A 288,358-nucleotide genomic window follows, 5' to 3' on the forward strand; every position below is an offset into this window, starting at 1 on the left:
CATTTGAAATGTATATTATAGAAGTGAAAGTACACGAATTATTTACAATACTTGCATGTTCTGAAACAATCGATATATCCCTCAAAACGCGTTTGAACAGCTATTCGGCTTTATGCTGTAGCCAAAATGTCTCTACCACTGCGCAGAGAGAGGTCGAATACGCATTCAACTACGTGTAAACCATAGCACGCATTCTTGATTTGGGACTTTTGTGTAGAAATTACTGGTTGTCCTAAGGCTATGTAGGCTTAACTTGCCATATAAGTTATAAATAGTCATCCCTGTAATATTTAACAAAAACTCGAGGATTTTAAAGCAGAAATAACAATATTAGCCAATATTTTGCGTATGATTTTCCAGGATTTTCCAATTTCACGGGGGCGCGCTCACATTATTAAACCACAGCAATATGATGTGGGGAATGTTTGTACTTATTTTGGTATCACTGGATAGAAGATACCTACAGCTATACATTGGTATCAAATATATCAGTATAGGACATGTAATATAGAAAATTCGGGGTTTCCCCGCTATACAATACTATAGATCAACCTGATTTGTACAGCTAAGTATACGATTCGTCTCTCTGCCGAATTCATTTATGGCACTTAGGCGCGATTCGTCCAAATCAAAATTTCAATAACTACATCGAGGAGTAAGATTTACCATTAATTTTTGGTGGAAATAAAAGACAACCTGAAACATAATCATAAGCATACAAAAACTCAATTTACTCAAAATTCTCGATTCGTCACTCTGCCGAATTCATAACGATATAGTCTCCTGCCTTATCAGGCAAGACCATGGATGAAGATTTAAGTATAAGCGTGCAAATAAGTTTTTAAACTCCATTCAACTGATCAAATTAGACAAATCCAAGTGAAAAACATGTGATTTCTTATCAGTACTTGATTTATTGGAAATAATACATTTGCACACAAATAAATTTGTTGATGGGGTAACAAAACCTTGTATCTCACTTAGAAAAATTGAGAGTTTTTTTACTGACATTGTAGCTGCAACTTTTACTGGCAAACACTTGTATGTCCCCATTGACCAAGGTCCTACATGTATATACCTTCCATGGTAGGTATGAAGTATTGTGCTATTTCAGTTTAAATCCATCCACCCCTGTGGAAGACATGAGCTTAATATCACACAAAAGGAGTATAAATTTCAAATGAAGTTACTTAAAATGGGTGACTCCATTTGCAATTTGCACCCCTGTGTGGTAGATTAAGGTCATGTCTTCCACAGTGGGTGTGTGGATTTCAACTGGAAGAGTCCAATATGATGCCTATTGTGGGTATCACCATCATGTACGTAAAGGCGGGACTCATTACATCTTAGATTGATATACATAACAATACGCGAACTGCGCTTGTATTGCACGACTGAGGCACACTTTTGTGAATTTGCGCAATAACAAAAATCAAATAATTCTCACCTATTACGAGTTATAGCCCTGGTTATATAGCCTACACTAGGATCCACAACATGCTCATCTATCAGGGGAACAGTTCTTAAAAAGCCACAATACATTAATGTACATTCATTGAATGACCTTTGAAGATTTGGGTACAAAAACTCATACTCTGCAACTTGAGGTCAAATTTTGCACTATTGTAATTGAGGTTATTAGACTTTGGCATTGGGATGAGGCTCTTGTGGTCCATAATGCTAGTATATGCTTACCTATTTTGGTTACTTTTCAATAAAATTTCAATTTAACACACCAACATAATAGGTTACAAATATTACTAGACACAGCTAGTTACAGCATTGACATTTACTTGCAAATTACTTCACATGAATACAAAAATATTTCCAATTCCTCAGTCAGACCCTGCTTTTCTCCACTGCCATTTCCTCCCTTTAGCATAAATTCTGACATCTTTCTGTCACTAATTACTACCTACTTTGCTTAAAATTATATAGTACATAACTTGCAGTTCTCCCCCTCATTCACATTTCCTCACTCATACCTTAGTATTTTCCACTGCAATTCCCTCCACTCTGCATTAAGTCTTTTTACAACAAACCAGAATTTTTTGCTTAGAAATTAGAGAGATTGCGATTTCCAAACATACGTATCGAATGCATGTGCAATCTATATTCAAAATCACTCTCCTGTGACGGGATTTTGAATAGATTGCACTGGTGTTTGATACATACATTTGGAAATCGCAATCTCTCTATATTTATCTAATACTTCATTACAGTTTTCTCCCTCCTGTATAATTCCTCATAAAATGCCAGTTTCCTACCTTCTGCATAAAGTCTTTTCAGTTTCTTTTATTTTTTGGAATGTACCACTGCCTTCTTTGCTCAAAAATATGCAATATTAAATTTTAGTTCTCTCCCTCCTGCATATTTCCTCATTCAGATTCTGTTTTTTCCCAAATGCAGTTCCAACTGCATACAATAAACCACTGACTGTCTTCTTTGATTAGAAATTATGAAATATTCCTCTTCCCTTTTCCAGTTTTTTCCTCACTCAAGATCCAGGTCTTTTCCATTGAAGTTTCCTGCCTTATACATTAAGTCTTATGTTCTTTGTACCGCTAACTACATTCTTTGTGAAATTGGAATATTGAATTAATTGCAGTTCTCTCCCTCCTGCATTATTTCCTCACTCAGATCCTGGTATCTTCCATTGCAGTTTCCTCCCCTCTGCATAAAGCCTCTTGAGTTCTTTCTGCCACTTGTTATCATCTTCTTTGTTGAGTTCTAAGTACTTTCTATAGAGCTGCAAAGCTGTCCTTGAATCTTCAATACTGTCATGTGTGCCAGATTGGATATCCGTACCTTGGAAGGGGAAAGGTAATAAATGTGTTATAAGTTTATACGCTGTTTTATGTTTGTTAATTGAGAATCCCATTCATGTTGAAGATATACCTTTTTCCCCCCAAAAGACCTAAATTTTTTGGATGTTTTGAGGAAAAATCCATATCTTTAACACGAAATGTCAAAATTTTCAATTGATGGTTGACTTTTCATCCCAGCTACAAATACTTTAGGTACATATTAGATTTATAAAGTATCAGAAATATCAATTTTTAATAATTTACCATAAAATATGTATTATATAGCGAATTAAAAAAATCAAAATTATTTGATATCAGAAGGACATTCTTTGTATTCGATATGTCTGATGTGCTCTCAGATCCCGCAAAAATATACTGAACCCTCAAATTATTATTGATTGACTTACTCAAGAAGAACCACGCTAGGAACCTGAGTGACAGAATGCGCTGCTTTGGTAAGTTGAACAAATGGGCAGTGTCTATGACTTGCTTATGAGGCACCTACAGAATAAACAACATGCAAAAAGAAACATGAAACATACATATAAGTATACTTTGGGCTATCTTGGCTTAAGTAATAAATAATAAATATTTTCAGTATATTTTGGACTACCTTGGTTATATAGTTATGGCATTAAAAAAATTAAATTGAGAGATAATATTAATAATGATTTTGCTTTTACATAGTCTCTTCTATGCTGCAGAGATAGTTGGAATGGTTGACACTGAACTCCAGTATCTCATGGGAACCACTTTGTTTTTTTGTTGCAAATTTGGCAAATAATACGGTGTAAATTCTGTATTTCTTTATTAGGTGTTTTTTTGTGTGTGTAACCCGGAAAAGGGGGGGGGGTATGCCCGTTAAAACAACCCCTAAGTCTGCCAGTGTTTATACAGGAAGGAGAAGGCCACATGCCCGTCCAAGCCTGATGAAATAATTCAGGTGCTATGCTGGACTTGTGTGTGGGTGTGGGTGGGTGGTTGTGTGTGTTTTAGCCCACATTTTATTTAATAGAGACAAACCTTCTATCTTTGAACAAGTTCATTTGGCTACTGTTGACTATAAAAGGAAGCAGTCAAGATGTGATGAGTTGCAGTATGAAGAAACCACTAGTGTAGTGGTGAAACGTCACTGAAAATGTGAGTAGATCAACATCATTTTGCACTGGAATTGTTCAAAACGAACCATGTTTACAGTACAAACCTTCTATATTTTTCCCTTAAAGGAGCATATAAATATAACAGATGTGGAAATAGGAGTATAAACTGACCAGTAGATACCAGTTGTAGTCCTACTGTATATGGCATATTGGATGGCCTAGGGGAAAGTTAGCCCATGTTTGCAAGACTATCCTTGCCTTCAAGGTGAAACAAACCTGCTCATGTTACCCTCTGGCCATGGGCTGGTCTGGTGTCAGATCTTATCCAGGGAAAGATGACATTCCAATATGCACCTTTAACATTAAGATGTTTAACATCTTTGATATCTTGCTTGCTACCTAAGTTATATTATTTGCTGTAATTTGATTAATTTTTGATGCTTGCTAGTTTCCATCACTTGCTGTAATATATTTTTGTTATTTGTCCCTGAGGAAGGACAGTTTATCTGCTTGAAACGTTGGTAGCATATTTGCTTACTTTTTTCTATCCCTGTGGTTTTGGATTTTTACTAATGCAGTGTTAATGTACACCCCAATGCTTTACATACTGAATTGGTGTTTATCTTGTCTTTGACTTGTTCCCCACATCAAGTTGGTATACCTGGCTTGAATCTTTCTATTACGATTTTGTTATTCTGTTTGCTCCCCCTACTTCTTGTAATGGGCTATTCCAGTTAAAATCCACACTACCCCTGTGGAAGATTTAGGAAATATCTTCCACAGGGGGAGTATGTTTTTCAAATGTAATTGGTCGGGGTTACTCATTTAGAAACCCATACTCCCCTTGTATTATGGCTTTACCTATATCTTCCACAACTCAAATTGAAGTTGCCCAATTGTCTAATCTATTCAAAACTCATACTCCCTCTGTGGAAGACTTCTGCTAAATATTCCACAGGGGAGTGTAGATTTCAAATGGAATAGCCTGATGTAAGCTCTTACCTGCAGATTGATAACCCTGAAGTCCTTGCGCAATCCATGACCAACAAAGATTGCTCCTTGGTTTATCAGGTACCTCAACTTGAGGTATGTACTCTTGAGTGTGGTTAAATGTTTGGAGGACATAGCTACATCTAAGTCACCAGGCTTAATGCCAGAAAACTTGGTCAGATAATCGACCACCTGTACATAACAAAACAAAATGACTGAGATAAATAACCTGATAATGACCCAATTTTTCAAACCTAGTGAGCTGGGTGTTAGCTGGCCACCTGTCCACCCATCATTTTTGACAGGCAGTTTGCGTCTGAGACAGGCAAATGTAATGCTTATGACATTATGCTAAAATCTAAAAATAATGTTTGAAAAAGCTCTGTGAACTCAAAACATGTCCAGACAGTAAATCAAGGCTATAGCAATAGCTATTTGAGTTTCAGAGCTGAACCCTTAGAAAGAGCAGAAGTAATATATCTACATGTTTGTTAAAATGTTTGACATCAACTTTATATTGACAAAAGCAACAGCATCTTGACAACAACTTTGAGAAGCAAAATCAGACACGAAAACTGGTCTTGAAAAAAACACACTGAAAACCATGTTTTTTACCATTTTCTGTGAATTTGATTCAGAAACAGGCTGAAAAACACTGAAAACAATAACAAAAAACGTTGAAAACAGCTAAAACGCTGAAAATTTTCATGCCTGCAAAATGGTTTCATTTTCTCACCTGTTCCTGTGTTGAAATGTAGTCATCTATAAATGGTTCACCCTCAAGTGACCCTTGACCTCTGACACATGATATCCTAGCAACTGCCATCTGGCTAGGTTTGATGGTAGAACGGGTGCCATCACTGCGGATTTCAGCTTCTTCCTGTAGGAACGAGTAAATGCATGAGGCAGCACGGTTGGAGGACAAAAAAAATCAAGCAATTTTACTGTTTAGTAAAATACACCCTTCAATAAATATTGGATACTACAGCAAAGCAGCAACTGTACATGCTCAGACGCCAATAGCCAGGACATAACAGAAGGATAAACAATTTCTTCCATAGATGGTTTTGTACACCTGATAGTGTGATTGCTGGGATTTCACTTGATTCTACATTTAATTTGCAATATTTTTACTAGTGATCAGACAACATGAGGACTTAAAAGGTATGCAAAACACAAGTTCAAATCATTATATGACAAAATATTAACCCATTGAAACATTCAGTAAGTTTGAGACCTCCATGATATAACACACAAAGATATTACCCAAAATGCAATTTGTTAAGATGATCTAAGTGGCTTATTGTTATCTTTTGGCTTCACTCTGGACTCAACACAATGGATTAATTTCTATCCTTGAGATACTGGACACTGTTAATTTTTGATTCAACAACTCTTCCTATACTTTTGTTCAGGAGCCAACAGTTCTTCTTAATCTGTGATGAATCCACACTTTGCTAGTAGCGTAGATGCGGACGCAAGTTAACGGCATGTACATGTTACACATGAGCCCGTAAAATTTGCCATGCTTGGAACTTGTGTGCGCTACATGTTGTTTTCATTATTTTGGAGGTAGTGGCTAGACATTGCCATTTTATTCTGTAGTTCTATTGCTGATATCAACAAAAAAGTCATCAATCTTCTTGTAATATTGAGGCAATGACTAAACTGGACATTCCTCATGAAATAATCTTGTGAATTAGATGATCTTTAGCTTTTTTCGTTGTTGAAAGGGATTTAATCATAGAGCTGCCCTCGCGAAATTAAACCATGCAGACGAAGGGTATGTATTATTGCTAAAATGTGTGATGAACAACAGTGAAACACGATTGAATCCCTAATTGGAAATCACCCACTACAAAAGTCTAAATGTTAATCAATCAGGGACATCTGGGAAACACTTCTACAGTACATTTAAAATTAATTCCTTTTGATATTACTCACCCTGTTGAGAGACACAAACTCTGCATCAAGTCCTACTAAGTCACCCTCTTTAGGTAATTCATCTGGTCCTAATGGTGTGAAGGTGATATGTGATCGCATACCACTCTTGGCAAGAGATGCTTCTGGCATCAGAACATACTCCTTGATAGGATTCTCAACTGTAATATATAAAACATAAAACAGAGATGAGTCGATTTAGCAAACCAAATACAATATATCCAAGAGCTGTCTTGGTCATCATTGTGTTATTAAATATTTTTATTTCATGCAGAGATAGCTATTAGGGGTCACGTTTTTGTGTGTTTTTGTGTGTGACCCTTTGTTTTCAGGTTTGGACCCCTTGTTTCAGACTAAAGGGGGGTTATATAGTTTCCACTGGACCCCCTGTTTTAACCAGGCACCGCTAACTCTGATAGCTACTGGCAGGCGGTAATTAGAGATGGAGTGAATACAGCATTGAAAGATGCTGTAAATTTGACAAAAATTCCAGTTCTCGACACAAAGGGTGGCTGCAATGCCTCTACTTTTAACCAATCTATTAAAACCAATAGGGTATTCTACACCCATCAACCTACCAGGGTCTGCTACCAACCTACAAGTTTCTAGAAATAATGCACAGATATTTTAAATTATGCAAATGAACCACCAAATTAGCATGACATATATGTAATGGAATTTGCAGAATGCCAATTGTCACCCTCCCATCAAGCCACATCACTTTACTTAACTGATGGGCAGTTTTGGATGCATTTCAAAACACATTTTTTTAGGAGAGGAAAATAAAATATAAAGCAATTGTAATATTTTTTCCTTTACCCGCATATACAAGATGGCCACCATCCAACTTGCATTATTGTGACAGGAGTGTGATTTTGTGGAACTCGTAATACTGCCAGTGGTAATGAAACGTGTTAAGATGATTCCTTTAAGATTGGAAAGCATCTTTACCTATGTATGTTATATAACTTGATATACATACCTGTGATATCATATCCATCATTGAGATCTTTCTTCATAAAATAAAGGACGCATGGCACCTTCCATCCCATGTGAAACTGTACTGCCTCGTGCTTCTCAATGGCTTCAATAGAGAAGTCATTGAAAAGATACCACTGCATATGTGTAACACCCTGAAGAGCAAAGCACCATAACATTTGAATTTATTTTATTTTCTTTTTTTTCATTAAGTACTCTAGAGCTGGGAATTTTTGGGAGGCTCTTCATGTGTAAAGCGTGAATAATAAAAACACACTCACACAAAAACCAATGGTGAGCTCAAGACGCAGAAAAACTATCAATTTTGTTGTCACTGCTCAAATTTTTTAAAAACGACTTTTCAAATTTGCTATCAGCCCTTTTTTTTTCAACTTCTGATTTGTGTAACCTTCCACCATTGAGAAAATCTCAAAAAGTGGTTACTTCACGTCCCTTTAATGCAATATTAGAGCAATGATGGATTGATGGTCATCACTTTACATAGAAAATGGCTACTGATCATCTTCCAGAATCCAGTCATATACACTGACAGACAGGGTTGTAGCTACGGTGGGCGGCAGTGGGCGGTGGAACCCACCACTTACTTCTGGAGCCCACAACTGAAGGTTATAGAGCCAACCACTCAGACTAAAAAACCTGTGTATTTTACCAAATTTAGTGTCCACTTTTGTTTAAATCTTGCTAGATCAAGCAAATTCTGTAAATTGCCACCCAGCACTCAAATTCTGATTGCTACAACCTTGCTGACAGATTAAATGTTCCAAAATAAATAAATCGTAAGATATACATATTAGGTACCTCTTTCCTCTTGTGATATGTTGTGCCAACTTGTATGTGTGCCACTAGGTTGCCACCTGTCTTCAAATCTTTGATATGGGCCACAGAAGCATGCAAATAATACTCTGTGTAGGCTGCAAGCTCCTCAGTTATCTTATCCTGAAAAACAAATGAATTTAAATTCAACATTTACAAAGTCTACAACCTCTTTGCCCTCTCCACAGTTAAATCCATAGTCCAAACTGCTTCCACTATGATAAAGAAATGAGAGAAATGTAGCTACATCAAAGCAGGAAACATTCTCTTATAGTCCGTCAACTCAGAAGTACAAAGTAAATAAACCTTGGAAACTGGAGGTATGAGAATAATTATTTCAGTGCAATGCGGCGTGCGTAAATGCTTCTTTAGCATGCCAACTGCTGCGCGATTTGTACTTGACGAGTGCACCTCGCTCTTATGCCCCCCTTTTGGAAAAATGCAACGCCCCCTGGGCGTTTATTACAAACAATACGGTAATCCAATCACAATTCATCAGCATAAATATCCAAGCAAATGCAGATTATATATATTATAATGATGTGGTATGGAACTAAACCTAGTAATGACTTCCGTGAATGTGTATTGTAATTGGTCGCTAGAGGTAAAGTACTCCCATGTTTTTACAGGGAAAATGAAAGATAAAGTTATATTACAGGTGGAATAAAAAAGTTGAGAAGTGATGGTTATTGAAATTACATTTACTTTTCTGGTATTTTGAAAAATCTATACATTTGTTTGAACCTTGGAATATCCTGTGGGGGATATTTCTTTCTCAAATCAACGGAAACAACTGATACGCAGTCAATTTAAGGTTAGCAACTATTTTAAACTGTTGTGATTTGGTAGTTCACAGCATATTGCGAATGGTATTGCGCTTTGGCAAAAATTGCATTGATCATTTCATAGTGAGTGTGTAGAAGAATTCAAATATCACAGATATACTTTTTGTAGGTCATGTGATTCTTGAGTTATGTTGTAAAGATGGCTGAAACAACAACACTTTTGTAAAATGTACATAACTCATTAACAGCAATAAATTAAGCAAACTTTCAAAGTATATGATTTGTAGAATGAACTTCTGCAAAACATCAAAGTGTTATTTGTCAATAATATATTGATTTAGATAATGAAAATAGAATTTTTGGCTGCTTCGACCAACAATACCACGTCTACCTTTAAAACATATTATAAGGCAATTAGAGAATAAACGATAGGAATTTTTGTTTTTACTATCCTCTACCGTGTGATAAGACCTGCCTGAGTAGTCTATCATAGGTAGAGGATAGTAAAAACAAAAATTCCTATCGTTTATTCTCATTCTTAGTCAGTTAAATATTATTTTAATAACTGTAAATTATTTTTTTTAAACAAAGTTACCGTCATAAAACTCCCCTTATTATAAAATGAATGAAACTTGTTTACAACTTCACATATTCTGTTGCGAGTACTGCTAGCGCATTCGTGTATCCCGCACTAGTCTACGCATACAACGCAACACATACACGCACCTCTACAAGCGTGTTACCATGGTTATGTGTTATCAACGCTCATGATGACATGGGGTCGTCTACGGCCTGACAGACGGCACCCGAAATCATGCGATTGTCCAATCAGATTATGTGTCTATGAACTACAACCCTGGACAAAAGGGTTGGAATGCAATTAGTATGGTATTGCAAATGAGCCCCCGTTCCCCCCAATCAATGTTGAATCCTGACATTTTGTTCATGTGCGCTCAGTAGTACCCAACATTGATTGGTGGGGCAGGGGGAGGTATTGGGGGTGAGGGTAATGTTTAGACTTGACACTAAAGAAAGCACCATTTCATCACTCTAAAAATAACGAAAATATGGCCATTACAAGGTGTCTAGCATTGTAGACCACTCCTACTGACTAAGAATGTATCTTAGTTGTCAATTGACCAAATCAGCACATTGTGGAATTAGTGTATGAAGTACAATACTCAATAGCTGCCAGGTGTCATACATGTATTCAATAGAGAAAACAGAAATTATCAAATGTCTACAGGGCAGCTATTGCAGATAGGGCCTTCTTTCATAACCCCTTGACATTACTATTGACTTACCCCTTCCCTGACTTCCAATATGGAAGGCTGCCCATTGTCTTCTAATTTCAGCCTTAGCCCCAGCGGTACCCAGGATGCTGTGTTTTCTTCCTGCACACTGGAAAAATAAAATAATATCGCAAGAGTAAGTTTACATTATACAACAGCAATGGAATTTTATTCCAATTCGCTGTCGTAGTGCAATTCTCAATTTGTAGTCTCAATTCATTGAGCATCATTCGAGTTATGTCACAAATGAAGGCTGATCCGTTCCAGAACCTATTTTAGCACCCATGTGATACAAAAGTACTAATTTTTATCTGGTCAATTTGAAAATAAAATATAGGAATTTTTGTTTTACTGTTTCACTATCGATCCTATATCGTTTTATATATGATAGGCAGGTCCAATATTTTGAGTAGTTGATGCTGGTACAGACTGTACCCACTAATACTCAAATCTTATGATTCTTTGTCTCATGAGCTAAATCCAATTAAGAATCAACTTACATAAGAAATTGGTCCCTATCATCCATGTGTTTAAATCGGCAATCTGATCTTGTACACTCGGTACCGTAGCGACACAATTTGATGTTACTATGGGTAGATGCAGCATTTTCAGCTTGCCTTCCTTTCAGAATCTCATCTTCACGAGCCATTATAATCTACAGGATGCAAAGTAAAGCAATACAGAATATAAACCAAATAGCATTTCATAAGCTATTAAAATCTACAGAATATAAAGTATTGGAACACAAAATATGAACCAAATAGCATTTCATGATGAGCCATCAAAATATACAGAATACAAAGTAATGGAATACAAAATATGAAGTAACTTGCATTTCATGAGTCATTGCAATGTACAGAATGTAAAGTAATGAATACAAAATATGAACCAACTAGCATTTCATGAGTCATATCAAAATCAACAGACAACAAAGTATTGGAATACAAAATATGAGCCAACTAGAATTGACTGATAACTGATTCTGGATGTTTGATACAAATATTTTTTTCTATTCAAACAATTCTAAATTTACCCCAAGCAGATTATAATTATATTCATCCTATCAACCCAGAAAACTAAGTAAAATAATTCAATCCCAAACATTATGAGCACTTTTATCTTACACATTTTCTGCTGTTCTGCTGAGTGCTGAGAAAAAATGAAATCAATCTCTATTCCTGTAAAGGTGGAAGATTAATTTTCATATTTTTTGCACTCAACACAGCTACCACAAAAATGAAAACTTGGCAGTACGCTCAATTAGGACAAAAAAAATTGTTTGTTTGTCCTCCACAGCTTTGAAAGAGGACGTGCGGGCAGGCAGATTTTTTTTTTTTTAGAACTAAATGCTACAATCATTCATGGCGACTTAAAAAAACAACATTTTGTTTCTTTAATATGCAGTTAAAGTTATAATTTGTGTTCACGTCATAGTCTTTTAATGATTTCAAATCCAATGTATTTTGAAACTGAAGTCACTAAAAATAATAGACTATGACATGAACACAAGTTATAACTTTGCATATTGAAGACACAAAATGTTTTTGGGGGGCTTTTTTTATTTTCAACCATGAAAGATCTTAGCATTTAGCTCTAGCTAGGTCCAGAGATACTCCAAATCTGAAAAAAAATTGAATTTTACTTATTATTATTAAAAAATATTGGTCAGGCCTTAATCTGAGGAGCAGGCGGTGGAGGACAAACAAACAACTTTTTTTTTGGCCTTATGTATGGTCTAATGTAAGAAAACTCAAAATGGTGAATTTAATAACAAGTGAAGTTGTTCAAAATTTCCAAATCACAAAAAATATCACTTTTACAGTATTAGAAAACAGAGGTAGGATGTTCAAATCCTGGGTGGCCATTGAAAGTCTTCACTCTCTGTATACTGTTGTGATAAATGAAAAACAACAAAAAACAGTTTCTATCATACCTCTTCCTGTGCCCTCCAGAATGTGAAGTCAGAGTTGGTTTCCAAGTTACAATTGATGACCAACACATCTGGTAAACGCTTGTATGTGCGCGTTTGCATCTGTAAATGGAACATAAATATGATTGTGAGGAAGATGTGTTCAGTTAAAATTGAAAGTATACCTTGTTTCACTTCAAGTTTGGTAGTGACGCAGGTGAGTGTTTCGCTCACATTGCAGTTGACTCGTGCACGCTAATATAATTCTGCAGAGCGTATATGCGTTAGTACATGGGTGGTTTGAAGGCCTGCTTGTGGAGCAAATGCGTAAAGCAACTGACCTCACTACGTATATCAAACTAGAGGTGAAATGATGTGTAGGTGGTATGTCAGTTTTGACCATAAAATTGAACTGGGAGAACACCATATGACCCAATGCATGTATAATGGTATGGGAATCCTGCCACATTGGATTGTCATTATGGGGACCAAAAGAGCCACCATCCCATGATAGATTGCATTTTACAAGCATAAATGCTACAAGGGATTGTACAATTTCTCTCAATTCCAGAATAATACACCACTAATATTTGGGGAATACAAAATGTATTGCTTGGGTAGCCTGATCTAATACCATACTGCTCTGTAATACTGATGCCTAGGAATGTTAGTACTTACTGTTAGCTGGTATTTATTGCAGTCATCACACCAAGCTTGGGTAGCCTGTTCTAATACCATGCTGCTCTGTAATACTGATGCCTAGGAATGTTAGTACTTACTGTTGGCTGGTATTTATTGCAGTCATCACACCAAGCTTGGGTAGCCTGTTCTAATACCATGCTGCTCTGTAATACTGATGCCTAGGAATGTTAGTACTTACTGTTGGCTGGTATTTATTGCAGTCATCACACCAAGCTTGGGTAACCTGTTCTAATACCATACTGCTCTGTAATACTGATGCCTAGGAATGTTAGTACTTACTGTTGGCTGGTATTTATTGCAGTCATCACACCAAGCTTGGGTAGCCTGTTCTAATACCATACTGCTCTGTAATACGGATGCCTAGGAATGTTAGTACTTACTGTTGGCTGGTATTTATTGCAGTCATCACACCAAGCTTGGGTTGCCTGTTCTAATACCATACTGCTCTGTAATACTGATGCAAAGCTCTCTTCTTTGGCTGGGTTAGTTGGAGCTGGGATTCAAAATAAATAACATATTCAGCTGATGACTTAATATTTTGTAATAACCATCAATCTTGTGTCTTACTTGTAGCTAGCAATCTGTCCATCTGCCAAATGCCTTGCTACTTCACTCCTTCTTAGATAGATGTTAAATTATTATTATAGTGGTTGGTAAAAAAGTTCTGTGAACTCAGAGGCAGATTAGATTAATAAATCAAATCCATAGCAACACATATTTGACTAACTACACCCAAGTGCAGCATTTTCTCTAATTAACACCCTTGAGACCTTGCATTTTCCAAAAGGGGGTGTTAATTTGAGGTCTTTTTTACACTGATAATTCCAAATAAAAACACTGCTATGGTGCTCCACAAACAATACAGAATTTCTACAAATACTGTAATAAACACTGTCGATAGCAATGGCTGCCAACACATGGATATCATAAAATTGGCAATCAATGTTTGAAAGTACTATATGGCATTTTGACAGCATTTATAGAATAAATAGTTTGGTTGAAAATGGAAGGTGCATTTATTAGAGGAGGAATTTGATTAGAGAGAATAGGATAGGCTAATAAAACCTGGCCAATGTTCTGGTCAAATATAGGATGCATAATTTTATTCAAATGACAGTCTAATCATAATTTCATATACCACATTATTTAAATTGTAAATAATGACCCATCTTTGTTTCTTACTTGGAGCAAAATATTCCGGATAACTCAGAGTGACAAGCATGCTAGAGGATTCACGGAGTTGCTCCTTGTTGCATCGACACAGACTATGTTTGGTTACATTAGCTTCAAAGAGATCTCGTACCACAGGAGTTGTAGCTGTTGACAAGATCTCATTCTCTGTTGGCTCTTCTGTGTCCTGTAAGAAAATGAAACGGTGACTATCAAACCAAGCTTTAGAAATAAATCTAATACGGGAACTTACTTTTTGCAACTTTGCTGTGTTGCGTCTGGAAACACCAGACTTGATCAGGCAACTGACCCGCTGGACTGGTCATGTGATAGACAGTTAGCTAGGTAACGTCTTGATTGCCAGTTCCCATACATGCATGCTGAATCAGTTGCCTGAAGAAGTCTGGTGGTTCCAAATGCAACATTTACAACTACTATCACTAAGGGGAGACACATTAATTAGGAAAAGCTTTGAGCATGTTTTAAACAGATTAATTGAGTAGGGTAAAGAACACTGATCATTATGCCTTTTGCTTGGAGCAAATCGGACATACGGTTTCCATAATACATCAATTTATATTTTCTTTGTATTCTATTGTTTTTGTCAATAATCAATATAGTTAATGAGCTAAAAGGACTGGAAAGGCTCATTAACATTATAATTTTTGCCAATATTTTGCTAAAAATCTATGCATAAATGTTCAGGGTACTTTTATTTTGCATACTTTTGCCCTGAAACTTGGTCAAAGTGTTTCTAATATGTTCCAATGTATTATATATTGAAGCCGCCCTCTAATTTGCATATTTGCATAATTAATGAGCCAATTTGCATAAATGATAATTAATTATGCAAATGATGTTATTTTCGATCTTGTACATTTGTTGCGAATATTTTTGTATCATTCATATATACATAAAATATGTTGACAATTTCCATGATAAATCAAACAATATATCTACCAGTACCAGTCATTATTTTTCATGAATGCTTTCGTTAACTTGCTTAAATAAAAATACAAACGTTTTCCATATCGCAGGAAATTCTGGCTTTAGAAACGCCTTAACATGCTTACTTTGAACACTAAAGTTATTAGATTCGACCATCCTCGAACAGGTACTCTACACATTTCGCTACGAGGGAATAACATTTTTCACACTTCAGTGTACTACCATTACAATGACTTACGGCCCATCTTGGAGGAAGCACAGAGACAGGGGGAGAATAGTGCAATTGTTGTTTGTGATAATGGCCCAGACTGGACAAAAAACAGTCTTTAAGTTGCCATGTGCATGGGAAGGTTGTGGCGTGAACTTGGACTAGACTATATCTGTCTTATTGCATATAGTGCTGGCGACTCAAGGTTCAACATGGTTGAACATGCATGGGCTCCAACAACATCATGGTTAGCGGGACTTTGCTTGTCGGCCACTCTTCCTGGCGAGACTGTTACACCATACAAGCAGGCCGGATTAACCACAGGAGAATGCATCTGCAAGGAAAAATATGTACTTGACAATGCCATAGACAAAGTCAAGCGCTGTATCGATGGAAAGAACTATGACAAATTTCCAGTACTTGTAACTGCCATTCCATCCGATTCAAAACTATACGACGACAAAGAGACAGTGGATCAACTTACCAAAGCGCAAGTGACACTAATAAAAAAATGCAAGGAACTGAATAAGAAGGTGAATGAGTATGCCTTTCTGTGTCAGCATGCAGTACAACATCGGTATGTCTTAGAATTCATCTAGTGTGAAGACAAACAATGTGAATATCTGTTAAACTTATGACATTTTTACAAGCATCTGGAGGATGTCTCCTCCCTCCAATAGCCAAACCGGGAGACCACTTCATGTCATGGAGAGAATTGGCAACAGAGACCTTTCACAGATTTTAGGAACTTCCAGAGCTTGAGTAACCCATATGTGTATGAACGACATCGTACTTGCCCCAAAGAATCATGCAGAAAAGTGTTTCAAAGTAGAGCTGACCGCGATCGCCATGACAAACTTGTTCACATGGAATCTGAATAAACGTTTCATTGCACTTTTCAGCATAGTCTTCTATCTACTTTTTCATCATTACATGGTGCTGGTGTATTATTTATTTTGTTGCATGCTTTTGTTTTGACATGTTTCTTGTTATGGTTTTTTATCTATATTTAGCCTGTTAACTCTTTAATATCTACTTACTGTTTTAATGTTTTTAATGCTTTGTACAGCGCTTCGAGATTAATTTTGTAAGCGTTTAATAAACATGTGCATATTATTATTTATTAAAGATGCCTGCAATATCATGATTGTAAAGCGAATAAAATGCAAGTTTTATGACGGCTAATAATAAATTATATTAATCAACGGTGAGCCTAAAGGCCTAAATGTGGCTATGTGAAGTTCTGTTATTTTGTGAAAAAAATATATATGTATATTTTTCATTAATTACCTAATAAAGAAAAAGTTATGTGCAATGATAATAAAGTAACATAAAAATAATATGGAAAAAATGAGAACTATGTGGCTGTTGGTTGATTTTTGCACTATCCACATATGGATCGATAATAAAATTAGGACAAGAGATATTCATCATCTTTGTAATCTTCGAAGTTCTAATGTTTTCAATTGGTGCTGTTTGTTTCATAACAAGTAACCGACGCCCATCTTTCCTTGACTGTTACTTTCTAATGAAGCAAAAACTGGTACTACACACATTGTATCAATACCAATCAGCTATCCTTACTTTATACTAAAATGATCCAAGATGAATTCCACCGCGATCATGATACCAATTAAAAATAACACGCCCATTGTGGTTATTTAATGATTAAGCACTGGCCTGGATCAGGCCTCGTGACCTCAATAATGACACATACGCTGACCTAGATGAGGCTATTCGCCAGCGAAGTGTTACGTGTAATCCAATCATCTCCATGTCAACTGGATCACGCTTTTGAGTTCTGCACCACGATCCAAATGATCGCTATATAAAGTCTATGGCATGTACAACCAAAGTCGTAAGGTACGTGATCCAGTTACCAGGGAGTTACATAACCACTTCGCTGGCGAATACCATTGGGTTCCCATACTATCGCGGGGCAGTACCCTGGGCGAGTCATAACAAGTTATTACACAAACAATTAATAATATTAAATTTCTTGGTTTATTCCGAGATAAGTATGGATTCGTTGAACGTACAAACCTAGATCCTAGAAAACAGGATCTTATGTAGGCCTACAAATCACCACTTGCGATCTCTTGTTTCACTTTAATATTGGATCATTATTTACGGATTTAAAACTAACATGCATAAATGGAATTACAATTTTCACGTAAATACGCTTCATCCTTGATACACCTATCCATCAAGGTAAGCTTGTAATCATGGAATAGGTATTACTATATTAATATTCCGACAGTAGACCATGTTTGATGCTCAAAATATGACTCCATGTTAACACCAAGATCTTCATCCCGCAGTTGGAAATTATGTAATGGGAAATTAATAGGTTTTTTTTCAGAAACTAGTCCAGTACGTTTATTGTGATAAAAAAATAATAAAATAGATAAGTACACACAATCCCGTACATTCTCAAAGCCTCATTATAGAGTTAAACAAATTTTAATCTTTCCCTAGAGTAGCCAGTGCACATAAACGTTGAAAAAAAACCCCCAGTGCATCCGGCCGGATTCGAACCGGCGACCTTCGTAATTCTAGAACGATGCTCTAACCAACTGAGCTAAAGAGGCACGTTGGAGAAGAGCAGAAGATATAAATCTATAGGTATTAGATTCGAATGGTGAAATCCACTTGACAACAATAGCATGTAATTGGTTGGTCTAGCATTTCAAGTGTCCATTATGTTTTATCGATGGGTCAAATATCATAACTTGCCGATTTGAGGCATGGGAGCTGCTGTAAATCGCATGCTTGGATACCTGAAACTGCAGATATGGACCAGACTCACTGCAGATCTGACGGTTGCAGATATACTGCAGATATGAAAACATGCCTCCCCTAAGAACATTCACTCATTTGTGACTTAATTGTCAACTTAAAATATGACAGAGTCAATTGGAAAAAGCTTTTTTTTTTTCATTTAGTCTTACCAATTACTGACACTTTTATTATCTTGAGATCAAAATTTGATCTGAAAACAAGAAAACAAAATCCTCAAATTTTAACACAGGAAAGGCTATCAAGCCCATTGTCATTCATAAGGCACTGTAAACTTGTTCACTGCTTTCTTTGAGGAGTTTTCTTCTAGAGGGAGTGTGAATATTAAATGGCGTTCCGTGATCGGGTCACTCCATTTGAAATCTACACCCCCTGTGTGGGAGATTAAGACCCTGTCTTCCACAGGGGTGTATGGATTTTAACTGAATAGCCCATTTGTGATAACACACAGAGGGTAGATGCACAGACAATGGTGACAATCCAATATTTTCTCTCATCTCATTTTCTCTCATCTCATTTTCCATCATCTCATTTTCTCTCATCTAATGAAAGTAACTCAACATTACTTTCACTTCTGGTCATTTCTATTTGAGTAATCACTTCTGCACACCTACCTGCAACATTTGATTCAACACAAATCTATTCCAGCTTTGAATGAGTCGAGGGAAGTTGGCCTTTCCAGTGGATTCCTCTGCATCACCTAGCAACAACCCTAAAGCTGACACCTCTGGTATGGTACGGAATGCTCGCAAGAAATTGCTGGCCTATACAAGTAATGATACAAGACACATATTTCAATAATGTCACAGTAACATTACAACAGTTGTATCAACCAAAACTCTTAAACGGGCCTGGTCTGATTTCTTCACAATCACAAATTGTTTTCAAATAATGATATTTCATCTCTCCAGCTGACTTGCCTCACATGGTTGTCCTTTAAATTGGTGGAATATATGGAATAGTTATCCCATCATACTAAACGAACATCCCCACAATCATCAGACCATCCCTGCCACACACACTACACAAGTTCACTAACTTGGCCTGTTTGTCCTTTAGATTGGAGTAATTCCATCTCACACAAAAACATCCCTAGCCCGTACCTCCAGAAGCCCACATATTCTTGTATGACCATCCCCCAAGTGTGGAGTTTGTGTGAGTTTTCAACTGTGAAGTATCACGCACATACGCTTATTCAAACTGTGCAGTTTCACAAACATACCCCTACACAATTGACTAACTATGGAAGTATTCGTATCACAAAACACAAAATATACATGGTTCAAAGACATAACCTGAGAGTGCATGAGGTCCCGGGTTCAATTCCCGGCAGTGGCGATTTGCTGGGATATTGACTTGGAAAAAAAAAGTCTGAAATTAAATGGCAACTTCTGTAGATTAAATTCAGACTTCCGCTCTCCCCATAGTTCATTTAGAATTGGGTAAATGAATCATGAAAGTATTCCGTCCTTCGGAAGGGGGCGTTAAGCCGTTGGTCCAGTGTGCAGAGAGCCATACCTGTACATGTATTTCGCATCCAGTTTCAAAAAGAGTAGGGTGTTAACCCCTGACTGTTCCCAACCCGTCCCTGTGTTCAAATGGACCCCAATGGAAATAAGCTTCAATAGAGGCTTTCTTGGGTTAACCTAACACTGTTTTTATCTCCAACCGTGAAGCTCCAAGGTTGTAATTAAGCTCCACAGTTGTTATGTGTATAATATGCATACCTCCAGATTGAATGCAGATGTACATGCCTCCCCTTACACCCCCCCCACTGCATATATACGAGGGTATCCAAAAGTTTTGACATCACCCAGAAGGAAAAGAGCTATATTGATGAAATTTTGTCAGTGTAATCACTGGTCCTTATGTACATTATGGTCAAAAAATGGTCTTATAAGTATGTTTAATTTTTTACAGGTGGCCCTATGATGGGCTGTAGGCGCATAACCTTTTCATGATAAGATCTTCCACGTTCTAAATGATTGACGTCCCACTTCTTGGCCATCTGTGAGGGACATGTGGCCAGTTTGGAAATTCCTTTTTCAAAAAGCAACAGTGCCATATGATTGGCAATGATTACCGTCGATAGCTTTCATTTCATCATAGATTTTCTGAGCATTGTATGCCTAACCCTCCAAATGCAGGAACTTAATCACGCTGCGTGCCTCAAGTTTCAACATCTTGCAGGTTATGCGCCTACTGCCCATCTAGCGCCACCTGTAAAGAAAGTAAACATACTTAGGAGACCATTTTTGGACCATAATGTACATAAGGACCAATGATTACACTGACAAAATTTCATCAATATAGCTCTTTTCCTTCTGGGTGATGTCAAAAACTTTTGGATACCCCCTCGTATAACATCTCTCCAATATATTGCACCTCTCTAGTTCACTCACCTGGCATGTTTGTCCTTTAGATTGGTCCAACATAGGGAACAGTAAGCCCATCTCACAAGCTAAGCAAAACTCTTTACTACACAAATGGCTTTCTAGTGTACAGCGAAGTGGCTCAATGAAGAATAGTACCTAGAAGACGGAAAAAACATTGCTACGATATCTTTGATCAGTTTCTCTAGTGTTGGGTATGGTGAAATTTGAGTGGTCAGATATTTTATATTCGTATGACAAGATATATCTCAGGGATGTCAGTGACCTAGGACAAAAAAAATCACTACTAACAGCTACCGATCACGATAAGCTATTCCCACTTCAGTTAACCAAAGGGTCTTTCCAATCTTTCTTCTGATACCAAAACTCTTTTAACATCATTGGATCATAAAAAACATACTTTTAATTTAAACTGCAGGCATCTACCATACAAGCTTGTAAAGTGTTGAGGAAGAAGTACTAATTGTTTGTTTACAGGGATAAATAAAACATGTTATAGAAAAAACACTCATTCTTTTTTATTAAGGACAAGTTAAGAATGAGATTGATGACTTTGGTGGCTGATATTTTTAATTGTTTTAAATCAGACAGAAACAAATTCAGTAATTGGTCGGTATTTGGTACATGTATTATTTTTACTTGATTTATGTTTGAAATGAAAGAGAAATAGGGAAATTCATAGATTAAAGAGCTACAGATAATGCACCAACAGGCAAAGTACTCATGCTTTGTATGCAATGAGAATTCTCACATCATGAGGGCCAATTGTTCAATCATTGTCTAACAAATCATGTATGCGAAAAATATGCGGTATGTGTAGCGATTTCATATGTTGCACTTATGGAAAGATTGGTCCTTATTTACAGATGGACTTTGCCAGTTAGTGAACCCTCTGTCATTCTTATTACTACTCTATGGGAAAATTATAATGTTCAGGGTCTTTCATAATCCCTTGTTATATCAACCTTTTACCCTGACCTCTCAAGGCCTTACCTCAGGGTTGTTTGATTTAAATCAGTGATTTAAATCGCGATTTAAATCACTTGATTTTTTTTTAAATCACTGATTTAAATCAACTTCTTCCATTTTTCACCATTTTTGATAAATGTAAGTTAATTTCTTGCTTAAATTGACTGTTTTACTTCATTCTTAATGCTTCTACATCGTTTGGATACAATTAAAATACCTCTATGATGTCACTTTATCTATTGCTAAAAATTCATATTCAAGGTGCAGAATTCAACAGGTTTGTTCCCCATGATTTTACCAAAATTTTTTCTTTGAAATTTTCACATGTAAAAACATGTTTTGATTTTTTGTAAATACCTGGTAAGATTGTGCATATGACTAGCATTCTACTGGTACTCTTTTGACTTTATCATGGGGTATAGCAGTTCTTGGAATTAAAAAAATCAAAAAATCCTATTTAAATCAAAAAATCTGATTTTTTTGATTTTTTTTTTAATAAAAAAAAATCAACAACCCTGCCTTACCTGTAGCATAGAGTTGCAATATGCATTTGGTATGTGAGGTTCTAATCCTGCAAAGTTAGTAACATTGTAATGTCTGAAATCAAAATCATCCACTCCAAGTTTGGAATACTTGATTTCCACCTTGCGGTATTTTTTGGGCATCTTGTACAGGATTGGATTCACATCTGACAAAGCAAGAAAACAAGAACAGCAAAAATTCAAGCAAGTATTAATACTTTAATTTTAAGGTTTGGACTTAAAGGATGACTCCGGTAAGGTTTGGACTTAAAGGATGACTCCGGCAATCATAACATTATGCCTTTTATGTTAGAAAAACAATTATCAAGCGCGAATCACATGGTTTTATTTGAAACACTCATATTGACCATAAAATCGACTAAAAACAACCGGCTCTCAACACGCGATATTCAAAATTCTCGCGCCGAAATTGTCTAGTGCAATGAAGTCATGGTTACTTGTGCTCAATTGTTGTCAGCCTTCATTGTGTATTACTAGGATATTATTGCACTGGACAATTTCGGCGCCCGGGAATTTTGAATATTGCATGTTGAGAGACAGCTGTATTATTTGTTTTTATGTTCAAAATGAGTTTGTTTAAAATAAAACCATGTGATTCGTGCTTGATAATTAATTTTCTATCATATAAGGCACAATGCTGTGATTGCCGGAGACATCCTCTAACCCTAACACTGACCCATGCTTTTTGATATCGGAAGTCAAAGAAGATCCGAATTTTTCAAGAAGAAGAAGAATTTTGACTTGGCACCCCTGGATTGAACCTTTGACCCCCGCATGCCAAGCACACGATCGCGGACCGGTAGCTGGACGGGTTATTGCTGCCCGGCCAGCAATTCCGTGAGCATATCACACTTAGGGTGATTGCGTCATCGCAGACCCTGGGATGCATGCATGATCAGAATTTTTCATCGTGGTATTTTGTGGTTTTTACTGGTGTTAGGGTTAAAAAACTAGTTTCAACCAGTTAAAAAAAAAGGGGGGGGTCATGTAGGGATAGATAAGCAGGTCAGCTTGACAATGGATTTCAACTGGAATAGCCAACTATGCACAGTGTCATCGCCCCGATATCTTCATGGCAGAAATCGCCGTGGTAGGTTGAATCCACAGCCACGCTTGGCCATTTTGTTCCGACCTTTGAGACGCATAATGATTCGAGGGACCTGCCTAAGGCTACTGACAATAGCCGGGTAATTGATTTCTCTAGTGTGTGAGTAAGCTTGTATACGACATTGAGGTCAATGGTCATTGACTTTTATACTGCTTCCACGGGAGTAGTGAGTGCAGCTATAGCCTGCGCGCTGTAGTCCATACAGGACCAACACAATATAAAATTAGAATTTTGGTCAGATTTTGAGTTCAAGACGCACGGCCTTTTCTCAAGACGCAAGCTAACGACTATCATATCTGTTCAACACATATTTTCAAGTATATGAGACCAGATCTGGTTTCTTGAGACAAAATCATTTATGGGAGATATTCATCAATTTCTACCCCGGTATCCGAAGATTTTCGTCTGATATCAAAATCGTGCAAAGCAATTCACGTGTATCGATCCCGGGTATTTATTTTAGTATCTCTGCTGCACCAAGTAATTATTAGCCAGGCGATGTCGGTGTGCTATGTCTTTGCCTCTTCCTATGGGAGATTCTGGCACAGCATCATGACTTCTCTGCATGCCTACAGTAGAATCTACCTCTTGATATGGTACTTGGTTTCTTACCTCTTCCTATGGGAGATTCTGGCACAGCATCATGGCTTCTCTGCATGCCTACAGTAGAATCTACCTCTTGATATGGTACTTGGTTTCGTCTCCTGGTGCCAGGGTTTGGAGCATAGCCAATAAATTGCACAATCCGCATTGATCGCAGGATTTCCGGATCAATCTGCGGCGGTTGCCTGTGTACAAACCAAAAAAACCAACATGATTACCTGAATTGACTATAAACAGTCCTATATACGCTGGCGATATGACGTAATAATCGGATTAGCTACCATAGCAATAGGTGAAATCAATTTTTGAATATACTGCGCTGCACTGGTACGTTCACACTGTAACTCTGCATTGAACCACATCATACTGATTACTAGCACCTGTAAGATTAATATCTGTGAAAAGACAGGTATTGTATTCAATCTATGATTGCAGACATACACAAGTGATGAGTGCAACCTGCTTGTAGTGCAGCACAATATATTCAAAAATATTCACCTATTGCTATGGTAGTTATAATACGATTATTACATCACTTCGCCAGCGTATAACCAGTGAAGTACTCGACATGATTTGCCAAGCACAGACAGGGAGAATTGAAAACAACAAAAAATCCGATAAGGTCCTCTATAGTCATCATCTCAGCAAAGATATTGCAATTGGGATCACCGTCCAGAATAGAGCTGGATAGCTCAGATGGTAAAGCACTGGTCTCGCAAACCAGAGGTTGCTGGTTTGAATCCAGCTTTATTCACATTTTATTTGCTCCTCTAGTTCATTTTTAACTTCTGACAAATGTTTGTTGATGTAAATTCAGTAAAACCTGTCCACCAGATATTCTAATTAAAATATAACTGTTATAGGTTAATGAACGCGTATTACTTGTTGGGAGAGATATTAGACAAAAATAATGCACACGCACTGATGTTGATGCGTCTAATGCACGAGCCCCGAAGGAAAAACACATGATTTTTGCTGTTTTTATAACAAAATTATCACTAAAAATATTGGAAAATAAGAACCAAATATAAATTCATCAACCTGCTTGAAAAATGAATCAAGCTTCTATGCGACGCGAACACATGTGCAAGCACTGCGCGTATACCTGGATTTGAAGACCTGTGTAAACTTGCAATACATTTACTGCATCATAAAAGCTACTAGATTGTCTTAGGACCCTATTATAACGTAGGTAAATTTGTCTAATAAACGGCCCTTACGAAAAAATTAGGTAAACCGGGTAAAAAATAAGTGCATCAGCCCTGAAAGTGAAGGCCTGACTGAAACCTAATAATGGATATTTTGCTTTTGATGGTTCTGCTTTGAGAGAAAGCTTAACATACAGACAACATGGAAACACTAACCTGTGTGCTGGTTGCATGAATTTCTCTGGCCAGTCTGACAGTAGCTTGCCCTCTGAGTATGGCATAGGAATAGCAGAGAAGGGTGTCATCTCATCACGAATATCAATAGGGGCAAATGATCAACCTGATTTAGAATCAAGATATTACAATTAGATATTTCAATATTAAAGCAGTGGTGAATAGTTGATTTCTACTTCTCAAACTGATCTACTTCACTGATTCTATCAAAACTAAAACCAAAGTCAAACAACTTATTAGTCTAGCATGCCCAGTTGCAAAGTCACAAACCTCCAGAGCACAAACTTCTCAGCACTTGAGATGGGGCAAGGTGAATTTCAGGGGACAAAATCAACAATTTTTGTGCAAAATTGCAGCAAAAAAGTGAACATTTTTGTAATTTTAGGTTTTTACTGTGGAGGCAAGAGTTCTGATTGGGACCATTTCTCCTTGACCCATGTCCCCCTGGCGCATCATCATCCAACTCTTTACATTGAAAATCTATCACAGTGCATGAATTGGCAATAGAATAGACAATAATGATCAAAGTTTGTACTTACGGGGTGCGCAAATTCCGTCTCTCTTGACATAGCATTATATGTCACATCAGTTGTATCTGCCCACATATGTGTGTAACCTAAGACAAAAAGATGATCTTTTTTCAGTTCAAATTGTTATATTAACGTGTTAAATTAAGGCACAACTATTATGAAAGAATTTGTTCCTATCACTAGATCTATATTCATTGCCAGATAAAAAAGATATTTTTTTGCATTAGAGCAGTTTCTTTTTTAGAGCAGTTTCCTTTTATTGTTAAAGAAACTGCAGTAATACGATAAATATCCATGTGACTCAATTTATTTATGTACTTTTGAATCATATCTTATCTAGTGTTGAATCTCACTTACCCCCTCAGTCTCCAAACCCTATTGCATGATAGGTACCAGATACATCCAATGACAGCATACAATCACCCATCATGTTGGTGTCATATAAAATCACAGAATCTCACTTACCCCCTGAGTCTCCAAACCCTATTGCATGATAGGTACCAGATACATCCAATGACAGCATACAATCACCCATCATGTTGGTGTCGTATAAAATCACAGAATCTCACTTACCCCCTGAGTCTCCAAACCCTATTGCATGATAGGTACCAGATACATCCAATGACAGCATACAATCACCCATCATGTTGGTGTCATATAAAATCACAGAATCTCACTTACCTCCTGAGTCTCCAAACCCTATTGCATGATAGGTACCAGATACATCCAATGACAGCATACAATCACCCATCATGTTGGTGTCATATAAAATCACAGAATCTCACTTACCCCTGAGTCTCCAAACCCTATTGCATGATAGGTACCAGATACATCCAATGACAGCATACAATCACCCATCATGTTGGTGTCATATAAAATCACAGAATCTCACTTACCTCCTGAGTCTCCAAACCCTATTGCATGATAGGTACCAGATACATCCAATGACAGCATACAATCACCCATCATGTTGGTGTCATATAAAATCACAGAATCTCACTTACCTCCTGAGTCTCCAAACCCTATTGCATGATAGGTACCAGATACATCCAATGACAGCATACAATCACCCATCATGTTGGTGTCGTATAAAATCACAGAATCTCACTTACCTCCTGAGTCTCCAAACCCTATTGCATGATAGGTACCAGATACATCCAATGACAGCATCACACTACCCATCATGTTGGTGTCATATAAAATCACAGAATCTCACTTACCCCCTGAGTCTCCAAACCCTATTGCATGATAGGTACCAGATACATCCAATGACAGCATCACATCACCCATCATGTTGGTGTCGTATAAAATCACAGAATCTCACTTACCTCCTGAGTCTCCAAACCCTATTGCATGATAGGTACCAGATACATCCAATGACAGCATACAATCACCCATCATGTTGGTGTCGTATAAAATCACAGAATCTCACTTACCTCCTGAGTCTCCAAACCCTATTGCATGATAGGTACCAGATACATCCAATGACAGCATACAATCACCCGACATGTTGGTGTCATATAAAATCACAGAATCTCACTTACCTCCTGAGTCTCCAAACCCTATTGCATGATAGGTACCAGATACATCCAATGACAGCATACAATCACCCATCATGTTGGTGTCATATAAAATCACAGAATCTCACTTACCCCTGAGTCTCCAAACCCTATTGCATGATAGGTACCAGATACATCCAATGACAGCATACAATCACCCATCATGTTGGTGTCATATAAAATCACAGAATCTCACTTACCTCCTGAGTCTCCAAACCCTATTGCATGATAGGTACCAGATACATCCAATGACAGCATACAATCACCCATCATGTTGGTGTCATATAAAATCACAGAATCTCACTTACCTCCTGAGTCTCCAAACCCTATTGCATGATAGGTACCAGATACATCCAATGACAGCATACAATCACCCATCATGTTGGTGTCGTATAAAATCACAGAATCTCACTTACCTCCTGAGTCTCCAAACCCTATTGCATGATAGGTACCAGATACATCCAATGACAGCATCACATCACCCATCATGTTGGTGTCATATAAAATCACAGAATCTCACTTACCCCTGAGTCTCCAAACCCTATTGCATGATAGGTACCAGATACATCCAATGACAGCATCACATCACCCATCATGTTGGTGTCGTATAAAATCAAAGAATCTCACTTACCTCCTGAGTCTCCAAACCCTATTGCATGATAGGTACCAGATACATCCAATGACAGCATACAATCACCCATCATGTTGGTGTCGTATAAAATCACAGAATCTCACTTACCTCCTGAGTCTCCAAACCCTATTGCATGATAGGTACCAGATACATCCAATGACAGCATACAATCACCCGACATGTTGGTGTCATATAAAATCACAGAATCTCACTTACCTCCTGAGTCTCCAAACCCTATTGCATGATAGGTACCAGATACATCCAATGACAGCATACAATCACCCATCATGTTGGTGTCATATAAAATCATGGATTCCGGTGTCATCAAACCACCAGGGTCAAGAAGCTGAAACTGACCAGTCTGTTACCAAGATAAAATTTTATTTTTAAATAGTTTATTTCAAACTGTAATGGTGACCCGCAGGTCAAATTACTAGAATTTACATTAACACACTTGAACAGACACAATGCAATTTGCAGGCAGCATCTTAATCAGCGCCAATATTGTAACATTGAAACAAACAACTATTTAAACATCCAACCCCCACCCCATCAAATTAAATGATATTCTAGACAATAAATAACCTTTTATTTAATCGCACAGTGTGGAGTCTTGGGGTAACATGCTAATAAACAACATCCAATTAACAGCTTTTTTTCTGTATTCTGACAAATGTATCACTTATTTTTTTATTAAAACATAATATGCCCATTTTTAGGAAGTTAATTCTTTTTTGATATTTTATCAGTTTAATTCTATTCATATATGCTTGCATGCAAAATGTGGTAGGGGCCAGAGATATACAATATTTCATTCGTACATGGAATCCCACATAGCAGGAAGCTACATGTTGTGTACTCACCTGGCTAACAACAATTATTCTGTTGGAGAAAGACGGCACGTATCGCAAGTACATGGGTGCTATTGGAATGTGTAAAGGATTCATAGGACGCATGGTACGCAGATCGTAAACCATCAAGTAACGGTCTACTGTCATGCTGCCTAACCTGTGAGCGGATAGAACAGTAAAATAATTCTTATAATTAAATCATAATTCACATTTTGATGACAGGTTACTGTTGTCTGTCAATATATTATCTTATTTTTACTAAGGTGTTACACAAAAACTATCTATTGACTTTTCTCTCATTGTAAATGCTAAAATATGAAAATAATTTGTGATATTAGCAACGGATTTAATTACTCTTTGTATGTTAGTTAATCAAGTTTTTCAAATTGTGAAATGATCGCACGACAATCACATAAAAAGCTTAGGAATATTCTCGGTCACATTTTTACTTTCTCAAAACCAATACATCATATTTATAAGATGATAGCAGAAGCAAGTGAATAGGACAGGAATAATTACTTTTCAAGACATGGGCGATTTTGTGAATAAAATTTTACTAGATGCCCAGGGTAGGCGATTCAAACACATTAGAGAGCTTGCGATTTCCAAACGTATGTATCATACACCCATGAATCTATTCAAAATCACTCTAATGTGACATGATTTTGAATAGATGCACAGGCATATGATATGGACATTTGGAAATCGCTAGCTCTCTATTGTGTTGTCATCCCTAAGCAAAAATTTACAGGAAATGGTATGGGTTTCACCCAACATCTGGACAGTGGGACCGCATTTAGGGTCTCAAAACCTATGCTAAGGGTAGGCTAATGGCACAATCGACCTGCAACTCCTGCATGTCACCGTTTGGGGTAGAACAAGGTTGTAAATCCAGTGAGAACCAGATAATTCATTCTCACAACAATTCGCCTAAACTTAGTTTGCGAGAATCAAAACACAACAATTCGCCTAAACTTAGTTTGCGAGAATCAAAATACAAAATGATCTTTTTATCCAAAACAGTGGTTAGTGAAAAGGTCCCCTTTTCAAGGATTCATGGAAGGTCTGCTGTATGGGTTCAAATAGAACAGCTTTTTGCAATAGTAAGACTTGCCTTTCTCCGAAGCCACATGTAACTAACTGATTACCATGAACATCAAAATCTGACAACGTAGATGAATGGGCATCTAATGTATGTTCTACCTTCATCGTGTTCGGATCACGCAAGCGAACCTGGAAAAGAATACAAATCGATAGAAAAGTTAAAGAGCCTATTTGACATTTATCACAAACCACATTTAACAGAATCATTGCATAAGTCAATTCTCTGATTCTGGTTGACGTTGCATCCCAGATATAGCCACAGCAATTGCCATTTGTAAAAATAGAATTCAATGTAAAATGATGTTCATTTTGAGTAATGTATGATATATTTAAGTGGGGTGACTCAAAATTCACTGTTTTTTTCCCTTATTACCAACGTAAACCTAACACTTTTTCCGCTGGTACCCAAAGAAGAAATCTTACACTTCCCAAAATGCATTTCTTCCCTGTACTGATTTACAGTTCAGTGCAATATGGGTTGATACTGACAAGAAATACCTCAATTGCAAGATCTGGATGAGCTGTTAATTGAGAATTTTTGTCACTATCGTCCCATAAGGTATATTGCTGATAGCGATCGATGGGCAAACATGATGAATGCTGGGAATGAAAAGGGCTCAAAAGCTATAGAATTTGTCACCTGAGATCGTGAATTTGAGCCCTTTTCCTTCTCAGCATGCATCACTTTTGCCTATCGATCACTATCAGCAATATACCTTATGTTGCACTGAATAGCAACTCTTTGCTCTGGCTGGAACCTGCTGTAATGGTACTGACACAATATGCACAATCCGATGTATTTGTACTACGATTGCTAGTTTAAATGGATGTGGCCCTACCTTTCCACTAGTATCTCCACAATACAGGAACCTGTTGTTAGTTCTGAGTATGGCAAGACCAGGATCTTCCACCTCATACTCTCCTTTCTTTTCTCCTGTAGACAGATCTAATTCCAACATCTTGGTATGATGACCTCCCATCAATAGGTCTGTTTGGTTATATACCAGCATGCATTGCATGTCATGTACATCCTCTCCTCTGTGAACGAAAACAGAAAAGAAGTTGCTTAGAAATTTACAAGTCCACACCAACTTTATAATTAGAAAGTCCAAGGAACTTACTGCTTATACGCTGGCGAAGTAACGCAATAAAACGGATTAACTACCACAGCAATAGGTGAAAACAATTTTGGTTGCACTCATCACCTGTATATATCTGCAATCATAGATTGAATACAATACTAATCTTACAGGTGCGGGTGATCAGCATGATATGGTTCAATGCAGAAGTACTGCATGAACGTACCAGTGCAGCGTTGTATATTCAAAAATTGCTTTCACATATTATCCCAACCAACCTGTACTGAACTCAGGGAGCTGATTCTGGCTGTGATGGTTATTATATGTAAGCTGAATAGAGCTCTGCACCTGTATAGAGTTGCATCCCTGAATGATGCTAAAGTGTATCTTAGGCCAAAGTGGTCAGTGACTTTCTGTAAAGCGCAATGATCTTACATATAGTTTGATCAGCTTTAATTGGCGGGCCTTATCACCGCGCGGATTAATATCAATATTTTATTATGAGAATTGTCTTAAGTGACATCTGGCCAAAAGCATCACAAATTATCAATTCAAGTCCTACACTTTGTCCAATTTCTTTCACAAGCAGAATATACCAAACAGGTCAACTATATTACTCTTGACATCGGTCTACTTTAGAGCGTAGTTGTAAAAGCCTAACAATTCCCACCGATTACGAGCTGATCAAACTATAATTGCGCTATATATAATAATTTGTGGTGGGTTTTTTTTAAAGTGGACTGTTTGTATGTTTGCAAGTTCATTGTTGAATGTACTTTTAACAAATATTGTTGGGGCGGGAAATGAAACACCTTATATTAAGCCTTGGAATCGCAATACTATACCTCTTGTGTGTCAGCTTTATTTGTCTCAATATTTGAGTGTACACACCATGATATGGGCTAGGTTATGCTCCTCTCTGACCCATTGTCACACATATTGATATGTACATTAGGCTATTCCAGTTGAAATATGACCTTAATTCTTCACACAAGGAGTGTAGATTTTAAATGGACTCGTCCATTCAGGTAACCACATTTGAAATTCACCCTCTGTGTGGGAGACTAAGGTCATGTCTTCCATATGGGATGTATAGATTTCAATTGGAACAGCTTATAAATAGCTATTAAAACTTGTTGCAGCACAATATGGATCATAATAAATGATCTTTCATCACTTACTTGTGATCAAATATTCGCATTCCTTGCCTGGCATTGCATCGCAGACTGTTGCTAGTCAGAGAAAGTACACCGCCTTCAAAGGTTGCAATCTGGCGTACCTCATTTGTAGCATGCACTTGGAATGATGTGTACTTCTGCATCTGAGGACCATAATATGATGTAATATGACCCTAGAAAAAAAAGATGAAATTCTATAAATGGCAATGCACTGAAATATAAGTTAACATTATAGTAAAAGGATATCCCTTAAAGGAGGGGGTAACCTAAATTGGTTTAGTATATGGATTTTGTTCTACTTTATGACAATGTCAAATATGGAAGCTTAAATGCATCCATGTACAAATACAAGAACATTTTCAGCGTAAATGTGATTAGTTAGCAGGCTTGGTAATCCTTGTTAACAATTTTTGCCTCCTAACAAAACTAAGCTACTAGCTCAAATATATTTCATGATAAAAAAATACAAATAGCTGAGCTAAAATTTATCAGAACAAGTATGTTTCTAGTTGGTTTTCAGAACTTATGATAGACTGAGATTCAAGGTCTTAGCCAGCCATACGTCTGCCCTTCTTTAAGGCTAATCTAATTTTAGACGGGTAGATTTAATGGATTTTACAGATGTGATAACTCTAAAACAGATGATTTTAAGGGTATGAACTTGGGACTAATTCAAAGTGACATGTAAATGCCAAATCAGGACAAATTTGAACCCAGTGACCCTTCCATGGGTATAGATAAGTTGTTTTATATTTGAGGGTCAAATTTTGGTATAGATTTGACAGGTGGTTTCTGATTTCTGGCTAAGACTCTGCTGAGATTTACAGATTTGAATAGGAAGGGAGTTCCATATGTGGAGGCAGAGGCAGACAAATATTTTTACCTAGAACACTGTTTGCTTAGGGAATGAACCATTTTGTTTCATCAATGCATGAACGTAACCTGCATATATGATGGCATTCAGTGTGAAAATGGTAGGATTTATAACAAGAAATTACTGCGGTATGACTGACATGGTTGTTAATACATTTTGTATGCTTGATGAGCAGATACTTAAAACTTAAAAACACTAAAAACCTACTCCCTGATTCCCCATCCAGAACAGTTCTTCCTGCTGGTCAAATAAGACAGCTGAAACCCCAAAGCGATCACCACCATCTACCATGAGACTGTGTAATTCCCTGTAGGATCCATCAGGTGGTAAAGGACCTGTCATCTGATCAGGAACTCCTGTAGATAGGAAAACATTGGGTAAGTACAAACATTTCAAGTGCCTATTGAATGGATTATTAGGGGACAACCAAAAAGATCAATGATGTCCTATAAAAAGTTGATTACCTTTCTCCTATATTCACTTCAAAAACATTATTGATGTTATTTTGATCCCTTTTAATGTTATTTTGATCCCTTTCCAGCTTTGTTACAGACAGAAAGGGATGAGGTCAGCTATGAAACTAGTTGTCATGAATCTCTTGGGTTGTTCCCTAACGATCTCAATCAATCCAAGAATGTCAGTTTTTGGTCAAAATTGGTCCAACAAAAATGTTAGCAAACTTGTTTTACAGCATTAGACTGTCATGATCTTAAATTAACCAAATTTAGATAGAGCAGCGGAATGTCTCCACATCACTGAAACCTTTAACTTACCCTCAACATATTCTTCAACAACTGGTACTGATGCAGCCCCTTCCTCACCAACATACCCTTCTACAGGAATGGTTGGGTCCGGTAAGTACCCGTCAGGATATTCAACCCCAGCAGGATATTCTGTAGGGGATATTCCATTCTTCACTAATGGAGAGTAGTCTATTAATTCCAGAAAACAATGGGCAAAATGTAAATAATGATGAATTGATGATGTGTATACATCATGACAGAAAGATATACATATTACACTGAACCCTGCAGCAATAAAGTTGAGAGGGTTTAACCAAGTAATATCTTTGAATATTACTTTTCAAAAGTGATATTCAGCGAAAGAGGCACACTGCACTGCACCTTGCTGCAATAGCAGAAAGGCTTGTTTACCTTTTTTTGATTGGAAGTTTTTTGTAAGCATTGCAGAGGCAATTACCCCAGTTGTCTAGCTGTTACAAATTCCTTTCCCCAGATTTCATCGAATATCAGTTTTTAAAAGATTGCATCGTATTCGACAAAAGAGGCTCATTGCACCCTGCTGCAATTTAGGCTTTTTACCTTAAGGCCTGGGTATTTTGTGATTTTAGCATCCTTGCCCAAGTGCACAATACGATGACACCACGAGGGCTCTAACTCGCAACCCTCCGATTGCTAGGTAGAGACCCTACCTCTGCGCCTCCTTAAAATCATATTCCTTATCCCCGTAAAGTTAAAGTGATATTCGATGAAAGAGGCTCACTGCATGCACCCTGCTGCAATCAAGTAGAAACTAGAAAGGTTTTGTACATTTTGTCAAATATCACTTTTCAAATTTGTTTTGACATTTTGTTTTGTGAGGGACGGGGAAGTACTTGAATATACTATTACAGCCGTTTACCTGGTCAAAAAGTCTAGCTTTGAATTTGCGCACCGATAGCTTCATATTCAAGGCTAGATTGAGTTTTGAGCTAGCAAAAAAAGCATGACACCTAGTTGTAAAGCAGTGGAAGTAAACACGGCTGATTGCGATGAGTGATTGCATCAAAAATGTTGACTCAAATTGCACTTCAACTAAATTTTAGACTGTTGAAAAATAGGCAACCTTTGCCTAAATTATCAAAAGATACAGTTGACCGCATCAAAATAACTTAATTACATCATGCTGATGCTCAACAATATTTTTAACATCATAATACATGCTTTCACTTCACACTTGTCTTTACAAAAAATGTCACTGCCGATCTACTAAAATGTACACTACTAATGAGCCGTATTAAGGTGGTACTACACCCCTTGATACATTTTTGACTATTTTTGCATTTTTCTCAAAAACTAATAAAACACTGGTAACAAAAGTTATGTATATTATAGGGGCAAGGAATCCAGTTACTATGGAATTTCAGTGACTCAAGACAAGTAGTTATTGATTTACTGATCAAATATTGGTTTTCCCTCATTTTTGACTGTAACTCCACAACTGTTGTCTGTGCTGAAATAAAATTTTCAGTGCAGTAGTTGTAGTCCTTGCCCCTATAATATACATATCTTACTTGTCACCAATGCGCTATAATTTTTGAGAAAAATGTAAAAATAGGAACAAAATTGGCAAGGGGTGTAGTACCACCTTAAAGTCAACCAATTGTATTCTGAGTTACAGTGTAAAATCACTAAATGTGCGCGTGCGTGAAGGTCGTATTCATAGGTACCTCAATTTGGCGCAACATGTTTCTCCTTTGATAGCGTTTAAACCAATCAATAATCCTATTGCTGAAGAGGATAATAATCTTCTACCTATTTCTATAGATAGTTCTAGTCTTTGTTTGCTTTGGTTAAATCCTGTTCAAGTGGTGGGTTACAAAGCATTGTATTTTGTCTAGGTACATACATGTATGTATAACTAACAACTAACAATGAGAGGACATTCCTGAACCTCGTTGACTTGGGGATGATTTGAAATGACCGCAAATTATGACTATATGATATTTATTACAAGCAATGTGGAAAAAGAGACACAGCAGTGGCGTAGCGTGGGTCATCACATTGGGGGCACCGACCATGATTGGGAGGGGGGGCACCGGTCTGATGGGGGGGCACAAGCCATTTTGCGTCGTGTATGCGTTCGACTAATAATTCCATCGTAATAATAAAACGCCGGATTCAGCACCTATAGTCTTGATTTTTGCAGGGTATATTGGTTTTTTATAAAGTACAATATAATCGTGTAAAAAAAAGAATTAAAAAAATTCAGAGAGGGCGTCCTCCTCAGCAAATGTTATAATATGGCTTTAAGTCAAATGATATACCATTTTAAAGCTTGAAGGGGCTGTGCAATAGTTACAAGCTTGGGGGAGGGTAAAATTGGGGGGGCAAGAAATTTTTGGCGAGCCGAAAGGGGGGGGAGCAATTTTTGGACACCCGAGAGGGGGGGCAAGCGATTTTTGGCACACATTCATGGGGCGATTTTAAATAAACGCTTTAAAAAGGCTTTTTTAGGAAAACAGTACGGAAACGCTTTAATATGCAAATTTTCCTGTTCGCTGCACTCGCAATTCGCAACATATATCTAGACCATTTAAGGTTTGCAAATTGGGATCCCAAAAATTTCGCATGTGTAAAGGGGGGGCAAAGATTTTTGGTGGGCCGAGGGGGGCAAGCGATTTTTGGCAGGCCGAGAGCTGGTGGGGGAAGCGATTTTTGGCAGGCCGTTCGGAAATTTTACCCCCGGGTGGGGGGAGGGACTCATAATTATTGCACAGCCCCTTAGTTATGATTATAGGTATGCTAGGTGAATTCAAATTTGCCATCAAACTGCATCATTTTACATATCAAATTAATGCCCTTGAGTAAAGAAAGCCAAAACTGAAAACATTTTTGTCACATCTTGTCAAAGATTGACTTTCATCAAAAAGATTCTGCTAGCAAAATTCCCCAAAACGGCATTTAGGGGTGTTTCTAGATCTTAGTCTCATGGCGATAGCAGCTTTTTTAATGGAACTGCTATCAAAATCCTCTAAAATTCCATGTGCGACTTGATTATCACCATAAAAAATCATATATTCATGGGTCAAGTGAAGTATAGAAAACATATTTATGTAGGTTTCCTTCACCGACCTGTTCTCGAAAAAAAAATCAAATTTCTATGTAAATATGCATTGTGTTTGGGCCCCGGTCTCGGTGAATGTCACTGACTAGCAAATGTGTTATAACGTTTGCCTGGGATACCTATATATGATAATATCTATTTGCTAAACACAAAATAAAACAAAATTGACCGGGGGCCAACTTTACGGCTGATTCGTATGTCCGGTCACAAGGGACTCTGCCAACTAAGTAACTATTATGTGCAAATTCGAAGCTAGATTTCTCGAGTAATCTTTTGTATTGATCTCTTGAAAATAATAAAATTCAATTTTTTGACAAGATTAATTTCTTGACTTTTTAATTTTATAAGCTTACCTCTTTCTACGATTTTTGTGACCCACTTTCTGCTGAATAACTTCTGTAGCGACGTCTGATTCTAAACGGAATTAATTTTACCTTGAAAACCTTCAATCTGCTCTCACAAATTGCCGAAAAAGAGCTTTATTTCTGACTTTTAATCATCGTATGTAATATGTTCATGTTTTTGTCTGATGTTTAATTGGTTACATCAGGCCCGTGACACTCCGGCACTTGTTGGAAGACATCTAGTACAGCAGACAGTACATGTACAATGTGATTCTCTAATTTATAATTAGGATTACGTCATTGTCAGAATGCCAGAGCTTGTTTCATTTGTTCATTAGAATGATTGACAGCTTCACAGACAGCGGTGGGCGGACTTTAATATACTCTTTGTTTTGTGAGCGGTACAAAAATGTGATTCTCCTCATAAATTATAGGTCAAGGTAGGTCAATTCGGACGTGACGCCTGTCTTCAACCGCTGTATAGCACGGTATAGGCAGTTTGCAGAGAGTGTCGCTTCTCTACCTTTATTTTCTCTGGTTACATGCTGAAAATAACAACACAGCGCCGCCGTAAGAGCCAACGCGCTGTACATACACAGGCGCATCAATGTTTTTCGTTGACAGCTGTTTTTGTGTTTTGACAAACAAATAGACAAATAAATTCTCCGGGTTTAAATCTTTTCAATCTCAGGTTGTGCATGAAAGAAAGAACGACAGAAAGAGCCGGTGTTATCCACTCATTGTAAAAGTAAAAAGGTATTAATAATTAATATATTTATTGTGTAAAATACTGATATTCACTGGTCTACTACTTGAGAACTTAAGCTTATCAATGATAAGCTTAAGGGGGTACTACACCCCTGCCCAATTTTGTGCCTATTTTTGCATTCTTCTCAAAACTTATAGCGCATTGGGAACAAGTAAGATATGTATATTATAGGGGCAGAGCATACAACTACTGCACTGGAAATTTCATTTCAGCACAGACAACAGTTGTGGAGTTACTGTCAAAAATGAGGGAAAACCAATATTTGATCAATAAATCAATAACTACTTGCTTTGAGTTGCTGAATTTTCAATACAGTAGTTGTAGTCCTTGCCCCTATAATATACATATCTTACCTGTCACCAATGTGCTATAATTTTTGAGAAAAATGCAAAAATAGGCACAAAATTGGCCAGGGGTGTAGTACCCCTTTAAAACTTTAAAACTTTAAAGTCATAATGTACGATCTTATAATATGAATTTGGTTATTTTTTTCAAACCTGATTTTTTGCATATTTGTAATGTTTACACATGTCACAACTTGCACCTAAATGGAATCAGCCAAATGTGTTGTGTTTGTACTGTAAACAGAGCAAAGGTCGACATAAAGTCATAATTCAAAATTATGACTTTATGTCCGCCCATAGAACTGCGTGTTAAACAGCCAAAATAACAAGCAGTGTTTCTTTCACGTTACCTCGTTATTTCAGCTCAAAATGGGCAGAAACCATTCCCGATCATTATTAATAGTTTTATTTCAGCATTTTGAGTATATAATGACAAATTTAAAATTTGAAGGAAATCGTACATTAAGGGATCTAAACTGAGCGTTTATTGCGTTTCGACAGTATTTTTTGAGGGGCATGAGAGCACCTCAGACCTATCGAATTGCATTCTGAATACGAAGCATGTCTTTCTGATATCAAATAATTTTCATTTTTTGAAAATCACAATATAATACTAATTTTATGACAAATTATAAAAATTTGATATTTTTCAAATTTTTGATATATAACAGTCCTCGAAGTAAATTATATAAATCTAATGATATATTCTTAAAGTGTATGTAGCAGGGAGGAAAAGCCGACGGTCAATTGAAAATTTTGACCTTTCATATTGAAGATATAGATTTTTTCCCAAAAGACCTAATTTTTTTTTGTGTTTTGGGGAAAAAAATCCATATCTTCAATACGAAAGGTCAAAATTTTCAATTGATCGTCGGCATTTCATCCCACCTACATATTACGCTAAGTATAAATCATCAGATTTATAAAGTTTACTTCAGTACTGTTAAATATCAAAAATATCAATTTTAATGATTTGCCATAAAATGTGTATTAAATTGCAAATTTCAAAAAACCAAAATTATTTGATAACAGAATGACATTCTTCGTATTCAGAATGCAATTCGATATGTCTGATGTGCTCTAATGTCCCAAAATAAATACTGTCCAAACGTTCATACCCCAGCCCTTAAGCCTTTAAAGCTGCAGTAGAAATGTCATTTAAATGAACACAGCACCATGAAAATACTAACCAATAACAAGTCAGTTTAATAGCATGGTTGGATTCATCTTGTGTAGATTATTCATTCAGTTCGTTTAAAAAGTACAGAAATTAAATTAAATTAAATTAAATTCTCTCGGTCAGGGGCCATGTCACATCCAATCTCATCTTAGCCCCGAATGCATACATACCCACCCGAAAACCAATAAAACGCACCAGTCTAAATAATTCTTGTTTTGTTCATTAAAGTTACACATGTTTTAATCATGGTATAGGTGCGGCCACACACGCAACTATCTCGCGAATGAAAAAAAAAAAATGAATCGTGTGGCGTGGTGACCGCGAATGACTGATACACCCAAATTACCCCAACACAAAAACTTCTCGCATCACTACCCCATTTGCATAACACTAACTGATCGATCTCACACTTACGAAGAGATAACAATTCCCTTCTAAACACGTAACGAAGTGAATTTATCATTCATGCATTGGCGTGAAAACAACTTAATCACATATTTTTATTTGCAGAGAGTCGAACCTGGCACAATAGTGTGATAGCGTGTTATACACCCCAGAGTTCAGTGAATGCGAATGTTGTTTTCACTCCAGTGCTATTGTCAGCCGGTTCATGCCCGCATGTCCGACCGACAGAATGCTGGAATTTACATTTTGTTAACACATTTCGTCCAAAACCACTGGTCATCATCATGTGACTAAAAGGGGACTGCGCAAAGCTGTCTGGTAGAGATCGAGTCAAAAGCCTGTCGCTGAACAGGACAGGAGGACTATGCTTTCAACTCTTGCACGCGTGGGACCAGGCACTGAAAGGAATTGATCGCCATTTCTCACATGACCATTCGACCTATTTAGTCACCTGATGTTGTTTTGGATGAAACAATGTGTTAACGAAACGTATTAAAGTTCCAGTATTTGATTTAATATCTGTACTTATGGTTGGATTCACTTCTGCATTGAACACACTTAGGTGTTCATCATACAGTGTACATGGACGATCGTCACGCTGTTAGCAGCTGTGTTCATTCAAATGAAATTTCCGCTACCGCATTAAAATTTGTATGTATATAAAATTTCTTCTCACCCCAATTCTTAAAAAGTGCTTAGAACGTGCACTGCAGATATATAGTGTATGTCTCATGAGTCATTCCTGTTAGCTGTGCATGCTATGTGTCATTTGATGGAGCTATTCGAAAAAGGAAGTGAGACCATCCTAAGTTTTGATATCTGCAATCAATCCTAGGCACCAGGATTGTGCATATGTAAACTGTGGTGCATGTGAAGTCCATGTGACAATCATTAAGGTACCGGTACAGCAGGTATATAGGAAGAAGAAAGAAGAATGACAATATTTATGATGTCGACAGCAACACTTTTATTCTGATATTGAACCGATGTTGGCCCAATGTATGGGCAAAACAACATTGTCCCAACAGCGCCAACTATTACAAAGTTGGCCCAACCTTTGTATCGTCCTGGGATGATAGTCCCTATGGCATTTTTGGTCACTTTTATTTTTTTTTAAATAAGGTGTTTATTTTATCAGGGCATTTATTAGAAATAATGCGGTATACAATCATATTGGATAACCTAGCCATTTTATATCAAAAATCTTTTTCACAGGTACCCTGCAGTGCAGGTACTATAGATGTACAATGAAAGCCATCATTTTAGCAGGTGGGTATGGTACACGACTACAGAGAGACTTACAGAGTGACCATAATGGACCTTACAAACACCTATTGGGCATGCCTAAAGCATTGCTTCCTATTGGCCATCTACCACTCATATCTCATTGGATGAAGGTTTTGGAATCGGTTGATTTTGTCGACCAAACATTTGTTTTGGTAAGTAGGACCATTTGAAGTGATGATGGAGATGTACATGGGCTGATTGGAGATTGTAAGAAAAAAAGTGTGATTTCTCTGATCTGTGAATATTTGTGGCTCACATTATAGTTGAGAATATAAGCCATGGTCTATACATTTAGGCAGTGGGATTGTAGACCTAAAAGGTGTGTGTGTGGGGGGTGGTGAGATGTGAAAACTTATGTTGCATGTAAATATTGTGCACAGGTCACTCCTGCTATAAATCATTGATCATTAAGTTTGAATGGTTGATTTACAGTATGTCATATATTTTTCTTACAGTGTAATGATTTCTACTTGAAGCAGTTTGAGCACTGGCTTAAAGATTGGCCCGGTGTAACACTCATCTCTGATGGAACTACATCAAATGAAGTAAGGCAAATGGAAAATAAAGTTTTGAAAAAAATGACATTGGATTTTATGTTTCTTTTTAAGATTGATATTATTACTAGGCCAGCTTAAAGCCCTTCCCAAGTTGAAAACCTAATGCAGAATGCGGTTTTTTTAAAGGTTTTTTTTTACTTTGATTTTTTTTTATTGGGGATGAGCTTTTTGACAAGAATTGACCACCTTCTTATCTGTGAAGGAGGTTTTACTGTGGTCAAGATGAAGAATTTTATTGAGATTAACGATTTAGGCTATTTTGACATCTCACGATGTCAGACATGATATTTTTGTGTGGTGGATTTGGAAAAAAGACTGAAATTTACTCAATCCAGTGGGAATAACATGCAAAAAGTGGGCAATGTTACTAATGCACATGGGGGATACAAGCTATTAAATTAAGATGGCCCTAGGCACACCAATTGAAAAATACAAGATTTTTGACAAGATTGTAACCTTGAAATGTATACATTTTAATAAAAATACAAAGATCTATGTTTTACTTTTTAATCAGAGATGAACTTCATCCTATTCGCTATTAGATATTTGAAAAATGTAAAAAAAATGCACTCGGCCTCACTGTTGCAAGCTATTTGTATGTTCAATCTCATTTTTCCATCTTCATTTTTAAGTTACCTAGATAACAAAATGAATGATATACAATGTATGACAAATATATTTCATAATCCTTACATTGCAGAACAGAATAGGAGCTGTAGGTGGTATTAATTTGGTGGTTGAAGAAGGAAATATTCAGGATGACATAATGGTAATAGGAGGGTAAGTGTGATATACAGGGTGTTCCAGAATACTAAGTACCAGTCCATGTGAGATCATATTTTGAAGTTTTACTTCGCCATCAACATAATAAAGACATCAAAAGCTTATTGCCTATTGGATGGCCACTGTCTATAAAATGATTGTCACCCGACCAAAACTTCTTCACCCAAACAATCACTACTTTCAAAGAGAGACTAGCAAATCATACTAAATTGATTAAAGATGAATCAGTGTGTATTCTGTAACAGTGGTGGCGGAAGCATTAAAAGGGGCGAGCATATTTTGTGCCGGTTTTATCAGACATTTGGTGTGTGAAAAATGAAGCTCCTATAAGGATTTTTAGGGGATGTCCCCCATGGAAAAATATAGGGGGATGTGTCCCCTCCACCCCCACCACCTATGTCTGACAAATGACTCATTTGGCTTGATTGCATCATAAATAACTTTACTGTAAATATCATTATCAAATTATTCAATGTCAGTATTTTGTATTTGTGCATTTCTTTTATAGAGACACTCTTTTCTATGGTGATTTCAAGTTAGCCAACATACTTACAGAATTCAAGGAGCATAAATCAAAAGAGGCAGAGGCAAGTTTAGTGCTTGGGTGTCAATGTACAGAAGAAGGTAAGAATTCAAGGAGCATAAATCAAAAGAGGCAGAGGCTAGTTTAGTGCTTGGATGTCAATGTACAGAAGAAGGTAAGAATTCAAGGAGCATAAATCAAAAGAGGCAGAGGCAAGTTTAGTGCTTGTATGTCAATGTACAGAAGAAGGTAAGAATTCAAGGAGCATAAATGAGAAGAGGCAGAGACAAGTTTAGTGCTTGGATGTCAATGTACAGAAGAAGGTAAGCATTCAAGGAGCATAAATGAGAAGCAGAGGCAAGTTTAGTGCTTGGATGTCAATGTACAGAAGAAGGTAAGCATTCAAGGAGCATAAATCAGAAGAGGCAGAGACAAGTTAAGTGCTTGGATGTCAATGTACAGAAGAAGGTAAGCATTCAAGGAGCATAAATGAGAAGAGGCAGAGGCAAGTTTAATGCTCTGATGTCAATGTACAGAAGAAGGTAAGAATACAAGGAGCATAAATGAGAAGAGGCAGAGGCAAGTTTAGTGCTTGGATGTCAATGTACAGAAGAAGGTAAGAATTCAAGGAGTATAAATCAGAAGAGGCAGAGACAAGTTAAGTGCTTGGATGTCAATGTACAGAAGAAGGTAAGCATTTAAGGAGCATAAATCAGAAGAGGCAGAGACAAGTTAAGTGCTTGGATGTCAATGTACAGAAGAAGGTAAGAATTCAAGGAGCATAAATGAGAAGCAGAGGCAAGTTTAGTGCTCAGATGTCAATGTACAGAAGAAAGTAAGAATTCAAGGAGCATAAATGAGAGGAGGCAGGGAAGTTTAGTGCTCAGATGTCAACTTACAAAAGATGGTAAAAATTCAAGGAGCAGAGAAAGGTAAGAATTCAAGGAGTTTAAATGAGAAGAGGCAAAGGCAAGTTTAGTGCTCGGATGTCAATGTACAGAAGAAGGTATGAATTCAAGGAGCATAAATGAGAAGAGACAGAGGCAAGTTTAGTGTTTGGATAGCGCTGTACAGAAGAAGGTAAGAATATATTACATTCACTGTTAAAAACAGGTTTGAACAGACGGATGATAATTGGTTGACTACTTCATATCGTTTTATGGGCGCGCAAAGGCTCACTGCACTCTGCATACCATGATGATGTTGTATCATAATTTATCATTTGTTGTTATTTTCACTTTATATTGCTTTTCATGTTTTTTTTAATTTTTGTTCTAACAGAAACATCAAGATTTGGTATTCTAGAGATAGATCCAGTTAGTTGTAGAGTAACTGCATTTTTGGAAAAACCAGGACCAGAAATCACAAAGTCAAGAACTTCAGTAAGTGATGTTGGTTAAAATGTATATAATTATTAATGTAATATTAATATAGTTATCAAGGATTCAAAAGTATTATTCAAATATACATGTGTGTATTCATATGAAATAAACAAGTGTATGGATATAAAAGGTCATAAAATAGGGATGTACATGTAAAAGCAACATAAAACAAGAATATGGATTTAGAAGCAATATAAAACAAGAATATGTATGATGGTATGTAGTCAGTAAACCAAGAATAGAGATTAAAAAGGTCAGTGTGATGACAGGTGGCGGCAGATGTGAACTAGTATCTTCAAGCTTTATTATAGCTAATGTAATGTAGTGTGTTTCCTCTTTCAGTGCCCATGTTTCTATATTTTTTCAAAGCATAGCCTACCATTAATCAGGAATTTTCTACAAGAAAATAAGGTAATAGTTAATAAAGGAGTATTTCGTGATCCTAGCATGCATCCTCTTTTTATGACATTTTTCAGTAGATATCCACGAAAAAAGCTTATTTCCAAAATGTCAGGTGATTCCGATTTTGTATTTGCGAGTTATGCATGAATATGTGTATTACACTGCTCCATAGACAATGTGTTGTAATTTCGTTCTGGTATACCAGAACGAAATTCAAATTTCACGATATCTTTGCTAAGCGAATTAATCTGCAAGAATCTTTTTGTACATAAATATTAGGTAGCCAGAGGTTGCCAGGGAGATAAAAATCTCAACTTTTTAAAAAAAATGGGGGGGGGGGATGATGCTGTGGATCACAAAATGCGCTTAAGTATATGTTAGGATTCAATCTAATTAATAATCTTGTCAAGCATCCCCTTTCAATGTACTTTTAGCTTGAAAAGGGGTCAAATATGTTAGTTGAATTGCGGCAAAATCAACATGGCATTATAGAGGGCCATTAGCTCTGACATTTGTTCTATGGGTTTTAGTTTCTATTTTGTTGAACTACAGCATTGTTTTTTATGAAAAATTATCAACATTCAAAATTATTATGCACCTTTTTCAGATATGACTTACTTAAGGGATCTAAAATGGCGTTTATTGCGTTTCGACAGTATTTTTGTGGGACATGAGAGCACCTCGGACCTATCGAATTGCATTCTGAATCTGAAGCATGTCTTTCTGATATCAAATAATTTTCATTTTTGAAAATCACAATATAATACAAATTTTATGACAAATTATAAAAATTTGATATTTTTCAAATTTTGATATATAACAGTCCTCGAAGTAAATTATATAAATCTAATGATATATTCTTAAAGTGTATGTAGCAGGGAGGAAAAGCCGTGACCAATTGAAAATTTTGACCTTTCATATTGAAGATATGGATTTTTTTTCCCAAAAGACCTAATTTTTGTTGGTGTTTTGGGGAAAAAATCCATATCTTCAATCTGAAAAGGTCAAAATTTTCAATTGATCGTCGACTTTTCATCCCACCTACATACACTTTAAGTATAAATCATCAGATTTATAAAGTTTACTTCAAGTACTGTTAAATATCAAAAATATCAATTTTAATGATTTGCCATAAAATGTGTATTAAATTGCAATTTCAAAAATCAAAATTATTTGATATCAGAATGACATTCTTCGTATTCAGAATGCAATTCGATATGTCTGATGTGCTCTGATGTCCCAAAATAAATACTGTCCAAACGTTCATACCCCAGCCCTTAAAGGCATTTATCATTTTTTACATTGTATGTAATTGCTTGTAATTTCAATGAATGTTGACGGTGTTTTCATTAAAAATGTAACAAATGTTTATTTTTGTGGCATCCATTCTGTTTGTCAAAGATAGAGGATCTAAAATAAATGTTGATGTAATACACATAATTTTAATAATGCATGTGAGAAATGGTAGTTGGCTCTTTTTGTCAATATCCCTTTGTTTTAGATTTACACTTTTTTCATCAGCATTTAAACACATGTAAAATGTATAATTTTAACTTTTAGAGAATAAAGATAGATTTTGTCTTTTGCCTATCAATATCGTGTCATAATGGATGGGCTGGCCAATATTTTGAGTAGTGGATGCGGCGCAGCCACTACGATAAAAATATTGGCCACCCCATCCATTAGGACACGATATTAGATAGGCAAAAGACAAAATCCTATCTTTTATTCTCATTCTTATTCAGTTTTAATGTAATTTTTGCGAGAAAAACTGCCTTTTTCAGAAAAAATAAAGTTACTTTTGTGAGGACATCCCGTTGTTTTAAATGAACGAAACCATCACGAACATCTAAGCCACGAATCGCGTTCTTAGTTCTGCGCAAGACGTGTATTACGCGAACGCATTATCGCGCGATCATTGAGGAGCAACAAGCGTGCCACCGTTGCATGGCGGCGCGCGCCCTGACTAATATCACTATCAACTATTGTGAGATATTATACACCAGAAAACCAATCAAATTATGTGAATTCTTTACAAGACGCACTCATTGAATAAGAATGTATAATAATGTGTATGAAGAAAGAAGAAAATCTTACATTTATCTTTGTTATTCATTTTTCTGTATCAGGATGGACCATTAAAGAATCGTGATGCAACAGGGCATTTTGTGCATTACTTATTCTCAAGGTAAATATCAACAGTTTAGCACAATGAGGCCCTATCTGCAGTAGCTGCCATGTGTCGTGTTTTTCATGCACTTACCTCTTCAATGATTTGTGCATACTGCTGAATACTATATTTCTATAAACCATCCCTACATAACCTGTGAAGTGCCTTGCGCGATTTGTCAAGTACAGGTAGTAACCATAGCGAAAACGTTTTTCACTGCCCCAAAAAAACTGACAATATTGCCCAGTCATGCTGGCGAAGTGATGTGATAAATCGGATTAACTACCATAACAATAGGTAAAATTATTTAAATATATCGCGCTTGCACTCATCACCTGTTTATGTCTGCAATCATAGATTGAATACAACTAGCGGGACACCTGCGCTTTGCGCGGGTCCCCGCTTGATGAGTAAATGGGAGCCTTCACTAAACAGGAGGAATGCCTTCCATAGGGGTGTATGGATTTCAACTTGATTAGCCTTGTACATTCAGTATAATACAAAAGGGCAGTTTACAGTCATCGCCATTATGGAAAAACTATGACAACAGGCTATTCCAGCTGAAATCCTTATGCCCCCTATGGACGACAGGAGTAGAATGGGTGACCGAGAAGATTGATGTCTTCCATAGGGTTGTATGGATTTCAACTGGAATCGCCCAATAAACACATTCAAATCCAAAGTTTATTTCCCTCACTAGGAATTATTGGTAGTCACCGTGATATAACTTTGAAAACAGAATTTCAATTTGCATGGGGTTTGCATCACAACATAGCATTTCGTCGGTCGCAACACATAGTGGCGTATGTGAAGGACAAAATACATTTCCGATCAAAACTTATTTGAAAGATATGCTACTAGTAACAGAGTCGATACTCCTCCATGGTTATCTCTCAGTGCCCCGAGTTGAAGGTTTAACCTATTAAATTGTATCTTGACTAGTTGACAAGGACTAACTATTATAGGATAAAAGCTACAACCTTGGCGAAAAAGGTTGCCACCCCTATTGCAATGTTGATTTGGACAAAATCGTCATCATTTCTACATTACAGTCTCCCAACATTGGAAAATGGGGGGTGGGAAGGGGCAAGTGTAATCTGAATGTGCATTTGCAACTATTATACAAAATAATACGGAACTATCACATATTTAGCTTCAATTGCGTGCTTTTAACACCAGAGCGTGCTGGTGTGGCAGCAATTTCCGCCAGAGTTGTCTCTAACATATAAAAAATCATCTGAAATTACGTTTTTCGTTCATATCTTTAGAACGGAATGCCGGATTCATGTGCAATTTTCACAGAGTCTTAGCCTGTTTATGTACTCTGTACTAAATATAATTGTTTTCATGTAATTTATACATGGCTTGGTCTATGTGTCCTATTATTTATAAAGATGCCAAAATAATGCAAAATATGTGAAAAATATCAATCGCCATTACATGCTGTCTACTGAAGATAGTACACGCATGTAATGACGACTATTTTAATGATGACGAAATAGCGTGAAGTTTAATTATTAGACCTAATAATAATAATAGCAAGGATCAGAAGAGGAAAATTATAATCATAGAAAAGTCATCAGACGGATTCGAACCCCTGATCTCGCTGATCTACAGATTTCAAGGCGGCGACTTAACCGCTGAGCCAAGAAGAAGTTGTTGAATTCGTGAGCATTTCTAATGTATTAATGTTAATTTAAAATTATGCAATGCGTATATGTACACTAAAACAGGTGATTTAATTCTCATTCACCTACAATTTCAATTGTTATGCCGTTCTGGTTGGTTTAACCTAATACAGAGATGTTATAACCTCATAGTAGAATTAACATGTCATACAAATGCATTAAAAGATCAGTAACCCATTGCACATGAGGTTGATGATGGACGGTCGACACAAACAAATTAAAAGAAATTTAGATTATTTTCTTTATTTAAGATTTGTCCAACGTGGTGAAAGGTGGTGAATCAAAATTCCAAGTTTATTTTTATAACCCTAAATACATTGCCAACATATATAATCGTTGTAAATCGATGAAATTATGTGTATTGGAGACGTTTCAGGTCAATTTGATACCATATGCATTGCATAATTTTAAACTAACAATACATTAATATATTAGATATGGCTTGGAATTCATTCACATCTCCGTGGCTCGTCGGTAAAGGCGCCGACTTCTAAACTACAGGCCACGGGTTCGAACCCCGCTGTTAGTTTTGTTAAAATTAATATTTTTCCTCTCTTAATCCTTCGTATTATTGTTGGCCTAATAGTTAAACTTCGCGCTATTTCATCATCATTCAAAAATGATGAAATTTTCGTGTACTATATTCAGTAGACAGCATGTAATGGCAAATGAGAAGGTTTTTTGACACATTTTGCATTATTTTGGCATCTTAATAATTAATAATATACATAGGCGGTCCGCGTGAAAATGATATGAAAAAAGTTATTTACGCTTAATTTTAACATGGATAAAACGGAAAGTATGCACTAAAAACCAGTGTGTAGCAGCAACTTGATACGATTTTCCGTTACTGATATTTAACAGAAAATCATGCAGTTTAGAGCCGTAATTACAAAAATGTGTGTAATTTAGCATAAATGGTGATTTGAGGGACCACTCCCTAAATAAACTAAATAAACCAAGTACTTTGTCAACAATTTTATTATGATTCAAAAGAATATTATCTACTCCCAAATCGTGTGCAATATGAAGATCATACGACATTCCGTTTTTGAGTTATGAGACAAAAACGAAATTTAGATGAAATATTTTGCATTCGGCAGAGACAACCTTGGCGAAAAAGGTTGCCACACCTGAGCGTTAATTGGCCAACATCCTTCCCCGCTCCCCTATTGCAATGTTGATTTGGACAAAATCGTCATCATTTCTACATTAGAGTCTCCCAACATTGGAAAATGGGGGGTGGGGAAGGGGCAAGTGTAATCTGAATGTGCATTTGCAACTATTATACAAAATAATACGGAACTATCACATATTTAGCTTCGATTGCGTGCTTTTAACACCAGAACGTGCTGGTGTGGCAACCAATTTCCGCCAGAGTTGTAGCTCTAAACTTATACGCCACTATGTGAAACGGAAAATTTTGAAAATCACTTTACGCCATTATGTGTTGCGACCGACGATTTGTAAGGGACTATTCCAAATCTTGAAATATTTTATATTAACTCATTTCGTTTGAGCATATCAAATATTTGAGGGTACAACTGAAAATTTTACTCAGTTCTTTGGTTGATTAATCCTCATAGGACGCCCAAAAGGTCAAGTAGACAATTATGATTTAAAAAATATCTTCTATGTTTTTTATTTTCTTAATATTTATTATAATAATAGGTCTTGTTTTTTCTTTTTCTTACAGGCAGCCTGTATTTGTTCACAATGTTTCATCAAGATTTGACGTTGGAGCCTTATCATCATATATAGAATGTCACAAATATTTTCTGGAACAAGACCAAAGCACAAGCTAATGTGTGACACTGTCAAGAGGAATGAGTCTAATGCTGGTTTCATGCTTTCTGCCGCTGAGCAGTGTGACACTTCATCATACCACTTGCACTTGTTCCCAAGCGGAGTGGCACACCACTGAGTGGCAGCAACATGACTCTGAAAGCCACTGTTGCTGCTAAGCACCACTCCAAAATTGTATTTTGTTCTCATCGTCAGAGCTCCGAGTTAACTTAAATTCAACTTCCAGCAGTGCTGCCGCGTGGGCAAAGCGGTGGAGTGCTCAATATATCGGCTTGCCGCTGGTCACCGCTAGCGTTTCTGGTGCGACTGCGCAGTTAAGCAAAATCATCTTCAGAGCGGCAAAGCAGCAAGCGGCAGGAAAGTATGAAACCAGTATAGTGGTATTTTCAAATTTTGATTTAAAAATGCTCAAATACGGTCCAAACTTCTTTAAATTGAACTTCTGTATATATAAAGTTATGAGTGATTCTCTAACTTTCAAAACAAAGTAAACCACAAGAATATAAAACTCAAAATCAATATTAGTGACATTAGACTCAATCCTCTTGATGTCACATGTGTATCATTGCCAGTATGTTTATCATTACCAGTAAATGTGATGAACGTCAACAATTGCAATTTTCAGCATTTGCCAAAATATGAAGAGTTCAAAGGTAAAAGCCAATAAACGCCATCTTCAAACTTACTACGTGATAGCGACCAACAGCGACTAGCTTTTAAATGACACCATGCTTTAAAACATACGATGTACTATTTTTGAAATGATCAAAAACAGCACATATTTTCTTATGATCATATCATGAGTTACATTGACTTATGGGTCAATCCGTATGAAATCAAGGAGGCGCCCCACCTGACCCCCTCCGATTTGCTTTATATTTTAGTCATATATTGTACCTGTAAAAATATTTAAAAGCTGCAAATTTGAGGTCTGTAGCTCTTACGGATTTTCTGTGGCAGCCATTTAAAGTTGGAGTAGGGGGTCTAAATTTGGACCCAAAAGTTGCCTTTTAAATAAATGTCATCTTTGGGAGTCTGTGCCTTCTTTATAAAAAGAGAGAGGGGTCTGAAACTTTGTATACACACTAACTGCATGCCCAATTTGTCAAAAAATAAAAAAATTCTGTAATTGCGTGTTGTGTCACGGGGTCATTAAATATGCAAGAAAAAATGTAATGTTTTGTAAACTGGCAAGTTTAGCCCCCCTAAATTCACATTTGTTGTCACATTAATTATTTTTGCGTGTTGTGTTCTTGATTTCCTATGGAATGACCCTTATATGTGATGCGATCAAGCAAAATCAGTCGGAACTCGGAGATATTGATTTTGAGATATAACCAAACAAAGGCAATATTTCCTTTTGTTTCCTCTTGTTTTGGAAGCTCTTTAATTGCTCATATATTTGGAACTGGTTGTTCAATTTCAATGCGGTTTTCTGCAAAATGCAGCTTTGCAAATGATTTTTACTATCCTTTAAGAAACTGAAAATTCAATATTTAATTCCGAGTTCCGACTGATTTTGCTTGATTGCATCACATATCTCAAAACAGGTAAAATGGATATATCGTTTTTTGCATCTGAACTCTTCATATGAAAAATGAAGGGGGGTGCGGGGGTGTTGTTGGAGGATATTATGTTCAGTCAAGCCACCAGTTGACATCCGATGGGGACATCCTATAGACCACTTGACATCACTGTTTATCAACAAAGGCGAGGGATTCATCTATCGATATGCTGGAACGAACCGCTACACTGTTCAATGGCTTTCTTGTACTATATGAAATGTGGTGGGCGATTTAAAATGCACGTGCCCTGAGCAAACTACGATGCATACTGCAGGGCAAAGAACAATGGAAATTGACATAATTTGCGCGCATACTGCCGGGCAATGATGTCATATGTCAAGTGGTCTATACATGGGAAGTTCCAACCACAATGTTGTGTGGTACAATTTTCTGCATCTCTTAAAAACCTTTGGAGAATTTTCAATAAATAAAGTCATAAGGATAAAATCGGACAACACAAAGTATCTTACTGTTTTGGCTCTGCTTCTTTTTATTTCACACATTTTTCACAATGTGTTACTTTTTTTCTTTTTTATATAATACTTAGTGACAATGGTTTGGACTTCACACATTAAGACTAAACAAATACAGCTTGTACACAAAAATGGACAAACAACTACATTAAAAATAAATTATAAATTAATGGTTATTTGAGAATAAGTCATTAACAAAAGTATTCCAAGTCTCAGTTTAGTGACTTTGAATTTTGAGACAGTCAAACTGTTTACACACCCTGTATAATTTATGTTTCTAATGAAAGTGGGTTTAACGAAGTATGTGTTTACACATGTACCAAAGCATGTTATGAATTTGAAACAATTTTCAATATTTCACTACTTCAGTAGCATGAGTGCATTGTATATTGGTTCTTCACTTTGATTTTTTCCCAATATCATTACTAATAGCACACATTTTAAGGAAATCCCAAATAACAATTATTGATTGTGCTAGCAATGGGTGTACAAGGGGTCATTTAAACCGAGCCTTGGGATGAGAAATAGCATGCACAAGGTATTGCTAAAGTGAACAAAATGATTATGATTGTCTATCCTCTAGGAAATAATAAAATACAGATGAATTCATGTTCAGTTTTACGACTTGTTCAATCAATATGCCCACCAGTCCCACTTGAGCGAGGGGCAGTGGATGCAGCAGGAATTGTTTGTTTTTTGGGGGAGGGAGAGCAAAATTGTGGGAGACTGGAAGGGACAGAAATTGGAGATAAAAATGGCGGGATTTTCAGTGATTTTTTGTTCTAACTGGAACGGCAAAGCCCAAGTTAGATTGGGAGATGGGGGAAGTCCCCATACTGCCTACACAATCTATCGGAGCTGAAACCTTACCCTTCCTTGCACTCAAGTTGGTGAATTGGTGAGCATATCAAATAAACAGAGTAATAATTGGTATAAAGCCATATCAAATGAATGCAGTTGTCAGCAGCAGTATATAGCGATTGGTGGTTACAAATATCTGCTAGTCAGAACATACAAGTTATGTATGGTCACTATCACTTATTACAATTTTGGGGAACTTACATTTTTCTTGGAAAAATTGCTTGATTTGGGCAAACATAAACCAAGATCATGGCACAGGTGATGGTCAGTATGTTGACAACGAATCCATCATTATAAGATAGCCATTCATATTTCAGCATGTGTGTTTTTAACCAATTTACAGTTTCAGAAACATGGTGCAAATTTATGTTGTGAAATTTAACAAAGAAATTTAGAAGAATTATGTTGGGAAAGCCTATCAAAATGACTGAAAAGGTCACACACTAAATGTTAAAATACAACAAAGGGTTGGATTCATCTTGACATAATATTTGTAAGCAGTTAATATCTCGCACAGTATGACCCCCTGAGACAAAACAAATATACACTTCATGAGATACCATTCATTAATTAATAAACCAAGTAATGACTATTTGGTAAATAATTGCACTAATGATTTATGCAGACTTTTGTATCCCTTTTCAATATGGCTCTACACAAATACATTCACTACATGTAACACAGCAATAATAGCAGCTACAAGACTACCATGAATGCAGGAGAAGTGCTAGGTTTTCTGACATGGGGTCAAAAATATTTTTGTTGAATATCTTTTGAAGTTTTCAAAATTATGGATCCAAGACAATTGAAGTAAGGGCTTCAAATGACCCTTTAACAATCTCTAAATGGCAAGTTTGTGCACCAAAAGAATGCGCCTATTACCCTGTGGCGCAAGTTAGCGCTACCCCTGCATGATGAATGTTTACTGAAAAAATTTAATACTTTGTGATGAATAACATGTGGTGATGCAAGGAACAGTGCAATGGGTAAAAAAATCTTATGAAATGATACAAAATGTAATTCAGGGTAATAAAAATTTGGGTTCCAAAAACAAATGTCCAAAATTATTTGTAGTACTTTACTTTAACAAGAAATCATACTTCTGTTGAAAAACATTTCAGATTATGCAATATCACTTGGTCCCTACTGCTGAATACTGGTAATAAAAAATGCAAGAATTATTCCATTAGATATTGCAGTGAGGTGTAACATGGTATGAGTAGGCCTATATGCTTTTGTCAAATTGGAGGAATTGATGAAGAAACTTCACTTATGCACTGCAGAGTTTGTGAGTGGATAGCCCAAGATTTAGTCTCTGTCAAACACCAGGGTTAGAAGTTCATCACAGACTGTCAGAATCAATCTTGATTTTTTCAAATGAATCCTTCTAATTCTCGAAAATTATGTAGACTATGTAGATTTTTTGAAAATTTTCCAAGAAAAAACTGTGGTTCACACAAATATTTTCATGAGATTTTTTTGAGAGAATTGACTCATAGACTCGATTGAAATTCTAACTTTGCGTAAGATACTTGCAAATTGACAACTTCATACTGCAGGACTGGACTGAATATAAAATTAAGTATGGCACCTAAATCCCAGTCTATCAAAACCCAATTGCCACCAGCACATGCTGGCATAATTGGGCCCTTTGATCAACACCTTTATCCCACATTAAAGATAGTAGTACTAATATACAAATGTCAATATACTGAAATTAAAGTGGGCGCATTTCAATTGGGATCGATAAGGATATTTCAAATTAGGATCCAAAAGAATTCATTTTAAAAGACACACTGATTTGGATCAAGAATGCAGAGTGACACTTTGTTATACCACCTTTGTTTCAGAACACTAAAATCTAGGACTTTTTGTTTATTATTTTTAAGCATCCAAGAGTGAACCACTGAATTAGTATAAACTTCCAAACTGAGCAAAAATTGAAATGAGAAATGTGACATTATAAAGAATCAATCCTAAAAGTGTTTGGAAACCAAGTAATCGATTTCTAGATCAGACACAATGTGTGTACAGTTTGTCCACTCTGAAGTACAAAGTGACAACGCAGGCATATACAGCGAGTTAACAGTGCATTGCGCTGCGTCTCTGCTGCAGGTATGCGTGCCTTCAAAGTCGGCATAATATGTGCATCGGTATTTTGTACTTCAGAGTAGACTGACTGTAGAAAGTCAGGACAAAAATAGCTTGATGATTATTTCATCCAATCCATACAAGAATTCAATGGTTCACTAGTGTGTTTGTCATTTCATAACAATATCTGCTCTGAAACAAAGGTCTGACATGGGGGTCCATTCAGAAAGACTTTCTATCAATATTAAGCTTGATATTAATGCCCATATCATACCAAGCAATCACTGAGCACGACTTCTTTGTAAATAACATTTCCGTTGCTTGATCGGAAAAAACGACTACTGATATATCGATCAAAAGTCATTGGCATGACCTAGCGTCAAATCTCAACCAATTGACTTTAAGGCAACTTAATAGCCACAACGACTGAATGCTAGTAGTGGTTTTACAATTGCTACGTGCTGATCACTAGCCATTTATTTTGCCACATGTATGCTTTGATTACTATTATGATATGGACATACATTGTAAGTCAATGTGAAATGGGCACCAAGATATATAGACCTGGCTCTGAATACCTGTGCGTTTGCATTAAGGGGGTACTACACCCCTCAATAAATTTGTGTCTATTTTTTGCATTTTTCTCAAAAACTAATAACACAGTGGTAACAAAGGTTATGTATATTATAGGGGCAAGGAATCCAATTACTACACTGGAATTTCAGTGACCCACGACAAGCGGTTTGTTATTTATGATCAGAAATAAGGTACTGCTAGTATGTAACTCGTTTCCTATCATATAAACTGAATCGCTTGTCTTGAGTCACTGAAATTTCAGTGTAGTAATTGGATACCTTGCCCCAATAATATACATAACTTTTGTTACCAGTGTGTAATTGTTTTTGAGAAAAATGCAAAAATAGTCACAAATTACTACATGGGTGTAGTACCCCTTAATGTAAATCAGAATGTTCTTAAACACCAGCCCCAATTGCTAGTAACTTAAGTACTGTCAGGCTTGTAAAATTACAGAATTAGATTTACCCCCATTGGCTTGTAGCGATTAGAACAATAACATTCCAGCATGTCGGGTAGGTTCCTGTTAATTTTAAATGTTACCTGCCTGACTGGCTAGTGTCCAAAAAAGTTAAGATACACCCCTGATTTGTCATGTCCTGCAAACAAACAATGACATTGTGTCATCTTGGATTTCATCTGATTACAGAACAATATATTAATATGGAGTTATTTATAAATATTGTAGAGATTTTGTACAAGTAACACATTATTATTGGGCAAAAAGGATAAAACATTTAATAATAATAATAATAACAATAATGAAAGCACATTCAGAATTTTCTACAGGATTGAACAAGAGAAGCGAGAATGAGGATTGCATTCAAAAGACAAATATACAAGCGACAGCTGCAGATTTGTGGGGACTTTGTACATCTTGGACTATGTATGTATTGTTTTTCTTTGACTGACAGCGAGACATGTACCATATTTGGTGTGGACTCTTTTGCACAAACATACACAGATGTCTTTGATCACCTTATTATCTCCTTAAAAAAACTGGTACCAATTTGGAAGGAGTAAATAAACCACACACACAAAAGGGTTTAAAACCGCACAATGTCTCTTGGTAAGAAAAACCTATGCGCATTTGACCTTTAAAACCACACAATGTCCCTTGGTAAGAAAAACCTATATGCGCATTTGACCTTAAGGGCTGGGGTATGAACGTTTGGACAGTATTTATTTTGGGACATTAGTGCACATCAGACATATCGAATTGCATTCTGAATCTGAAGAATGTCATTCTGATATCAAATAATTTTGATTTTTTGAAATTCGCAATTTAATACACATTTTATGGCAAATCATTAAAAATTGATATTTTTGATATTTAACAGTACTTGAAGTAAACTTTATAAATCTGATGATTTATACTTAAAGTGTATGTAGGTGGGATGAAAAGCCGACGATCAATTGAAAATTTTGACCTTCATTATAGAAGATATGGATTTTTTTCCCAAAACACCAAAAAATTAGGTCTTTTTGGGAAAAAATCCATATCTTCAATATGAAAGGTAAAATTTTCAATTGACCGTCGACTTTTCCTCCCTGCTACATACACTTTAAAATATATCATTAGATTTATATAATTACCGAGGACTGTTATATATCAAAAATTTGAAAAATATCAAATTTTATAATTTGTCATAAAATTTGTATTATATTATGATTTTCAAAAATGAAAATTATTTGATATCAGAAAGACATGCTTCAGTATTCAGAATGCAATTCGATAGGTCTGAGGTGCTCTCATGTCCCAAAAAATACTGTCGAAAAGCAATAAACGCTCATTTTAGATCCCTTAAGTAAAATCTCTTATCTGCACAAAATGGCTAAAATCTTTTATGTTCATTTTTATCATCACCATAAAAAACTGTTTGTGCCACTGAAATTCTTCAAAGATATTTTGACATGTTCTTGTTACATTTTGTTTCTTTAATATTTCTTCTACAATATGTATGCATTACTTCAATTAAAACTGTGTTTCAAGTTATATATATATTCATTTTGTGGTTGTGACCAAAAATGTACATTAGGAGGTTATAAGTGGAGATGCACATTCACAGGTTTTGATTCCAAGAGTCAAATGCACATAGGGCGTTTTTTCCCTGCCTGGGGACAACAAGCTTTTGATAACAGATGAGTTGATAACACTGTAGTCTACGATGGCTTCAGGGGGTCCAGTTTGGCAGTTGATGCAAAATGCTTGCAAGTACATAATAATATCAAAGTACTTATTACAATATTCTTGCATTCAACTGTTCAAATACTCCTCTCCTGGCCATTTACGCTCATCAAAATGTCCTTTTCACCAACCGAAAATGACAAATTTGTAAGAGACAGACTACATTTATCTTCACTCATGTAATGGATCAATTGCAATGGCCATTTAGTGACCCAATTTACAGCAAATTAACATGGTTTCATTAAGTTTTCAACAATAAAATATTTGTTAAATTTTACTTTTTGGTCCAAGAGTTTTCAAATATCACCTGAGTGAAATCAAAAGCATCACAAATATGTTTACTCAGGGAAGAGAAGAAATAATGCATGCTGAAGGATACATACAAACTACAAATTATTTGTATGCAACGATCAACCAGACTGCTGCCAATCAAAGTCTCCACAAATTACTGTTGTGTCATAAATACTACATTCTATTACACAATAATACTAATAAATAAAATGTTACAATCAATCAGGAAAAAAGACTATAGGTAAAAGGCAAGATATACAGCACGGGCTGTTGTACAAATGTATTTCAGTTAAGCTTTTGAGTTCTTTCTACGCATATTTCATTTTCAAAGACACGGTTCACACTGACAGACTAACACAGACACTAACAATGCCCTCTGGGAATTTGCAGGAGTTTGGGACATCACAGGATTTCACTTTTTTTTACCCCATTATTATTTCAAAATATCATTTCAAAAATACTATAGCTTTTAATACTTTTCGTGATACATGTACTGGTTACACAACATTTTGGGACATTATTACTCAGACTGGGGTTGCCGTCACATATTTTAATACTGAAGTAATTGGCATGGTTTTAGTTCCAATTGTTGGGCACTGACAAAGTAACACAGCATATTATACTGAATTGTAACACTTCCAAAAAGGGACACTACAAGGAAATGAATCAACAGAGAATTGGGCTAAGCCATTTGAAATACACATCCCCACTGAAGAAGAATTTTGGATTTAAACAAATTCCACAGTTTAAATAATCACAGATACAACCAGTTTCATTCATAAAAGTGGAAGAGATGTGGAATTTTTTGAAATCCAAGTTTCCCAGATTATGTAAAATCCAATTCACAACTTCACAATTTATAGCTATTTTCAAAAGGAATTTAAACATAAAACTGGCAAAGATTTCAAGCTGGAATGAACGTATGCTGCAGCTGGAATTATGATGGTAATACAATCTTACGCAGAGGGTGTGTGGATTTTGAATGTGTTTTTTATTAGCCCAATTCACTCACCTCTATTGAATACAATTAACCTTCCACTTTTTTGTAAAAAATTTGGAATATGCTTTTGAAGAAACAGGACACATCGATTTGTGTTTATTTGGGCTGTGCAGAATTATCTCACATAATCAGAATTGAGAGCACTACATGAGTCATTTCACAAGTGACAAGGATTTGTCATGTTTTCATGATTGTAACAATTTCTTTTTCCCCAAATGGTGAAAATATGCAACAAAGTTAAGGACTTCATAATGGTTCCTTTATGTTGACTAATAACTCCTGTCAACTCATGCATAGGGCTATTACAGTTGAATGAAATTACCCACTCACCCCCACCCATTTGAAATTCACACTGTGTGTGGAAGATCAAGGTAATTATGTCTTCGATAGGGGTTGTACAGATTTCAAATGGAATAGCCCATACCTAATGAGTGGCAATTCCTCAGACGTTTCAGCAAGACAAAGACTTGCTTCAAGAACATCTTGACAACCACCATCTACCAATAAACACCTTGCTATCTCAAAGAAGTGCAGCGTTGCCATAAATGTTCAGCCCAAATTATCAAATAGTCTCACAATTTTTCTCTTAACCATTGGTTTCTATGGAATAGTAATCTACCAACAGTTGTGGGAGCCAATGTTGAAAAGTCTCCCAATTTTTTCATAACCTTTTGTTTCTATGGGACTGAAAATGGTCGAAAGTAGGGTTACAAAATTGTGGGTTTGGCAACCCTGGATAAGTGATGCAAGGATCGGCTATTACATATCACCAGTTGAATGCAAGTAGGTGCTTACTTATTATTTTCTTATGACCTCTTTGCACTCAACCAATGAGATGGCTTTGTTGCCTCCAAGAAAACTTTACCACCTGACCAAAACAATTATGAACACCTGTTTCAATATATGCAAAGACCTACAGAAGGCATGCCTACTCAATATAACATCTTAACGAGTTGCAAACTATTCAAAATAAACAGCAACATAACATATTTGGTAAAAAAATTGAAGTTTTCACAAAAACACATAATATAATTTACAAGCTACAATATATATAATTTGTACAAGTACTTTGGCTAATATACTCATACATTATACAAGAGTTGTTCTCAATATTACTATTAAAAAACATATTAAAACATTTTTGTACAATATGCACTAAAAAGCATGATTTACACAACTTTGGCTACAACTTGTACACTGAAAACTGACTAAAAAAGCACCATGCAAAAATTTCCAATTCCAATATGAAAAACAAAATATGTGCCAGCAAAATTCTTTTTAAACAAATGTGCAGCCAAAAAAACCATCTTAAAAATAAAAGGGATTGAAGAGTTGTCCTTTCTTTTACAATAAATCGTCAAGTTCAAGAAACAACTATGTCAACTGATATGAAACAAGTCATATGCCCTCTATTGAGGGTGACCCAAAAATATGTACACCTTTTGTAGTATTGTATTTAAAAAGAAGACAATGTTGTTCACCATCCTCTTATATTACAGACTTATGCACATGTACCAACTTGGTAAACAAGATATTAATTAAGTAATCATAACAAAATTGTTATTGGGGAATGAAGAAGGACATTCATCATTACAGAATGTTCACAGAAGTTGTGAAATGTTTCTTGGGGTATCAATAACGTTAGTTGGAGAGACAGATCTGCTAGAAAAAGTTGCAAAAAGTTCTTCAGCGAATCAATGAATACTCAACATCAAGCTCTATGCTCCCAAAGCCTACAATGTATACCAAATGCCCCAACACATCACATGTTACCAAAGCTATCAAATCAAATTTGACTTAATGGATTCCAATCAGCACCAGCAGTCCAGTACCAAACTTTTTCCCATACAGATTGCACGGGCATATACTGTAATTAACCTTACTGGCCAAAATATTGCAATAATATTACCTGCTTTTAGAAAATCAGCTCAGTGTATATATCTGTAAACCAATACAAATTGATGAATGGCCAGCAAGAGTCACTTGATATGCACTACAAGCCATTACAGAATAACACCCTAGTTTGCAATACTCAAGACAACTTTCTGAAAATTAATGTTTTTACACAAGTTCATATACATGGCTGCCAACTGACCAGGGCTAAGTTATTGTGATCAATTAATTAAATCTTTTTATGCTCGTTGATCAAATTTTGGAGCAGGTAGGCAAACTATTTTGTACAGGATATCACTGCATAAAGTGGTGTTGATAACTATTCACAAAGAAGCCCAAATGTCCAAAGCCTGTGTTTCTGGGTTCATAGCAGATGTGTTCATGATTACTGCACAAAGCTGCAATATACTATTCTTCTTCTTGGTGATTCGGTAACAATTCAATGCCCACAGCTTCAAATTGAGAATGTTCGCTTCAAACACTAATGTACATACGCACATGTACATGTTTACATACACCGCATAGACGCGTGTGCAAAACAGCTGCTTCGACGTGTGTGGAGTATCAATAATACTTTTGTTATTTAATTTGTTCCTGTATGTATTTCAAATAATTGTGGAGGTCCAATGTCCTTAACTCCAATATGATATTGAATATATTAAGCTGAGAACTACCACCTCTCAGATGCAGTCAACACTATCCCATTACAAAAATGTGTTACATGTACATCAAATTTGGATTATTTGGCAACTACATGTGCCAAGCGATAAATCCGCATGGCAAAGATCAAAATACAACATTATATGGTCTTTAAGTTTTATTCCAATACGGAGATAGGACAACATTATTAAACACAAGGGACAATTGATTTCTTGTAACAAGATTGAATGCTGTCATTGGAAGGGCAGCTAGGAACTACACAAAACTCTACTACACAATGGACATTTAAATACGCACAATCGCAAAAATTTCCTTATCTATTTACACACACAAGTTACTTGTAAACAGTTAACCAAATGACAAATGCTTGTATTTCGTTGTGTAATAATAAGGACTTCTCTCGCATCAGCTCCCAACTTTTCGTTGAAATCTGTAGTTTATCGAACCTCGTCACCATGGTTACCTGTTTACAAGTTCAAAACTTTATTATTATACTTTGGTCTGGTTGTCAATTTATATTCAATCACATAAAATTCACATGAAAAGTTGTGCAGCTGGTCATAATGACCTGCACTTGATGAACAAGAGAAAATTTATAACATTACTTGGTCATCACATATTGAGTGAATTTTCAATAAAAAAATCACATCTGTGAAGTTTTAAATATAACATTCACATGTAGAATAATGGTCAACTTTTTTGTATTTTTAACATTACCTTTGTTCAATGTTTGGCACAAACAAACGAGTAATAAATAATAACACATTCTTATAATACAAAAAACCTTAAAATTTGTAAAAATGTAATGATTGTGATTTCACATGAAATTACAGTATTGCACCAAAAATACAACAATTTGTTGTCATACAAATATTCAACAGAAATGGGAAATACTTGATTTGTACAGTGCCTGCATTTTTCAGCACCTGTTTTTTTTAATCCATGAAATATATTAATATGGTGGAGGTGCCTGATATACATTTTAATTGCTCACATATATTTTAATTGATTATACTGGTCCAATTTACAATGTCAACATTGTTGCTTTCTTTTTTATGTCAAGCATATCTTGGCATTAGCAGCTGCAATCTATGAGATAATGCTGATGAAACTTTGGCCAAGCACATGTGACCAAGTTAAGGGGGTCGCCACAGATATGGTCCAACAATTGGAATCAACTGTAACAAGGTCTTTTATCACAGGTCATCTGCCCACCTTTACAGGATGAGCCACCGGGAGAGCGGAATTATAAGTTTATTTATTTTTGTCCTGCAGGGAATTCAACCCGGGACCTCTCGCTCCAAAGTCAAAGGGCCGGCCTAACCAGTAAGCCCTGTTGCTTCCAACACAAAATAGCTCCGGTCACAATGGCTCAATATAGATGAAGTTTGTAAAGTTGCACTTTGGTCCATTCCACTTTCACAAGCCTACTGCATTGTTTGAGAGTTGAATGGACGAACATGCAAGTTTCAAAACTGCATTTTTCTTATATAATGAGCCATTGAGACAAAATGCAAACCATGTGTGACATTGTGAACTGGACAAGTTGTGTTAAAGAACCTGTACCACCAATATCATTTCTTTGAAGTCTTTGGGAGAAACTTAGAACTTGTGGCCCCTTTATTAAAGGTCATGTCTTAGCAGCTGAAATCTAGGAGATAATGCTGACGAAACTTTGGCCAAGAATATTACTAACAATAAGATATTGACCTTTGGGGTTTAATTTCAAGTGTTCAAATTTAATGTATCTTGCTATGACCTTGTTTTGTAAATCTCATCTATTTAATTTGAAAGTTTCTGAATTCACCTTTTCGGTAAATCCCATAACACTTTGCGACTACACCTGAGAACTCGTCATTTGACGTCATGCTGATCTGCGCCGATGCACACATCGTTTTTAGAACGTTGTTAGTGCGCATTGCAAGTCGGTGTGACGTCAAATGACAAGTTCTCAGGTGTACTCGCAAAGGGTTATGGGATTTACCGAAAAGGTGAATAGCTTAATAGCATTCCATGTGTATGTCAGACATCAATTTTGCCCATCCCAGAGAGTATACTGTAAAACCAGAAATGTTCGCGTGCATTTTAATTTCGCGAATGATGTTGAGTCGCGAAAATTTTATGCCGCGAATATTTTGCTCAAAGTGACCAGCGTACTATCAATAATAAAAGTTGTTCCAACTTCATGCCTGTTTAAAACACCAGTGCAGGCAGTAAGCTTACATGAAGTATTGGCATACCTTTGTAAAAACTAAAGCTAGAAGATCAGTTCTGTAATACTAGTATTGTAATACCTTTGTTTTCTTTGAAAATAAATGTTAAAGTTCATCAGTTTGATAACAAAAATAATACCCCATCTTCTTGCGGTTGCATGTTGAGATGCTCCGACCACGACCGTGTGACGTGTGTCATCCACATCTGCCATTTGTACCTACTGCGTCTGTGTGTAGGGGTCCAAATGTTGAATACATAAGTTTTTATTTTTCATCAAAATTTTTTATAGAGTAAGTATTCAGCTTTAGAAGATCAGTAGACATAGAAGAACCCGATAAATGAAGCATTTAATCATATTTTGAAATCCATTTTGTTGAGTTTTAGCAAACAATAATTCCCCATCAGCCACCACCCCCGCAAGATGAATGGAAAATTCCAAAACTTTTCATTCATAATTATGCTAATTAGAAACAACAAAACAATAGGATAATGCTAGTAAACAAATAAAGTAAACATGTAAGGATGTTTAGTAAATAATATTAAAACATTTTAAAGACACAGATTAATTGATAATAATGTTTTTGGACCACTACCGATGTGATGGTTATTTACTTCCAGAAAATGTTAATTTTTATGGCCAAAACCAAGATGGCTGCCAGCTTGCACCTGTTCCGGTGGTGTGGTCTCACGAGGCAAATTTTGCGATTTGGAAAATATTTGAAAAAAAAATTATTGTTGCTCAGAGGTGATACCACTATGACTGCTGCCCCATGGAATATTACTCTAATAGATCCCAGTGGAATTTCTACATGCAGGGTCAGCATTTACAACAGAATTTATCCAAACATGTCTGAAGTAAGCTTAAATTTGTTATAGGGAAAATTCACTATAAATATACATGCAATGCTTGAACTTGACAATCGCGAAATTTTCATGCCGCGAATATGGCTTATATGGTTAATTCGCGAAATTTTGAACCCGCGAATATTTCTGGTTTTACAGTACTCCCCATCCAAAATGATGAACAGATAGGTGGCTAGCTAAGACATTCCCTATAATGGACAAGTTCCAATATTTCCCTGAAGGTGCATTATACACGGTTATTTTACCAATAATTCTTGGTATCTTTGTTGAAGTGAATACTCAATGCATTTGTAACAACAAAACTTGTTGAATATACTTTCTATGAGACTATTTTTTTAATTCTATAGATATTTCAATACAATACCTGATGATAAAAAGCATGGGTCAAAATCTGACAAGTTTGTTGGCAAAATAAACTAATGTTGTAAGTGCCATTGTTTTTTATTCACTTTTTGTGCCTAGTTTGTAATTTTGGTTTTGGCACTCTATAAATGTCAGAGATTGACTGATATCCTTGTCGTATTCAAATCATAATGGAATTCTGTGCAAAGGAGTGCTTCATGAAAAATCAATGATATTAAGATAATAATTTCAAACTAAACCAAGCCCTGTGTGTTTACACAAACACTATTAGGAACCTGTGTAAAGAGTTACATATATTGTATTTTGTTTTTCTCGGTTTTGTGGGCGCTAAGTTTGCAGCCCATATTACATGTTTACCATGCATTTGTGTGTGTTTTGTCACTATGTGATCGGGTGAACATTGCCAACCCAACAACCGTTAGACGTTGCTCAATCCATATTAAGGAACACTTGGATAAATCAATTGTTTCATTTTATTTGTTCATAGGTAATGGTTTTCACTGGTTATATCAATTCTGAATTCATGTTCGAGTTGGTATTGCCATAAATGAATATTAGCACATGCTCAAGCAAAAAATGCATTGCCTTTAATGAATATCATGAAATTGTAAATAGCTATTGTTATTATTCTATTATCTGCTTTAGTTAATTGGCAAATATAAAAAAATAATTTGTGCATTTAGAGAATGCAATAAAAATCAATTTTATTTAATTACTTGAGCTATTGATTCACACGTTTTAGTTTTTACTGAGCTAGAATCTCAGCTTGAATCTTTAGTCTAAATTTTTGGTCAAGATGTTCATGAATGGATCTGCAGGAATCCAAATAATTTTCACTGCTTTTTTAGATTTAACATTTTCCAAATATGAGCGAATCCATTTTCCAAATATGAGTGAATCAAAAATTTCTTGTGTAAAATACATTTACAATAAACTGAGTGGATTCTACTTGTACTTAATTTCCCATAATATGATTTTTCTGCTTCATTCCTTTTTAATTTATATTTCTTTGATTGTTGGACTCTGATTGTCTATTCACTTTAAATTGATTGGATGATATTGCATAACTCTGCCGGTATTATGTTAGTAATAAGATTGTAGATCAATGTTGTCGGTAGTTTAATCAGCACTACTTCTCAGTTTTCAGTTATTTAAAATATTTGCTACACAAGATAAGAATACGCACTAGACACATAAATTAGTCAATGGCCAGAGGTTGCATGATTGGCAATACACTGGCTAGCAAGCACAATCATCACAAAAATAAATTTCAAGTTCAATTACAACTTGTTATATATTTCATTATCACTTATAAATTGGTCCATTTCTTGCATACAACACTCCCTGATGGTGGCATCTCGGTGTAACATCATCCCCATGATGACCACTGGTAAAGTTCCTTAACCTGCGACTCTAGACCCATGTCATATGTACCATCTATACTGTTCTGATCACCTATTTTGTTATTTGTTTTCCGATAGATCACAATAGTACTGGATCATATAAAACCTACATATGTATGAATACACTTGTATAGAACTCCCACATTGGCAATTACATCTCCTACCTTTCATCAAATAAACACACGATATATACCGTTATATAAGTTGGTCACAGGACTGCATCAAGTCAACAGGACTAGTAGTAATCATATTCTGGGAGCTTGTAGTGCAAAAGAGTAACTTTTTTCAACTGCCCTTACTCTCACATCCCTGCCATGCCATAATGAAGCACCAATATTTCCCACTCTGTCGCCGCTCCAAGCATCAAAAAGACAACAACTTGTCATCACCAAGTTTTAGAGCAAGCAGCTGGTTCTATAAACTCACAGTGGCAGGTGCCTCCGTCACGAGAGGCTCTTGCTTGAATGCAACCTGTGAGGGCACCTCCGACAATCCGACAGTTTGATGTTCTGACACCGATGAATGGTCTACTGCCTTTAACTTCTTAATGGTGTTCTTGAGAGCTTGTCTCTTGTTACAAAACCACACCCTGATGACTTCACGATCATAGTTCAGCTCCTGCGACATTGATGTCATCTCTGCCCCTGAGGGGTGAGTGTTCTTTTCAAATTGTATGTTGAGGTACTCCAATGCTTGTGGTGTGAACGATGTGCGTCGCTTTCGCTTTTTGGTGGGCTCACTTCCGATGAAGTCTGTCAGCTGGCTAAGACCATTTTTGTGACGTTCCTCTGCCTCCTCCATCCACCGTTCCAATACTGGTTTGATCTTTTGGGCACTCTTAGGAGTAATGTCTAGCTTCTCAAACCTGAAAATATAATTCATAAAAGATAAATAATTTGCAAGCACAAATGATGTGTCTCATATTTAATTTTGCATGAGAAAATAACAGAAAGATTGAGCCTAACTTGTAAGTTAACCAGAGTAAGTTTACTATTTAGTGTAGTAAGTACGCCATTTAAGGGACATAAGGTGAATGTACAGAGCTTTTAACCCAGCATCAAAGAGCTTTTTAACCCACGTAACTCAAGTGACCATGTATCTCAAGTAACTTCTTTTAAGTCACAAGTACCTTGTGTGCACATCATAACTTCATCTTATGACAGGTTTTTGTTGTATCCTTTAATTGACATGAATTCTGTGACCTCATTGGTCAAACACCACTTGGATAACTTGTATTACCTGCATACTCATTAATATTATGACATGACACAGCAAGGTAATATTTCCTGTATAGTTAAAACTGCGTACCCATATGCCTAATGTAATGCGCACAATATCATAAGATTGGCTAGTACTCCATGCGCGGTACGGTTGCACTGTTTCTTCAAAGCAAGGAATACATTATACAGGGATGAAAGTCAATTTTTGACAAAAGCCTGAATAAGCCTGAAAAACAGCATGAAAATGACCAGAATGGCCCTAAAATGGGCTGAAAATAAAAGAAATTGCATAAAGCTTGACTAAAAAAAAACACCTGAAAACTTACATCCCTGATTATAGTTGTGTAGTACTAGAAACACTTTAATCTTGAATAACTCTTTTTTTTTATTACTCACTTCTAACTTCACCCATCATTAATATCTGCAAATCCAACCTAGTGTGACTGAGCTAAGCCTACGTACAGATCACCTGATGATCAACAGATTTGTTCAGACTTACCTGCAAATAGCTGACTGACTATATGCTGGTCCTTCTGTTGCACTCAGTGCCTGACCAACCTGTGTTTGAGTGAGACCTAGAGATAACCTCCTGATCTTGAAAGCTTTGGCAAAGTCTTTGATTTCTTCCAAGTTGATGCCATCAACTTCAGATGCATTCAAGACTGCTTACAGCTGATGAGTCGACGGAAAGCAAGAAAGATAAAAAGAAATATTAGGTTATTCTCTGGATTACCTGCAATTACAACAGCTAACAGAAAACACAAGTTGTGCTTTTCCAGCCTGTTACCATCTTGGATGTAGACATTATTTTGATTTTGTTTCTTTTATCAGCACAATAGTTTTTTTTGTTTTTTAGATAATTATTACATTTGATTTTACCACTACCATTATATTTGTTTACAAGACCATCAAAAACTGGGCAGATATTCAAAAAGTGCCTCTATAAATGTTAATTACCTTCTCATGTGATTTTATTCAGAGAATATCTGTATAAATGGAAGTACAACTAAATTGTCCAGAATTGCCAAAACATTAAACATACATATGATGCCAAATCAAGCAGAGGTAATAATGACCATAATCATTAATCAATTTTGACTGTTCTCTAAAATGATAATAAAAAGACAAAATGAAGCACCTTATGCAGAGAACTGCCTCATAGAACTTTTAACATAATAACAACAAACAGGGTATAAGAAATGGACAAGTATGGAACCAACAATAATATTGGAAAATACCCTGCGGTTTACAATCAATGAAAATGTGGGAAAGGTATCAACTTAATGATTTACATTTACATGATTTTAAAAATTAAAAAGCATTATCAATCAAGTATACCTACACAACAATATATTAACACTGAAAATATACTATTTGTACAAAATACAAATGAGACTTATAAAATGACACATTGCAAACTCTAACTTCATGTAGAAAACTGCATCAAAGTTAAACCTGCATCAGAGCTTGAAAAAATGTTATGTAATTTCCCGGGAAGCAAGCTAAATTTCCCACAATTTATAGCAGGCTACCAGAGCTCAGAATAATATAGTCGTAAGATGTAAGTTAAACTTTCTTATACTATCAATTTATAGCATGTTTTTATATATAAAAAAGACACAATTTCCCTCCAAATATCAGAATTTCCTTCCAAACACCAACATTTCCTGGGAAGGAGAGCCTGCCCAAATTCACCACTTTTTCAAGCCATGATCTGCAGTTTCTAAAATATGATGCTGTGCTCCTTCCTTGCTTTGATATAGTATCTCAAGATTGATTTTCATGTTTCATTATTTGTGCTTGATCCCATCACTGATATGTATTTTGTTTACATGAAGTTTGACAAGTAAATCAGGATATTCAGTTGGTGAGAAAAAACAAACTAGACCAACTTATGGATTGGGTAGGGATGTGCAGATGGGATTCACAAACCCAAAATATATATCAAATTTGACAAAAAGAGACCCAAAAGTATACCAATTTTTGTTCAAAATTATGTTAAATATGCCTGATTCTGTTTTTTTCTTGCAAATGTTGCTAAAAAATAATGAGGAATATACTCTTTTCCCAATTTTTGAAGAAAATTTTGAAAAAAACCCACCCCATCTCTGAAATTGCGACCCAAAGTTATACCAAAAAGTATGAAAATGCACTTAAAATCTTCCGCATATCCCTGTACACACCTTTCAACCAACTCTGCCACCTGACACCCGAATGTAAGTGAAACAGCAAGGTAAAGTTGATAAAACATAAGATTTTGCGTGGCATCAAATATTTTAATTTACCTGTAGCATTTGATGCATTCACATTAGTCGTAACCTGCCCTGTAGGCGATGTTGTTGAACTTGCATGGCTTATCACTTGCACACCCCCTTGTGTTGTAGTTATTACTTGACCGCTCGGTAACAGTTGTGTGACCCCAGATTGACCTCCGACCTGTGCTATGACCTGACCTTGACTATTCACCAACTGCCTGGTGACCCCTTGACTTGCCATGAGTTGTGTGGCTGCTGCAAGTTGTTGTGCCGTCAACCCATGAGTTGTTAATACTGTAGGGGTCGGTGCTGTTGTGGTGGGGACAACAACTCTCTCTTCAGGGGGTGGAGAAGGAGGTGTATCCTCAGCAGCAGCTGCCTGTGCTGCAAGTATTTGACTGGCTGCAGCTGCCTGTGCTGCTGCTGCTGCTCCAAGTGGATTTGAAAGTGTTTGTCTGTGTGTTGCAAGACCTGACAATGTCTGGGCAGACAATGTCTGGGTAGTTAGACCCTGTATGGTTGTAACAGATGGTGTTTCTGTGATGGCTGGACTCGTATAAGTCACTGTAAATTGATGTCAATACAAAACAAGTGTTAGAACAGGTGTTTACATATCAGCATGTATCTTCATCTCCAGATATGTTCAGTCTCAATGTCCAGATTAATAGTGAAAACTGGTTTTCACTAAAAGACCAGTATTAAAGGTTTAATTTTTTTAAGGTTTAACAAATTTAAAAATCATGGAAGTTAATGTGGAGGTTATTTCCTCCTTTTTGCCACCTTGTGATACAAATCAATAAATCAATTTGTGTGTACACATGCACCTAGATACTAGGCGGTGCGGTGTTTTACATTTGTCTGTGATGGATCAGATGCTGAAGGCAACCTAAAAAGACCTGTACCTACAAGATTGGGGACATGTGACATCACAGGAATAACCTCTTTATATAAAGGCTCAATTCCCACTATTTACCATATTTTTTTATTTTGTAATTTTAGACATAGCAAAGCAGTTGTAAAAAGTTCAGATTTCAATGAGTGACTTTTTGATTTATGGAGAGTTTTCCGACAGATTAAGTTAAACAAATATTTTCAAGCAACATATTGTCAAGAGTCTCCCCTTCACTAAACAATAGCTTGCTGCAGAAAAGCAACTTGGTTACAGCTTCAATCACTTCTGATATAGAAAGCACAACATAATAATTGCACTGTGGTGAAATTAAGTTGCAACTTATTTTTTAGTTATTCCGAACATATTAAACCCCTATATATATGTAGGTAAGTTAATCCGCGCAATTTTGTCATACCTTTTCCATTTGTTGTTAATGAGCTGTTTAACGTTGGTAACGTTGGAGTTGTGGGTGACACTGAATAGACATGCCCTGTGTTGTTCATCAACATCTGTGGCAACGGTAACTGGTGACCCAGGGCCGATTGACCGGCTAATACCGACATGGGCGGCAAAGGTGTGGTAGGCAGCATCGACGGAGTGGTGGCTACCTGACTTTTAGCAAGCGAGGATGCCACAGTTGTGATGCTGGGTAAACTTGTGGATGACGAGCTCATCACAAGGCTAACGGGAGCCTGTGTGACAGCTGGTGGAGGTGACATTAGACTGCTGAGACCCGATGCCAGCAATTGGCCACCTAAAAATTGAATACAGAAATGGGTCAAGATAAAGGATTAGTATAAATAATCACTTGCATCATCTAATTCAGTCATGTACATATGTGCTTGGTTTATGGATGATGCATACTATGTGACACAATCTAATCCAATCAGATCAAAGCAGGCAATAATGAAATTGAAATGAAAGCACAAATAGGAGCAAAACTGACATAAAAAGTTTGTAACTTTGCAACCTAGTATGACAAGGACTTACGTATGTCAACATTGGTAAGCTTAAATGTACTGCGCAAGTTAGTGATGGTGATAATATAACTCAAATTTTCAAAATTTCCAACTTTGGTCTGAGTGGATCAGATCTTGTCACAGATGGTAACACTCTTTAGTCCAAAACATTGCATTAATGTGGCAAATGCACAAATTTGAAACTTTTGTACTAATGACAAGGCACTGAGATTGTCACCTTCAAATATTGGAGAAACTCATATAGTGGTAGAAAATAAAAAATGATCATGATTAAAAAATGATCAGTTTAATTGTTAAGAAATGCTAAAATTAGAAACATTTCAAGTAATGTCAAGTTTTATGATTAATTATTGATAATCTCCCGTGGCATCACTCCAACCGAGTCACGGGTCAACACTTCAGCGCCAGCCCATTAGGCCTGACGAAACAGTAAGTCCGGATGATCAGTTTGATATTTAGTTTTAATTTATTGATAATCATACTGTTTTTGAACTATTTGTCCTGAGTGAAGACAATGTCACATACAGTGACAAATATATCTGCTGACTTCAATCACTCAGGTTGTTGCCACTCCTTATACTATCGCATTTTTTCCTTTTCAAATCACCTCATTTTACTCAAATTCCAATGAAAACAAAACTGGACATAAATCAATTTCAGTGAAGTATGTAGTATCAGCCATAGTAGAGGACACTCTAGGTCAAAATTAGCAGTGTCCTCATCCATCATCTTGCTTATATATAAACATTTTTCATGAAAATAATTTTCTTTTTCCATTGTATATAAAAATATTCCATTGTATATTGTTGCATGATGTATGGATAAATAAAATTTATTCAATTGAATTGACACAAAAATGGCACTTTTCACTTTAAAGATACAGTACAAAGCAGTTGCTGGAATTTGTTTATAAATTACATTAATATGCAAGGATGCGGTATAGAAACATTCTACTTGTAATAGTGACCAATATGATCAAATAAATTATTGACACACCTTGCGATTAAAGACCAACCATGCAAATCCTTTAGTGTTTAGTGGAGCAACAATTAACACATTATCTGGTTACAATCTAAAATGCATGAGCTGTATGTCTAGTGTAGCTTTGTATGGAAAAGTAATTTCATTCAATTTTCTTATTTCCTCTGAAGATTGTTTTGGTTAAATAGACATAGTAAAAAGGATGTAGGAGATACTTATAATTACTCTGTGCATCTGTGGGTTACAACTTAAATGCTCCTTATCTATATTCTGAAAATAATGTTATCAAGAGTGTAGGGTTGACTTTGTAAACACTGTAAATTCAGGCACACAAATCCCCCCACACACAATAAAACATTGGTCCACACGCTTGCTAGATACAGTCGATAACATACAGATGCATTATAAACAATATCCACAATTCGGGGTGTTGGTCAGTCCGGTTTTAGACGGATTAAACCCGAGTTAAGTCAGCAAGGCAAATAAAACTCAGAAATTTATATCTGCAGTTGGATTGTAAGAACGCAAGGTGACCGTTGCTATCCATGCTTTCCAGATGTTACAGGTAGGAGTGTGTGCATCTGTGCCATTGATGTTATGAAAGGGTTTTAAACATTAACTCCTGTGGCTGCAAAAATACATCACCAGCAGGTGCTGTCTGACTGATCAAAAGACAGGTTCTCCTGTCCCTATGAGCTCCTATGCTTGTATCAAGTGTATGCAGCATTTAATATACAAATTAATTGACACCAATCAGATGCAAATTCATCCCAGTTCTTAAAGCATTTAGTCATAACAGCTAGTCTGGTTAGAGTATGAACTGGTTCTCAGACTAGCATCAAAGCAAGACTTACTACAATCTGACTAGTCTCACACAATCCAATTCACCTACTGAGCCTTAGGGGTATATTGAATCAAGTAGCAATCTGCCTTTTGTGCTTAGTTGACCAGTGCTATGAAAATTTGATGCTGCCCTGCACACCCTGCAGCACTGAAAATAGGAATGGCCTGAGAAATACTTGTTTAAGTTTCCTATTTTCAACCAGCGCTAAACCACAACCGCACTGTGTGTTGATGGTGTAATAAACTGTCTCTGCGAACTTGATCCAATCTATTATAGTCAGCTGTATTGATAAGGGATAAAGAGGTTGCTGATCGGAAGTTCACACAAGATCACAAAGCCAGGCTACAGCAGCTTAGATAGCATCCATCAGTATTTTCTCCGGTCACATGTTGCAATTTCGGAACGGTGAAAACTGGACTTGGCTCACAAGAATTTGCAATTCTGTATTACAATTAGTCAATTTGAGGAAGATTTTTTGAGCCAACATTGGGCCACTTTGGTAAACAATGCTTAATTTGGCACCCCATTTTCCAGAGTGAGTAAACCCTGGTCAGCACCCATGCAACTCACCTGTTGAAGGTATAATGAACTGTATGCCTCCCTGTCCATGTGCTAAACTGACTGGTATGGTGAGGATCTGTTGCTGTCCAGCAGCATTGGTAATGGGAATGGTCAACATCTGTTGGGCCTGGCCACCAGGAGTGTTGGATGGAATGGTTAACAACTGTTGGGCGGCTGGTAACTGAATACCACAATAGCAAAACAAAGAACAATTATTGTAAGAATCAGTTGCACAATTGTGAAACAATTTTTAAGGCGGCTTTGAGCTGATATTTTTTTGTATCTAGAGGCATGCATAACAAGTACATAATTCCATGTTTTTTCCTAAATTTCTCCATCTCTGTTACATTCATCTTTACAGTTTCATTTCATTTTCTTAATTGCGAAAGAATTGTCTTAAATTTTCATCTTCAGTTTCCAATACTGTTAATGATTTTTACACAACTTCCTACCCTTTCTACACACAATTATAATCTGCATGAATTTCCATGATTTTTGCTAACTTTGTGAAAATTCCATGTGGAGTTCTCTAAATTCAAATGGAACCACTCATCCAGCAGAAAACTTCAGAGATAAAGTCCATACTCACCCTAGCTACTTGTGGCAGGACTTGGTTGGCCAGCACCGTCTGGGGTGAAGGTAGAGATTGTACTGTGGGCGCCATCAGGAGCTGCTGTTGATTTGCTACTGTCTGTGCTGTTGACATCATGGACGGTAAGGAACCCAGAGAGCTCACTGCAAACCGGACACAAATATTGAATTCAGTGTCAAAATTACTTCACATGACATGGGTATTTCAAAATATCAATTGCTTCATATATAAACACTTATATTATAGGAATAATCAATAGAATAGGGGTTCTCAACAGGCTGCCTCTGGCCCTTGATCAACTCTTAAAGAAAAACATTGGCTGGAAAGCATGTATGTTCGAAATGTGTAATCTTCAACAATTATTATTATTATTATTATTTATTCTTTCTTTATTGAGGGTTATACTGCTTCAGTGACAAGCACTGCTTTTCAAGCAGGCCCTCATTGATACATGTTATATAGCAACAAAATATATTACGATACACAATATTTACAAAGTATCATACAGTATTTACAACGTATTTACAATATATTACAAATAAGTATAATGGTACCATCAACTACAAGATAATTATAAATACCATGATTCAAAATACAGAAATACAATAATTATATTTATATACAAAATCAAGCAAGTAAATGAATAAAATATAGAAAAAGACAGGCCTAAATTTCTTTAATTTTTGATTGAAATTGGCCTAAAGTCATATTTTGCATCTGAGCTCTTACTGTCGGTGGCAAAGAATTCCATGCATAGGCTGCCCTGACATGAAAAATACGTTGACCTGAATTTGATTTAAATTTTGGTACAATCAATGTATTAGAAGTATGATTTCTAGTTATATGATTATGGTTATCATGAACAAAATCAAATTGAGAAGATAAGTACGATGGATATTCATTCTTTAAACATTTGAAAACAGTCATTAATAGAGTATTATGCCATCTTTGATCAAGTTTAACCCACTGCAATGTATTCATTAAATCATTAGTTGGTGTCCTTATATCTGCTGAGAGAATTATTCTAGCTAGATTATTATGAAGTACCTGAAGCCTATTATGGTACTCTACACTAAAATTTGACCAGACCATGCTTCCATAATCAAAGTGGGGAATAACAAGAGCATTGGATAACATTACAGTGGTTTTGTATGGAAGGAAATATTTTATACGTTTTATTATGCCAGTTCTTTTGGAAATAGTTTTACTAACATTATCGACATGAGCTGACCAAGACAGCTTGCTATCAAATTTCACACCTAGATATTTAAACTCATCTACTCTTTCAATATCATTGTTGTTATATATTAAATGTACATTGTTGAACTTTTCAAGCATTTTGTTTGTACCAAAGATCATAAACTTAGTCTTTTCAACATTTAAAGTGAGTTTGTTTACTTTGAACCATTCAGCTACCCTACTTAGACATGACTCCATTTGAATTTTAAGATCAGATTCATTTTTAGCTTTACACATTAAAGAGGTATCATCTGCATACATTACAGTTTTACATTCAGACACAGCATTAGGTAAACAGTTAACAAAAATTATAAACAGTAAAGGACCTAAAATTGAGCCCTGAGGAATACCAATATCAATTGGCCTAAAGTCAGAAAAAGTTGAGTTAACATTAACAGTTTGTTCTCTGTTGTTTAAGTATGATTTAAACCATAATAATTCATCCCCACATACCCCATATTGTTTAAGTTTCCTAATCAGAATATCATGATTTACAGTATCAAATGCTTTCTTTAAGTCTATAAATAAAACGCATGTAGCATAACCTGTATCCATATTCTTTAAAATGTAATCTTGAACATCTAGAAGGGTTGTTGTTGTGGAATGATTTGGGACGAAATCCTGATTGAGCATTTGATAATAGTCCTACATTACTCATATATTCATATAATTGATCATGAACAGCTCTTTCAATGATCTTTGATACAAGTGGTAATACAGAGATAGGTCTATAGTTACTAACATTAGTTTTATCACCCGATTTAAATATTGGAGTTACTTTAGCCTTCTTCCATGCATCAGGAAAAGTAGACCCATTCAAAGACAGGTTGCAAATATGAACAAGGCATTTTGAGATGAAAGGCGCAGCCAACTTTAATAACCTTACATTGAATGGATCTAATCCTGATGATTTGCAATTTGCATTTTACTTATTTGTTTAAGAACAAATTCATTAGATATTGCTCTAAAACTAAATTTGTTTACACTATCATTTTGATGAGAACATACAGTATTACAAGTGCATACATAATTATCATTGTTATTATTAAATTTGCTCCCAAGTTCATTACCTATAGAAGTGAAAAACTCATTGAACTCATTTGCCATATCCTTTTTATTACCTGAGTAATTACCATTCTTTTTGGGTGGGTGCGGGTGCGGCGTGCCGCACCCACCCTGTATTCTCTGACTATTGACCTACTTTTTCACATGCCGCAGTGTTGAGAAAATATTCGTGCTGGTTATATCCCAAACACCCACAGAGGTGATAGTTTACTGGCGAGTTTTGTAATTATTACTTGATTTTGATATGTAAGTAATACGATAAAGTCGTCATAGGCAGTAATGTGTTTGTATTTAAAAAATAACAAAAATAATTATTTAAGTAATAGAAATACTATTTGGAAATTGCAGCAAGATTTGCAGATGTTTTTATTTGAACAGTACCAGTTCACCAGTTTTGCTAGTTTTCCTAATCTTTGGGCTAAATTAATAGCATCCTGAAAACCAAACAGTCAATTAATTTATGTCAACATTTCCTTGTTTGACATCCCATGCAAACATTATCTTATTTACATAATGGTTTTGACCTCGAGTCATGAGTGGTGATTCATTGTTTAGGCCAAGTAAAATAAATAACGTGTATATCGTCCCGCCCTCTCCGATTTTTGGAGATTTTCAAATATTTTAGTTATTTTTCCTATTTGCTTCCTTACTTTGTTTATAAAATTGTTGTGATGAAATGACATGTTTAGAAGTTCTTAGTTATCATTTATAAACACATTGCAAACACTTTCTTCAAGCTAGGGGTAGGGCTTTGGGGAAATAACAAAAATATTAGGTGCCTCCCGATTTTATGATGTGTTGACAAACATTTGCCATTGCAATTTTACACAGAAATGAATGGTAAAACAATAACACGATAACAAATAATAAGGACCTCCCTCACCAATTTTTGAAAAAGTCCGGACATATACATTTTTTTTTACTTGGCCTTAATTGGCATACTGCTCTAAATATTTTAACGCAAAGTCCTATGGTGGAGGGCTATTTTGTTGTGTAGTCCTACAAAGGTGGGTGACTAAAAAGTAGCCTGTTGGTACATGTTTTACCGTACAGTCCTATGGTGTGGGTTTTATTTTTTTTATTTTGTTGTCCTAATTGATTGCTCTTAGTTCGTTATTTATATAACTTCAAACACAAACCTTCTTAGGGATGCACCATTAGATTCTCAGGGTGGGGTAGGAAGTTTTTCAAAAAAAAAAAAAACTTCACCCACTTCATGAGCAAAAAAACTTTCTCCACCAACTATAAAAATAAAAAACTTTCCCCGACCCCAACTTCCTACCCCCCCTCTCAGTATCAAATGGTGCGTCCCTTAGTTTAATTCTTTCAATCAAAATTTCACTCCTCTGCTAATGATGACAAGTGATAATCGAAGTAATACTGCATTAGGCCAAATACAAAAATAAACATGTTTCACGTCCCCTCCCTCCTTTTTGGAGGTTTCTTCAATTATATTTTTATATTTTGCAATTCAGTTAGGCCCTATAACTTTTAAAAAATTATGTCTAGGGAGTTGAGATGCTTTTTATAGCCTTCTCAATATACAAGAAACAATTTGGAAGGTTTCGAGATCATTAGAGGGGCCTACCCTCAGAACAACAAATAAAAGAGGCCTCCTCCTTTTTGCAGGCATTATTGTGCACGCTAAAATAGCTCTAAATATGGGTATTTACATCGATTCTGCGATACAAAATAAAAGGCCCTCCTACTCCTTTTTTTCAAAAACCTGGACGTAAAACATGTTTTTTATTTTACTTGGACTTATCAATATGGAACTACACCTTTATCTTGACAATTCATTTGCTCGCCCTATTCCTTTTAAAGGAATTTTTATTTATTGTGAACTTGACTTACTCATTCTTTCATTTCTCTTGACAATTTTTCATTTGCCCACCCTATTCCTTTTAAAGGAATTTTTATTAACAACTGCTGTAGGTATACTTGATGTTTTGTTTGGTATAATTTTCTTAATTGCTTTCCAAAGATTTTTACTATTATTTATGTTGTTATTTATAGCCTCGTTACAATAACTCTTTTTCAGTGAATATTTCATATTGTTTACTTTATTTCTAAGAGACTTTGCTTTACTCCAATCTTCAGCATTATTTGTCTTATGTGCTTTTGAAAAATAGTAGTCCCTATCTTTACTTAGTCTCAAAAATTCACTGTTCACCCATTCAGGTAAACAACCTTTAACTTTCTTTTCCTTAAATGGTGCATGCTTGTCACAGGCAGCATTGAATGAAGACTGCCATTCATTAAGTGCTTCATTGACATCATTTATATTACATATTCTACCCCAATCAATATTTTTGATTGTATCAATATAATCTACTTCATTGAAGTTTTTGAAACACCTGGATCTTACAATTTTTGGTGGAAGTTTCAACTTATTACATTTTCTTACAGCATATATTAATGAATGATCACTAAGACCTAAACTATGAACACCAGATGAGATTATAAGTTCTGGTTTTGATACAAATATTAAGTCAATTTTTGTTTTACTAGTTTGGTTATTCTTGTATAATCTGTTATAATTTGTTTCATATTAGAATTGTTTGCCAACCTTGTCACTTTTCTTAAATTACCAATTTTAACCTGATCTAAATTAAAGTCTCCTAAAATATATACATCATCATATAAATCGTTACATTTCTTAAATATATCATCAAGATTATCAAGAAAATCAACAGTACAGTCTGGTGGGCGATAAATACTGCCAACTAAAATAGGCTTTGTATTGGTTAAATTAAGTTCAATAAAAATACCTTCAATATCATTATCATATAAATCCTCATTTTGTTTTGACAAAATACTGTTTTTAATATAACATAAAACTCCACCCCGTATTTTACCATTTTGTCTATCAAGTCTATAAGTATTGTAACCATCTATTTCTACTTCTGAGTCATCGACATCCTTATCTAACCAAGTCTCATTAATACATATTTCATCAATAGCATTGTCATTCAAAAGGAAGTTAACCTCATCAACTTTGTGGATTAAACCCTGGATATTTAAATGAGCTATTTTAAGACCCTTCCTAATCTTACACTTTAAATCAATAAAACCCTCATTAAGAGGAAGTTCATCATTAGCAAGTTTGTGAAAACAATTCTTACAATACCAATAATTATTTTGCTTAACATCATTGTCATCAACACATCTAAAGTGAAAATCAAGTGTACAATTATTACAAGTTACATAAAGATCATTTTGTAAGATTTTTCTTACACACTCACCACAAAAATCATTTTCAGTTTTCTTACAAATTTTGGCATTCTCTACAGTTTTTAAAGTTACAGTTCTTTTTTTACTTTTATCACTCACAGTTTCTTTATTAGTTCTTTCCTTTACCTGCTCCTCCAATGAGATGTTACAACACAAAAATCCTGGTGAAATACACTACTGAGACAAGACAAATAGTTCTCTTGAAGAAGTTGTGTTCCTAATCGTGATAAATGTAATCCGTCAGACTTTGCAATATGATGATCCAAAGTGATATTCCTATTGTCTATGAAATTCAAGTTCTTGGTATAACACATGTCATAAAGTCTCGCGTTAAATTCCTTTATCCACGCACAATGTCGTTTGTTCCTTTGGATAGTCAATGAAGAGATAGCAATGCGAATAGTAGGTCTGAATGCAAAAATAGTTGACAAAAGGGTATCATACATAGAAAGGCACTCATTCACATAACATCTGGACAGGTCGTTCGTTGCACAATGAATAATAATAAAGTCTGGGTTCTCTTCTTCAATAATACTAGCAGGGGCAAGTTTATTCCATAGTCCTAGTTTGCTTCCAGGGATGCATCGGTTCCTAATAATACAACGTGAAGTCATTCTCACGGCCCACAAGGTGCTTTGGAATCGAGTCTCCAATAATCAGAATCTTTCTCTTAGACTGTCTAGGTGATGGTGCCTTAGCTGCAGTAGGTTCTACATTAGATGGTATGCTGTCAGTTGTACAATTAATAAGTGTCCGCGATTTCTTGATATGTTTCCTAGGCGAATTTGACTTCCTTGTAGTGACAATGGTAGGGATAGGCAGAGGAACACAATCCTCAACTTCCAGAGTATCAAATCGGTTGCTTGTGGGGATAGTAGCTACAGGTACATGCACAAGTGTCCTAGGTGCAGGGATGGGTTTTGGTTTAACACACGGAAATGTCCTTGGGGCAGGGATGGGCGATGGTTTCACAGTTTGTGACAAAGAAAGTCTTGGTGCTGGCTTTGGCGCGCTGTAGGATGGGTTTGGGTTCCAACATTCACAAAAACAGGGCGATCTGCTGTCTGTACTCCAACATCTTTAACAAATACATTGTCAATATCAGAAATCATACTTGTTGAAGCATTCAAATCAAAGCATGGTAATGAAGTACTGCCAGTCTGGGGTGTTGATGCTAATGGCTGTACACAAATCGATGTATGCTCCGAACTGTCCATTGAGTTGTTGAGAGTTTCATGTTTGATCTTGATTTTTGTTAGCACAGTGTCTATCCAATGTTCATGTAGATGTCCTTGTACAGAACTCTTGCGCGTACTGTCATAGCAAGTAATTGTTACAGTTTGATCATTGATGTAGCATCTGAAGATATTTCCTTTGGTTCCTCGGTTGTCAGGTGGTCCATATAATGTAGAAAGTTAGTCCATAAGTGAATCATATATATCAGGGTTGATAGCCACTGTTGTAGATTTCTGCTTAGGCATAATTGTCCATAAGGCATTCTCATAAATAGAGGCATTAGAGAAGCCATTGAAAGTTTGGTGGAGAGAGTTCAACAGGAAACTCACAGCCATTATGAATGTACAGGAAGTTGAAGATCAATAACACAATCAATACAAAGGTCCAATATATAGCAAATTAAGTGTCCACAATGATACAAAAATATATCAAATTCATGCAAAATACATCAAAATCAGGAACAGTTAGATGAAATAAATATCACAAGAAGTATCCTGGTGTCACAAGCTACACACTGATATAAAATTTATATACAAAATCAGTCTGGAAACTGCTAAAAGTTGCGATTATTTGAGAGAGCACAGGAGAGCACTGCTGCTGTTGCTGCTGCTAAAATCCTCAATAGCATTGGCAAATATCACTATAAAAATTTTATTTGAGCAAGCTTTTGTCAATCTTGAAAACTACAGACATTGGATTTAACTAGGCACCGGAGTTTCGGGCGATTTAAAACGGCAAAATGCGCTGGCCACTTTTCAAAATGCGAGAAAATAAGAAAAAAAATAGGTCAAAATGCGCTAAAATCGTGATCCCATGTTATCAATGCAAAACACGAGAAAAACATCGGTAAAACCATGGCCTGTCAATCAATTCTGACGACTTCGGTTCATTTCCAGTTTCTGGAAAAAATAAAAAATAAAGATGGCGACCATCACAAATCGTCGATCGAAATGTCGAAAGCAAGGGCAAATTTCCCACAGTATGCTTGGTTTAATGATCGTTATTTGTATTTTGATGTACATAAGTGAAGTTAGAACCAATATTGCGTGAATTTTCTTGTAAATGCTGCCGATTTGGGGCATAAAATCGTAAGTTTTAACTTTAAGCTTATCGATGGGTCAAAATCGTGAACATTCTCGATGGAACCCAAAATGCGCTTTGGACACCCAAATGCGCGAAAATGTGCGCTTTTGCGCGAACCGCGCAAAACTCCGGTGCCTAGATTTAACAAATCAAGACTTCAGTTTGTGAAACAGGCCTAGAATTTGACACTTGTCCACTGGTAATTGAGAGCTGTCCATGGAACCCAAGAATTGCTCAGATACAAACCTATGTGGAATTGGGAGAAATTGGCTACTCCAGTAACATACCCCTATGGACGACATGCTCTTAAACACCCACACAGGGGTTGTATAGATTTCAAACGGAGTCACCTATTCAGGTAACCCCATTTGAAATTTACACTCCCTGTGTGGAAGATTAATGTCATGTCTTCCATAGGGGGTATTTGGATTTCACCTGGAATAGCGCAATATGGAAAGATGTTCCAAACATCTTGAAAGTATGTAAGTTGACAACATATTTTATCAAAATAAGAACATCAGTATTAATTCTAATTTAATTCTAATGTTTCATTTAATATTCAAATTGTCAGCTGTGGAGTTGGACTTGAAATTAGTCCCGCCTACAAAACAAGGGGAATCAATCACAGACCTGCCAACCTACCGAAGTCAGAATGAGGGACATTGTACATGTACACAAACATGTACACAAACCAGGTACCGACAAATTCAAAGACTTGAGGTGTGCAATACTTTCAGAATTCAGGGAAGGTTTTGCAGGTCTGAATTTATAACAATAGACTAAAGAGAATGCTATAGCAAATTTTAAAGTTACATTTTCATCGTTTTCTGCTGTTCTTACATTTAAATTTGCCATCACTGAAATTTCCAGAAAACAGGACTGTCCCTCATTTTCACTTTGCTAAACCCCAAATGAGGGACAGTCCCTCAAAATGAGGGACAGTTGGTAGGTCTGCAATCAACTCAAACATTTACTTACAATTTCACAATTTTCTTTTCATGTCTGCAAAATAACATCATCAACTGTCTGGTATGAGACTGAGTGGCACATTTTTCGTCTTTCAGTTCCTCCTCACTTCTATTCAGTACTCTTATTTCTATCCAGATATTAGGTTACCTTTTAACCTTTTCACAAGATGGAAGTTCAATCTAGGTTATTTATGTAAACCATTGATCATCCAAAGTAGGAGGACCTCAAAATATCACTAATCAATGGGCAAGTCTATAGAACTAGGGGCAACAGTATCTATAATGCTGGTACATTAATAAATTCAATATACACTGTAGAGGCAAGCTGTGCCAATACATTCTAATGTAATCTTAATAGTGAAGTGTTTTGCATTGTAATCAAACATTAAATTGTATAAAATGAAACTTACAACATGAACTTTGCTTGATCACAAAATCTGTCTAATACCACTGACCACATGTTAAACTTTGAATTAATATGAGGCATTTTCTGGAAACTAGTAAATGCTCTGAGCATGTTTTAAACAGATTAATTGTAAATGAATAGCACAAAGTAAAGTGATCAATATCCTCAAAGCAAAAGCACAAATTCTCTCATTAATTAAAGGCAGTTACCCCCTAAACGAGTTTTACCCTACCAGCAAATTTGGCCCTTAATAAGGTAATTTAATATAGAATTTACCACCTAATGAGTTTATGGCTAGGAAAAAATGCAACAAATGTACCCTTTTTGGACTCATAATTTACCAAAGATTTGAAAAGGTATCCTAAACAAGTTCAGTTTCAGAAAACTACTATTATTCTTGAAAATCAGTGTTTTTAGACCCTAAATGCGTCATGCGCGCAACTTGCCTTTTACTCGTTTTTGGTCACGCATGCGTACAGACCATTTATGTGAGTGCCCCGGAGTTGAAGTAACATCAAATTGAGGTCACACGTTCATATACTGCGTCCATGTACAAAAAATATAATCCCGTCTACTGTCTCTTGCCCTCAATATTCTCTCTATCCGTCTTCCTCTCTCTTTATCTCTCTCTCTCTCTTTCCCTCTCATCTCCAGCTCTCTCCCTCTCTCTTGCCCTTTCACAATGGGAATGGAAAATCAGATTTAGCACAGTCTGCTTAAGGCATTCTCACTGTTACTTTTAATCAGACACAAGAGCTGCCAAGCTAAACCAGTTTCTGAGGCATTTCCACAATCAATAAAATATTTCTTTTTGGTTCAGTTACTGTAACACATGCTTTCTTTTATTTGGCCAACATCACAATCTTGCTCTGATTTCTTTTTACCCACTTTACAGTACAGGTACAAGTATCAAAATTATTAGTGCCCAATCAGATGTTTAATTGAAAAGAAAGACATTTTGTAATATTAATAATAAGAAATTATATTATGCACATTTTTCCGGTTTTTACATATATGTACATCGTAAACAACAGATATGTGGGATTCTGATTGGCTAATCGAATCATGTCATTAAATAACAGCACCTCAAATGGCATGTCATCCTTTGATGTCACGTCCATTGCATATCGTTTAGTGAACATCAATACTGCGCATTTGAATGCCGTGAAGGGCACAGTAACAATGTGCAAATCAGCATGACGACACGAGGACTACCCGCAAAGGCTTATGGGATTTACTGAAGAATGCGAATGTTGTTCCTGACTTATTGTTAGAAACGTTTATTGTTTTACAAATACTGGTTTTACCTGTTTGGAATGCTGCCTTGGTGGTCATTGGCAGTTCTCCACGCACCGTCTGAGCGTTGGTAGCATTCTGCATGGCTAATAAGAGTTGGTCTGATGCACTTGGTACTTTGTATTTAAATATTGACTGCCCTGACACCATAGGATCCTGTAACATACAAACCCATTACAGTATGATTACAAAGCAAGATCAAGAGAATCAAAGAACGCAGTTCAGTGTCAAAAAGATTCTTAAGAAGTTGATCTATTATCTTAGCACTTTAAATTTTTTATCTTGTGAATTACTAAGGCTAAAAAAAACTGCTGTCTCAAAAGCCCCACAGGCGTTTGTTTTTCGTATATATGTCAGCTAAAATGGAAAATTCATTTTTTATTTCCTTTTTTTGTTTAGTTTTTTGTCATAAAATCATGAAATTCTGAGACATATTTTCAAGAAAATTTTATGCTGCGTAATTTTGAACACTCGAAAATGACAATTTATTTCAAAATTAAGCTTTAAAATTAAGTTTAAAAAAATCTTTAAAAAAAAAGAAATCTTTAAATTGAGACATAGCATTATTTTTTAGCCTAATGACCAGTATTTTCACATGAGCTTAAGTCCAAAAATTCAAGTCAATTCCAAACTTTTTAAAAATTGGTCAGTATTTAAATTTTAATCACGCAAATATGTCTATTTTTACAGTTCCGTGTTTACACTATAGTACTACATTTATGACAATTATTGTTGCTGCAAATGGTGTTATTTTTAATACTAGTATATGAATGTAATCAATGATGAAACTGATGTACTTCAAAAAGTCTGGGGATTTTTTTTTGACCAAATATGTTAAGTAACAATATGATTATTTACGTACATGTACAGATATGTACTAAAACGTATGTTGATGAAGAAACATGCTTTTCATGAATCCTGGAGTGCAAACTTCAATGCTGGCAACTCGCAAAAGTAATATTACTGTGATCAACTTTTTTGTTATATTTGTTGTTAAAATATTATAATGTTATAAAAAATAATAACCCAATAACAGAGAGAACTACACTTGCCTGGGACCCTGTGATGACACCCGAATTTGATGTTGTTAAAGAGACTGCAGTATGACCTTTGACCTCTGTCTCTGAGTCCCCATCCATGCTGATGGAGACCACTTAGCTAGATTTGGTTGTGCCTCTGTTGGTCCAACCTAAAAAAAATATGAGAAGAAAATAGATCATCAATTAAAATTCAAGAGGAAAAAATAACACAGAGTGACTTACCAAAACCATGAATAACACTGAACTTGACCTTAGCTTGACATTTGACATCCCAAACTTCTTATTGCTGAAATTTTAACCAACATAGACAAACTTTAATGGCCTCTTGTGATCTTGACTTTGTAATTCCAAATCAAATTAAGATCAATTGACTTGATCTTTTTTTAAAAAGAAGATGATTTTTTTTGTAAGAATGTATAAATGTGATCTACATTTGTACATGTATGGTAAAAGTGTAATCAAGTTTCAGCCCAATTGGACAATTTTTGCATTTTCACTCTACATGTACAATGTACTTTAAATTTACTCCAATTTGATCAGCTTATCCCGGAACACCTTAAACTTATGGTATTTTTTAAAGAACATGAACATTGCACACATTTCATAATGCTCAAATGGATACATTTTGACACAGGCTAAAAGATGTTGATGTAAATTTCATGAAGTGAATGGCTCTTTTTTTTTTACCAAAAGACTTAACCATTTTTAGTTCATGAATCAAACAAGAGCTTTTCAAAATGTTTAATTAAATGCATACTCATGCCAAACAAAAAACAAAAAAATTACTGCCTCCCCAGAGGTATTTAAAAGATGTTTATTAAAATTATTATTGAAATTTCTGTCACCAGTTTGGTAACTATAGAAACTACAAAGATGAGAATTGGAAAAAGAGTAAAGAATATGAAGGGCATGTGTCAGTGATGGAATAACCTACCTACAACAAAACAACACTTAAGGTGGTATTGGATGCATTTTCCAGAAATTAGAAAATGCTTTGAGCATATTTTAAACAGATTAATTGAGTAGGGTAAAAGTACATTGATCAATATGCCTTTTGTTTGGAGCAAATCGGACATACGGTTTCCATAATACATCAATTTATGTTTTCTTTGTATCCTATTGTTTTTGTCAATAATCAATAAAGTTAATGAGCTAAAATGACTGGAAAGGCTCATTAATATGTAATTTTTGCCAATATTTTGCTAAAATCAATGCATAAATGTTCAGGGTACTTTTATTTTGCATACTTTTGCCCTGAAACTTGGTCAAAGTGTTTCTAATATGTTCTAATGTATTATATAGTGAAGCCGCCCTCTAATTTGCATATTTGCATAATTAATGAGCTAATTTGCATAAATGCTAATTAATTATGCAAGTATTCAGGGCAAAAAAAATAAAAGTACCTGAACATTTATGCATGGATTTTTAGCAATATAAAGGCATAAATTATATGTTAATGAGCTTCTCCATTCATTTTAGCTCATTAACTTTATTGATTATTGATAAAACAATAAGATACAAAGAAAATATAAATTGATATATTTTGAAAACCGTATGTCCAATTGACTCAAACAAAAGGCATATTGATCAGTGTACTTTGCTCTACTCAATTAATCTGTTTAAAACATACTTAGAGCACTTTTATAATGCCTCCATAACCACCTTAAGCAGGTCATCAAAACAAGAGGTTTCTACATTTTTTTTTCTAATTGCTCTATTTTTGTTCACACCATCTAAATGAAACATATCTTGGGCGTTAATATTTAGAGACCAAGGTTTTCCGGTTTACCGGTAAAGAAAACTGAATTCAGTGTTTTGGTGGAAAAACATTTTATGTCATAACTTCTTGGAGAAGACTTGGTCAAACTAATACAGCAATTGTTCTTGAAAGATTGATTTTTCTTAGACACAATTTACATGAATCCATGGCAACAAGACAATTTAGACTTTATTAGATCGGATGAAAATGGACCTTTTCTCTTACAATTGCAGATAAATCAAAGCACATTTGTGTACTTCTTATAAATAAGAGTAGCCTACTATCTTCCAGTAATTTTCCATTATTCAAAAGATGTTTTACTTCTGTTTTTTACAAGATATGGACTTCATTTTGAATTTCAAACTAATTAATTCAAATATGGTACACTAAAATATGAAGTTATGCAGACCAATAACAATATTATTGTGGAGCAAGGTGGCCTAGCATTTAAGTGATCAAACTCATGATCACATGGCTGTGGATTCGAGTCACATCCAGGCCTGGAAATAAGTCGGTCTGAACCAGGAGCCAAACATTTGGAAAAGCGGCTCCTGGTCCTGTAATTTTCTAGCGAACCAGGAGCCATTTTAAAAGAGCCAGGAGTCGTTTTTCTGAAAGTTTCAAAATGCTTATTTTTGTTATTTCTACAGCTTTCGATGCTCACCTGAGATGTTATCTGAACAGACTTTTAATTTATTTTATTTTATTTTATTTATTTTATTTTTTTATATTTTAATTTAATTTAATTTAATTTTTATTTTTTTTTTTTTTTTTTTTTTTTTTTTTTTTTTTTTTAATTTTTTTTTTTTAATTTTTTTTTTTTTTTTGTTTATTTATTCATTTATTATTTTTAATTTTTTTATTTATTTTATTTTTATTTTATTTTATTTTATTTTGTCTTTTATTTAGGAAAAACAATATCTAGAAACACATTGGCAAAGTTCAAGATGGCCGCCTTCATGATCGCGATCATCGCGATCACCTAACCAGAAAACAAGGCAAAATACTGCCAAAATTATGAGCCCTGAAGGCAAATATCAAGGAAAATTGGCAAAATACTAGGTAAAAGATAAGATTTGGCACTGCATTTTGTTGAAAATACATTGGAAATGGCCGATATTTTGAGTGGAAATGAGCTTGCCTGACGAAGTTTTACTGGGTCATTTCCTGCACTGAACTTGTCAAAATGGAGCAATAATACCGGTATAAAATTCAGATTTTCTCTGGCGCCTGGGTGTAATTCTGGTTGGATCCAGGCGTCAAAACTCGGTAACCGTAGGGTAAAAATCGCTCGGCGCCTGCTTGTTTCCAGGCTTGGTCACATCCCAACCAACATGTTGAGTCCTTTGGCAAGGCAATAGTAATCCGGCTTGCTACACTCCACCCAGGTGTACAATGGGGAACTGTTAGGGGTAGTCTTAGCGACACCCTTGTTGTTGGCAGCCACTTGGTGTGATACATCATTGTGGCAGCGGAATAAATGTAGAGTGCTTTGAAATGTAAAATGAAAAGGAGCCACAAAAATGCCGACATTTGTTTATTATTTTAACAGACACAAGGCAGCCAATGGCTTTTATCACATTTTGTATCTGAACTCTTCACGTGAATAAAGAATTATCTGATCAAATCATACCATAGTATGATTGTTGTTAAAAACCACTAGGTTGATGCATCAACTCAAATCAAACCATGGGCTTCATACACCCTTTCAATTTCTACATTCAAGTTGTTTTATAATGTTTGCTAATAATACTGACACTCAAACACATCTTTCTATCTCTATGTTCAATCCCACACCATTGTGACATCTATAAAGTGCAGATCACAAAAAACTCTTCAGCTGAATTACTGATTTCCATGCCATCACTTCCATGTTGCAATTATATGATGAGTGAGAATTCCCTTTTTTCCCCCAATATCCTTAAGGGGCCCATCTTAATTTGTGGCGAAAAACCCCATCACCTGATATTGACGGATAGAATGACTATCCGCACATTATTGGGAGTATATAGCTATCATGTCTGACTGTCATAAGCCCCCTGGGGCAATCATCTTTCTCTACATTACGACTCGCCTGCGCACCTGTAACAGGCAAAACTTCACTTCTCTTGAGGCCCAATCAATATTCATTTATCAAACAAATTGGTGATACATGTATGTAAAATGCTATCTTCTTCCTACAGTATTTTATGAGGTACATTTTTAGGGGTATGTAATTTTTTTAAAACAATAAAACATCTTTAAAATTTAAATTTTTTTTTGAAAAATAACATAAAACACAGCCCATTGTTTTATAAAGCCAAATATGTTGACAAACACTGACAAAGACACACACAGATGTGGTGAACATACATTGTAGCAATTGTGGAGAGAGATCACACCTGGAGAAATATTGCGACCTTCTTTCGGCGTATACCTGTTTGTCTGTGTGGGGGGGGGGTGACTGCGTGTGGAATGTAAATTCACAGCACACATAATACATATAATTATATCAAGATTTGGCAGCAATTGAATTTCAGACTGAAAGCTTGTTACCAAGTTCATGAAAATAAAATACTTGCAAAAATAAGTCACATCACAAGTGGTGCAAAATTAACAATGTACAATTCAATTCAACAGATATCTAAAATTACAAAATTCTTTGCGTACGCTGGAAAGAAAAAATATTGATCATCCTTTAAACTCAAGACATGAACATTTATATTTCATGGTCCCATGACAGTATTTAGTTCAATATAATATAAAACCGACAGAAAAGTAATATAGCAAACTCATGCACACTGCATTCATAAAACTGCAGATTGTTTATCCAATACCTGTCTACCGAAGACGACATAAAAACCAAAGATGATGGTGATTATATGGTAAGCTATAGCCACCTGAAATTGAAATCTGCATCAAATGGAAAAAATAATTATAATTCAAAAGTTATTTGAAACCTCACTAAAATGAGAGATCAACATTTTATTTCTATTTCAATATTCAAAGGGAAGTTATCATAAAACCTAACAATTTTTCAGTAATTGGTTGCATGGTAAAATTTGTTTGAATTGATAAATTTGTTATATCTTGCTTCAATGCCACATGTGGTGAATCATGTGTGATGACTTCTGTTGATCAAATTAATATTGATTTTACTCATTGTTCATTTGTGTATCTTACATTTGCCCTTGTTCGTGCCTATGCATTGTATGTATGTGCTCCATAACACATCACATTCTGATGATGTTGGCATCTCAGGTCACTTACAAACTATACAATGTATCACTAAGTAATTTCTATTTACATATCGATGAACAATGAGAGCCATTGTCCACTCACCACTACAACAACAGAAGCAAGGTTCTCTACTTTTGATTTCTGGCAAGACACATCATGTGCATGTATTTTTTTTAATAGTGAAATTTGTTAGAAATCATTCAAAATTCATTAACAACTGAACCTGTTTTTAGCATTTACATAGTATTATTTTCATCGCTACTTTTAGTTTGATGCTATGGTGTTAAAATCGGCTTTTCTTGTTTTCGTCAATATTATGTGCATTTTTTTATTTGATTAAATGTGTCTACTTTATTTTAAATTTCCAAATGCATCTTTTTCATCATAGTCATTACATGCCAACTTCATACTGCCGAAACAAAACACACTATTCAAGAACTCGTCAATTCTAGCCTACCCTTTCCTAAGATGAACGATACACTGCACACTAATAACACACTCAGTCTCATTCAAAAGAAAAAAGAAAAGAAAATTGTACAACCTTATCGTTTACCAGATAAGGTTCGTAGTGATGATGTATAGCCAGGCTAGAGTAAACAATGACTTCCATCTGCACCACTGTCTATAATCCAAACCAATCTTAATTCCACCATGCAGGCAGGCAGTCTCAGACAAAGAATAATAAAGACCACTCACACAAACAATAGAAAAACCCTCAGCCTTGATTTGCAATCTTACTCCACAATTAATACATTACTTTGAAGCTAGTGTTCTGCCACATTTTTGTGCGTTTTTTCATTAAAGTATGGCAATCATTCATTCCCTAAAAAAATCTCTAAGTGGCCTATCACTTTTCTATTAAGGCGATATAATACCCCGATTTTCATCAGTACCCCTCTTCTTTTTTTTCTTGCAAATTTATTAAGTACATATATATGTTTATTACCTCATGTCCTTAACTTATAAAATATATCTACATATAAAGTGACTTTCAACCATTTTAGTAAGTCATTTTAACCCTATATATTTTTTGTTTACTGTAACCTAGTAACTCAGATCTGTGTTTCATAACAAACCATAATTTATTCTTTTCAAAATGTTCAAGTAGGGTACATGAATAGAATACATTAAATCCTTTGTTATACTCTCTATAGAAAATCTATAGTGGTGCATGCAAAATACCTACCATGATATAACACTGAATAAATTAAATAAACACTTATACAATGGATGCATAGTCATTAGTTGTTAGGAGAAGCAAAGGCTATTAGGTCACCGTATGTCAGGTTATAGGTCAATTGGTTCAGGTCAAATTTAAGCATCAATTTTGAATACACATGTGAGAGTCTGTGATATCATATGAGGCATAATTTTGATATTCTGTCTTTAACTGGATATATATCGAGAAGTGCATGGTGGATATACTAATATACCTTGGGATGTAAATGGTGAGTACAATTTAGAATGCCTAGTTGAGACGCCATTTCACAAATAAATATAAAATAGTTACCAAAATCACAAAAGGTAAGCTTACGGAAAACTACCCAATATGGTTGTATAGGTGACAAGAAATACCATTTTTTTCATCATTGCTGTAGTATGGTTGTTGTAACCTGTTACCTATGGATTAATTAAGTTTCAGTGCAATAATGTCATAAGTTAAAAATACAAAATATAGCTCAACATTGAAAATAGAAGTATTTTAACCAGTTCCTTTTTGATAGTTGTGGAGCACCAAGTTCATGAAGTCATAAAAGAAATCAGGAACCACTTATTCCCATTTTACATATCAACTTTATTTCCCTAATGTGTTAGCAACACATATCCAAAATTTTAACGAAATCCGTTGATAGTAAGCTTTCCAAAATGAAGTGAATTTAAATCATCAGTGATGTACCTCCTTTTGGCTTCTATCTGTAAAAACATGTAACTTACATTGATACCGATACCACCAATAAAAGCGAGAAGATTTGCCCCTTCATTTTGCATACCACTTTGTCCAATTTTTTTTGTAATTTCTTCACAAAATGCAAAAAATGCAAAAAAAATCAATGGGTGTAGTACCCCCTTAAGACCACAAACCGAAATTTTTGCCAATGTAGATTAAAAATACCCAACAAATGGTACACTCATAAAAATTAAAATTCACCAAAATTGCAGATTGTTTATCCAACACCAGTCTACTAAAATTTGTTTTGTTTACCATTTCTGCCACAAAATAATTTGCTTTAAAAAAACTACAATCATGAAATTCTGCCTAAAATACTACCAATTTCATTTGACAGTTAATGTAAACATGAATGTATATTTTATGGCATTGATATTCGCCTATTAATTTTCATATCTTCTAAATTCACAAGAAGTCCGTAACTAGCTAGTGAAAGCCACAACCACTAAAGCAATGGGGGCACTACGGGGCATTTGCCCCCCCCAAAAAAAAAAAAAATTTCTTGCCCCCCCCCCCAACTTCTGAGGCAAACGCCCCAAAATTACGTAAATTTCCACTTTTTACAGCAATTTTGCATAAAATTTGTCAATTTCTCCCCACCCCCCAAATTCACTTTTCCCCCACCCCCAATAAAAAATTCCTGGTGCCGCCAGCGACTATAAATGTACCCTACATGAGGTATTGTGTCTCTGCTTATGCTCCACGGTCATTAATATTCCGGCATTGCGATCTCTGCAAGTTTAAGAGCGAAATACGCACCCACATCACTACCAAATTTGAGGCAAACCGATGTAGATTAACCCAACTATTTTACATGTGTACTACTTTGATACATTGCAACTTTTATGCCATTCTTTATCGAGCAAAATTACCACTATTTCCTTATCATTTAAAACAAGCATCCAACACGAGGCAGTATAGTAAACCACTTGTGATTCCATAAAACTCACTATTCTTCCATCATAAACTCACCATTTTTAACTCATCATTATTTACCCCTTCTAAAGTGGTGATGATGATAATATATCAATCATGCATAGTGAATGAATGGGTGGAATCATCATTCATGATTCCTTAACCCAAGTTTGTTTACCATTCTGATTGCTCACCATGTTACTTAGCAACTTTTAAACCTTTAAAATATTGACTCTTTCAGATGATTGAAAATGTATCCAAGGTTCATTATTCCATTTTCTTTTCTCCTGTTTTTTTTTCTTTTCCAATAAAATGTTTTCAGCATTCTGTTGATTTTATATAAATTTAAATTAAGTATCTTTGGTAGAATTTAAGTCATGGATACCATTAATATGCCACATACAAAATTATTGTGTTTAAAAGCCCGACCAACCAATCAACAAAATCGTACCTTCACCATATTTTGTTTTGTTCAGTCTCTTACATTAACAGGCATTTAAATAAATAATAAAACTATTTTCTTGGTCTTTCCATAATCTTGGCGCATATCAAACTCTCTACATTGTTGTAAACATTCACTCATTGAAAAGAACACAGGTAATCGTGAAAAACATATCACCAAAATACAACTCTATATAATTTACCAACCTACCCATTTTCCACTCCCAGCAAAAGTGAACTCACCACAAATACCTTGCCAATCGAATGGCACTCTTTCTAGACAGAGGAGATGAATAACATGTCAGTCACAGATTACTGGAGGGACTGTGCAAGATTCATTTCATATTCCATCAACCAGCCAGCCTTGTGGCAGGCAGGGTAGGGCCTCCCAGGAATTACTTATCCACCATGCCATTATGCAAATTTTCTTTCACCACACTTTTTTTTCCTGTCTTCGTCTCTTTGCTTGAAGCTCTTTTGCTTCTTACTAAATAGCATTTTGAATGAAATTCTGCTTTGTTGGTCAGCTGTTGTCATGCTCAGCTTTAAATTAGCATCATGGATAATTTTAAAAAATAAAAAAAATATATTGCTGGTACAGTTTAAAAAGGTCATTTTCATTAATTCAGGTTGATAAATTACTAATTCCCTCCTACCTTCATTTCATATTAATGATACTATGAATTATAAAATATTTTAGTATCAAGTTTTATGACACATTACAAAATAATTTAAGTGTGCTACGTTGGTGTAATTTATCAAATTTCATTCTTAGAAAGATCTCAAACCAGTATGCATTACTAAATAAAATAAGTAGTCTTGATACACTTTAATATTGTCTATCTTCATTAAAATAATAATACAATACTGAAATGGGAATATTCTTATCAAATCTAAACAAAATACCTAAGGGAGTGTGCATAATAGTGAACCCAATTATTATCCATTACTGATACTGATAGTACTTTTAAAAAAACTTTGAAATTAATATATGATATTTTGCCATCACTTGTTACATTATTCATATCTTGACTATAAATAAAATCTATTTTAAAAGTTTCTGCCTGTCATTTGAACAGAATTTCCACTAAAACAAAATCTCTGAATGGCAGAGAATGAGAGAAACAAAAATCAATTTATTTGCGTCCTTTATAGCAAATAGCCAGTGAAAGCCAAGAGATAAGAAATAAAAGCAGAGGTAGCGAGCCAGCCATGGCAGTCTCAGCAACTTGTCGGATTAATAAATTATTCGCGGCTTGCTATTCCAATCAGTTAGCCGCTGCTAGCCGATTCTGCTCACGCTCGCTGTCTCTGTTGATTTACCCCAAAATGTCACTCGCACAAACACATCAGCTAGACCCAACCAACTGCTTGGCATTCACTAGTGGACATTAATAAAAACAAGTACATTTTGACAGAGCAGAATCCACAGACATACACACACACTTTTAAATTGCATAGATGCACACACCCCTGTATGGCATAATGGATGATTCCACACAAGAATCTTATTGGCATGGGGAGCACGTTTTGGGATATCTTATACCTTGTTTAATTGCATTTCTTACACGCGTCAATATTTGTTTGCGATTTCTAAAATTTTGTTTTTGCTGATGGTTGTATAGATTTGCTTTAATCAATGCAATTTTGGCAACAGTCTTAGTCATGGCCCAAGTTTATCAGTTAAAATATTATATTACATTTTCACTTAAAATGTGTCTGTGGTACCATATGAGCGCGGCGTGCTGTCAGGATTTACAAATATGAAGCGTGATACATATGTATGGCTTTTAAGCAACTCTCTTTTCATTAACAACAAATTGATTTGTAAAATTCATTGCACATGGGACACAAACACACACTATACACTCACTTAAAAAGCCCTGTGCATTTGATAAAAAAACACGACAATTGTTTCCAACTCAAAATCCATGCAGGCAAACAGTCAATATTGCCAGATTTGTTTGTTTATTTTTCATCTATTGTAGCAATTCCTGGCACTGAATTGCAGTCAATCCCTATAGATCACACGCCAATCCCTATATCAGGACTCTTGTATAGTATATAGAATAGTACAGGCAAATCTGGAAGCTAAAAAGAGCACACTAGGAAAAGTGTAAAAATGTGTACAGAAACATGGTCTCGGGCATGCAATGGAGAGGAGGGGTAAAATGATTGTACATTGAACTCAGATAAATAAGAAAAGATGGAAGGGCAACAGACCATGGGTAAGAATTACAAGCTACAGGCTGTATCAAAATGATTGGTACCCATCCGTTTCCAGTGATTATGTCACATGACTGCCACATCTAAATGCAACATAGGATCTGCAAAATTAGTTGATTATTATGTCCTAAACAGTCATAACAAAACAACAAATTTTGGTAAATTCAAGGACCCCATGTTGCATAAGCAGGCTTTTCAATAACTATCAAAACTTATTGGTACGGTACCAATCATTTTAATGTCCAGCCTTTACAAAGGAAAGATGCAACAAACAAAATATACCAAACGAGTCATTGGTTTCTGGCTTTTCTGTCAACAGTTGATTCCTTCAAGTTTAAGCGAGTATGAACACAAATGTTGTGTGTGGCTCCACCTTGCAGATATCGCAAAAATAATGTATTTTGTGTGCACACTGTTATTTTTTGTGTACTGGTGATGTGAATTCATGCCGCAAAAGAGTATGCCAAATGAAATGCTTCTACAAATAAAAACTCCAAATCTTGAGTGAAACATCTAAATATGCCTCTACCACAAATTGATCAAATCCAGATTTAATGCCATTCCTACTTTGATAACTACAGGCAGGACTTACCAGTGAAAATCATTGACAAATTTATGTCCCAACATGCTATGATCACACTTAATTGGCTGGCCAAAATACTATATACTTTGCTTGACCTGACCATTTTTGTTTGAACATGGCCAATATTTTAAACAGTAAAAGCCCAAGCATGCAAACCATAAAATAAGATCAACAAGCCAAGTGCCTGTAGTGTAACATCCAAGTTATAAAATTATGCTAACATTGTTCCATGAAATAACTTCACAGTCTTTCTTTTCCCAAACTTAAAATCCTTTAAAAGGGAACAATAGATTTAGAATCTTTGGATGCCTGCTATATCTTCAGTAGACTCATTTAATCAATTCTTCACCTCAGTAGGTGAAGAACTTAGTAAACAATTTGATAATATTGATATCATATGCCCATGTAATGATGGGAAAAGTAGTATATTTCGATGTAACCATAGTGAGAGTTTTAGATTCTATTCTGTATCCTATGATTTTGTATACAATCAAATATGTAATATGGATAATAATAAGTCACCAGGTTTAGATAAATTCAGTGTAAAACTACTCAAATTGGCTGCTCCTTATGTGTCAAAATCACTTGCTCATATTTGTAACATTTCTTTAAACAGTTCAAAATTTCCTGATGAGTGGAAAAAAGCCAAAGTTACTCCAATTTTTAAATCTGGTGATAAGAATAATGTAAGCAATTACAGGCCAATTTCTGTCTTGCCAATTATTTCAAAGATTATTGAAAGAACTGTTCATAACCAATTATATGATTATCTTTGTAGTAGAAATATCCTTTCTGATTCTCAATCTGGTTTTAGATCCAATCATTCCACAACAACAACTTTATTAGATGTTCAAGATTATATTCTTAATAATATGGACAATGGTTTTACAACAGGAGTTATATTTTTAGACTTAAAAAAGGCGTTTGATACGGTAAATCATGAAATTCTAATTAATAAACTTGCTGACTATGGTATTATAGGTAATGAACTTGCTTGGTTTTTAAATCATACCTAAGTAATAGGGCTCAAGCTGTGCATGTGAATTCTTTTCTGTCAGATTTCAAAACTTATAATACTGGAATTCCTCAAGGCTCAATCTTAGGTCCTCTGCTATTTATAATTTTTGTTAATTGTTTACCTGATGTTGTAACTTGTAAGACAGTAATGTATGCAGATGATACTTCTCTTTAAATGTGTAAAGCAAAAAATGTTGATGATCTAAAAGTGCAACTAGAATCTAACCTAAAATCTGTTGCTAACTGGTTTAAAGCTAATAAGCTCACATTAAATACTGATAAAACTAAATTTATGATTTTTGGAACTAATCAAACACTTAATCATTACAATGACATAACTCTCACATTTGATGACAAAATTATTGAAAGAGTTGATGTTTTCAAATATCTTGGTATTAAGTTTGATAGTAATATGTCTTGGTCATCACATATTGATTATTTATCTGGAAATGTTTCCAAGAGAATTGGTGTTGTGAAACGTGCAAAGTATTTCCTTCCTCATAAAACCTTAGTTATGCTCTCTAATGCACTTGTAATTCCACATTTCGACTATGCCAGCTGTGTTTGGTCTAACTGTTCTGCAACCAATCAATATCAGCTTCAAGTACTTCACAACAGATTAGCTAGAACAATTCTCTTTGCTGATATCAGAACACCAGTAGATGATATGTTAAATTCTTTAAATTGGATTAAACTTTTTGTGATAGATGGTCTAATCACATGATTATTCTTACCTTTAAATGTATCAAAAATATTTGTCCTGAATATTTATGTAATCAATTTGAATTTGTTCATAATACTCATGATCACAATACAAGGAGTCATTCTTCTAACACATTGATTGTGCCTAAATACAATTCTAATAGTGGTAAGCGTACATTTATTGTAAGAGCTGCAAACTTATGGAATAACTTATCACCATCATATCGTGTAAACCTTGAAACTCTGTCATTGCATCAATTCAAGACATGCATCATTACTTCTGCTAAATCATAATCATTTATTTTTATATTGTATGTATTTTAGATTTATATCGTTCATGTACTTGGGATGCATTTATTTTCTTTCATACTTATTATTGATGTTTTTGTATACATTTTAAATATCATGTTATTTTGTAAATATTCTGTAATAATGTTGTAAATATCATTGTATGAGGGCCTGCTTGGAAAGCAGTGCTTGCCACTGAAGTAGTTTAAATCCCTCAATAAAGATTTCACAAAAATCAACATCTACACAATTGGAAATCAGCTATCTTCAGTAGATAACAACATTAACAAAGGTAGAACAGTCTTACTATCTTCAGAAGATAGCAAAATTTATGTAAGTTACACATTATTGATACTTTTGGTTTATCACAAAATGATATGACTAGGTTAGTTCAGTCTGTTGGATTTCTATCGGCTAGGTAGCATCTCTGAAAAGATCAAACTTTAATAACCAAGGTCATTCTGTGGTACACTTATGTACACAGATCCCTAGTTTGGCAGTAATGGTTTTATGTACTTGACGAAAGCATTAAAAGTATTAAATTGCATGGGATATGAATGGTAGCAAGTGTTGAAATTTCTAATGGTAATGATGAAATTGATGACAACAATGATGATGGGGATGATGTTGAAACAAATGATGATCAAGGTGAGATGATGAGAAAAATGATGATTAGATGGGATAATGATGATGAAAACGATAAAGTTCTGATGAGAGAATGATGGTGAGTGTCAAGTGACAACAATGATTAAAGCAACAAAATGGTTAGTAAGAGAGACTATCATGCCAAGATATAAGGAAATTGTCCTTCAAGATATGAGCAAGCAAAGAATAATAAAGCAACAGTGAGATGAAAAAAAAATTCTGTCTGAGGATATGAAAGCGACCATTCTTGAACAACAGGTGCCTTCAGGTGCTAGATACATACGCAAGTACAGAAAACAAATTTTGATCAGATAAATTTAAAACTGCTCGTGTGTAAATCTAAATTAGCTACTCATATCCGCAAGCTTTCTATTCTTATGGCTGCTTTATTTCCATCATGAATGCATTGGGCTATTCCATTTGAAATCCAAACACCCCTATGGAAGACTTCAGCTTTATCTTTCACACAGGGAGTATGCATTTCAAATTGAGTTACCTGAATGGGTGAATCCACTTGAAATTTACACCCTGTGTGTGGGAGATTAAGGTCATGTCTTTCACAGGAGGGTATATGGATTTCAAATGGAAAAGCCCCTTTAGGCATGACATTTTATTGAAACACAAGAGTCAAGATGTAAGCTGGAAAATAAGTAGAACAACCAGCATTATTTTTCCATTATTATCAACAACAAAAAAGTACAAAATATGTTTCTCTTCACTGTAAAATCAGGCTGCAGTGCTGGTAGTTTTCAGTTTTGTGAAGTTTATGTTCATAAATTTCACAGAACTGAAAACTACCAGTGCTTCAAAGCAAATTACTAATAGTAACCTTTTATTATTCATTCATTTTTTTGACATCACAAAACAACCCATTCAAATGCAATATGGGTACCAAACCCTATAGCCTCAATAATCCTCTGTAGCGACTGACAACGGAGACAGCTCACACATCTCTCCATCTTGTTTTCTAGGATGATGAAGAAGCTGCCTCGTTTTCCATTGCAAACATATTATAAATGTATGATATTTAGCATCAAATAGTCATGGTGCCCTTTGCCAGTAGCCGATTACACAATTCCCTTCTCTAAATTATTTATTGACTGGCGATGATATAGCCAGGAAAACGCAAGTCAAAGAGATGGTATTACACTCTGTACATAATAATGTTCAACAAAAAATATGCCTGATTTTATAAGGTGATCCTATTCGCTAGGGCAAAATTGAGATTTTCTTTGAATTTACACATTAATTGTGAAAGCTCTTGCCCTGCAGATTACAAAACAGAAAATTGCATGTCAATTATACATTTTGTTTCATGAGATGTGGCATGTCAAAGTGGCACGAAACAGAATCTTTTTTATTTTCATTGTTTTCGATAAGACCATTTGACACAGAATTACATAATAGCATGAATTCTGCAAAGTAAAAAAATTATACTCTATTACTATTCAAAGAATTGTGGTACTGTGCTCTGGTACGGTACTGAAGCATGCTACATGGGTACTAGTTACACACAAGATGCTACAAATCATGGTTACGTTCAATGGCAAATGTCCATTTGCATTATCAATTAGGCCCACTAATTAGAAGTTCATACAACTGTAGGTTTGTTGCATTTTATGTAAACCATACACATACATCATTATTTTTACATGCCTATAAAGTATTGCTGGAAACTCATTAATTCAGGATATATGAATTTATTTACTTTTGAAATTTTCAAAATGCCTTGCTTTAAAAAAAAAATATGGTACAAGGCTTTACAAGCACAACACAATACAAATAAATGCACTAAAATTTTATTGCCATATTTTTTCTAAAACGGCATGATTTATACAGGTAATGCATTTCCATCCACTGTAGACGACACATTGATTTTGGTGAATGTTTTAAAAGCGTTCACACCAGGTACCAGGTACAAACATTGATTATGGATAAACAGGCCTATGTATATAGGTTAAAAGCTTATGGGGCCTTTTGTTTTAAACTGGGAAACTGTAACATTGTGAATGAGTCCCAAACACATTGAATGTTATGACAAGCATTACAAAAATTGTTTTCTAGTATGCAGCACTGGGACAAGAGTATTACATGTAGTGTACAATATGGATCTACAATACAATATAATGTAAATGCTTTTAATGAAAAACAAATAAACAAACACTCAAACAGCCAAACAAAACAGACACAGAAACAATAAACAACAACATATAATTGAATCTTGACACAAATTATTGATCCAATTTACTGTAAAAGTTGTAATTTTCAAGCGTGTAATTATTCACGCTTTGCCAATTTTGAACTTCTTCGATTTTAAAATAAAAGAACGCAAGTCGCGAGTGTTTATTATCACAGTAGGTGCGTTGAGTGCGAACAGTGTGAAACACTGCCCAATTCTCTTAGTTTTAATACAATGTAATGAAACCAATGACAGATAAAAATGTGGTCAAGTTGAAAGGTTCCAATAATCAAATGTCATGCAGTTATTCTCTAAATGCGATACATGACAACCACTTCAACCTGCTACTGGCATGTTAAAATGGCACCTGGCAGGTAGCTTTCAACTTGGGATTTACTCTCTAATACTTCACTTCATAAAATGGGGAATGCATCACCTGCATGATACATATGCAGTTGTTTTTAAATCAGCCAACTCTTGTCACTTGAATACATAAAACAAAAATAAGAGGCCCAACATCAGAGATAACTGAGAGGGTTGCTTCCAATTTACACACCATGTAATGAATGTACAGCTGAAATTATTATGAACAAGTTGTTTATAATAATTTAATACAGGTAGATTTCAATCTTCTGCTCTTCTCCGGTGTGCCTTTGTTGCTCAGTTGGTTAGAGCATTGTGCTAGTAATACGAATGTCACCTGTTCAAATCCAGCCAGATGTACCGTTTTTTTTTTTTTTAAATGTTATTGTGCGTTGGCTGCTCTGGGTACAGATTAAAATTTGTTCGATGAATTGTTTAGAATCATATTCTTAACTAGAAACTTCCACCCGGATGACCCCAAAATGACCTTGCAATGACCCCTTGGTGACCCCGGATGACCCTGAAATGACCTTCCAAAAATTTGGCTCTAAATGTCGACTGTACCCACCAAGTTTCATGCACATACGACCAATTTTATTTATTTGACCTCAGATGACCCCTTGGTGACCCCGAAATGACCTTCCAAAAATTTGGCTCTAGACAGGATCTGTGGTTTGACCCAAACATGTTTATAACATTTTGAACTTTGCTATTCTATGTGACGTGGTTCTTTAGTGGTTTATTCAATTGATTGATTTTCCAATCTCAATATTCTCCATCATAGGTTCACTTAAAATCCCAAACTATGAAATTTCTATGTCAGATAACAAAATAAAACAAAAAGAAAGGTTCTTTACAGTACAGTAACAGTTGAAACACTTGAAATTCCATAAAACTCTGGATTGTGAGATGAAATTCAAACAATTAGCTTAGCTAGTTTCTGTACAACCAAGTGACGTTTCAGCCACAAGTCACTAGAGTCTCCCTGAAACATTCAACATTTGACAAATTTAATTCCCAGGTTTAGCGTGTCTAAAAAACTGATTGTGTCGGGGAAGTTGCATGTTGCATGCTTTTAATCGTCGTCAAAATGTCAAGCTCTGAATGGTCGGTCGGTCGGCTCACTCACAATGTCCAGTAAGTGGTTGCATTGCAATTTCACCATGTCACTCAACAGGTATCCATCTTAGCGCCTTAGTGTCCACTAGAAATAAATTAGATTTGTGCCAAAGAGACACAGAGCTTGGCAGGCTTCACTGATTACATATTAAAAATTTAAATGCTTTTAACTTCATCAATAAGAAACATTTTTTTCTTCTTAGACTTGCCTCCTTAATATTGACAAATGTGCACTTGTTGAGGAGAGCAAATAAAAATCTTCAATTTTTGAAAAATTGCTAAATGGACTTATTTTAATTTTAATGATAACCTGTCTCAAGCACATATTACTTTTAGAAGAGATCATGATTACCGGTATTTAAAATGTAAGTGTAGATGGACATTTGTGCAATGTGCATCTGGTGTGCTTGTACTCAGTATATTCAATGTTCCCTTTTGTCTCAACAAGTGGTGTATATGCGTCAATCAAAGATATTGGCCAATATTATTTAGAAAAAAAAAATTCTTACTGGCAAAATGTTTAATTTTTAAAACAGTAGAGCCTGCATTCATATCTCTTGGGTCCATAAGACACAACATGCACACACTGACACACCCACAAAAAGACAGACGGGCAGATCCCAACACACCCCAACAGCACAGACTGACGAAGGATTTGAATCACTTGTCGAGGGCCCCTCAAAGAGAGCACCTTTTCATCCCATGTCCATTTGCCATTCACATACACACACACACAACATTCATTCCTTTTCTGCCTCAAGTAGAGAGTAGCAGGTAGCATTAATAGTAGGCACGCTTTTTATCCCGAGTACACACATCTTCGTTTACCACTGTGCGTGCCTGGACTAGGAAAACACCAATGTCTTATTATTGAATGTATGTGCTTTTGCAAAAGGTCAGGTAAAGAGAAAATGAAGAAAGGGAGAGGCATAGAGAATCATATATGAGGGAAAAAAACCTCTCAATCATCATCCGGTTTCTGGTTTATTTCCTCCGGGACTGGCTGTAATATTGCTGGACAAGTGTCTGGCTATGAGCAATTCAGTAATAGCCTCTAAAACTGTGTGCCCCTAGATCTTTATATTCACGGATTGACCACTGGAAAATAGGGAAAAGGAGGAAACAAAATGTCAAGAGTACACAGGTTACATTTCTCTGCTTTTAATATCAAATGAAATCTACTTTCGACTACTTTATAGACATGAAGTATGAATGTCAACTAAATAGTATGACGTACTTGGTTTAAAATTTTCTGAAACAAAAATCATTTTAAACACACCTAATGTGATCACATCATCACAAAGATGAAAATATACTAAAACTTGCTCTGAACATGTTCTAAACAGCTCAATCAAGTAGGGCAAAGTACATTAATTTTTAAAAGCTGAGTGGAAAGATAAAAAAAATTTAATAGCTGGTTTTGATAAAAAGATCAGTTTTAATTTCTTTGCATTTTATTGTTTTTACAAAGATAAAATGACTGAAAAAGCTCATGAATATACAATTTTTGCCAATTTTAACAATGAAATCTATGTTCAATCATAGCAATAGCATTGTTTCATAAAGGAGTGTTGAGGACAAGCAAACAATTTGTGTTGGCTGTGACACCAAATGATCAAATTATATTTTTAACTTACAATTTGGTAAAGACACCTGTACTTTGATCAGCTTGTAATAGGCGGGAAATGTTAGGCTTTTACCACTACGCCGAAAAATAGACCCAAGTTAAGAGTGCTATTAGTTGACCTGTCTGTCTATATTTTGTGTGTAAAGAACTAGGCAAAGTATAAGACTTGGACTAATAATTTTGGATGCTTCTGGTGAGATGTCACAAGACAATTTTCAAAATAAAATATTTTGATATTAATCCGCGATAATGAATGGTAACACAGGGCTAGAGATGAGCAAATACAGGCCATTTTTTCAACCCTTCTCATGCAAGGATTCCAAAGCACAACAATTTGGGGTTTATTTTTTGTTACTGAGTGTTATGACCCAAAATTTGTGCAAGTGTAAATATCCTCACTTTTCAGGTACTGCTTTTTCAGTGCTTACCCAATGAGCTTTGATACAAATTCTTGCTAAGTTGAGTGTGCCCTCTAAGAAACAATGTTTTTTCCCCGATTCCTCATTGTCAACTATGAAAAAATATATATTTGACTTCAATAAGCGATGTACATTTTGTCCATGCTGACCTCCAGTGGTAAGACTAAGAGTCTGAGCAAATAACAGCTCAGTAATCATAAAAATCACAATCCCATTAGCAAAATTGTACTTTGTTACACGCAACAGTGCACAAAGCAATTTAGACAAAGTCAGAATGGATCAAGAAATGTACTTCACAAACCACCATGCTATTTTAATGTACATTTTAATGGAATTGAGGCACCTAACATACAAGAGATCCCCATTTATTATTACAACATTCACTTTTTATGTAAACCATTACAGTTCCTCAATGGCATTTATTGGTGCGAGCATTTTTAAAATGCTCACACCCACAAAATATGTTCTTGCGGTTTTATGAGCAAACATTCATTGATTCAATTGATGAGCAACTGAATTTAAAAAAAAACAGGGATGTACTGGTCTTATTTCTTTCTTCCATGCTGTTATTATTCCTGATACTTGGGCCTACAAAAGGCTATGGAAATAAAATTGTTTAATTAGAGTTCCTCATCGCTTGAAAATTATGGTGCACAAGTTGCAAAAATATTAGATTTAAATTTCTTTTGCCTTCCATCATTGTTTGACTTTGGGACACTGTTTGGGTACCATCCATTATTTCTGGGAAAATGACAACCACAAACGATGCAGAGGTCGATTTCGCTGAAAAAATTAAAGTTTAAGGGCTGAGGTATGAACGTTTGGACAGTATTTTTTGTGCGACATGAGAGCACATCAGACGTATCGAGTTGCATTTTGAATACGAAGAATGTCCTCCTGAAATCAAATAATTTTGATTTTTTTAAATTCGTGATATTTACACATTTGACATTTTATGGCAAATGATTAAAATCAATATTCTTGATATGTAACAGTCCTCGAAGTAATCTTTTAGGGTTACCCCTAAGAAACCCCTTTAAGAAATGAGGTACATTATTGCGGTACCTCTTTTCTTATCATAAATAACGTACCGGTACCGCTTGTCTGAATTTGAGTCACTGAAATTCCAGTGTAGTAACTGGATTCCTTGCCCTATAACATAACTTTTGATACTGGTCAGTGGTCAGTGTGTTATTATTTTTTGAGAAAATGCAAAAATAGTCGCAAATTTATCAAGGCAGGGTCAAAATTTCAGCAAGAATCCAAGAATTGATTCTTGCTAAGATTCTCGTAAATAGATTTGTGTGAATGAATCAAAGTTGATTCTCGCAAACTTCTGTAGTTTACACAGAAGTTGACTTGCAAGAATCAAATGATTCCCACAAATTTATTCTGCAAGATTCTCGCACTGTGAAAACGAAATTCTGACCCTGCAAGGGGTGTAGTACTACCTTTAAGTGTTTGTAGCCCCCGGATGAAACGCCAACGATCAATTATTGATCAATCGATCGTCAGCTTTTCTTCTCAGCTATTAAAATGTACATACACTTAAAAGCAAATATTGTTAGATTTAGAATGTTTTAAATTATTTCATATCAGAAGGACATTCAGAATTCAGAGGTGTAAGTGAGGTAATGATCCACTCCCTGAAAAACATGCGAGCCAAAGCTCTTTTTATGACGAATTATCATCATCCAATCCCGGAAATAAAAAAAAAAAAAAAAAATTAAATTTTTTTTTTTTTTTTTTTTTTTTTTTTTTTTTTTTTTTATTTTTTTTTTTTTGCCACATTTCCGAATTCCCGGAAGACTTACACCTCTGATTCAATTTGATACGGTATGCCTGATGTGCTCTCAAGTCCCACAAAAAATACTGTCCAAACATTCATACCAGAGCCCTTAATATCAAAATTTTGCAAATAATTATGTGATGTGATCAAGCAAAACTAGTTGGAAGTCAGAAATATTCATTTTGAGATATAGCCAAACAAAGAAGTATTACCCTTTGTTTCCTATTATTTTGGAAACTCTTTAACGGCTCATATCTTTTGAACTGGTTGTCCAAATTCAGCAGAGTTTTCTGCAAAAATGCAAGTGGAGCTTTGCAAATGCTGTTTACAATCCTATTTGAAACTTGTCCGACTTCAGACTGATTTTGCTTAATCACACCACAAATAGGGATGTGATTTTTTTTTAAATATCTGCTCTAATAAAGAAATAGAAGCTACACATTTTTCTACTAAAGGACTTTTTTGGGAAAAGGGATTCAGGGAACCCTAACCAATCAATTATTTTTCAATGGCCCAAAGTAGAATCGTGGGAGGGAAACTACCAGCCCTCGAATTAACCCACGGCACCCATGGCATTTTGCCGCGGGTGCCCATCCCCACTGCCGTAATGCCCTCAAAATATGTCCTTTACATTCACTTGCCGTGCCCTCTAATGAAGTTCCCGTCGGTGCCCCAGCCCTGCCCCTTCATTTATAAAATCATCTATCTATGTTTGTGTGTGTTTTCACTTTTGACAAATTGCCTTGGTGCCCTTCTCAAATTTTCAACAGTTGCCATGATGCCCTCTTGAAGTATTACAAACTGCCGTGCTGCCTTGCCTTTTCAGTGAAAACCCAAGGCAATTTCCAACTTGCCCTAAAAAAGTTGACGTGCCCCTTCAGATCCTTAATTCGAGGGCTGGAAACTACTGGGTACCACACATTCACAGAAACTGCAGCTCGATGTTGCCACTAACTTTTGAAGATGATGGCAATCATGGTATGGACAGCAACATCTTTATAGGAATTAGAAATAATTTTTGTAGGTGTACAGTACACAAAATGTGAACATCATTCAAGACAGACGAATAAATCATTGTTCAAAATTTCATATACTTTTGGCATGCCTGATTGGAACTTTTTGGAAGCTTATTCAGGGCTCGAAATAAGGAGGGCCCAAGGGCCCTCGGCCCCCGAAAATCAGTGAGGGCCCACAAAAGACACATCTGGTGGGCCCAAATGGCCTGCAAAATTTGTGGCAATTTGCTCACTTTTTTGTGGAGTTCATAGGTTAAAACCAATGGCCCAAATTCGGCCCACAAAAAATTGTGAGGGCCCTCAAACATTTAAGATCAAGGGCCCAAATGGCCCTCAGAAATTCTTGCTTATTTCGAGGCCTGAGCTTATTGGATGCTTTTCTTATCTTGCCTCCTACCGTATTGTTTGTAATAAATGCCCTGGGGGAATTACATTTTTCCGAAAGGGGGCATTTATTGAAGGTGAATTGTCAGTGAAAAAATCTTTAAAATCAGGTTAAATTTCACGATGGTTCGCCTGTAGAAAGGAGCGATTTACTGCTATACTAATTATTTTTAAGTTTACTCACACAAAATGGCATGGAAATGTTTGATTTTTGTCAATTTTTCCCGAAAAAAAAATTGAAGGGGCGTTTATTAGAGGGGGGAGCGAATTACAAACAATACGTAATTACCGGTATATAATATTTTTTTAATTTATAGTCAACAACAACAGAAGCACAAAACCTATTCTATGGTGGACGGACTTGTTAAAAAAACTGTAAAATATCACTGAAAGCATGACACATCTGAATAAAAAATTAGTATAATTTTCATATTTTTGTTAATCTGCAAATTTTCAGTAATTTCTTCCAATTTTAGCTGGTACTGTGCGTGTGCATGTCTGTCAGTTATAAATTACCTAGATTTATTTAAAAAGTGTTCATGAATGTAATCTTGTTTTGACACATCAATTTTGGCAGCATAACTTTGCCAAGTTCAACTATTAAATCTGTGTGTCTTCAAGTCTGGTATTACTTACATGTACTTGTAACATAATAATGCAGAAGTACACATAAGAGACTTGAAAACACACTGATTTTATAAATACCGTATTGCATTTTTTCAAAAGGGGGCATTTATTAGAAGTGGATTTTCTGCGAAAAAAGCTTCATGTACGAAAGGCATAAATACCCGGAAATGTATTTTCAGTACTTGCTCTTGGGCACAAGTTGAGCCGATTCGGGGTAAAAGACGACTTACCGTGATCGGACGCCTTTCTCATATAAATATTAAAGAACTACAATTACCGTTACTACCTAATTTTAAACATACACTACTGGTACCGTACTTTACTTGTCTAATTATTTGGTTATTTTGTTATATTTTGCTTGGTTGAAAATAAACTCCACGAAAACATGTTTTCGCGATGTCACCCGGCAATCAATATGTACTTGCCTACTCAGCTCAGTCGAGTCGGCTCACAGCATATTTTTTACTGACACCTTTAATGTGAGGTCATGCTGGACAATTTCCATTCACTGTCAGAGGAAGTTTGTGGAACAGGGTAAATGCAATATGGAGTAAATAAATCTGCAATAAATACAGCCTTGATATGCTTTGAATTGAACAGGGCGCCCATCTCATCAAATCACTGTAAAGGACTCTTCCAAACTTAAGTGACAAGAGGTGTCATCGAACATCGAAGAACAGATAATATTAAGGTGACTATTTTTGCATATTTTTTCCCAAAAATAATAACACACTGGTAACAAAAGTTATGTATATTATAGGGGCAAGGAATCCAGTTACTACACTGGAATTTCAGTAACTCAAGACAAGTGGTTTGTTATTTATGATAAGAAAAGAGGTACGTCTGTGTAGAATTAGATGCCTGGACCCCTTTATTTGACAATTTGGACCCCTGGACTCAGCAGGTCACCACTAACCCTGACCCACAGTCTTTATACACTGTTTGTCCGGTGTAGAACTGGCTCCGTTCCTCTGACCGCGGTGCCCCAAATTGCGAGCGCGAAGCGCGAGGTCAGGATGAGCGGTGGTTTAGGGAGTTGGATTGTCATTATCATGAGCACGTAACCAGTGCTAGTCCGGTGTAGGGGTTTGGAATTCCGAAATCAGTAAAAAGGGTGGGGTTACAATTTTGCGGTATAAAGGGTGGGTTTTTAAAAAGCATGGGAGTGATATATAAAGCATATGGGTAAAGCTATATACAATTGAAAAAAAATGCTGCATCAATTTGGACTCTGAAAATGGACAATGATGGTGCAGATTCTAATAGTGATAAATTTAAAACAGGCCAGAAGTGACTTTGAAATTTACGATAGCGACAACTGCTCCATCTTCCAAATTTGATAACTACAATGTTTTAAGGTTTGGTCACAAAAGGGCGAGGTTCAAGTCCTGATAAAAAGGGTGTCTAGTTAAAAAATGTGGGGGAAAAATAAAAAAAGTGGGGGTTTTACAGCCTGACAAACAGTGAGTGTTATATTTTGCTTCCGCACTTTTTAGAAACCCACCCTTTATACACCAAAATTTTAAGCCCCATCCTTTTTACCAAATTTCAAACTTTCAAACCCCATGCTAGAAATGGTGCCGGACAAACAGTGGTTAATCAATAAAAATTGTACGAAAAAATTTCTGCTATTTCCTTGTTGAATATTTCTCCATTTCTTTTTTCTTCAACCTGCTACATGTACCTAAATTATAAAATGTGTACATTGCCACTGGGTTTTTAATTTCGATCCCTGTATTCAGTAAAAGCTTAATCATGTATAACCACCAGACATTTTTAACTTACATGTATAGTACCAGTACTTGAGGTTGCATGCATGGACCTAGTTTATATTTTGTGAGTTAAAATGTTAAGGTGCTACTACACCTCCATTAATTTTGTGACTAATTTTGCATTTTTTCTCAAAAATTAACTACACACTAGCAATAAAAGTTATTATAGTGGCAAGGAATCCAAAATTGCTTCACTGAAATTTCAGTGATTCAAGACAAGTGGACGTAGTTCATTATGGGCCTATGTTAAGAAATGAGGTACATTCTAGCCAGGCTTCCCGTTAGTGTGCGTCATTGCGTCCAGACGCGTATTTTATATATATATCACATGCATGTGGACGCAGACAAAACTTCGAAATTTAATCATTAATTGATGATAAAAATAAGACATTTTTATTCTTTTATATTTTTAAGATAATAAAAGCCCCAAAATTTTGACCCACCTGCTTAAGAATTGTAGTAAATTCTGCAATATTTGTAAATGCAACGTCAGGTAATCGTGTACAATCGCTGTTTGATGGGAAAGTCCCCATTGATGCTTTGTTTACAAAGCTTGCTCGACTGATGACGTGCGGCTACCGTGCAGTTGCTGTTTATTTAATTATTTATCACCTCCTGACAATATTCAGTTTTTAATGTTTTAAGTTTATTTTCTCATAAATAATCTACGTTTCCTTTATTAGTATTATTGTTACGATGAATAAAAGCAATTTTAAAGACAAAATCCAAATGATAACCTTTTTTTGTATTATTTGTGGCAGCGCGTATTTTAGCTTTTATAGCATCAACAACACGTTTTAAAATTAAAGAAACCCGGAAGTAAAAGTACGAAAATTTGCGCATGTTTTTGCAGCTGTTTCTGACCACGTTTCTGACCAAAACTGACACAAAAATGAGAAAAATTATCACAGCGACTGGAGATGGAATATCACGGCGAAAATGCACTTTTATTTTATTTTAACAATCAACATTTGATGAAGTGTAGACCCGGGGTACGGGTACGTGTGTTAGCAACAAGGGGCTGCCGTTCTGATCATGAAATTCCGCGGCGTTTCCCGGTATGATTGATCGTGAATTTCAGATGGACGCACAAAAATATGTCTGGACGCAAGTTTTTTCAACCTTGTCAACAAACTTGGGTCACACATGACGCACATTTTTAAATCCTTAACGGGAACCCTGATTCTAGCGGTACCTCTTTTCATTCTACCAGTACCTCTTTTCTTATCATAAATTCCGTACCGCTTCAGCTTGTCTTGAGTCACTAAAATTCCAGTGTAGTAACTGGATTCCTTGCCCCGCTATATACATAACTTTTGATTATTATATTTTGCGAAAAATGCAAAAATAATCACCACCTTAATTTTTTTTACCTTTATTTCAATTGCCATAAATTACAAACATGCAAAAACATTAAAAGCAATTTAAATGACAATCCAGGAAAGAAGAAATAAATATACATGTAGACTAAACAGTCCAAACACAATGTGTTTCTCTTTCCTGGGTTCTTCTGTTCTTTCTTCCTTCTAAAGGGACAGCAATTTAGTATGAAAATATAAAATTTGCATAATTTGCAATGCAAATTTGATTCAACTATTTTAAAATGACTAAATTCTTTGTTTTTCATCTGAAAATGTACCGAGTCATAAATTTACATTAACATACAAACTTTTAGTATCAACTCAAAGTTCAGCCTTTTTGATATCAGATTAAATTTATAAAAAAAATTTAATTAACATTCCTTTAACATTTGTTGTTGAAAACAGTGGAAATGTAAATTGTATGCTAATCTGTGTGTGTATTCTTGAGTCTTGTGTTTCACTAATGGTTTAAATATCTAGCAGTACACTCTATGGTCTCTACCTTCCTGCATTTTTAGTAACCTGACACACAAAATTCATGAATTCCTTGACACATCAAAACACTACATTCAAATGACTCATTTATAAAGATAATTTTACAGAGTGACTGTCAGTCCATTCAAATCAGGGTAGATTGTTAGATTGACTAAATTTACAATGCTCTGAAATGATTCACATGTATTTCCCCCTTAGCAAAATTAACCAAATCCTCCTGTAAACTCGATCTTAACTGCTTGAACTAGTCAAGGCACACGATTATCCTTATTTTTTTAAAGCCAGCAACATTTATTTTCACCCAGTTGCACCAATTAAATGTGTGCGCCATGAAAACACCTGCCATACTGCGATGAATGGCCATCCATCGCCGGCCCCTCAGCCAAACGGATTGAATTCCCTGACAAGACCCCAATGTAAATTACAGACGTGCATGCCAGTACCTTGGTTTATATATATTGCAGTGCCTCGCCAAAAATCAATAACTGACTGGGATGTCGCACAAAAGCGTAAGCACAATAAAATATTGTGGCTGTCGCCGATCACTAAATTAAATGGCCTCATCTAACCAGTCCTCAAATTACAAATTAAAGTGGTGAATAACAACACTGGATGGGAATGCTATATTGGTTTTAAAAATATAAAACGGCATATTCTAATATGAAAATCAACCAGGCGACTGATTTTAACAATTTTGTCTGAAAATAAAACTAAATATTAAACTGCCAGACAGGTATTTTTTCATATTTGATCAAAATAGACAATTATTCGAGAGTAAACAATGTGTGTGTGTGTAGCAAAATTATAAACGTTGTATGTCAAACATCCATGACATGAGACGACTAACAACAGACTGCGGAGGGAAATTTGCTTTGATATCATGATATATTATGGAAAAATATTTCATTACTCCTGCAGTACGCTGCTGTCATTCTCCTTGCCTGGCTTGAAAATGACCCTGACTGTGAGCTTGTGAGGAGGGATTGACAGCCACGAGTTAGCTCATCAACCACGGGAATCAATGAGCCGCATCATTGAGAGTCATTTCACTGAACAAGGACAACAAAGAAATCACATCTCACAAAAGCTATAGAAAACCACAAAAGCCGCTCTCGCTCACACACACAACATCCGTACACACAACGGGAAGATATCGACTGCTTTGTTAGCTCGGAGAGATATAAAACGGGATGGAGGACTGAAATTGATAATCCAAACGAGATGGGAGTGAAAAAAATCGTATCCCAACCCATCGCAGAGCATTATTATTATACCATCCTAACCATCAACAAAATGATATTACCGCAATGTCAAATTAGAAATAAATAACACGTGTGTTTATAAATTATGATAATATTTAATAAGACCAAAACTACTAATTACACCAGGCCACTCACCGCTTATGCTGATGATGTCGGTACTTGATGAGCCAGGAATTATTTATCCAAAGATATCCCGAGTTTTTTCCCCGTATAAGCAGAGGCCGAGCGGTCCAAGCTGGTGCTATTGGAAAGGAAAATACATGGATAGCATGAAACGTTTACTGTGGTTAGGGACTCGGACCCAGGTACTAATGTCCCAGGCCCGTGCATCCCTGCCTGTTTTTCATAAATCAAAATCACAATAATACACGTGCGATATCCAATAAATTATGCTAATCATCGCTAATATTACTTCATTAATCTTATCCATAATTAAAGGTATAAAATAACACAAACAACGCCAAAGAAGAAAATATTTTTCCATTTGACACTTACCTAAAATCTGCCTTTATTTTGCGGAGAAAATGGAAGGTTGGTGTTCAATTACAAGCAAGACAGACTGCTTGCAGTATGCAAATGAGGTGCAGGGCCCTAATTTATTAACCTCATCCTCTCTTAAAATTCATCCACCGCATGAGTAATAGAAAAATAGTGCTATACATTAGAAAAATACTTTTCAATTTTCCTCCAAAAATATCAACCATTTACGGTTAACAAGTTGTTCATTTTAATATTATTAGATTATGCATACATTGGAAAAGCAATTTTATATGTGTATTCAATGCCGAACTTGCAAATCGCGGATGATTATGATTAGAGGTGAAATTTATGCAAATAAATTTACATATCTTTGATACACAAGATGGCGGAAGTGAAGGAACATGGAGAGTCACAGGTAAGCTCAAAACGTAAACAAACCCCCTTGCACAGCGTGTTTTGTCTCGATTCTTGCATATAACGGAATTAATTAGTGTAGAGATCTAACGGCACGGATTAGGAGCTAAGCTGATCGATCGTGAATGGATATAGTGCGAATTGCGGCTGTCAAAAGTGACCTATTAATTCAGTACCGGTACACAACATGATCATGATGATTGCAATGTAAACATGGTAAATGCATTGCTTTGATTGAGTACGAGTGCATGAGTATCCCGGTGTGGTCACTCCCTGGCAGGGGGGACGCATAGGACTGTTACCACAAGTACAAATTACCCCCTTTCGCAGTCAATTTCAAGGACAAATCATGAAGTTTTACCCCCTTTTTTACTTCAAAACAAGGACAAAATGGTACTCTGAAACACCCCTATTTTTTAGATTCCGAGGACACATTTGCAATTTTGACTCTATTTCAACATTTCAAGGAGAAGGCTTTTATGAATGTTTTTTTTTAGTAATCAACAGGGCATCTTTTCTTTTTCGACTCATGAAAAATAATTATAAGTTCTTTCTTTATGAGGATTGGTGCGACAAAGGTATTGTGTATATAAGTGATCTTTTAAATTTTATCCACCTCTCCGGCCAGGTAGTAGACTCGACTTTGAAGAATTGATTCTTGACTTTGGTATATCCAAGTACTTAGGCCAAGTAAAAAAATTAACATTTATATCGTCCAGACTTTTTCAAAATTCGGTGAGGGAGGTCCTTATTATTTGTTATTGTGTTATTTTTTTTACCATTCATTTCTGTGTAAATTGCAATTGCAAAGTGTTTGTCAACACATCATAAAATCGGGGAGGCCCTACTGGCCCTTAATATTTTTGTTATTTCCCCAAAGCCCTGCCCCTAGCTTGAAGAAAGTGTTTGCAATGTGTTTATAAATGATAACGAAGAACTTCTAAACATGTCATTTCATCACAACAATTTTAGAAACAAAGTAAGGAAGCAAATAGGAAAAATAAAAAAATATCTGAAAATCTCCAAAAATCGGTGAGGGGGGGGGGACGATATACACATTAATTATTTTACTTGGCCTTAGATAGAAGAAAATTTAATTTCCTTATGAAATGTATTCCCAGTTCGTGGATTCAGGGTTCAGATTCCAACTATAATATTTTTGATGATGTCACAGCGGGTCTTCTTGATGCTCAAAAGGTCCCAAAATTTGCATACTCTATTTTGACAGAGATATGTATTCCGGAGAGGCGTGTTAAATTTTGGGAAAAAATCGCTGATGTCGATAATGTGGTTGATAACACTGATTGGGAAGAAATTCATTTGCGTAATTATAAATGCTCTATTGGTACAAAGTTCCGCTCTTTTTATTTCAAGGTTTTCCATAAAGCTAATTTTATTTAAAATCAAACGTAAAGATTCACCTCTTTGTGATCTTTGTAAAAAATTCCCTGAATCTATTGTTCATATTTTTTGTGAATGTGAGCTCGTAAAACCAATTTGGGATGATTTAGTAAAGGTTATTCAAGACAAACATGACATTAATTTTTCAATGTCAAATTTTGAAAAGGTGTTTGGGGATTTTAAAGACAATTTTCTTACATAGATCTATGCTTGTCTGTAAAATATTATATTTATTTGTGTAAATATCAAAATAAGAAGCCCTCTTTTATTGCTTGTAAAGTATATAGAGGCCGTCAGCCTTTCGCCATCTTGTGGGTACAAACGATCTGCGTGTTCATGCATCGGACACTACGCGCAGGGCGCAGCTTGCCACGCAGCTGTTATCACGCGTTGATGCAGTGATTTTGCTGTTCACGCATGGAGATCGAACAACCGTCGCAGCGTGTACCCACAAGATGGCGGCATATGACGTCACGCTGACGGCCTCTATTAAAAATAACAGGGAAACCGAGTATTTACATTGCTAAAAAAAAGGGTAAACTTTCTGCTCATTATAAAAAGTGGAGATTTGACCAAGTTTAATTTTGTTTTTGTACCGGCTACCGGCCAGCCACAGCTGGCCGGTACTTATTAATTGGCTCAAGTTTGTTGTTGTTTCTAACTTTCTATTAGATAGTGTATGAACAAAACAAAAGATATTGTCAATCAAGTTGTCAAGACAAATAGAAATACCAAAATTGGTGTGTGAAGACAACAGAAGTTTTGTGTTGATTTTGCATTAGGCCTACTAAGGTATGATCAGTATATATTTTAGGAACTTTCTTTCTAAATTGAAAATTTTGCAAATTCGCTGGTCCTCTTACCATGCACGTTGACCTTTAGTATATTAAGCACAGGGGACAATATAATACTCAGTACAAGTTCCAATATCTGTGTGTCAGTCTGTGGTCATAGTGCTTTAGGGTCAAGGTTATCTAGCAGCGATCTTGCTATAAGTTAATGAAACTGTTTTGATGTCATTACACATCTATTCCAGAAAACTTACACATGAAAATTAATTGTTAATTGGTGGGAGAGAATAATTGGCAGGACAATTGGTTCTACATTTTAATAGGAGTTTCACAGGATAATAATTAGATGTTATGATCGAAGAGGGTGTAATGTTATGCCCTTAATCAAAAGTCTGCTATCAAAACCTATTTGCACACATGATAAACAATTACCTTCTTTTGGATAAGTTGATTAACTTCATATATTTTGGTCTATAATAATGATGATATAAATCAGAAAAATGGAGCTTTAATGCAGATGTAACGAATTATGTTCATATACGTATATTAGGCCTGGCATTTTCGGGTAATTTTGTACCCGGGTACCCGCCGCAATTTTCAGGCGGGTAACCGGTACCGAATTGCAAAAAAAAAAAAAAAAAAAAAAAAAAATTTTTTTTTTTTTTTAAAGTTTTTTATTTTTCGGTTTTGTAGTGTCTCTGGACCTAGACCTAAATGCCAGGATCATTCATGGTTGACCTAAAAAAAAAAAAAAAAAAAAAAAAAAATTCAAGATATTTTGTTATTTTTATATGAAAATTGATAATTTGTATTCATGTCATAGTCTATTAATGATTTCAAAATGTATTGAATTTTTTTTTTGAATTTCGGTACCCGGGAGGGTATTTCCTACCGAGTAATGTAATCTCGGCGGGTACCCGTTTACCCGACCGAAAATGCCAGCCTTAACGTATATCACTAGTCTTTAACCATGCTAACAAAATTAATACAATAGCTTTGGGTTTCAGTATGTGTAGGCCTATAATATATTTGTTGTTTATATAATTTATATTCCAAAAATAATTATTCTTGATATATAGTGTTTTTAAAATATTCTGTGTGTTTAAATTTTCAAAACTAGATTGTTATGAATTAATCTATACTAAAAGATGCGAATGTTGTTTGCTTTGACAAGTTTCATTTGTGCAATCACAATTATACTATATAGCCCGGTGGGTTCAGTTTGTATTTAAAGGTAGGACGTATGACCGTTCCAGGATTTGAAAATGACCCCTATTTCACGGGGAATCGAGGACATTTGCAGCAATTTTACCCCCTATTTTGCGTGAAATCAAGGAAAATTTGCCCTCAAATACCTCCCCTATTTTTATCATTTTGAGGACACATTTTCATTTCACCCCCTTATCACGAGGAATCAAGGACATTTTTTCAAAATAAATACCCCTATTTTTACCATTTAAGGACGCTTTTGAATTTGTACCCCTATTTCACGGGGCAATGAGGACTGTAACGAATACTGTTGCGGTAAAACACGGACGAAAGTCCTAGAAATATACCCTATTTTTTCATTTCAAGGACAATTTTGCTCCAAAACACCCCTAATTTGGACAATCGCGAACAATTTTGTCCTCGAAAATTCCGCAGACATTTCTTAAAAAGTACCCCTAATTGGAACCATCATACGTATACACATTGTCAGTGAAGACTGAACCCACCGGGCTATATAGACAGTTTTGACGTAAGTGAGAGAAGAATATATAGGCCTACATAAACTATTGGGCAAAATCGCTAATGAATTAGCTTCGAAATTCTTTTAAAAGGATGTAGAAGGGATCACATCAAATGATCACATTTGGTACTATACCAAATGATCACATTTGGTGCTAAATGTTATTAAATGTTTGGAATTTATTTCATCTTATTTCAAATTTATGTAACAACGTAAAGACTGATTTTGAGAGAATAGCAACAAATGGAATTTGGCTCAAAATACAACCATAATCTTTACACTTAAAAATTATTTTTACTGAAAATTTTTAAAACGCCGGTACATCCCTTTTTAAAGGGATTTTTATTGTGTATGTACTGGGCTGTGTTGAAGACAGTGTTTTAAATTACATGTATTTGGTAAAGTAGACTTTTATATGATGTAACTTTTTTATATTGATGCTGCATTTGTGATTTTTCTTGTGTGATTTTTATTGATTCTTGTGATTTTGAAAATTTTTATATAATGAAAATAAAAGCACAGGGCACTTTGTGTCTTGTGGAAAGATAAAAAATAAATAAAAAATTATAAATAAAAATAAATAAATAGTCATCATAATGTTATTTGCTCTAGATGCAGGGGAAAGAAGAATTATGCATCGCACTCTAGCACAATTAAACATGAGTTTACAAATGGAAACATTACATGCATAGGCAGATATACCAGAGTAAAAACTCCGGACATACCTGCCTGAATGCGGGGACTCTCTAGATGTTTTAAATTATTAAATTAAACTGATCTGTCCTTTTTTTTTAATTGCTTGAGAAATCAAGCCACAAATTTGATCATTCAGACATTGATAGAGCACATTCAAGGCAAGGCTATATATAGTCTAATTGGGTCAACCTTTTCGGGCTGTTGAGGAAGGGGTGGCAAAATTTAATTTTCTTCAGCCCCCCGGGGCAGGTGCGGCCACGTTACGCCACTGGACATGGCAGAGTGACACACACAACATTAGACACAAAAAAATTGATTGTTTGCTTGTCCTCCACAACTTTTTCAGAGTTGGGTCGGTTGGAAAACAATTTTTCTTTTTAATTCTCAAAGCTCACGAGTGGTTTGAAAACAAATGCGGGTATGCGATTTTTTTTTTATTCCCGATTTCGTATTTTTATGGTATTTTGAGAAAAAAATCTGATTTTCGCTGAATTTTTCTGGAAAAAACTATAACAAATTTTACAAATGCATGCGCAAGCAGGGGGTAGCCTAGAACTAAACACTCCAGTGTCCGCAGGGACCCCCGAACTTGCAGAAAATTAAAAAGTAGTGGGTCCGGAGTTTGGTGAGTCCGAGTTGCACAAATGCAGTGCTCATAAATAGTATTTCTGCAATAGCGCTAGATTGAAAAATTGGGGGTCTGCAGGGACCCCTGAACTTGCAGAAAATTTAAAAACAGGGGGTCCGAACTCTATTTTGGTGGGTCACGATAGCTTCAGACTGCATAACTATCGTGTGCAAATTAGAGTTTTTGAGTAATTTAAAAATAATAATATCATCAGCCGCTATCCAGTGGCGTACATTTTAAATTGTACCTGCAGGGGGAGCAATCCCCCGACAAAATTTGCAGATTGGGCCACACCCCTTCCCAGTACAGGGGGAAAAGAGAGAAAGGAGAGGAAAAGAGAGAGGGAGGGGGAGAAGGGAGAGAAAGGGAATACCTTGCAATAGGTGTACTGGTGCAATCTATAGGAGAAGTAAATTGAAATTGGAAAAGTGAAAATAAAATAACAATAAAAGGGCCAACCCAAAAAGGAAAGTAAAAAAATGGGGTCGAGAAGGCTGTGTGCGACACGTTTCTTGATTGCATGCCCGCAACCAAAAATTGTTGGTACGGTATAGCCACAATTATTTTGGGAACCCAAAAAAGGCAAAATCCTAATTAATTTGCATGGCCAAAAAAGTTAATTCAAATGAAATTTTTTTCCCGCATTTCTTTTTGTAAGAGTAATGTACCCTATTATAGGGAGAGGTCAGTTGGATGACTCTGTTTGCCATTTCTCATCTTAGACCAAAAAAATTGGCACATTATAATCCTGCAAATATGGGTAAGTCCGAACCTCCTTTTCCAAAATTGAATGACTCCACCACTCGGTGAGTATTAAAGTTAAGGTGGTTTTAAATGCAAATTAAAGATCTATGGATCGTTTTCATCTTTGGCACAGAAGAAGATAATAATTTTTAAAAATTTTCGGGAGTGTTTTCAGCACCCTACCTCCTCTGATTATTGCTCTCCAGGGACCGAGAAATTTCAGACCTGGATACTGCCCTCATACGGTTGAAATTGCACATGTCCAAATAAATATTGGAATGGTGTCAAATCGTTCAAGAACATCACAAATGACCTCTGATGATTTCCCTGTAAAAAGGTTGTAAGTAATATGGAATCTGTGGCCAAAAAATGAAAATTTCACTTTGACCCCCAGGGGGAATTCCACTGGGATTTTTTTTACGGGAAAATCAGTGGAGGTGCGCAGGAACATGACTCAACATGTGAGTATACTTTTATTGGGACAAATGAAGTGATTTGCGAAATAACAGGAAAAAACCAACTTTCAATGTGATTGGTCAGAAGCCAATAGCGACTGCTTGGTTACCATGGCAACAGTTTTATTACCTTCATAACATGGCCAACATATCCCTACATAAGTACAAACTCACTTGAGATTGTATCATGAAAGGTTTTGGAGATATTTGCAAAAATGTTGGAATTCATGATTTCCCTAAACCTTGCCTTTTTAACACCACCTTAAAATCTAGACAAAGAGACCTGGTCCCCTTATTATAGGCAAGACTTTTTTGTAACAGATGGGTGACAAATTTTCCTGGAATAACTCACTTTTTAAATGCAAAAAGTGGACTATCTATCTTAAAGCCATAATGTGTGATTTGCTCCACAGCAATGCCCTCAATTTTTTTTCAAATTTTTACTTTTTGCACTGGTCATTGTAATAGCCATCGGTGTACATAAGACTAAGCCTGAAGTGCTTTAATTACAGTAAAATGTAATATTATAAAACCGGGTATCCCTAGTTTTATTCTGAGCTCACCGATCGAGTGCTGAATAAATACATTGCCTGCGTGTGTATATTGAATTATTAAATAAGTGATGTACCGTATACTAGTAAAACTGTATATATCGCTATTCATAGTACATCTTGTTTGTACATCCCATCAGCTGCGTATAGCCCGGGCGTATAGCTCAGCCATTAATCATGATAAATAATACGATTGGCGAGATTATACACACACATTGTAGGCGCTGTATGTCGACTTGACACATAAAATGTGTGTATATTGCTATTCGTCTTATGCGTCTGCTTGAAGCTACCGATAATCATAATAATTATAATCAGCGAGCTAAATACACGCATTGTAGGCGCTGTAATGAAATACCTTTTTTTTTTACCTCATTTGTTTGGCTCAAAATTAAAAGGGGCAATGTGATCAGTAGCTATCAGTGAAAAATAACATTTAAATAGGAATCTATTTTTGTGCAAATCACACATTAGTGCTTTTAAAAAATTAACTTTTATTGGCTGTTGTGAACTCCCGGGGGTACTCAGTACAAATGACCATCTGGGACGTGCCGCAAACATGGGTAGCATTTTCAGCCTTCTGGTATATCAATGACCCCTTTTTCAAAGCCTATTTTGGTATATGAATGGGTCCTTTTTTCAAAATGTTCTCAATTTTTTCGGAAAACAGCCCAATTTTTCCTTAATCTAGCCAAAATTTTCAAAATTTTCCCAAAATGTTGGGAAAATTTGTAAAAACTAAGACAATTTTGGGTAAATTTGGCCGAAAATTGTGACTTTTGGTATATCAATGGGTCCAAATTTCTTGAAAAATTGGTATATTTATGGGCCTACTTCCAAAATCTCAGCGGCACGCCCCTACCAAAACCAAAATTGAGTACCCCCGGTGTGAACTGTTTAGCGTGGAAAATGATCCCTTTGTTAATTTCATGTTCTTGCTTTAGACCTCCTTTGCATAATTAGTACCCTGAAAAGTGCACTATATGGCGATGGGGGATGGATGCATCACACCACCCCCACCTAGCTGCCACCCCTCTCACATATTTGTGGCACATCCCTGTATGGTCGTTTGTACTGAGTTCCCCCTCCACCGGGCCTAGTAAAATGTTGGTGGTACCGTGGTACAGGTATTACCTGTGATGTAATCAGTTCAAGTGGAATCACTGCTTTTTGGAGATCATTGTCACATTTTTCATGATTTTGTAATTTGAGAACTAATAGTCACAGACATGTTCAATTTCGTCTATTTATTTGCATATCATGTATGCCATTTGCTTTCATTTTACCCCAAAGGAGATGGATAAACCAGAAGATGAAGATGTAGAAGATACCAGTGAGGAGGAGGAGGGGGAGGAGGAGGATGAAGAAGAGGATTCAGAGTCCTCAGAGGGAGAAGAACCTAAGCTCAAGTATGAGAGAATTCGCAATACTCTGGAACGTATCTTAAATAAAGATGCAGCAAGTTGCATGGCAGTCCATACAAAGGTAAGTTTTATAAAGCTATGCCCACATTAGGCCTACAAAAGTAGGCCTGACCCAGACCTTTTTTTGCAACCCCCCCAAAAAAATAGACCCATCCATACAATTTTCTAAGAAATTTGGATCCATTGCTAGATCAAAAGTCAACATTTATGGTCAAATTTTAATTTAAAAATTTAAAAATTTAACAATTTAACAATTTAAAAATTTAACAATTTAATTTAAATTAACAATTTAAAAATTGTCCAGAGTTTTGGCAAATGTCAAATATTTTGGCTACATTTAGGCAAAATTTGGCTATTTTTTTTGAAAAAATGACCCATCCATATTCCACATTAGCCTGGAAATGGAGTCATTTTCATTGATATACCAAATGATATACCCAAATACCCAATGTAATGAGTACACCTCCTTCCCCAGGCTGATGCGTAGGTTCCATGCCGATATGCTCAATGCTCATGCTACATGCTCATAATTTGATGTCTCAAATTATAGGATTAGGCTAGTGCTAACTTTAATCACTTTTAATTTTAAGTAAAACTTTACTTTAACTTAAGCAACACATTTGAAGATCATATTTCAGCCTGGGGACATTATTCATTAAAACTATACACTGTGTAATGTGATTCCTGATTGTCTGTTACAGTTCCTGGCAATAGGGACACACTGGGGAGCTGTACATGTAATAGATCACCAAGGCAACACAATTGAAGGCAAAGAATTCAACAAGGTAAATGACCACTTGACCAGAAATAAAGAGAGAGAGAGAGAGCTCATAGAGAGGAAGAGAGAGATATTGTAATTGTGGGGACATTCATGGTGCTTTTCACTGAATAAGAGTTGATATTTTTAAAAAGTGGGGACATTGCGATCAGCGGTATAGCTGGGATTTTTTCCAGAGGGCGGGGGCCCAAATCCACCAAATTTCCCTGCCCTTGGCAAATAGACAATTTTTGCCAGGCTTATTGATAATAATCATATGGTATTGCATATCGTATGGATTCCCCATCTCTCTGCCCCTCCTCTCCTCTCTCTCCTCTCTTTTTCCTCTCTCTCCCTCCTTTTTCCTTGCACTAGGGGCAGGGGCCCAAATAGGCAAATTTTGTCAGGGGGGCAATTTCCCCCCTGCCCCCCCTAGGGAACTACGCCACTGATTGCGATGTCCCCATAATTATGGTTCCCCACTTATCTCATCGTTTTACGTGTATGTAGAGAGGGTTTGGTGATGGGAGCATTTTTTTTTTTTAAGTGTGAACAATCCAAAATGGCCCCCATAAAGCAGGTGAAAAGTATTAGTCCCCACTATTTTTGAGAGAATTTGCTCTCTCAACTTTGTAAGGAAGCAAATGTCAGTCTGAAAGAAGGTCAAGTTTTTCTGTAAAAACCTTGAAAATCTGCAGCCCTTTTTGAAGGAAAAAATCACAATTTATTTCGGGGAAAACATTCAAATTTGCATTATTTGAAAGGAAAATTCACAAAAGGTCCACTTTTTAGCTCCATGTACCCCCTATTAAATCCTGGCTACGGGTGTGATCTGAGGGTATAATCAACAGATATAGCAAAGTATTCATTAAGGTAATGTATCATGATACTGGCTGGACTTCTAGTAGGGTTATGAGGTTAGGATAGATTGCTGGAAGGGACTTTGAAAGAATTGTCCCTGTAGGAGATATAACAGTGTATTGATTGTGAGCAAAGCATTCATTAATGTATAGCAGGAGGAAATAGAAGGTTGAACAGAGGTTAAATATAAAAAACACAGTAATGGTGACTTACTACAATGTAGAGGTTAGTTATGAAGGAGTGAATGCAAGGAATATTAAAGCAAAATGAAGTGAACAGTCAGAAATCTGGTCAGTTTGATGTGTATTGTGTATGAAGGGAAAGAGGAGGCAGTCGCCATTAAAGACCAAGGTATATGATTGTATCCTATAAGTTATGACTTGAATGTCAGCAGTCCCTAGGGGAAGATATAAGGAAGAAGGGATCAGGAGAAAGGCCGCACTTGTAAGATAAAGGGAAAGAGAAGTGTAGTAGAACTACAAACAAAAGATGTTTTCAAATCATGTAACACAGCCATTCAGGGGCGTAGGACTTGGCAGAAGTTTGGAATCCAAAAAGCTCCTTCAATCCTGGGAAATGTTGGTATTTGTAGTGGACATTGGGCTATTCCCATGGGGCTATTCCAGTTGAAATCCATACATCCCCTATGGGAGACATGGCCTTACTCTTCCACACAAGAAGTGTAAATTTCAAATGCATTGACCTAGTCTGGTAAGTAACCCTAGATTTGAAATTCACACTCTCTGTGTGGAAGATTAGGCAATGTCTTCCATGGGAGTGTTTGTATTTTAACAAAATAGATAGCCCATTTTCGATAATATACTTAAGAAATTGTGGGAGATGTTGCTCTCTTCATTCATGAGAAGTTTTGCTTGAAGGCCTTCATGTGTTTCACATAACACAAAAATGTTATATTGGATAAAATGATGCCATAGCACAGGCGCAACTATCATATTATGGGTTTATGGCACTTGACTTCTATATTGTATGAGATTACTTCAGAAAATATCTTCGCTGTTACTTCAACCTATTTTAGACCCTTTTATCCCAGATTTATGTGATATTCAAGACTTTTTTCACTAGTTTCATGCTTTTGAGTGGTACTAAGTGGCATCTCGGGTTAGGCCTGTGATCGACTGTGGTATGTGTCGTATTATCGTTGATATGACCATAAATCCGACATGTCAAAATAAATTATCCTTTTTCGACACTTTACGACACATATAAAAAAGAAAAGAAATGAAATTTCCATGCTATTTTGTCCAAATAATAAGCTTACTGTACGATCATGTTTTTATCGGAAAGTCGAAAATTACCTCCCAAAGTTGACCCGAACCCGGAAGTAGAATGAACCAGGAAGTTGTTTACACCGGAAGTTGGCAATCGTAACTCATATCGGCGTGATTTTAAGCTTATCTATCGACTTTTTTCAGCATTTTTAAATCTCATTACAAGTTTTGACTTGTGTCGATTGTCATATTATTTTCCCTGAGACATATAAACTTCATTGATATTTGTTTCCTTTCCCCCATGTTACAGCATACCACAACAGTAAACCAGATAAGCTTGGATAGGAATGGTGACTATATAGCCAGCTGTTCTGATGATGGCAGGGTAAGTAGGCTTCAACCAGCACTCTCCTCCTCCTTCTCTTCATCTTCCTTTCCTTTCCTCCTCTCCTCCTCACCTCCCCCTCCTCTCTCTCCCTTTCTGTCTCACTCTCTGTGTCTCTCTCAGCAGTCATCAGTCAAAAGTACTCTGCTTTTTCACAACTAACTTGTCCAGAGTTGTCTCTTATCATTTTGTAACTTAATATCAAGCATATAAAACCAAATAAGAAATTGTCAATACATAAATTTACTGCATGGACTATGTAATCATAAATATCTTTGTATTCATTTTTACATTGCAGGTGGCCATCACAGGCTTATATGAAAATGAACATGATCAGGTGCAAAACTTTGACTGCCCAGTAAAGGTATGCATTCCAAATAGTTAGTGCTCTTCTCTCAGCTAGTCTTTTATGAACTATGAGAAGCAAACATGGATTCAAATAAACTAATTACTAATACTATATAACAGGTACTGGCAGGTGATCCAATTGTAACACAAGTCATGATGGTTTCTACCTCGCATTGAGGCCTGTAACCCAAACATTCTCATGACAAGTTTTGAAGTAAATTGCTCCAAGAGTTTGGATTCTAGAAGCAAAAATGTGTATCCCAGTGACCCATAGAATAGCCTATGATTTCCAGGGTGGTATACCACCAAACTGCCTTATTGTTGTTTATACCACCTAAGCGAAATATGTCTCAAGCCTAAAATTTCACGGTAGTTATGTGAAAAATATGAGCTTTCACATGATACAAAAATCTGCATTTTAATAGGGATGTACATCAATTGGGTCACTAACCTTAAAAATGGCAGTACAGTTATAAATATTTATGTAATTATGTTGCTGTAATAATTTGAAACTCGCAGAATCAACTGGGTTCTTTTGTTTAATAGAAAGTAAAGTAAATTGCTTTGTAATAATCTCAAATATCGCAACAATTTGAAGTGTGTAGCATTATGTTTGTATGCAGACTTCAAAATAAATGTCCTAATTTGTGTCTCAAAATTGCTCCTTATTACAACGTACAATAGAATGTAACAGCAGGAAAAGAAACATGATGTTATACTACCTTCTTGTAACTCACTTTGAAAGTTGATAAATACAAATTGCACAACAGAACAGCTTATTTTGACAGGGATGTGCTTTCAAAATTGACAGGTTTGTTTATTGTCTACTATACTTCCATTTCTCTTCTTTTTTCTCATACTTCAGGCTGTGGCTTTAGAGCCTAGATTTTCAAGACCAAATAGCAGCAGACAATTTGTGACTGGAAGTCAGGTGGTAAGTGATGTTGTTGTTTATTGTCGTTGATGTTTGTTGTCATCATGGTTATCATCATCAGTTGTTTGGTTATCCTCAACTGACCAACCCTAATCTTGAAAATTTGGTAAAAGAAAACCGACCCTAATTTTAGAAATTAAGAGCATTTTGATTTTCTTTCAGAAATGTTGCCATCCAGAAAAGATATTGAAGCAGTTTGTTTACACTTCTAAACTGTTTTAAAACATGAATGAAGTCATTCAGTAATGAAAAATCCCAATTAAGACTTTATTTATTGGCTATGACATTCATTGATATACTCATCTATAATTGTCCTAAAACTTTAAATTTTCATATCCAACCTATTTTGTGAATTGAGGCATATGTTACAGTATACCCTGTCCCTGACTGACTAAAATATTATATTAAAAAACCACCTGCAGGAAACAAACTTGTTGTTTTTTAGCTTAATAATAATATTAAAAAAGGTATGAATGTAAAGCCTGATCACAGTGAACCCTGTACTAAGAATGGAAACAATGTTATGTTCATGTGTCAGAATGATTATATTTTTGTTTTATTTTGTCTCTAGCTTCAAATGCATGAGAAAAGTTTCTTTGGCCGCAATAAATCTACCATCCTGCACCAGGGAGAAGGCCCAATTAGATCCATCAAGTGGACGTCAGCTTTCATTGCTTGGTCAAATGATTTGGTAAGACCAGGGACTGGGTAATGACTAGTGTGTTTGTTACAAGACAAGATGTACCGCTTTTGTTATTATGAATTGAAATGCAATAATCATGCGCAACCATTACTTGGTGGCCCGCTTGGTGGTCACTCGATAGTTGGCCCAACAATAACTTGGAAAATATCCTTGACCCTTCACACAGCTCAAAGAGTTTGCCATGATTTGCCATGGATAAGTTCTGTAGATTTAGTCCATTGACTAAGGTCAGTGACCATTGTTGAGGAGTTAAGAAGATAAATAAATGCCAGAAGATATTTTATTGTGGTGGATAGCCAACTTACAGTTATGTCAACATTTGGTTACTCATCCATAATAAAGGCAAATAATGATTATGTGTTTCTGTTACAATCAAATCACTGTGTACACAAACTATACATCCATCGGGGAAAAATCTGATTGCTATTATTATATGGGTGAATGAACAACAAAAGAATTAGTTTCTCCATAGGGCCTTTGGAACTGGCCGGTGACAAAGTCTTTATTGGGCGAATTATTGTGTGTCCACCAGTAATACCATCAAAACATATATTCAACCAATCAATTTCTAGCAATTTGGATACATTCAACCATGTATTGGACACAGCGTTCAATATGTGCAGCATCATGATTGATAAGAACAATTCTACTATACCACACCCCATGCCAGTGTGTGATTGGTTATGGTGTTTTTGTTTACTATACGTGGCATCATTCTGAACTAATTTCCAAAGATCAGCTGCTAGAATGGTCTACTGTAAAAGTGGACATTTTCGTGGTACATTAATTTTCGCGCTCAATACAGCTTCTGCAAAAATAAAAACATGCAAATATGTTCTTTTTATGTATTGTAGGCCTATGTAAGAAAAACTCAAAATCGTGAATTTTCAAAACAAGTGAAATAGTTAAAAATCTGCAAAACATGGAAATTTCCACATGCAAAAATAACCACTTTTAGAGTATTGTGTCTGACAAGTACAGCTGTTTAATCAATCGGCACAAAAGTAATAAGTTGCTTTTAGATGCATGAAAATGGACAAATAAATACAGTTTACTTGAAATTTTACCAAGTAAGGTCTTGCTACAAATGATTTCTTTTCCTAATGATTTTTCTTCCAGGGTGTCAAAATTTATGATGTAATAGCCAAGAGACGGATCACATTCATCAAGCGAGACCATGATGAGAACTTGCGTACCGAACTCTACCGTTGCAATCTATGCTGGAAAGACAAATCCACATTGTTAGTAGGCTGGGCTGATAGAATTAAAGTAAGATACCATTTCTTCAATAGAGGATATACAATACGACGTCACTCATGACAGCGTCATCCTCATTTCAATAAAATTCTGTCCTCCATAAGGTACCGCAGGGCAATTCGCATGACACTACAATAAAGCAGGTGATAGGTATGAATGGTTGTGGAATCGATCTAGAGACCTGTTCCTCTGTCATCTTAAGCTATCTTAGAACTGTCCTCCAACATGGCTGCCACTTCACTTGTTATAGATCCTGTGTCATATACTGGGGTACCCAAAAAGGTGGCTTTGTTACATTTTGATGTGCAGCTTGGATTTCAAAACACTGTCTCTTGAGTATTCCTTCACCTAGAAGATTCAATTAGGTCTTAAATTGAGGCTAAATTATTCTAGATTACTCATGTTTTTATCCTGTTTTAAAATATTTTAAAATTATTTTCTTATGACGTTTGGCATGAAATGTGCCAAGGGTGGCTGAGGATTAGGGGGAGGAGGATTAGGGGGAGGGATTCATATCGTAAATTTGATTTAAAACCCCCAATAAAAATTTGAATCTAGTTAAAAAAATGTCTAAATGGACTCCCATACATCTAAACCAAGGAAATAAATACAGAAGTTCATTTAAAAGACCAATACTTGCTCAGAATGATTGTAAATGTAGAAAAAAGAGGCGGGGTTACATCCTCCCTACTTTGTGATTGTTTTTGCCCGCACTCGCTCATTTTTTAACCGATTTCCATAAAAAAAGGTGTCAAAATGCTCAGGAGGATGAACCACTTCAAATAAGATGTGTAGGTAAAATGTTTGAACCATTTAATTTTTTTACTATGTAACACAAAAGGTACCTCAGGTTGTGACACAGAACCTATACTGTTCCGGTGGATTTATTGCATACACTCTAGGTTAAAAAGCAGTAAGCTAGGATACAGAGGTACCTCACCAGTTGATCTCTGGCAAGACAACAATACTCACAATATATAAAATAACACACAGTAAATTAAAAAAACAGTAGTGTTTACAGTACACACAAATTTGTAGTATGTGATTGTTTGCTCTTTACATGTAAATAAAAAAAATTTCGGATTTATATAGCACCTTTTTCCAGATAGATCTTGAAGGATTCAAAGCGCTGTAATTTCGCTGTCATGGTGAATCATTACAATCAGATCGCGTCATCTAGGCCAGTTGCAGCCGAACCTCAGGCGCAGTCCTATCCGCACTTAGATTGTAATATCCACCAATTATCTGTGCAGCTCCCCAAATTCCATTGGGTGAAGGAAGTTTTGATAACCAAACAACTAATCACCGATTTTTTGTACTGTGTTGTTTTTATTATACATAATTAGGTTTGCGACACTCATGCTTTACGATACCAATTTATAATTATAGTTTGATTTCAGGCCTTTGCTGAAATAAAGGATTAGTATTTTGGTCACATGATTACCCATGTGTGAAAACCCAATATGGAAAGATTTTGTAGAGCATTAAACATGGTATATACGGAGTTGAACTCTCTAGGTTTATATAACAAGTCTACAAACAAAATCCATAGTATCCTAGTATTAGAGTTCCAGGGAAACATTTCTCAGTGACAACAAGAAATCTAGTTGGTAAATCTCAAAATTCTCTCCCCTTTAAGGATGCACCCAGGATCACTGAAGTGTTACATGGCCAAAATTGAGTTTTCATCACTAATGTCATCTTCAAACCGTATTTTACCTTGTCATTAATAGATTTTAAAGAAATCTTAAAATTTGAACCATAAGAAAAGCTATTTTAAAGACCCTTTTTCATTAAAAATTAGCCAAAATGCAAAAGCAAATAAATCATTGTTTTCCCGCAATAGATCGCGTTCTCGTAGCGCGTACTGCGGCGTACTGCTAGCAAAGACACGCACACATGGTAAACTGGATGGGCGAGGTGATTACTGATTGAGGCGCTGGAGTCGCCGATCGCGATCACTACCGTATTTTATCGTATTGATCTCTTCCAAGGTAGGTAAAGCTTGCACCATTGCATTATAAACTGCGGGCCGACAGACCACCACCGCCCCCGTCCCAGAATTAGTAGGCCTACTCGATAAATTTCGCCAAAAAAGTGCTGATATAGTGGTATAAATTATAGGTTTTTTTTATATGAACATAATAGTGAATTTTTGTTTTGTTTTTCAAGTTTCATTCTGAACTTGAAAAGATGAAATTTATCTGTAAGAAGTAGTTAGCCGTAAGAAGCCCTGTAATGATGACGCAATCTGGTAGATACGATAGAAAGCGAGGCCCTAAATATTTTGCTAGTAGGCTAGACTTAGCCCGCATAGTACATCATTAGGCTTATTATTTTATGTTTAAAAATTTGTTTTATTTCATTCATTCATTCATTCATTCATTCATTCATTCATTCATTTCATTGTTATTATTTGATTTACCAAGTTGGTGTAGTTGGACAAGAATATAGGCCTATTATATTAGCTTGGTTCGGGAGCCTCTGCGGTCGTTCAGTCACGTCTTAATTTTAAAGACCATAAAAAATAGGCAAGCAGTTACTACCGGTAGGCCTATATTAGATACCTAAGGCCCTGAATAATGTTTCAAAGTGTTATTAAAACACGGATTTAAGATTCGTTTTCAAACGTTCTCTACTCCTGATTGACCATTAACGCAATGTCAAAAACGTTGACATTTCAATACATCATATCGACCATATCTAGGCCTAGGCCTACAACTCTCTGATGTTAAAAATGTCGATATTTGAAATCGGCATAGAAAACGCAGCGTTTATGAAAGCATTTTCATGAATGTTTTAATGCTAAATAATAATTTCAAACAAGAAATATAATCGAAAACGCAAATTCGTGCTTTTTTCATAACCCATTTTAAATACATTTCCATTAGTAGGCCTATTAGGTCTACCATATACCATGATTGCGATAAAAGCTTTTGGTTTTACAACACTTTTTGCGAATGTTTTGGCCGAATTCATTTTTATTTGCAATGTTTGTCTGGCTTTCAACTTTCACGTTTATAATGTTTTCTGCATACTTTAGAAGGTAAACTGCTTTAAAGCATGTTCCGTGAATGTTTTCATGCATAAAGCCATAAGTGTTCCGTTTTCTACTTTTGAAATTCGGTTTTGTTAGGCTATGTAAATTTCCGTGTTTTTCAGTTTTCTTGTGACCTCTCCGTGTTTTGGCGTTTAACATATATAGGCCTATGGCCTACTTTTTTGTCCGTTTTACAAGAAGTTTATTCAAGACATATTACAACTTTTATCCCACTTTTTACACGTTTATTTGATTGAAAACAACAACAGACACACTTTTTTTAATATTTTTGTTGTTGTATTTTATTCACTTTTTATGCGGTACAAAATATTTTACAACTTTATTGTGGCTTTAGGCCTATAATAGGCCTATGACTTTTGTACGTGTTTGATATTCCGTAAAAAGTTAAAAATAAAATATGATAACAACAAACAATGAAAATAACAAAAACGGCATATTGAGTAATGCGACACATCAGAATCTTTTAAAATTTTACTTGGGATTCCTGTGGTGTAGGCCTAGCTATAACGGGCGTTAAAATGCCTATCTTTGGCGCGGACGGGCCGCTGTGGTGCCTCTCAAGCACCAACTAAAAAAGAAAAAGCAACAGTAGTAACAACATTATGTTTTGCGGTTCAGAAAAGGACAATGAACATAAAAATGCAATATTTGTCAACACCAAACAAAAAAGAAAGAAAGAAAGAAAATCACCAAAAACGATAAATTAAAAACATTGCATTTTTAAAGCAAAATTATAAAAAATTAGTACAAAACAGAAATCGCAATTATCATGATTATGTCTCAATTGATTCTTCATTTCATAAAACTTCCTGCTAAAATAATTGCTTGCCAGTTATTCTATGCTACTTTTAGGCCTAATGTTCTGATGTCCGCAAATTTTAATACAGAGCATGATCTTTTTTGAACAGGATAAAATTGTGCTTAAATAATCATAGTTTCGATTCGCGGCAACACGACCATGCACTGTGCAACTTATTCACAGTAACCTGTCTGTCTGTCCGGCCCCTGTCGCTCCTCAAACGCCGACGCGATGCCGCGGCCTTGCCGGAAGCTCTGCTGCACCATGGCAACAAGACTGCAGTAAATAAAATGGCTACACCATGTGGATAAACTTTTGCCGAATGTGCACAGATAATTTTGTCATATTGTATATTTTACCTTCTAAATCACCAAAAAAATGCCAATCTGCTGCAGTTGGACGCCCTTCTCATTTTCTAACTTGACCAAACGTCACAAGTCACCGGATTATATATTTATGGAATAATCTTCAAAAATGGACCTAAAATCCGCTGTATTTTTCTAAATCGCGATTTTCGGCAAGTTCACTTTTGACCACTTTTAACCATTTTTGGTCCGCCATAGCGTCTAAATGAAGCATCACTGAGGTAAGTTTTTAAGTCAAACGTTTAGATATGGCCAAAATCTAGATAGTGTTTTTTCATTTTTTTAAATTAGGGCCTACAACTTTTTTTATAACCCATGATTCAAAAATTTGAACACGGGTCACACGTTTTTACTGATTTTTTTGCCTATATTTTAAAAACTAAGCAAAATTTCGAAAAAATAAAAAAACACTTTCTAGATTTATTTGTCTAAATTAATAAAATTCATGTTTTACAGTTTTGATTTTCAAATAATTTTTTATGGCGGACCAAAATTTTTGGTCAAAAAAGCGCTTTTTTGGGATTTTCTCGAAAATTGTACTTTATGACCCAAAACTGACATTTTAAATGGATTTATGAGCTCATTTCCGTTCAAAAAATGTATACTTTTATATACTTTACATGAATAGTTTTCGAGTTATGAGGTGAATAATAATGGATAATTAGTGATCCTGTGTGCCTCCTTAAGTTTGTCAATTGTGTCAAATTTATAATCCACAGAATTGAAGCACAAACAGTCCTGCAATTTATTTATCCATGCACTATATTACTTTCAGGTTTGTGTTGTGAAAGAGAGGGAGAGACGCCCAGGAGATAGTAAAGACATTCCTAACAGATTTGTAGAAATTGGTAAGGGCTCAGATTGCAATGGCTCAGAGGCAGAAAGCTTTATCTCCAGTAGCTGGTGTATGTATAAATACCCTTTGATATGCATGAGTTGGCTCGTGCTCAGCGCATGTCCTGTACAGGAGTGCATGTACATCCTTTCTGCTGCTTAGCCATCTAATTGAAGTCTAGTGATACTTCATCGTATTTCACACCCAACAAAAAGGAAGAAGCCTGCCCTCTGTAACTTCATAATTATATACCCTCATGTAGATTGAGGGAGCACTTCATGCTTCTTGTCAATTATGAAACTTTACTGAACTGCTGAGGATGTTGTGTCCCTTGCACTCTGTCAAGTAATCCTCCACCCCTCCATATAGGTATGTCCTCTGCTTGAGTGCCTGCTTCTTTAATATAGGTCATTCCCATATCTACTCTTGATTGGTGGACTGTCTAGTGGTGTGCACTTGTTCCAGTAAGCTTGGCGATGTTGAGGTATTCGAGACATGCTAAGTCCATTTCAAATATCTCTGGCAAATCACATCTTTGATAGAGCTAGTGATGTTGAGATTGTTCCTGATTTTGTCAAGGAGGGAAGCTATACCATTTTCACCCTGATGTGGCAGTGACGTCAGTGTGCATGTCATTGGGCGCAGCCTCAAATTGCATAGATACGTGAGTAAAACAACTGCTTCAATACGTTGACGTCACTGCCACATCAGGATGAAAAATGGTATAAAAGCATTGCCCTGAGGCATCTCATTTCGAAAAACATGTCTGTGATGATTTTATTCCAGTAGTACCTAGTCCGAATAATCAGACCCAGAACAAAATATTAATTTCTGACATGATCGTGTTCTGGGTCTGAACTGTTTCCATTCGAAATCTTGGATGCCAAATTGGACAAAAGAAGCACATGGTCCTACTTCACAGTTTTTTAATCCCCTATTCATGTTGCGTGAATCACTCTATTGTGGACCATTCTTTTGATACTTGAGTATTTGGACAAGCGGAACAGTTTTGACAGGCCCTTTGTCTACCTCTCTGTTTGTAAACAAACGAGGAGGTCGAAATTGTCCTCCTCTGCGAATACAAAAGGCAGCGTAATAGTACAGCACTAAGTAGCGCCCAGGAGCCTAACCCATGTCCCATGTAGGCAGTGTAATAGGGAGGATGAGAGACTGGTAAAGTCTTACCTGATAGAGTTCTGGTGATGTCATGGTTAGACCAGATGGCATTGTCAGTCTTCCAAATGCCCAGGCTGTCAACTTTGTGAACAGTTAAAATACTTGTTTGAGTGATCAGCATTATGTTGTCAAAACCAGCTAGGATTTATCAGCACCAGTAATGTATTCTTTCTTATTTGTTGCTACAGTGAGTATGCTGAAGACTGATTTCTATGTGTGTGGTCTAGCTCCATTGGGTGAAGATTTAATAGTGTTAGCATATGTTACTGAAGGACCAATACAGGAGGTATGTATTTTATCAACAATTGACTGATCAAAAAATGCATTTCAAATATTGTAGCTTCCGATTTGTCTTTCTATAATCCCAAATATAAAAGCGGATTTGCTCACCTTATGCCCATATCATGCTATAATTTGGTTCATCTCAAGTTTGGTAATGACGTATGTGCGTGTTTCGCTCGCTGCAGTATCAAATCGTGCGCGTAAAGTTACACGCACTGAGTGTACACACACACATACATGGGTGGATTGTTGACACGCTTGTGGCGCAACCGCGAAGTAGCATTGCTGTCACTACCAAACTTGAGGTGAACCAAATTATAGCAATCGCATCAATCAAATCACTCATGATAAAATGCCAGTAGCGATCATACAACCCTACCTGTGATTCAGTCTACTAGCAGCTGTGATTTGCATCGTGAATTGGGTTCAATTGGTAGCAATTTTGAAATTGGGCTATTCCAGTTGAAATCCAAACATCCCTATGGAAGGTATGAACTTCATCTCCCACACAGGGGGTATAGATTTCAAATAGATTCACCCATTCAGGTAACCCCATTTGAAATTCATGCACCCTGTGTGGAAGATTAAGGTTGTGTCTTCTATAAGGGTATATGGATTTAACTGGGATTTCTTATTGATAATATCTGGTTGATATATCAGTATTGTTGAATCACTTTCCGATAGCAAGCGGATGTAGACCCAAAATATATCACCAAAAACACTGCTCTCATTGTGACTGCTTATGATCATTAGAGCTTTTACTGAAATGTCAATACACGCAATACATGATCGCTTCCATGATCAAGTATTTAACAACTAAAGAGCACTACATATCGGAATACTGTAGCCTGGCATTTGGTATCTACAACTTTTTATATAAAACTTACAGTTTTGATATTTTCTATCCTACTAAATTGTATTGCTGTTTTTTTTGTTTTGTTTTATTTGGTTGTTTTGTTTTTGTATTTTTGGACCAGGATGAAGGCGAAGGTTCACGACGTCCTCAGTTGAAGGTGATAACTCCTGATACAGATGACTATGTTTGTGTGTCTAGTGAAGCGCTATCCATCAGAGGTTTCCAAGAGTATAGGGCCAGTGACTATCATTTAGGTCAGTTTTTTTTTCACTTTAAAAACTTTCATTTCTTATGAAGCTTGTTTCCACAACAATAAAGCCTTGTCTTAAATTCAGAACAAGGTGCATTGTGGATAATGAGATGCTGCATACATGACATGAGAGTTAAACAATCTGGAACCCACACAGTGCTTCAATGGGCGAACTTTGCATTTTGTCCCATAATGCTTTGTTCTTGTGTTGGCATATTGTTTGGCTTGATGTTATGACCCAAAATGCATAAAAAAGTAAACATTATTTGCACCGCGATAGTTTTCAAAAGTTGAAAAGTAGTGCCAAGGGCATTGATGTTAACAAACCCCGCATTCACACAACCGTGTATGTGAGAGATGATGTAGTGTATATCGTAGTTCCATGATGCAGTGAAATTAGTTCCAGAACTGGTATACTACTGGTAAAGGTTCATACCTGTGAATGCATGTGTTCATAGGTTGGAGTGCCCAATTAAACCACCCATCTCTTTTTCGAAGTGACTTAGAGCTAGACGCCAGCATGCATAATGTTGCTGTGTGGTTTCTGCCACTCCTCTGGCACAAGTCTGTTTATCGTTCCAGCATAAGCCGGTTTTAGTGCCCAAAGACAAAACACAATGTGACTTGAACCTGCAACCCTATTTATAACAGGTCTCATCACTTACTGCCGAGCCACATGCTCCTAGTAATTATTAAACAACTTGCAGGACTTTTAAAACTCTCTCCACATGGGTGTCGACTACAGACAACAAGTTCCCAATTTTCTTTAAACTAAAAAAAATTAAAATTAGAGTAAAAACAAACCCACTATTGGTTTAATGGTTCTTGAGACAAAACTTGATACTTTTTATATTGAAGCCTATGACTTGCAGAGCATGAAGCTAGTAAGAAATATTAAATGTCTTTCCTTTTTGTCTTGTTTGATTTGATATAGAATATCTAGCTGAAGACGGTGTGTTCTACATTGTCAGTCCCAAAGATGTAGTAGTTGCTAGGCAACGAGATAAAGATGATCACATTGATTGGCTCATAGAAAGTGAGAAATATGAGGTAGGTAAAAAATGTTATAATAAATGTAATGAGTTTGTAGGCTGCTAAGTAAAAAAAAAAGTGTAATTATTCTTTCTATACTTAAAAGTGAAAGGTGCACATTTGATGAGGAAATAAAAATACCCACTATCCTGGAAAAGTGATTGAGTTATGTTCTTATAATATATGATATGTTGTATATGTCTTAGAGCCCATGAGCTGTGATTTATTCTGTGTATGATGCATTTGTTCTCAATTCTTAAGATCCAAATGGTCAGAGATGCCAGTGTTCCGGTCAGATGCACCACCCATGAGCTGTGATTTGTTATGTGTATGATGCATTTGTTCTCAATTCTTAAGATTAAAATGGTCATAGATGCCAGTGTTCCGGTCAGATGCACCACCCATGAGCTGTGTATTTGTTAGTGTATGATGCATTTGTTCTTAATTCTTAAGATTAAAATGGTCAGAGATGCCAGTGTTCCGGTCATATGCACCACCCATGAGCTATGATTTATTCTATGTATGATGCACTTGTTCTCAATTCTTAAGATTCAAATGGTCAGAGATGCCAGTGTTCCAGAAAGTTCTTGAATTCCGGATATTGGCCATAAAAGAAAAAAATTGGAAATGTAATAAAAAAATGTTGTACCTTTCTGAAATTGCATGCTGAAATGTTCTAATAAAAAAGGTATTTAAGCATAAAAAGAGCAGCAACTATTTTTGGCAGACCCCACTGGTATTCTTTGAAATTGTGTTAAATGGTGTGCCATAACATATTGTGCTCCACTTACTCATCTTTAACATATATTTGTCACTGTTTTTACTGGCAGGAGGCATTGGCCGAGACTAAAGCAAATGAGAAGGTATTACAGAGACACAAAGTGCAGGAGGTTGGCAGAGCTTACCTAAATCATCTCATTGAGGAAGAACAGTTTGAGAGAGCTGCATGGTAATTGCCAAAATATTGATATATACTTTGATCAGCTCATAATCGGCAGGAATTATTAGGCTTTTACCACTACGCCGAAAGTAGGCCCACGTTAAGAGTGATATAGTTGATCTGCCTGGACTATATTTTGCGTGTTAAAGAAAGTAGACGAAGTATAGGACTTCAATTAATAATTTGTAATATTTCTGGTGAGATGTCACAAAACAATTCTCCAAAAAAAGTATATTGATATTAATCAGCGATGTTATAAGGCCCACCGATTAGGAGCTGATCGAACTATAGTTTAATTATGAGAGAATATTCTCTATTATTTAATTTTTTAGAGGTGATGATTTCTATAGGTGATGATTTTGGTTGTGGTAGCGATGATATGTCAGTTATTTAATTATCAGTGGGAAGGCATGACGTTTCATATCCAGCTTCACCTAAATAAATACATGGATTTATACCATGTGATTTATATCCACCAAGTGGATCTTGATGTTATGAAGCACAATAAATCAGGACATGAATATGGTCCGATTTAGAATGCAAGAGGGAAAGCAGAGTATCCTGGGGAAAAAACTGTGATGACATTTTGGATTGGCAATCTTGTTCACTGGGGGTGGGGGGCAGTGGTAAGACTACTCCAACCTGTCAACAAATCATTTAGAAATATCTTATACTTGTTGCAACTTAAATGGGAACATCACTTAGAGGCTGTGATTAGCTGATTTACAGTATTTTGCAAAAACCCTTCGCATTGCCTGATTTGGCACTCTTTACTTTGTAAATGGGAGTGGGGTTCTCTTTGGTTAAATGAACCATATGATCATCACATCAGCACCTCATTCCAGGAACAATCTGCGAAGCATCGCATGATGCAAGTGTGACATGTTCTGTTTTATACGCAATGATCAGGACAAGCGGTGCAAATGATCTTACAAAATATTGTAGTTTGTTAGATTTTACTTTTTGATTTCATTGACAGCATGTGTGAACCAATCTTAGGGAAGAATGCTAAACTTTGGGAGGTGGAAGTGTACAGATTTGCTAAGCTTGGTAAACTGAATGTGATCAGCCCTCATGTACCACGGGGAGACACCAGGCTTGGTAAAGCATTGTATGAGATGATACTCAATGACTACCTACAGAAAGATATAGAGGTGAGGTTGTAGATTAAAATTTGAGTAAACTAAATGTGATCAGCCCCTATGAGTATACAGATTGTATCAAAATGATTTGTCCCCGTCAGTTTTGGTGTTTATTGAAAAGCCTGTCTCTTCAAAATGCAATATTGGGTACTCTTGAAATGTCCAGAATTTATAGTTTGACTTGTTATGGTAATAAGCCTGATGGGTAGCAATCATTTTGATACAGCTTGTATAAGATGATACTCAATGATTACCTACAGAAAGATGTAGAGGTGAGAATATAAAAATATGGAAGCTTTAAACTATTAATTGATGTTCCAAAAGAAGATGCAAGATTCAGCTAAGCCCTGGTTGGGAGGATACTTGAATAATGAAGTTTGGAATTAGAAGGGCATTTCGTGATCCACAGCCTCAATTTTGCCCACTTTTCTCAAAAAAAGTTGAGATTTTTATACCACTGGATACCTCTGGCTACATAATGTTTATGTACCAAATATTTCTTGCAGATTAATTTGTTTAGCAAAAATATCAAATTTTACTTTCGTTCTGGTATACCAGAACGAAATTACAACAGTGGCCCATGGAGCAGTGCAATACACATAATCATGCATAACTCGCAAACACAAAATCGTAATCAACTGAAATTTTGGGAATAAGCTTTTTTCGTGGATATCTACTGAAAAATATCATAAAAAGACGATGCTAGGATCACGAAATCCTCCTTTAAATCAAAATACTGGACTTACTATTTTTAGCAAAGCTACGTTGCGTGTGATACCATCACACTTCATCAGGCAACTGACCCGCTGGACTGGTCATGTAACGTAGCTTTGCTAAAAATAGTAAGTCCAGTATTTTGATTTAATTCCAAACTTCATATACTACAACTGGATGACTGAAAACATTCATCAATACTTGAATAATCATCCTCAAAAGACGTAGAGGTTAAAGACAATGCAGGGGAATTTGAGAACTTAATATAATCAGATCCATGGCCTAATCTGTGGAGTTGAGAGTTCAAAACTTGGCAAACTTGGGACTTGTATGACTTCCCTGTAATAATGTGGGTCAGACTTTCTAGAAAAAGGGTTATGTTCAAAGAAGGTTGGGAACCGCTATTGTAATTAATGTATTGCATATGACGTGATAAGCCACAGATACCTAATAATAGGGAAGAATTTGTAAAAACCTTTTATTGCTTAGCATGGTTGACTTTAAAATGATCAGGCACTATCAGTCTCAATCCATCCGAGTCATTTATTGTATCATTATTTATGATCCATTGCTTGAGACAGCAACAAACATGTACCAGGCAGCTGTCGGATCATCACAACAATACCAATCTGTCCGCAAAAACAATAGTAAGTTTGAAAAAGTAAAAATCTGATCAAGTTTCCTCAACGTTTATAAATTTTTCTCTTTTCTTCCTAGGGCTTTCATCAACTCATCAAGGAATGGCCAGCAGACCTGTATGACCTCATGACCATAGTGAATGCAGTTCAGGAACGATTACAGCGTTGGCCCCAAGACCAGATTGATCCGGATAATCGCAGACTGATGCAAACACTGGGAGACCTGTATTCCTATGATGGCCGATATGATAAAGCACTGGCTATATATCTCAAGTAAGTAGGCATATTAAAAGGAGAAGCAGAGGTGTTCTATACAAAATATTTGCCTAACTACTCCATCAGATGATCAACATATAGATCAAGTTATAGGCTGAGACAGAATTAAAAAAACAAGTTTGCATCTGACGTCACTGTCAATCAGGGCTGTCAACTCTCACGCATTGGCCGTGAGTCTCACGCATTGGGTCACTTTCTCACGGTCTCACGCCAAGGTAGTATAATATCACGCCTGAAAGTAAATCTCACGCAAAAAGCTGAAAAAATTGTTGTTGCTACCTGCTTTTCACATTTTTGAGTGCCGTGGCTTAAATAATCATGGGTCAAAATGAACATTGAAGTCGGCAAATCCCGGTACGCCTCTGTCTCACGCTAAGCAATTCCAAAAAGTTGACAGCCCTGCTGTCAATCAAACTCCCTATGACCCTGTATTGGTTAAAATTCACAAAACCGTTTTAAGCCCATCTACTTACACTCTCAGGCTTACACTTAAAACTTGCAATGTTTTATGAAAAAAGTATAAGATGTTATGATTATGATCGAAGACAAGTTTTGGTTTATATAAAAACGTTTTAATAACATTAAATGTCGGATTATATAAAGAAAATGTTTTAAAATATTTTTTGACACAAAGGTTGATTCATCTGGTGCCTTCATCGGAGAAAAGGAAGCACAGCAAATGGTGAAAAATTATGGTACTTTTACAAGGCAAAAAGCTATTTTTCTAAGACCTAACTTTTGAGGCACTTTGTATATTTAAAGGTGCAAAATTAAACATAAGGCACTTACTGCCACATTCAGAAACGCAATCATCACAACACTAGTAAACAAACTGCCCGCAATTTGATTGACAGATGACGAGAGACGCAACCAAGTCTTAATTCCCCAGCAAACACAAAACGTAATCGACATCATCCACAAAAGGTTAGAAAAGGTTGCCAGAAAAACGTATAAATGTCGGGTTATATAAAAAGTTTAAAATGTGTTAACATAATGTTATTTAAGTGTAGACAAAATATTTGGCAAAAAATGTGTCAAAAAATATTTTAAAACATTTTCATGATCTTTATATAATCCGACATTTAATGTTATTAAAACGTTTTTATATAAACCAAAACTTGTCTTCGATCATAATCACAACATCTTATACTTTTTTCATAAAACATTGCAAGTTTAAGTGTAAGCCCGAGAGTGTAAGTAGATGGGCTTAAACGGTTTTGTGAATTTGACAGACTCATTGTAAGAGAATAAAAATATGTGTACAATACTTTTATTTTACATTCACGTTAAATGTCAGACATTGTCTTTATTAGATTGCTTTCAGCTTTATTATACCTCTTATTAGCAAATTTATGCTTATTCTAAGACTGCCCAAGTCTGAAATTTGATGAATTTTAGGGTGTTCCTTTTTTTTTGGAGGGGGGGGGGGCTGAGAATAGCAAATCTTGATTGTCCCTTTCAACACAAAACATAATCCAAAAGATGGCGATGACCCACTTCATTGTAGATTGATGCAGACCATGACTACCTAGAAGATCAATATCTTTTATGATAGCAAATATGTAGCTCCAAAATTGTCCCAAATAATGTGATGTCCCAATTCATTATATGAAGAGCTTTGTTTCAAAACCCCTTACATCCATTTTGGCCGAAATTGAGTTATTGGCATAATACTATAGTGTGGGTAAAAATACACATTTTGGTGGTTGTTTGACCTTCATACTACCTTCCCTTCCGGAGTTATCGCATATTTCCTGTTTGGGAAATCTTAGGGAATTTCCGGAAATCTGAACTTAAAATGAATATAGAATTGTTTTGTTTTAATTTTTGTGATGTATAATGGTAGCCTGGAATGTTCTTTAGCTATTAAAACCAAAAGGAACTGTTTTTGGGTCACTATGTTTGAAAAAATCATTTTAATTAACAAAAGGTGTAGCTTCGGAAATACCCAAAAAATGCCATTTTCCCGAATTTAATTAAAGATTCATAATTAAAAAATTAAATGAGATATTTCAATTTTTCTTTTTGATTTTCAAAGCATTAGTCAAGTTACATAATGAAGTGCAAACAAATGGGCTCAAATTTGATTGCAAAGGTGGTTTCTAGAAAAGGGGTAAATTTATTTTGTTGCAAAACCCCTTACATCCACAAAAGGTGCGATATAAAAGAAATAATAAAATAAATAGGAAGGCTTGAAAATTGTCCCAAACCTATTCTTTTACTTTCTATTCATCAACACTTTATCCAACCCCAAATTGAATCAAATCGAACAAGTAATACTTGCACAATTAAAAAAAGCTGTTTTTCTCAAAAAGTCAAAAGTGGATGTAAGGGGTTTTGCAACAAAGCTCTTCATATACTGATACAGGCCATGTACTATCCTGGGAGACCACTATCAAATATGTATGTCCCAAATAAGTAAGCATATTAAACATAAAAGTGACCCAAAGACCATGATGACCTACATCATTGGGCTATTCCATTTAAAATCCACACTACCCATGTGGAAGATTTAGCTAAAATCTTCCACAGTGGGAGTATGAGTTTCAAATAGAATAGACAATTGGGTAACTTCCATTTGAAATACTCACTCCAGGTGTGGAAGATATAGGTAAAGCCATAATACAGAGGGAGTATGAGTTTCAAAATGATTAACCCTGACCAATTACATTTGAAAACACACTCCCCTGTAGTAGATATTTCCAAAATCTTCCACAGGGGTAGTGTGAATTTCAACTGGAATAGCCCATTGCAAAGCATGAGCTACACTGAGAGACCGCTATTTTTGTAATGGCAAATATGTATATCTCAAGTAAGTTGGCTTAATAAACTTCATGAACCCAAAGACTATGATGACCCACTTTATTGTAGAGTGATGTAGACTATGGGAGACAATGGGAGACTACTATTCTTGTTATGGCAAATATGTATATCCCAGGTACATTGTAAGTAGGCATGTTAAACATAAAAATTACCGCCAAGGATCGTGATGACCCATTTAATAGTGGACTGATGGGACCCTGGGAGGCTTTCTTTTTATGATGGTAGAGTCCCAAGTAGAAGGTATATTAATAAGATAAACCAAAACCATCATGGACTAATGACCGAGATAATCAGAAAGTTGTAGACTGGGAGAACTAGAATTCAGATTATTGTTGTCTTTATTTGACTCATCGTATATGCCTGTATCTCAAATTGAGAAAAGTGGATTTATCTGAATTCTGCTATTGTTAATTAAATCACAAGACAACCATTTACAATTTAGGAAAAAATTTCCCTTTACAATACACACTACATAAGAGGACCCTTGTATTTGTATAACTATATATGTTAATTAGGATGAAAATGGTAAACCTTAGATCTACTCTGTCCATTAAATAAGTTACTACACCAAAATGCTAGAAGTAGCTCTAGCTCACACAGGCTACAACTTTCTGATTATCTAGGTCATTGGTGCATGGTAGTATATCATTTAATATGCCTTCTAACTTTAACTTTAACTTAGAATATATATGTATATTTGCCATCATAAAAATAGAGGTCTCCCAGGTCTGCATTGGTGTACTTTTAAATAGGCCAATATGGTCTTTGGGCTCATATTTATGTTTAATATACCTACATACCTGGGACATACATATTTGCTGTTACAAAAATAGTAGTCTCCCAGGGTCTCCTATGGTTTATATCATTCTACAATTAAGTGGGTCATCATGGCATGGGAGACCTTAAAGGCCAATTCAGTGATCCCAGCAAAATAGGCCCATTTAGTGATCCCAGCGAAAGTGTAAAAAAATAAAATTGTATAAATTCATTAAAAGTAAAGGATAAGTTCTTACAACTGTCATTAGGTATATTTGAAATGAAAAATTTGGCAAACGAGGTGCATAGTATGTGTCTTGATACATGTCAACGTCTGTTACCATGTAACATACTGGTCAGTGCATAAACGTTCCTTAATACATTTCTGACACTTGTGTAAATTTCTGGGTTTGTTTGTTTTTCTAGGCTCGGACACAAAGACATATTCCAGTTGATATACCGCCATGATCTATTCACGTCTATACAGGACAAGATTGCATTACTCATGGAATTTGACAATGATCAAGCTGTGAAAATGCTCATTGAAAACTCTGATAAAATTCCTGTAAGTGTAGGGGTGTGTTTGGGTATTGTTATTGTGGCCAAACGAGGGCCCACATCTAATTCTTCACTGCATAAACAAGGACATGCCATATGGGGCAAAGTCCTCCTTTTTAGTGCCAGGGAGCAGACACAATGTACATATTGACGCAATGACTCTCATTGAAAGTCAAATGAAAGGTCACAGTAGGTTATTCCAGTTGAAATACACCCCCTATGGAAAACATGACCTTAGTCTCTCACACATGGGGTGTGGATTTCAAATGGAGTCACCCATTCAGGTAACCCCATTTGAAATTCACACTCCCTGTGTGGAAGATGAAGGTCATGTCTTCCATAGGGGGTGTATTGATTTAGAAATAGCCCAATTGCTGAATAATTTGGACTCTTTAGGGTCAGTATCAAGAGCAGGTTAGGGTCTGTTATCATTTGGGTTAGGGTTACCATTAAGATTTAGGGAAAGCATCATTGGCAATTTGGTTCACAAGTTGCCGACAGTTGTCCAATGGGTAATGTAAAACCCATTGTATATAAACTTAAATAAATATGTCTGTTGTTTTCACATACAGGTGAAGAAAGTTGTTCATCAGCTACAAGGTCATCAAAAATTCCAGCACAATGTAAGTATTATTTATTTCAAATATTTATAGGTTAATGAACGCGGAAGTATGTTGGGAGAGAAATTAGGCAAATAATGCATGCGCGCTGATGTGGATGCGTCTAATGCACAAGCCCGAAGGGGGGAGTGCATTAGGCGCATCAACATCAGCGCAAGTGCATTATTTTGTCTAATTTCTCAAAACAACAAGTAACATGAGTTAATTAACCTATTTCATATACAAGAAGAAAAGCAACACATAATTTTTGCTGTATTTTACAAAATAATCACTAAAAATGTTGGAAAATAGAACCAAATATAAATGCATCAACCCACCAAAAAAAATGAATCAATCCTGCGCTATGCGAACGTGTGCGAAAGCACTGCGCGTAGTACGCGGAATGCATTAGACACAATCAATGCATGGTTTGGATTTTTCTATCACTTGCTCTGATTGGTTCTCGCTATCAAAGAGTGCATGAAATTTTCATTAATCCACTTAGGATTTCACTACATGTTAGATTTTTCTCAAATTTTTTGGCAAATTGACCCATCTATTTCACAAATCTTAAAGCCATAATTCTCAACAAATTTCTGTTAAATTTTGCCCAAAATCTGGGCCACAAATGTAGAAATAGATCCCATTTTGGCAACAATTGGCATGAATATGGGCCCTGTTTCCAGATTCTCAGGCACATCCCTACCCATTGAAGCACGATTTACATTGTAACAATTTTAGCACATACTGAATTCTATATCTTATATCCCTGTGTTTTACAGTATCTAGATGCCTTATTCCAAAAGAACCCACATCTTGGACAAGAATATCACGCCCTTCAAGTGAAGCTTTATGCGGAACACGATAGGAAGAACCTGCTCATGTTCTTAAAGAACAGTAACTATTATCCGCTACAGGTGGCATTGGATGAATGTGAACAGAGGCATCTCATTCCAGAGATGGTCTTTCTTTTGGGTGAGTACTTACTAAACCATTTTCCACCCTACTGTGGCATTGACATCAAGCACCTAGGTAGCTGTTTCGCAAGCGCATCTATGCGGCATCTTTAAACGTGAGCATGTGTACACCAGCGCTTTGAGCGAACACTAGCGATTTGAAGCTGGGCCCAATGAAATGCGCACTGATGTCACTGCCACATCAGAGTGAACAATGGTACAGAACATAATAATATTATTTACTTAACTCAAATCTGATTTTGGTTCAGTTGGAGATACACACTCTATAGTTTATCAGGCTTATAATTGGCAAAAAAACAAAACAACTCATAACCTCATGTATTGATATAGAATGGCATGCATGCAGTTTGGCTCAGCATGAACACTATATATGCAGCACATTACTTAATGCATGACGCTTATATGAATTTATACAAGCATAAGTTGGGACTTTATTGACATCACAGTAATAAAAGCAGAATAAGTTTCACCAAATATAAGCCAAACAAACTATAGGATGGATCAGATATAGTTACTCTAGAGGGGCCTTTGCAGCCAGGAGAAGAGATAAGAATAAATAAACAAATGAGTTCAGAATAAATACTCAAATGAGTGAAGAAATGAAAGAATGTATTACCCCACCATTGCCCCAATTGATGGAGAGTTGGGGCTGATTTACTAGTTGAATGCAGGATTTGAATCCCTTTATTTTTCAATTGTTTAAGCTATAACACTTTGAACCACAGTGTGATAGAATAAAAAGAGAACATGATATTTAATACAATTATTTTTGTGTTCCATGTAGGTCGCATGGGTAACACCAAGCAGGCATTGCGTCTTATCATGGAGGACTTGGATGATGTTGATAAAGCTATAGATTTTGCTAAAGAACATGATGATACTGAGTTATGGGATGACCTTATAGCATACTCTATGGATAAACCTAGTAAGTTAATTTACATTGTACAAAACCATATTTTTACCAAGCCTGTGCAGCAATGCTGTTTCTTTGGCACAGGTATCAAATGTTCCTGACAAAAAGGTTATAATGCAATTTTTTTAATGAATTTGTATTTGTCTTTTTCTATAACATGATACTTCGCCAGCCAAAGTGGTTATGTAACTCCTTGGTAACTGGATCATGCACCTTTGGAATTGATAGTACATGCCATAGACTTTGTGTTGCGATCATTTCAATCGTGGTGTAGAACTCAAAAGTGCGATCCAGTTCACATGGTGATAATCGGATTGCACATAACACTTCGCTGGCAAATTGTATGATCCCTACCTTTGTATAGCTCACATACTTGGCATGCAAGCATAGGCATTGTATAGCTGGGAGCAATTTAGGTGATGGTATACTTCTTCTATAGTTTAAGTTGATTGTCAGAAAAAAACATGATTTACATCATTACAATTTGTAATATCTAACATTTTATATTTAAGCACAGTTGCTTGTAATTAATGAATGACCATTAGTAGCTGAAATTGTTGCTACAAACTAAACTATGGTGTGCTTGTTTCAACTTGAGAGTAACGCCATGTTGGATTTTGCAGTGGCAGATTCAAATCGTGCATGCTAACCGAATCTCGTGGGGCTTATACACACAGGTGGAGGTTGATTTGTCCGTATGCTGGTGATGCAACTGCATAAGCATACTGATTCAAATCTGCCACAGCAAAATCCAACATGGCGTTACTGTCAACTTGAGACACATTATAATCCAGCATTTCTTATAATCTTTAATGTTATTTTCTATTTCTACAGTGTTCATCAGGGGACTGCTTAACAACATTGGCACCCATGTGGATCCTATTAGGCTGATCAATGTAAGTACCCTGGTCCTAGTTGCCTTTTTCCCCTGCTTTATAAATAAGATTGACTCAAGTAGTTTGCATTATGCATAACAATTGGAAAATGTTCAGTTTATTTTGGTTGTTGTTGTAGTTGTTGGTTAATCATGATATATATTGACTCCATTTGCAGAGAATCAAAGAGCGAATGGAAATACCAGGCCTGCGGGACTCCCTAGTCAAGATATTACAAGATTATAATCTACAAGTAAGTCATTTTATCTCATATTATTAGTTACTGGTTGTGGGGGAGGTATGATACATCCAGAGGTCTTAATGGATAAAACATACTTGATTGATTGGTTGATTGAATGCAGTACCGTGGACATGGGTGCATACAGTCTTGTAATGATTAAAGGAGGATGGTCTGCTGTTTTCACCTTGGTTGAATAACTTAACCCAATCTCCCCACATGTGAAGTTTCTGGCCAGCTCCCCTTTGATACGAGAACCAAAAATTTGTATTTGAAGGTTCTAAGAATGCTGTTTGAAGTATGGATTAACCTACTTTTGACAAATATTAGCTTACAAAATCAACACAAACTTTCTTCAGCCCATAAATTTCACAGCATTAATGAGAAAATAGGGATTTCCACTGATATGTCCAAGTCTCCATTATTATTACAAAAAGGTAGGGGTGAGGTTGTGGATCAGACATCCTTTAAAATAATCCTTACATTGATTTCAGCTGAGTGTAGGAAGGTTGTAAGTACTTTGTTATTACTATATACTTACTACCTTTTTGCACTCCGCTGCCGATTAATGTCCCCTGGCAAAATAATGTGGGCTACTCCAGTTGAAATCCATACACCCCCTATTGAAGACATGACCTTAATCTCTTACACAAGGGGTGTATATTACAAAATGGAGTCACCCATTGAGGTAACCCCATTTGAAATTCACACCCCACGTGCGGAAGATTGAGGTCATGTCTTCCATAGGGAGTGTATGGATTTCAACTGGAATAGCCCATGAATTATTGTTGTGCACCACTAGAGGGTGAAGCACAGAAAATGTCTGATTCATGTATAATTAAGGACATTTGGTAGAAGTAGAGATAGAAGAAATTATAAATTGTGGGATAGGCTTTTACGACAGGAATTCATAACAATTAGTGGGTTTTTTAGCGGGTTCGCCATCGGCCAAGTTTAGTAAACTTGTCCGACGGCGAACCCGCTAAAAAAACCCACTAATTGTGAAGAAATTATAGTTGACTTGGCGGCCATTTTGGATTTTTAAAATGGCCACCATAATGGTATTTAAAAATTTGCAAACATTGGTTTTCATTCTAAGTGAACCCTAAACTTTACAAAAAAGCAAAAATAGCAAATTTCCACAAATTCCCAACGACCACTATTTTGGTGCCACATAGATATAGGCTGGTGCGAAATGTGGAGAATGACAGCTGTGTGACCCTTACCATCTGATTTATCCACAGATATCACTCCGTGAAGGTTGCAAGAAAATCTTGGTGTCGGATTGTTTCTCACTGATGGAACGACTCAACAGGATACAGAAGAAGGGCATCAGAGTGGAGGGTAAGGTTCACAAGTGTTGTACCATAGCCATATTCACAGAGATGTACAAAACTGTTTACCTAACTGCTCCACAAATTGTTTTTTTTTTACAAAAGAGAAGAAAGGCAGACACCTTCCAAAAAACATTATTTGGAGTTTGAGTAACTATATTACTGATACAGGCGACTGTAAAAACTGTCGTTATTGTGAGACCAATCTATTGTAATGCTTTTATGAAGGGTATCTGCCTTTCATCTCGTCCGTCAAAAAACACTAATTTAGTGGCTTGGAGATGGAATTCTATGGTAGTTCCATTTGATAAAATAACTTGTACTTTTTCATGAAACGGGCTAAGTAGTTTGTTCTGAAAGTATCCATTAGCAAATATTTTCCAGAAATTAGCAACTGGACCTTAATTGTGAGTGGACACTACGAATGAGCCGTAAACTCGGCAAATTGTATTCTGAGATACAGTGCAAAATATGCGTGAAGGTCGTATTCATAGGTGTCTCAATTAGGAGCGACATGTTTCTCATTTGATAGATTTTAAACCAATCAATAATCCTATTGCTGAAGAGGATAATAATCTTCTACATATAGAATCATTAAATAGCTATAGTCTTTCTTTGGCTAAATCCTGTTCAAGTGGTGGGTTACAATTGCATTGTATTTTGTCTGGGTATGTATAACCAACAAAAACAATGACAGAACATTCCAGAACCTCGTTGATTTGGGATGATTTGAAATGACCGCTAATTATGACTTTATTACCAGCAATGTGGAAAAAGAGACACACATAGAACCGAAAAAATGTACCATTTTGTTGAAGGAGCAGAGTTCAACAAACCATAACCCTGCTTCTGGATATCATTTGAAGTCAAATGATATACTATTTTAAAGCTTATGATATATATTTTCTAAACACGAAATAAAACAAAATTGACCGGGGCCGACTTTTACGGCTGATTCAGTAGTGTCCAGTCACAATTTTGAACAGATTAATAATGTTAAAGTGAGTATATTTTGGGTTGAATTTTTTGAATCCCAGCTGCACATCTCCACTCATTCCAAAATCAAGACCCCCTGGATAATAGTGCTTATGTATGCTTTATTATTTGTATCTTTTCAGAACGACAACATTGTGATTCTTGTCATGAACCCATTCTTAGTCGAGGTGAGTACAATATCAACCTTTTTCCCTTAAAGATGAAGATTCATGCCTACGTTCACAGGCCAGAGTACCCATCTGTCTTCCGAAGCGACTTTGGGCCAGACTCCTGTGTGTATAATGTTGCTGTGAAGGTCCACCACATTTACACTTGGCTGAAGTGAACAAATGGGATATAGTGCCTTACACAACATGTTGGCCGCAATGTGACTCGAACATGTGACCCTGTTATTATTCAAGAAAAATACAGTTTGTTTTGGGGAACGTGAAAGTGAAAAATTATACTTAGATGATGAACTAGAAAGCCAGCAGTGAATTTCTTGTCAAAACGTAGATGTGGATAATGCTGATGCTATTGAGCACATTTCATTGCTTATCCAACAACTTAATACATTATTAAAAGCTAAATCAAATTGAATCTGCCAGTTCTGTGGCAAATAATATGTTGACACATGTTGATACTGTCAGTTATTTGTTTCTTTTTGACACAGTAACCTTTGATAAAGGGTTGCAACAATTTTCAGTCATCTTGCTTTCATCAGTTGTACCTCCTCCATCAGATTTTATTGTATTTTGATGTGACCATGTTGTTTTGGTACAAAATATGATATAATATGATACATGTCCTCGTCTTTTTGATATCACAGAGTTCCAGCCTACTGTCATTGTGTTTCATTGTCATCATGTCTTCCATGAAGAATGTCTTATAGCTGTAAATATGGTGAGTTGTATCATTGAAATCTGTATTTTGATTCTGCCATTCTCTTTTAATATCTTAAGATGAGACAAAAGAAATTCATGATAAATGATACAGGGTGTATCAAAATGATTGGTACCCATCAATTGTAATGTTTATTGAAAAGTCTGTCTCTTCCAAATACAGCATTGGATACTCTTTAAATGTCCAGAATGTATAGTTTATGACTTGTTTTACAATTCATCTACAAATGATTTGGATCTGATGTTGAATTCTGATGTGCCAGGCTCATCGATTATCAATAAAGACTGACGGGTACCAAACATTTTGATACAGCTTGTAGTAGACAGTGACACTGGGTGACACTACACAGGAAGCAGGGATCCATATCAATGCGCACTCCTGGAATGCGGATCAGTGGGAGCTCCTTTTGTGTGTGCAGATGTCATTGCATCATGAGTGCCCTGTGTTATATGCATACACACTGTAACACACTTACAAGAAACACGCTCACTACGCGACCATTTCCCGGATGTGAATCTGAGTACCATGTGGACACTTTCTATTATGGATGTGCTTTCCGGGAGATCCATTGATGGGGATCCCACTCTCGTGTGAGTCACCACACTTACAACCATCAGGTAGATGTGGTTGTGAATGCAGCCATATTGTATCTATATATATTTTATAATAGTCTCTGATCCGGGTGGCTCACTCATTAGGGTGCAGTCTTTAAACCTATTGTGCCATGAATTTGGTTCACTCATCCCTTCACGAAAGCTTGAGAAGAAAAGTTAAGAAATGTGATTAAAAAATGTGATTTGAATAATGCATACTATTACCGAATCTATCAAGGAATTGAGCTTGCAGTTATTCAGTCATATGGTTCTTATAAGGCATTCACTATTTAGAAACATCTCTCAAGAAACAAAAACTGACAGGGGCAGTGCAATGTTTAAATTCTCTCTCTAGATTTACTCCAAGAAGATCTACATGTGTTAACATTTAACACATTGTGAATTTAAAAAAGAAGACCCAGATGTGTTAACCATTAAGATATTGTGAATTAAAAAAAAAAGCGAAGGTCTCTGGCCTCACAAAAGGCTGGACATTATATGTGGAATAAAAATTACAAAACAAAAATTCTATGACTGCGCACGGTTGACCAGAGACAAACAGGTTTTTGTTTTTGGCCTAATACACAATGACACCTATAAAGCTGTTAGCATCACTGTAACCTAACCAAATGTTTATTTGTTATTATACTTTTTGCAGGAGCATTGCATGATATGTCATTCCAAGACAAAAGGACCAGGCGGCACCTTCACTGGCTCACCTGCCTTTGGTAGATGACCCTAGCTCCATGTACAGCATCAACTGTATCATCAAAGAAATATATTAGCAAGAAATTTATTTTGTTAATTGCAAAATTGATTTTTCACATCATTTTATTCAACTATTTTTTGAAGAATAAAGAATATACTGGAATTGACCTTATTATATTAGCCCCATGACAGCAACAGAAATGCCTGGGCAAGGGGATAAACCAAAATATCAACAAAGTTATGAATAAAATTCAGATAAAATGGACTAATCCAACTGAAATCCATACACCCTGTATGGAAGACATATCTTAATATATTACTTCCGTGAAGGGAGTGTGAATTTCACGAAGGGGTGTGAATTTTAAACGGGGTTGCCTGAATGGGTGACTCTTATTTAAAATCTAACCCCTATGTAGGAGATTTAGGTCATGTCTTCCATAGGGGGTGTATGGATTTCAACAGGAATAGCCCAATAGTGGCCTTTCAAATATCATAAGCGTCTGGGAGCTAATTCGGTATAATGTAGTAATCCTATACAAATAGTGAACTGCATTCCTAGATGATTTCTGCATGAAAGATAACAGAAAATAAATTTCTACCATCATTTGTAATTATTTCAAAAATAGGCAACTTTGTTGTAAAATTATGTTATCATGCATGATTTTTCATGGTGGAAAAATTAATTTATATATTTTTTTTATATCTTGTATTGTTTTAAATCAAACAGAATTGATTCATTGTTTTAAATACAACATAATTAATTTATTGAAAACAAGCGTTAGTCAGGTAACCCCAAAGAGGTTCAATTAGGAGAATCCAGATTCTCAATATGACTTAACCCCCTTTTTGAACTAGGATTTTCAATTGCACATCAAGACATTGCCATGGTCCCAGTATTTTACAGTGATTGAAATGTAAGGACAGGTACAAATGCCACTGTGTGGTATTATAATCAGTTTGCATGCATTTATCAAAGGAATTTGATTTTAAGATTTTTTGACAAATTTGCATCAATATTTTGAGTGCCTATGACTATGAGCTGGAATGAAAATAATGAGAAAGTGCTATATTCTTGTGACTTGTTTGCATGTGATTTTAGTTAAAGAAAAAAAATGAAACCTAACCTAAAAACAACTCAATCCAATTTGGGCTATTCCGGTTGAAATTCATATACCCCCTGTGGAAAACATGGCCTTAATCTCCAACAAAGGGAGTGTGAATTTCAAATGGGTTTAGCTGATTCAGTGACTCCATTTGAAATCTACACCCTTGTGTGGGAGATTAAAGGTCATGTCTTCTATACCAGGTGTATGGATTTTAACTGGAATAGTCCATTTACAGTACAACATGTCAGCTACTTGCCTTTGGTGTTCCTTTGAATTACATGCAGTTCCTTTTTTGGTGGAAAATGGTGGAGTGTTATGCAAAATGTCTCTTACACTAGTTTCTTACCTGGCAATTAAAAAGAGGCATGCAAAATTGAAAACATGTGGGGGAACAGAAACATGTTGAAGCTATGCATGTGGGATGCAGATCTAACTTTTTTCTTGGTTTTATTCATTTTTGTTTGCCTCAGAATTAAGGATTATAACATTTCAAAAACATTGCATCAATACTTGTGGTAGAATTCTGTTGTCACTTCAAATGAGACTTTTTTTGTACAATACTGTATAATTCTATCTACAAGCATATATGTCTGTAAATGAGTGGATTTTTTTTGACGAGACACCCTCCATTTGGAGTTTCAGCAACTATATTACTGATACAATAGTACAGTCAGTTGTACAAACAATATTGTAAGACAATGTTGCCCTTTGTCTTTCTTAAAAAAACCACAAAAAAACCACTCATTTGGGGGGCATACAGTTCGCAAAAGAATTAAGATTCCAGTAGTGTTCATCCTGTATATCTTAAACAAAGACAAATATACATACCAGTAGCTGCATCTTTTAGCTCAGATTTAAGACCTCCTTCGTTTTAATTGCTCAAGAAAGAACGATATAATGATCCAAAAACCCAAGGACGATGCAAATTCAACAGTTGCAGTTTGCTCCATTGCATGCCGTATTGATTTGTACACAAAAAAGTATCAAACAGAACTAGCGCAGTGCTTTCCATTGATGAGCACATTAAAACTAGCGTTGTGTTTTCATTAATTAGAACATAATAGCTCATTTTGTTCCTTGCTTAGGTTTTAGATCACTGTTTCTTTAATTCTCAACCGATTTCAACAAACGAGGTCTTAAATCAGATCTAGAGAGTACAGGTATTGGCTGCTTGTTTTAATTTTGACATATTTGTCTTTGTTTTGGATATACAGGGGTGAACATGAACTGTTACCTTAATTCTTTTGCGCACTGTATATGCTTGAAGATGTAATTCTGTGGTATACTGTCTGACTTTCCTGTATCATGTCTTCAAGAGTACATATTATCATGTAATGAACAAAATAATAAAACATAACAATAGAAACGTTTCGTTCTCTCATTTTATTTTTATGAATACATTGATAAAATATACATGCACTACTATACATTTGATCTGATAGCTATGTACAAATTCCAATATAACTCTTTATTCAATTTGAAAATCTATCTACAAAAGATTTTTTCCCCAAAATTTGACAATACATAACAATTTACCTAATAAAAACTACAACGTTATAATCATTCATCATTTATCAATAACATTTATTAATCAATAATAGCTAACTATTGAGGCACCTAGTTTTGTATCAAAATCCTATAAAAAGTGAGGTTGTAAAAGTTGACAAATACAAACTATTCCCACAACATTGAAATATATTTAATGAAGCTTTCTCATGTCTGAATTCCAAACTACAACATCCTTTAAAACAAAAAAGTTCTCACTCGAAGGAGTTGGCATCATTTATATTGTATGTTACAATTTTTTACTGTCTTGTATCTTTTTGGCAAATTTGAATCGTTTTGTTCTTAGTAATCATATAATTCTTGTATCATGTCAAGGGGAAATAAGAAATTTGCTTTTCCACACCCCCCCCCCCCCCCCCCTCATTTATGAAACTCAAATGTAGAAGCCAAGTTTTCAATAAACAAATTGAACACTACCTGAAATTATGTTTGTATGTTGACAAACTTTTGTTGTAGTTTTACTCATCTCGCCTTGATTTAGGGCAATGTAGATTCAACTGTTACTCGCTTTAAAAAGCATATAATATCCTGTTACCTGTTAAGGGAAGCAGGTAAAAACTATTAGTCAGAGGGAGTGGTCTATTACGTAGACAGTCGTCTATCAGGCTGTAGACGACCCCACGTCATCATGAGTGTTGATAACGCGTAACACGCCATAGAGTGCGCGTATGTATCGCGTGAGACGTAGTGCGGTATATATCGCATGCGCTAGCAGTACGCGCAACAAAAGATGTGAAGTTGTAAACAAGTTTCGTTCATTTTAGAAAAAGGGGAGTTTTTTGTGACGGTAACTTAATTTTTTGCTTTAAAAAATAGTTACAGTTATTAAAATAATATTTAACTGACTAAGAATGAGAATAAACGATAAGAATTGTTATTTCGACTATCCTCTACCGTGTGATAGATGACAGGCAGGTCCAATATTTTTATCGTAGTGAATACCGGTTGCGCCGGCATCCACTACTCAAAATATTGGACCTGCCTGTCGTCTACCACACGGTAGAGGATAGTCAAAATAAAAATTCCTATCGTTTATTCTCTAAATATTGCACCTACACATGTTACTATTTAAGAGTGCTGTGGGACTGATGGATATGACTGATGCCCAATCCGGCAATACCCCTCCTGCAGTTGTGATACAAAGTGAACCAATCTTTAATCAAAAAGATTAACACTGATAGGATAGTGTACTAGACTATTTCATATCAGGACACCCCGATTTCGGCAACCACATTTCTGTAGATCATCTGCATGAACCATTTTCTACAATTTCCCTTTGTACTAGTATTTGATGGTCTGAAAAATGACTACATATTTTGTTCTTTTATTTGAGCAGTGAATACTGGTTACACACGCCATCATTCAACAGTGGTCATGTTTTAAACTTGCCAATTATTTGCACTTATATTAACTTGTTAAAATAGCACCTATAATTGATAATTGCTTTTTTTATTTGCACTGATATTTATTTATTTGCATTTACAAACTTTGCTTTACTAGGGAAACAGATATGAGGGAGTGAGCAAAATTACCATTATTAAATGCAACAAGAGTGCATAGTGCATAATTAAATCCTATGTAGGTTAGTAAACATTAGCAATATGTAAATTAACTCATTAATATTCATCAAATAAGAAAATTAGCTGATCAGTTACACAATGTATTTATATTCATCTACAGCACAGGAACTCACCATGCTCTATCAGCATGTTACAAAGTCATCTCTGCTGTGCTTTGGTGTTGGTGTGAATTAGTCACCAACCTATAAGGCCAAGTAAAATAAATAACATGTATATCGTCCACACTTTTCTCAAGTATATCTATGTACAATTGCAATTGCAAAGGCTTGGTCAACACATAAAAACGTGCAGGCCTCTAATATTTTTGTTATTTCCCCAAAGCCCACCCCTAGCTTGAAGAAAGTGTTTGCAATGTGTTTATTTTTGATAGTCAAGCACTTCTTAACATTTATTTTCATTTATTTATTTTTTTTAATTTTATTTATTAGACTTCATCACTTTATTTTATTTATTAGACTTCATCACAACAATTTTAGAAACAAAGTAAGGGAGTAAATAAGAAAAATATTTGAAAATCTCTAAATATTGTTGAGGGCAGGGACAATATACATGTTATTTATTTTACTTGGCCTAAGAACTTACCCTTGTATAAAAAAAAACCTGAATACTCAATATAAACAGTATGAATTCTCGATATAAACAATTTTAACATGCGCAGTTTTCTTTGTAAAGTCCCAGAGTTATCTGCATTATATCTACTTTGTGTTTCAACAGGTGCAACTAGTTTACAAGCAAATACAAATCTTGTTCAGAGTCGGCCTCCGTCAGGCCTACGAGGGGGTATCAAAAAGTTTTAGAAATCGCCCAGAAGTGAAAGAGCTATATCAATGAAATTTTGTCAGTGCAATCACTGGTCCTTATGTACACTATGGTGCAAAAATGGTCTCATAAGTATGTTTACTTTTTCTTACAGGAGCTAGATGTCACTACCTGCCTATGTAACCGCATAACCAGCAAAATGGAGAAAATTGAGGCATGCAGCATGATTAAGTTCCATTTTAAGGGTTACAGTGCCCAGAAAATCTGTGATGAAATAAAAATTCCTTTTCCAAAAAGCGACAGGGACATATCACAATCACCACCGAAGATAACTTTCATTTCATCATCAATTTTCTAGGCACTGCAACCCTTCAAAAGCAGGATCTTAATAATGGTGCTTGCCTCAATTTTCTCAATCTTGCAGTTTATGCGCAGTAACTGGGGCAGCAGGTTATTGGCATCTAGTGCCACCTGTAAAAAAAGTAAACATACCTATGAGACCATTTTTGGATAAGGACCAGTGATTGCACTGACAAAATTTCATTGATATAGCTCTTTCACTTCTGGGCGATTTCTAAAACTTTTTGATACCCCCTCGTATACACTAGAAAAAGAAACTTGGTGTCAAAAATTGAATACATTACAAGATATTACACATTCAAGTTACAAATTCAGAAACATTCAATTGCGGGTATCAACATGACATTGCACTAAGAAACAGCTTGAACCACCACCGAAAGCACACGTTTAATAAGATATACCAAGCTCAGAAATACATTTATAATGTGAAAATATCTCAATTAATGAGCATCTGCCTACTTTGTAATACAACACACACTGTGGTGTACATGCATATTGTACATGTAGCTAACACACTATAAGCTTGTATAAGCCATATAACTGATATATCTAACAAAAAGTTTGGTAAGGCATCTGTTGTAGGCCTGAAACTATTCATCTTGAAAAGATTTTAAACTTACATATCACACACACAGCTAAAATCACTTTCATGAATTGAATCCTTTGCAGGTCCTTGTATGTATCACCATAAACATAACAATGACCTATATATGTGTGTCACCAACAATTATGCTAGGGTATGTACAGAGAGCTGATAATTAAGAACTAATTCAGCATAGACAAGTTCTCACATGTGCATTTGTGACACTCTGATCCATCCATACCAAAGCAGGCAAGTTTAAATATGACACGATCTGGTCCACGAAGGGGAGGCCAAAGGAGGCTTTTTTTTTTAATGAGTTACAAATTATTCCATCATCAATTTACCCAATATCCAATCATACTAGGCCTATTGCTGTGTTCTTTTCATCTCTAGCATACATTATAGGTTTTTATAATGCAAATTTACTTTTGCATTTCATTATTTTTGTCTGCTACTTTTGCCTCCATTTTAATGTCACAATTGCCTTTTTTTGGCCTGGTTGGATTAGATCATGTTAAAGCTTGTTTGGCTTATAATTGGCGAAAATTATTTGGTTATTGTTGATGCACACGTCAATAAAATCCCAACTCAAGCTCGCATTAATTCACATAAGCTTGCACTAGTCAAACATTATGCACATGCAACTAGCGTTTGTGCTGCGTCCCACTGCATGCACACCATTCTATATCAATAAACAATGTTATGAGACTTATTTTTTCAAACAAACTTTACATCTGTGTACCACATTGGCTACAAAGTTTTGTGGATGACACTTAAGGTTTTTACGTCGTCAGCTGAATTGACTTGACTATAAGCACTTGTTTTCAACGCATGCGTACTCCGCATCATGCTCGGCGTTGCGTTGCAGACATCGCAGAGAACGATGCCTTTTGTGCGTGTTGATGTTATTTTTGGGTCAATTTACGCGAAAACAAGGTCCGGTACCCCCAAATTTTTTTGCGCGATTTCACAGAGCTTTTTATTTTTAATAACATATATCAAATTTAAAATTCGACAATTTTTTTCTACAACCCAAAATGTGGTCTATTTTGGGCAAATGGCTGATTTTGCCATTAAAGTCTACAGAGTTTTGGAAATGAACACCTCTTTTAAAACGGCTGTAGCTCAAAAGTGAGGTCCGGCACCCCCTGTTTTTTTCCTGATTTATTATCTATACATATTAAAGTACAAAACATGTCAATTTAAAGAAATTTAGTCGATAGGTTTAGTTACGACGGAAAAACCTTAACAGTTTAAGGCAAGTTATGACACAAAACAAGTTGATAAGGCCCTAGAATAGTATTATCATAGACAAATGATTGCTTCCACAATATTAGACAGCAAGTTTTTTCAAGCTTAAGATTTTTCTTCCAATGAAGATTACATTTCACATGCACAATTTCTTTTGGCTGTAAAAATTGAAAACTTCCAAACACTAAATACATTAGATTCGCTGCCTGGTCTTTTTAGCATAAAAGCAATGTAGCTCTTGCAAATACATTTTGCAAAATATTACTTTCTTCAACATGATAAAAAAAGGTTTAAAGATTAATGTCAAAAAGAATTGTAACATGTGAAATTGGTATTTGTGGATTTGCAAACAAACAACTGGAAGCCTCTTCAATCCAATGTTTCACACACTGAGCTACTTACTAGCAAATAAAGGCATTTATTACTTTTGTAGAAATATAAAATATAACGCCAATAAAATACTGACATTGATATTCAACTCTCAAAGACTTTTTTAAGATATTCAAAACATATGTGTAGCCTCCATTATGTTTCACACCCTGAATAAATACTGTGATTTAGAACCTTCAAAATCAAGTTTCCCGTCACATATTTTCAGAAAACAAACACAGTGACTTTCTCATTGATCAAATGTGGAATCTCACAGTCTTCAGTCACATGCTTACATATGAAGAAATGGCTGATGTACTTAGGCATGCTCCAGCGACGGTAGTAATTGAAGTAAATTCAGATTCCCATTCCGAATCCAAAAAGTACACATATTTGCAACAATTGTGTGCTTTCAATATCCGTGTAATAACAAACATACCTAAAGTAAAATACACAAAAATTACACATAGTACACAAATTCTAGAAATATATATCAAAATACAAATTATAACAAAACCCAAAATACAAATTATAACAAAACATCTTCATCAATTTTATAATTCTAGGCTTAAAAGTTTAAAAAACATGTCCTATTTGCAGACATGAGTATACAATATCATCAACACATTACATCTAAGGAAGGAATACAGTTAAAACAATACAAAATATGTTTAAAAATGTGTCGGTTATGTAAACCATGTCACATCTTGATTGAATTCAATACACAAATGCCAATAACTAAGCAGTGACATCATAAGTGAGCTATTCCAGCTGAAATCCATGCATCCCTTATAGAAGACATAAATCTCTCACACAGGGAGTGTAGATTTCAAATGGAGTCACACATTCAGGTAACCCCATTTGAAATTCACACTTCCTGTGTGGGAGATTAAGGTCATGTCTTCCATGGGGGATGTTTCACCTTTGTTGCAAAATTGTCTGTCACATGCACTGACCTCTATACAAGGATATTGGGCTCGCATGTAATAGGATAGCCGCCGATTGAAACCACTGACTATGGCTTTTTGCCCTCACCAATGGTAGACGGTCAGTGAGTACAATACCAATCACCTGTTTGTGGTATTGATTCTTTTTTTTTTTCAATTTTAATTTTAATTTCACATTTAATGTATACCTTTGTACAGAGTTGGGTGGGGGATTTTTTTTTACTCATCAATGAGGTGAAATGTTTTTTTGCCCTCACCAATATGGCGGCCAAGTGGTTTCACTTCTTCGGTCGCCGCCCGCTATCCATGTATAGAGGTCAGTGGTCACATGGAAGATTAAGCAACTTGAGGTCATGCAGTGTCCAAAAATTTGCTTTTGAATAAAAACAGATTTGTTATTAAAACCCATATGTGATATGATCAGGCAAAATGAGTTATGATGTCAGGTAATTGGTATATAGCCACTAATAGTGTTCAACTTCTTTTGTATTTTATTGTTCTGAGCAACACTAAAATGGCCATATATATTTGGAACCGTATGTCTTATTATGATGGGTTTTTTAGCAAAACAAAGCTCTGAGAATGGCTCATGTAATGAAATTGAAAATTAAATTTTGATTTTGATCGACATCCAACTCATTTAGCTTCATCACATCACATATTGTATTGTTTTTAAAGCAATTATTTTGCACATAACTTTGGCCTAATGCGACACATTAGCTCATATTGCAACAAATAAATGTTTTAACAAGTATCCAGTCCACATTAATAAATGACATCCAGTGAACAAAATCACTGATAAAAAGTGTTCTTTCACAAATATTAATCAAAATTTGCCATCGAGTTGCAAATAGGTTGCTGTTAGGCAATGAGATAAACTGAATTAATGTTGTTTGTTTGATCAAATTGCATATTTGTAACCCTTGTATGAAATATCATATTTGCAGATCTACAACTATAAAAAAATCACATATGAAATACTTACAGCAATGAATACAATGAATTGATCTAGGCCTCTCAGGTTTACTGTTATTCAATTTAATGATTGACTGCTTGTCACATGGAAATAATTTTGTTTGAATACAAATTCGACATTCAGCCTGTATGTTGAAATGGAAACAGTGCAAACGGTTTCTTACCTATAAAACGGGTAACTATAACCTATATACATGTGTATGGAGGTTTTTATGTTATTAAATTACACCTAACATAAGATAATTCAATGTCAATCATAAAATCTTGTCTTTTCGTTCAAGAGAGCTATAAGATCAAATTGATAATTTTCTTATTACACATATTTTAACACAATGATATCAACTTAAATTGGGACAAACGTTGGACCAAATTAAGTAAAATCAACACATTTACTAAAATAACATTTCTAATTGATTAGTTCTTCACATGTAACAACCACCCAAATAACTGAGTATACAAAGTCACCTTTTTGTACATTGATTGGGCTATTCCATTTGTAATCCATACACCCCCTATGGAAAACATGACCTTAATCTCCCACACAGGGAGTGTAGATTTCAAATGGAGTCACACATTCAGGAAACCCCGTTTGAAATTCACACTCTGTGAGTGGAAGATTAAGGTCATATCTTCCATAGGGATTTCAATTGGAATAACCCATTCTGAATACAGGAAGCTTCATTCACTTAAAATATATAATAAATTCTAACAACCCTGAGAAGCTGTAAAAAGATTTAGTAATGGGAAAGAAAGTGTTGGTCAGAACTCTTTCCCCATGCCAATCACTCACAAAATAGCACATTACATATTAAAGTGATTTATTATCTCAATTGTTACATTTTTTATATTTCCTAATACACGGGGTAATACCCTGTCTTAGTTATAAACGATACTTTCTGGAGAGTCAAAATATAGCATAGAAAATCTGCTTTTGAAAAATCAGACAAGAGTTTCACATGCAAATAATGGCTGAAACCTTATAGTTTATCACAGCTACGGAGTGGGCATCATGCATATTCCATCATCATTCATGAAGGAATAATAGCGAATATAGTCTGTATATCTCCCTCAAGTCACTGGCACTAGCTTTGAAGTTCAGCGTGTTCTGCGTTACCTTAGTGTTACTTGGTGCATGTACACACTTTTATGCACGCGATCAACGTGCCGCATATGTACATGCAAGAAACTACGCTAAGCCAACACAGCACACGCTGAACTTCAAAGCTAGTGACGGTGACTCGAGGTAGATATACAGACTATAGATTATACCTAATAGTGCTGTTTGCCTAACCTTTGTGAACCTGTGCTATTGTGAGTGGTCGATCCTGTCGCAAACTGATTTCCTCATGACAGACTTGGTGTTGTCAGTTGATGTTGATTTATTTGACCACAGGCCTTTTGAAAGCATATGATTTGATTTGACACAGGATGGAGCATCTCATCAAAACGTGAAAAGGCTGGCATTGTCATTCATCTCTATAATAATTGGTCTCGAGTTGACAAATGAGTATTACACATTCTTAAATGTTATAGAATTTATGTTAGTAACTGTCTTCAATTCATGTAATGGTAAAAATATAATCATCCTGTGAGCAACTGTCAACACCAAATGTATCGCCAAAAAATCAGCTTGCGACAGGATTACCACCAGTTCACAGTAGCAGTAAAATAAATAAATCATAGTAGATTTCACAATGTCTTAGCCAAGTAAAACCCCCTTTTAAATTGAAATTACCTTCATTGTTCCATGACCGATGTGGAAGACATTACCACCTACAGGGCAAAGATTTCTTATGGAGTTACTCATTCAGTTCACCCCATTTTAAATTCACACTGGCTGTGTGGAAGATTAAGGTCATGTCTTCCATAGAGGATGTATGGATATCAACTGCAACAGCCCAATTTGCTCACTCATCCAGAAGATAAAACCACCAAAGCCTAGCCTACTCTATCAATAATAATAAAATATTTTTATACAGATCTATATTTTCAAATAGATGTAACCCCTGAGGCGACAAGGAAATAAATGTCAAAATAAAATAATATTTTTTTACAAAGGAATGTTGGAAAGACAAAATATTTAAGTTACGTCAACAATAGGTAAATAAAAAATACTTTCGTTAATGCTGCAAAAACCAATGGTTGTAAAATTCATGGGAGAGGCAAATAAAATGAAAATATATAACAATCCTAGTCTCCTCAACAGCCAGTTTGGTTCTACTCCCTCCACACAAACAGTCTGCCAATTGCAACTTAACACTGTTTCTGACTGGCTAAGTCTATTGAAACAAAGATTAAAAAGTTGTGTCCGGGAACTTGATTGACCTCTGGGTTGAACTTCCAGTCTCTATCAGCTGTGCAAGCAGCATGATCTGAGCATGATCAATGACCAAAAACCACCGGTATACTCGAGTGTCTGGCATTGTTGTACACACCACGACAATTATCACATGTGAATATTTTTACCACCCGCAAGAGTTATTTATGAGAAACTGTTTCTGGGCAAATTTGGATGATACATGTAGCCATAAAGTTACAAAGGTAAGCTAACGTCCAGGTATAATTAACCAAAAGAAAGTCTTATTTTGAAGATCCAAATAAGGGAGCTTGGACTGTCTTAAAAACCAAAAACAACAAAATGCCCAAAGATCTTTGTCTTGGTTTAACATACAATGGCTTCCAATTCTGAAGACACCAAAGGCTACTATATAAAGACACTTTGAATTTTGTAATTTTGTATTTTCATATCCTCTGCAAGTTTCTCAAGTCATTTTAGCATCAGAAAACATGTAAGCTTATACCACAGATAAATAAGGAAAATATTGTGTGCACACAGGTACAGTTCAGTCACATCTGATAACTACGGCCAATCATTCCATTAAGTGTGCAAGACAAACTCCTACACTCATATTTTTCAAAGTGCTGTTGTGACATCTTTTGCATAAATCCCAACAACATGCAACAAATTTTGTTACACGTCCCATATAAACCACAGCGACTTTGCCCATTTCTGCTGGATCTATGGCCTACACGTGTGAACAGTTCATAAAAGAAGACAGCTGACATTACAATATAAATTGACAAGGGAATCTTGATCGCTCCTGAATTACACAAACATAAAAGAATTATAAAAATCCCAATTGCACACCTTTGGCACTTGGCAATTAACAAACAGACTGATTTCAATGTAAAAAGAGCCAGATCATCATGCAATGCAACTTTTCATTAATCAAACAATCAAATGTCACAATTTCATAATCTGTGCTAGCTTTTTTACACTCAGCCTATCAACCATCTCATTTGCACAACACATGGCTTCTGCCTTGACACACCACTTTAAAATTTGATCTATAACTTGAGTTCTGTTACTCTAAAAACTATAATTTGATTTTGTATTTTGTACAATTGATTCAATAAAAACATACTAAATATAATATAATATAATATACAAACTCTGTATGTCCACGCCATAAGCAATTTACATCTCGTATAAGGAAGCAGCTTAATAAATCAAAAGATACGTATCCATTTGCTGAACCATCATGTCATCTGACAGCTGGGTTCAAAGGTCATCACTGAGAGAGAAGCTCCTGAATTTCCTTATTTGTTGGTTTACCTGTGGAAACATATTTGATTTAGATTAATTGTTTTGCATAATTTTCAGTTAGTACACTACCATCTGTATAATTAATTTTTGGACAGAACATGTACATTCAAAACCTGTGTCTCACATGTTTATGACAATGTAATGAACACATGACTAAGGCACAAGAACTAACGTTGTTCGATCTTTGAATTATTATTATTATTGAATTTTATTAATGAACTAACAACTAATGAGAATTAATGCTACATTTATATTGGTCAATATCAATACATACTAAGATTCATATATTATCACAATTAACAATAGTCAATTTATTGATTTCATAAATAATAAGGATCGATCAATCATCCATGGTCGATCGAAAGATCAAACTAATTTGTTTCTATTGCCTAACAACCACACAACATGAAACAATTCACTTTTCACTCTGGTGACTCTACTCATTGGACAACTGTCGGCAACTTGTGAACCAGATTGACAATGGTGCGTTCCATAAATCTTATGGTAACCCTAATCCAAATGATAACAGATCCTAACCCGCTCTTGATACTGACCCTAAAGAGTTAAACATATTCAGCAATTGGGCTATTCCTGTTGAATTCAATACACCCCCTATGGAAGACATGACCTTAATCTTCCACATGGGTGTGAAGATATCAAATAAAGTCACCCATTCAGGTAACCCCATTTTCACACTCCCTGTGTGGAAGATTAAGATCATGTCTTCCCTATGGGATGTATGGAATAGCTCATTGTGGGACAAAACACTTCTTGTCTCTCTATCATGCAAACACAAATAATAATAAAAGCTATTAAATGGCAGTCATTGAACTCAATGGCAACCATTACACAGGTATTTCAACTAATCTGTGTCCATTATGGAAAGCTCACTATATGTGCAGCTTTGCAGGTAGCAACATACACACATAGCAGGAACCTTATCAGAACTGGCCAGTTGTTTTCCTGGACAATATTATCGAGTAGACTGCGTCTCACACTGTGTATGCTACATGTAAGCAATGGGTATGTTCCATGATGGCCACCAAGGTCTCAGCCAGCCATACGTCTGCCTGTCTTTAAGACGGGCTAATCTATTAAAGTTTAGACGGGTAATGGGTTTTACAGATGTTTAGCTCTTAGACTAAAACAGATGATTTTAAGGGTATATGAACTTGGGACTAATTCAAATTGACATGTAAAGGCCAAATCAGGACATATTTGAACCCAGTGACCCTTCCATGGGTATAGACAAGTTGGTTTATATTTGAGGGTCAAATTTTGGACGGGTGGTTTCTGATTTCTGGCTAAGACTCTGATGGCCACATATTATTTGTAAGACCTGAAATGTTGATTCTTTAGAGATGGACTTACCAGGTACAATATGGCATTTCCACATGCTGATAGGAGCAGTGATATATTGTAGGTTATTATTAAGACTCTCTTGTCCTCCCAATAAGATCAGGCACATTGATGTATTACCAACAAAATCAGCCTGTCAAATAACACCATAAAATGGACAGTTGATTATAAATAATCATGAGTATCGCTTTTTATCTAATTAGTGTACTGCATGCCTAAGTAAGTGATTTCAATGGGACACTTAATATACTACATTGTGAAAGTTCATTAGACCTTTTCCAAACAAAACTCAGCATAATAGCTATAATTAACTGTCAACAGCCACAACTGAAATGATTTGCTGTGATTTAAACTGCATATTTTTGTGATGTAAGTGCACTGAAAGTTAGAAAAGTCCACTGGGAAATTGCAAATTAAAAAAAAATTGCAGTGATTTATAGTGTGCTACGCAAAGGCACAATGCCTAGACGCGCTTTACAAGTTGTCGCTGACCACTACCGCCCCACATCATTCCATAAACCATTTAATAACAACACATGGACTTAACTGCTTCAAGAGCGCCCATCTAGACATTCCATAAATTACCTTGACCTTCGCAACCAGGATCACCTCCCAGAGTTTCGTACAGGTTACAACGAGACAATTAGCAGTAAGTTTCTTGTCATGGGGAATTTCAAGCTACCTTAATTTTCCATGAGAACGTACTAACCCACAGCCAGGGTTTAAACCCGCAACCTCTCGCACCATAGCTGAATGTCTCATCAATTGAGTTAACTCGATTATTAGGGATGATATTGGGGAGGTTGAATACAGTGTGCAATGTTCAACTAACTAATTTCATGAGGACAAATGAATTTATACAAGAACATACAGAGTATGTAGGCTACATGCTCTGCACAAAATATCTTTAGAGTAGAGTGTGATCTGTAGAGCCACATAGAAATGGAGCAATCTGTGGTTCATTATGTTATTCATTCTTCTATCCTTTCAATTTTGCAATCCTCCATGTATTAAAATTCCATGCAGTGATCCCAGCACAAGTGAAAAAAAATTGTTTATAAATTGCTTAAAAAAGAAGGATAAGTCATTCAAATTGAAAAAATGAAAAATTTGGCATAAAATGAAGAAAACAGCAGTATTGATGAAGTTGAAGCCTCATTCAAATATATGCAGCTAATTTACATATATATGCTGTCAGTAAATACATTACAGATTCATGTAAATTGCTTTATTCGGTCTTAAATACACAGCTTTCGGCTGAACCACTTGCTTGCTATGTTAGCACATCTATGACAATGACAAAGGTACCAAAATCTGAATTTTGATGATTTTACAATCGTCCTGATGAGCAAATCACTGAATGGGCCTTTAAGAGCATGCGTGGCTATGTTGTACAGACTAATACCGAACACACTTGCATTAATAATACTCTCTTATCACATATACAGCAATGCCAGCATTGTGCTGCATCACCATACAATGGGGGGAAACAATGATATGAATGTCCAACGGATGTTGCAATTTACTAACTTGGTTTGAAGATCAATTTTTAATATTTTTGAAATAGCATTTTCAGTTACTTAAAATAGCTTCAGTCACTAAACCATGTTATATAACATGATTTTTGTTGCAAAAAATGTCCACAGATTCTACTTCGCCTAAAAATATGAAAATACAATTCTTTGAGAGATGTCAAACCTGTTATTTGCTCACAACATGGCTTACCTTTATAGAACCAGCATGTGCTGACTTTGACAACAGCTCCCTCTGGTTCCAGCTCACAGCACCGCCAGCTTGCCTATCCAACAGCAAACTCTGCATTGTTTTTGATCGACCATGTAACTTGGGTCTTGTAGCACCATCTTGGTTTGAAATTTGATCCATATTTGGTTCAATATTTTGTCCATTTCTGCTTGTACCCTGTAGAGGCTTACATTTAATATATCTAGTTGATGTGGAAAACGCATCTTGTACATGCTCAGATTGCTGACTTGGCTCTTTTGAACAACTTTCCTGTTTATTTTGATCGGCTGGTTCTACTATATTCCGTACTCTACTTTGCATATCAGTCCATATTTCCTTATTTTGATGACACTTGTGGTCTTGCATATGTAAGGCAAGGTGATTATAATTCTTAGCACACAAACACTGTTCTGGTGACACATGCATAGTAGGGGACAATTCAGCCTTTGATTCTATGTTATTTACAACTCTTTGTCTCACTGGAGACTTGGTTTGGTGTTGAAATCCTGACCCTGTCTTGAAATTGAAATTCTTATCTGGTGTTTTGTCAGTACCAATGTCCAAATTATTACCAAGATGAGAGGTCATTGCACTTTGGTTTGTACGAAGCTTTTGATTTGATTGATGACTAAGGGTAGACTGAGTACTAAGTGGCTCCCTACTGCTAACAACATGAGGATGTACTGGTGCATCTATTGACACAGGTGGCAAATAGCCTTGGTTATCATATGAAGAGATGCTAGGGGCATTGCACTGATTTGGGGAATGAACACCTGTTACAACTAAAGGCTGGCTTTCTTCACAAGTAGACTGACATCTCTCTTCATCAAGAAAACTAGACAGAGAGGACACATCCGATATGTCTTCCACTATCAATATATCTGGAGCCAGGGGATTAGAAATCACATCAGTATCATGAATACTATCACTGTCTGTTGGGAATAAGATATCATCTGCGTGGGTAGCCATCCAAATGGATCGATTGAACAATCGTTTGGGCGACATTGCACTGGGTATTGCACTGGATACTTTGGTAGTAGGAATTAAAGGAGCTTCATCACTGATGCTATGATCTGCTTCCTCTGAAGGTTGAGAACTAGGAATGTTAATATAATCAGCTGCAACTGGTGAAGGGTGAACGCGATTCTTGAAAGCTTTCCTCTTCACAGATGTGTCGTTTTGGGTTGCACATGGTGGGGAGGAATGTGGGCGAATCTCCATCTCCTGCATTTGCTCAAGCACTTGTAAGAGTGGTGTTACTTTTCGTTGTCTGGACGGATGAGGGGCTGAGCGAGGTCGAGGATCTTCGATGATTGGTGAATCAAGTAGTTTTGTTGAGATAATTGGGAGGAGGATGTGTCTTGTATTTGGTGGTGGTAAGAGGCCTTTATGAGAGATGACTTTCTGCCAATTTTGAGAACCTTGAAACAAAACAAAAAACAAAAACAAAGTTAAGACGTGTATGACCAAAATAAAGCTGTTACGCTTTGTTGCAGTCAATTAACAATTTCAGAAAAGCCTCTATAATGTGAGTATTAAAACACATTATTGTTTTGTTTTTTTCTTTATTTCAATTAAGCATCCATGATTTCATGATTATGCAAATTTTACATACTGTATTCTATGTATTAAACACACTTTGTTGGTAGTGGTTTACACTCTCTAGTGCCACAAATGGGGGTTTACACTCTCTAGTGCCACATATGAAAGTTTTTGTACAGGTAGCTAGGAACTAGCAGATTTTACCATTTCCATTAAGTGTCCCTGATTTTTATGTAATTGTACATATTTGTGTATCTCTGATTGAAAGGTAAAACAAGTTTCTTACCAAAATGATATTTCCATAGGGTGTTCCTCATGACCCCATCACCATCTTGACCTCCAAATACTAACATAGCATCATGATATACAACAGCACTGTGACCATACAAAGCTGGTGGACCAGACCAAAATTTGATTCTACTCCACTGTCTGCTGGCTATATAAAACATGTACAAACAGAGTATGGTATATAAATGTATAGAAACAGTAATGCAATTGCAATTACTTGGTGCAACCTTGAATTTTCACAATGCAATCTTGGATATCCATGGTTATGTTTACAATCTCAGTATGTTTTAGCCTCTTAGCCATCCATATTCGCAGTTGTAGTGTGACATCAAAAATAATCGTTGCCAGGTCAACTGATTCATGCTATCTGTTAGGAACCACATTCAAAATGCTCACAACACAAACTCAATGGGTTGCTAACAGGTGCGCAAACCAAGTATGAACCAGTAAATAAGATGACGTATACAGTATGTTGGCGAATATGGCCAAGAGCCTAACAAATGTTAGGTGTGTATACTATACAAATATTTACTGCTCATGATGGAAATGGTGCAAAATATTTCCCCAGAGGTGAAATGGATATTGTGGATCTACTATTTTCCCAAGACAAAAATAGAAGACCCACATCCTTCAGTCATCAAGGGGAAATAAGTTGCACCTTTTTCTAAATAAAAAGTCAATATTTAAATAACATATATATGAAACTACACAAACTGCCACAACCTCAAAAAGTAACTAAACCAGCAGTTCCCAAACTGAAGTTAGAAACTAATCAAAATATTGATTTGTTTGGCATGAAATTCAGTATCCAGCAATCAAATAACAGGGATAATTTCATGAGCTACATAAAAGACAAATTTTATACCACTGCTGCAGCACTATAAATAAGAATAAAGCTGTTTACCTTTTGCTGTACATCCATCATCATAATATATCACAGCGATACCATTTTTTTGTCATAAAGCAACTTTGCATTAATTTATTTTTTTCTCTGTAACATGCTTGTAACAGGGTAGAATGCTGACAGGGATCAGACCCTTTTTCAGAATATTCTTGTTTACAATTTACAATAAGGAACAGAAACACCGTCGTGAGACGATTTCAGATTTCAGATTCCGGTCCTTTTTATAAACAGCCATAGCCAAGCTATGCTGATCCATTTAGATCTGGACATAACTAGTTAGGAACAATGGAAATGCATAAAGATGTGATCTTGATCAATCACAGATTACAAGATTGTATGGGCTGATGTCTTGGGCTTTTAACAAAATGTGAGGCGAATGGAAGGAGAACTCACTCTTTCTCTTACCACAGACACATCAACATGGGGTTGTGACAGGGAGCTTTTTGCTCTGGTTGTTTATCGTTTTAATTCTCCAGAGTTTAACATTATTTTTGTATCTGCACCAGTCTGAAGAATAATAAACATTATATCACTACAAAACATGGTTTCCAGTTTGTTATATTTACCAGTAGCCTGCCGACTCAGCATGTTATATGCTATACCCTGTGGTATATAAGATGACCTTGGTATTGTAATTGTTACATTTAAGATACTCACTGAAGTCCCATTTCCATAGATCTTTGAGAGGAACCAAGTTGTTCAGTCCACCATACACCCACATGGCATCATCATAGACCACTGCTGTGTGCAGGTGTCTTGCTATTGGGCTTTCACTGTATACATTATCTGGATTTAGATGCCACCAACAGCTCTCTGAAACAAACAGATTTTATACATGAAGAGTTCTGGAGTAAATGCTATACTGTATTCTCTCTAATTGATGCCTCCTTCCAATTAATTAGAGAATAAATGATGGGAATTTTTATTTTATTTTTTTTATTCTACCGTGTGATAGACGACAGGCAGGTCCAATATTTTGAGTAGTGGATGCCGGCTCATTCTTAGTCAGTTAAATATTATTTTAATATTAACTGTAAACTATTTTTTAAAGCAAAAATTAAGTTACCGTCATAAAACTCCCCTTTTCTAAACGTAAACTTGTTTACAACTTCACATCTTTTGTTGCGCGTACTGCTAGCACGTGCGAGCACGTTACGCGTTATCAACACTCATGATGACGTGGGGTTGTCTATGACCTAAAATCATGCGATTGTCCAATCAGATTATGTGTCTACGTAATAGACCACTCCCACTGACTAAGAATGCCCCATCTTTTTTTTCACATAAAAAGTGACTGAAATACAAAAAATCCCATGCAATAGCATGCTATGTAATCTTAAAATTTTCATGTCATGGTTGCAAAATTGCAAGGACAAACCTAATTTTAACTTACATTTCCATCCAATTCATCACCATATAGTAGAATGTTCATATATTTAGCTAAATAAATTGCATTCTTGCATAAATATGCACTTAGAGATCTAATTTTGTATTATTTTCCAATAATATATGGGCACCACCATTTAGAGAGAATACGTTATTAACCATTGCTGTTTTGCGCTATTTTTATATCAATATTGTTACTGATGCTGATATTATTATTTCATATTTAGTGTTCATTAAAAACATTTTATAATAAAATTCGAGGGCAGAGAGTCAGTGAAGCTCACTGATATTTATTTTTGCTCTTACAAAAATATTTTATAGTGATATTAACTTGATAACTTAATTTATTAAAAATTGATATTTATATTGGATTGGTGATATCCTGTCATATTTAGCCAAAAATGGGGTGAAAATTGCATATTTGTAAGATTTTTGGGCTATTTTGTAAAAAGCTAGGATTTACCAATTTTGGGAGGGTACCCTTACATAATAATGACATCATTATGGAGAATGTTAGTACTTATTTTGGTATCACTGGATAAAGGAGACCACCCATAGATATTCATTGGTACCAAACAAAACAGCATAGAGAATTTCATATAGAAATCCAGATGACCCTCCCTTGGTAAAGCATGCATAACATGATCAATTAGCTGAATAACAACAAGACATGTATGGCCATGTATTCTGTTGAGTTCCGTACAATAACCTCAAATTGTGCTGTCTAAACACATACAACCAGAAATTGCTCTAGTAAGACAACCGTCAAACCTAAAAAATCCTGAAAATTCACAGTGTAAGCAATCTTACCAAAATCAAGGCTCCAGAATTCATTGACTGACCCTTTCAGATCAATGTATCCGCCAAACACATGCATAGCACCATGAGAAATCACTGCTGTGTGACCTCTCTTACTACATGGGGTTTTCACCTCCGACTTGATTTCTTGTTGTTGCCATGACTTTTGATTTGTATCAAAGATCCACAAGGGAATGTCATCGGGATCACGGAAGCCAAATTCACCACCAAACAGATAGAGTTGATCCTATAGAGAAGAACATTGAAATAGTAAAAACAATCAATAAGTAAAATAAAATTGAGAAAGAAAATGTCACCTAGACCAACACAACTGCTTTCTACAAAGAGCTGTAATCAAATTGAAAGTTTTCTTTTTAATGTTCAAGATTAAAAAACCCATAATCTTTTATTTAAATTGATGGCTAGCCTGTTTGCATTTTACATGAAATGTGTTGTGCCTATAATGCCCATTAAGTGCTACATATCCAAACCTATCCACATATCCATACCCATCAACCTTATATTATAGACACCAATTATTATTATTTGATTTTGGGCTTTCCCAATAAATGCTTGAGGAACTCTAGTTTGGCCCCAAGCGTGTGACCATCCAACATGATTTATGAACATGGGGGCTAGTATTTCTCGAATAACTTTACTACTTCAAAAACTATATTTACACCCAATTTAATATTATACAAATATTTACTGCTATGAGCGGCATAGTTTTCAGAAGGGCCTATATATTGTAACTATGCCCCAAATATAAAGCAGTCAGTCATTTTGATTTATATACCACAGCCCTACCAGTTGTAGACAAATATTTCAAGATTCTTGTCATCTGACACCACTGGGCATCGCAATGCTTGAATTTATTATGGGTGTACACACAGATTGACCATGCCCATCACACAGCTATGTTCAATGATCATTGAGAAAGTGTAGAGTAATATGCCTTGGGCAACAACCAGTACACTCTCTCAACACTGTGCACTCACTTAAGCCAATCAGATGACAGAAATCTATACAACAAGTATATAACCAGGCACCTTACTGTTAATTTTGCACCTTCAAACATACAAACTATCTCAAAAGTTAGGTCTTCATATTAGGAAACTAATACCTAGAAAAGTTGCTTTTTGCCTTGTAAAAGTACATAATTTTTCACCATTTTCTGCTATTCAGCACCAGATAAATCGCACGACGCACACCAGATAAATCGACCTTCCTTTTATGCGCTATTAACCAATCAAGGATCGTAGGGAATTTGATTGACAATGACGTCAGACGCCAAAAAGTCTTTTTATCTCTGTCTTCAATTATAGCATTACTTACATTCCAGGAAACTAGCGTGTGTTCTTGAAGGGGTGGAGGGGAGTCACCACCGCATATCATCTGGGTCCACATATTACTGGTTGTATCAAACTTCCAGAAATCCTTCATATTGGTGTTGCCATTCCTCCCACCATAAATATAAATCTGAACAGGAACAAGAATTAGAAGGAAACTCATAATTGGGAGAGAAAGAAAATCAGAACCGATGGAAACCTGAATCAATGTAATACTTTCTGTTCCTCAGTCTAAAGCATGACGGGATCAATGGGAATGAGTATAATGTCGCTAATACTGAGTTTGAATTATTGGCCAAATAGGTGACCAAATTCTTTTGTTTCCTAATATTTTGAGCAACTGATAAATTACCTATAACTTGGTAACCAGAAGATAAAATTTCATGGGATTTCCATCAAAATGTAGCATTTTGAAGGGCTAGTAATAAATTGAAATTGAATATTTTTAATGTTAGTTGTGTTCAATACATATAGGCCTACAATTCTTTACAAAATATATACATGTATTCATAGAACAAAGATATGAATAACAATGTTCTTATGATGTATCATTTTATCCAAGAAATTATAAAACTTGTGCAAAACATTGACTACTCTCTATAAAATTCATGACAACAAATGAGGGAATCGCTACAAATTTCCCTATTTACTCTATATACATATCCCAATTGACAAGAAATGTGTAAAATTCATAAAACAGATAAGTAGAAGAATTGGTGTGTTAATTTTGTTTTTGACACAAATGATATTCCTTCAACTTAATCAGAAAATTAATGTGTTCACATAAATGAAAGTTTGGGTAACATTTTCAACATGATATGGACAGGCGATGGGAAATTGGATATCAACTTTGATACAGAAGCCACAACTGACAGATCGTACCTGGTTGTTCCAGTAGCAAGCGGCATGTTTACTCCATGGCATTTTTGGATGATTAGGAAACACATTGGCCCACACTAGAGTATGTTGTTGTGTTCCATTCAACGAGTTGCTACAGAAGGCAGTACTGATTGGTTTAAATCTTACCTGGTTGTTCCAGTAGCAAGCAGCATGTTTACTCCTACTGCATGGCATTTTTGGATGATTAGGAAACACATTGGCCCACACTAGAGTATGTTGTTGTGTTCCATTCAGTGAGTTGCTACAGAAGGCAGTACTGATTGGTTTAAATCTTACCTGGTTGTTCCAGTAGCAAGCAGCATGTTTACTCCTACTGCATGGCATTTTTGGATGGTTAGGAAACACATTGGCCCACACTAGAGTATGTTGTTGTGTTCCATTCAGAGAGTTGCTACAGAAGGCAGTACTGATTGGTTTAAATCTTACCTGGTTGTTCCAGTAGCAAGCAGCATGTTTACTCCTACTGCATGGCATTTTTGGATGGTTAGGAAACACATTGGCCCACACTAGAGTATGATGTTGTGTGCCATTCAGAGAGTTGCTACAGAAGGCAGTACTGATTGGTTTAAATCTTACCTGGTTGTTCCAGTAGCAATGCATGTTTACTCCTACTGCATGGCATTTTGGATGGTTAGGAAACACATTGGCCCACACTAGAGTATGTTGTTGTGTTCCATTCAGAGAGTTGCTACAGAAGGCAGTACTGATTGGTTTAAATCTTACCTGGTTGTTCCAGTAGCAAGCAGCATGTTTACTCCTACTGCATGGCATTTTTGGATGGTTAGGAAACACATTGGCCCACACTAGAGTATGTTGTTGTGTTCCATTCAGTGAGTTGCTGCTAAGGGATGGTCTCAGAAGCTGAGGAGAGTTTTGTACATGGTGGTTTGGCATTGAATGCTGCAAAGAAATTAAAATATGAAATACATTTATTTTTATTATTTTTATTGTACAGTATTTTCCACACAAAATATAAAGAATATCTCTCATAAAACACTGTCAGGGATATAAGCAGCTGTTGAAAAAAAACACCTGAAACGGTGCAAGCAAAGCAGGTAAGCTGAACGCTTGATCGGAGCACTATTAGCGATCGCTGGGGATCTGGGAATAGGCTATGAGGGTATCACCCCTAAAAAAAATTTTTTTTTTTGCTCTTTTCAAAATCAAAATTCACTTCAGGAAATGTAAAAAAAAAATTTCTTAAAAATAATAATTTTTCCCGGGAAAATCTGGATTCCGGATCCGGAGGAAAAAGAAATGGAAATCCGTAAAAAAACAGAAAACTTACATCCATGCACTGTGCTTCATCAATAGATCTACTAATTGCCTAATTGATTAAATAAATTACAAAATAAATAATTGCTACTTGTCAATTATCTTTAATCCCATCACAGTACTTAGTTACACTGTACATTTAATAACCAGACAAGATAACAGGTCCCAGAAAGTCATATGACAGACTAAGAATTATGCATATGCTTTGGGGGACACTTTATGGTTTATGTAATTCAGTTATGGGAAGATTTTTACACAAGAAACAAATAATATTAAGAAGGTTTTTCAATTCTTGAATAAATCAAAAATATTTGACTATAGCCAATTTTGGCTTTTTTTTTCAGGAAGAATGAAACACACATCCACTGTGACTGTCGGATACACTGTATGTTTAAAAATATGTAATTTATTTCACTGGAGACTTGATTAATACAACTACAAAATGAACCAACAATACACTTACAGTTGTAATGGTGTTATTGTGACTTGCAAATAATCCAAAACCACTAAGGGCTTTGTGTAATGACTGGCTGTTCTCAAGATGTGATGCCAATGTATTCACTGGAATGGCTCCATTCTGAAATTACCAAAAATAGATATGGGTGTGCAATATATGACTGGTGAGTACTCCAAAGTAAAGGATTTGTCTGCTACTCACTCTGCCCAAGATGTGTTAGTCAAATATCAAAATAAATATGGCCAATAATGTTAAAAATGGCAGCACTCCGGATCCAGGTTTTAGATTTTGTTGGACTAGGCGGGGTTAAGGTTAATTAATAGAGAAACTGAGTAAGGCTGTGAGATCCTCCCTATGCCTGGACACAGGGCAAAAGGGGAGGGCCCATGCATATGCAGGTATGACCAGGAGGATTCACCCAATGAAGATGGCTAGGAAAGTTACTGGTTGTCAGTTCTGTCACAAGGGACAAGCAACACCATGATGGGGTTTCCCAAGTGCTGTTTTAAACATCCATGCTTGACTTTTTGATATTAAAGTAATTTCCACTGAAACAGTGAATCATACCTATAGAATATGAAGAGTTTAGATGCAAAAACCAATATATCCAATTTTGAGATATCTCAATTTGAAATATATAGGCAAATACATAACTCATAAAATATAAAGAAAAAATAATTGTGTTTTCTATTTTCTGTCATACTTTCAAAAATATACCTGTAATTTTTAAAGTAGATTGTCAATTGAAAGTTAGCATTATAGGGCAAACATTGACCAGTGGCCTTAACTGAAACATTTTAGCGGCTTTTGTATGTGAACTCTTCATATATGCTACTTTAAGCTAGTTAAACATTTGATATAAATTCCCGCATCATACCTTATTTTCTGAAGTATGCAGGATCTCATCTAATATTTCACGGGCTGCTGCTCCAAGATTGATGTGAATCTCATTGGTTGGCTTCACAACAGTTTGGCAAATCCTATCCAGTTTAAAAAAAAGAATAGATAAGAATAGTCACCAATATTAGAGATAGAAGAGTAACAAATAACAGGGTAGAAAACACCAATAATTTTAGTAGTGAATACTTTGTCAGTGGATATTGTCTTGAATTTAATGTAATTATTTGAAGCAACTTGACACAGTCTTTATTCCATTTAAACAAGCATATCATGACATAAAGTTTCTATATTCTTGAAAATATTTTCTCTACCATCCTTCACCGGTAATTGCAAACTGTGTATTTTGCTATAAAAACAAGGATGTCTGAAACAAGATTTAATCAACATACAGAGGACAAAAATGGTAGATTTTTTGTGTGTACATAGCTGTGTATGATCCACAGTACAAAATATGCCTACCAAAATGTGGTCCATACTTTTAATGTACAACAGCAGATGTATCTCTAAAATGCATTTGGCATGTACTGCTCACACAACTGCACACCTCTGCGAACCGAGGACAGTGCTTGTTTGCAAATAGGTCCACAGTTTCAATGTGAAAAGTCTTGTGTCCTCGTTACCTGGCAAACACTGACATACCCCCAACCCACCCAACCCCACATCAGCAACCATGGACATTGACCACTCGATTGAGTTTTTACTATCCAACTGTGAACACACACACACACATTTCAGTTTCATTTTCCGTACCATGGACTCTCAAGTGTGTACCTGACCATACAGCAACAAAATTCAACATTCAACAAGACAATAGCTGTGAAAAATTGCCCTTTCCCTGCAACTTACCTGCTTGCTGCCAGCAGTGATATTGAGATTACATTGTGCAGCTCTTCTGTGAAGATGGAACCTCTCTCACTCAAATCAAACTGCAAGAAAATTGTTAGAAATTAATTATTGATGTACATTTTGTTTTTGTAACTGTTGTAACAGCTGATGACATTGAAAATTTTTTATTCTACTCTTTTGCTTACTCTTTTGATATGGTGCACTGAATCTCCTCAATAAACAAGATTGTTTCCCAGCAAACCTATTATGTACCTGTATCATCTTCCTAAACAAGTGAAATGGTTATATAGCCTTCATATACATACTCACAATATAACGACGTTTCTGATTGGATTTGGGCCGTTTTTTGCTGGTCATAAATTCCGTTTATGACCAGTACGTAGGGCATAAACAAGCTGCGTCACGCAACGTTGGAACCCAATTAATGTGATTGATGATTTGCTAGTGTTGCGTACACACGCTTGTCACCGCGCCTATCTCACGCGGAGCGCAAAAGATTAACCTGTTGACTCCCTAATTGATTTGTACAGTAACTTTGAGATGAGATCAGTTGCAATATATATATTTCTTTGTATATTTCTTTCTTTTTATTCGGCAAGAAACTCCAATCAATCAATCTGATATGGCTGTAACTGTTCAAAAACATACCTTGAAGCCCTGAAGTAAAATAAACACACACACCCACACATTTATGATCAGCAGCTAAAAATAGGTGCCATTTACAAAGTTGTTATAATCAATATACTTACAATAGACAAGATCAGATCACACTTCTGCTGTAAGGTAGCATCTCCACACAAAGTCAATCCAGCCAAACATGGCCTCCATTCTATCACTCCATCCTCCTCCCTATCAAAGGCTTTAAACAAGTCACTGCTTACATCTTCCTTCAAAGCAAAATGGTACTGAAACAATGCTTCATCCAGGTGTCGACATCCAGAAAATTCTGGTCTTGATGAACTTCCTCTAGTGACATGAGTCACATTACGGTATATTTGGCACAGATATTGGTAGGAAAGACGTTTTGGGGATGGTAGAATGGAAGATAATTTTGGGTTTATCAAAGTAGAAGGCAGTGTTTTGATATGTGCACTGCTTAGCTCACTGCCCATCTCTTCAACACCAACCTTCTTGCTAAACTACTGTCTCTTCTGAATGGCAGGCAGAGTTCTTGTATGACTTCCAAGTTGTAGTTACATGTGTTTCTTGTGTGACTGCCTTTCTCCATATTGATGCATCATAATATTGTGGTGGAAAGTTTCTTTGTGGTGCTTTTTACTCACATTGTGTTTGAAAATCTAGATGAAAACGATAACAATAACAAAGATATAAACATAGATTCTGCTTTTCCCAAAAATGTTCATATTTTTGGGTGCAAAAAATCTAACTTGTTTGATGCTCTGGAAAATCTATAGCTAAGGATTCAAACACCTGTGCTAGGTTGAGTAAGCGGACATCACAGCATACAGTGAGCTAGCCATGATCGGGAAAATGGATCTAAGAAATTGTTAAGAAAGTACACACTACATATTGATGATACATCAAGTTTCATTTATTTATTTATCATGATTTTGGAGTTTAAACAAACATATAGTGATTGTCCATAGGACAATTGCATGGCTCATGGTTGTCCCCAGTGCTATAGCGGTCGATGCTCATTTTGTTTGACATTGTACTAATTGTAATTTTTGAGGTATTGTAATTCAAATACTAAAGTAATGCAATGTCAGGGGTGGAGGTCCAACGGTACACTACAGGTATGTGCAAAGTATATTCAACAACTCTTCCTATACCTTTGTACAGGAGCCAAACATTGTTAATCGGTGATGAATCTACACAATTCCAGTTAACGGAAGCATGAATAGTAATACGCGTTACACGTAAAATTCATCATGCCTGAAACTTGGTTTACATGTTGGAGAGATAGCAGCTAAACATTGCCGTTTTATTTTGTAGTTTCATTGCTCAGTGATATCAACAGAGAAATCTCTGATCTTCTTATAGGCCTAAGGTTGAGTGGCAATGATAAGTGGCATTCCACATGAAATAATCCTGTGAATTAGACAATCTTTAGCTTGTTTTTGTTATTGAAAGGGATTCAATCATGTTTCACCATTGTTCATCATCGTTTAACAACTCGCGTCCGGCACGTCTGCACGGTTTACTTTGCACCACCCAGACGGCGCGACCGCATCATTGTTAAACGGTGGTGAACAAAGGTGAAACATGATATATAGAAACAAAAATATAGATTTTTAGTGCCTATCAAATTAATTTTTTCCTGTATCTTCATAATCCAGTAAGGTATTAACAGGGCACCCACACTACTTCTTTTGCATACAAAAATGATCACGGAGGAAACTACCCTCCTTTGTGTTTGTTCATTTGTGTATGGAGAGCCCTTCTTGGAGTCCCTAATGACTTAGGCAACGCTCTCAGCTAGAGTCCGACGCTGCATTGTACTAGAAATACCTTTTCCGTGAAATCGCTATAGAGCCAACCGGGAACACATATTCGTTTTGAAAATATAGCATTAAAATTAGTATCACCCTTGTGGCCCCCGTGCCCCCCGTGCAGTGGAAAACCTTAATTCTTTCATTAAAAAGAAATGAAAATTAAAAAACACGGATCTACCTGTGCACCTATAAAATGAGCACAGCAATTTGTCTCAAATATGAATGAATTTTAAGAAACATACGGGATATGATGAACATTGACCTGACGCCATGATAGTAAGATCTATTAGTCGTTTAATATACAATGTATATACCGTAAAATTTCCAAACGGCTTACCAAAAATTGCTTGTGCCCCTGCCTGCCAAAAAATCTTTGCCCCCCTTTGGGATCCTAATTTGCAAATGGTCTAGATACGGTACATGTTGCGAGCACAGCGAACAAGAAAATTTGCATAAAGCGTTTCCATACTGTTTTCCTTAAGCCTTTTTAGAATGTTTACATAAAAAAGCATCCTTTGAATGTGTGCCAAAAATTGCTTTCCCTCCCCTTTCAGCTCGCCAAAAATTTCTCCCCCCCCCCCCTCCCATAATTATTGCACAGCCCCAAACCCTAGAATGTCAAGTTTACAATTCTTTTAAAGGAAATAATAACAATACAGGGAGACAATCACTAACATTTACACAAAGAATTGTTTATGCATCGGGTGGATTTTACCATCGAGGTAAGGTTTTCACAGGTTTTCAGCCTGTTCCAACGTGAATATTTTCATTTTTTCTTTATCAAAGATGCTAGCAATGACCAGTTTTTTTGCGGACACTTTGATAATAGGTAACTTCCAAAACGTCACAGGCTAGAAATGATAGCCCTGACCTCTGTACAATTGTACAAAAATATACATTTGGCAGGGACTGTCTTTTGGAATTTGCATGAGAGCATTAAATAGCTCTTCTGGAGCCTTCAAGGAGAGCTGTTTAGAGCATTTACAATAGAATGTAAGGAGAGAATGGTCAACTAAGGAGAGCTAAAAACCACTCTCCTATCAGATTTAAGGAGAGCAGTAGAGAGTCATTGCTCACGCTCTCCTAAAAAGGCAGTCCCTGATTTTGATATAGGCCTAAAATTATAAAGTGCATTTATAGAACAAACTGTCAAAGGCTTAATTACATGATCGAATCCATAGGTTCCTACAGTTTGAGGGCATTGAGGGCCGATGACACACATTCGATGGGTGTATCAAAGGCTAGGGATAGGGATGTATGGCGTACTGCGTATTAGAGTATAATACTCTATACTCACACACGACTCTTGAAGCTGAATTTATACTCGATCGCTTTTGCAGAAAAGCGATTCTCACGCATGCTCAGTGTTTATTACATTTCCAGAGCGTTGAGCCGATCAATCGATTCAAATCGCTGAGGCAAAAATGATGTCGCTTTTGCAAGTTGAAGAAATCTCAACTTCCAGCGATATTGCTTGACACGTGAATGCGTCAATCAGGGCTTAGATTTCATCTTGGTTTGCGAGAATCAAAATCCATTATAGTCACTGCACTTACTGTATGATACAATGAGAGATGTTGATTCTCGCAACCAAATTTTATGAGAATCATTACGAGAATCGATTCTGTGATTCTCTTCGAAATCTAGGCCCTGGACTCAACCAATCATATACAACCAACTGGATCTTTTATTTTGCTAATTAATTTACCTTTCTCGATTATTAACTTTTGGTGATGAATTAATTCAAAGCAATAATTATTGTCAGCAACTGATGTGTTAAAAAATGTATTTTGTACGGTATTTAGAATATTTTAATTGTCGTCTGCAATCGCTATCGCCATCGCAAAATTCAGCAATTGCCCCATATTGCTTTCCAAAAGTGATTCATCGCAATCGAGTATAAATTCAGCTTCACAGTCAGACTCACAGATTAACCCAGTAGTCTACACTAAACACTACAGTCTACTGACTCTACTCTACACTACACAGTCACAGATCCTACAGCAGGCACTCATATAAATATCAGCAGTGGATACAGTTCCAATAATTGGAACTCACACCTCCGCGTGTGAGTTCCAACAGGTAGTATGTACATATGCTAATATTCGTTTATTAGGGTATTCGCCATATTCACTGATTTTTGCAAATTACAAATTTTGCCAACAGTACCTGTGACTTCCCAAACGGTCAGTACTCTCCAACACTGGCATGGAATGAAACTTAAGTATCACAAGATTCATAACGATTCCGTATGATTTCCAGTTAAAATGGTAACAGAATATAAAAAAATTCCACACATTTGAAATCCTCTAGCGTCGCTTCAAACATTCCACCATTTTAATGTTGCAAATCCGCGATGTATTCCCAGATGTATTTTGACCCATGACCCAGCCTAGCCTGAGTCCCTCGGCCCGATCTCAAAACAATAAACATGGCACAACCCGATGACCGTGCGTAAGCAGTTGAAGGACTGGTGGATCAAACCTAGACTCAGCCCTAGCTTAGGGCGCTACATGTGTAATACATATCACCATTCGAATTACAGTAGTACCGGTAGTGCTGTTGAAGAGACTGCCATGTGCGCCAGCAGAATTGATGTAATCTGTCATTCTGCCTTGAAACAAAATACAAAAACTCCATCCACTGACATCGAATGACTTGATGCATTAAAATTAATATTTATTGTAAAAAGCAAATAAATAGTATCTCAACTAACCTCGGTTATGCTGATATATAAAAAAGAAATTAATTTTGATGGTTAATTTTGAGTGGATTTTAGAGAAAGTTGTTGCAGTACGCAGGTACCATCCAGCGCCATCTTCATTTATGTATTAGAAAATGTTTGATAAAAATGTCAATAATGTTCATTACCCTTTAAATAAACAACCTGAAAATGGTACATTCTTAAGTTAGAATATTTTTAAAACAATAAAAATCTAAGTGGATCGAGTTTGAGGAAATTTATCCACATCTAAATTTTTTAAAGAATTCTTCAACCGGCCGTGTGACTGAGTGCGCATGTGCTGCACGTGGATTTTAATAAATAAACAACTCGGGCCAGTTTAAGCTCGAGCAGCTCCGTAAGTGGGTCGACAACTGGTCTACGGTAGACTCGCTTGCCAGTCCTATATACGCCGTACCTATGTATATTGAGGACTGGCTTACGCCATTTTGGATGTCAATGGGAAATACACACTTAACGATTTGCGCCGGTTAGAAACTTGAAAAAAATCTTTAAAATTTCATCAATGTATATAAAAGTGGTACCAACCGTATTGTGCTTGCTAATTTAAGACTCGGTTGAAACAAAATTAAGGATCGAAAGCATTTTAGTGTCCAAAAGGCAAAATTATCGTCAAAGTTCTGCGAAATCGGCACTTTATGAAGGGTTCAGAATTGAATCGGGAACGAAAATATCCGATCTTTGCGATCAAAAACACAAAATTACAACTTTAAACATACTATTGGCAAAAGACATTATTACCAAACAATACGGAATAGAAAATTTGACATAATTTTCTCAAAATATTGAAAAAATTTGCTCACTAGACATCGAAAATGTACGCAATCCAATTCCCGTTCAAACGTGTGGGAAACTGAAAGTGCGATAATCGTGACTAGTCTACGGCGACATAGTCATGGCATGGACTTTTCGCTGCTCTTAAAAATCACTCAAAAATCATCTTTTTAATTATTTCTTTGGACAACAGCTGATACGTAGAATAAGTTCAGGAATCACAGATAACATACATCAGTGCCACAGGTTTCTAAAGTGAGTATTTATCTAGATATATTAATGCAAACTTGCCAACATATTTACGTACTGGGCACCATATTGGAACCTGCTACAACTTGAGAACAAGTCCTCAAACATTCGAAATTTGTAGTTACTACAACTGCAGTGGATATGAAAAACATACATGTATCTCTTACTCAGTCTCTGTGTTAGACTGTGAATATAAATTTATTGACAACTGTAAACTGTCAATATAATTGATTGATTTAGTGTCGAGACATAGACATGTCATGATGTTGTGTCTGACACTGAAATTATTGATTTACCATTAATGCATTATCACATACTGAGACCACACACCCGACACATACAATCACATGACTCACTCAGTCATAGTCATACATACAGGGTTGCCAAACCCGCGATTTGGTAGCCCAATTGGGCGACTTTTGAAGATTTTTCCCGCGACTTATGACAATTTCCTGTCCCATAGAAACCAATGGCTAAGAAAAAAATTGGGCGACTTTTCAACATTGGCTCCCGCGACTTCCGATAGTTTCCTGCCCCATAGAAACCAATGGTAAAGAGAAAAATTGGGCGACTTTTCGATTATTTGACCCGCGATTCGGGCTGAAATCTTTTGGCAACCCTGCATACATACACGTCAATGTCATACACTGTCTGACATTTTCATTTTAAGCTTACCTATTAATTGTCACTCAATCTTATTAAAATTAGATAACACGACGTCAAACCTTCACTGTATCAAACAGAAAACACATAAGTTATTTTTCCGCCATGGATATCTACTTGAACACACAAAAACAGCAAGATACATACCAATAAAAGACTTCGATTCCAATCCAAACGACGGAGTCGTTGGCAAAACAATTCGCCATAAAATTTAATTTGTAAACAATTTAAATAATTTCCTTTTGATGCAGCAGCACCAATGTTTTCAGAGTTTGACTCCCTGAATAAAATAAAATTCCCCGGAAAACACTTATAACACTGACCAACTTATCCATGTTCAGGTAGGGGCTGTGCAATAATTATGAGCCCTGGGGGAGGATAACATTGGGGGGAGGGGCAAGCAATTTTTGGCGAGCCGAAAAGGGGGGGGGGGGCAAGCAAGAGGGGGGGGGGGCAAGCAATTTTTGGCACACATGGGGCGCCTTTTAAATAAAACGCTCTAAAAAGGCTTAGGAAAACAGTACGGAAACGCTTTAATATGCAAATTTTCCTACCATTTTGGCATAGCCAGGAGGATAGGGACAGCTCCAAGAGAAGCTTTCCCCCTCCCACAAGCAACCAACAGAAGTCCCCCCTAGGGGGGGGGGGGCACTTCAATATGAAATGGATGATAGGCGGTAGAGCAAAATGTAAAAATTATGGGGTCAATGGGTGAGAGCATGAATTTTGGCATTCGGTGAGAGTAAAATGGAAAAAATAAGGGGTCAGTGGGTGAGAACATAATCTTTTTTTTATATGGAACCTTTGGGTGAGAACTGAAACAGCGCAATAGAAACCTCGAAAATCAAATTCCTAGCTCAAAATGGCTTTTTTTTTTCAAAATAAGTAACAAAATCAGTAATAAATGAAAGTTGCTGTTCAAATCTCGGCTGCTATTTTTGAGGCCTTTTTATACTTTTTAGTCCAATACCGGTAGTCAACTTTCCCCCATTTAAAGTTGCCTTCCAGCCCCCACCCCACCCAGAAAAAATCACAGCCCATGTCCATGACCAAAAAGTTGACGAAATGGTATGAGCTAGCTGTACTGAGTTTGTTTATTTGCTTGTTTATAATTGAAGAGCTTGTTTTGAAAAGGGATTTTACTTTTTGTCAAAATTGGAGTTAGGCCTATGTGGAGAACATGAAAGAGCGTTTAAACAATACACATTTTAATGTAGCTAGCCCGGGGGGGGGGTCATACACATAGCACATAAAATTAATGTTCTATCTTCAGGAGATAGCAAAATGACTGTCCTTCAGAGAGCATAATTAATATTAATGTACTGTCTTCCTGAGATTGCACAATTAAAATGTTCTATCTTCTGGAGATAGCAAAATTACATGTGCTATCTTCAGGAGATCGTAAAATTACATATGCTATCTTCAGGAGACTAACATGCTCTCTACCAGAATGAATAATATTTTATCTTCTGGTAATAGCAAAATAAATGTGCTATCTTCAGGAGATAGCAAAATTAATGTGCTATCTTCAGGAGATAGCAAAATTAATGTGCTATCTTCAGGAGATAGCAAAATTAATGTGCTATCTTCAGGAGACAGCAAAATTAATGTGTAATCTTCCAGGGATGGCACAATTAATAATATTCTATCTTCTGGAGCTTGCTATCTTCAGGATGGACTATCTTCAAACTGATATGATATCTTCAGGAGATAGCAAAATTAATGATGTGCTATATGTCCTATCTTCAGGAGACAGCAAAATTAATGTGCTATCTTCCAGAATGACACCGCCGTTAATAATGTTCTATCTTCTGGAGATAGCACACTTCTTGAAGATAGCACATTTATTTTGCTATCTTCAGGAGATATCAAACTTAATGATGTGCTAGAAGTATATGCAGGAGATAGCAAAATTAATGCGATATCTTCAGGGGATAGCAAAATAAATGTCCTATCTTCAGGATACAGCATAATTAATGTGCTATATCTTACAGGTACTGCACAATTAATAATGTTCTATCTTCTGGAGATAACAAAATGAATGTGCTAAATGTGTGAAATAATAAATTGTTCCTTAATCGTTTGTCTACAGCCAGATATCACATTTTTACATATGTTTTGATAACTTATCTTTTGCACTGACACTGAGACAAAATGACTGTTTTATTTACTAACACGGGCTCTCACAAGCCCCACCCACACAATGCATGTTTTCAGACTGGTTTCAACTTGTTGCATCAAAGTTCGTTGACCATTCTGAGAATTGGACATTTGCGACCCGTATGCATAAATGACATTTGACACTCAGTAAGTAAGCTTACTTCACATTGACACAACTATCTTCAGGAGATGTACTCTCTACCTAAATGAATAATGTTTTATCTTCTGGTAATAGCAAAATTAATGTGCTATCTTCAATGTGCCATCTTTTGAGGATGACACAGTTAATAATGTTCTTTCATCTGGAGATAGCAACATTAATGTGCTATCTTCAGGAGATAGCAACATGAATGTGCCATCTTTTGAGGATGACACTTAATAATGTTCTTTCATCTGGAGATAGCAACATTAATGTGCTATCTTCAGGAGATAGCAACATGAACGTGCCATCTTTTGAGGATGACACCGTTAATAATGTTCTTTCATCTGGAGATAGCAACATTAATGTGCTATCTTCAGGAGATAGCAACATGAATGTGCCATCTTTTGAGGATGACACAGTTAATAATGTTCTTTCATCTGGAGATAGCAACATTAATGTGCTATCTTCAGGATATAACAACATGAATGTGCCATCTTTTGAGGATGACACTTAATAATGTTCTTTCATCTGGAGATAGCAACATTAATGTGCTATCTTCAGGAGATAGCAACATTAATGTGCCATCTTTTGAGGATGACACGGTTAATAATGTTCTTTCATCTGGAGATAGCAACATTAATGTGCTATCTTCAGGAGATAGCAACATGAATGTGCCATCTTTTGAGTATGACACGGTTAATAATGTTCTTTCATCTGGAGATAGCAACATTAATGTGCTATCTTCAGGAGATAGCTAACATGAATGTGCCATCTTTGAGGATGACACTTAATAATGTTCTTTCATCTGGAGATAGCAACATTAATGTGCTATCTTCAGGAGATAACAACATGAATGTGCCATCTTTTGAGGATGACACTTAATAATGTTCTTTCATCTGGAGATAGCAACATTAATGTGCTATCTTCAGGAGATAGCAACATGAATGTGCCATCTTTTGAGGATGACACGGTTAATGTTCTTTCATCTGGAGATAGCAACATTAATGTGCTATCTTCAGGAGATAGCAACATGAATGTGCCATCTTTTGAGGATGACACGGTTAATAATGTTCTTTCATCTGGAGATAGCAACATTAATGTGCTATCTTCAGGAGATAGTAACATGAATGTGCCATCTTTTGAGGATGACACTTAATAATGTTCTTTCATCTGGAGATAGCAACATTAATGTGCTATCTTCAGGAGATAGCAACATGAATGTGCCATCTTTTGAGGATGACACTTAATAATGTTCTTTCATCTGGAGATAGCAACATTAATGTGCTATCTTCAGGAGATAACAACATGAATGTGCCATCTTTTGAGGATGACACTTAATAATGTTCTTTCATCTGGAGATAGCAACATTAATGTGCTATCTTCAGGAGATAGCAACATGAATGTGCCATCTTTTGAAGATGACACTTAATAATGTTCTTTCATCTGGAGATAGCAACATTAATGTGCTATCTTCAGGAGACAGCAAAAATTAATGATGTGCTACATGTATATGCAGGAGATAGCAAAATTAATGTCCTACCTTCAGGAGACAACAAATGAATGTGCTATCTTCTAGGGATGACACTACAGGAGATAGCAAAATTCTATCTTCAGGAGACAGCAAAATTAATGTGCTATCTTCAGCTCCCGGAGGTAGTAAAATTGATGTGATATTTTCAGGAGATAGCAAAAGTAATGTGATATCTTCAGTTGATAGCAAAATTAATTATGTGCTACATGCAGGAGATAGCAACATGAATGTGCCATCTTTTGAGGATGACACTTAATAATGTTCTTTCATCTGGAGATAGCAACATTAATGTGCTATCTTCAGGAGATAGCAACATGAATGTGCCATCTTTTGAGGATGACACGGTTAATAATGTTCTTTCATCTGGAGATAGCAACATTAATGTGCTATCTTCAGGAGATAGCAACATGAATGTGCCATCTTTTGAGGATGACACTTAATAATGTTCTTTCATCTGGAGATAGCAACATTAATGTGCTATCTTCAGGAGATAGCAACATGAATGTGCCATCTTTTGAAGATGACACTTAATAATGTTCTTTCATCTGGAGATAGCAACATTAATGTGCTATCTTCAGGAGACAGCAAAAATTAATGATGTGCTACATGTATATGCAGGAGATAGCAAAATTAATGTCCTACCTTCAGGAGACAACAAATGAATGTGCTATCTTCTAGGGATGACACTACAGGAGATAGCAAAATTCTATCTTCAGGAGACAGCAAAATTAATGTGCTATCTTCAGCTCCCGGAGGTAGTAAAATTGATGTGATATTTTCAGGAGATAGCAAAAGTAATGTGATATCTTCAGTTGATAGCAAAATTAATTATGTGCTACATGCAGGAGATAGCAAAATTAATGTCCAATCTTCCAGGGATGACACAATTACCGGTAATATTGTTCTATTTTCTGGAGATAGCAAAATTAGGTGCCATCTTCAGGAGATACTAAAATTAACGTGCTATCTTCAGGAGGCAGCAAAATGAATGTGCTATCTTCAGCTCCAGGAGGTAGTAAAATTAATGTGATATCTTCAGGAGACAACAAAATTAATGTGCTATCTTTTAGGGATTGCACTGCAAGAGAAGATTTGCAAAAATATTTTCAAATTTGTATTTCGTTCTGGTATACCAGAACGAAATTACAACAGTGGGCTATGGAGCAGTGTAATAGACATAATCATGCATAACTCACAAACGCAAAATCGAAATCAACTGACATTTTTGGAATAAGCTTTTTTCGTGGATATCTTCTGGAGATAGCAAAATTACTGTGTTATCTTCAGGAGATAGTAAAATCAAAGATATGCTATATGCAGAGCTATGCAGGAGATAGCAATATTAATGTGCTATCTTCAGGAGGTAGTAGAATGCATGTACTATCATCAGCAGATAGCAAAATGAAAGTGCTCTCTTCAAGAGATAGCAAAATTAACGATCAGGAAATAGCCAAATTAATGTCCTATCTTCAGGGGACAGCAAAATTAATGTGCTATCTTCCGGCCTGTGAGTTCCGGGAATGGCATGGCAGGAGATAGCAAAGTTAATGTGCTATCTTCAGGAGATAGCAAAATTACTGTGCTATCTTCAGGAGATAGTAAAATTAACATGCTTCCTTCAGAAGATGGCAAAATTAATAATGTACTATCTTAGATAGCAAAAAGAATATGCTATATATCTTCCGGAGATAGTAAAATTAATGTGCTATCTTCAGGAGATAGCAAAATTCAATTGATGTTATATCTTCAGGAGACAGCAAAATTAATATGAGATTATAAAGCAAGTTTGTTTATTTGCTTTAAGAAATATTCTTTTCAATCAATCTGAGAGGGACAATAATTAGGACAATAGTTCCTTTTATTTGTTCATTATCCTGCAAATTTATGTTTGATAAAAGGTACAATATCTACTGCTAGCGCTGCACCATGCTGAATTTGACAGCCTCGCTCACACAATGAGAAACACAGAAGTAGGAAAAGCACAATTATACTTGTATTATATCTTCATTTTAAAGGGCAGGTCTATAGCAAAAACAACATCATATCATTGGCAAGCTAATATTATGAGGACAATGAAAATGACTCCTTTTTTGAGAAAATAAGACGTTTAAAATTGATATTCCGCAAAAAACCAACTTAAGCGGTGAGTTCCTTCGAACGAGACAGATTTGGCCTAGAAAACCGGTGACGTCATGAAATGAGATGTGCCCGCTGTGAGAAAAGGGACTATAAACGCTCTCAATGGACAGAACGTATACTGTTGCTGTTCACAGAAAAAATTCCAAATGAACTATTACAAATTTCATTGTTTTAAAACATATGGACAAAATCAATTGTTATATTACAACTCATATGTATATCAATATCAATCCGAAAAAATAAATACATAATTTGAGCTTAGAATTTCATCTGAGACGAGCATATAAACCGTGTTAGTCCACAAACTCATGTATCTAATTTCCATGTATATTGCAATGCTATAGTTTCAGTTGGATGGAATATTACAAAGCAAACGCATTTGTTGCTAATGTCAAACTTGTCAAAGTGATTGCGATTGTATGATGAGAGCACGATAAAGTGTCCGCTTCATTTACCTACGTCATCAGTCAAAGCGGGAGGAGAACACGACGCTCAAACGGGGAAGAACACGACGAGGCTGAACTTTACCCACACAATTTCTCCTTTTTCAGGAGAAATACGCACAAAACAAGAAATGTCTTTAAAAAAGACAATGCCTCCAAGATACCAGTGGGCACCTTTTGTTATTAGTTAAGGAGACACTTAATGCTAGCTTTAAGGTAACGCTATTGGATTGAAATATGTGAGCCCATTCTCTCCTGATTACAAGACTGAAAATTTTATTTTAATCGGATATTCGGTTACCAAAATATGGCCTGTCAAAATGGCACGTAACCAAGAAGTTGGCAACAACTTTCTTTTATTTTTGTTATGCAATGTTGTCAGGTAGGCCTTATTTTCTAATTATATATGCAAGAATTATACAAAGTGAAATGTTCAGATCGGCTACAAAATAAGATATAAAACCCATGGATGCCTTTGGCAAATTTCCATTTGCATAATTAATTAGGGCCCTAATCAACTTTTCTAATAAGTGGCCTTAATTAATTATGCAAATTGAAATTTGCCAAAACGCAATCGTAATTTTGTAGTATAGTGTGTGTTCTACCCATGTACCATGCCTCAGTGCCATAGCTCTTTTAATTGTATGTGGTTATCTGAAATCTTTACTTTGCATAATTCGTGCATGTAATTAGAAAATCTACAGGGCATAAGCTTTAACATACTATAGTATTATTTAAATAGAAAGAAAATCTAAATTTGTGCATTAGCCAATAGGGCCACGGTCACCTAAAGCCATCTTGCAATCTTGGAAATAATTCTGATGTATGAAATAAGACCTTCAAACTTTCAGATATGAAGAGTTCCAGATGCAGGCAGCCGTTTCTGTTTTTTAAATATAGGCCTAGGCCAAAGTTGTATCAAGAGTCATTTCTTGTGGATTTTTTGACTGAAAATTACGATTGTAACGTTTCAGAGTAACAAATTTTCGTATCAGATTATTTTATGCTTGTTTATTATATTTTGTATTCAGGACTAAAATAATATTAATATTATTATATTTAGGGGGGGGGGGTCTTTTCATAGGCCATTACTTTTTTGTATGTGTAATTGAATAAAAAATCAAAAACATTATTGTTTTGTTTTCTTTCCTTCATTTGTGCTTTGTTTTGCATCGAAAGGGCCAATATCAACACCTTGTTTGTAAGAGGTATTGTGTGGGAAAGATGATTCTTGCATTTTATTTTTATTTTTATCTTAACAAACAAAAAGCAAATTTCTCAGTCATAGTCTTGAAACGAACATGGGTATGCATGCAAAAATATTGCAACAGTACTCAGTAGAATGTAAAAAACTGACATAGGCCTACATACCACCAACATGACCAACCACGCATGGGAATTGGGGAAGCAAATACTTTAAAACTAATTATTCCGAATTATATCAACGCAATAAAATTGCAATACTTTAGTACATGTATTTGAACAGCAATGAAGCCGCCATAGGCGCTGCTAGGCGTATCATACCATACATTGCAGTTCAAATGAAACATCATCATGATCATGACATGCCGTTTGTACGTTGAACACGGCACAGCACATATATCTCGTATCATATGCAGAGAAATCAAATAGCTAGCCGGTCTTTTCAATCCCATCATTTCAACCTATTATTATGATGTAGACACGCATGCACGATGATTGCGGCCTAGTCGAGCCTAGCCTGCATGCCAGTCGGCCTGCTGACTCACCGCGTATTAAATGGCACAAAAATACCTCAAATTTTGCACAAAACAATCCATGATGTCAAATTATCACATCCAAAGTGTCGCCATGAACGTCAGCTTCAACTTCTCCAGCCAAAGTTTTTCCATTGATAATCAGATTTCATGTAATCATGAAATTAAACCTTGTTTGATGTGTATTCCCATTGTCACAGCATAACGGTTTTCCAACTTGTCTTCAACGATAAAGCTGCTAATGAGCGCTGAGGCTACAACCTAATAATTAAAGACCGAATTAAAAAGACTAGTTTGCGTCTGACGTCATGACAAAGGCGCGCCGTGATTGGTTGCTGACCTGCGCAGTATGGCATTTTGGTCTGGTTTACAGGACGGCATACGCAAGCTAGTCTTTTTAATTCGGTCTTCAATTATACAACATATGAGTTTGAAAAAATTCTAATGCATAATTCATGAACTTGATATATCCACACCATTGTCGCCACGTGCTAGGTGTTTCTAGAATCCCTATAGAATAAGATTAATTTTAATGCTAATTTATTGCACATGCTGAGGAAGCGTGATTACCTTTTTGAACATTAGGAAATGGCGATAGGCTTAATTTATGTATGGCGCAGAGAGGTGGGGATATATATTGGGCTCTCGATATTGGGCGGAAATGAGAGTACTTGTCGGAATATAAATTTGTACAATCGGCCTACATGCCGCAAGAATGTGCGGCATTTTAGGTGTCAATTTCAAAGATACTACCTCCTGCGGAGGCAGAAAATTGCAACAAGTGTCAACTTGTAATGTAATAATTATTCTCTTGAATAGAGATAAACTTGTTTTTGCTATAGACCTGACCTTTAATGTCTAATTTTGTCTTTACTCTTTATCAGATTGGTTTCACATTTGCCTTCAGTAGCATCTATGATTGGTTCAAAAATGTAATGCAACCTGCTACCACGAAAAGAGCATAACTCCCAAGTTGGGCGTTTTGAGACGTTTCAATTGTTGAGTTGTTCATTGTATAGTCAGTGGTATGCCCTTTGTGAATAGGGACATAACTGAATACAGCATACGTGATCAAGGGGAATGATTCACATGTCGACCCTGGTCGAAAATGAGATGTACGTATGTTTCTAAAGAGGACAATTAGAGCTTTCAGAAACTGAAAACCCCATGTTGATACGACTTTTCTTTGCAAAGTTACGTCAATTTATCAATCACTGAAAACAATATAAAACAAAATAATTTTAACACTTTCTTGGCCAATATCTCACAATCAATATCAGCGACATCCGACTCATTTCCCTTGATCGTGTCACATATTATGTCGCCATTCACAAAGGACATATCATTGATTATACAAGTGTCTTCAAACAAAGAACAGCAAATCTAAAGTTGGAACATCTCAAAATTCCCAACTTGCGACTTTAAGCTCATTTTGTGGTAGCAAGTCACGACTCTGAATTTTGTGGTTATTATCATTCAATTTTAGACCTTTGCTGAATAATGTTGGAAGTACGCTTTATTTTTTAGATACCCAAGCATCACAATCCAATATGCTGGACTAACCACACAATTACACTGATTTATGTAATCCAGACTCTCTAATATTATCTCTTTGGCTATAATATACTTTCCAACTTATCAATACCGCTTATCAATATACTATCAGTTTGTAGTACAGTTTTGACAATCTCCCATGCGCATTCCCAAGAAGCTACTTTGGCACTATATGAATCATACACTGTTTGACTATTACTGCTTGGTTCTCCTTGTCTTATAGCCTCTTTGTCACTCTCATGAATGTTTCTGCCATATGCTTGATGGTTAAATGATATATCAAGTCCATTGCTGCTTATTTCATCCACATTATTAGTGCATGATTTAGAAGGTTTACTAAATTCACTATCATGCAGTCTGTTAGCTTCAGCTTCATTTGCCCTGGCCATCATTAAACTGAGAATTCCATCATTATCATTATCACTGTGTTTGATGAAATCCTCTATTAAACATGTCAAATCTGTCACACTAATGTCTGTTGAATTCTGCAGTGTTTTCACCAGATATTGCATAAATGCATCTTTCATTGCCATGGCAACAGGTGGTATATATTCATGGAATGCAGATATCGGCCATGACGATGAATGCTGTTTCCCTTGAAGGTGTAGACTTGTTTCTCCTGAAATTATACATAAAAAAGAAAAGAATATATTAACTACTCTTTCTTTGTAATGTAAACCAAATAGATTTGTTGTACAGTAAGCCAAAAAATTAAGGTACCAGTTGTATTCACCCCTGCATATCCTAAACAAAGACAAATATGTCAAAATTAAAACAAGCAAAACATTAGCTCTGATTCAAGACCTTATTTGTTGAAATTGGTTAAGAATTAAAGAAACGGTGATCTAAAACCTACTGCAGAGACGAAATCAAAAGTTGCACTTTTGTGTTCTAATCAATGAAAGCATGATGCTAGTTTGAACATGCTTATCAAAGGAAGCACGGTGCTAGTTCCCTTGTTCGCGAACACTTTGTGTGTACAAATCAATTTCGCATGCAATGGAGGAAACTGCAACTTTTAACTTGGCACCTTCCTTGGGGTTTTGGATCGTCGTGCCTTTATTTCTTAAACAATTTAAACGAATGAGGTCTTAAATTCAAGCTAAAAGATGCAGCTATTGGCTGCTGGTACCAATTATGACATATCTGTCTTTGTTTAGGATATACAGGGGGTAAACATAACTGATACCTTAATTTTTTGGCTTACTGTATATAATTCAGTTTAACTGCACAGCCAACAATAATTTCAAGACAATGACTAAACTATTCCTGTAGATCCTCAAGTTCAGTAGTGAAGTCAATATGAGGCTAAACAAACAATAAATTGAAGGGGGCGAGGGCTAAACAATATTTTAGTTCACTTTTCAAGTTTGATTGTGATGTAAATACTATATAGCTGTTGCGCCACAAGCGTACCAACAAACCACCCTTGTACATCTGCGTGTATGCTCTGGGCAATTAACTTTATGAGCGTGATACTGCGATCAGCGAAATATGCCCTGTATGTCACTAGTCACTAGTGAACTTGAGGTGAACCAAAGAGTATATCTGCTATTTTAAAATGAAGCGCTACAATCAAGGAACACTTTGACTATCTTTTGGTGAATCTCAACCCCCGATCCACCCCAATTCAATGTTAGACAAAGCCATGTTGCCATCAGGTCTGTGCGACCCTCCAACATTGAAAGGTGGGAAGGGTGGGATACAGGGCATGCGACCTATATTGGTATGACATGCATTTGATAGTTTTGAGCAAGTGTACCAACTATTTTTTTCACTAATGTAGCCTTCAAGTACAGAATGGTCCTATATGGGGTTTTCGACTTCGTAAATGCAATTTTTATACAACAAACTTATGCGGTATGAAATCCAATTGATGCTTTTAGATTTATATTAAATCATATCACTAATGGTGTGATTTTAATTTAAATTTTTCTAGTTGGATGCATAAAGCATTTGCAAAGCTACATTTTGCAGAAAAACTCATTGAAACTGGACAATTTGTTCCAAAGATATGAGCAGTTGGAGGGTTTCCAAAACAATGGGAAACAGAAGAAATTATTTCCTTTGTTTGGCTATATCTCAAAATTAATATTTTTGAATTCTGACTGATTATATTATTTATTTATTTATAACATTTGGCACAAGGCCAGGCAGATCCAATATTGATTACACAATAAATTGAAGGATTGCCCTTACATTAAAATCAAAACATTACTAGAAAATACATATAATCAATACAGAATAAAATAAAACAAATGGCCAATATTTGAAGGCCTGGAGGGAAGAAGCATTGACTTTGGCCCAGGGAGATAATTCCAGATGGAGGAGGCAAGTTAGTTTCATGCACATGGCAAACCAACATACCTAAAGTTATGCTATCTAGACATTTGATGAAAGCACACTCTGTGGCCCCAGCACCTGGCAACACCTTCTCATCCTTGATAGCCTTTGATAGCCTATGAAGACATTTCCAGAAGTGAGTCTCTGCTCCCATTACACCGGTAATAGTTGGAGAACATATCACTGCTGTCTGATGAAAATATAATGCAATCAAAATTATTAATGATTTTTAGTATTGTATGTAACATTGACTCATTGGTAGGTCTGATTAAATGTATAATAAGGAAAAGAAAGAAATATCGGGACTTACAATTCACCACGGTGATCTCAGGGTGCTAGGTAAAGTGCAATTTAAAGCAGCTATAACACAATGTGAACCACATAAGATAGGACAGCAATATATGGGAAGATGTCCAATTTTAGAAAGCAGGAGGAAAATCAGAGTACCCAGCAAAAAACGGATTGGCAACCATGCTCATTATGGCAATATGGAGAATTGAACTTGGCCATAGGGTAAAAAAAGTTGTTTGATTGTCCTCATCCCACCGACCCTAATCTGGAAAAAAAGTTTTTTTGTCTTACTGTATAAAAGAATATAAAAACAGGGAAAATCTGTTCCAACTGACCAGCGGGGAACCAAAGGATGGATCCAAAAGGATACAGCAGTGTCACACTAGCAATGGATAAAATTAAAAACAGGAAAATATGACACAACATCAATGGGGAGTAACATAAGACATATAAACAAAGTTAAAAACCGACGTTGAAAAGACAAAACTTTTCTTTCTCAAGGGATAAACTAAGAGACCTGCTCTCAGTATAGTGGAGACCAGCTCTCTACTATACTGAGAGCAGGTCTCTTAGTTTATCCCTTGAGAAAGAAAAGTTTTGTCTTTTCGAAACGTCTGGTTTTTAACTTTGTTTATATGTCTTATGTTACTTCCCCATTGGATGTTGTGTCATATTTTCCCTGTTTTTAATTGTATAAAAGAATACTGAACCTAATTTTGGAAATTCCAGAAAATAGTCTTGTTTTTCAAAATTTTTGACAGTCTTAAACATTTTTATAACAGTTCTAAATTGTTTAAAAACACTTCTAAATTGTTTAAAAAACATAAATGAAGTGGCATACAATAGAGAAATATCCCAATTCACACCTATTTGGACTATTTGTTAAGCTAATTAGGCAAACATGTTTTGGCTATGACCTTTAAAAAATGTATAATGTTCAATTCTAGACCTGGACAATACCAACCATGCCAACAGCATTCACATTAATACACATATATTTTAAAGCAATTTTTAAGATAGATTTTAATTTTTTCTATTTCAAATTATTCACTTTTTCTGCTTTTTTGTGGTAATTTTATTCTATTAACTGTACATTTATGCGTGCAAATTGAGGGTGCTATTTATATATATTTTAAATTTAAATTAGCCAAATAATATGACTTATTCCTTACATTTCAAGATAAAAATTTGTTTTGAAAATTTCCTTGGCATTTGTTAGTATTTTTTCTGATGTTCTAATACCATTGTAAAAGTGTCTATCCCTTGTACAGATGCAAACAAGATTTAAGATAAATAGTTCCATCATTGTTCAACTTAACTTAAAAATCACACAGTTTTACATTATATCATAGAACCGTGAATTCAGACTTCAGTAAATTCATATCAAGTATTTCAATACTTAAAAGTACCTGTAATTGTTGTTTTGAGCTGATAACCACATAGTGAGTCCTTTCCATGTTTGGTTTTCTCAGCAATGGTTTATGTTGCCAACCATGCTCCCATAGTGTCACACTGAGATCTTCCACTTTGTTTTCCTGTAATGAACAAAAAAGATGAATAACAAGTAGATTAGTAAATTACACTGAGCGTAAAATGTATCCCCACCAGAAGGGTGGTTCTTGGGCTTTGTAAAAAAATGGGGATGGTACTTGCATGTGTGAAGGATATGGATATGTGCCGCTGAAATGAGTAGTTTTGTTTGACATGGGTCATGTTTTGAAGAAAAATATCTTTAGAAATGGACCTCCTTTGATTTTCTGTGTTATTTTTGGTAAAATTATCGTTAGAAATGGGTAAAGGCTCGGCAGTTGAAGTCGCACACAGCAACAACAACAAAAAAAACCTAAAATGCTAAATCTCAGTAATTTAGTCCCATAGAACAGGGTTTTTTTTTGTGTGTCATCCTGTCTTTATTTCCACTTGTTTCCTCCAATAATTTTTACTTCACCTTTTTCTTCCTGAAACTTAAAATTTTCTTTCTCCCAGTTTTCAATGGGCAGGCAGAGTATCCATCATACAAGATGGTTCAGCAAATTTGTTCCTCCTCTCACCTATTCACCACACCACCCACAAAGCCATATTGTAACATTTCCGTAAGAAATAGAATTGTATTTTTTCCATAAAATGTTAGTTTTCACTTTTGGATATGTCCTCTTTTAATTTTGGCCCAAGCAAATAAGGTAATACAAAGAAAATCACTATTTAATACAAACATATATGTCGCCAATGCGAGCCACTCAGTCGAACGTGACTCAGGTCGGTTCTTTTGATATGCTATGATTATCCCGTACGCCATGTACGTACTGTGTTATGAACATCGTGTATGTATTTGACTAATATTTCCATCATGATAATTAATTGTCTTATCAGTCGTTTTATTCAAAATATTGGATTTTGACAAAACTACAGCACCTAAAGTCTCGATTTTTGCAGGGTATGTTACTTTACTAAAGTACATTACAATCCTGTAAAAACAGAGTTTTGAAAAATATTGAGGGCATCCTCCTCAGCAAATGTTACAATATGGCTTTAATAGAAACATTTTATACTTACCTCATTAGCATCAGTGATGTATGTGACAATATCTCTTTCATTGGATAATCCTTGTAGGGCTTTGTGTGGTACATTTTGTAAAACAATGATTCCATGAGCAGCACACATATCTAGTATGTTCTCATCAACTTGTCCTTTTGTTATTAGCAAACTAATCTGGAACTAAAATAATCAAACAAATAAACAGTTATTCTCTCAACCACATCAAAATAATTAGAGGTTAATAACTGCGCATCGGTTATTTGGAGGGCATTGTGAAAAATCTAAACATTTTGCCTTTGGAACTGAGGAATATCCCGAGGGGCGTAGCCCCGTAGCCCCAAGGGATATTCCGAGGTCCAAAGCAAAATGTTTAGATTTTTCACAATGCCCATATATTAACGATGCAAAGTTATTAACCTCATTCATAACCGTCACTTTGATTTTTCTCAAAAGTTTGTAAAAATAAACAATTTTTACATCTTCCCTATCCCAAAATCGATCAGGCTAAAACAAGACGACCAATAACAAAAAGTCCATATCGGCAGCCAGCGGCGTTGAGTTTGTTGGACGCACAATACAGCGACGCTGCAGTCAATTTGTGTGCGACATTGGAACAATTACGCATTTTGCGGTCAATTGTGAGATATTAATGATCTCGATTTGCGTTCGCGTTTTCACAAATAACAAAATACGATTGGATCGCACGCATCGCGTATATTAATGAGGTTATGAAAAAGTAATAGTAAGAAAAAATTCTTTTGAACAAAACCAAACTTTTTACTCACTATTGACTCTTTGCATATCATGGTTGATAGGCATCATCATAATGATGATGGATTACCCATACTTCAGGTTGGACGATGATGATGATGCCTATCAACCATGATAGGCAAAACCGTCATTTGTGAGTAAAAAAGCTTGAATATTTTTAAATATTTTCTTACTGTATATCCACAAACCTGATGAATCTACTTTGTCACATCAAAAGAAGCATATATCACCCTTTAGTGAATATCAATCAAATGACTGTTGTGAGCAAGTATTTTGTAGAGTCCTGTGTTTTATGTAGTATGTTAATAAAATGTGTTTCCATTATATGCACATGTTTATATATAGATCTGAAGATGCAATGGCTTTTAATCAAACATGGTAAAACCCCCACCAAATAACATGACACTGTGATTGGTCATCTAGCTTAAGACCCCATCATACTCCAATGTCTTTTTTGGGCTAGGCCGAAATTTTGGCCAAAACATGTTTTGTTTGATTTACATTTAAAAATGTAAAGAAGTCTACATTCTTTTAGCATCTATACATGCTTATACTCAGCTGTAATATTTTTTGTCTTGGTGAGGTAGTGACATCAACACGACAAGGCAGCTTTTTCGCGCATGCATCTATGCCGTGTCTGTGCCGTGTCTTTAAACGCATGCTCTGTACACCAGTGATTTGTGCGAACGCTGGGGATTTGATATAATAATAATAATATGTGCACTGACGTCACAGACTCACTAAGGTGAAAAATTGTACAATGTCCAACAAATCACTGTATGTTACTTCCAATATAAACTTGAAATGAGTGGTTGAAACCAATTAACGTTTTAATTCGGTAAATTCCATAGCCTTTGTGAGTACACCTTTTGTCATTAAATGTCAGTACTCGCTTCGCCGATGCGCGCATCGTTTAGCAATATTGTTACTGCGCATTGCTAGTCGGCATGACGTCAAATGACGACATCTCAGGTGTACTCCCAAAGGCTTATGGGATTTAGCGAAAAGGTCACTTGATTAAGACCATTTAGATGATTGAAGTACGACTCAGTGGTACGATAAATTTGTCAGCAGGTTCAGCATTGATAGGGGAGATAACTTCCCATATCATACCTTTGCTTCACCCAATAGCTAATAATACCAGTTGCATTTTGTTTCTTACTTCATTTAGTACATCCATCACCTGATGTAGCCACTCACTGTCCTGATGAGCAGTAATTGTGTTGCCATGGTAAATTCTGCTAGCTTTAATGGACTCCTTGTACCCAGTATGCCTAGCACTTGGTTTCAAATCTCCATTTATTAACTGCAAAATAAAATACAAATTTTATTGTTTTTAAAATCACTTGAATCACATCTATTGTTCATCATATACATTTGTACAAGCCTATCCCCACCAGTTGAAAATTATCTCATGCTCATTATAATTAGCCTATTCTGGAAAACATTAAAACTTCCATTTGAAATACTCACTCCAGTTGTGAAAGATATAAGTAAAGCCATAATACAGAGGGAGTATGAGTTGCAAAATGATTAACCCTGATCAATTACATTTGAAAAACATACTCCCCCTGTGGTAGATATTTCCAAAATCTTCCACAGGGGTAGTGTGGATTTTAACTGGAATAGCCCATTATAATTACAATTCTCATTTTACTTACCAGACAGCTCAAACTGTTGCCAACTTGAAGTGCAATGTTGTGGATTTGGTGTTCTTTCACTGATAGTACAAGACCATCAACAACAGAGGAGTGGGATTCAGAGGGTCCAGTGATGCAACACACAAACATTCTATCAAAGTCAAATGAAGAGCTGAACAAAGAAGGAAAACAAAATTGTTTAGAAAATATATTTTAACATCCAAAGGAGCCACTGGAATACAGTAACCATTCAACACTGCAACATGTAATTAAAATATTGCTTGTTTTTCAAAATAGTAAAATTATCTAATTTAAGACAACTGCCCCATGAATTTTCTTATTTTTGACTAAAATTATTGTAAATTGACCTAGTAAACACACAAATTCACCTCTTGATTTTGGGCTAAAATAGTGTACTTTTTGAGTGATTTTAACAAGTATTCTGAAAAAACAAACAAAACAAAAAAACAGTAGCCTGCACCAATTACTGATTATAATAGCATATACCTGGTATCTGTGCATCCAGATGCCTCTTTTGTTGGTGACTGTGATAAGTATGCCTGCACTGCTAGTCTCATCTCTCTGTCTGCTCCATGACTTAAACCATATCTGGTGGAAAAAGGGAAAAGGAAAGAAAGGAAAAATACACTACTGAGAGAAAGATAATATGAAATGGAGAATGAAGATATGATGGTATAGCTGCAAATCACCTTGTGTTATATTTGCTAAAGTCCCAGGATCAAAGTCCTAGCACAGGTGGATATCCCAGGGTCCATTCACTTGTGCATGTTAGTCAGTTTGTCATTCAATGTTTAAGCTCAATTGGTAAGGCGTTAGACTCTGGTGAATTGTATGTGGCGATGTAATTGTAAACACCGGCACAGTCTCTGTTTGTCCTTGTGACAGAAGGGAGCTGATTTGAAATTCCTTTGGACAAGGAGCCAACTGCTTCATTGTCTTGGTTATGGCTACCCCTACAAGAACTTAGGGAGCTGATCTTGGCTGTGATGGTTTATTGTGGGGACAAGTAGAAGGTGTGTGATCATAACACAAAGCCTATGGCATATCATAATTCGGAATAGGTGTATGAGCCTAGACTTGAACCAGTAACCAATGTATACTAGCATGCACTATGTCAACAAATACTTTTACATGACATATACTTACCCTAGGTCCCAAATGTCAGAGATGCAGTCTTTTTCATCTCCAGGCGATAACTTGTTGTAACCAGTATTTAATTCTGAACTAAGCTCCTGGTTTGGACAGTCTACTTTGTGGTCAGCATAAACCTCAGCTTCCTACAAGTGAAAACAATCAATGAGGTGAGTTTACTCAACCCTGACTCTATTTTAATATCCAGTAAAAATATTTCAAATCCCATTCCGTAAGGCAGCGCCACCAAGCTTTGAAAAGGTTGCTGAACTCTGATGCAGAATGGGGTATTCCAGTTGAAATCCATACACCCCCTATGGAAGACATGACCTTAACCTCCTACATATGGGGTGTGAATCAAATGGGGTTACCTGATTGGGTGACTCCGTTTAAAATATACACCCCATGTGGAAGATTAAGTTTATGTTTTCCATAGTGGTGTATGGATTTCAACTGGAATACCCAACTGTAGATTAGTTTTAAGATATATAGTCACACCTTGCCATGTATGAGTTGAGTGTTATTTTCAAGATTTTATAATAGTAGTAATGAGTCATAAGTTAGTCCTAACCTCACCATAACTCTACCATAAAATATATATCTTAGCATTACAATGGGTTTGGGCTTACGATGGGTTAAGAGACGATAGCAACTTTAACTGAAATAGACCCTAGATTAAGTGTACCTTACCTCAGAGTGTGTATCACCAATAGTTCTGAAATGTCTGCTTTGATCTATAATTCTAGAGTGAAGACTTTTTTTCTTTGTCAAAAGCTTTTGATGCAATATAGATTGCAGCTGTTCCTCCAAAGAATCCTGATCTCTAACAGCACTATCTGTGATGTGATAATGAAAGCAAAACAATCAAGCAGGGAAATTAAATAAGAAGACAGAGAAAATGAAAAAAAGAAAGGAATGATAAAGGAACAAGAAAATGGAAGAAAAAGGAAGATGAAGAAAGTGAATAAGGAAACAGAAAAATTAATGAAAGAAAGAAACCCAACCAGAAAGCAAAAAATAGAGAAGAGAAAGTAAAAGAAAACAATGAAACAAAGGATGAAAGGATCAAATTAAATGAATGAAGGAATAAATGAATGAACAAATGAAAGAAAGAGTGAACGAACAAGCAAACAAAAGAACAAACAAATAAATGAAAAGGAAAAAGAAAGATTTCTTTCTCACCTTTGAATGTAGTTTCATGATGTTTGTTATCATTTACACCATCCTCCGGTGATGGACTCCATTCAACTACATCTTGGTCTTTGGCTTGATGTACCTCAACTACACTGTCCACAGTTCTAAAATGTCTGCTACTGTTGAGAAGATTTCTTGATGCAGATTGTCCTTGAGAATGTCCCAAGCCATCTGTGAGCTTATGCTGCCATCTATCATCAGTCTTCATTGCATCTATATTTCCATGTAGACAAGTTTTATCTTCATCGTGATGTTCTTCAACAACACTTTCCACTGTTCTAAAATGCCTGCTGTTATTGAGAAGTTTTCTTGATACTGATTGTTCCTGGCAACCAATTGAATGTCCCAAGAAGTCTAAAAGTCTGTGTGTAACATCTTTAGAACTTGATACATCGATCGCACGATGTGATCTAGCACTATTAGTCTTTGTTATCGGACACTTGCTGTGCAGTTTGGGCATACTAGCAGTGTCGTCTGTTACTACATCAGGCTTTTCATGAACAGATGTGGAGCTAGTTAATGGTTCTGTTTTGTCACAAATCAAGTCATCAGTAAAGCAATCGTTGAAATCATCATCATCATCATTACACAAAATTGCAGATGTTCTAGAATCAGTCAAATCTTGCACATTTCTATCTTGCTCATTACCATGCATCTTAAACTTTGATTGTGATAAATTATTTCCATGTCTAGTTAAATCATCAAAACAGCTATCAAATTCATCATCATCATCATCACTATCCTTGTCATTTTCATCATCATTTGCAGCAGCAGTAGCACCAGCAGTCATGACGGCAGTAAGAGTACCTTCATGACTGTTAACAAGTTTGATATTGCTCTCTTCACTTTCACTTACACTCACTTGATTCAGTATACGTAAGTTTGATAGTGATACCTGTACTGCATGCTTTGCATCCATACTTTGTACCATTTCACTACTGTTTTGGTCATCTGCACAACTTAAAGAACCAATCATTTCTGATGCATTAGCACACTCTTCAATCATGGTTTTATACCCATCAAGCTCATCTTTGATATCATATGTACCTGTCCCTTCAAAATACCAGCTTACATCATCACCATTACCATCATCATCAGCAGTAGCAGCGGAAGTCGTTGTAGTAGTATTATTGCTATTGTTGTTATTAGAGGAACTCAATGTAGATGTAACAGCTTCAGCTTTCACACAACATGATGAGGTCTTTGAAAGAACACTATCATCTTCATTTGCATGTACTTTTACATCCTGCACTAAAACATCATCAAATTCATCATATTTGTCTTTCTCATAATCTGTTTCATCGTATCTTGGTTTATGCTTTGTATTGTTTAAAGTCAATCTTGATGTAAAACTTGACTGAAATTGACTGTTACTGTTCAAACTCATTCCACCTGTTTTGTCAGATTTTACAGATGAGTCAAATTTTGACTCTGATATGGGTAGTTCAAAAGTGTTCTTGCTGTCATTGTACGAACTCATGTGGGGGCGCTTTTCATCACTTAACGAGGTTGGTTGAGAGAGTGATACATCACATAGAATGGCTTGTGATGCGGCTATCTTTATGCAGTGCTCCAGACACTTGTCTCCCACTAACTTGATGACTGATATTGGTACACCCTGAAACAAATAACAAGAATCATAACTTAATAGTAGAATAGTGTATGGTGCCATTTCATTTTCACATGACTTCTAATAATCGCCACTATTAAGGCCTCAAAAAATGAATTGTTTGATTGGCGCAACATAAAAAAAAAATTAGGGTAGGTAGGTCGGGATTTTAAGCTGTAAATTGTGTTCGATAAAGGCATTGGAATTACTGTTTTTCTTCGTTTTTTTAAAAATTTATTTAAAAAAAATTTAATTTCTTTATTTTATTTTGCCCCCCCCAAAAAACCAGCCTACTTTTAGGGTCGGTCAGGTTACGCCAATCAAACAATTTTTTTTGAGACCTAAGTAGAGGGCTTCCTAGAAGGATCTTTCTTAGATTGTGCTATTTCAGTTGAAATCCATACACCCCTTATGGAAAACATGACCTAAATTTCCCACACAGGGGGTGCAAGTTTTAAACAGAGTCATCCATTCAGTTAACCCCATTGAAATTCAAACTTCCTGTCTAAGATATTAAGATCATGACTTCCATAGGGAGAGTATGGATTTCAACTGGAACAGACCAAATGCCACACCTGTCCAAAGGTGATTAGATTGTGAATATCCAATTGGGATGTGCATGATGGATAAGATGGTAATTTGCAAGGACTGCCTATGGAACATCATGGGGGATATGGGATTCCCCGGTCACGTGGTGAAGCTCATCAGTACGCTATACCAGGATCAGGAATCTTCAGTCAGGACAAGTAGAGGTGACTCAGAGTGGTTCCAAATTGGCAGGGGTGTGAGACAAGGGTGCATTTTGTCTCCTCAGCTCTTCAACATCTATGCTGAGAGCATCATGAGAGATGTTTTGGAAGACTTCAGAGGAGGTGTTACCATAGGTGGTCAGCGGATCACAAATCTCAGATATGCAGACGACACAACCCTGGTTTGCAGTAGCAAAGAGGAATTGATGGATCTTTTGAAAGCAATAAAATCAGCAAGTGAACAGAGGGGACTGATCTTGAACACAAAGAAGACGAAAGTCATGATTGTAGACGCAAGACGAAATGATACAGACGCAAACTTTTCCTTAGAGGGTGATTTCATTGAAGAGGTGGAAAGCTTTGGAATTTCTGGGTTCCATCATTAACACCAAAAGTGACTGGACCCAGGAGATAAAACGAAGATTGGCAATAGCTCGAGGTGTAGTCTCAAACCTGACCAAACTGTGGAAAAGTAAACTTCCTTCATCCCTCAAGGTTCGTTTGCTAAAATCAACAGCATTTGCTGTGGCATCATATGGATCTGAATCCTGGACAATGAAATGATCTGACAGGAAGAGACTGGATTCTTTTGAGCTGTGGTGCTATCGACGAATCCTGAGGATTCCATGGACTGCAAGGAAAACAAATGAGTGGGTTCTTCAAGAGCTTGGAGTTCAGAAGACCTTGCGAGCCGATATCATTTCTAGAAAGTTATCATACTTTGGCCACATCACCAGACATCACTGCCTTCAGAAAACAATTGTCCAAGGAATGGTTGAGGGAAAACGCAAGAGAGGCAGACCTGCAGCGAGCTGGCTTGACGACATCAAAATTATCACTGGCCTGAGCATCACTGAGGCTACCAGGGCTGCCGCTGACCGCATTCGATGGCATACTCTCATACAAACCACACCTGCATATGTGTATGCAATGTGACCTTAGAGAGAGAGAGAGAGAGAGCCTAAAATTCATATTTATATGCATAACTGAATGAAATAAGTAAAATGTTGGTATTTTAATTCTATATTTTGTGGATTGTTCCATCACAGTATTATCCAAGAGGGAAAGGAAAAATCTCTCAGACATCATTCAGGTAATCTTAACTTATGTTACAATTTTGATTGATGTTAACTAATTTCATATATGTGCATAAAAAGAGCTATGTTTTTATGTCACCTACCTGATTTAAGAGATTCTGTACAGCTAGACTCCAATACCCAGTCATAGTAACCAGTGTGGTTAAACATGTACCATATATCTTGTGATGTGCCAAGCATGCGGACAAGACTATTTCACCTACAGGATGCTAGTTTAAATTAGGTGAACAAAAGTTGAAGCTCTGTATTAGAACAACAATTGATTTCAAAAAGTAGTATATTAATTCAGATTAAAATAAAATCAGATTTTATTTCAACAGAAAATAAGCTAAAACTCTCAACAGAGAACACTTAATTTAGAATGATTGGTCGACAGACAAAAATGTTCATTACTTTCAAAAACAAACTATAAAAATCAAAGTACTGAACAGGAATTTGAAAAAAAAAATATAAGGCTCATTAGTGACCATACCTGTATATCCAGAGCTTGTATAAGTTCCATACATGATGAAACAATAACACCATCCTGTTCATCATCATCAATTGCTATCTTGAACCTGCACAGAAAATCAAAATTGTTCTTTATTATGCTATTCTAGTTGTAATCCATACACACCCTATGAAAGACATGACCTTAATCCCCCACATAGGGAGTGTGAATTGAAAATGTCACCCATTCAGATATTCCCATTGAAATTTACACTCCTTGTGTGGGAGATTAAGTCATGTTTTCCATAGGTGTATGGATTTCAACTGCAAGAGCCCATTGTTGGGCAACTGTGAAGTTAGTAACAAACCACAAAGTTTGATGACATCCTTTATATAAATGAAAGTCCCTTCGCTAGGGGTGGAGGGGTCAAAAGGTCTGATTACATTTGTAATAAACCTAGTTCAAATTTCAGTCAAAGTTGATCTTTAGGGTTGTAATTTTCAACATTTCACACTTTAGTTCCAGGGAGTGAGTGAAGGGGTTAGTCTCCTAACAAAAATATTTTTGTTGATATGACATCATCAAATTTTTGGTTCCATCATTGGTGGTCAAGCACAACTCATTGTCACTGGTGAAAACTGCAAGAAATACAATCTATTTTGACACATGGTCCCAATGCATTGGGTTTAACAGGGATAAGGATGATTTTCCATCAAATTTTGCACAATTGTGCACATGAAAAAAAATGAGTGATGAAGTGAGTGAGGGAGGGATGAAAGGGTCAATCACATTTCTTGTATACTTAAGGACATCACTGTTACTTTTGATCCCCTTCAAGTTTTTTTTATGGATGGAGGGGGGTCAACCTTATCACAAAACTAAACATCAAAGGCAATTATATATTTTTAAAGCTAACATTAGTCAGTGTAAACAAACACAATATTGATGAAGTCCTATGATTTGATTAGGGAGAGAGGGAAGAAGTAGGAGGAGAGGGAAGGGAGGGAGTGGGGAGGGAGGGGGAGGAAGGGAGGGGAGGGAGGGAGGGGGAGGAAGGAGGGGGGAGGGAGGGAAATAGACAGGGAGGGAAAGAAGGATGAAACTGTTGATTACATTTCTCATAATCTCTCCAGAACATCACTGTTACTTATACTCCACTTCCATATTTTGTTATAGATGGAGATAGAGGGGGTCAAAAGTGTAACCAAACTAGTAATGTTTATACAGTTTTAAAAATGATTTTGTTTGTTCCTTTTAAACAGGAAATTGATTTGCTATGAACCAATATTGACTATTTTTTTTCATTTAAAAAAAAAATTATAATTATTCTTGATGTTTTCTTTACTTACCTTTGATTTGGTCCAAGAAAACTCTGTACTGAAGATCCTGTTAAAAGTTACATTGTTTAATATGGTTACTTTTATAATAAATACCTGCACTTCATTGATGTACATACACATAGACATTTTTATTAGTCATTGTCATGTTTAAAGATAGTTAAACACTTTCTTGCTGAGTTTTGTAGATACAAATGTTGTTGTTTTGTTATAGTGGCTACATTGATTCTTGAATAGTTACATAAAGATTCAAAATCTTAATATTTTGGACACAATCAGAGAAGAGTTAAATCAAGTGACGTTTCTCCTACATGACATTATCAAGTGTAAACAAGCTTGTGCATGTTCAGCGATGAATCAGGACAATTAACAACAGGTGGGTGTGCTCACGTTAGCTGCAAAGTAAGAACTGGGAGTGATGAATAATGCAATATGTTCATCTCCTTTGCTTTCATTCTTCCCAGTTTGAACTACCAAATGTTTTGTGGCAAAAAAAAAAGAAAAGAAAAAACGATCACCAAACTTACCTAATGCTGATAAAGCTTGAAGTCCTTGGTGAACTCTCAATGACAAATGTTTACGTGTTCTGTCCATATCAATCTGCGATTAAGAACAATTATTCACATGTTTTCATTTCAAAAGAACATTAATTTATAGCCAGAATAGGGCCCAGAACATGCAGACTGGAACAACTTGCCTCAACATATTGTCAACAAGACTGAAAATTTTTGACTTCCAAGTTCTAGTAATTTAAAGCATTAAATTAAGTGTGCGATACATTACATAATAACTCAATTTTGCTATTGTATCTAGCCTTAAAATATGATGCGAAAATAACCAGTTTCATTACAAAATCATGATCACAAACAGTTTGTTTTCAGGTATGCCAAATTTGATAATTATCATCAGTGCATGCTTATGTCTGCACATCTATTGATATCTGATATTTTCTTAAGTTAAGTGCAAAAAAAGAAAAGTCAGCTGCTCAGAATAAATGATGCAAATCCAATGCTGCATATTTACTACCAAAATAATTGTGTGGGCTCGTAAGGGGGTACTACACCCCTGGCCAATTTTTGTGCCTATTTTTGCATTTTTCTCAAAAATTATAGCGCATTGGTGACAAGTAAGATATGTATATTATAGGGGCAAGGACTACAACTACTGCACTGAAAATTCAGCAACTCAAAGCAAGTAGTTATTGATCAAATATTGGTTTTCCCTCATTTTTGACTGTAACTACACAACTGTTGTCTGTGCTGAAATAAAATTTCCAGTGCAGCAGTTATAGTCCTTGCCCCTATAATATATAACATATCTTACTTATCACCAATGCGCTATAATTTTTGAGAAAAATGCAAAATATAAGCACAAAATTGGGCAGGGGTGTAGTACCCCCTTAAGGGATCTGGAATGAGCGTTTTAAGGGGTTCGACAGTATTTTTTGTGAGACATGAGAGCACATCAGACATATCGAATTGCATTCTGAATACGAAGAATGTCTTTCTGATATCAAATAATTTAAATTTTTTGATATTCACGATATAATACAAATTTTATGACAAATTAGGCCAAGTAACAAAAATAACATGTATATCGTCCCCGCCCTCACCGATTTTTGGAGATTTTCAAATATTTTTGTTATTTTTCGTATTTGCTCCCTCTAATTATTTCTAAAATTGTTGTGATGAAAAGACATGTTCAGAAGTTCTTGGTTATCATTTATAAACACATTGCAAACACTTTCTTCAAGCTAGGGGTAGGGCTTTGGGGAAATAACAAAAATATCTGGGGGCCTCCCCGACAGTGTTTACTCTCTCTGGAATTTGGGTGCGCCAAATGAAGCATTTTCCCTCCAAATTGGCCCAATTTTGGCTCAGTAATTCCTCAATTGACTAATTGCAATACAGCATTGCACATTTGTGTGAGCCAAATATAATTTTCACTGGGCCAAAATTGCGCCATACAGCCTCTGAGTAAACACTGCTCCCCGATTTCATGATGTGTTGACAAACACGTTGCAATTGCAATTTTACACAGAAATGAATGGTAAAAAAATAACACAATAACAAATAATAAGGACCTCCCTCACCGATTTTTGAAAAAGTCCGGACGATATACATTTTTATTTTTTTTACTTGGCCTTATTAAAATTTGATATTTTTCACATTTTTGATATTATAACAGTCCTCGAAGTAAATTTTATAAATCTAATATATTCTTAAAGTGTATGTAGCTGGGAGGAAAAGCCGACGATCAATTGAAAATTTTGACCTTTCATATTGAAGATATGGATTTTTTTTCCAAAAGGACGTAATTTGAATTTCCAAAAGCGTTTCATCGCAATCGCTCTGCGATCGAGTATAAATTCAGCTTGACACGGTTCTTTTCACGTGTCAACTTCATGAAGGCTCAGACATGGAGCGCATGCAGTATGTTCACACGATAAACATGGTGTAGGTATGCTAGGTGAATTCAAATTTGCCATCAAACTGCATCATTTTATAATCAAATTAAAGCCCTTGAGTAAACAAAGCCAAAAATGAAAACCTTTTTTTTTCATAGCACTTTCCGTAGCAAAGTTACATCTTGTCAAAGATTGACTTTCATCAAACAATGTCAAAGATTCAGCTAGCAAAATTCCCCAAAACGGCATTTCGGGGTGTTTCTAGATCTTAGTCTCATGATGATAGCAGCTTTTTTTAATGGAACTGCTATCAAAATCACTCTAAAATTCCATGTGCGAGTGACTTATCACCATAAAAATCATATATTTGGGTCAAGTGAAGTATAGAAAACATATTTATGTAGGTTTCTTTCTTGCCAGTTGTTTTAAGGGTGGTGCAATAATTATGTGTACCCGGGGTGGTGAATTATATTATAGGGGCCAAAAGGGGGGCAAGCATGTTTTGGCATGTCGAAAGGGGGGTCAAGCGATTTTTGGCAGGTCGAAGGGGGGGCAAGCAATTTTTGGCACAGATATTTTGGGCACCGTTTCTATATTACGCCCTAAAAGGCGTGGAAAAGCGTTCTGAACACGTTTCCTGCTCGCTTCTTTCGCATTATATGTTAAGACAATTTAAGGTTTAAATTCGGGTTCCCCAAAATTTTTCATGAGTAAGGGGGGGGGGAAAAGTTTTTTTGGCACGTCAAAAGGGGGGGGCAAAGGTTTTTTGGCACGTCGAAAGGGGGGGGCAAAGGTTTTTGGCACGGCCAAAGGGGGGCAAGCGATTTTTGGCAGACCATTTTGAGAATTCACCCCGGGGTACACATAATTATTGCACCACCCCTAAGTTTCTATGTAAATATGCATTGACATTGTCGGCGAATTTGGCTGACTAGCAAATGTGTTTGCCTGGCATACCTACATGGTGCATTGACAAGTGCAAAAAGATCTTGCTGAGAACTGTAGAAGAATAAACATAACATGGTTATGATACAAAATTTAAGCTTACTGATATCACTTCTCCAAGTCCAAGTTCATGAATTCTTGTTCCTCTCACCTCAAGTCAAGGAAATTTCTTTAGGTGAGTTTCCATTCAAGAAATCGTTTTCATTTAGGAACAAAGGAACACCAACAAAATGAAAAATTCAACAAATACATTTGTTGACAATAACAACAAAGAATTTTACCGCTCGTCTCCCAATTAAATTTGTAACGATGCTGTCTTTAAGGTACCACAATGCACCGCAAATCCAAGATGTCAGCGCCCATGAACTAAATTTAGACGAAAGATAAACAGGAATTTGCATTAAAATGACGCATATATTCAACATTCTATCCCGACAGATCAATATTCAAGGCATTATTACACGTTGCTGTACTCGTGGAACATCTATAGGAAATTGTGTTAGACATTTTCGCATCAAAACGTCATCGACTAGATCACCATACGTTTTGACACTGAATTCCAATGGATGTAAGCTTATAACCTCAAAACAGTCAGAATTAATACCACAAGCATATTTATGCCGTTCTACAGTCGTGTCATCGGAAAACAGAGATAATGTGGGATGGAGTAAAATTTCAACAAAATCTAGATCTGGAAGAGGTAAAGTATGAAAAGTAGAAAAAGTTCACCATTTTAATTTGAAACTGATATCACAAAACTGCCATTTTGTACTTTTGGAATCTGATTTTATTCCCGACTTAAATTCTGAACCTTCGCAAAGGTGCAGTACATGATTTGATAACAGTGGCGTGTCCAGGGGGGCCTTTGGGTGCTGAAGCCCCCCCAATTTGTTAAAAACCTGTAAAATCAGCCGCTTTTTTTTGGCGATTTTAGCCACAAAGTCCCCTGCATAAATCTGAAAGAGGCCTGCAGGAATTGATCCTGGATACGCCGGTGGATAAGGGGGCTGTCATTTTCTTTGGAATGGGGCACAGTGTCAACACCCTATATTATAAATATTTTTTCATACAGCTCCATACTCCGTTGGTGAAATCAATATTCTAATTTATATTATTGACATAGATAAAGAAAGTTTACATATGCATTATGATATACATGTGTGATCGAATATTCTATTATACAAGCACCTGGATCTTAAATGTGTTCCTTTAGGCCTATACAATTTTAACTTACGATTTAAAAATCGTTACGCCAAAAATGCAGTAAAAATGTATCCAGAGCAAACAGCAATGGCCGCTAAGTAGTGTATTTAATTTCAAGTTAGTGTATTAAAAACAAAACCTGGGTTTTACCTGAAAACAAATATAATGTGTAGAATAGAACTTGGTGGTATCTCATATGATAGTCGTACTATGCTTAGCCTGAGTCGCTCGGCCTATCTCGAACAAATTCGCCATGCGTAGCTATTGAAAAAGGAGAGGATTCGCCATACTATCACGGCAATTTTTGATACGAAGATATAGGATGATGACGCTGTGTGGGGTGTCATGAATATACTGGGGGGTCAATAGAAATTTTAGCCAGGTAAGCTATTTGTTGTTACACAGACCAGGGCTGTCAACTTTTTGGAATTGCTTGGTGTGAGACAGAGGCGTACCGGGATTTGCTGACTCCAATGTTCATTTTGTACCATGATTATTTGAGCCACGGCGCTGGAGAATGTGAAAAGCGGGGAGTGGGAGCAACAAGTTATTCATGACGATGCGTGAGATTTTACTCATTTTCCAGCTTTTTTGCGTGAGATTTACTACCTAGGCGTGAGATTATACTACCTTGGCGTGAGACCGTGAGAAAGTGACCCAATGCGTGAGACTCATGGCCAATGCGTGAGACTCATGGCCAATGCGTGAGAGTTGACAGCCCTGCACAGACCCACCTCCAGTTAAAACTCTTTTTGGAGTATTTTCGGAGGATACACCACCAAGTACCAAGTATAGCAGTAATCCGTCATACGCTATCCTGTCAATCGACATCTACATGTAATTGGGGAGTTAGGGTAGGGTAAGGGTTAGGTTGATAAGAATATACCGCTTGAGGTTATCATCCCATACTAGTCGCTTGTATTTTTAGGCCAAAAATAGGGAGGCACGATTTTTTTACACCAAATATAAGGGGATATAGAATTATTAAGGGCTGGTGACTCAAAATTTTCACACGCTGTGTGCACATTCTTTGAATTTACGATCAAAATGTCTGCACAATTAGGCCTTATATTAAGTATGCCAGGACCAGGAGCTAAAATGAGCTCCTGGTCCCAAAGATAGCTCCTGGTCCTATAGTTTGTAGTGTAAAATATTGGACACACCAGGAGCCAAAAAAGGACAACCATGGGGTAAAAAAAGCCTGGGTGCCTGCTTAATATAAGCCTTGCCGGACGGCACAATCTTTATAATGTAAAATAATTTGTCTCGAGTCTGTGTAGGTAAAATTTTCCACCCGAGATAGGAGGGTCATAAAAAAAAATAGCCCATGATGGGGGTCATAAAAAATTGATTCTAGTCACTGATATAATTATGACCCCCTCTTCCGAAGAAAATGACATTCCCTGCATGCAGAGCCAATGGTGATACGTTGGACTCACACATTTTATGATGTCAGTAAGCTAGCTAGCACTTTTTTTATGAGACATCAGCTGGTCTCACATTGTTTTGATTTGGCTTGGTTTACCCAAACTGTCCAGTTGTGCATTCCAGATGGGGGCACGTGCCCTGGGCACCACCCTTCAGGGGGCGCCGAATTGACCAATTCAGCATCGATTTTGCGCCCCTCCAAGCAATGAAATTCAAATTTTCACACACTTTACGTGCATTTCAGCACAAAATTATTTCAAAGATCAATTTAAGACCGATATTCAACTTCATTATACCAAAATTAATTAGTGGTAGGCCCAATTTGCGCGCAATTGTTTCATGTATGGGGGACGACATTATGTATCCGTAGCCCTAGGCACCACAAGCCCTAGCTATGCCACTAATTACACAATTTACAACCCTTGGGGTGTATTTCATTTACAAACATTGTTGTGTGACCATTTGGTAAAACATGATAATATTTTTCATTCCAAAAAAAGCTACTCTCTGAATTTACATATGTGACTAGGCCTATTTAGTCATTCTGACTCATTGCGACTCTCCAGTGGGGATGGGGGGCTCAAAACTGTTGTGCTAGTAGAAGATCCTTTCTCTGTATGTATTCTATCTGTAAATCATGAAACTACGTTGTTGCTGTTGTGGTAAATCTGATTATGATAACCACATGACACTGAATTTGTTTCTATTTTTCTTTTAGTTCCAGGAGCTGTTATAGCACTAGGAGCTTTTTTTTTTATTCAAAAAGAAGGAAAAGGAAGATACCATTGAGATTACAATTTCAAAAGCTTTGGTAAGCAGGATAATTATTGTGTCTGTAATGTTATTCTAACTGATTTGTTAAAGGGACATTATACCTTGCATAAGTGTTAAGGGGGTACTACACCCCTGCCCAAATTTGTGCCTATTGCATTTTTCTTAAAAATTATAGCGCACTGGAAATTTTATTTCAGCACAGACAACAGTTGTGAAGTTACAGTCAAAAATGAGGGAAAACCAATATTTGATCCATAAAACAATAACTACTGCTTTGAGTTGTTGAATTTTCAGTACAGTAGTTGTAGTCCTTGCCCCTATAATATGCATATCTTACTTGTCATCAATGTGCTATAATTTTTGAAAAAAATGCAAAAATAGGCACCAAATTGGCCAGGGGTGTAGTACCACCTTAAGCGACCAGAGATAGGAACCAACACTCACTTGTTCACCTGTGGCAAGTAAGTTTACCCTTCAAGTGGAGAAATAAATCTGAAATAAATGGTACTTCACAATGTGGTTTCACTAGGATGCAGGGCATTATAATTTCAATAATTATATGTTATTTTTGACAAAATAATAGCAGTAGGCACGATGTGTACAGTACATGAATTGTGTAAGTCATCATAGCAAAATCTGCCAGAAATGTCTCGAAATGAATTTTTTTACTTTTTACTTTCACTATATATATAGAAAACTCTCTCCCTGTGTATTGATTTTTATTCTGACAAACCTATTAATCAAAACAACCAATATTGTGAATGCAATCTTCAGTCTTCAGCAGAGTTTTGAAGGAAATGATATTGATTTCTGGTCATTACTGGAAGTTGACAATCAGCCTCAGCAACAAATAAGTCCACAAACACATGTTTCTGATTTACCTGTGTGATATTGCAATGGGTTGTGATGCTTAAGTACAGTAATTTCAGTTGGATGCACCATTACAAAGCAAACAGTGGATGGATGCACAGTAACAATACTGTGTGAGGCCTTTGGTTCCCAAATGAGAACAATAGTCTGCATATTGTTATGCAGCATTGTTGTGGTCAATAATGGCTTGTTGATGGTACAACTCATTGTTGCTAATGTCAAACTTGTCAAAGTAATTGTGATTATATCACACAAGTAAATGAGAAACATGTGGTTGTGGACTTAACATGGGTTGGAAACAAAGATTGTGAGAATCAAATAAGTCTTACAAACAGCAGTCTAGTTTTATTCTTGTATTGCCTGACAAAATTCTACTCTTGGACAGTCAGCAAGGATTTTTTTACTATTCTATCTCTGCCATGAGAGAGTTTTATTCATATCCCTCTACTGCAATGGAGGAAAAGTTGTTCTGCCTAAACCCAGATGGCCTCTTTAACATTATGTTTGAACCAGTATTTAAAATAACAACATCTATAGTATTATGTGAGTGTTCAAGTTGTGGATTATGAATTTTGGGATCATTTGTTAAGATAACTTATCTTTTAATATGCTGTACTTCTAAAGTATGTTGTAAGCATTATTGTTTTTACATCATTTATATTTTATTTATTGATACAGTTGCAAGAAATGAAAGGGCATATTGACCAAGCTGAGAAAATAATGCATCAAGCTTTGGATATGGCACTCAAAGACAAGAACCAGCAGGCTGTCACATATATCTATGATCAGGTAAGTTAGGATTTGGTAGCCTAATTGGGCGACCTTTGAAGATTTTTCTGATGATTCCTGTCCCATGAATGTAGAAACCAATGGTTAATTGGGCGAAAGAAAATTGGGCGACTGTCCTACATTTGCCTCTCAATTTTCAATGGTTAAGATGAAAAATGTGCTGTCTATTTGGTGATTTGACCCGCAATTTTTGCTGAAATGCTTTGGCAACCTAAGATATGTTGTAATATTTTAACAGCCCCTGGCGACCCCCCCATGTAGAACATCTTTTTACCTTTACCCCTTTCCCCATCTGTGGGATGCTGACCACCTTGATATTTTAGATTTTTGACCGCTTTCAACAATTTTCTTCAAATGTTTACCCCCACCTGAAAGTCATGAAAGTCACCTTTCTCCCCCCCAATCCCTCTCAAATATTCCTTGCTATATGCCGCTGCTTCATAAAAACAGTTGCAATGATATCTTCAAGTTCTACTGGACTGGCATCATTGGTTAGGAAGCAACATGTTTTCCTGAATATATGCAAGATTATGCTTTACTTTTTTGATTGATACTGGGATATCTTTAAGAAGGTTGTAGCATTGTTATTTCAATCATTATTTGATATCATAATTTCAGATGGCCAATATGTTATTGAGACAGGGAAAGTTTGTGGAAGCTGAAATAGCCTTTAAAGAAACTCTCCGAAGATTAATTACATCAGGGACAGAGAAGACAGACCCAGCGGTCATTGAAATATCACTCAAGTTAGCTCAAATCTACTCAGCTACAAGAAGGTAAATGTTTGTAATGATTTATTTCATCGGGAATAATTAATCAATATTGAATAATTAATCAATAGTGTGATCAGCTCGAAATCAGTGGGCCTTATCGCCACGTGGATGAATATCAATAATATATTTTATTGTGAGAATTGTTTTGTGACATCTTGCCAAAAGCATTACAAATTATCAATTCAAGTCATAAACTTTGTCTAATTTCCCTCACAAACACAATCCCAGCAAACACAAAACATTTTACAAAAAACGTTTAAATGTCGGGTTATATAAAGGGTATAAAAATGTTTTGATAACATTCAAAGAACATTTTACTTGCTGTAAAACATTCCAAACAATGGTATTATAGTATACTCTATAGTTATGCACTACCTTACACACCCTCCACCAAAGTATGGAACTAACATCAGTTTCATTAGCACCTCCTGGCTTAACTGTAAGCCTGATGGCTGTTCAAAATAGTGAACCAAAATGACATGACATTATTTAACCCTGGGTGCAAATGGCCTTCATATTTAGCTTTATTTTGTAAAAATGAATATTTAAAAAAAATACCTCCTCCAGATATATACTTGTCCCAGATAGTGAACCAAAATGACATTATTTAATAACTGTGATTGCAAGTGACTTTCATATAGTTAGATTTATTCTGTAAAAATGAACATTATCATAATTATAGTGTTTTGAAGCTTATTTGAGGCAAAACATCAAAAATAGCAAATTCCAGGTCTTTTAAGTTTGGATATTAGAAGTGAAACATCATGCAACTCTATCACTATTGACTGTATGTTACTTAAGCAGTATGCAGACTTTTTATTGTACGTAAAATATTGTATGTAACATATCTACGTTATTTAATCTATGTTTAAGTTCTAACGAATGTTTGATGACGTAAAATCGATAATATATTTCTGCTAGACATTATATGTAACATATTATCGATTTTTCATCATCAAACATTCGTTAGAACTTAAACATTACTGGAAATAGAATGGCAATAGATTAAATAACGTAGATATGTTACATACAATATTGTACGTCTAATACTCAGAGTCTGTGGAGCGCTTTAGACTAAGCTCTGTGCAATTCAATGGATGGAGCAATCAATAATTACCATAACTTGTGTTGACCCATACATTTCAGTAACTTGGACTTCATTTACCATTGTTTAGATATGACATCAGCCACATACTTTCCCAAACGCCAATCAAAGTTCCTTTCGGAGTTCCATTTAAGGCCAGTGTAATGGGACAGAACATGGACCTTTTCGAGCATCATTATTTCTGAATTGTATGTCAAAAGTATATAAAACTATACATTTTTGGAAAGGAAATGAGTCAAGGAATCCCATGGTGATGTCAGATTTGTTCAAAAATCTTGAGTTTTTGAAAAAATCACAAAAATTCACTTTTTTACCCCAATTTTTTGTGACAACTTAGAAAAAAAATTTTGGAGTAAAAAAAAAATTCAGTAAGCTTTTCATAAAGAAGAGACGTGAATTTTTTTTAATTCGTCTCTTTTTTCGAAATATTGAAAAAAACATGTGAAAAAAGCAATTTTGTCACTCTATTAAGCTAAAAATTGCACAGAATAGTGTATATTTTTGTTTAAAACAAATAATTTGAAAAAATGAGAAAACCTTCCCTAGGCTTTGATGTACTCTAAACGATAGTGCAAAAAGTTTACCTTTTGCTTGCATATTTTTCGAGTTATCTTGTCACAAAAATCGTGCAATATTGTCAAAAGTGAACTCTGAGAAATCAACGTTTTAGTAAAAAAAATTCAAAATTATGCACAAAATGTCCTTATATTTTAAAACGGTAAGACTTTCACGGTTGTAAAAGCTGTATTGGTGCATGATCTAAATATGCATCTTTTTGCACCAATAAATCTATAATGTCTGCTTTCAGTGCGCCAAAATTCAAAATAATTAAAAAGTCTAAGTGGCATTTTGACTGCTGTGGCTCCTAGACTGCGTTGGACATACGCACAGAGTTGCGCTGCATCACGCTAAGCGAATCGCGCGCTTAATCAAAATATTTCGCATTCGCGCATTTCTGACTCATTATTTCCCGCCAATTTACTAAGCTTTCTTGAGCCATGTGACTTTTTAGAGTTGAAAAGAGTGAAACAAATCAAGCAAAAATACGAGTAAATATTAGCAAGTTGTATTTTATCAGTTTCAAGTGAAAGAATACATCTTAATGTTGATAAATATCAAGAAATCTCAAATTCGGGCGTGAACGAATGTGTCTTCCATTACTCTGGCCTGAAGGTCATAGTAGGCTGGCCTGACAGAAAGTTCTGTATGTATAAGTCAAGCCATTTCCCAGCCACTACCTTATGAATACCTTATGAGGTTTTCTGACAAGTCAATCAGTTCAGTCACCCACATTTAAATGTTGTACACAATGATGAACCAAAATGACCAAGTTTAATTTTTAACCCTGATATTTAGCTTTATTCTATACAAATGAATTTTAAACTGAGTTTACTTTATCTATCTACCTGGATGTTTCAGAAAATTCACAAATATATACAAATTAATGTTTAAAAAATTACTAGTTTCACCCTGATGTTTGTCCAAAAAAGTGAACCAAAATGACGTTATTTATTTTTAAACCCTGATTGCATGTCCCCTACCTCCTGTCAGACCATATATCAATATGTAACAAATTTAGATGGTCATCAGGGGTCATCTGATGTCACATAACTAATGATTCTGAGATTGCCATGAAAATGTGTGAAAATTTAATGATCAGCGTTATAAGCCCATATGTACAAGATAATTCTGAGACATTCGATTGTTAGATTTTCATGAAACATTGTGAAAATGACTATGTTCATTGCTAACCAGTGTCTCCATGTTTATAATCCTGCCAGAGAGATTTGAAAGTTTTACTTGCTATATTTTTACATAAAGTAGTTGCATCCTCTCCTGACCCATTCCATGTCAACTCCAGGGATGTGCACCGCAGCACCTCTTCAATTTTTTTCTTTTTCTGTGTGGTGGTAGATATTGCTGAGAAAGTAATATCCCGAATTTGTGAGCTTCATACTCCATTTCGTTTTCCCGTGGCATCAATTTGAAATTTAGGGGGTCAGCGCAAAAATGTGTCATAAGCTTAAAGACTTGATTTCGCATGTATAATGACTTATGTACAACTCTATGGAGAATGCAAACCTTACTGATGTGTTGAAGCCATCGAGTCCCAAAGCCAATATCTCTCAGAAATGTTGTCCAAGGACATATTTTCAACATACCTGAAGTTGATGGTGGATCAAAATGCCTGACATTGGTTTTCAGGGGGGTCAAAATGTACAAAAAATGTACAATTGGGGTTTTGCATGGGTAATATCTCAGCTAAAAATATTCTAATAGGCTCAATATTGGTTAAGAGTAATGTCCTACCAAAGGGCTCTGACTAGCAAAAAAATGGACAATAAAATTATTTTTACTTTTGGAGTTTTGACCCCCAAAGTTAGTCCCGGATGGACGAAGTTGCATTTTGAGGGGCCTATATCTTTTAAAGTAAAGGAGTTACAAGTTTTCTGATGCCAGATTTGAATTCTACACAAATAAGTACCCCAGAATACATACTTTTCAAAGTTGTAAATGGTTCCTTTATACATTTATGGACCTCCAACGTTGTCTTTCGGCGTTGCGACACATTTTTACGCTGACCCCCTAAATTTCAAATTGATGCCACAGGAAAGCGAAATGGAGTATGAAGCTCAAATTTTGAATTTTACTTTCTCAGCAATATCTACCACCACACAGAAAAAAAAAAAAAATTGAAGAGGTGCTGCGGTGCACATCCCTGGAGTTGACATGGAATGGGCCTCCTGTTATTTTGTTAATCAGAAGCCTTCTATTACAACTATGGCTGGTATATTTGTGGAAACTTTTATATATTATATGGCTATAATTTGATGTACTTTACACATACAATCATTGGTCATATCCTAGAGAGGATTTCATGACCCAAAGGTTAATGGCTTCAGGTGCTACACAGCATCCCTTATAAAAGTAAAGTAACTTTTGACATTAAGCCACCTATGGTATTGATCTTAATGGAACATTCATATTATATTTTTTCTAGAATCTCTGAAGCTCAGGCTGGCTTCCAATGGTGCATAGATACAACAGAAAAACTAATACTATCATCTGTGACTTCTTCATCATCATCATCATTACCGTCAACTCAGGAAAGGATAGATGTTAGTGAAAAACTGCCATTACCAACAGTATCAGAGACAACCAAGACAGAGTCTCCATCATCATCATCATCATCAGCGTCAACAGCAGCTGAGCCTTACGATATCAAGGACTTAAAAGCACTCCTTGGCATGTGTCTAGAAGCCTATGCAAGATTCTTTGCCAAATACAAGAAATATGATGATGCTATTGTGTTGTTTACAAGGGCTCTCTCTATTAGTGAGAATGATTTAATGGAAGATGGACATCCTCATCAAGAGGTATGTGTCATAAAGAATGTAAAAGTGATTTGACAATTTAGGTACATACAATGTTGTTTAAAATGTGATATCGGTATCCAAGCTTGGCTTGTGTGATTGTTCACTTGTCTGAAAGGTAGAGCCTATAGATGTTATTACTTGTCAATATTAGACCAGACGTCACCAAAGTCACAAAAGACTCAAAATTTAACTACATTTGCATGCTTCATTCACATCGGTCCCAACATAGACCCTAGAATAGGGACTTTGGTTTCAACAAGGTGCCTTTGGAAATGGGAAGGAAGGAGGATTTGGCAATTTTGCTCATTATGCCACTGGATGAATTATATAAACTTCTTGTAATACAAATCTGAATGTTGAGCTGCTCAGTCTAATCATTAGCACATGCTTGGCAAGGAGGTACAGTATTCTACCTACACTAACTAGTAATGACATGAGTCGGCATTCAAGTTAAAGTTTTTTTGTTTTTTTTCTCAGACTGTTACAATACTGAATGATTTAGGCACTGTGTATGATTTGAAAGGAGACTACAATAAGGCAAAAGATTGTATCCGGAGATCAGCTCAACTTGCCCAGAGACTAGGCAATGATCACTCACTACCAACCATCGTGTGCAATATGGCTTCAGTGGAAGCTCACAGTGGTAGGTTGTCATGGAAATCAGTAGCTATCAGGGGCATATCAGGGAGTTGTCATGGGGGGGGGGGGAAGATTTTTTTTTAAATTTCAGGTATTTATACTTTTTGTCTGGTAAGCTGGGGAAAAGCAACCAAGGACGTCCATGGCTGGTGTGTGACCATGTTCACTGTCGTTTTGACAGCAATTGGTATGATGCAGCATGAACAAGTGATCTTTGGTTAATATTATTCAAACATGCTTCTTATAATAAAAGTCCGAATAAAAGATACTTCTTCACTTTTGACATCACCTGTCAATCAAATTCAGAGACAGTTGTGAGGATTGAAATTTCTCAATGCAGCGGAAAATCAGTGTGCCCTATGGTTAGTTTCCACCTTCAAAGTTAGGTCTTAGTAACAGGAAACTTTCTTTCGCAGGTGCCATGTCAATAATGCTTAGAAAAGATGTTTTTTGCCTTGTAAAATTATCGACATGGACCACCATTTTCTGTGATTCCTTTTCTCAGATAAAGGCACTAGATGAAACAACCTCCCTTTTACATGCTATTATCCAATCACAGGCTGTGGTGAGTTTGATTGACAGGATCGCCAGATGCAAACTAGTTTCTTTACATCAGACTTTTATTATAACAGAGTTTTAACTCTGATCTTCATATGAATCAATTGTTGCAAAGATTCTGATGAAAAGATTTGCATAAATCAAAGTTAATTTCACCTGAAATCAGGTAAAAACAATAAAAAAATAGGCACCATTGTATAATAATGTATAATCAATTTTCTCTCTGTTTTTTTTATTTTTCAGGAAACTATACAGAGGCCCAAAGACTGTACAGGAAAGCTTTGAAACAAGCAGAAAGACAAGAGGACTCAAGAACTGTGACAATTATAAAGAATAAGCTAGCTCAGTTAGAAACCGACACACTTCTGAAAAAGAAATAAATTTTTAAAAAGTTCAAATGTTTTGCAAATCAATATCTTCCTTGTATAATACCATTCTTCTAATTGACAGCACATTGCTGTTGAGGGAGTAAATTTCCCAATATTTCCAATTATTATTATGTTTTAATTTTGATGAATCCAAGTGTGTGAAAATATTGGATCCAAAACATAATGAAATTGGATGCTTGACGCCCAATATTTATTGGTCTCGACTATGTCTCGTCCAATATTTTAAAACTCATAGCTTGACTAATAAGTATGGGACTCATTTTTATTTCTATTATTAATTTTTATTTTATATCAATATGTTAGTGCTCAAAATTGACACAATAGATGAATCAAAGCTTCAGTCTATTATGTCTAGCCCTCTTCTTTTGTTTTGTTCCATTATCCATTATATTTCTTTTGTTTAAAGTCTGATCAACTTGATTATATATCAAGTAATGTGGCCAAGTAATGTGGATGTTGGCCATATATATTATCCAGATAATTTGGACAGTTCAAGATAATGTTGGTCAGGTCAAGATAATGTCGGGCAATTTGTAAACTAGAGAATGTTATCTGCTTTGTTGGACATTTCAACAAACTTAAAATGCATCAAAGTACAGTATTCATATTTTAATTTGGATGCAATGATCAAACAATAGAGGGCTCTACTTTTAGAATTTATATATTTTATACCATCAGTGCTAAACTGAAAATCTGCATTGATGTGGTGTAGAAAAGTTTGCTCTGTGTATATTTTAAGTTTATATATATGGTGTTTAAAGAGTTATCTTCATGTCTAAGTAAAACTTTCAAACATAATTACATATTCATTATTATTTTGATAACAATGGTATAAAAAATGAATAAGACTTATGTGAAATTTGACTATCTATGTGGATTTACTATACTCAACCATTTCAATTCTGCATTGATTTGATTAAATCACTTTTATTGGTTACTATATATAGACTGAAGCACAGGACACATGAGAATATTACACTGTCTCCAAGTGTTTTTATTTTGGTCAAAACCTCAACTTCGACAAGATAATACATTAGCTGCTGCATTTATAAAACATTACAACAAATTCATATATTTTGTATCGCCATATATGTTAAGATAAGTGGTTCAAAACAGATCATTACCAGAAATAATTGGTGTCTTCTTGAGGTATGGTGAGCATGTAGGTCTCACCATACCTCAACAATACACCAATTATTTCTCGTAATGATCTGTTTGGTGAGGTATGGTGAGCATGTTAGTCTCACCTTCCGAGCAACTAACATGCTCACCATACCTCAACAATACACCAATTATTTCTGGTAATGATCTGTTTGGTAAGGTATGGTGAGCATGTTAGTCTCACCTTCCGAGCAACTAACATGCTCACCATACCTCAACAATACACCAATTATTTCTCGTAATGATCTGTTTGGTGAGGTATGGTGAGCATGTTAGTCTCACCTTCCGAGCAACTAACATGCTCACCATACCTCAACAATACACCAATTATTTCTGGTAATGATCTGTTTGGTGAGGTATGGTGAGCATGTTAGTCTCATCTTCTGAGCAACTAACATGCTCACCATACCTGAACAATACACCCAATTATTTCTGGTAATGACATGTTCTCACCCTTCAGACTGTGGATAAATCTTGTATTTTCTTTGAGCATTTACTTCTGTTTTCAAACTACCTCAGGGTAAATAAATAACAGATAATGCTCTATCCCATCTTTATATCTGGCTGCTTACTCAAATGACCCAACAAATACATAATATTATGTAAAATGATCCCAAAGCTATTATATACAGAAATGTACCAAAAAAAGAGTAGGCCCCAATGAATGTAAAGCTACCTAAAAATGTATCTGTTGCAAAGATCTTTGCAACAGATACATTTTTAGGTAGCTTTACATTCACTGGGGCCTACTCTTTTTTGGGACACCCTGTATATAATAGCTTTGGGATCATTTTTTAAAATTCAATAGTAAATGCTTGAAGAAAATATATTGATTCAATCCACACAATACGCTATACGTTTACAAAATTATGTTTATACATAAAAATACATCAATTTCAGATATCAATTTCAGAATCAATTTATCAAAGTTCATTCTTTTCTTAATTACAATCTGTAAAACAAGTTTGCTCTACACAGTTATCAATTAATTGTGAGAACCCACTATCCAGCAGTAGATACAAGAATTAAAATATGTCACATCAACAGGGCTGAACACAAGCTTTCATAGAAATATATGTCTCAAAATAGGGCATTTTGAAGAAAAATATAAAAAGTATACATTTGTACATGGCAGGAGAGGCAGTGGCTCAGTTGGCCACTGGGTGAATTATTATACTACCTGTCATAAAAATCCGAAGATTGCAATGCTCTATACAGGCAGTGAAAAAATTAATTAAAGGAGTATTTCGTGATCCTAGTATCCTCTTTTTATGACATTTTTCAGTAGATATCCATGAAAAAAGCTTATTCCCAAAATTCCAGTTGATTCCGATTTTGCGTTTGCGTGTTATGCATGATTATGTGTATTGCACTGCTCCATAGACTGTATTGTAATTTCGTTCTGGTATACCAGAACGAAATTCAAATTTCATGATATCTTTGCTAAACGAATTAATCTGCAAGAAATTTTTTATAGCCAGAGGTTTCCAGTGTCATAAAAATCTCAACTTTTTTTGAGAAAAGTGGGGGGATGAGGCTGTGGATCACGAAATGCCCTTTTATAAATAAAGACAGAGATAAAAGCAATTTATCGCGTCTGATGTCAAAGTCAATAACGATCCTTGATTGGTTTACACAGGTTAATCAGCGCAGTAAAGGAAGACCGATCTATCTGGTGCTGATCGGAGAAAAGGAATAGCAGCAAATGGCGTAAAAATACGTGACTTTTACAAGGCAAAAAGCAGCTTTCTAGGCATTGTGGACATGGTGCTTTCACCAAAGAAAGTTTCCTACTATAAAGACCTAACTTTTGAGATGGTTTGCATGTCGAAAGGTGCAAAATTGATAATAAGGCGCCCGGTTATAAATCCGCGTTCAGCAAGTCATCATCACGACACTTGTAAACAAACCGTGCTCGAGTTTGATTGACAGGTGACGTCAGACGCGATAAATTGTCTTTATCTTTGTCTTTCATTATAATACACACCAAAGAGTTTTTTTATCAAATAATGGATAAAGTGAGATAAAATAACTCCTAAAACAATTCTAGCTATTTGGTACTATTGATAGCACACATTTTATGCCATAAGCACACATTGTTCAAAATATATAAAGATAATAAACACGACAGAGTGACTCCAATAATTTAACTAGAGTGAGAAAGGAAACAGCTAGAATGCATGTCTAAATAAGAGTCACTCTTCATAAAGAGAATATAAGTTAACCTCTAAACTGTACTAACCACATACATATTTTTTTCAATGAAAAAGTGAATGAAATGCAGGAATTTCCTTGCCATATCATATGAGTATTATTAAATTTGGCATGTCCGACGTTGTGACATTGCATAGCACATACAAAACTGTGTACAGAATTTCAAAACACCAAATAAGAAAGATTGTATCCAAATAAGGCAGCATTGCACATTTAAATAAAGTAAGTGACGTCATTGATGTTAGGGGGAAATTCCAAGTGCTGGGTAAATCAATCGATCTCCTGATTGGCAAATATTAAAGCCATTTCATTTGTTGTACAAAATACTTTCACAAAAATATCCTGCCCAATTAATGATAAATATTATATTACCAAAGTTACAGCAATTACTTCATCGCTGTTTCAAATCGGTTTTGTTGCTCCTAACTTTAAATTTAGTGTACAGTTGAGTCATATTTTATTTTTGGCGTTGAATTCAGCCAACAGCACAATCCGTATGTATGAGCCAAATTGTTGCTGATACAATAATTCAGTGATAAAACATTGCGTGAGCCATTTTGCACATAGGCGAAGCTCATTAACTATGCCAATTTCATAGTGCGCATGTCCAGAATGCGGATCAAAATTCTGACATGTACAGTGTCAATGGAGTAGTTTTGTATTTGCATGGACAAAACCTCAACTTTCAAATTTCATCGCCACTTCATTGCCATATTATCGTACACTGTTCATTTAACCCTAGAACTACCGAGCCATATTTTGTAACACAGACTACGAAGGAGGGGGGTGCAATTATAAACATCATATGTGACACAATCTGCTCCATGGGGGCCAAAGGCGGCAAATTTGAAACTGAGATAAAGGTAAAAATATGGAGTAATAAACAATAAAATACATAAGAAAATAGACATCAAAAAACGTCTTAACTTTCGAACCAAGTATGCTAGACCTTCCAGTTTTCAGTAAATGATAGCCTTTTGTATGTATAATGTAATGATTACAGTAACTAAATTGTCAAATTTCTTGATCGTGTCACATATACCGTTATATTTGGTACCAATGTATAGCTATGGGTCTCCTCTATCCAGTGATACCAAAATAAGTACAAACATACCCCACATAATGTTGCTATGGTGTCATAATGTAAGGGGACCCATGCAAATTTGGGAAATTCTGGCTATGAACAAAAGTGTAGGCAAAATTGATTTTCGGCTAAAAATTGTACAAAAACATGATTTTCACAGAATTTTCTCCTCAATATAAAAGGAAATGACTATTTCAACCCAAAATAACAAGTAAAATTCAGTAGCTCTAGGAATAATTTTACAAGAGCAAAATGAAAATCATTGATTTTACTGTAGAAACCAATGGTGGGCCTCACCAACATCCCCCCGGTCATCTTTGACAGCTGGTCCTACTCTGGGTAAGATGCTGGGGTAAAAATTTTATCACTAAAATGAACGCAAAGAAGGGATCTACGATTTCCTTAGGTTGTTTGGGTGTAATCTTAGGGGGATAGGTACAACCTCCCCCTTCATAGTTCTAGGGTTTAAGAAATAATTAAATCACATTCTTGCTCTGCACAAAATTGCTCTGTTGACATTTAAACAACAAATTATGGCTTATTCCATTTACATTTAGGTATAAGTTGGGGTATATGTGACATGATCAAGGGAATATTAAAGTCACATGCTGACAATTTTCAATAAGAAGTTTTTTACATCAATTTCTGGCAGTTTACGAATGCTACATTTTGATGCAAACCCCATCAAAAAATGGACATCTGGTTACTGAGTTAAGAGCAATTTATCAATAGCTGAAAACAATATAAAACAAAAGAATTTAAATACTGTTTTTGACAATATTTTTAAAACGATATTAGCAACATTCGACTCATTCCTCTTAATCATGTCACATATAGTAAAAAATCAGGATTGAAAAAATTAAGCAAATTCACCAAGATTGTACACTATGACTTTAAGCCATCTCAGATGAAAAATTGTCTTTGGCAAAGTGTCAGTCGTGCCCTTTTAAGGCCAGAGTAATGGAAGACACATTCGTCCACGACCGAATTTGAGATTTTTTGATATTTATCAACACTAAGATGTATTCTTTCACTTGAAACTGATAAAATACAACTTGCTAATATTTATTCGTATTTTTGCTTGATTTATTTCACTCTTTTCAACTCTAAAAAGTCACATGGCTCAAGACAGCTTAGTAAATTGGCGGAAATAATGAGTCAGAAATGCGTGAATGCGAAATATTGTGATTACGCATGAATCGCGTCGTGTGTGACGCGAAGCGCTTAACTCTGCGCGTGTATGTCCAACGCAGTCAAGGCGCATTCGGTATGTTGTTAACGCCAGCAAATGTGGTGTAAACAAAACAAAAATTTGCAGTCAAAATGCCACTTAGATTTTTTAATTATTTTGAATTTTGGCACACTGAAAGCAGAGATTATAGATTCATTGGTGCAAAAAGATGCATATTTAGACCATGCACCAGATACAGCTTTTACAAGTGGGAAAGTCTTACCGTTTAAAAATTTAAGGACGTTTTGTGCATAATTTTGACATTTTTTACTAAAACGTCGATTTCTCAGAGTTCACTTTTGACAATATTGTGCGATTTTTGTGACAAGATAACTCGAAAAATATGCAAGCAAAGGGTAAACTTTTTGCACTATCCTTTAGAGTGCATCAAAGTCTAGGGAAGGTTTTTTCATTTTTCAAAATATTTGTTTTAAACAAAAATATACACCATTATGTGCAATTTTTAGCTTAATAGAGTGACAAAATGGCTTTTTTCACATGTTTTTTTCAATATTTCGAAAAAAGAGACGAATTTAAAAAAAAATAAAAAAACCTTCCCTAAGTTCATGTCTCTTCTTCATGAAAAGCTAACTGAATTTGTTTTACTCCGAACGGATTTTTTTCTAAGTTGTCACAAAAAAATTGGAGTAAAAAAGTGAATTTTTGTGATTTTTTCAAAAACTTGAGATTTTTGAACAAATCTGACGTCACCATGGGATTCCTTGACTCATTTCCTTTCCAAAAATGTATAGTTTTATATACTTTGGACATACAATTCAGAAATAATGAAGCTCGAAAAGGTCCATGTTCTCTCCCATTACTCTGCCCTTAAGGTGATTATTGCAAGTGAATTGTTATACTCTTGCATTTTGTCTTGCACAAATATCTGTGAGCCCTTGGGGAACAAACCAAAAGTTAGATGACATCCTACAAATGAAAGAGCTTTCATTAGGAGGCTGACCCCTCCCTCCCTCCCTGAAACATGAGTGTGAGATGTTGAAAATTCAACTTTGATCAATGTTTCAACTATACTACTTTTTTACAAATTAATTTTTTTTTTGACTCCCTCTCCACCTTATGAAAGGCTTTTTGTATATATTTAGGACCTCATCAAACTGTTGGTTTGTTCCTTTAGGGACCACAGATTAATAGTTGATAATCCTAACATACTTCTTTTGCAGGCATTTTGTAAAAGGACTTGCTTTGTTTATATGCCTGTGATAAGTGTTCCACATTTGCACCCATAAGGTGTCTTGTGACTGGAAACAAAATACTTCAAAAATATCACAAAATATCGGAATGGATCAATGCCAGCCTTCTGTCTTTCTTTGGTAAAGTACTAAAACAAGATGTTACTAAGTTACTCAAGCAAATATTTCTTCTTCCAAATATTTTCTAGTTGCTGTTTAGAACTTATATAGCTACATTTCTCCAATGCTTTTAGTATTGCATTTCGAGTAGCTTTCGGACCATTCATCTGTTTCCAAACATATAGTACTTCCATTCCTTTCAACTCAACATCAGAAGTATTTGCTTTCTTTTCAGCCTTTTCAGCTTGAGCATGTGGGATACCCATGGCAATGTAGAGGTGCTGCAACTCTTCTGGCCGAAGTAGTTCTACAACATCCTTAAAATCTGTCTCTTCTGCTTCATGTTCAACTATTTGAAAAGAAAATCAAAAAACTAAGTAATGGGATAGAGCTAAATTGTGATTTTAAATGTCAAATTGAATTTTACAAAATCGATGAGTAATTGAGCAAATATTTCTAAAGGCTTTTTGTTTTATTTTTTACACATAAATCAACCTCCTAACTGCTTCAGTAGTCATTTTTGTATGCATCTAATGAACAAATCATGTACAACTTCACCATGCTCAGTGCTTCAAGCATCCCTTTACAGTTTTAGGTAGCGTTATACACTTTATGTGTTTATTACAGTACATGTTATGCTAATGCACTTATCAAGTCTTTCCCCTGCCCTGGGGGATCAAGGACTATTGGCGGGGAAATACATTTTGCCAGCGTGACATCCCCGGCACTGACCCGTTAAAGTCCCGGCCCACGGGCATAAATTTTCTGTACATCCCCGCTATGACTCGGCCCCGCTAGCCGGGCTACAGTGTGACAATCCCGGCACAATCCCCGACCCCATGGGCCGGGACTTGCGTTAAAACAATGTACAATCCCGGCTATGCCCCGGCCCATCTTGCAGAGTTTAATATACCTGTGTCGATTATTGAATGAACGAAATTATAGGCCTAATAAAAAAAAGATCGATTGGATTATTTGGATAGCAGTGATCGTACACAACACGGCCGATTTAATAGTGCATGCCGATAATTTAAAAGACATGAACATGTTTAAGCCTTAACTTACATGCAGACGCAAGGATTTAAACAAAATAAAGTGTTTTAAAAAAAGTAGGCTTTCATTTATAGATGCACAAAATTGGTTTTTAAAATTTACTTATAACAAGTAATTACCCCACTCCTCAGTTTGCTTTGTACTTGTAGTGCCACAATCGTGAAAATAGTGCATTACAGAAGAGTATGCATGTCAAAATCGGCAGTTCTTGGTATACGGTACCGGGTACTGATGTTTTTTAATGGTGTGACTTCTTCGTGAAAGTCCTCGCTATGTCCCGGCAGTGCGGGGGAAAAAATTGTACACCCCGGCAAAAGCCCCGCTAACATGAATGATTGGCCCGGCATAGCGGGGACGATCTACTGTACATCCCCGGCCAAGTCCCGGCTAACTTCCCGGCCTGCTGGGCAATGATTTTGTGTACATCCTCGGCTACGTCCCGGCATGTTCCCCGCTATGTCCCGGGTCCCCCAGGGCCGGGGAAAGACTTGATAAGTGCATAATGAAATGTCCAGTTTTGACATTGTCAGTTTTAGACAATTAAGAATTCAGAAAGCTGTAACTTGTATTATTAAAGGATTATGGTTAGGAATGAGATTCAGGATTAGGGTAAAGCTTAGAGTTTGTTTAATGTAAAAGGATACTGTACAATTTAATGCAAATGATATCATTATCCTGTACAAATATTTCTTAGACTTCTGATCAAAAAAATTATTAACTTAATGTTCTACAAGGCAGTTCAGTTACCTTAATGTGCAAGGCACTTGAATCTGATGCATGATGGTACAAGTTCGAGCTCACTTAGTGTCAATTTCTGTTTTCTTGGAAACATTGAGTCTGCTTAAAAAAGTCTGGACAAGAAACTAATTGCTAATTGTCTCAGTCTACTTGTACCAAACTGATATTGGCTGTGATGGTTTATGTAAGTCAATTAGGACTTCCTCTGATCTTGAACTGCGCATCCTTTGAATCGTTTTTTAATGATTTGGGCTTCTGTGGTCAGCAACTTTCTGTAAGTGTGCAGCCTTGTGGGTCTGACAGCACACTATAAAGATCATCACTCTGATGATGGGTCCGAGGGTAAGGCAATCAATAAATCTAATGATTTTACTTAAGGTCCTTATTTATGTATATAAGTACATAGATATTGTAATTACTTTGAATGTCTTCTGCTCCTTGGTCAACTTCATCAGTGGTATCTCTTGTTTGGTCAGCATCTGTATCATTAAATGTCAAATAAGGAAGTGATTAGGCTAATAAAGAAACATTTCTCTCAGAAAGATCACCCCACCCCCACATTTAAATTTTGCATTTCAACATAAGAGCCAGCATATGAATGTAGGTTCAAGCACCATGTCATGTGTCAGCACATGATTCTGCAAAACTGTAAACTTACAAAAATGTTTAACGATGAACCATGTAGATATGTGGTGCAAAAGGGAAACATAGTTGCTCACTAAACTAAGTTTTTAAATATTCCCTGGGTCTCTTTGTGATGTTCTTTCTATTTTCCAGGCAGAGGTTTGAAATCATTTTGGTCTATGTGTGTAAGCTTGGTTTGCCTTCATTCGGTAGTCAATATGATAAGATTAGAATTTACGGACTCACCAGATTCAAGGCCAAATTGTTCCTTTATCTCTGCAGTGTGTATGGGTTTTCTCCTTTCACAAAACACAACTTCTTGGCTCAAGCATTTCACAAATGGAAGTAAGTGACAACTATCAACATCACAGGGACAAGCAATGCTGAAAGTGTATTCTATTCTTTTAGCCCAAATTTCCTTCAGGTCGCTAAGTGACTCTTCTAAGAAGCCTTTGACCTGCAAGAGGACATGAAGATAGTGAAAAATGATAACAAAGTCTTACTTATAAAGAAATGTAGAATTATAGATTAAAAAGTATGTTTGATTTATTGACAGAGAAATAAGACAATCATAGGCGTAGTTCCAGGGGGGCAATATTTTGCCAGGGGATGGTCCATACAATCACCCCCCCAATGTTGACGCCTGCAATATGATAATGGGTTTCTCACCAAATTAACCTCATATTTGCCCATTTTAGCCCCAAAAGTGCAAATTTTCACACGCTTCGCGCGCATTTATTCTACTTTTACACCATATTTCATCCATCAGTTTAGCTTCAAAATAGGACATTTTCTTGCGTGCGGGTCGCCAAAAGGTGCTGGATTGACTATACTTCAAGAATTCCATCCCCCCAATGTCAAAAAGAAATCTACGTCACTGAAGACAATGCATTAAGATGTTGAGGCAACTTGCAGCATCACAAAAATGGAAAAAAAAATTGGCAACACAAGTGCATTCACCTCCAAGGAAATTAACAAGATGCAATACACACACAGTGGGTGGCAAACTCTATTGGGGTTAAGTTTTCCATGTGCAGCGCCAGGTGCAGCGCTATCATCCGCTATGTGGCAAATCTTTACGGTATTTTAATAGAAGTGCATATGAATGGTATATAATAACTTTAAGATACACTTAACTGCACATACAATCATAACTATTTATAGACTCCTTAATGCAACATATACATATTATGTCAAGTTTTCTTAAAAATACACAAAATGTGATAAGAGCATAAAGGAATAATATTTACCTTGTGAACAGCTTGTTTTAGTTGCTTGTTTCTAGAAGTATTTGTCATACATTGCATTGGCATACCAACAACGTCTGAGGCTTCAATGACTACCTAATTATTTGATGTATGAAAAAGAAAAGAAAACAGAGAGAAATAAAATTATCACTCTGTTGAACTATACTATGATCAGCTCATAATTTGCTGACATAGTGCATGTTAGTAACCATTGGTTACTGGTTCAAGCCTGGGCTCGTACACCTGTTCCAAATTATGATATGCCATAAGCTTTGTGTTGTGATCATTTAGATCAGTAGTTCATAACAAAGAAAGCGTGAGCCAGTTGACCTAGCAACGGTCATATTCTAATGTGCACTACGCTAGCATATAGGCTGGACTCGTAACATTGTGGATTGATATAGAATTGTGTACACACAGTGGGCGCTGCACCTTCGTGAATTGCGCTTTGCGTGTTGTGTGACTGACGCACGTTTTTGTGAATTGACATGGGCTAAGTTGGGACTTCATTGAGGAGCACGCAGTAACAAGAAACAAATTAATTCTTCAATGGCTCGCTTGTTCCAAGCTAAAGGCATCAGGACTCATTACAAACCCGTGAACTCCATCCGGCAACACGTGGTAGCGCCTAAGGACAAGACCAAAACAGATCAAAGATCTGGTACAGTCTATCACATAACTTGTGATGACTGTGACGCGGCCTATGTCGGAGAATCAGAACGCTCACTGAAAGCTAGGTTAGCTGAGCACCGAAGACCTAGTAGTACCTCCTCCCCTGTGGCCCAACATGTCAAAGCGTCCAAACACACCATCGACTGGAACAAGGTCAAAGTACTGGATCAGGACTCCAACTGGTACAACAGAGGAGTGAGGGAAGCTATTAACATTCACAGACACCCCAGCAACCTAAACAAGGACAAGGGACGACACGACCTGGCACCCGTCTACCGGAACATCCTGTCACATGACGTTGTTGACAACAACTCGTCATGTGACACTCATCAAGATCAATAACATCAGTTTGAAAAAGGCTTAGCGACCGCAAGCCGAAAGCTCACGTAAGTGAACATTTTTGTTGTGAGAACAGTCATAAATTCATCAATATAAATTAATTCTTACTAATTACAAGCTGATTATAGTATAAAGCATAAGATAGAATTCTTAATAACCTGACTAATCTCCCTATTTTATCCTTCTAAAATGGAGATTTTTTTATCAGAAGAAAGCTCATATTTTTTTAATAAAAACATCCCAGTGAAATTTTAGGCCTTAAATGTGTTCTGTTTAGAAAAAGTGATAGCCTATATCGCCATAGTGGTTACTACTGTTATATGAGCCATTGTGAAACATGTTTTACATCAAAACAGCTAGTGCAATTTAAATCATAACTTGATTATTTTGGTGCAGACCTCAATTTGTGTTATAAAATATAATATGAAAATATCTGACCACCCACCTTTAAAATCGCCAACATTATGCTACAATAATAAATACAAATGACTTGCTTTTATCCGGGCATCCTTAGGTGGTGCCATTTCAAGAATACACTCGTGAAAATTATCAGCATAAAATGTCACTCTTCCATACATCAGTATTGGCTCTACATTATCACATTGTTCTTGTGACCACTTAACAGCTCGTAGAACAATCCGATGAAAGAATCCATCTACAAAAATCAATAAGAAAGAAATTAATTATGCATAATATATTGTGTACTTGACAGAGCAGTGGAAACATACTAGGTTAACAGCAAGGTGTCTTAATTATCTTGATTATGAGGGAGCTTTATGGTGCTTCAGTCCCCAGGTTCAATTCCCAGCGGTTGCTGGTAAAATGACCTAATTGTATTAAAATTTGTCTCCAGAAAACAAATGTTAATGGAATTTCAGTCCCCAGGTTCAATTCCCAGCGGTTGCTGGTAAAATGACCTAATTGTATTAAAATTTGTCTCCAGAAAACAAAATGTTAATGGAATTTGGTGGTTGTAAATCTTTTTCAGGTGCAAACTGCAGCACATATGTTTGTGCAATTTGGGGATAAACTGGAATATTAACACTAAATTTCCATTTTTATGAAAAATTGGGCATGTGGTAATTTTACTTCTCCAAAAGCTGACCACCAATGAGTATGAAATTTAATGTTGATAAAGCTATGAATGTCCACTTTCTGTGATGTAAGTTGCAAATTAAAGTGTCACTGCAAACTGAAGATAACCATGGATAACAATGGCTATATAACGCCTATACTTTCTACACATTCATGCAGGGGGGAGGGGGTGACAGGGTATATATATATATATATATGTGTGGGGGGTAGGGGTGTGTGTGTGTACTGTTATGGCCCTCACTTTCAATTTTGAACTACTTTTGAGTTGACTAAAACTGTTACAAAACCTATGAATATAAGTTAATAGATTATTGATTTTTCCAATCTTAGGAGCAAACTCCCTGCTCCGAATATTGGGGCTTTTGGTATGTGCAACGATGGGGTCAGAACAAAATGGTGGGTTTTAAAACTGGCATTTGGAAATAGGAGCATTGTTCAAAATCAGATATTTGTATCTAATAAGTAATGATCTTGTACCTGGCAGAAATCCATGAAAGTTGACATAAAATGTTCTTGACGGTCTGTTTATACTAGTGGCAGTGACAGCGTCTACTTGCTGATGGTGCTGTGATGGTTGAAGGCGGGATGGCACAAAGTAACATTTGCAACTTTGCTGAGAGTAAGAGGTAAACAACAAACACATATGGATGTTTTGCCATGCAGAACATGCAATAATTTCATGCACAACAATCCAATTTAAATGCTAACTATAACATATGAAACTTCTTGTAGTGAAAATAATCTTCAGAATATTATAATAAGATAAAAAGGTCACTGTCTTTCTTTCATTTTCATTTCATAGTTAAATACATGGTAATGGCGTGGTAAAGGCACACAACGTCTTGCAACCCTGATGGCTGATGCAAAATATATATTATCTTTGATCAAAGAACAGCTGGACAATTGGTTGGCCCCTTTAAGGAATCGGATAGCAAGGTTTGCACAGTATTTTTGTGGGACCTAAGCGCACATCAGACACATCAAATTGCATTCTGAAGAGAACTGTCCTGATGATATCAAATAATTTGGATTTTTTGCGATATAGTACAAATTTTATGGCAAATTATTAAAAATTGATATTTTTTGACATTTAATAGTCCTCAAAGTAAACTTTATAAATCTAAAGATATGTACTTAAAGTGTATGTAGCTGGGAGGAAAAGCAGATGATCATTTAAAAATTTTGAAATTTATTATTGAATATATACACACTTTTTCCCCCAAAGACCTAAAAATTAACATTTAATATTGATGTTAAAAATACTTGCAATGCATACACGTATGGTCTTCATCTTTTTCAAATATTCTAATTATAAATTCTTACCCCCTTAGGTGTCTCTTTCTCACAAAGGAGGTCAAATTTCTTCATCAGCTCCAGGAGAGCATTCTGAAAAGGTCACAATACATTTCAGTTGATTCCATGGGTACTAATACCTTTGTTACAGTGCCTTTGATTGGTTATACATGTTATAATAAAAAAATAATTGACCAATCAAAATAGAGCTTTGAAAAAGTTTATTACAATCACACATTTGCAGCACAGGGCTGGAGTGCAACAAATTCCCAATCAATAATTTGAGGTAACATACAAAACCACTCACATGATAAAACAGACCATTCATAAAAGCAAAATTAAAGAAAATGTTTCAGACACATTTTGATGAAAAGTTTGTTTGCATTATATGATAATATGCCACATATTTTTTATTATTTTTTGTAGTGAAATTTGCTGTCCCTCTAACAGTGGAATGAGGTTGTAGTGCATCCACTTCCTACTACGGAGTCATATGAATTTCATGGTCCAGTTAGTGAACACATTCAAGCACACACGAAATATCCATATTGGCTCTGTAGTAAAGAATGGGAGCTATACGTTCCCGGCAGCTTTCCAACACTATAACTTTAGTTATGAGTATCGTATGAATTTCTTACCTGCTTCCTTAAAACCATCATTAAGTTTTCTTTTTTTATAATATTTTTTTATATTTAAATAAAAATAATTGATAGCGTCATTTATTTTTTTTCTATAACGAGTGGTGCAATTTTGGAATGATTTCACGCACAATTTTCCAGAAATTGGCCGTCAAATTCGCTGGGTCTTTTTTCTTTCGTCGCCATAAGAAAACTGTAGCCGCTAAAAATCTCTTACCACTTCCAGAACCAGCTTCAAGAATTCCTGATTCTGTACATATAAAATTGATTGTGATTGGATGAAATATTCTGGTGTCTATTTTATTTCTAAAACTATCGAATCAGAAAGTCCGTAAGAAATTTCTGACTTCCGTGGCATTGATGAACAAACGAGTCACCGGTCCATTCAAAACACACGTAAATGACTACACCGATCAGTTGTTCGCGGGTCTGCGAGCACACCATTTAATGGAAAGAAAATACCGTTTTATTTCTTAAATCGAAACATTTTAATATAACTATGTATCAATTTATTATATCAGGGATAAATGTATGAAGTTTTTAGTGTATGAAAAGTTTCGTAAAGTGAGTAAAATGAAGATTTTCTGCAACCCTTCGACCAAACTTTCACGCTCTTGGTGTTGTTGTTCATGCACGGTTCATTGATAGGGCCGCGGGACTTCTATGCAAGGGTGAAGCTTGATGAGTCCGTGTTTTGTCAAGCGCTGGTCGCCCAAGAAACAAAGCTAGTCATGTTTATAAGATTTTGTTTTGTTTCCTATGAAGTATTAAAATTGTATGTTTGAGAGTTTAATCTTGCAAAAACCACGAAAACTAAAAATAAACATCAACAATGATAATTACTATGACACACACACTGAAACACTCCCGTAGGAAATAATGGATTCTCCCAATTACCGAATTGACTGCTTGAGTGCCTTCTTCACAGAGAGGTATTGATTTTTCGATAACAGCACACAAACGGCATACAAGGAAATGTGTGCAATCATTTAATAGGTGCTGTTAACTGGACTTTTTAGGCAAAAGAAATTCATATGTACATCTAGTTTCACATAGCTAATGGTATATCATTGTCTGAGTTATGTGCACATGCAGATAAGCAATAGCTGCCATTTGCTTTACTTTTGATAACCAAAACAACCCAAGTGAATGTTACAGGGGCAAATTGGGATAGGTTATTGGTCAGCAAGAATGTTATAGGGAAAATCAATATCTCACAATATTATGTTGGTTGTGCTGCAGAATGCATTTGACATGAAGCCGCTATATGCAATTCTATTTTACAAGATGTTCTTACACTTACACAATGATATGTGCACAGGTTACGTTTTTGTAACAAAACTTTTCATTTCTTGGACTAATTTGGGTTGTCAAGACAAATAGTTGGCTTAGTTACCTTTTTGGAGTGAGCCTCATCCTGTGAACTGCTTCCTAGAAATCGCTTTAACAAGTAGTTCATCAGTTGGTCATCAAGTATCCCATGCTTGAGGAGTTTGCTCCATGAGTCTATATCTATTGCACGCTATGATATAAGGATGAAACATCCCATGATTAATGATTGAGTGAAATCCTTTAAAAATAAATAATAAACATTGATGAGTATTGAATTAGGAATACAACTTCAAAAATGGCCTGGTACATGTACAACTACTTCATGCTATTCAGTGGCAGCGGAAGCATTTAAATCGGGGGGGGGGGTCGGCTGTCGAGCATATCTTGTTCCTGTTTTACTGGGACTTTTATTTGTGTGCACGAAAATTTCAATTTCAGACTGTTTTAGCTCCAAATGAAGGTGTGTTCAAAAATCACTAGTAATCAAATGCTAGTAGCATTTGCACAATCGCTACAAGCATCCAGTCGTGGCTAGCGATATAGTGACAAAGTTGCCTTCAAGTCAACTGGTTGCAAATTGCTGCTAGGACATGCTAGCGACTTATTGATCAGATATCGGCAATAGCTTTTCTGGTAAGTGACAGAAGTTACATCACAAAAAAAGGCTACGCTCCTACCGACTGCTTTGTATGATATCACCTTAAAAGCAGCCAGGCATTTATACTGTTCATGTCTGGCATTTGACCCATCACATACACTGTTAGAGAATGCATGTGTAATGATTTATAAATTTTGCTGGGTCAGTTTCTACACCTTTACCTTGCTATCATCATCAACCACACACACAACTTCTTTGAATATCTTTATCAGCCAATTGGGGTCCAAGATAACAAGGTTTTTCAAGTCTTCACCACCATTTTTGATGTACACTATCTGGCCAATGTCATGGAAGTACTCTAGCATTGTCAGCATTTCTGATGATGATGGCACTTGCTGTGGAGCTCCTGGTAGGTCGCAGTAGCATTTTTCTGCCTGTAACAAGTCAAATTACAAAATATAAACAGCACCTTTAGCATTTTGTTGAAGATTGTTGAGAAATTACAACAAATTTGATTTTAATATCAAAAGCACAAAAAAGTACACTGCTGCCCAACTTAGTACTTCATTGGTGCTCAAGAGTACCTGTGTGGGTACTCTAGAGTACACATATCATAATCACACATACACACATACTGGTACTGGCAGGACAGGTAATGGGGTCCGATTTCTAATTTGTGCTTCCTGTTGGAAACCCGGTTCTGACACTCTGTAATCGCAGGTACTCATGCTGTCGAAAATTTCGCAAAATTAGGGGTATTTTCAGATAAAGTGTGTGATTCGCGAAACACACAAAAAAGGGTAATTTTAAAAAGAGTGCTCTTAATGTATGTACCACATGTATATCCTAAATCATAGTTTCATTATTCTTCATTTACGAATCCTACGCACAACATTACATCACATCAATATACAACACATTATACCCTATACGTGTTTCCGTCAGAAAGGGGTATATTAGAAATGTCATTTGTGTTTCAGCAAAAAAAAGGGACATTATTGATGGGCAAAAAATTTGCAAAATCGCTAAAAATAGGGGTGTTTTTATCATGAAAACTTCACGAAAGGAGATTCAAAAGGGGGTGTTGTCAAGGTTCGCCGACAAGCAAGAGTACTTGCGGATACAAGCAGTGCTAGAACTGGGGTTGGAAACGCCCTACCAAAACCAAACTTGAGTAACCCCCTAGGCATACCTGCATACATAGATCTTACAAATCACCAATTCATTTAGATCATGGCAAGGGTAGCATGAAAGAAACATGAAGTATATAAGACCATTATGTAACACAATATGCACCACAGGGGCCAAAGGAGGCATTTTTGAAAACTGAATTACTATAATTATTACCTTATATAAACATTAGGCTATCATACTGAGAACACCAAAGGTCTAGCATACTTGGTTCTAAAGTTCTGAAGTTTTGTCATGTGTATTTTCTGATGTATTTTATTGTTTTTTACTACATAGTTTTGCCTTTATCTGAATTTTTAATTTGCTGCCTTTGGCCCCCATGGACCAGATTATAATAAAAAACATAAATCAGCAAGCAAATAAAATGATCAGGAAATAAATGAGTTTTTTGATGTTTTGCTGAGCCAAATAGGATTTGATTCCATAATTTCAGCCCAGCAATATGGTGAAAGATTTATCAGAATTTTTTTAATGCTGAACAAGTAGGAGAGAGTGATCAGACTCAATTAATTTAATAATTTTGATGAGATACATTTGCTTCTGTTACAGACCAGTCTTACTTCTTTCAGAGAAATGCATGGCTTTCCTTGGCGAGCTATTTCTTGAACTTTCTTTTGAAACAGCAACCATCGCAGTGGTATTCTTTCCTCCATATATGGTTCCTTCTCAATGACAGATTTAATGTGGTTCTGTAGTCTGAACACCTGTTGAGCAATAAAATGATCTTTTTTCTTCAAAATTTTACTGAAATATTATATTAAAGTTAGTAAAATAACTCTAGACCTTTAAAACAACTGAGTGGCCATGGCTATTAGGAATCAGACCAGACCAGGGATAACATTATGGTCCTTGTCAGTGAGCCTTGAGTTGGTGCACTGCAAAAAAGTTTTTAAAATTGGTTTATCAGCCATATTTAGTTTAACCTGTAGTTCCATGCTAAAACACACTTGGTTCCCCATAGGATTTACCATTTATGCACAGATTAAAGGAAATACAATACCAGAATTTCAGATTATTTTGCCATCCTTATGACAAACCTTTTGTATGTGCACAAATGTTTGAACTATAGAAGCATGTAATATATAATGCAATATCCAAAAACATACCCTACATTGCGTAGTAACACATTTTTGTTTGACTTTGGGCCTTCATAATAACAAAGTAAAATGCTAAAAAAAACCCACTATTTTGGCCCTGGTCGATCATCACAATCCAATATTTCCAATTTGTCATAGTTCTATGGAGTCTGAAATCTGTCAGTTTAGTTTCTTAACTTAAGTGCCAACATACCTCTCCATCGACATCCTCATCCTCTGTCAGATTATTTTCCACAGCATAATACTTGGACACAACATGTTTTCTATAACACTGCTTGGCAACAAAGTCCTGTATTGTAGTCATCTTTCCTTTTACCTGAGAAAAAAAATAACATTGTATTTATCATGATTTTCATTCTAACTTGCTGTCAGGGCAGTACCTTTATACCAGCTATCCTGCACACCTAACCTTTGCTGTTAGCAGGTATCAATTTCAGATCAGTGTGAATAATCCATGTGTCAGGGCCACACATTTTGTAGTCAGACTGGTAATTTTGTGTAATTAATGGCCTGACAAAGTGAAGTGAAGGTACAGCCCTGCTTGTTACAGCAAATTCACTTTAGCAGTCACCATAGGCCATTTAATAAAAGGCACTAATTTAATGCCCACGTGACCCATGGGTGCCACCATACCAAGACCACCAAGTGATCAGTAGATGTGCTACAATACTAAGAGATTTTTTCAGACAAATATTATCAAAATTACTGAAAATGTATAAGGCAACTTAATTACACATCGGGGGATTCTACTTTTTTAGTATGTTTTCAAGAACTAAATTTGGGAAGTTTTTACCGACTGAAAAAAGCCCGTTATCGACGAAACTCTTACAATAACACTACAAAGTTGCAAAAAAATTACAAATTTGCTAGAAAATTTGGACATGCATCCTGCGTTTTCAATTGAAATACACAATAAGACCACCCACTGTGCTAAAGTTTACTTTTCCAGACATCCTGTCTAGAAGCTGCTCAGTCACTGGATATTCTCCGGAACCGTCTGGGACCACTCACCCTCCGATAGTCTGCCACAGGGTCATCTTTTTACTTGCACCATGTTTTTAGTTATCTGCACATTTCGTGAAATTTGTTCCCGTGACCAAGCACCTTTTGCACCCAAGTATGACTATACTCCACTACGGAGGGAGAAGAAGAAGAAGCTGTAATGTCAGCATCCATCTGGTCACGTGGGCATTAAATTAAGTGCCTTTATTTAAATACCCTAAGATGACTGTTTAGTATCGAACTCTGATGTACTAAATGGTTTATTTTATCTTTGTGCAATTATAGGTTTTCAACATATGTAATAAAAAAAAAACCAATCAATAATGTATAGGAACGCATTACACAAGTCATTAATTTCATTGAGAATGTTTTACCAATTTATCTCTCATTTGAGAGTCGTTATGCAGATCATTCTTATGTGTGCCAATGATGAAGATGGGTGGTGAGAGTTGCTCCATATCGTCTTTCTCCTTGTTGGGTATTACAAATGTATATATAGATCGCATCCAGAAATCTAAGAAGTCCAAGCAGGTAAATCCATGGTGATGTCCACAGACCTGTTGACAGACAGAAATAAATTGATAGTGTTCACATTGTCTGGAATATATTGAAGACAATAAACTGAGTTTTGTACATTTTACAATAAGTTAAACAATAGAGTACACGCCTGAAACATAGTCATAAATCAGTATCCACATCTAAGCATAAAAAACAAAATATCATTGAATAACAAATAAATAACCAAACAAAAATAAAAAACTTACCGAATATTCTCTTCCTAACTTTGATTCCTTCACATCCCCTGAGTCAACACAATACATGCTTACTTCTGCTTGTTGGTCTAGGTCTTTAGACAGATCAAACACAACAAGATACACTGCCTTTCTGGACAAGAAAACCTACAAAATATATGACCAAGTTAAGCTCCATGTCAACAATGACACATGTGTATAAGGGGAAGGACATGAAGACATTTCCCCCTCCCTGAATCCTTTGATTACAGTCGGGAGAATTGTTACCCAGTCAGGGATATTTTAGGTTTCTATGTCATTTTCTACCCAGTTTTGCTTCAACTCTCTCCCCTAAAACACAATTATTATTGTTATTATTATTAATCAACACTTATATGGCGCTCTAACAATGAGCACAGCGCCTTACAAAATATACAGGCAAAAATGAAGCAAGAAACAAATACAACAAACATTAATACAAATGTGTTTTAAGCAAGCGCTTGAAAGCAGGCACAGACACCGCCTCCCTCAACTGGATAGGCAACTCATTCCAGAGCCGTGGAGAGGCAACAGCAAACGAATGAAGTACCCAATTAATTTTGGTAATTCATGTAATTTTTGTGTTTTGTAATTATTTATTTGTATTTTTGTATGTAATAACTGGGCCATATGGAAGAACAGGGGAATACTTAAATTTTCCCCTGAATATGGACCCAGTATAAAGAAGAAATAAACAAACAAACAAATGATCACCAGCTCTCTTATTTGATTATAATCTCTAACACCATCTTGATTTGATTTTTCTTGGTTACCAGACCATCTACTCAGACTCTGATCATAGACCCTATAAGGATCGCTCAAAGAAGATTAACTGCAAAAGTGCACTAACCGTGCTGCCCAAAGAAAAAGCTTTTTTGGGGGCGGCACAAAAACTGAACAAACAAAAATCCTGCACACTATGACACCGCATCAAATGTGACCTCAAGAACTAAAGTTACAAGCAACTGAATAGACGAAGTCCAGTTTTAAAAGTGACAAACTGGCCTATACAAGGCGCAAAAAACAGTTTTTATTTCAGTTTTTACTTCTCTATACTTTTCATAACTTTCATTTTATTTGTCTGTTCTTTTGTTTCAATTTTCTTTTGTTCCTTTTGTTTTAAATTAAAGGCACGCATAAATTAGCCATTCACCACTCTCAAACCAGATGTCTAGTCCATGGAGTTTTGAATAGGCAACTTTGTCACTTTTAAAACTGGACCTTCATCTACTCAAATGCTTGTAACTATGCTTCTTGAAGTCACATTGGATTCAATGGGGTGTCATAATGTGCCACATTTGATAGTGCATGTATTAAACAAATAAATGTACCCAAATATGGTTTAGTTTTAAAATTAGAAGTTTTCTTCCAAGTGTAAGGATACTTTTTTAGTGCAGTATACAAACCTGATGTGTGGTATAATACAGGTCCTGTCCTGCAAAATCCCAAATACGAACTTGTAGACTTTGTTCGGTCGCATGCTCTTTAAAGAGTTCATCTATGATTGATGTTGGTATTTCATTGATGTCATCATCTAAATAGCTCATATCTGATTCATCTTCCACATACACTGATGATTGCTCTGGTATTTCAAGTTTTGGAGCTACAAATCCTCTGGCAGTTGCTCTGGAAAAGAAACTAGGTGTTGGTGGTGTCTGAGATCCATCTTGTGAAGTATGCGATGCTGCAACAATTTCAGGAGAGACCTGTTATAAAAATATAGACAAATTTATCAGTTTAATATTCTTTGAATACTTCTTTTGTACATCTTCTTTAAGGGGTACTACACCCCTGGCCAATTTTGTGCCTATTTTTGCATTTTTCTCAAAAATTATAGCGCATCGGTGACAAGTAAGATATGTATATTATAGGGGCAAGGACTACAACTACTGCACTGAAAATTTTATTTCACCACAAACAAAAGTTGTGGAGTTACAGTAAAAAATGAGGGAAAACCAATATTTGATCAATAAATCAATAACTACTTGTCTTGAGTCACTGAAATTCCAGTGTAGTAACTGAATTCCTTGCCCCTATAATATACATAACTTTTGTTACCAGTGTTTTATTAGTTTTTGAGAAAAATGCAAAAATAGTTATAAATTTATCAAGGGGTGTAGTACCACCTTAATCCAGTAGCATTTATTAGTCCGCAAAAGCTGCTTGTAGATTCTACAAAAATATTTAACCATTACCCCAAATAGCATACATTGGGAAAATTTTACAAAGCCATCTAATGAACATTGAAATGCTAATACTATTAGTAAATGTATAGAACATAGTTCAGGTTCACACCTTCATGATCTGAACCTGGTATTTGAGCCCATTGTGCCTATTTGGCCATCCAAATGTGATGGGTGGATGACTACTGGCTATAAAACACTGTACCTCCTTGTCCAATGGTTTACTCTTAAAATTATGCACACATTCTGACCTCTTTTAGTTTCTTCTTGGTGACAGGTTCATGGCGAATATCAGTTGGCGAATACTCCTCTTTTGGTTGCCATCCCTTGATGCTTGTCATACTCTCAGCTACACCAGAAATGTATGATGATTGAATTTCTTTAAGAAACACAAAAATGTTTATGATTAAGAATTTGAGGGATTTACAGTACGCTATCATCCAGATGCCTTAATTGGTCAATGTTGTTGTATAAATTATCGGTCTAGTCTTTGGGTGACAGTAAGTAAACAATCATATCAATCAATCATTCAATCAATCAAAAACATTTATAAAGTGCCAGTTTCATTTTAAAATGTTCAGAAGCGCTGTGATGAATAAAAATACATTATTTACAGAAGGTAGAGTACAAATAAATTTTCAGTTTTGTTTTAAAGATGTTCACATTTAGTGCAGTCTTAATGCTCTGCATGCTAGCCATAGGCTTCAACATAAAAAGTTTTGAGATATTTTCTCAAAACATTATGAGCTATCTCAAGAACCACTGAACCAATACTAGGCTTGGAATTGTACTCATTTTAATGCATTTTTCATGCCAAAATCAAATATGGTCATGAAAATGTACAATTCTGACAGTTTTGACTTTAAAAAATTGAAACTTGTCATCTGCAGTCGACATCCGCGTGGACAGAATTAATGTGTAAAGGCAGTTAGTTCCAGAGGATAGATGCAGCCCTGTTGAAAGAATGACAACCGTATCAATGGAGTTTCCATGTGGGTACAACAACTAGATGTTGATCTGGTGAGTATAACTAGGTCTGCGGTACCAATCTTTCACCCCACTTGATATTATGTGGGGGGGTGTACCAATTTTTAAGATAGAATGGGTCTTGTGGTGAAAGCATACTGATTGGAAAAGTATGGGTTTTTAACTACCTTCAATGTACATCCAAATGTTCCAAAATAAGGGGTGACCTGCTGATTTTTAGAGCTGATTGTTGCATTATTTGAGTTTAGGTGCAAATATTGACACTAATAAATTTGTGAAACAAAATCCTATAATATGCAGCTTTACTTGGTACTTAGTTACACATTATATAATGAACATGTAGATGTACATGGCAGGGTATAAAAGCATAAATTTGTACACAAACCTTCTAGTTCGCGGCCTTCTTGTGACTGCCATCGCATCAAGTTTGGGTGTGTAGGTGTAACATACAAGGAAACATCTATTCCCTCTGTGCTAGATTCACTATTGCAAAATCTGGAGAATAATTAACATATTTATGTACATTATGTTATTCATTTCAGTTTATCTACTTTTCTTGCCGCATTCCCTCCATTTATGTTTTGTGTGCCACTATTACTCCGGTATGGTTTGAGTAGGGACATACCTGCTTCCAAGAATCTCAAAGTGGACCCCCGGGGGATATCATAAAATTTTTGATGACCAAAATGCAGGGAGTCACAAGATGACCACCTGCATATATTGGCATGCGTCATGTGCCTGTCAATAGACCCCTTTGAAATTGTAACTGTCAATTCTGGTATAGAACCAGTGAGGATGTGGATTGGGTTCTTACAGGGTATCTACATGTATTCCCTGTCAAAATGATGATGTAACAGGATTAATTACCAATTTACCACAGCAATAGATGAATACAATTTTTGAATAGATCGCCCTGCACTACAACGTTTACACGGTACCTATGCATTGAACCATAGATGTCAAAGAAATGCTAATCACTCGTATCTGTACGATTAGAATCTTTGAAAAGAGCGGAATTGTACATTGTAATCAATCTATGATTGCAGACATACACAGGTGATGAGTGCAACCTGCTTGTAGTGCAGAGCGATCAAAAATTGTATTCATCTATTGCTATGATAGTTAATCCGATCATTACATAACTTTGACAGTGAATACTCAGTTATTGACAGCAAACAGAATGATATGGAGCAAGGATTCTCGAGTACTAATATACTATAGGATAAGCCACTCGTTTGCGCAAATGAAGTCAGTCATTCAGCCTATGCGCCTTCATGCATGTGATGGCATAGTACCCCTGTGCGTGTAGGAGTGTATTTCCTGTGGAAGAGATGATGCAATGTTTACGTCATCGCTTCCAAAAAAATTAAATGGCTAAAAACGGCGAACATTTGGTCGAATCTTTCCATTACTATCATATCGTGAAAAACCAAATAGCTGAGGAGTTAGCTCAATATGCTAGGAAAATATTATAACCGATTACCCCGTGCGAGACTGGCTAAATAAGCTGTATTTTTGCGGAAAGGGTCCGAATAATTGGCAGTCGATGGGCGCCATCTTGGAAAAATAGCTCGAAATAGACTTCCTCGACAGTCGTTCAAGATTGAGGAGATTTTAGCCTGACGATGTTAGACTTGATCAAGACGGAGTGTCGTTTGCACTGTATCGGTCTAAATGTGCACATTTCATACAGAAAATTAGCTTGAAATTCAATAAAGCAAGTAAAATATGGGTCTAATATTATCTCTACTAATATAAAATTTGATGAAAATGGTATTTCTTTCTTAAAACAAATAAACATACTTTCAAATTGCGTTACAATCGTACCTGTACTTGCAGGTCTGAAACTAAGACTAATTTACCACCTCGATGCCCTAGCAACTGTCAATCAAATACAGGATAAGTCCTTTTGACCAGTAAAGCAGTAACGCGCATCATAGCCGTTCACAAGTACGTAAATTTTAGGCTTACCACCTCGATGCATAGCAACCGGCATAGCAACCGTCACTCAAACTGCCGGCGAAGTGACTTCATTTTTTATACAGGGATTGAATACGAGTGTCACGGCCCCGTAAGGAGTGCATAATAAGCAATACACAATATGTGATGCAGTACATCAAAAGGGAGACTTTGTGGCAATGTGCTTTTCAAGCTATAGATTTGAAAAATGGACAGAAAAAAAATAAGGAAAATAAGATGTTTGGGATGCTTTTTCACTTAAAAAATATGAATGCCTTTATCAATTTTGGCAAATGTGGTGTCATTTTAAAGCTTGCAAAATCCTTTCAAAGCAGAACAACTTAACTCAAAATTGACTTCTCTTGTAAAGTCACCACTTTTGATGTGCTGCATCACATATTATCTGGATTTGTAAGCTTATTATATACTTTACAATTTCATAAACTTCTTACATTTCATTGACCAAGTTTTTCTTCAGGCTAGTCTTGCCGACTCTCTCCTGTCCAACCAACATCAGTCTTTTCTGCTTTAGCTGTATGGTACCAGCTGCAGTTGCTTCTCTGTATGCTGCAATAGCATCAGCTCCATGGGCTAATACTTCAACAGGTGCTGGAAGTCAATCATACATAATATTGGACACATGAAACCTAGCAGTAACCGGGGGGGGGGGGTCACTCACAGATAAAGGTGGTACGGGTATGTGCGGCGGTTGAGGGTCCCTTTTTCAGGCTATCCAGCAGTTCCTTAAGACCCACATTTGCATCATGCTCCAGTTCATTGAGCCTCAACCTCTGAAAATTGTAGCTCTATAGCTCCTAAGCCTATAATTTAATTGGCCCAATTTTAGTTCACAGACCCCCACAAAAATGTGGAAATTTCAATTCATCAAGCCCCTATTTTGCCCAAAAATCAGTTCTTAGTTCCCAAAGTTTGGCGCTCTGCGCCGCATACTCCTACCAAAATGTCACTTGAGTTCTCCCCAGGCAGTCCCCCGTGACCCCCCTAAAATGTGCCCCTATCCTCCCGGACATGCACCTGGATACTTCCTTAAGCCTGATGAACTGGAATCGAGGAGGTTTCAGTAAAATACAAGGTCTTTACAACATATTGGCAAATTGCATTGATAGGTCTTTGGGTAACACTTGCTCTTATCATAAACTAAAGTAAGGTCTTTGATTAAAACAATGATCTCATTGACCTTATAAACCTTATAAACACCACAGGTGCTAAAGTAAATCATATTGGAGAGGGGGCTTATTTAAATTATGAAAAAGAAAATCAAAATTAACTTATAGAAAACTCCATGTTGACCAAAACACACAAATTACCTGGTACAATTTTGATGCCTTTTGTTCCTGCATGCAAGTCAAGTATTGGCCATTATAGGTTTACTGAAATCCACCGATCCTCTCCATCCTCTACTGCTGATTTCCACCGAAGGAACGCCATCAAATGACACAAATATATTGTGTCTCGGCGTGTAATAATAAGATATCGTATGCCCAACCTGAGACACTTCATACGGTAGCTTTCTGACACACACTTTGCCTGTTTTTAACAGATCTGTCATATAATAGGGATTATTTGAGTCCAGAAAGATTTCCAGAGGATTGTAGTTTGTAAATCCATACCGTAACCTTCCATCCATGTTGTCGACCTCTGAGGTAATCTCCACTGATACTGGTTGGAAGGGTTTCAATGGTACAGCACCAAAAACTGTACCAAAGAAGTAGTCCTTTGTTCGAGTTGCTGTTGTCCCATTTTCTTCAATACAGACATTTTTGCCGTAACAGGTACTGTGAAATTGTTCCATCTGTATAATGAAGTGAACAGAAAACATCAAATTAATGGAGCTTGCTTTGGCCATAATTTGATATTATTATTTCTTCAAACTTTATATAAAAAAGGTAAAGAGCTTGATAAGGTAGCCATTATGAGAATCATCTGTGCAATGCAAACTCTACAAAATGATTTAATATACACAGGGTACAGGTGATTCCCTTCTCCTAAAAACTACAAATAGACCCCATTGCAAGTTACTGACTGATAATGAATCTGGCCACTCAAAGATAATAAAGCACTGGCACACATACTGAAGTTAAGTGGATGATTATTATGAAATACCTGGTATGGTACAGTCTTTGATTTGGCAGTACTTACTGTCGTTTTATCTTTTCTGTTTCGGGAGCTCTATTGTTCAGAAACGAAAACGCAAGGGATTAAGTGAGATGGTGTGTAATTTGACTTCATTGTTACGTTTGGGGCATCATGCTTCTCATTTCAAGAAGTAATGATATTTAGGTGTTGTCAATCACACTTTATGTCTGTCAATAAAGGTTGGATAAGTCAATTATATGCAACACTGGTGCTTCAAGTGGGCAATCTTACTCATGTCTAGTCTCCCAATCAACTGGGCAGGATAGGCCTACATCAGGTCCGAACGCAAATTTGATGTCATTCTGGTCTATATTACTGTGACATTTAAAAAAAAAGGACCCCTGCCTCTTCTCCTCTTGCTTTCTTTCTCTTTCTAGTCTCTCCCTTCCCCAACTCTCACCTGTGTCACATGTCATCTTTTGAATTACCGTATTTCGTCAAATAAACGCCCCCGGGGGCGTTACATTTTCCCAAGGGGGGGCGTTTATTCAAGGTCAATTTTAGAACGATAAAAAACGCTAAAATGATGAAATATGAACTAGAAACACTGACTTCTGGCTCACTTCTTGGTTTTTCAATCCAGATTTTCGCCAATTATTGACGCTATTATCGACCATGTGGGGAACTTGGTAAGCTTACTACACAAGATGGCATGAAAATATCGGCATTTTTGAAACATCTTGGTTGAAAAAAGTGGTGGGGGGCGTTTATTTGAGGGGGGGCGACTATTTGACGACATACGGTATGTGGATATCTGAATTATATTGGATATTGTATTTCCTTTACCCTTCTCACTGTTTTAGCAGTAGGCCTATGATCAACGTGGAAAAATTAAAATAAACGGAATAAACTCCTCCCTGCTCTACTCGCCCTCCTCTCTTCTCTCAATCTCCTCTCCTCTCCACTCCTCTCCTCTCCTCCACCCGATCATCTCCTCGTCTCAACATCCCCACTCTCTCATTTCCTTAAATTAATTAAAAATTATACAGGGTGGGCCATTAAAAAGTTCACACTTTTTCGATGGCTTATTTCTCAGAAATGAAAACACATATTGAAATAAGTTGAACATATTTGTAAACCTCTATGTCTGGACTGGCATTGCTCAAAAGGGCATTAACATCCATGGTCTAATTACAAAATGGCGACCATTTAAAGCAGAGAAGTCAAAAACCAATTTGCACACACGTAAGACTATAGACAATGATCATGCATATTAAGTTTTTAGGCTTAAGCAAGTTTTAAAAAAGTTTGATGACTCTATATGCATTTACTTGAGTGTCATTGTCGGGTCATCGGACTCATGCGTGTATGAGTTGTTTACTGTTTGAAAATCATTCACCTGTGAAATTGACACAAAAGGCTGATTGGACATGCTCATTTACATAACAAATACACTAGTTTTGGAGGGAACTTCAAATTTAAAATGCCTTGCGTGCGTTCTTGTCATTCATATTAGAGATAACCGTGTAAGTACTTTGAGGTGATTCTTGCTGTTCAAAATGCGGCAGTTTACAAAGGAGGAACGAATTTTCATCGAGGAGGAAATTTCTTGAACCGGAAAGGTGCGCTCTGTCCTGAATGCATGGCGAACCAGTTTCCGAATACCAGACTTCCTAGTCGCCGACACATCTATAATATTAAACAAAAGTTTCACTTACATGGAACTGTTCTCAATCGGAACAAATCTAACAGTGGGAGACCACGAACAGGAAGATCAGCCAATCACATTGCCGATGTTAGAAGGATTTGCAAGCTAACCCAAGATTGAGTACTCGACGGAACAATTGTCCCCATATTCCAAGGACATCGTTCAGACGAATCATCACTCATGATATCGAATGGCACCCTTACAAGATCCTTAAGCGTCATGGACTGCAACCAGGAGATCCAAATCGGTGACTTCAGTTTTGTAACTGGTTAGTTAACAGAGCACGCCGCTTTCTTGATACCGCTGTTGTTGTTGACGAGGCAAACTTTCAAATGGACGGGTCTGTCTCTTCTCAAAACGCACGGATGTATGCACCGAAAGGCAATCCTCCGAGAGACTTTGCTTTTAACGTTCCACATGACAAACGCAAAGTTAGTGTTATCGCAGCCGTCACAGGAAACAACCGGTTGATAGGACCGATATTCGTTGACCAGAACATAAATGGAAACGTTTATCTCGACATAATCAATGATCAACTAGAGCCTCAACTGGTCCAAATATTTGGACAGCAGTTTAACGGGGCCATCCGCAGGGCGTGGTTCTTTCAAGACGGAGCGCCAGCCCACCGTCTTATCGCTGTTAGAGACAGATTGCAGGAGTTGTTTCCGCATCGTGTTGTCGGCCTTGGACATCATGTGGAATGGCCTCCGAGGAGTCCTGATCTGACACCTTTGGACTTCTGGCTTTGGGGTGATGTCAAGGCGTCTGTGTATGCCGAAGGTCCGCGAAGGAATTTGCGGGAGCTGAGGAGACGATACAGATGCGTTCACAAGGATCCGACGCACCAGGGTTACTTCAAGAGCAGTTCACCATATATACGATCGTATGCGATGATTTGTATTCATGAGCAAGGAGGCCACGTTGAAGGACGATAAGAACACTTTAAAGACAGAAGCATTTTCACTGTGGCATGCATAAATACGTGACTTTATGGAACCATGATAAGCAGTAATGAAGAACAGAACTATTTTTATCAGAGTCAAATATGATTTTACTTGTATTCTTACTTTTCTAGTGCAATATTTTTAATTTCATGACAATTTGAGACAAATAACTTCGTTTCCATTGAAGCACTGCTACGGTTTACATGTGTCTATATGAAGAAATAATTTCCGAAGAGAAGGAGAGACATTCCTGACACCTATTTAAAAATGTATCTTGTTATATCTCTATATAAGATTTATGTTATAGTGCAATAACCATCATGAAGACTCGGGTATAAAATTATGCACATTATCTAGAATGCGACTGCAAACAAACGTTAACTGTGCAGATTATTTAAAGCTACTGTTACATATTCTGTTCAACTGGAAGGCTACATATTCTGTTTGAAAAAGAAATATTTATTTAAATATGGTTAATTTACAAGAGAAATATTGACAGAACTTTCATGCGTACTGTTATTTTTCTTCCTTTGTTCCTAATCCATTGTGGTGTGAACCAGCGACCACCATATATATCGCGTGATCATCCGCTCCATTTGACTTACGTGTGTGCAAAGTGGTTTTTGACCCCCTTGCTTCAAATGGCCGCCATTTTGTAATTAGACCATGGATGTTAATGCCCTTTTCAGCAATGACAGTCCAGACATAGAGGTTTACAAATATGTTCAACTTATTTCAATATGTGTTTGCACTTTTGAGAAATAAGCCATCAAAAAAGTGTAAACTTTTTAATGGCCCACCCTGTATACATTTCAAATAAATTTGAGTCTGGCAAATTTTGCCTGAAGCAATTATCAGATTACCAATTCCAATGAAAGAAATCCAATTAGTTTCACTTCAACGGACTTCTTTGGTGTCAAGTTTTAAGGTGTATTTGGGATGAAAATAATTCCCGTATTTGGGGAAAAATCCATATCTTCAATATGAAAGGTCAAAATTTTCAATTTTCAATTGATCGTTGGCTTTTCCTCCCAGCTACATACACTTTAAAATTTATTTCGAGGACTGTTATATCAAAAATGTGAAAAATATTAAATTTTAATAATTTGTCATAAAATTTGTATTATATCGTGAATTTCAAAAAATATAAATTATTTGATATCAGAAAGACATTCTTCGTATTCAGAATGCAATTCAATATGTCTGATGTGCTCTCATGTCCCACAAAAAATACTGTCAAAACGCTCATTCCAGATCCCTTAAGGGCTGGGGTATGAACGTCTGGACAGTATTTATTGTGGACATTCATTATCATTGCATTCTGAATACTAAGAATGGCCTTCTGATATCAAATAATTTTGATTTTTTGAAATTTGCAATGTAATACACATTTTATGACAAATCATTAAAATTTGATATTTTTAATATTTAACAGTACTCGAAGTAAACTTTACAAATCTGATGATTTATACTTAAAGTATATGTAGGTGGGATGAAAAGCCGACGATCAATTGAAAATTTTGACCTTTCGTATTGAAGATATGGGTTTTTTTCCCCAAAACACTAAAAAAAAATTAGGTCTTTTTGGGAAAAAAATCCATATCTTGAATATGAAAGGTCAAAATTTTCAATTGATCGTCGGCTTTTCCTCCCAGCTACATACACTTTAAGAATATATCGTTAGATTTATAAAATTTACTTGAGGACTGTTATATATCAAAATTTGAAAAATATCAAATTTTTATAATTTGTCATAAAATTTGTATTATATCGTGATTTTCAAAAATGAAAATTATTTGATATTAGAAAGACATGCTTCAGTATTCAGAATGCAACTCGTACGTCTGAGGTGCTCTCATGTCCCATAAAAATACTGTCGAAACGCCATAAACGCTCATTCCAGTTTCCTTAAAGGCTTAATGTACGATTACCTTTAAATTTTAAATTTGTCATTATATACTCAAAATGCTGAAATAATACTAGTAATAATCAGTGGCGTACCGTGGCCGCTCCTACCCGGGGGGGGGGGCTGAAGGAAATTCAATTTTGCCGCCTTCCTCAGACCGAAAAGGTTGACCCAATTTTTTTTGGGTCATTTGAAAAAGTGAAGATCAAAAAAAAAAAAAGGATAATAAGCGCTAGCGCCCTAAAAGCAACACATTTTGATGTATAGTACAATTGTTTCAAAATTTTTATCCTAATCAAAATTTTTCTGCCCTTTTTTCTTTACTAATTCTTTTTGCCGCCCCTTCTTCTTCCATTTTGAGCTGAAATAACGAGGTAAAGTGAAAGAAACACTGCTTGTTATTTTGACCGTTTAACACGCAGTTCTATGGGAAGACATAAAGTCATAATTCTTTACAAACACAACAAATTTGGCTGATTCCATTTAGGTGCAAGTTGTGACATGTGTAAACATTACAAATATGCCAAAAAATCAGGTTTGAAAAAAATTAACCAAATTCATATTATAAGATCGTACATTATGACTTGCTGGACTTGCCTTCTCAGTTTAATCACTTCATTTTATACCATTGAAAGCTCTAGTCTTGACTCTTGCAGCTAATTTTAAGCTTTTAAAAACATTATACAATGACTTACCCTGGTCCTGACTCTGACTTCCGGGTTCAAACGAGCAGCTTGTATGATATTGCAAGCCTGTCGTCCAATTAAAGCAATTACCTGTTTCTTGGTCGTGTTATCAAAGTACTATGACGTCATCTATTTCATATGCTGCATTCGCAATGTTACGTGTGATTTCGAAAAGTGACGTATTTTACAATTAAGAATTGAGAAAGAAGTAAAGTCTTGCGAAAATCCATCGACAAAATGGCAGCTCCCAGCGTATTTACACCTAGGGCAACTCCCAGTTCTAAATTACGTGTTGTTTACGACACTGAAGGGAGAGAAATTGAGGTATTTATTTATTATTTTCATTATGTAATATGCACTTTCTGTGCTGCAAAGAATCAAATGAGAATAGTGTTGAAATTCGTGTGATTTTGCTCATCATAAAACTTGTAATTCACTATAATTGTAAGCTTACTTGAAATTGAATATAATTTTAATTTTGTAATGATTTTTCCTCAACGGGGTATTGGTACGGATTCCGGTTTAACACGTATAACAACATAAAGTGGAGCAAAAGACAAATCAAATACGGTATCACAAAGAAAGACAATTTATTCACAATATATGAAACCTATGTGACAAAAACCGCTTTAAATGAATCGTCATGTCATTGAAATATAAATGGTAAATCGTACAGTGATGCACAGAAAGAAAAGTATGTGTACAAAAGACAAGCTCCGAAACAAAAGTGATGCCCGACTGTTGCTGAGGCACGTAGGCAGGCGCCAAAAAGTAAAGCCTGCCCTCCTCAACAACAGTACAGCCAATCAGGGAAGTCGCCACGAGAGGGCGACGCAAATTTCCGTCTACCAGGCCGTGCATGAATGCGTCTACCTTTCGCCACATAAAGTGTACCACAAAGAGAGACACATTAGCAACCATGCAGAAGGGAATTATAGGGATAATTAACATCGCAATTAGCATTAATTAATCATAAAACAAGGAATAATTTGGTTATCATTAAGATAAAATAGCCAGAAAACGCCAATTCAGGATGTGCGCCCTGTGCATACTGAAGCAAATACGATCATGATCATGCGGCGAGTCGATGGGTCAACAAACTCTCCAGGTCAATGTCCGTTCGTCAGTCAAAGGCGACGCATTTTTACATCGCCCAAGTCATTCCAATTTGAAGTAAGCTTAAATACAACTTTTATACAAGTAAAAAGGTAAAGCCTGGAAAAGATAGGGAGACACCCGTAGGCTCAGGGCATTTCAATACTATCATTATCAATTGTTTATTTGAGTGCATGCATGTTTCATGAGTGTCATGTGACAGTGACATTACTACAGGCTTTTAAGCTGAATTTATACTCGATCGCCGAGCGATTGCGATTACACGCTTTTGGAAAGTGAATTTTGCGATGCATCGCTCGTCGCTTTTGCATTTATACTTTAATATCACGGCGACAGCGATTGCAGACGACAATTAAAATATTCTTAATGCAACAAAATACATTTTTAAAACATCAGTTGCTGTCAATAATTATAATTATTGCTTTGAATTAATTCATCACCAAAAGTTATTAATCGAGAAAGGTAAATTAATTAGCAAAATAAGTTGGTTGTATATGATTGGTTGACGCATTCACATGACACATGTCAAGCGATATCGCTGGGAAGTTGAGATTTCTTCAACTTGCAACAGCGGCGTCATTTTTGCCTCGGCGATTTGAATCGATTGATCGGCTTGGCGCTCTGGAAATGTAAGTTAACACTGACTGAGCATGCGTGAGAATCGCTTTTCTGCAAAAGCGATTGAGTATAAATTCAGCTTTAGTATTACAGGTTGAAACTATTCTGTGGGTCGGTGCCACGTCACTTCTAGTTGATGATGCGACTCACGGTCAAGCGGAAAACAAATCCTCGATTTGATTTGTTGTTAATGATTGCAGTCATTGCTTTTGTGTGAAGTTTGGGCCCGAGACTAGAAATAGCCCAGATGTTGGACCGATAGAATAAGCCATCATGTACAATTTCTGTCAAATTTTTCAATATTTATTTATCGGCATGATAAGGCAAATCAATTAAAATAAATAACATATGTCATCCCTGCCCTCACCGATTTTTGGAGATTTTCATAATTTTTGTTATTTTTCTTCCTTGTTCCCTTTTACGGTACTTTGTTTCTAAAATTGTTGTATATTAGACCATTTCAAATCAAGATCGGAAAAGTTTGGAAAACTGCTGTATTTATTCAGGAAGCTAGGGGGTCAAATTGGCGGACAAGAAATGTCATGAATCACGGAACCCTTTTGAGTGAAAATCAAACATGGGTCATCGAGAGAAATATTTTCCAGAGGTATTTAACTAACACCTTCGCTATTTGGTACTTCAGAAAATGTTTGTCATTGTTTTACAGAATGAGAAAATATGCATCACATCTTCCATAAGTCAAAAGTACCTCTCTCATCCATCTCAATTGACTGTGGAAGTTTGTTGTGGTTATGATGCCTGTTACATGTTGGAACTTGGCACTGTACATGATGCTGAAGAGTCACTTCATGCTTTGGGTTTAATTGAAGTGAATGTTAAAAATCTGTTTGAAAAGGTCTGAAAAGAGCCTGCTACACATGTCTCTTTTTACAGAATGAATAATTACCAAACTCATCTCAAGTGGAGGCCACTATAAATTGTGTGTTGTAGAACTGGATTTTGCTATGAGTATGAAGTGCAAGAACATGTCTTTTTAAATAAGGTGGTACTACACCCCCTGATAAATTTTGTGACTAATTTTGCATTTTTCTCAAAAAATAACTACACACTGGTTTAAAACTGGTAACAAAAGTTATGTATATTATAGGGGCAAGGAATCTAATTACTTCACTGGAATTTCAGTGATTCAAGACAAGTGGTTTATTATACATTGTATATGTTAAGAAATGAGGTGCATTCTAGTGGTACCTCTTTTCTTATCTTAAATAACGTATCACTTGTCTTGAGTCACTGAAATTCCAGTGTAGTAGATTCCTTGCCATATACATAACTTTTGTTACCAGTTTGTTATTATTTTTTGACAAAAATGCAAAAATAGTCTATTTATCAAGGGGTATAGTACCACCTTAAATCTGAAATAGACAACAATTGTGACTGATTGGTTTATCATACTTTTTAGAAAACAATACCTACACTAATGGGAACTGCATGCATGTTTTGAATTGGGCATATTTTTGATTTGAACAAATTTGGAATTTCCTTGCAGGGAAATTTTAAAGTTTAGAGAAAAGAATTAGGTTTCCCAAAATGAAGAAATACATTAGAAATTGTATGAAACATTGCTAGATTTGTGGGAAATTTGCATTATTTTCCCAGGAATAATAATTGTTTTTTCTTGGCGTGCAGGTGGAAACCAGGGAAGATGAAGAACAAAGTGAAAAGCTTCAAGAAACAATTGAGTTGCTTCTTGCTGCGGGCTACTTCAGGGCACGCATCAAAGGTCTGTCACCATTTGATAAGGTAAGCTGATAATATCCAGATTGGCATCCTTGTAGATTCCAGATACTGTACCATACTGTCAAATGGTTATAAGTGCGAGACGATATAGTGTAGATTATCAGGCTTCCCATTGCTTTTCCTATGATTCCTTCCCGATACTCAACTTTGTTTGTCTAAGATCCACAAGCAGACCAAACACATTTAAGGTTAGCAACTATTTTAAACTGTTGCGATTTGGTAGTTCACAGCAACTTGCGAATGGTAGTGAGCTTTGGCAAAAAATGCATTGGTCATTTCATAGTGAGTGTGTAGAATATATCACAGATATACTTTTTGTAGGTCCTGTGGTTCTTGAGTTATGTTGTAAAGAGGGCTGAAACAACAACACTTTTGTAAAACGTACATAACTCATTCACAACAATAAATCAAGCAAATTTTCAAAAGTATATGATTTATACATGTAGAATGAACTTTTGCAAAATATCAAAGTGTTATTTTTCAATAATATATTGCTTTAGATAATGAAAATCAATTTGTTTTGGCTGCTTCGACCAACAATACCATGTCTACCCAACATGCATGATCAGTTTTCTTAATATCAGTAGTTGGTGGGCAGGATTTGGTCCTTGGGCTGCCTGTTGAGTACCTCAGCTGTAGTGTTTTGTTAGACTGTGGTGCCCCCAATGCCCAAGAGCCCTGATTACCAGAGGTCTACATTCAAGCAGATAATGTAGATATGACTATCTCCTTGTTTCCTGTGTGACAGGTCGTTGGTGGTATGACTTGGTGTATCACAACATGTAACTTTGACATTGATGTTGATCTTCTCTTTCAAGAGAACTCTACCATTGGACAAAAAATGTAAGTAACATCACATCCTGTGAGCACATGACATTTATATGTGTAATGGCTGCCTCATTTAATTCATTTTAGATATTGAAATTACATATGCAGAGGAATCCAGAAATTTGACAGAAATATTTGTCTCCTCATGCATTGGATTTGAGATTGTTCAACAGGTGATTCAAGTTGCTCCTGGAAGCATCTCAAGTCCCACCACCCTCAGACTTAACACCAATTGACAGTGCTGCAAATTTTAAATGATAAAAACAGCCATTGCACATATGTGACATGATCAAGGGGAATGAGTTGGATGTCGCTAATATTGTTTCTGAGATATTGGCAAAAACAGTGTTCAAATTCTTTTGTTTTATATTGTTTTCAGCGATTGATAAATTGATGTAACTTCACAAAGAAAAGTCGTATCAACATGGGGTTTTCAGTTTCTGAAAGCTCTAAATGTTCTCTTTAGAAACATGTGTAAAACTCATTTTTTGTACTCATATTTATTCTTTGATGTCATAATCAGTCACCCTTACTCCTTAGCCATGAGAGCAAAACAAAAATCCAATCATAAGTAATAGCGTATCACTTTGAAGTTGGTCTAACATTTTGTAGAATAAACTGGCATATGAAAATTTGTTATAGAAAATAGGACTACCAAAACATTGTATGTAGTCAGTTGACTCTCCAGAAATTAATGATGACAATTTGTAACATACATGCAATATACCAGTATACGGGTTTATCTCTGTTGTTGATGTTTTGATGGGGAATAGTGATTCAGAGTGATTCAATCCCCCCATCTAATTATGTCAGATATATATTACACAGTTAGACAGGGGAGAGACAAGCAACACAAACTCTGGTAAACCCAAATTTACCCCACATGTCGTAATTTCAGCAATTGTAATGTTTTATAAAGCATCTAATAATAGAGCTTTCTGGACTAATTTTGACCTTAACTTAAAAGAGAATTTGCACCAAAATCTGAACGGGAAGGAACACACTTTTGTGATACAATTTAGTAGTAAACCTTATCTCATGCATCTTTTAAACCCCTTTTTATTTGTATAGTGCATTGACAGAGAAGATTGTAGCTGTGCTGCCAAGAATGAAGTGTCCACACAGAATAGAACCTCATCAGATCCAAGGTCTGGATTTCATCCACATCTATCCCGTTGTTCAGGTTAGTTTGTATTTTGTGTAACATATTACAACAGTGACATACAGACCCAGGGAGGGTGCTATCAGTTTGGCTTATTTTAGCATCAGAATTGGAATATTTGCAGAAAAGAAGGGTTTTTTAACACAAGTTTCCACATACATAAGTGGCAGCCATCTCCACATACATAAATGACAGTCAGTGAAAAAATTTCACTGACCACCGTGGATTTGAACCTGGGCCCAAATTTGGATCACCAGACTGATGCTCTACCAAGTAAGCTAATGAGTCGGATGGACAGTGATGTTATTATCTAGAGGCCATCAGTTCAATACCCACCCTCACCAAATGATATTTGCATTCTTCACTTGCAAATGTCAATCTGGAAGTGGGTCACTGCTGCAGGCAACTTTGCTGTTATGACCCTCTGGGATATTTCCTATTTTATGCTAGTGATGAAAACAAATGTAGGATTATAGTTAGGTTCTTATGTCCAGATTTATATATGTCAGATCCTGGATTTAATTTTACTCAACATTAATTACTTTTCTCAACAAGTTCTTATGGTCTTGTTCCCAAGGTTCTCAGCATTGTAACACAGACTATGACATAATAACATTAATTTTGTTTTTCTTATTTGCTTGACACTAGTGGCTGGTTAAGAGAGCTATTGAGACCAGGGAAGAAATGGGTGATCAGATTAGAGCTTTTTCTGTCTCACAATTTAACAAACATCACCAAACTCCAGAGGTAAGGCTTTCAAAACATTTCATTGGACAAGTGTTGGTCCGTTTAAAGGATTCAAGAACAGTTTAATCTTTTCATGAAAAAGTTGCAACATGTAAAATATTGTTCAGTTTGATATTCTCTCAATTTATGCTCAAGAAAATGTTAATCTACTGTGTCAAACCAAAGAGAATGAACTAAAACTGTTATCTTCCAATCCACTCCAATTCCAAGTTAGACTCCAGGACTGGGGAGTAAGAGTGATAAATGGGACAGACCCTTGTATGTCCAACCAACAGATTAACCATCTCCCTTGACACTCAAAACTGCCAAACTAAAGCATTTCCCACCCTGATTTGGCAATGACATCAAAGCGTTGAGGCAGCTGTTTTGTGTGTGCATCTATGCAGTGTCTTAAAGCATGTGCATGTGTACGCCAGCGATTTGAGCGAACACTAGCGATTTGTAGCTGTGCCCAATGAAATGCGCACTGACGTCACTGCCACATCAGGGTGCAAAATGCTTTAGTGCAAATTGAATGTTTCATTAAAATAATTGTGTAAAAGCAGCCTTAGATTAAACCAAGTTAAGCAAGGGAAATCTTTAATTAAATAGAAGCATAAAGAAATAAGTTTTGAAATTTAAAGTAAAAATGATGATAAGGGTATGATGTGTTAACTGTAAAGTCTGTGTAACTATGTCAATAGGTTCACAATGCAAAACCGTCAAGCTGAATCATATTTGATTTTAATGTTGTATCTGAATAGGATGTGGAATTTGAGGGGAGGAAAGACAAGTCAGTTGGAACAGTGAATGAAGTCAAGGATGCGTATAAACCTCAGCGCCGATATCGCAGAGCCGATGCACACAGGCTTAGAGAGGAAGAACTCAAGGTCCAGTCAACTCTACTGGAATATGGAAGGTATGATATATTGTTATGCAACTAATTTAAAAGTGCTGTGAGAGATTTTGTCGGAAAATCAAATGAAAACATGTCAGTTTATTTTGATAGATTGGATAGCTAGAATCCCACCCCCGGTGCTAATTTACAGAAAATAATATGTAAAAATAAAAAGGAAAATTAAAAGACATTTTGTAAGTGCCGTGTGAAGCGTATCTGCTATTGAACTGTGTTGGGGAATTAAGTTCTGGATCCTGAACTCAATTACAAAATCACACAACTCTATAGACGAATCCAATGAGCCAAGTGATGGTCAGAATTCAGTCGGCCATTACTGGGTCCCGTCTGCACCAAACTGGTGTTGTTACTGCCCAGTTGGGTGGATTAAATCCGCTTAAAAATCGATGTTGAATTGTATTGTGTTGTAAACTTTCATCTTTCTTTTGTCTATGTGTAACATGGGTGATGGAATGTGGTTTAATATCCCCACCACGGCCACATCATTTCACATTTTAGGTGGAATTGACCTAAGGGGGACCCAGCTATGGCTGCCATTGAGGTGCAGGAATGCGTGAAAATGGATTCGTGTATACGAAAGATACAGATTTAAGCAAAACTATTTCAGATGGCGATTAGTAAATGGACAACCAATTCATACATGTAAAAAATCAAACTTGAAAAAGTTTATAAAATCTCACAATGCCCCTTTAAGTTAGGCACATTGGTAACATCAGAACATGTATGATCTTTATGTTGAGCAAATTAAGAATTTTACATTACCCTAAATCCTAACCTGAACACCAACCCTAATGCTAATCCAAACACAATGTTTTAATTCTGACTAAATGTGTCTTTGCTATAAAATTACCAACCCTAGTAAAACTGCCAAAAGGTCTATGTTCCTTCTGCAATTCAATCCTATACTTTATATCATCATTCTACTGCTAGCCCTAATCCATATACTTAAATGTTTCCTGTGATGTAATTACAGGAATGACATGTTTATGTTGTGTTATTGTAAATGGACATTGATAGAATAAGCCAAATTGGTATTAAAATTTGCAATGCATTGTGGGACAGTTTTTACAGTCTTGGTACACATTGAACTCTGACCTGTCATGAAAATTGTTATTTATGCATACAAAATATTGTTTAAAATGTTTTATTAGAATTTAAAAAATTTTAAAAAATGAAAAATTAATTATTTGAAAAATTTAATTGATAACATTATTGTAACAATAATAATAAATGAATAATAATTAAAGCAATTTTCTCGATAGGTCAGAGTTCAGTGTGAGCCAAAGCTGCCAAAATCATCCCACGATGCATTGCAAATGTTAATGCTGATGTCACATATTAACAAATTTATATTCAACCAGTTGGATTTGTACAGATTTCATTAGGTCTTTCAAATATGTGAGAATTGCCAGAAGTATCCACATTTTAGTTCTGGTTTAAATATTTGTTCTTCATTATGTGTGTAAAAGCAACAGGGCTGATACATTCATTTTTCTTCTTTCTTTTGAATATCAGACGCTATGGTCTCAGTCGTTCCTCAAAGTCTGATAAGGACGCAGAGAAGGATGCCAAAAAGAAGGCCCTTGCTGCTGGTTTATCACCTGCCGGCAAAGCCCGTTCTGATACCATGGACAGTGAAGAGGCATTGGCGCAGGAGGAAAAACGCATCCAGGCTTTGATGAGTGGGATGTCTGCTATGGAAATACAGGAGGTGAGTATATTGAAGGGGTAATAATGGTACAATCATCTGAAACCATGGGACCGATATTGTAAGCCTACTCATTAGCATAGAATTAATAGAGGGAGTACACAGCTTGTGGAATAAAGCTGACTAATTCCACAATGAAATCTGGACAATAAGCTTATTTTCTGTATGCTTACATGAAGGATAGACCATGGGACCTCATAAATTGGCTAACCAATGAAATGATAGAGTATGTTACCAATGATCGACTACTTAAGTAATAATCAACTTACAACTTAACTACCGGTACTTTTATTTCATAGAAACTAGACAAACTAGATTTTGTGAAACACTTCAGAGAGGAAGTGGTCAAGACAGCAAAGATTCACCAGCACAGTTTGATAAACTTAACATCAGATATCCAGAGTGCACTCATTCAATCTCCATATATGTCAGTCTGACTGAACTTCTCTTTTCTGCATAAAAACTTTTTCAAAAAGTCCAATTGTACAGATTTGATTATATTGATGAATATTTGCATAACTGTGTTTACTATGTAACATATGTAAATGATTTATATACTTTTTGTCCACAGGGTAAGCTTACTGCCAGTACTGTTGGAAACATTGTTGGTTTGCAGTCTGAAGAAATTGACAAGATAGCAACAGAGTATGCTGGCAAGGTAACTCACTCAATTATTCAACTGCTTTACAAATACACCTCAGATATCTAGACTATTCCACCAACCATCTTTGAATGTGTCACTTTACACCACTACATTGATGCTCAGTATATTTACATGAGCAGTGTTTACTCAGAGGCTGTATGGCGCAATTTTGGCCCAGTGAAAATTATATTTGGCTCACACAAATGTGCAATGCTGTATTGCAATTAGTCAATTTGAGTAATTACTGAGCCAAAATTGGGCCAATTTGGGGGAATGCTTCATTTGGCGCACCCAAATTCCAGAGAGAGTAAACACTGTACATGAGTCATCACTTTGATCAATATTGGCATGTATGCAATTTGATTTTGAGATAACAATGTATAATTTCATGATGTAATTCACTAGGCCATTATTATGAAATTGTCCTTACAAGGCTGTTCTCTACTGCTTATTAATTTGTTTACTTGACAGAAATCTGAGCTTGAGATGGAAGACAAACCTGAGCGTGTTAGTGGTGCTCAGCAACATCAGAGATTAGTAGCATCCCTTAACAAGCAGATTGCTAACCAGGAGAAGAAACTGGAAGAGGTAAGATGGTGATATATATTGGTAAATCCTATATTTAACAACAAGTAAGAAAAAAAACAAATTGAAAATTAGGAAAGAAACTTTGAAAGTGATACAGAGCATTGAAAGAATTAAAAGTACAGAACTGTAATATTTGGCAAAGTCCTTCAGCAGTGTCTGCCTGCTTTACCGGATTGTTGCGTAAAAAGAACTAGGCCACGCCTGGGTCATGGGATGCTACACAGCTTGTTCAGCAAATGAGATGCCAATGTGATGATGATGAGATTCAGTTTGCCAATCAGAACCCCACTTCCATTACACCATGTTTATGCTATAAACAGTTCCAAATCGGCAGACTACTTAAGGACTTACCCAAACACTATAGCAGGTTTCAACCACTGTAGATTCACATTTTCTGTGGCAGAATATAGGCACATTAAAATTATGAAATTTAGTTAAAACACTTGAATGTGGTTTTGCCTGTTGGCATTTTAGATTTGTAAATGCATCAGGCCAATGTAATATATTTGGTTACATGGTTATAATAAAGTGTTGTTAAAATGATGGCTGGCCAGTTGTAAACCAATACCACCAGTCCAATCTGGACTCAAAGCAAGTAGATCAGTTTTTCAGTGTAAACTCTGGAATGAACTACAAGGATGAATTCACACGATATTTGTGATGCAGTGTAATATTTATTTCCCCTACATGAAAGTTGACAAATGTTTGCACTGATTTACACAGGTGACAACTCGACATCAGGAGTTGCAGGACTCCCACAATGAGACACACACAAAGCTACAGGAAGTGGAAGAATTCTCAGCTAAGATCGAGGAAGAGATGCAGAAATTAGAAGCCATTGAAACAGAAGAAAATAGAAGGTAGGTAGACAGATTATGTTATTTTGATAAAAACATGTTCATGCAAAAGAAGTTGTTTTATCTTTTCTGGTTAACCACATGAAGATTGGAGAGCATGGCACAGTGGTCAAGGTACTTGACTACTTGATCTGTTCATACTTCGCCGCAATTGCTTTGTGATTTGGTGCGTTGCTGCACTGCAAAATACTGCAGTTATATATGTATAGTTAAATATAATTTTAACTTGGAAATGCGATGAGTTACATTAAGTTGCGGCAAAAAGAGTAGGATATTAACCATGACTGTCCCAATACATCCCAGAGTTGTGTGGATATTCTCATGTTCTGCACCCTTTGGTAGTGAACTTGTTTGAAGTGATCTGATCCCATTGTCTACTCAAAAAGCAGCAGCCATATGTGCTTTCTAGTAGATTTGTTGGCTCTCTATATAATGCACTTTCTATTATTATTATTCTGATTATTATATTATCGTAAATCCAAAGAGTGATATTAGTCATACACATAGTCTATAATATAATACCAATATCACATTTATTTCAGTGTCCTTCAAAGGTTGAGATCGCTAGTAGCAATGAATGAAAACTTGAAGAAGCAAGAGCAAGAGTTTAGAGCCCATTGTAAGGTAAACAAGTATTTCTAGGTATATAATTAAGGTGTTCTTTAACAACGAGTTTGTGTATGTAAAAGTTTTAAGGAACCTATGGAGCTTATTTAGTATAACTATACGTTTAGAGTATGTTAAAGATTTACAGGAAAGAAATGTTGATGAAAGAGTACAAGTTCTGAGAGACATGGAGGCAGGCAGACAGGATATAGAGAAAAAGAGAGAGAGACAGAGACAGAGAGGGGGGAAGAGATAGGCAGGCAGATAAACAGATACTTAAATAGACAGACAGATTGACTGGGTAGAGGGGGAGACAGATGCATCGAGAGAGAAAAAGAGGAGGGATGGGGAGAGACAGGGTAAAGAGATGAAATTAGAACTGTCAACAAATACTTTGAACTGAGCAGTATTTTTTTTGCATTGTCTTTCTCCTGAATGTAAAAGTCAGGGGGGGCACTCAAATATGAAAGTAACGTACCTGTGCCCACCAGCGTACGAAACTAGGGGTCTATCGGTGTAGAAATTTTCAGAAAAAAGGGGGTCATTCGGTGTTGGTAATGTAAAAAATGGGGTGATTTTGTATGGGAGCACCCAAAATTTCACATCGTTGACAATCAAAAATAACTTTTTACCCAATTTTACAGTGCAAAATAGACAAAACTCATTTATTTTGCTCAAAATGTGTGTAAAGCGCGCCGAAATTTCAATTTTGAGGACTAATTGTTCAAGAAAGGAGGTCATTCAGTGTAGGCTACTGAAAAAAACAGGGTCATTGGGTGTAGGATTTGCCAAAAATACCGGGGTCTTTTCATGGGCACATGAAGTATGTCAGTATATGGTAGTGCCCCCCCCCCCGGGTAAAAGTACATGTAAATAGTCTAAAAGTTTAAGGCAGCTGTGTACTCTCAGACATGCATGTAGTAAAAGTGCCATAACTTTGTAATTATTAACGCAAGACATATAAAAGTATACATTTTTATAAAGGCCAGACATCAATATAACTACAGATTTGGTGTAAAAACAACAATTATGAAGAAAATCACAAAAAAGTGAGTTTTTGGCAATTTTTGTTCGGTACATCATAACAAAAAAACACTCTTTCCAAAAAGTTTTGTTTTGTTCTTTTCTTAATCTTGAGACACCATTCCAAAAACGTTTTTTTAGTTTTTTGATATTGGCCTTATTTTTGAGATATTGACCATATAAGGCATCAAAATGAACTTTTTAAAATTCACAAACGCCTATTTGCACAAAATGATGCCTAAAATCGGAAATAGACCAAAATATAAAAAAATGAGAAAACCGTTTCTTAAGTCGATCATGCTTTTTATGATGAGCATAATTGCTTACCTATAGATGCTGTATTTATTGAGTTATCGTGTACCTAAATCGTCATTTTACCGAGAAAATGAACATTGAAATAAAGGCCGTTGAAGTTTAAAGTGGTCTTATTTTGCACTTTGATCGAAGCTCACAGGAGAATGCGGCAGTTCTCGTTTTTCTACCTTACATTACGTGAACATCGGGTAAATCCACAGCCCTTTGAGAAGTTTGGGCGAAATCTATTCATATCTTGATGTTTAAATCAGGGGAAAGAACTTGAAAAAATTCACATTTTATCATCTAAAACGGAGCCATTTGACCGCTAGGTTTTAATGAAATCAGTGCTTCGCGGTGCTTCCATAAGATGCGTGGCGCATGCAGCTAAGCGTTGCGTATGCGTAAGCGTATCTGTGCGTTAACAAATTGCGCGTCTACAAAACGTGATGCGTTGGTGCGTGCGTATACCCCGATGGTACAACAAAGATTTTCTTTCCTTTTAAATTGCGGAACGAGTGAAATAGTGAAATAAAATCCATAAAATAGAGCAGTTGGAGTTAACAAATCTGGATTTTCTTTCCTTGTATTTATAAAAAACATAACAAAGTAAATACATTTCAAAAAAGCTCAATTTCGCGAAAGAAACAATGTCTTGAGTACACAGCCGCGTTAAATAGTTGTATCATAAGTGTTATTGAATTCCATTCATCTTTATTGGATGCAGGAGGAAATGGGTAGATTAAAGCAGAATATTGCTGAGTTGAAGGATGAAGAAGGCGGGGAATCTGAGATGTCAGACAGAGATAAACTGATAGCTAAACAGTATGATGCTGATAAGGAAAAACTACAGAAAATTAAACTGCTATTGGTAAGCCATTTAATTATAGTAATACCTACGTATTTGTTATATATTGTGTAACACTTTCAAGTGTTTGGAGATCTGCACTAAGTACATTGACTCTTATTTTTGAAATCTAATACTGGAACTGAAATATTGCAACTCACTTTGCTACATTGCATCCGAAACCATCAGACTTCATCAAGCATCTGATGACGGTGTGACGTCAGATGGCGAGGAATGTCTTGCATGCCTGGTCCCATGCCTGTGACAATTGGAAGCTTCGTACAACCACTGCAACAATAACATTTGACAAGTTTTCAATCCAGAAGAAGCAGTTATCCTTGACAAGGAGGAGAGGTGTTTCGAGAATGGAGTCAGGAAAATCCAGATAGGAGAGGGTAGAGGAGCCCACCATTAATTAGAAAGGGGGACCTGCTCCCAATTGTCACACGTATCAGGAAAAGGTAGTGCTTCCCACAATTTTTCAAGATGTCTTTCAAAGCTGTCAGGGATGTCATATTTATGATTTGGATCTTTGACAACAGCTAATATTTAGTGCCATTTCTGACTGAGTTACCACATTTTTGGTGTTTTTGATTTACAGGCTAGAAAGACAAGAGAAATAGCTCTATTGCAAAGGAAGATAGATGAGGTGCCAACCAGGGCTGAATTAAGCCAGTATCAACGGAGATTTGTGGAACTTTATAATCAAGGTAAGACTTGTATAGGGCTATTCCAGTTGAAATCCATACACCCCTGTAGAATACATGACCTTAATCTCCCACACCGGGGGTGTAAATTACAAATTGAGTTACCCATTCAGGTAACCCATTTGAATTCCCACTCCCTGTTTGGAAGTTCATGTCTTTCATGACCTTAATGTGTGGAAGATTAAGGTCATGTCTTCCATAGGGGGTGTATGGATTTCAACTGGAATGGCCCAATATGAGAACATTGTTTTCTACTTCACTCCTCTGCTTACCAATACACAATTTATCTATAGGTAAATGTCCCTCATTCTCAGCCATAATAAAATAGACTTGTCCAACTTAGGCTCAGGCGATTGTTAAAAATAATCGATTTCAATTATTTATTTTTTTTAATCGATTATTTTTGAGGTATTGAACATCGCGTGTCTGTAATAGGTTGAGCATCATTTGTTGCATAAAATCTCACTGCTGTACATGTTAAATGGAGAAAGATGTGTTTAACAGTTGTTTCACTTGTTATTCTGGTTGTAGTTTCAGTAAAAATACAACAATTTTAAAAACCACCTATAAGTTGAAAAAGTTGATTTAATAATCTATTTGCTTCGAAAAACAGTGGATTATTTTCGATAAAATCGAAATGTCGATATTTCAATTACGGTTTTTTGAAATAAATCGAGTACCCGATTAAACAAATAATCGATTATTTTCGATTAATCAAAATATCGCCCAAGCCTAGTCCAACTGTTGTAATACCTTGCTCCTACAATATTTCATTCACCTTTATTCATTTTTATTCAAGACAGATTCAACAAAATGATTATGTAGGGAATGGACAAAAACCCGATAATAAGACCAGGATTAACCATTTAATCATAAGATGAGATCAAATAAAAGTTTTCCAAACCTTTTCAATCGATTTGGATTCTTTGATGTTTTTATTTAGGGACTTCCATAGGATTGGACGTATGGTTTTGACTGCTTGATCAGTATACACTTTTTTGTTTCTTGTTTGATATATTGTTTTTTGTGTGATATTTAATGGATATCAGAACAATTTATAAAGAAATTATTAAACAAATATCCATTAATTTTTCCTGAGTGAAGTTACAGAGATATCCATTGATTTTGTCATAACATAATGTCTCTAGAATGAAAAAAAAAGGTTGTATAGAGTAGAATTAGTATTGGGCTTGTGATGGGTATGTTTATATGTTTGTAGGCTTAAACAACTTGTCAATTCTTAAAATACAGTATTGTGAGATGTGTGACAATTTTAAATGGAGGCAGTTATTATTTTACATAAGCAATGTTGTTCTCTCTAAATTGATTTTAAATTTCTGAGTATTGATGTACTTTCTTTCAGTTGGCAACACTCACACAGAGACCAAACAGTTCTATACTCTTTATAATACACTAGATGATACCAAACTTTATCTGGAGAAAGAAGTGATGTTGCTCAACTCTATACATGACAACTTTGGACAGTAAGTAAATGTGATCAAACATGCCCTGGCTGAAATTTGATACACTTTTGATACACCACTTTTGATACGTATGAAAAATGTATGAAATAAAAAGTATTTGAATTGGAACCCTCATTTCATACACTTTTATGTATCAAAACTGTATCAAATTAACATTGCATACACATTTTATACATATCAAAAGTGTATCAAATGCCAAGATAATGTATCAAAAAAGTATCAAATGAAATGTATCCTTTCATTCCATACATATTTGATACATAATTATATCAAAAGTGTATGAAATATGTAACTGTATCAAATCAGGGTTCCAATTTAAACTGTATCAAATTAGTGTTGAAATTTTTATCCTTTCATTTCATACACATTTCATACATAATTTATATCAAAAGTGTATCGAATATGTAACTGTATCAAATCAGGGTTCCAATTTAAACTGTATCAAATTAGCGTTGAAATTTTTATCCTTTCATTTCATACACATTTCATACATAATTATATCAATAAGCGTTGAAATTTTTATCCTTTCATTTCATACACATTTCATACATAATTTATATCAAAAGTGTATCGAATATGTTACTGTATCAAATCAGCGTTCCAATTTAAACTGTATCAAATTAGCATTGAAATTTTGATCCTTTCATTTCATACACATTTCATACATAATTATATCAAAAGTGTATGAAATATGTAACTGTATCAAATCAGGGTTCCAATATAAAAGGTAAAGGTAAAGGAGTCGATCCTGTATAAACAGTAATCGGAGTGCCCATCTCTCTTTCATTGGCGATTGGACCAGACTCCTCCATGTAATGTTGCTATAGGGGGATCGCTACACCTCCTCTACAGCGAGTCTGTTACCTTCCCAGCATTTAAGAATGCGGTACCCATTTAAACACCTGGGTGGAGAGGAGTAATCGAGATAAAGTGCCTTACTCAAGGGCACAACACGATGCGCGTCGCCGGGCTCGAACCCGCAACCTTTCGATTATGAGTCAGTGCCCGTTCCACTAGACCACCGTGCTCCCATAGCGTTCAAATTTTATCCTTTCATTTCATACACATTTCATACATAATTATATCAAAAGTGTATGAAATATGTAACTGTATCAAATCAGGGTTCCAATTTAAACTGTATCAAATTAGCGTTGAAATTTTTATCCTTTCATTTCATACACATTTCATACATAATTTATATCAAAAGTGTATCGAATATGTTACTGTATCAAATCAGCGTTCCAATTTAAACTGTATCAAATTAGCATTGAAATTTTGATCCTTTCATTTCATACACATTTCATACATAATTATATCAAAAGTGTATGAAATATGTAACTGTATCAAATCAGGGTTCCAATATAAACTGTATCAAATTAGCGTTGAAATTCTTATCCTTTCATTTCATACACATTTCATACATAATTATATCAAAAGTGTATGAAATATGTAACTGTATCAAATAAGCGTTCCAATTTAAACTGTATCAAATTAGCGTTCAAATTTTATCCTTTAATTTCATACACATTTCATACATAATTATATCAAAAGTGTATGAAATATGTAACTGTATCAAATCAGGGTCCCAATTTAAACTGTATCAAATTAGCATTGAAATTTTTATCCTTTCATTTCATACACATTTCATACATAATTTATATCAAAAGTGTATCGAATATGTTACTGTATCAAATCAGCGTTCCAATTTAAACTGTATCAAATTAGCATTGAAATTTTGATCCTTTCATTTCATACACATTTCATACATGATTATATCAAAAGTGTATCAAATATGTCACTGTATGAAATCAGCGTTCCAATTCTAATGCTGGCCAGTGGGACCGCCCTATTTTTGATGCATGCCATTTGATACACTTTTGATATAGTTTTTTGATACACTTTTGATACAGTTTTATTATACACTTTTGATAGTTTTTTGATACACTTTTGAGTTTTTTTGATACACTTTTGATACAGTTTTGATACACTTTTGATACAGTTTTTTATACACTTTTGATACAGTTTTGATACACTTTTGATACAGTTTTTTATACACTTTTGATACAGTTTTTCAAATTTCAAAATTGGTCCAATCAAGCTCAAATTCAACAAGAATTATCCTTACATGATCTAAACATATTTGCAAACAGTATTGACCCCAAAGTGAAGGGGTCAAATGTCAAATTTTGAAATTAGTCTAATCAAGCTCAAATTCAACACTGCCCTCAACTGCCAATGCTGACCTCTAGCACTTTCCCTCTCACGGAGCAGCTCAATGCACTTTCCCCTATCAACGTTCAAAATTACAACGCAATAGGATAAATGTGTGAGAAAGTATTGCAAAAAAGAAGCAAAACCCAACCAAAATGGAACATACAATATACATCAGAGGGCCTGCTTGGAAAGCAGTGCTTGTCACTGAAGTTGTTACCCTCAATAAAGAGACAAAAAGGCTACCAATAACAAAAAGATCTACTATACAGGCATGTGCTATATTCATGCTTAATACATATACATAGAGGCCCTATATATAATATATAGTAAGCTTACCTTATCAGAACAAAGTCAGATATTTCCTCTTTAATCACAGTCCCTGATTACAACTACATTGTAACCTAATGTGCAGTCTACAAGCATGTTTGTATCTTCATCATGATAAATAAAACACCATAATTTGCTCTAAAATACAGCACATTTCCAAATGCAAATCCTGGTGTTAACTGCATGCATGCCACATGGGCAAATTTGAAAATGATGAGTCATTATCTAGACATGTGATCAGTTATTGATACAGTTTTGATACACTACAAAAGGTCAGTTTATGAAAGCCCAATTTGATACACTTTTGATATACCTCTAGCCACCCAAAATAAACTAAGTCCAATTTAATACGCTTTTGATACACTGTAGGCAGCCAGAATTTGACCAAGTCCAATTTGATACACTTTTGATACACTGTAGGCAGCCAGAATTTGACTAAGTCCAATTTGATACACTTTTGATACACTGTAGGCAGCCAGAATTTGACTAAGTCCAATTTGATACACTTTTGATATACATCTAGCAACCAAAAATTAACTAAGTTCAATTTGATACACTTTACATACACTAAAAAACAGGCAAAGTCCAATTTAATACACTTTTGATACACTGTATGCAGCCAGAATTTGACTAAGTCCAATTTGATACACTTTTGATATACATCTAGCACCAAAAAGTTCATTTTGATACACTTTACATACACTGAAAAACTAATTCGATACACTTTTGATACATTTTTGATACAGTTAGGTGGTATTTGATACAGTTTTGATACCCTATATTTTCAGTTGATACATTTTCAATACACCCTTTGTATATCAAAACTGTATCAAATTACCTTTTGATACAGTTTTAATACACTTTGATACACTTTTGATACACTTCTTGCTGTATAGAATTTCTGCTAGGGTGAGGTATCCCAAGGTGTGGTTTGAGCCGGGTACGCTGTGTATTCCTCACCCCTGCCCTGTTCCAGAGGAGGCAGCCAGAGTTTTTTGTGGTATAGAGCTAGTGAAAGTGACATTGTGTACCTCCTATAGATTCTGGGGGAGGCACTTAGAGTGTGGTATTTTGTGGTATGGGGGCAGGGAGGTCATAGAGTTAATTAGTGAGACTCCTTTGGGTAATGATACTTTATTATGTAGGACCAAATGTGGTGCAATCAAGCAAGATGTCTACCACAGTCAAATGAACTCTATAAGGAGGGTTAAGCAAGATAACCTGGACCCGCCTATTTGTGTGTCGCTCATGGAGGGCAAAACAGTGCATCTCCTAATATAATTATTTGCCATGCGCCTGGGTAGTTTCCATTTCAAATGTAGGCTTGTAACACAGAGTCTGTCAAAGAATAATGCCCATATCATATTAGCAAATGCCGCATACGATTAAAAAATTGCTAGTGATAAAACTCTTGTAATAATTATAAAATGGCTACTCACATTCAGTCATAGCTTGAAGTCTGCTGGTTGCGATTTGGGCATGACAGTAACTTTTGATCGATACATCACTGATAAATGACGTAAGTAAGTAGCATTACAAAACATATCGCTCCTTGTACTTGCTTAGAGATATGGATATTACAATCACTTATGTGTCCAATATTTCATTTCAGAGCAATGGCATCACAGTCAGCCAAAGAACAATTCTTAAAGCAATTTGAACAAATTGTAGATGGAGTCAAGCAGAACAAAGCAAAGGTAAATCTTGTTCTTTTAGTAGCAGATTAGTTCTCTTCTGTGTAAATTAATGTTTCTGGTAAAGTTTCTAGTAATATTGCATCCAGCCCTCTCTGACATCAACCAATATCTTCAATGTGAAATTATGAAAATGCCACTAAATATAATTAGTCAGTTCAAATCTGTCACATCAGGTATATAGCTGATAGCAATTGATGGGCAAAAGTGATGCATACTGGGAATGAAAAGGGCTCAAATTGGCTGTCGCGGGTGATGAATTTGATAACTTCTGAGCCCTTTTCATTCCCAGCATGCATCATGTTTGCCTAATGTTTGCTATCAGCAATATACCTTATTGCATAATAATAGTTATTGCAACACATTACGTAATGTCAATTGTCAGATTCTAGACTTGCTAGCAAGACAGCACCCAATGAATTGCTCCAGTGTGTGAAATACCGCAGTTGTGAAAAGCAGAATATATTTTGCTTACATATAATATAGTTTGTAAGCCAACTGCATGCTTTTTGGTGGATGTAGAATATTCAATGCAACATGTCTTGTTATTTAGGCCTAATCTATTCCCATTATATTCCCAGTCATGTTTAACTTCTAACGAATGATTGATGATGAAAAATCGATAATATATTTCCACCAGATATTCAACATAACATATAATTGATTTTCCATCAACACACAATCATTTGAAGATAAAAATGAATTGAAATAGATTGAGATACGAGTACTTGTTGAATGAATATTCTACGTCGAATATTCAGAGGGTTTTTTTTATCTGTAACCTCAAAGAGGTGAGGCAAATTGCCTTTATTTCTTTGTTATCTTTCTTTCTTTGAATATTCCGAGTCATTTTGGCCCTTAACTCCTGTTGAATTCTTAATATGACAGGTCATCATTGTGCACTTGGAATTGCTTGATAGTCCTTTTGTGGAAAAGCTTTGTTATTTTAATATTAAGGCAAATGCCAAAGACTTGAACCAAGACACTGTATTTCAGTATCTACTTCTAAAACTTCTAAATTTGTATTTTCTCTTTTCGATCAAATATATGATAAACTTTCATTTTTGGTATTATGGTTGTCAACTTGTTCATGGATAAAAAATATTGTAAATGTTAATTTTCAAAATGTATCCATTTAATCAAACTTATTAAAATGTTTGATTAAATTTATAATTTTTTAAATTTGAAAATGTTCAATATAGAAGGAAGTTGGACATTGGATTATGAATCTGTGAGTGTCTTTTCAAAGCTAAATGATATTACTGTGTGATTATACAGGTGGAAAAGAAGAAACAAGAGGAGAAAATGAGGCGAGATCAACTCAATGATACATACCTAGATCTTGTTGAGAAACAGAGGCTTTACTTCAAGACAGTCAGGGACTTCAAAGAGGTAGGTGTTTTAGTGATAGGATATATTTCTGTATAGGCCCAGGACTGGTATAATCCCATGCCCAGTTATAATCACATCTCGTAATTATTCAAGAAAAGAAAAGGAATGAGAATTAAATCAATGGGAACTGAGATCTGAATTAATGGCCTATTCAATATTCAATGGTTTGCTCATTCAAAAAATCGTAAAAAATTATAAAAATTCAGTGCAATGCGGCAAGGGGCATGGAACTAGCATTACTCTGTATGTGGATTTGCCAGATCAACGTGTACACGCAGACAGCTACTTTATGTGATGCCGATCAATGAAGCACATCGTCGTTGGGCATGAAAAACCTCCTATGCATCATAGGCCCCTGAACATGTTTAAAGCAAAATCTCCTATGTAACCTGTTGGCAGTTTTGTTTTAAACATGTTCAGGGGCCACAAGCACATACAATGTTTTTCCTGCCCATTGACGGCATTATGTGCATTTTGCCTGAAGTATCAGAATTTTGTAAGAAAGCAGAGGCTGTACTTAAGGGATCTGGAATGAGCGTTTCGACAGTATTTTTTGTGGGACATGAGAGCACATCAGACATGTCGAATTGCATTCTGAATACGAAGAATGTCTTTGTAATATCAAATAATTTGGGTTTTTTGAAATTCACGATATAATACAAATGTTATGACAAATTATTAAAATTTGATATTTTTCACATTTTTGATATATAACAGTCCTCGAATTAAATTTTATAAATCTAATGACATATTCTTAAAGTGTATGTTGCTGGGAGGAAAAGCCGACAATCAATTGAAAATTTTGACCTTTCATATTGAAGATATGGATTTTTTCCCAAAAAGACCTAATTTTTTTTTTTTGGTGTTTTGGGAAAAAATCCATATCTTCAATACTGTAAAGGTCAACATTTTCAATTGATCGTCAGCTTTTTATCCCGCCTACATACACTTTAAGTATAAATCATCCGATTTTTAAAGTTTAAAAAAAAAAAAAAAAAAGTTGTTTGTTTGTCCTCCACCGCCCGCTCCTCAGATGAAGGCTTGACCAATATTTTTTTTTTTTTTCAATTTTTTTTTTTAATAAAAATAAGTAAAATTCAATTTTTTCCAGATTTAGTGTATCTCTGGACCGCTTTCATGGTTGAAAATTAAAAAAAAGTCCACCAAATCATTAAAAGACTATGACATGAACACAAATTATAACTTTAACTGCATATTAAAAACAAAATGTTTTTTTTTTTTTTTTTATTTTGAATGATTGTAGCATTTAGGTCTATGAATACGCCAAATCCGAAAAAAAAAAAAAATAAATAAAAAAATAAAAAATCCGCCCGCCCAAACATCTTCTTTTAAAACTGTGGAGGACAAACAAACAATTTTTTTTTTGGCCTTACTTGAGTACTGTTAAATATCAAAATATCAATTTTTAATCATTTGCCATAAAATGTGTATTACATTGCTAATTTCAAAAAATCAAAATTATTTGATATCAGAAGGACATACTTCGTATTCAGAATGCAATTCGATATGTCTGATGTGCTCTAATGTCCCACAATAAATACTGCCCATTTTATAAATCTAATGACATATTCTTAAAGTGTATGTTGCTGGGTGGAACAGCCGACGATCAATTGAAAATTTTGACCTTTCATATTGAAGATATGGATTTTTTCCCAAAAGACCTAATTTTTTTGGTGTTTTGGGAAAAAATCCATATCTTCAATAATGAAAGGTCAAAATTTTCAATTGATCGTCGGCTTTTTATCCCGCCTACATACACTTTAAGTATAAATCATCAGATTTTTAAAGTTTAGGCCAAAAAAAAAAAAGTTGTTTGTTTGTCCTCCACCGCCCGCTCCTCAGATGAAGGCCTGACCAATATTTTTTTTTTTCAATTTTTTTTTTTTAAATAAAAATAAGTAAAATTCAATTTTTTTCCAGATTTGAAGTATCTCTGGACCTCTTTCATGGTTGAAAATTAAAAAAAAGTCCACCAAATCATTAAAAGACTATGACATGAACACAAATTATAACTTTAACTGCATATTAAAAAAACAAAATGTTTTTTTTTAAGTCACCATGAATGATTGTAGCATTTAGGTCTATGAAATACGCCAAATCCGAAAAAAAAAAAAAAATTAAAAAAAACAAACAAATCCGCCCGCCCGCACGTCCTCTTTCAAAGCTGTGGAGGACAAACAAACAATTTTTTTTTTTGGCCTTACTTGAGTACTGTTAAATATCAAAAATATCAATTTTTAATCATTTGCCATAAAATGTATATTACATTGCGAATTTCAAAAAATCAAAATTATTTGATATCAGAAGGACATACTTCGTATTCAGAATGCAATTCGATATGTCTGATGTGCTCTAATGTCCCACAATAAATACTGCCCAAACGTTCATACCCCACCCCTTAAAGACAGTCAGAGATTTCAAAATGTCTTTTAAGACTAAATTAAAATTCCATCTCACCTGTATAGATCAAATAATTAAAACAAGATTTAAACCAATGTCTCGTGACTTAAATTGATGAGGGTGTGGTGGCCTGCAGCGACCATTCACTGACCTTTGATCCAACTGGTGTAATTGCAGAGTTGATGAGGTCAAGTTACACTATGATCTTGTCGTATGTCTGCAGATTGTCTCTTTAACATTTTGCATCAAAAAGTTATCTTCATTAACTTTGTTAAAGACCAGAACTCAATATCACTTTCATAGTGTGCAAGTGCAAAAAAGGATTGCGGTCTGTGGATAGGGAGCAAAAGAACAAGAAATCTCAAGAAAATAGGCATTGTAAACCCTTTGCAACCAATTATGCTTAAAGCTGCAAGGATTTCAAAAGTTACTCTGTTTACTCACTGAAGGTTAATGTTGAAAATAACTTTCATTTCAAAATGACCTCCTCTGGTCTTGTTGAAATAATGAAAACCCATTCACTTTCATACTAAACTTGCTATATTCTTCTCTTTTTTTCAGGAGTGCCGCAAGAATGAAATCCTGCTTGCCAAGGTGCCATCAGGCAAATAAATCCCACCTATTTGTACCAGATATTAAGCTGCCTAAATAGTAAACAACACTAAGGCTCAGTCTCATAACCTTGCATTTTATATGGTAATTGACCTCATTAATATATATAGGTGTTATTATACATTGTGAAATAAAACCCAAAAAACTAGATGCTAAGCCTGCTGAATTTTATATGTTCAATTTATACTTCAGAAAAAGAGCCATCCTTGAAAATGTTTAAACAAAAAACATTTCTCCAGCAGATCGCGGAGTGAATTTGCACATTAAAGTCATAATGTACGATCTTATAATATGAATTTGGTTAATTTTTTTAAAACCTGATTTTTTTGCATATTTGTAATGTTTACACATGTCACAACATGCACCTAAATGGAATCAGCTATATTTGTTGTGTTTGTAGGTAAACAGAGCAAAGTTCGACATAAAGTCATAATTCAAGAAATTATGACTTTATGTCCGCCCATAGAACTGCGTGTTAAACGGCCAAAATAACAAGCAGTGTTTCTTTCACGTTACCTCGTTAGTTCAGCTCAAAATGGACAGAAACCATTCCCGATCATTATTACTAGTATTATTTCAGCATTTTGAGTATATAATGACAAATTTAAAATTTGAAGGAAATCGTAGATTAAGCCTTTAAAGGTGGTGTAATTAGATCATCAGGTGAATATTGTTATCTTTCATCTTGCGGTATTTGATATGGGTCAAGTTTGGTACCCCAGTGACCTTGATGTCAAAAACACTACATCTGCTGAATTACAGGCAAGGAAACAAACAAACATACAAAATTCAATTTGTTGGTTTCTCAAGATGGGCATTTCAGTTTCAAAAATTCACTCACTTATGAAGAAATCTATTAAAATTTTCAGCAGAATATCTTATCAGCATCAATTAAAATGTGCCAAATATATATTTTGCATGTAACATTAATGTGAACATAAATCAATCTTGAAAATTGATTTTTGTAGTTTATTTTAAAGGAGCACTTTGTGATCCAAATCCTCATCCCGCAACTTCAAAAGTTTATTATTTTTAATTTTATAATATCAGAATCCTAGGACTACATGTTAGTGTGCATACTCTTTCTTGCAAATTTGGTCGTTTAACAGACGTTAAAATTATGGGGCACAGTAATACATGCAAGCAGGGTTGTAGCTAGGCCAATT

The 288,358-nt window shown here is 35.8% G+C and overlaps 11 protein-coding genes, 1 long non-coding RNA gene and 2 other non-coding genes across 17 annotated transcripts; 6 read left to right on the plus strand and 8 right to left on the minus strand.

Annotated features, from left to right (window-relative positions):
• Window positions 1-891: 891 nt before the first annotated feature.
• Window positions 892-34,720, minus strand: LOC140150385 (PAN2-PAN3 deadenylation complex catalytic subunit PAN2-like). The gene is given in 26 exon segments (XM_072172395.1): window positions 892-2,808; window positions 3,215-3,308; window positions 4,910-5,089; window positions 5,634-5,777; window positions 6,842-6,999; window positions 7,821-7,971; window positions 8,636-8,773; window positions 10,740-10,836; window positions 11,228-11,382; window positions 12,661-12,759; window positions 13,719-13,831; window positions 14,521-14,695; window positions 19,078-19,227; window positions 20,866-20,994; window positions 22,350-22,513; window positions 24,088-24,263; window positions 25,443-25,566; window positions 25,996-26,076; window positions 28,397-28,541; window positions 29,044-29,188; window positions 30,146-30,264; window positions 30,975-31,173; window positions 32,396-32,565; window positions 33,474-33,622; window positions 34,040-34,198; window positions 34,699-34,720. Coding segments are annotated over 26 exon segments (3,612 nt in total). The 3' UTR covers window positions 892-2,632.
• Trnas-aga (transfer RNA serine (anticodon AGA)) lies at window positions 18,182-18,255 on the minus strand. The gene has a single exon. It is a non-coding gene; the product is annotated as a tRNA-Ser (tRNA).
• Window positions 24,759-24,832, plus strand: Trnaa-cgc (transfer RNA alanine (anticodon CGC)). The gene has a single exon. It is a non-coding gene; the product is annotated as a tRNA-Ala (tRNA).
• A 3,388-nt stretch (window positions 34,721-38,108) lies between the features above and the next one.
• LOC140151427 (uncharacterized) lies at window positions 38,109-52,260 on the plus strand. The gene is made up of 9 exons (XM_072173763.1): window positions 38,109-38,212; window positions 41,386-41,593; window positions 41,897-41,986; window positions 42,699-42,778; window positions 43,290-43,405; window positions 44,586-44,686; window positions 45,029-45,097; window positions 47,218-47,276; window positions 50,643-52,260. The coding sequence occupies exons 2-9, from the start codon at window positions 41,402-41,404 to the stop codon at window positions 50,749-50,751; spliced, it is 816 nt and encodes a 271-aa protein (XP_072029864.1). The 5' UTR covers window positions 38,109-38,212; window positions 41,386-41,401; the 3' UTR covers window positions 50,752-52,260.
• Window positions 52,261-65,475: 13,215 nt separating this feature from the next.
• On the minus strand, window positions 65,476-115,823 carry LOC140150386 (uncharacterized). The gene is made up of 10 exons (XM_072172396.1): window positions 115,738-115,823; window positions 115,378-115,483; window positions 87,099-87,235; window positions 86,058-86,202; window positions 75,517-75,662; window positions 74,937-75,108; window positions 71,977-72,315; window positions 70,700-71,233; window positions 68,914-69,082; window positions 65,476-68,059 (listed from the first exon to the last, which is right to left on the minus strand). The coding sequence occupies exons 3-10, from the start codon at window positions 87,183-87,185 to the stop codon at window positions 67,609-67,611; spliced, it is 2,043 nt and encodes a 680-aa protein (XP_072028497.1). The 5' UTR covers window positions 87,186-87,235; window positions 115,378-115,483; window positions 115,738-115,823; the 3' UTR covers window positions 65,476-67,608.
• A 288-nt stretch (window positions 115,824-116,111) lies between these two features.
• On the plus strand, window positions 116,112-158,119 carry LOC140151428 (vacuolar protein sorting-associated protein 41 homolog). Of its 3 annotated transcripts, none has more exons than XM_072173765.1 (25): window positions 116,112-116,137; window positions 124,425-124,616; window positions 125,257-125,340; window positions 127,713-127,787; window positions 128,086-128,151; window positions 129,001-129,069; window positions 129,641-129,760; window positions 130,892-131,041; window positions 136,030-136,159; window positions 137,454-137,551; window positions 138,525-138,657; window positions 139,588-139,703; window positions 140,516-140,634; window positions 141,605-141,779; window positions 143,199-143,392; window positions 147,401-147,539; window positions 148,105-148,155; window positions 148,914-149,106; window positions 149,893-150,033; window positions 150,856-150,917; window positions 151,075-151,149; window positions 152,379-152,478; window positions 153,587-153,631; window positions 154,273-154,346; window positions 155,598-158,119. In XM_072173765.1, the coding sequence occupies exons 2-25, from the start codon at window positions 124,428-124,430 to the stop codon at window positions 155,673-155,675; spliced, it is 2,676 nt and encodes an 891-aa protein (XP_072029866.1). In that variant the 5' UTR covers window positions 116,112-116,137; window positions 124,425-124,427; the 3' UTR covers window positions 155,676-158,119. The 3 variants fall into 3 exon arrangements, with proteins under 3 accessions (XP_072029866.1, XP_072029868.1, XP_072029867.1); XM_072173767.1 differs by having other exon boundaries at window positions 136,030-136,102; XM_072173766.1 differs by having other exon boundaries at window positions 136,030-136,102; window positions 137,454-137,550; window positions 138,518-138,657.
• A 4,023-nt stretch (window positions 158,120-162,142) lies between these two features.
• LOC140151429 (uncharacterized) lies at window positions 162,143-165,562 on the minus strand. Its single transcript, XR_011858936.1, has 2 exons — window positions 162,846-165,562; window positions 162,143-162,373 (listed from the first exon to the last, which is right to left on the minus strand). It is a non-coding gene; the product is annotated as an uncharacterized lncRNA (long non-coding RNA).
• Window positions 165,563-168,662: 3,100 nt separating this feature from the next.
• On the minus strand, window positions 168,663-189,598 carry LOC140151430 (uncharacterized). The gene is made up of 13 exons (XM_072173769.1): window positions 189,530-189,598; window positions 183,247-183,795; window positions 182,498-182,577; window positions 181,629-181,731; window positions 180,758-180,871; window positions 179,743-179,919; window positions 178,106-178,249; window positions 176,783-177,017; window positions 175,244-175,399; window positions 173,681-173,830; window positions 171,835-173,273; window positions 170,122-170,242; window positions 168,663-168,759 (listed from the first exon to the last, which is right to left on the minus strand). The coding sequence occupies exons 2-13, from the start codon at window positions 183,607-183,609 to the stop codon at window positions 168,716-168,718; spliced, it is 3,126 nt and encodes a 1,041-aa protein (XP_072029870.1). The 5' UTR covers window positions 183,610-183,795; window positions 189,530-189,598; the 3' UTR covers window positions 168,663-168,715.
• Window positions 189,599-198,473: 8,875 nt separating this feature from the next.
• LOC140151431 (uncharacterized) lies at window positions 198,474-214,835 on the minus strand. Of its 2 annotated transcripts, none has more exons than XM_072173771.1 (14): window positions 214,763-214,835; window positions 214,248-214,284; window positions 212,941-213,025; window positions 212,552-212,677; window positions 209,002-210,631; window positions 208,510-208,655; window positions 207,835-207,965; window positions 207,175-207,276; window positions 206,689-206,839; window positions 206,190-206,333; window positions 204,275-204,430; window positions 203,131-203,256; window positions 201,455-201,620; window positions 198,474-199,706 (listed from the first exon to the last, which is right to left on the minus strand). In XM_072173771.1, exons 1-14 carry the CDS (start codon window positions 214,827-214,829, stop codon window positions 199,150-199,152), a joined length of 3,624 nt encoding a protein of 1,207 aa, XP_072029872.1. In that variant the 5' UTR covers window positions 214,830-214,835; the 3' UTR covers window positions 198,474-199,149. The 2 variants fall into 2 exon arrangements, with proteins under 2 accessions (XP_072029872.1, XP_072029871.1); XM_072173770.1 differs by having other exon boundaries at window positions 204,275-204,436.
• Window positions 214,836-217,930: 3,095 nt separating this feature from the next.
• On the plus strand, window positions 217,931-230,038 carry LOC140151432 (tetratricopeptide repeat protein 19, mitochondrial-like). The gene is made up of 7 exons (XM_072173772.1): window positions 217,931-218,287; window positions 220,937-221,029; window positions 222,541-222,651; window positions 223,270-223,427; window positions 227,531-227,906; window positions 228,384-228,549; window positions 229,347-230,038. Exons 3-7 carry the CDS (start codon window positions 222,550-222,552, stop codon window positions 229,481-229,483), a joined length of 939 nt encoding a protein of 312 aa, XP_072029873.1. The 5' UTR covers window positions 217,931-218,287; window positions 220,937-221,029; window positions 222,541-222,549; the 3' UTR covers window positions 229,484-230,038.
• Window positions 230,039-235,197: 5,159 nt separating this feature from the next.
• Window positions 235,198-240,244, minus strand: LOC140149934 (uncharacterized). The gene is made up of 4 exons (XM_072171947.1): window positions 240,158-240,244; window positions 239,154-239,364; window positions 238,703-238,762; window positions 235,198-236,841 (listed from the first exon to the last, which is right to left on the minus strand). Exons 1-4 carry the CDS (start codon window positions 240,218-240,220, stop codon window positions 236,543-236,545), a joined length of 633 nt encoding a protein of 210 aa, XP_072028048.1. The 5' UTR covers window positions 240,221-240,244; the 3' UTR covers window positions 235,198-236,542.
• A 459-nt stretch (window positions 240,245-240,703) lies between these two features.
• On the plus strand, window positions 240,704-241,168 carry LOC140150387 (uncharacterized). Its single transcript, XM_072172398.1, has one exon. It carries the CDS (start codon window positions 240,704-240,706, stop codon window positions 241,166-241,168), a length of 465 nt encoding a protein of 154 aa, XP_072028499.1.
• A 441-nt stretch (window positions 241,169-241,609) lies between these two features.
• Window positions 241,610-253,840, minus strand: LOC140149935 (probable serine/threonine-protein kinase pats1). Its single transcript, XM_072171948.1, has 12 exons — window positions 253,737-253,840; window positions 252,616-252,743; window positions 251,588-251,887; window positions 250,176-250,310; window positions 249,786-249,968; window positions 248,603-248,725; window positions 247,873-248,016; window positions 246,343-246,555; window positions 245,588-245,713; window positions 243,584-243,646; window positions 242,738-242,873; window positions 241,610-241,820 (listed from the first exon to the last, which is right to left on the minus strand). The coding sequence occupies exons 1-12, from the start codon at window positions 253,771-253,773 to the stop codon at window positions 241,633-241,635; spliced, it is 1,776 nt and encodes a 591-aa protein (XP_072028049.1). The 5' UTR covers window positions 253,774-253,840; the 3' UTR covers window positions 241,610-241,632.
• Window positions 253,841-262,852: 9,012 nt separating this feature from the next.
• Window positions 262,853-287,290, plus strand: LOC140151433 (coiled-coil domain-containing protein 93-like). Its single transcript, XM_072173774.1, has 17 exons — window positions 262,853-262,975; window positions 266,033-266,146; window positions 266,892-266,986; window positions 268,043-268,154; window positions 268,782-268,880; window positions 269,624-269,778; window positions 271,291-271,486; window positions 272,055-272,141; window positions 272,598-272,714; window positions 273,438-273,574; window positions 274,114-274,195; window positions 276,222-276,365; window positions 276,943-277,051; window positions 278,412-278,532; window positions 282,686-282,770; window positions 284,046-284,159; window positions 287,142-287,290. The coding sequence occupies exons 1-17, from the start codon at window positions 262,889-262,891 to the stop codon at window positions 287,190-287,192; spliced, it is 1,905 nt and encodes a 634-aa protein (XP_072029875.1). The 5' UTR covers window positions 262,853-262,888; the 3' UTR covers window positions 287,193-287,290.
• The last annotated feature ends 1,068 nt before the right edge of the window (window positions 287,291-288,358 follow it).

The sequence above is a fragment of the Amphiura filiformis genome, chromosome 4 (assembly GCF_039555335.1).
Source record: "Amphiura filiformis chromosome 4, Afil_fr2py, whole genome shotgun sequence".
NCBI lineage: Eukaryota > Metazoa > Echinodermata > Ophiuroidea > Amphilepidida > Amphiuridae > Amphiura > Amphiura filiformis.

Coding starts and splice junctions, on each gene's coding strand:
- LOC140151427 (XM_072173763.1), top strand. CDS start 41,402: ATGAAAGCCATCATTTTAGCAGGTGGGTATGGTACACGACTACAGAGA. Junction 42,779..43,289: donor GACATAATGGTAATAGGAGG/GTAAGTGTGATA, acceptor TTTCTTTTATAG/AGACACTCTTTTCTATGGTG. Junction 45,098..47,217: donor ATTTTCTACAAGAAAATAAG/GTAATAGTTAAT, acceptor TTTCTGTATCAG/GATGGACCATTAAAGAATCG.
- LOC140150386 (XM_072172396.1), bottom strand. CDS start 87,185: ATGGATGGGGACTCAGAGACAGAGGTCAAAGGTCATACTGCAGTCTCT. Junction 75,663..86,057: donor CAAGGCAGCATTCCAAACAG/GTAAAACCAGTA, acceptor TCCGGTTTGCAG/TGAGCTCTCTGGGTTCCTTA. Junction 71,234..71,976: donor ATTAACAACAAATGGAAAAG/GTATGACAAAAT, acceptor ATCAATTTACAG/TGACTTATACGAGTCCAGCC.
- LOC140151428 (XM_072173765.1), top strand. CDS start 124,428: ATGGATAAACCAGAAGATGAAGATGTAGAAGATACCAGTGAGGAGGAG. Junction 124,617..125,256: donor GCATGGCAGTCCATACAAAG/GTAAGTTTTATA, acceptor TGTCTGTTACAG/TTCCTGGCAATAGGGACACA. Junction 137,552..138,524: donor CTGAAGGACCAATACAGGAG/GTATGTATTTTA, acceptor TTTTTGGACCAG/GATGAAGGCGAAGGTTCACG.
- LOC140151430 (XM_072173769.1), bottom strand. CDS start 183,609: ATGGGCAGTGAGCTAAGCAGTGCACATATCAAAACACTGCCTTCTACT. Junction 178,250..179,742: donor CTTGCTACTGGAACAACCAG/GTAAGATTTAAA, acceptor GTTCCTGTTCAG/ATTTATATTTATGGTGGGAG. Junction 177,018..178,105: donor ACACGCTAGTTTCCTGGAAT/GTAAGTAATGCT, acceptor TCTTCTCTATAG/GATCAACTCTATCTGTTTGG.
- LOC140151431 (XM_072173770.1), bottom strand. CDS start 214,829: ATGGACAGAACACGTAAACATTTGTCATTGAGAGTTCACCAAGGACTT. Junction 214,285..214,762: donor TCAAGCTTTATCAGCATTAG/GTAAGTTTGGTG, acceptor AACTTTTAACAG/GATCTTCAGTACAGAGTTTT. Junction 201,621..203,130: donor GCTCAAAACAACAATTACAG/GTACTTTTAAGT, acceptor TATTTTCATCAG/ACAGCAGTGATATGTTCTCC.
- LOC140151432 (XM_072173772.1), top strand. CDS start 222,550: ATGAAAGGGCATATTGACCAAGCTGAGAAAATAATGCATCAAGCTTTG. Junction 223,428..227,530: donor ATCTACTCAGCTACAAGAAG/GTAAATGTTTGT, acceptor TATTTTTTCTAG/AATCTCTGAAGCTCAGGCTG. Junction 228,550..229,346: donor TTCAGTGGAAGCTCACAGTG/GTAGGTTGTCAT, acceptor TTTATTTTTCAG/GAAACTATACAGAGGCCCAA.
- LOC140149934 (XM_072171947.1), bottom strand. CDS start 240,220: ATGCCAATGCAATGTATGACAAATACTTCTAGAAACAAGCAACTAAAA. Junction 239,365..240,157: donor TAAAACAAGCTGTTCACAAG/GTAAATATTATT, acceptor GTCCTCTTGCAG/GTCAAAGGCTTCTTAGAAGA. Junction 238,763..239,153: donor ACAATTTGGCCTTGAATCTG/GTGAGTCCGTAA, acceptor TTAATGATACAG/ATGCTGACCAAACAAGAGAT.
- LOC140150387 (XM_072172398.1), top strand. CDS start 240,704: ATGGCTCGCTTGTTCCAAGCTAAAGGCATCAGGACTCATTACAAACCC.
- LOC140149935 (XM_072171948.1), bottom strand. CDS start 253,773: ATGCGATGGCAGTCACAAGAAGGCCGCGAACTAGAAG. Junction 251,888..252,615: donor CCAAGAAGAAACTAAAAGAG/GTCAGAATGTGT, acceptor TTTTTATAACAG/GTCTCTCCTGAAATTGTTGC. Junction 243,647..245,587: donor ATGAGGCTCACTCCAAAAAG/GTAACTAAGCCA, acceptor TGACCTTTTCAG/AATGCTCTCCTGGAGCTGAT.
- LOC140151433 (XM_072173774.1), top strand. CDS start 262,889: ATGGCAGCTCCCAGCGTATTTACACCTAGGGCAACTCCCAGTTCTAAA. Junction 268,155..268,781: donor ACATCTATCCCGTTGTTCAG/GTTAGTTTGTAT, acceptor GCTTGACACTAG/TGGCTGGTTAAGAGAGCTAT. Junction 272,142..272,597: donor CAACAGAGTATGCTGGCAAG/GTAACTCACTCA, acceptor TTTACTTGACAG/AAATCTGAGCTTGAGATGGA.